Consider the following 288,358-nt stretch of genomic DNA (forward strand, 5'->3'; position numbering starts at 1 on the left):
TTCTCTCCGTACTTAACAACACCTACGATGACACCCAAGCTCTTGGCTTTATTCAGTCCTCAAGGCTGCATGCACTTTCCATGCCTTTTGAAAGAGCTTGTCCTCACCCCCTTCTCCCTCAGAAGCAAGATAAAGCATCTATTTCATCACCGCCCTCATTCAAGCCTCCCAGCTACCAAAGCTGAGGTTTGAAGTAACAACTAAAACACCAGCTGGCAAGCTGGGCACTAAGTACCGGCAACACACAGGGTGAAGAACATGTCTTCTTTGTAAGGCACAAGTACTCGAGCTGTTCCCTGGCTGTGTCCCTGGCAGGGAGAAGAGGGAGAACACGTCCACAGGGGTGTACGGTATGCCTTTCCCTGCTGTACCTGGCAGGCCTGAGCAGAAAGCTCTTTGTCCTGGCGTGACAATCTGTGAGCATCCTTAACCAGCAGGTGTGTGCGTGAGCGCATGTGTGCAGGCTTGTGCGTGGTCGGGAGCACAGTCACTGGAGAGGAGGAAGGGGCTCTTGGAAGGTGGCTGAGCTCTCCAACGTCCTCCAGACACGAGATGAAGGCTTGTCAAGGTGAAAGCTCCCTTGGGCAGGGAGCTAATACAGACAAACAACTGTTAACAGGAACCAGTTTGTACATGAAAGAGTATTTATTGAAAACATGGTTACTGACAGGAATCTCCTGGCCACTCTCAGGTTACAATCCTGGCTCACAACTGGGAGGGTTACCTTTTTTTCTTTTTGGCAGATCACATTTTATTTTTCCTCAAACATTCCATCCTAGGATAGGCAGATCTTATATAAATATATATACATGTCTGTATAAGTATGGCCTATAGTAAAGAAAATATATAGTACACTCTTCATTGGGCAGTACCACCATGCCAAGCTACCAATACTGAATGCCACTGTGCTCACACGTGTCCACGGAGAGAGGCTGTGCGTGTGGTTTATAAGTGCTGCAGCACCAGGGAAGCCCCATTGGCACAGCTGTGGCCTCCGCTGGCCTCAGCTGGCTCCCTGAAATCATGGCCAATGGCAGAAACCACAGCGCTGGGCTAGGAGGAAAGGGAGGCAAACCTCCTGAGGTCTGGCAGGCCAAAGGAAAGCAAATCAGAGGGGCTGCAATTTGGGTTAGGTGGGAGGTTTCTCCCCGTGGAAGGAAACGATGTAAGTGTGGGGGGAGGGGAGTAGAATCTAGTGACCTCACCACAGTCTAGGCCCAGGCCTCATCTGGGCTCTCCCTGCAGAGTTCCTTGAGACTAGGAGGGTGGCTTTAGCCCACATGTCTCTGACTCACCAGGATAAGAGACTGAGAGCATATAGGGAGAAATGTCCATCCACCCATACAACTGTGTGGTCAGGAGGACCTGGTGGCCCTGGAGATCAGAGATGTCAGAGCCAGACCTCAGTAGCAGCAGCAGCACGTTGGCCCTGGACAAGGCCAGGGTGAGCCCTCACGAAGACGGCAAAAGCAACGGCAAGGCATCTAGTAAGCAAAGGTCGAGGCCTCCACTTGGATCTGAGACAGAGGCACGGCTCACCCAAAGGTAGCCTCTCTGAGGCTCTCAATACGCCCAGCATGTCTGTCCACTGCAGGCAGCCTTTCCTGGGCCAGCTCTTGCCCACTCGGGGATCCAGCCAACCAGCGAGCAGGCTCAGGGAGAAAAGGTGAGTGGTGGTTGTTAACTCTGGCTCAAGAAGCAGTTTCTTGGCCTGGAAGGCAGGGGCATCTACTGTCCACTCCTCATGGCCCAACCCCAGGCTCCACGGTGATGGGAAGGGCAGAGCACCCAGCCTTCACGACTCAGAGTAGACAGGGACCAAGAGGAAGCTCTGGGTGGTCCGAGGTGGGTTTGAGGAGTGACTGGTATTTACTGGCCACCACGGTCACTAGAGATTCTGTACAAGCAAAAGACAAGGCACCAGACTGTGAGTGTTCCTCCTGGGCCCCACGTCCCTTGCTGGGCACCGTGGCCTCTGGCTCCAGGCTCAGCCATAGTGATAGACGAAGTCATAGCTGCTGGGCTCCTTGGGCACGGGCGGTGGGGCCTCAGGGATCTGGATGTTCTCCAGGTCCAGCAGCCGCAGTTTCATCTCCATGCTCAGCAGGGTGTCCAGGTCACTCTTGGTCAGCTCGCTGGACATGTCCTTCCCCAGAAGGGCACTGAGGCCGTCAATCCAGATGCAGTACTATGGGGAACAAGTTGCAAAATGTCACCTGGCAGCCCCTGGTCAGTGGAAGGCCCTGGCAAGGTCCCTTTGCTGAGAAGGCTCACACAGTCTCTTTGGGCCCTTTTCAGTACAGGCAGGACTGACCTGGGTAACAGCAAAGAAAAACTGGGAGATCGTTCACTTTCTCAAAAGACCTTTTAGTTTTTATGAGGGCTTTATACTTAAACTCCCTAAGGTAGTATGAAATATGATTAAAAAAAAAAAAACTAACCAATAAAGCAAAATAAGATCTAAGTATTGGGACATCAACTACCTGAAATTCCCCCCGAAATTCATAATGGTGGGGAGGAAATATATATTAGGTGAGAAAGCAGGACATACAAGGAATCACTGTAGAATCTCAATATTGTTTCAAAAAAAGTAAATAAAAAAAAACTCAGTCAATAAATGTTAAAAATAAGTACTAGAAAAATTGAACTTGAGGGTCTCATGATAAAAGGGAAAAAACAGAATTCTCAACTCATCCCTAACTCCTGTTGTTCCATTTTTGTCCATGACTTTGCTCACCTGTCTCCCACCTGCTAGTTCTTCATTTCTTCCCAGTAAAACCCCACTGGCAGCTCAGGCCCTGCCTAAGTGTCTTCTCTTCCAGAAGCCCCACCTCTAGTTCCCTCCAATGGCTCTGAGTTCACCAGACACGTACGCTTTCAACCACAGTTAATCTTCAATATTTAGTGTCTTCCAGTGCTACAGATGAAACTGTAGGCCCCACGTCAGGAGGACCAGATCTATTTGGCTTCAAAGCCTGGGGGTCAGGTCCACCACACCAAGTACCCAAGAGCCCTGAGGAGGGACGATCTGTCAGGCTCACTTGGGTGGGTGGTCATGCAGAAACTGAAAGGAGGAAGGTTTTCCTAGTTCCAGGCAAGTAAGTTATCCCTGGTTGACCCTGTCTTTCTAACGACAACTTATTACTGCTGCTAAGAGTGACACGGAGAACCCAGCTCAGGGGGAAGGACCCCCAGTGTAGCAGTTCCTCGGTGTCAATAGCCTTCATGACACATTGTGGGCCCCTGACTCTAGGGAGACATTCCTGTTCTGCCCACTCCTCCCCTCCAGCTGCAGAGTCACAGAGAGGGCCGGGCTGTCCAAGGCAGCACGACACCGCTCACCTCATACTTATTAGGTGCAATGAAGTTTAAGGTCTCATCGGGGTCATACAGGATGGAGAAAGCCAATTCCAACACCTCCTGAAGGAGAAAGGGTTTCAGGTTTCAGTTATTTGGAGCAATGGAGTGGTCTGGGCTCTATACACCAAGATCTTGGCCAAAGTCCTAGTAACTTGGCTGCCCCACCAAATGTGCTGATTCAAATGTGATGTCATCAAGGTCCCAGGGCTCGCATACAAGTGTGGCTGGAGAAGAGACCTGGGTAATCAACCTTCACTTACCCACTCCCCACTCAAGTCACACCTGAGGTGTGGTGATACTTTCAAGATCGGAGAAAAGTCATTTCTCAACACTTGGAACCTCTGAATGACAGAGCCCATGACTAAATTTCCTTAAATATATATCTGGGTAATTGAAATGAAAGCTTTAACAGTTTAAAAAACTACCACAACAAAAACAAATTATGGCCAAAGACAGGACAACTTGAGCAGCAACACATAATTGTAATGGATTGAAACAAATACAACAGGCTTAAATCCATGAATTCATAATAATACTAAAAAACAAAAGAAAACAAATACACACAAAATAGGTCACTGTTGGGTAATATCAGGGACATGACTCACTGTTTTAAAAGTGGGTACATAAAAGGAAAGAATCAAGCATCTATTCTCCATTCTTATATAAGCTGAACCACTGAGAAACCATAGTAGTTGACAGCAAGTTTCTCTTCAGAGTGGTAGGGCAGCTAATAAATGAAAATGGATGAGTGCACTGGAAGATCATTAGTTTGCAAACCTTAATTTACTAATAAAATAAAGCACTAAGTGTCAAGAGTCTGCCAACATCACAAAGAGAGAGACAACCAGACAATATAGGCTTCTTGACAGAATATAATACCGTCCAGGAAGGGGTCTTGCCCCTCCCCCACAAAACTCAAGCCTGAGCTGGATCAAGCCCCTAGATCTCTCTCCCAATTTACAGATCTGGGACAGAGGAACAGGTTAAACTATACCATGGGGAGACAGTCAGCAGATTTCAGACTCTGGGAAACTACCAAACAAGCAACCTGGTTTCTTCAACTAACAAACCGCTGAGAGAAAAAAAGAAAAAGACAAAAAAGAAGAAAAGATGGAGGGGAAACTTATGATTAAGAAACTTAAAAGACTAATCACAATGTGTAGACCCTACTTGGATTCTGATTTAGCAAACAAAATTGTTATGAGTGTGTGTATGTGTGCGGATATACATAAACATTTACATTATTTTTATAGAGAGAAACTATGACATTTATAAGCCAATTAGTGAAAAATCAAACATCAATGGAATATTTAATAATAAATTACTTTTTATACCTAAAAGGTATGAAAAATGATATTGTGATTATGTTAAAAGAATCCTTATAATTTAGAGATATTTTCTACATATTTACAGATGAAATGATACAATACTTGGGATTTTCTTCAAAGCAATGAGGAGGGACAGGTGCGTGGGTGGGCTTTGCCACTGCTGATGAGGCTCAGCGAGGCATAGGTGGGGGTCCTATCTGTTCTGGTGCATGTTCAAACTGCTCTTAATAAAACATTCAGGAATAATTTAAACAGAGATTGGGTGTGAGGGGCCACGCACCTCAAAAGCAACCACCACAGGCTGCACGCCAGGCATCACTGTGACAGCAGCTCAGACTCAGGACTGCCTCTCTACTCACCTTGTTTTGTTTCAGAGCACTTTTCTCCTTCATGTGGGGACAATCCTTCCCAGTGACAATGGCCTTAATGTCTGCAACAGGAACTGATAAATGAAGGTAATTAGTTTCCAGAGCTTTATGCTGCAAGTTGGCCCCTGCATCAGTGCTGGAAGGGAGGCCCCAGCCCCCAGACTCCTGTACGAGCTCAGGGCAGGGGGCCTGTATCCTCCCTCCTCTGCGGTCCCTCCACATGGACCATGGCCTGCCGGGCTGTGTCAAATCCAACTGGGGGGTCAGTTCAAGGCTTTTGCATTGTCTCCCTAAGGAACGGGGCCTCAGACACTCACCTTATTTCCACTTCACCATAATGAAGGTGACAACCACCACCACCACAAACAGCAGTGACAGCAGCTAATAATTATGCTTACGCCCTGCCAGCCACTGCTCTGAGTGCTTTACATACAGATCTCATTCAGACAACAAGGAAAATGTGGCTATTATTCCCATTATACAGAAGACTCCAAAGCAGAGAGGAGAATTAACTTGTAATTAATTAGAATTAACAGCAAAACCAGGATTTGAATCCAGGCAGTCTGGCTTCAGAGCTTCTGCTCTTAACCATTGCCTGCCTTTAACTTAATCTTTTACAGTCTGCAAAACCCACTCATATCTCTGATCTCACTGAATTCTCCAACCTGTGAGGTAGGCCAGGTAGAGATGTCCTCTGATCGATGGGGAAATGGGTTTTGAAAATAACTGTTTGAAAGAGCCAGGACTAAAATTCAGGTCTCCTGACAGTGAGTCCAGCTACCATGACAGAGAAGTGAACCTACTTTTCTCCTGCAGGGATTCGAATGTCACCTCCCCTTGTGGGTTGTCATCCAAATCACCATAGTGCAGGACCTTGTGGTTCAGGGCCAAGCGGCAGTACCAGAAACGTTCTGGAACACAAGAGGAAGCCGGGCAGGTGAGCAAGGACAGTTCTGGGAAAGGCCTGAGCACACGAGGGGCAAAAAGATGACTCATTCTCTGCCTGCTCCCTGCGGAGACCGTCCAGGCAGGTGCCCCCAGGGCAAGCGGCTCCGCACAGTGAGGACAGACAGCCCAGCGCCCAGGCCCTGGGCTCACCTTGTCTCCGGCGATTTCCAATCTTTCGGAAGCTGCTGCCCTCACAGAGCCTGTTCAGGCGCTGCTGCTTGATCAGTTCAAGGATCTCGGGCTGGATCTTCTCCCTCAGCTCCCTGGGGTGGACATGCACCCAAGTCAGGAGAAGGTCACAGGGACAGCAGAGCTTGTGAAGGGAGACGGAGCCGGCACCACCTCCCCACAACCCCCACCTCCCCGGCTCGGCACTCACACAATTGGCGGGGACTGGAAGTCATCCTGACTCATCCTCTCGGACTGGCGCAGTCGCAGAATCTCAGAGTAGCTCAGGCTACGCAGTTTGCTCTTGAACTGATCCAGAGAGTTGGGTTTAGAGGGCAAAGCTCGAGTGATCTGCTCTCGGACGACTTGCATAACCTGAGAGGAGAGACAAAGGCAGCTGCCCCACCCCTGCTCTGACAAACGGACACCAGGCTCTGCCCTCCCCCGGGGCCCAAGCACAGTAGGGACCACAAGTATCTGCTGGCTGGGCGAGAGTACCGACTCTAAGGCACACCTTTTTAGATGGTTAAGCAGGACAAATGACTGATGGTGACAAATGCTTTATTTCACATATATTTCAACTAGTTACTGGTGTGGTGAAATGAGCTGGAGTCAGAAAGAAATGGTTTCAGATCTTGACTCTGTGCCTTACTCTGTTCCTTGAGCAAGTCACTTAACATCCTCAGGCCCCCACCTACTCATCTTTAAAGCGCAAGGAAGGAAGACACATTTGGTATAGGCTGCTGTGAGGAACATGAGATGCTACGTGGATGCACAGTGCTTGGTACACTGTAGCGTGCTCCAGATATGTGTTAGTTCCCTTAAAACAACGACAGCTAAAATAAAAAGCAGGATACTATCTGCACATCCAGTCAACTCTCCACCAATGAAGGAAAATAAAGGCAAAATCTATAGGAAAAAAAGGCTACAGGGAAACGCATAAATATGGTCATCGCAAGTCGGGGAATTATAAACTTTTCTTCCTTATAATTCACAAATGTTTTACAATGAGATAAGCAGCTTCAAAAGAGCCAGCTCCTAGATTGTCAGCTTTTGAGGGCCTAGCAGTGCTGTCAGGGGTGGGGTACTCAGAAAGCATGGAGGAGTGACTACTGGTAGGTAGTAGTACTCCAACACGCATGTCACACTGACCCACTCCGACCCCTCCCTAACATCTGCAGTTCACCAAAATGCAACAGTGCCTGCACAGAGGAGTGCTCAGGAAACCACAGCTATCACTGTTATGCTTATTCTCCCGTCCACTAAGGAAGAGGAGAAGGGCGAGTACTGGTCCACTGGGCCAATGAGGGGCTCAGGGCACGAAGAGGGAGATACCCGCTCAAGGTTACAGAGTGAACTGAGGGTCTCAGTGCCTCTGTCTCTGACTCAGCACTGCAGCCCACGCTGTCTCCCAGCTCAGGGATTCCCCGGGCTCTGGCCAGCTGTCACAGACTGTCACAGGATGGTCTCAGCCCCTGGGCCTCACAGCTCTGCGACACTGACCTTGTTGAAGTCCTCGGCTGTGGCCCTCATCTCCTTCCAGGTCTTGTTCAACAGTTGGATGCAGATTCCAAAGAGCTCTTCGAACGCTCGGTCGTGGGTGAAGAACATTGGGTGGTAGTCGTTGCGCCCTTCGTTTGCTGCAGAAGGAGAGAAGCAGGCCGAGGGTGAAGCTGGGTGTGCACCCCCAGAAACCTGAGACCCTCTGCTCCAAAGTCTGGAGGAACAAAACCAACTGAGGACCCTGAGGGGTGTGTGGTGGGCCTTCCTGCACTTCCTTAGCTTTCTTCCCCGGGCACTTTCCCGTGGCCTGGCTCTGCCCCAGTACAGGCTCAGCTGGCCCTTACACACAGGGGTAAGTGGATGGTGACATCACTGTTGAACATGCTCAAATCACCATCTCAAACAAAGCCACAGCCAGGGACTCCCATAAAGAAGGGTAAGATGGATTACAGCTCACTCAGTGATTTTCAAAAAAAGCACAATCAGGCTGTCCATTCCAGTGGACAACTAGACACCAGGCTCCTGAGTACAAGGAATGGCTGAAGGGAGAGGGGGAGCCACACAGACTTACGCAGTTCCCCGACCTGTAGGATTTCACAGAGCATTTTGGTGAGTTCAATGGCACTGCGGCCAAAGGGGCACTCATGTTTGTCTTCACGGCTGCTGTTCTCCAAGACGATCTGTGGGGGGAGAGGAAAGGGAGGGTGAGGGAGGGGGGGAGGGAGGCAAACCGTGTGGCATCAGCAAGGAGAAAGCTGGCCCCCAGCCTTTACCCGGATGTAGGTGTCTTGATGGACTTTAGCCAAGTACAGCATGTTGTCCAAGGCCAGCATTCCAGGAGGAGTCTGGGTAAAGTCCATTGCTGGGTTGATGTGGTTCTGGAGAAATAAAGAGACCCGACTTGAGGCTCGGCAGTATCCCTGTGTGTGGTTTCACCTGAGGGGCTGCCAGCACTTCACGCTTCCTCTGTCGGGGCTCCTATGAGACTATGTCCCATGTCTACTACGAGACTGTGAGCTCAAGGTCACGGGGCTGTGGCTGACTTACCTTGAGTCCCCAGCACTGGGCGTACTGCTGGGCACTGAGGAGGTGCCCGATAAGTATTTAATTGAATTAACTCCATTCTCAAGCTGTATCCTCACAAAACACCCACTCCAGCTTTTCAAAGACCTAGCTGCTTTGCCCCTCTCTACCCATGCAGCTGACCTCCCGGGCCCGCCCACAGATGGGTTTGTTCCATGGGCCAAATGTTGCACATACACTTGTGAACCTGCCACAGACAAAACAAACCAAGAGTCGAGGCCTCTCCAGCTTCTTAGTGTCATCTGTAACCGTTACGTTACGAGGGAGGGTTGTTAGGGCTCTGTCCAGGTGGGACCTCTGATAGTCAGGGGAGAAGGTCTACTACCGTCCATGCTCTGGGAAACTTACAGTAAATCCCAGCATTTTGTAGTCCTTGGTATACATGGCTTTGCGTTTTTCAGTCCCACTCCCAGGGGCGTTGCTAGGGTCAGACTCCGCATCAAATGCAATCCTCCTCAGTTCAAATATAATGTCTCTTTGAGCCTGGGAGGTGAAACAGACAGTCAGCAGGTGAATCAGCTAATCAAGGGAAGTAAGGAAAAGAAAGAGTGGGTCAGGCTTTTCTGGGCATAACTGGCCTCAACCAATCTGAGGAGGCATCACCTCTACCTTAGCAGGACAGAGATGGGGTTGGCTCAGAGAGTCACCCAGCAGGAAAGGATCACAGGGAGGCACACAGCAGGAGCTCAGTATGTGGGGTGGAAGGCATCCGATCAAACAGCACACTATTTGAGCCAGGAAAGCTCTGTCCCACTGAGCACCTACCTGATCGTTGGGGTCCATCTTGGTCATCATCCTTTCTTCCAGAAGGTTAAAGGTCAGGACTTGCAGGACGTATAGCTGATGGGCCATCTCGGTTTTGATTGGGCGGTTCCCTCGGATCACATGCTGGAAAAAGCAAAGGCAGGGAACAGAGGGTTGAATCAATATTCTTTTACTGAAGAGTCACATCCACGCTGGTGAAAAAGGAAGTGCTCCAGGCAGGGAGTAGGGCTTTCCTCCCCCACACAGGGACTTGACTTTCAGAAGGGGATGGAACCTGAATGGGCCTGACTCATGCCAAGATGATTCACTGCAGGCCCAAAGGGCACCATCTTTTTTCCTGGACTGCCCTGGGCAGGGAAGCGGGATAAGGGGCGGAGTTTGTTCTGTTAAGATGTGGGAGATCAGTGGCTGGACCTTACTCCAAACAATCCAGACAACAGAGAGTGCATGGAGGAAGATCTGCCTGCACCATTGAATGGTACAATTCTTTTGTTTTCTCTGAGAAAAATAAAATGCTTTGGATGGTCTTATCAAGTAGAGAGGTTTTGAAAATATCATTTTCTTTACATGATCTTGAGACACCCACACAAAGGGAGCAAAGAAAAGGGGGTGGTATCTAATGCTCCTTGTCCAACCCCCTCATTCACTCCCTTCTCTCCCACTGGTGTCCCTCCCCTTCCCTCTGATCACTGTGTATGTCCCCCTCCCTGTGTTCCCACACCACGGCCCTCTCCCTCCTCTAACTCTGTCCTCCCCACTCTCTCCCTCATCCCACTCAGCTCATCACCTCCTCCCTGATGCCCAGCCCACCTGAAATCCTTCACCTCCTCTCATGCTCCATTTCTGTCTTGCTCTACATGCAACACCCCTGTCCCTCTGGGCTAACCAAAGCCGATCCCCTTCCTGTCTCTCGCCGTCCTGTTCTCACAACCATGGCAACCTCCTGCTCCCTTGTATTCCTCACTCCCTTTCTGTCTCACCCACCATCTTGAAGCCTGTCACTCTTGGTCTTTTCTTGCCCAAATGAGGTTCTTGCCTGGTTTCCTACACGTACCACCCTCTGTGCCCTTCATCATTCTCTTACTCAGTATAGGTCGTCACTAGAGCTGTGCTGCCAATATGGGAGCCGCTAGCCATATGACCTACATGCATCTAAGTCAGTTAAAATTAATTCAAGTTAAAAAATCCAGGTCCTCAGTCACACTAGCCACATTTTAAGCTCAGGACGCACGTGCTAGTGGCCACTGTCCAGGGCAGAGTAGATACGGAACATTTCCATTATCACAGGACAGCAGCACTTCTAGAGCACTCTAACTCTAGATCAGCTCTTTGTAGAGCTTGCTCTGATTCTGGATCAATCTCTTTAGATCTGTGCATTCCAATTTGTGGCTGGTGAACACTTGAAATGTGGCTGGCCTGAACTGAGATGTGCTGTAAATATAAAACGCACACCGGATATCAGAGCCTTAGTATGAAAAACGAAAATGTAAAATACCTCATTAATAATTAATAATAAAAATACCTCAATAATAACTGATTACACGTTGATATCACAGTATTTTGGATACACTGGGTTAAATAAAATACATTACTGAAATTAATTCCCCCTATTCCCTTTTTAATGCTGCTTCTAGAACATTTACAATGGAATAGGCGGCTCGCATTATATTTCCACTGGACAGTGCTGCTCTAGGCGTCCCCTCTCCACCGTGCCACTCCAGAGAGCTCTTCTTTCCTCTGCACAGCCCAATACAGTAGCCACAAACTACAGGTGGGTATTTAAATTTAAACTGAAATCTTAAAGAACTACAAATTGAGCTCCCTAGCCACACTAGACACATTTCAAGTGCTCAACAGCCACCCGTGCCCTGGGGCCACCATTCAGGACAGCACCTCAACTGCAGGAGGTTCCACAGGACAGCGCTGCTCCTGGCCAACCCCAGCTCATATGCAGTGCCCTCACCTCCTCCCTGAGCCCTGTCCAGCTCCCTCCGCCACGGGCACGCCCTCTTGTCTCTCCAGAATGAGCTCTCTCTCTCCTCAGCTCCAGCTCAGTTGTCTCTCTGTTGCCCAAACTTACTTTCCATGGTCTGCTCCTCCTCCCCCTCCCCGCCCCAGGGTCTTTTCTCTGCCACCTCCTGCCCCCTCCACACCTCCTCCTGTGCCTCACTCCCAGCCTCTTCCTCTCAGTGTTCCTCCCTCTGCCACTCTGACTTCTCCCTACCTGTCTATCCCTATTCCTTCCTCCTCACCTCTCTCCATAATTCATAAAGCCACTCTGAAGAGAGGTTAAAGTTAATGTGATATTGGTTTTCATTTACTTTAATCCTCCTTTCTCAAACTTAGAGACATCATAGCGGGAGGGTAATTACTCGAGCCATCAATGGCTTAAAGAGACGCAGCTCCAGTCCGATGAAGTCTTATTTGACTGTCAAGCATCTTGAGGCCTCTGCTGGCTGGCTCGACCCTGTTAAGTCCCTGGACTAAGTGAGCAAGCATTAACCTCTTCCTAGCCGACCATTTCACTCCTGAGTCCTGACACGGAACTGTCTTCTGTAGTAGATGGAATTTTTGCTTGTTCACCAGGTTTGTCCAGAAATGAGCTGAACTGCATTTAGGTAAATAATAAGCCTGGAAATTCATTAAAGTTCCCTTAGAAGGGCATCCACCCCCACACAGGAGAGGACAGCGCTCAGGTATGTGGACAAGGATGTGGGGACTCATGTGGCAGGCAGCTTGGGAGCATCTGGTCAGGTTCCTCCTGCCATGCTGGCAGTGGGGCTGTAACCAGGGAGACGGCCCTCAGGCAGGAGCCAGTTCTTCCAGGTGAATCTGGCGGGCTCTGTGTGGTTAGAGCAGCTGATCCCTCCACTTCACAAGTGCTCAGTGTTGCTTCTTGAATCCTATCACCTTTGTATCCTGTTTGCAGTGAAAGAACTGCTCATGTGAGCTCAGTGCTTACCAAGCACCGGGCACCCTGCTAAGCCCTGTATATATATTAGCTCATTTGAGCCTCACGGCCAGATGAGCAAATCGAAGCCGACAGGAGTTAAGTGAATTGCTCAAGATCAAAGATTGGTTAACGGCAGAGTGGGGGCTGCTGACTCCAAAGTTCATGTTCAGCATTATGAAGCCTTTCACACTTGACTCCTAATTTCTCATTTCATTCCCTTCACTGTGGTCTCTCAGTTTTATCTTGTTTTTGAAAACTGATAAAACAGCCTCCTTTTAATCCAGATCCTTGGGTCTCTTCCCCTGGCTCCCACCGCCCTCACCCCCACCTCTGCTCTCCCCACGTAACCCTCCTACATCCCCGTGCAGAACAGGGACTGAGATCTCCCTCCAGACACCTCCCCCTCCCCACCAACTCCTGCTCTACTCTGCTCCCTCATACACCCCTCAGGAGACACACAGATCTTGTAGTGTGATCTAAAGTGCCTATCTAGTTATTTCATGACCCTTATTAAAGCCCCTCAGTTGCTTTCAGGAGAAAGACCAAGGCCCTGCTTGAAATCTGGTCTTTCATCCTCTCCAGCTTCATTACAAATCCTCGCCCCACCCTTTACCCAGTCATACACTCCTTCTAGACACCCCTATCCCCACGCAGGAATTCCTTTTCTGACTGTCTGCTCGCTTATCCTCAGCCTCACCTGAAGACCGGCCTTTCAAGCCTTCCTGACACGTCTCCTGCAAGCAGGACTGACTGCTCTTCCTCTGAAATGTCCCAGGCTGCGTGTCCCTACTAGTGCCCCACACGACTCAGGTTTATGACTAATGTTAGCTGAGTGAATTCCTCTTCCGTGCCTATTTTTAAAATATTCCCTCTGGAAAAAAAATTTTTGGAGTTGTGGGGCAACAAACAGTATAGCAGGCCTAAGTATTTCCTTAGAGGCTCTGCAATTCCTGGTGGGATGGCCCCCCAGAGACAACTCTGCTTGCAGAAGATTACAAAACATAGCTTTCCAGTGTGAGAAGTGTTCAGTACCTTTGACAACTTCCCTCTGAGTGCCCATCCCACTCCCTGGTAATTTCAATAATAGCAATAACTCAACTATAATAATAGTAATAATTGCTGTTAGGAGTAACAAAACAATAATAGTAACAAAATATAGCTTGTTCTGGGAACTTACATTGAGGATTATGGACCGAAGGTGCTTCTGTGCAAACGCATTGGCCATATCCTGTGGGGAAAAAGAAGCAAACATGAGGCAAGGTCGCAGCCATGTAGCTGTGACAACTATCAAGAGGAAGGTGATGTCACAGCTCTGGGGCTTTTTTCCCTTAAATTTGTTTTCCTGTCAAGTTAAAAGTGGGCAAATGGAAAAAAATTCATAGACTATCAAATACACTTTAAATTCCGAAAAGTTCCCACACATTGTTTTTGAGTACAAATTAACACAAACAGGGTTTCCTTTCCCAAGGGCACAATCAACTGTGTCATCTTCAAAGAGGGACAAAGACTACTTCAGGACAAGACACCTGTGTTACAAGGATGCTGGGCGATGGACAATGAGCACAGGGCACAGAGCAGCATGATGGTCCCCAAGCCACATGCACCGTTCCAGGCAGACACCACTGCCAATGCTGGAAGGGACTCTAATGAAACACTGACGTCAAATCGAGGAAAGGACTTGGGCCCTAGCATCCTCCTCTAGCCCCCCAGCAACACACCAGCAGACGGAGTCAGGGCAGGATGTGCTGAAACAGCAGGTGGTCCGTGATTCACTTCTGACCAGTTTAGAGAACAATGTGTTGGGTGCTTTGGGGGTAATCTTTCATAATAGGGTCACCTTTTTTTTTATGTTTGGTCAGATTTTGACAGTAACTATTTATTTTACACACTCAGGAAATAAAGTATCCTAAATTAAGTGAATCTTCCAGGGAATGAAGCTTTAAGGGTCTTCTCAGAACCATTATTTTGACCATTCTTATGCAAATCTCCTAAAAATATATACACTTCTTTATTTCTGAAGAGACTATAATGATTATATAATTAATCGTCGCCAAGGGCTTGGCTTCATCAAAAAAAAAAAACAAACCATCAGTTATCATTCTGTGTTGTGACACTGTAATACCCTAAGAAGCTCCTGAAATGTGAAGCTATTTTCCCCTAAACAAAATGGTCCCAGATTACTGTGCTTTAAATTTTTCTGGCAGCTTTTCATAATTCTTCTGTCTCCTCCTTCCAACGTCAGCCATCACTTCTTATAATGTTAATTAGTATGACTTCACTTTCTAAACTGCTGCCTTAATTTAATTTTATACATAATTCTAAATTAATGGGCCTGAGGGAGCTGTCACACCTCTCCCATGGAGCAGTATCTGTGAGTGTTGTCATTTTTCTCAGAGCTGGAAGGCTTTTCTCTCTCACTTACAGATTTCCAGCCATATTCCAAACGGCTGACCCTCCCAGGAACATTAAGCTTTACTCTGTATTCCTGAGCACACATGGGCTGGCGGAGGAGGCAGGTAGACTAGAAACTTCTTTGGTAGCTATGGGATTAAATCCTGCTGTAGACCACACACCAAGTGGGGAACTGACAATGGTCTACTGCTAGAACATAAAGGCCTTTGACCAAAGTCTTCTCTGTGGTGCTGAGCAGAAAGCACTCATCCTCCTTCATATCCTTGTAAAGCTGACTTCTCTAGTGCTCCCTCTGACCAAGAAATGAGCATCCAAATTTCCCTCCGTCAATTGCCTAAAGCTTTTCCAATTCCTACAGTCTAGTAAGTGTCCAAAAGGGTACGGATTTACCTTTACTTTTGGCTACAGCAGGCTGGAAGGCAATGCATGTAGTTTCATCTAGATGAAAGTCACAGGCTATTTCTGAATTTGATCTTCCCTGGCTGAACCACAGACCATGTGAAGGCAGGTTACAAAGGAGAGATTGGGCCACTCACCCTGGGGCAGGCATCCCCTTAATCCTTTATGTGACTCTGATGTGCTTCACTTCCTAAGTGTCCTGACAAATGAGATTTACAGCTTACAACCTTTCCCTGCATCTTGGAGTCCCCTGAACAGCTAGATCAGATCATGAGACTCTTGCCCAGCTTTGCCCTCCCCACATGGAAGAGAGCGGGGCCCTTTCCACATGGCAGCGCTACTTACAGTGACAGGCAGGTCTAGAGGATTAAGGTGCTTGTCCTGCCGGCAGAAAGCAAAACGCACAGAGAAAAGCAGATGGAATGAGCTTTCAGCTTACATTCAAAACAGGACTAGGAAGGAAGAGGTTAACAGAGCAAAGCCATCCAAGAAAGACAAGGACAGACAGAACCACAGATGCTCCTGGTCCTCCCACCAGAACCTTCCAAGAACTTGGTACACGATCCGACAGGAATTCCAACTTACTGGGTCCATAGCATTGACAGAGAATGACAGTCTTTCTTTAGGACATCTCTTGGACCTCTACCAGAGAAATTTAGAATGGTAGTCCTGGAAGGGCCCTTAGCTTTTGATTTGGCCCTTTCATTTCACAGAAAGAGAAACTGAGACCCAGAGAGGTAAAGGCACTTGCCCAGCAGTGGCAGGAAAAGTATGCAGCCTCGGGGCCCTGGGCTCTTAGCTCGGCGCTTGCTCCGCTGCCCAGCTGACCCTTGGTTTCCTCACTTGTGAAATAGGGGTCTGGCTTCTTCTCAAGACATCCTTATGGAGTAAACGGGGCAGACGTTTGTTGTCCCCACATTACAGGTGAGGAAACTGGGGTTCCAAGAAGTAGAGCAATTTGCTTCATGTCACACAGCTAATTCACAGGGAAGAAAAGTTTAGAACCTGGATCAGAGGATCTTCAAACATGAAACTTTGACCTAAGTCCCTCCACCCCTGCTTCCTTAAGCAAGGACCTCATTTGTTCCTGCCTCCTGGGACTCGGTGGTGATGCCCAGAGGGTCTCCTCTCCCTGCTCCTTGATCCTCTAACCCAGGGGTTCTCACACTAAGGCCAAATGACGCCTGAAACCTGTCTATGTATTGAAGGTCTTAGGAGGACAGCCACATCCACTTGTCTGCCTATTGTTTGAGGCTGCTTTTTGCTACAGTGGCAAAGTTGAATAGCTGCCACGTGAACCACAATGCCCACCAAGTGAAAAACATTTACTTGTCCTCGAGAGGAAGAAGTTTGCAGCTTCTGCTCTGCCCTAAGACCCAGTTGGTTTCCCTCCTAGTTCTTTCCTGGGTCTTTCCTTAGCAAAGGCACTCTGATGGGTTCTGACCACAGAGGGACAGGAGGAAGGACTCTTGGGAAAATTACAGGAGCGGGGCGGTGGGGGGGGGTGGCGGTGAGAAGTCTCTCGGAAGAGCCCAGATGAAAAGCTTGAAAAGACAGCCACAGACCTGTCGCTTGTCCTCAGGAGCCTTCAGAAAAAGTGCGTTAATCAGTGCAATGGCGTAGGTCTGAATCTCCTGGTTGGAGCTGTGTCAACAGAGAAAGAAGGCAGAGGGAGATTAAAAGACTGACCTGCAAGACGATACTCAGAGATGGTTTAAAACAATCACGTGCAGACTGTAATCAAATAATTATCTGAAGCTAAGTCTCAAAAGCTTTCAAGGAGGGCAGACTCCCTCACTCAGCAATTCCACTAACAGGAATTTACCCAAAGACAGTCATCAGAGAGCAGTGCAAGGTGTTTCACTGAAGTACTATTAAAAAAAGAACGAACAGTAAATAATGCAAATGTCCACAGTAGCAACTCTGTGCGTGTATGTTGAAATTCTAAGCAGTCATTAAAAATCATGTTTTAGCATAAAGGCTCTTCAACTAGGATTAGGGATGGGCTTAGAGTGTCTGTGAAAACTGGAAATGGTGCATTCCATGAAGCTGGCGGACTGCGTGACATTTTTTCCAGGGAGATCAGAATCCATATTAGATTTTCAAAGGCATCTGGGATGCAAAAAATTTTAGAACTACCCTTTTAGAAGGTTCCTTGACATGGGGAAATATTCAAGCTCTATTATTCTGTAAAAAAGTCAAGGCACGCATAGAATGTGTCGTAAGATTCCAACTTTGTTAAAAAAACATGCATAGGAAAAAAAAAAGACCAGTGGGACAGTCACTTTAATGTTAACAGTGGTTATGTCTGGAGGTGGGATAATAGGCAAATGATTTTTTTATGTGTGTTTTTCTGTATTTTCAGAGTTTTCAACTATGAACTTATTTTATTTGAAACAAACAAAATAACTACAAGCCTTCTCTGGAATCTCATAATCCTGCCACTTGAGGTCGTCGAGGGTGCATTCTATGGTCTTCTTTTCAGAGGGGCTGCTGGGCTTCCTGGTCAGGCGGGGCATCTTAGACATCTAACGGAGGGCACTAAGTGTCCCTCAGCCCAACAGCAGAGGACATAATTTTTGGGGACACCAAAGGGCTGAAAGTATTCATAGACTGACCCCTAAGAAATGCCATGCTCTCCTACCATCCCTAAGGAGGTAACCAGGTCATTCTCAATTCAGAAACAAAGAAATCTGAGGTCAGGAAAATCAGAACTCTCCATCTGGAGTTTATATGTCCCCCTGACTTCAATCAACCTTTCTCGCTTTCTGGGCATGAAAACAGAGGCTGAAGAATTCCTTAGAGAAGTGACAAGGAGAAATCAGAGCTGCAAATCTCCTTGTGCTTTCTTTTTACTTGGACCAGTGGGAAGGTACAGGCTGAGAGCACAGCTGAGTGAAGACAAGGCTGCTGTAAACAAGCAAGTCTGGCTTCCCCTGGGACCAGCAGGGCGTTCTGTCAACGTCCCGTATGCCAGAAGGGAGTAAGAGTTAGGAAAGAGTCAGTGGTGTTATCACCACCTTTGTTTTGGGAAGTCCAGTCCCCTTAAATTGTGTGGAGTGTTTGAAAGTGAAGTAAAAAGAATGAGGAGGAGAGGAACAGTGCTCCAAAGGGTTCATCTATCTTCAGTTTTGGTTTACTGTCTAGTAAAATGCTTTACGATGTGGTAAGTTTCTTAAAAAACAGACAAAAGCAAAAAAACCCTTTTGAATTTATCGAATACTTATCCTGTGCTGGCCTCTATGCTAGACTTTTTATCTCTTTTGATCCTCACAAGTCTGAGAGGTGGGGATGATTAACCTCAGTCTAGAGACAAGGAAATTGAGGCCAGAAGAGATTAGGTAACTTGCTGAAGGCAAAGACCTAGTTTGCAGTAGAGCCTGGATTTGAACTCATGCCCTATACAATACTTCTTACTATCCCCCAGCAAGAGTTCAGCAAGAGTTCATTCAACAAATACTAATTGCTCTTCTACTTAAATTAAAACAAGGGATACAAAAATGACTGGTCCCTGTTCCCAGAGAGCTCAAAGTTTAAAATGGGAAACAGATAATAAAAATACAGTATTTTATATAAATATAATTGTCATAGGTATAAACAGAGGCTATTTGGCCCATAGACGAGAAGGCATCTAATTCTGTCTGGTACCATGGTGGGAAAAACTTCACTGTATCCTACGAGGTGAGGAGAGTTACAGAGGATTTCAAGCAGGAGCATAACGTGAACGGGTCTGAGTTATGGGAGGAGTTCTGGCAGTGGAAAGGGGATGAGTGGATGAACAAGCAGACCAGCATCTTGGAATACAAGCAAAGCAGAAGTAGAATTGGAAGACTTAAACAGAGAAAGGGGGGAGAAGAGAAGAGGCAGGGAAAGGAGGCTGGGCAGGGTCTCTACTTACACCTGGAGGTGTGAGATGAGCTGTCCCACGGTGATTTCCTCTGCAATCTTCTGGTACAGACTCTGGCTATTCAAGACCATGCTTTCCAGGATGGCCAGGGACCTCTGAAGGATTGACACATCCACCGTGGGCTGGCTCACGTACCCTGCAATCTAAAGCCAGGGAAGGCAGGCCAGTTAGGAAGCTCAGGGCCCCAGAAAGCTGAAGGCTTAGGTCTTGGACTGCCTGCTCGCCAAGGCTCTCCTCTTGGGTGTGCTGCCCACACTTGGACAGCTGTCCCTGGGTGGGCAGAGGTATCTCATTTATGGCTACCTTGGCCAATGTGCCAGGCAGTCCCTAGGCGTGGATAGCTCAATTTCAGATTACAGTATCCAGTCAACTGTGCTTCTTTAGATCAAAGGACTTAATCCTTTGTTTTCAAAATAAGGGTTCAGGCATGAGAAAGTGGAGGGTGGAAAGCAGAGGATCTGACTGATACTGGGATCTCATTTGCTCTCCATGTACTGGTCTCCTGACAGACACTTTGTCCCCATACACAAGTGGAACAGCAGGGACCTCGAAGTCTTGTAATCTAGTCCCTTTTCTCAATCACCATTGACACATGTGTATCCTTGACACATGGTCATTTCACTTTTGCCCAAATATCTCCAGCATGGGAAGCTCTCAACATCCCAAGCCAATGACAGGTGTAATTCTAGGTCAGCAGATATGTCATTCATTGGTTTTAATTCAGCTTTCTGAGTTGACACTGACCCTCCTTGTAGAATAAAGGAGGCCCAAACCAGAAGTATCTCTTCCCACCCACTAAGTTCAATTTGACAATCAAACAGGATACCTTGCAGAATTGTAAACAGAAGACAGAGTAGTAAATATAAGGCAAACGAAATGAACATTTTTTTTTTTCTAACCAAAGAGGAGGGAAGGCTCAGGAAGTAGGTCAGAAGACTTAGGGATGGTTCTGCTTGGCTGGCTGGCGCTAACCCAAGTCTCACTGACAATCCAGCTCCACTTTGGCCATATGCAGTTGTGAGAGCACAGTTCCATCTTCTCAGTGCAGGCCCTGTGAGTATAACGAGGTACATCTTTCAGGAGCCACAGGAAGGCCAGAGCCTGAGGATGAAAAATCTGGCCTCAGGGACCAGTGAGGCCGACCCTCACTGGAACAGCTGTGTTGCCTGCATATTCCCTCAAGCCTGGAGAACAACTGGAGACTGAGGGAGGAGAGAAAGACAGAATGTTAGACGCCTCACCTGCTTAATGAAGGTGATTGAAACCATGTCCCAGGAGACAATGCCATGGTCCATGAGCTCTAAGAAGGCAGTCAGGGTGAATGCCAGCATCTCACTGTAGCTGAGACATGTACAAAACACACACACAACAACGCAGTGGTTCAGAACCAGGGAGCACAGGCATGAAGGCAGCCACAGCAGGGACAGATATCAACGCCAGCACCACGTGAGGAACCGGCGGGTGCCACTGTGAGCCAGCACCTGTGCAAACACCTGGCCAGGTGTGGAGCAGGTTCTCCCCATGCATCTACCACTGAGGAAAAGGCTGCTGGGTCTCAAGGAAACTGGATCACTTATCCATTTCTCAAGAACAAAAAAGACATCAGACCTTTGTCAAACCCAACCCTTGGTGGCGGCACCTAAGGGGGCTTATGTCCCAGGTTCACCTTTAAGGCCAGAGGGCAGCAGAGTGCAGGGGGAAAAGGGTTGAACTTTGCACTTGGGTTCAATTCCTGTTCAACTATTTACTAACTGTGCAAATTTTATGTTTTCAAACTTCTATTTTTTTCTTTGTAAAACTGAGTTCATCTCATAGCATTAACCTCACGCGGTTGTGGCGAGGACAAGATGATGATGTATGTGAAACCCTTCCACAGTGCTGATGGAGAACAAGGGTAAAATGTTTTCTCCCCTTTGTCTCCCTCTGTATACATTTCATCCTTTATACATCTGTACAGTGCTCTATAATCAACAAATTATATTCCCATTTACAAAGCATGTTCTGGTCCATTCTTGTTAACAATACTCCTCAGGACAATACAGCAAGGGAGGTATCACTCCCATTTTAAAGAGGAAGAAATGAAGGCCAGTCCAATCCTGCACTCCTGGGACACTGCAGAACTCCTGGGTCGGTGCTGATGGCAGCCAAAGCCTTCAAGATTTCAATGCAGCTGGAAAATCCAAGATTTCAAACAAATACCCAAGATCTGTTGCTCAATTTGGCTAAAAATTTCAGTAACTGATCCATCAGCTAAAAGAAGACTTCTGACTCCCTCTCTGCCAGCTTAGGTTCCATAGGCTTAGAAACTAAACATCTGTTTATTCACTGCTGATAATGGCAAGGCAGTTTCCCGCCACGTTCACCTTGGCACTGGAGTTATCACAAAGATGTTCATGGTGCATCGCAAAGTTCCAGATCTCCCTCTCCCTGTGAAAATGGGTGGTAGGGAGATGGCGAATTGGTGGGGGTGAGCTATGGTAAACACAGAGGAAGGCCTGTGCTTCTCTGTGTGCATATGGAGCGAGGGGGTGACAGGCGAGGGAGGGAGCAGGGGCAAGGTTAAGAACAGACAGATACCTGTTCTAGGTGATAATGACAGTCTGCTCCCTAACCTCCGTCAGGTCAATCATTTTCCAGAAATGATTTCAGCCATGCACTGACCTCTCTCTGACTTCTGCAGCCCTAATTTTCACTCCTCACTTGGCACAGTACTGTTTTGTACCATCATTTAATTTGTGAGAGCCCAGTTAGACTGTAAGAATTAGGACCACAATAGTGAATTCTACCCCTCCGTGGGGACCCTGATGCTTGGCGCACTGCTCTGTATACAGAAGGTGCTCAATAAGCTCATTTGACTCAATGGAAGTGGGACTAGGATGCCCTGCGGAGTGTCATGGATCTCTGAGAGTCCCCATAACAAGACCTCAGTAACACTCACTGGGACAAGAGCTTGGTTCCACTTTCCACGAGCCGCGTCAGCACAACGATGCCATCCATGTTGATGAACTCAGTGGCGAAGGTCACGTCAGCAGAGAGCTTGGCCAGCTCCTTCATGGCATCCAGCCGGGTCTCCATGTTGGACGACTGGGTCCTCTCCATCAGCTGGCGTGCAGCCCGGGACTGTGAGACCAGGGATGAGATACATGCCATCTGCACCTTGTGGCAGGTTACTGCTCTGTGAATAGCTCACAGGGGCCTTTCTGTGGACTTCCAAGCCCGAGGCAGAACTATTTTTTCACACTGCTTAAGATTTGCTAAATAAATGTTTATTGAATCAATTAGCATATCCCCAGTATGACAAGACCAGTCTGTAGTTACATGTATCCTTCCTGTACCACTCCGGTCTACGGATTAAAAAACTCACCAAGGGAATACAAGGGAGATTGGGCGATGACAGTCCACTAACTACGACAAGTCACAAAGAAACAGACATTGGTTCAATATAGGAGAGCTTCCTATTAATTAAAGCCGTCAGACAGTGGAAGAAGTTGTCTCTTTAAGTACTGGGCTCTCGGTCACTGGAAGCAATCAAGGACAACCTGGACAACCACCTGTCAAAGATGCTATCAGAGGGATTCTTGCACTAGGGGGGAGAATTAAATGTGATGATCTTCAAGAGCCTTTTCAATCTGAAAATGTGATAAGCCTGAAAATTTTCTTTAACTTTCCTTCAAAGCCTGTATCATTGTTCCTCAAAGTGACAGCCCTGGGGAAGTTTTTAAAATGTCAAGGGGCCAAAAACAGCTAATTTCAAAATAGCTTTTTGAAAATGACAGCTGGTTATGGAGCCTTCTCCTAGCACGGGAACTTTTCATAGAGGAACAGCCGCCCGCTTCCTGTAAGCGGCGGCTATAATCCCTCCTCTCGTGTTCACTCATCTGTACTGTTGCTGGACTTACTACCTTTATAGTTGCTGCCTCACAATTGACCTTTTCATCATTCTCTATTTTTTTGTGCATTAATTTAATGTTCTTGGTTGGAATGGAAGAGTCTGGAGAGAAAAATGCTCCTGTGGTCTTTATTTTTCTTACAGTGCTAAGCAAGTGACTGGAGCCCAGGTTCTGCTGCTGCCAAGGAGTCAGGCCTGCCCTGCTCTCTCCCTTTCCCTGTAACAAAGACGGCTCTTTACCAGCACACTGCCTGTGAGCACACAGAAACCCGCCATTACCTCCACGCTGGGGAAAATATGCTCCACGAGAAAAGATCACAGGACAGAACAATTTGAAGAGCACTGGTCTGCATCACAGTTAGAAGCTTCCAACTCCAAATTTAGTTTTCCTCTCAAGACAGCCATTTCCAGGCCGCCACCTCCTGCTCCAGAGAGATGTGCTTCCGGGAAAATCAGCTACTCTGGGTAAGAGGTCTGTAAAATGCCTTGGCACTTCTATAAAAGTGCACGGCTCGCAGACTGCTACATTAAACTAGCAGAGCTCAGCGGGGAGAAATGAAGTCCTCAGGACGTGAAGAGCTCAGGAGGAGAGATGGGAGCAGAACACTGGCCTAGAGGCGAACACACCTGGGTCTGAGAGGTGCCTGCCGTGTTTTGAGCTGTCAACGGCTGGCGAGGTATTTAACCTCTCAGTCTGTTTCCTTGTCTGAGAAACGAGGCTATCAAGAGCGCTCATTTCATGGGGTTTGCCAAGATTAAGTGATGTCATATACGTACAGTATTTAGCAAAACAGAGGTGCTCAGCAAATGTTACTTAGCTGCTTTACTCCACACCTCCCTTCCTCTTGGATGGACCAGTCTCTCACCTCACAAGAAAACAGGTGCCATCATGCCCTTAATTTTGGCAGCCCTTCTACAAATGTACCTAAGCTACCCCCACACCACTGGTCCTCCTCTGAGGCAGAGCAGTCAGGGCGAATCCCTCCCCTTGGGCTGTGGGCGCCTCCTGTCCTGACCTAGTAAGGTCCTGTTCCATTACTTACCCTCTCTTTCCTGCACCATCAGCCTTCCTCTCTTCCATCCTAACATATTTTCAGGGACATGTAAAAAACTGTGACAGAAGTTAACCACTGTGAAGGGCTGGAGGAGGCAGGGAGCAGGATAGAGGAGGGACAGGAGTGGGAAGGAGACCTTTCACCGTATCTGTCGAACCTTTTTGATTTTAAAACACATGAATGTTTTTTACCTCTTTTCAAAAAGCGTATCTTTTCAACTCCATATCCCAAGCTAGGACTTTCTCTAGCTATTTCCTTTTGTAACCAAGCTTCCTGATAACATGGCAAACTCAAGGTCCTCTTACACTCAAACCTCTGCAGTCTGGCTGCCACCCAAGCATCCCAATGAAACTGTTTTCATGAGGACCACCAGTGACTGACTGGTTTTCCAGATCACAGACTGCTTTTCTGTCCTCAGTTTACTCTCTCCCTGCTCACTGCAGACCATGCCATCCTCCATCCTGACACCCTCACTGCCCTCAGCTCCTAAGCCATTTCAAACTCATTTTCTTTCTACCCTTCTGGGGGCTTCCTGAGTCACCTTGCAGGGCTGCTCTTGCAGAAATCAAGGAGCCATCCTGGATTCTCCCACTCTTTCCACAGCCTGTGCATGCCCTCCTTCACCAAGTCCACCTCCAAGTACCTTTCCTGCCCATCTTTTCATCTCCACTGCCATCACCTCCATGGGCTGTTGACACTGCTCATTAGCTTCTCGAAAATTCCTCCTACCACAATCTTCCTTTTTTCAGCCCATCTTCCACAGTCACTAAAGTGATCTTTCTAAGACGTAAATCTAAGCATAACATACCTTCCTGCTTGAGCTCTTTCAACGCCCCCACGTTGCCTTCTGAATAAAGTCCAACCCATACACAGGCCACCCAGGAACCTTCAGCTGGCTTCTGTCCTCGGCCACTCAGCGTTCCTGCCTCACCCAGACAAAGCACATCTCTGCTTGGAATACACTTCCTTTTCTTCTTTCTTCAGGTCATTCTTGCTTATCCTTCAGCATCTGAGCCAAGGGTCCCCTTCTCTGGAAAGGCTTTCTGGGAATCTTCAGGCTAAGTTAGGTGGTCCCTTTTCTGAGTTCCCAAAGCTCCCTAAGCAACTTTCTCTCAAGACCCCTGAGAGAGGCCTTATATTGTATTTGTTGGCTTACTCTCAACTAGGCTGTCAGAGCAAAGATTGGGTTTTCAGCCTTCACAAGTCTTAGTTTCTAGAACAGAGTCTGTTCCATGGTAGATGTTCATATATGTTTGTCAAGTAAAGGAATTCCTAAGGAAAGTGAATACCTACCGGGGAGATAGCCAGCTGGAGGATTGTCCCATTCTTAATGTCACTGCGAGTCTAGGTAGTAAAGAGAAAAAAAAGAGCAGCTGATAAACTAAAATTGTGCATGCAAGCTGAATCAACAAGAACATTCTTTTTTTTTAATAGGATCATGCTATCTGTTTTTTTAAATGAGTTTTTTTTTCTTTTTCTCTTTTGTTTCTCCCTTGACAGAAGCACTGTGGATTGAACCCAGGACCTCATGCACGCCAGGTACGCACTCTACCACTGAGCTATACTCCCACCCCTCCTTTCTGTCATTTTTAAAGTAGTTGTAACTGAAACTCTTCAGTCAGGCCCTCTTCTCCTGCTTATTTCTTGGCAAAGAACTTCTAAGATCCTTTTCAAGCGCCTCTCAGGAAGCAGAAGCCGCATTTTCCCAGCCACCACAGGAGAACAAGGGCTGGCGCTCCCTGATCTGCCCAGGAAGCAGCTCTTACCCCTTGAGTGGATGCACCCTGGATGTAAGGAGGGAAAACAGCCCCCCCCCCCTTGGCTGGTTCCCTTCAAAGCAAAGCCTGTACCGGTTTTGCTTTCCCGGTACTAACCTGTTCAGTGATGTAGAGCTGGGGACCATCTGCGTAGCGGAGGGTGTAATACTCTGGGTTTGGCAGTGACCACCTATGTAAGAGAAAAACAGTACAGCTCGTTTGGCCATGCCTCGGAACCTGTTTAGAAGCTGCAAATAAGTAATTTTCAATAGAGTTGCTTAAAGGAATGGGTGGTCTATTTGAAGTACAGGGGAAAGAAAACAAAGCTCTGGGTTGAGACGTTGAACAGTAACCCCCTCAGCCTTCTGTAAAGACTGGCCCCACAATCGGTGGCTAATAATTCACCACGGGTCTCAGATCCCACCAGGACCTCAGGTGGGGCACTGCTGGGCTTAAAGGGAAAACTAAAGATTGATAGGTGGTCTTAGGGCCATCCCCACCTGCTATACTTCCTTCCTAAGACAATGATCCACAACAGCCCCGCCCTGGGGATCCTTTGGCAGAATTCCCTTCAAGGTCTGGCAGTTGCCTTAGTCTTCAGTCTGTCACAGTCCAAAACGAGGGCAGTTTCAACTTACCCATCACAAACTTCCTTGATGATGGATGCCAGGGGCCGTTTCTGAAAGAGAAAGCAAGAGAGATTCTTCACCAGCAGCCCCATCCCGCCAGTGCCAAGGCCCATATGAGAGGGTCTGCCAAGCAGGGTCAACCTGCGGCCTGAGCACGGACTTCTTCTCTGAGAGCTTTTCTCAAAGAGGAAGCCTCTCTAGGTCCTGGGGACCAAACTTCCATAGGGTGGGACAGGCCTCAGCTTTCCTGCCGCTGGTTCTTACTCATGATGTGAGTGGTCCCCACCCCTAAAGACATCCTCTGCCGTGCACTCCCCAGGCCCCTCTCCTTGCATCGCTACTCCTCATTTCCAGAGTTTACCTGGTCGATTTCGAGGAGCTGAGCATTAGCACCTGGCCACTCAATGGCCACTTTGACGATGTCTGATGGTGGTGGCATCGTCCCCACTGGGTCCTGCTTCTCCAAGACACACACACAGACACAGCTGCCTGGGAAGAAAGTATCAGAAAGAAAGAAAAGGTCAGAGTTTGCCTTCATTTTTCACTCTTAGTACTTATTTCAGAAAAACGGAGAATATTGTCCAAAGAAACATATGGAACTACTTGGCTTGAATTTTTCTAGATCACACTACACCTTTTCCTTGGGCTTTTAGTCTCTTTAGATTAAATCAGCAAGTAGAAATAGGACAAACCTATCTATCAACTGTAGATAAGCCAGTAGCAGGATCTGCCAAAGAGACACTTCAGTTTAAGGGCCAGGAAGGGTCTGCGGTAGGGGAGCATATTTACTGCAGTCTTGTCCTGGGACCCTGAGAGGGAGAAGCATATGCCCTGAGACAGATAAGAACAGACACAGCCTTTTCCTGGCTGAGCAGTTGGCTGACAGAGCCAGCTTGCTCTGTTCTGCTGTCATCCCAGGAAGAGCCCGGAGTCAGCAGGGCTGGGCCAAATGCTCTCTTGCTTCCTCCCTACTTATTGCTGCCATTCTTTCCCCCTCAAAGGACACAATGTGGAGCCTCCTCTGTGTGGGATGACACAGAGTTCAGAAAATGGGGAAGAGAAACGGGACAGGAAATGCTATTTTAGTCCCAACTGCCAAGGGCAAGGGTGGCTGAGAGCACAAGTGTAGTGAGATGAGGATACCCCCACACAAAGGTCCCACTCTAGGAGGACAAGGCTCTGGAAGTACCTCTGACCCCCTCCCCCACTGCTCTCCAAAATAAAGGAAAATAAATCATTCTGAACAAGTCTGTAAGATGGGCCCATGTGACCGGTATCCTAGGCAACTCTGTTAGCTTAGTGGTGCTCCAAGCAGTAGCTAAAGCATCCTCTCCCCAAGGTCTGATGAAGGGAAGTCACTCCACTGATGGATTATTTCAATGTGTATTTACACTCCATGCCTGCAGGTTCAGGAGAGGCCTCTCTTTTAATGAAAAAGACTTTTCTCCTGCATCCTCCAGGTTTAACCACTCACCCGCAATTCATGCTTCACTAATGGAGACCACCTGCCCCTCCTGGAATATGCAGCTAAGCTGGTGCTAAGCCAGTGTTCATGGATGCTATCATTTTTTTCAGCCCAAACAGATGTCAGTTCTCACAGACTCGTTAAGCACAAACCTCGGTGAAAGGGGTATGTACAAGTCCCTCCCCCTACAAGCCAGCAGATCTCAGAGAGAAGCTTCCATGACCATTTCCTGAAAAGGGTGGGCTGCTTCAGAAGTCAACTGTCAAAAATACCAACACTGCTAAAAGATGGTATTCTTTTTTTTCTTTTTTGACTTTTATTTTTATTTTATTTATTCATTTTTTATTGAGGTATAGTCAGTTTACAATGTTGTGTCAATTTCTGGTGTACAGCACAATGCTTCAGTCATACATGGATATACATATATTCATTTTCATATTCTTTTTCACCATAAGCTACAACAAGATATTGAATAAATTTCCCTGTGCTATACAGTATAAACTTGTTTATCTATTTTATATATACCGGTCAGTATCTGCAAATCTCGAACTCCCAGTTTATCCCTTTCCACCCTCCTCCCCACTGGCAACCACAAGTCTGTTTTCTAGGTCTGTGAGTCTGTTTGTTTTATATGTAAGCTCATTTGTCTTTTTTTTTTTTTTAGATTCCACATATGAGTGATATCATATGATATTTTTCTTTTTCTTTCTGGCTTATTTCACTTAGAATGACATTCTCCAGGGCCATCCATGTTGCTGCAAATGGCATTATTTTATCATTTTTTATGGTCGAGTAGTATTCCATTGTATAAATATACCACAACTTCTTTATCCAGTCATCTGTTGATGGACATTTAGGTTGTTTCCATGTCTCGGCTACTGTAAATAGTGCTGCTATTAACATTGGGATACAGGTGTCTTTTTGAATTAAGGTTCCCTCTGGATATATGCCCAGGAGTGAGATTGCTGGATCATATGGTAAGTCTATATTTAGTCTAAAAGAAATGGTTTTCAATGTGTTTTCATTTATTTTTTTGAGTCCTCCCAGCAGCCTTCTGATGTAGGCAGAATAGGATTATTACCTCCATCTGAGGATAACAACACTGAAACTCAAGTTTGGTTAAGTTGCCCAAGTTCAGCCAGCTAATAAGTAGTAAAGGGGACAAAACTCTGGCCAGTGCTCCTCCCCTCCCTGCTGAGCTACACTGAATTTCTGCTCATTGCAACTAAATCAAGCCTAAAGGTAAAGTGGGCTGGCCTCATGGCCCCGAGAGCTTCCACAACTTCTGCAGCTCCAGGCAGAATGTTTCACGTGTAATTTTTATGTGCCTAGACACACAACAAACCTCTGAAAAGAAACTGGCCCACTGGAGTAAGTCCTGGCTGAGATGCTTTGCTCCAGTGACACAGCAAACAGGGGTGGTACCATGAATTGGATGCCTAGCGCAGGAACCTTTATCCTTATCTCGATCTGCCATAATTAGGAGGTATGACTGTATAGATATGAGATCATTTTTTTAAATTAAGCTATAATTTACATATAATAAAATGCACAGAGCTTATGTATATATGTGTATATATATACATAAAATAGAAACACACACACACATCCTCCTGTAACCACCCCCCAAAACAAGACACTGAACATTTTCACACCCTCCAAAACTCCCTACCTCCTTCCAGTCAATCCCCCACCTTCCAGCCCTCCAAGAGGCAACTTCCTTCAGACTTCTATCACCATAGATTTGTTTGGCCTGCTTTTGTACTTCATATATATGGAACTGAACAGTATGGCTTTTTAGACCATTTGTTACTTAGGTTAGTCTCTTCTTTTTAAAAATAAGTAGGCAGTGTAGGTACAAGAGGAAGAGTGCTGGGCTGGGATGATTTCCCCGCTGAAGAAAGCAACTGGATTCAGAGGCCTCAGGACCTAGCCACAGCTCCATCGCTAAGTGTCTGGGTGCTGCACACGTGTCCCTACTACCCTAGTCTCAGTTTCCTCCTACTGTGAGGTGAGAATGTTGAACTAAAGCACGTGTCAGTTGCCGTCAAAGATTCTAAAGTAGAGCTTAAAACTCCAGATGAAGATTGCCAGTTTCAAAGTCCTCATCAAAAGAAGATACACCTTTATTCCAATGGTGCTGCTAAGAAACAAACCATATTTTGGGGAACTCCTTTCTGAATACTGTCTTTGAAGATAAACAAAGCTAAAGCTCATTATTTTACAGTTATACTTTACTTTGACCCCACATGGCATTTCCTAAGTTGATTCTCTCTTTTTTAAAGTCAGCCCCGACTTTAATTCCAAAAATTCACACCCATTCTAAAGCACGGGGATTTGCAACCACCAGGACTATTCCAGAGATACTACAAGCCCCTGTTCTCAGTGACTCTGCCCTGGTCCACAATGTCCAGGCAGCGCATGTGTGCTGAGTGGCACTCTGCCCACCCAGGCCACAGCCAGTGGGACCGAGGTGAACACAGAACCTTAGCTGGACTAATCCAATTCTTTCTCGTAAGCTTCAAGACAGACTAACGGAAATGGATGACAATGGGCCCTGGAGCAGAAAGGTCATGCTCAGCTTCAGAGCAGGTACCACTCCAAGTCAAAGATATGGAGAAGTAAAAACCAAGAGCCTTGCAGAGGAAGCTGTTCAGCAGGAAGAATACAGAAATGTGTGGATGACTGGAGGCCAGAAACCACAAAATCCCAGAAAGAGATGGAAAAAGCTTGCATCTGAGGACTTTCCAGATTCCATGGCTACATCTCTTATACTTGGGGTACCTGAAATCCCCCTGTATTCGGCCAGTAAAACTCCCTTCAATTAAACTAGCTGCATTTCTATTCATTGCAACTAAAAAGACTAAGGTTGACCTCAAGCTTTGAAGGAATTCTAAACAGAGGTCTGAATAGACAGCAGCATAACAGGCATAAGATGATGGCATTGAGCAGGCCCTTAATTAACACTGGCTGAAATAATGATGAGCAAAACCTTATTAGATAAGTCTGGTTTGTTTAAAACAGATCAATTATACGGTGACTTTATAGTAGTCATCTTGGATGTAATAGTAACATGGACACAGCCTCTTTATAGTTTATCATTCACGTCTGTAGCATTTTTATGATGCTCCTACGAACTGTGAAAGTCATCTCCATTTCACAGATGAGGCAAATGAAGTTCAGACGGGTTGAGAAACCTGTCTTCCACATGTCTCCTTCCCACCTCCCCCCCACAAAAAAAGAAAGAAAGAAGTCACATCAGAACTGGGTCTCAAGACTGGGTCTTACGACTTCAACAGTTCCCTTCCATCTATAACACTTCCTTTGATGAGGATGATGACATTAGCTAACAATTACATACTGCTAAGGCAGTGTTAATTCATTTAATCCCCACAGCAACCTGTGAGGTATATTATTACCTCCATTTTACAGGTAAAAAAATGGAGGCACAGAAAAATTAATTACCATGCTCAGTGTCACACAGCTTGTAAGCGGCACAGCCAGAATCTGGCCCCAGGCAGTCTGGCTGTTTGAAAGCCACGTGAAAGCAGGCTGTGCTGTACCTACAGCAGGAGCTCAGTGGAGGATCTGGGTCTGGGCACCTGAAGCTAAACACACTGAAGCTCAAAGACCAACACCAAGAGCTCACCACTGTACCAGTAACAGAGCCCATGGCCTAAAGTGATCCCCACTTGCCTGCGCAGTACTCAGCCCTTCACAGTCCAGCCAGACTCTCCTCACTGCTTGCTATTTCTACAAGGCAGGCCATCCTCCTCCTTCTCTTCTCTACCTCTGCACTTTCTCTTCCTTCCTTTGACTGTCAGAAGAGCTCATATTCAAGCTTCAAAGCCCCACTCAGATGTCACTTCCTCTGTACTAGTCTCAGCTTTCCTCACGTCTCCCCAGAAGAGCAAAAGAGGAGGGGCCCTGTGTTCTGCGGCATTCTTTCACACCTCTGGGAGGCTCCTGTCCTGCTCCATTATAGTCAGGTATTCACACAGCTCTCTCCTTCGCTCTCTCCTTCACTCTCTCCTCTGGGGCAGGTCCAACCCTGCAGTCTCATCACCAAGCACAGCACCTGGCACACAGTCACGGTTCAGTAAGCACCTGTATCTGCTCAAATCCCACAGCTCTGACCTCAGCTCCTACAAACCACGGCTGGCTCTGCCTGGAAAGGGACTGGCATGAAGCACTCAGGTTGTATGGTGTTCCCTCCATGACCCACCACCTTCTACCTCCACAGTATCTCCACCATTTAAAGTTTTGTTTTCATATCTAACATCAGGACGTGTCTCGCTGGAATATCAGATTTAGCACCCCTGACTCCAGTTAAAAGAAAGAGGGGAATATCCCTCTGCTTTGATCCCTATGGAAACGTCAGGAGAGAGGAGACTAGAAGAATAGTATTCACCAGGTAACAGTCCCCGGATAAAGGATCTCCTCATGGGGAACCCTTCCAGCACTCGTCTGCTTACTCTTTTCATTTTCATTTTAGAAAGGAAGTGGAAATTAGGTCGAAGCAGTTCAATAACATTGCAAAATTCTCAGGGTTATAAATAGCCTCTTGCTCTACCACTCAGCAGTACTATAGAGTTCAACAGCAAACAGCCAGCATAAGGGAGCAATAGATTCACAACCAGGCCCAGAAGGCAAAGAAGTAATAAACCCTTCCGGATTAATCAACTCTCCATCCCCTCCTCCCACCTCTTTCAAGTATTACAGATATAAAGACAATTTGGAAAACTCTAAATGTCACCAAACAAGAAAGAGGCACACACTGATCTGACGAAGATAATTCTACTCTAAGGCATGAGAATGAAAGCCCAGGTTTTCAAAGGCAAAGCTGGGGAAACAAGAGAAAAACACCATCAAGCGTCCTCTAAGCAGCTTCTGGAAGGTGTGCGTATATAATGAGCACAGTTACAAAAGGTCCCATGGAGCTCCATCAATCCACCGCCCCAGCAGGCCCTGCTCCAGGGAGCTGGGTTCTGAGAGCCGATCAGAGAGGAAGTGAAAGATGATCCCTTTCCATTAGTAAGGAATTCGGATGGAAGGAGGCCAGAAGGTCTCCAGTTCCCCTCCTTCCCACTCATTCCTTTAAGGGTGAGATTGCCACATGCTTTTTGTTCTGTTCTTTAGCTTTTGATTTCGTGGGGGAGACTTCAGTAAGTTTGGAATGCACCGCACCAGGAAGGGACCAGAGGTCACACCCTCTTTCTAATCGAGAACAAAATCTCAACAGAGGCTTCTCCCTCTGAAATCTAGAGTGAGAAGTGACTCAACTTCCCTCCGTTCAGACCCTTGCATGAGGGTGAGACTCTGAGGTGCAGAGAGGGAGACTGATTCACAGATGCAGGTTGTGACAAGTACTGCCAGAAATGCTGAGAAGGACCATCATACCAATGGCAGCCGAGGTCTCCCTTTTTCGTTGAAATCTGTTAGACACAAGACTCACCCCAACATGTAGTCAAAAGCCACTTAGAGCCACGAGCACGGTGAGGACGGGCGTGGAAACAGGGTAACTGACTGGGCTTCTCAACACCTACCCTAAGGATTGCCTACGTCTCCTCTTCTCCTGCTCAGAAACCACAGCAGGGTTCCCCTCCTTACAGAGCAAAGCTTAGACCCCCCAGGAGAGCACCCAGCTCCTTCCAGCCTCACTGCGGCCTCCAGACCACCCTCGGAGACACTGTCACAGGAGGCCACCTTGTTCCCTCAAACATCATGCTCTTCTTCCAAGTCCTACTGTAGCCTCTGCCGTTATTCCCTCTACCTTGTCCAGATGACGAGCTTCTTCTTTTTTAACTGAAGTACAGTTGGTTTATAACGTGTTAATTTCTGGTGTACAGTAAAGTGATTCAGTTTCATATATATATATATATATATATATATATATATATATATATATATATATTCCTTTTCATATTCTTTTTCATTATAGGCCATTACAAGGTATTGACTATAAGCTGCCAAACTTCTGCTCAGGCTTTTAGGCCCAGCTCAGACAGTCACTTTTCCATGTGGCCCTCCTAATCCTCTCACCTCAGGCAAAATGAACTGTGCCCTCATCTGTGTTCCTATCTTTTATCCAAACCATTATAATCCCACTGATGAATAATTCTCCACATGCAGCCTTTTGTCTTGCTATTCAAAGTGTGATCTGCACTCCAGCACCATCGACACTGCCTGGGAGCCTACAGTCATGCAGAATCACCCACTCTGGCCCAGACCCACTGGATCAGAACCGGCCTTCCAACAGGATCCCCAGCTGGCTCACATGCACGTTCTCGTCTGAGAAGCAGACTCTAGACCAGCGGTTCTCAACTCAAGTCGTGCCTCATCACTGCCCCTGGTCACTGTCAACCCCCCCGGGGGGTTCTAATGAGTGGCCAAGCCAGGAGCCAAGGGGTCAGGGCGGTTGGCTATCAGGGCAGGGACTCATCAAGTCCACGCCTACTCCCCTGCCTGCTGTTCCCTCAAGCTGGCAGCACAGTGCCTGGCACAGAGCTGTTCTCACAGAATGCCACACCCAGAACACCCTCTAGGAGGCCCCGAAACCAGTCTGTCTTTAAAACAGAATAAAACACTCATGACAGAGGATCAGCTGTTGTCTGGAACTCTGCAAATCCCTATCTACAGTCATCAAGATAGACTGTAGAAGGGTCAGTGTTTACTGACCACTTGCCCCAGTTTTTGGAAATCAAAGAGAAACTGAAGTGGAAAATACTGATGAAGTGGAAGAAACCGGCTGCCTTCATGGGGCTGCCATGGCTGCAGCAGGAAGGCCGCGCTTGAGGAGGGAGGGAGTGTGCCGAGCTGAGGAGTAGTCCAGGGTTATGACTGAAATCCCCGGCTGTGGGCCTGAATCCTTCAACCCTTCAATGCCGACCACAACAACACAGCATTGTTCTCACAGAAAAATCAGGCCAAGCCTCTCATTTTATAAATAAGGGAAATGAGGTCCAGAGAAGCCAGCCACACCACCAGTCAGGGATAAAAGAAGGCCTAGCCCCTCCACCCCCGGTCAACCCGCCTCTGCAATGCAGGAGACCTGACCGCCCAGCTTTGCCACCAGCATGAGCCTCTCTAGATCTCAGGTCCTGATCTACACGAGGAGACTGGACTAGACGTTTGTGAGGTCTCTTCCAGCCCTGACCTTCTAGTGAGACAGAGTAACTGAACTAGGTTAGGAGCTGCTGTTCTGGAGTGGGACAGACCTAGATTTGGATCCCAGCTTTAAGAATTTCTTTATCTATACAATGGGGATTCGAATCAACCTTACTCTATAAAGTTGCTGTGAACATAAGGTGGGATAATATATGTAAATCATTAAAGCATAAAACCTGCACAGGGTAAGCCAAATTCCAACACTGTGAAGTTGAAGATGCAAAAACACTGTAACTAAGTTTCCCCAGTGTAAATAAGCCCCAGCTGCCAGGCTTTAGTTTACTGATGACAAAATGAGACCACATACTCCATGGTAATCAGGAAGGAAAACTAACATAAAATTATTATTATTTATCTCCTAGCAGAAGAATCTTGGGAGTTTCATAGTTCCAGAACAGTGGCCAATACAATGCCTGGCACATAACAGGTGCTTGACAAATCTTTTCTAGTGACTCAATTAAAACCAGTATGTTTAATGGGGTTACAAATTTAAATGTCTTAAGCAGCCCGGCAGGTAGGTAAATAAGCTAAGCAGCATCTATGTAGGAACTGTGGTCAACTACGAAGTACCCGACCTGCCTAGAGGAATTCAAACTCAGCACTTCTAAACACACTACGCAGCCTGGCCTAGACAGACACAGCAGCCTCTGCACACCATTTCCGGTTCATCACACCGCACGCTGTCCCGCACCTCATCAAATCATTGTGTGATGTGCTCTTGTCTTTCCAAGTACACAGCAAGCATCCTGAAGATGAGGGCTATGATTTATGCTCCGCGGTCACCCTAAATGGCCCAGAGCAGTGCTGGCCTCACAGTAGTGAGGACCTCGGTCAGTGAGCAATTGTTGAACTGCACAGCTGGACTGCTAACTCAAGCCCTGTAGGTCCAGCACCTTTGAGATGCCACAGTTCCTAGGACCAGGCTGAGCTGGTGCGGGCTGTGCTGAGCTATGGTGACTGGATCAAGAAGCACCTGCCTTGCAGATTTTTCCTTCAACTGCATCAAATACACTTGTTCCTGAGCCACTAAGGCAAGTGGTACTGATGCATCCAGAATCCCTGTCTGTGCATGGAACAAGACAGAATACGCAATATACTCATAGGTGCCATTGTTTTCAAGAAGTTTAACCCCCACTTCCTGCACCCCCAAGCTTCCAGAGAACCTCCTAGAGGCAGCACAGGTACAGAAAGATCAAACTCCAGATGAACAGATTGGGGTCCTGGTCCTCATCTTGCCTCCTCTGCTCACAAACTCTAGGATGACTGCTGGCTGACAACATAACTTTTAGGAGCTTCATTAATTTTATTTGGAAAATTCAGATAATAATTACCTCAAAAGGCTAAAGGCAATTAAATGCTGCAAGAATATAAAGCTTCCAGCACTGCACACCCCAGATGAGTGGCTATTGAGCATTTGAAATGTGGTTACCACGAGTTGAGATGGGCTCTAAGTGTAAAACATACAAATTTCAAAGACTTAGTACACACACAAGGATGTGAACTCTCTCATTAATAATGTTTTTATACTGATTATATGCCAAAATAATATTCTTTTGGAATCTACTAAGTAGATTCCAAAAAGTAATCTCACCCGTTCCTTTTTATTTTTTTAATGTGGCTACTAAAATTTTTTTAATTACATATAGTGCATTCTATTTCTGTTGGACAGCATTGCTCTAGCACAGAGCCTGGCACATTTTTTTGTGTAGGACATCAGGGACACGACTCACACACTGTTCCTCCTGCCAAAGCCAAGTCATCCATTCATTTATTTAATACATTTTTTTTAACAGTGCCTGGGCCTGTGCAAGATGCTGGAAAAACAAGGAGCAAAACCAGACACTGTCTTTTTCTTTGTGGAACATACTAATCTGGTGGGATAGACAGACATGAATACTTTCATAAATAAATGTAAAACTGCAGCTGTTCAAGCACTGTAAAGGAGAAGTACACAGTGTGATGACAGTGGGGAATTCACTTGGTGGGGCAGGTGGGGACCAGGGATGCCTTCGGAGGAAGTGATACTTGAGTGAAGATTTGAAAGATAAAGAAGAGTTTACTGGAATAAGCCAAGCAGGGAAGATAAGCCAGGGGAGTAGGAACGTTAAGGGTGAAGACCCTGAGGAGGGCCAGAGCTTGGTATGAGGAGGAACAGGAAAAGGCCAATGTGACTAGCGTATTGAGCAAGAAGGGTAAGTACACTGAGATTAGGGAGGAGAGGTAGGCGGGTTCACATCTCCAGGGCTTGGGTGAGGATCTAGCGCTGGCCCTGGTAGAGGTGCAAGCCGGCCAGTTACAAACCGCAGAGTATCCGGATCTGATCTGCATTTTGAAAAAATTCCTCTGGCCAAGGTGTGAGGCCCACTGGGGAGTGGCCCGAGTGCCTGTGGGCAGATAGGTTAAGACACTGCCTCAATCCAGGTAAGAAGCGAGAGAGGCCTGAACTGGGGCGAGGGAAGCAGCAGAGGTGCAAGTACATGGACTAGGGGCTACTGAGCCGGCCGGATCGACGGGGCGGGGTGATGAGCAGTGGCCGTATGTGTAGGAGGAGGGGTGGCGATGTCAAGAGAGACTCCTGGGCTTCTGACGGGTGCCACCCAGCCCCAAACACTCTCCGGGCTCCTATCGAGCCCTCTCCCATCCGGTCCCTCTCCCTCCCCTCCCCCCACCGTCTCGATGCGCCCCCAGGTTCCATCCTCCCACCCTCCTCCTCCCCCATCGCCCCCACCCCGACCCCTGGCCGGCCCAGCGCCCGCTCCTCCAGGCCTGGGCCGCCCTCGTCACCACCCGTCGACCCTTGCCGGTCGGAGACGGTGCCCTCCCCCCCAACCCCGTCCTCCTGGCACGAAGAACCCAGCTGGGCCGCGACCCCTTGGGAGCCTACAGAACCGGCACGGAGCAGCCCAGGCCCATTCTCTCCAGCTCCTCAGCCCCCTGACAGAAGCAGCCCGCAGCCCTCCGCCCACTTCCAGGCCTGGCCTCCCCTCCCTGCGTCCCTCCGGCCAGGCCCTTCTCCGCGGCCCGGCGCGCCCCTCACTCACCAGGACGCCGACCTAGGCCCAGCTCCCGCGCCCGGCTCTCACCGCCGCCGCTCCTCCAGCCTCCGCCCACCCCGCCTCCCAGGGACCCCGCCCCGCGCAGGTTGACCCGGGCTCCTATTGTTCCGTTTCTCTGTCACGCTGAACTCTCTTTCTTCAGTTGGGTTGCTTACCTGTCACTCAAGAGAAGGCGGGCCCAGCTGCTGGGGGAAACTCCGGCGGTCCCCGCCCGGCTAGCCGAGGCCTCTTAAAGACACAGGCTGCCTTACCCGCCGCGGGCTATGGGCTTTGGAAGAATGGGATTTGTCAGCAAATGTAAGAAGCAGCATTCCCTCGCCCTCCACCCCTAGACTTTTCTTTTGGCACAGCCCGGGTGTAAAGGAAAATGCTTTGGTTCCTTGTGATAAATCAGAGGTTTTGAGCGCTCAGATGTCCTTTGGTAGCACTCAGCCCCGTGCCCAGCAGGCATGTTACGCACTCAACTGTGGGATAACTGTGGTTTGGGGAACTGAGTGGGAGGTGACAGTCGTGTCAGAGGCTGTGAGCAGCCGCGGCTGTTCACCACCGAGATAGAGCTAATTATACCGGCACTCAGCGCTGACCGTGGGCGCGGTGCAGAGGCAGAGGGGTACAGCTCAGCTGTACTGTTGGTAGGGACCCGTGGGAGGTGGTATTCGTCACTGCACCTGCAGATCCGGAATAAGGCAGGGCACGGTGCCAGGGCCTCACTCGTGTTATCGCCCTTTACGCGCACAGCAACTCTGATGCAGGGATCATGCCAGAGCAAGACGCGAGCCTGAGCCTGTTTGCTTCTAAAGTTTATGCTTTCACCTTTTTGCCTCACAGATCCTTATAAACTCCCTGAAGGGTGGATATTTCGTTGTCTCTTCTACAGATCCTCAACGGAGAGACTAAATAATGAAACTGATAACTCAGCAAGGAGACTAAATAACAACCACCAATTATGTGGCACGCCACAGTCTGCAAAGCATCTGAAAAGCAGTTTTACATATGTTGTTTCATTTGATCCTCAAAACATCTTGAAATTGAAGATGATTTTTACTAGTCCTATTTTACCAGTGAATACAGGGATGCTCAGAGAGATCGAGGCTTAGTAATAGCTAACATCGCTACAGCCCTTGCAGAAGTCATCAGCCAACTTTCCACTAATGTCCAGATAGGAAATGCTTTTTGGCCATCGGGTCTCTGTCAGAACTATTCAACCGGGCTGTTGTAGTGTGAAAGCAGCCATAGACAATATGGAAACTAATGAGCGTGGCTGTGTTCCAGAGCAACTTTATTTACAAAAATAGGCCATGGCCTGTGGCTGTAGCTTGCCCACGCTGGATATCAAAGCTTTATACAGACCATTGTTCTGTGGGATCCTCACAGCAACCTTGTTATTATTCATACCGTTCCCTTTAAACTATTAATGTATTATTATTGTTGATGATGTTATCATCCTCATCATTTTACAAAGGGGGAATCAAAGGCTTGGCAAGGTTAAGGATTCAACTGCAGTCAACTCAGGAACTAGAACTCAGATCCAGCTTTACTCACTCCCAACGCCGTCTCCCCGTCTACCACCCTGGGTTGTGAGAAGGCAGGAGAGTCCACCTTGGTCAAAGAGGTCTTTTTCCCACCCCATTGCAAGACGACAGGCCAAGTTCACTTACCTTTCCCAGGCTCCAGGGGTCATTCCTGTCATTCTCCTCTCAGGGAACATTCTCCCATTCCTTCCTGTCTTCCCCATTTACTGTGGCCCACGAATACCTCTCCTGCCTGGAGCCCCCAACGTGCTTACACCCAGCAGTCTTGTGTGACTGAGACTAGCATCTGCTGGGAAATGGACTCCCCGTGGGCAATGACTTCAGTGGAGTCTGCTAGGTGTCCGCCAAAACCCCTTTTCCTGGTCTCCCAAGGTCACACAGCTGCCCAGCTAAGCTTCATTCACTCCCCAGCCTTACTCACGGTTAAGAATGGCTGGGTAATTAAGTTCTTGCCAGTGGAAGTGATGTGTGAAACTTCAGGCAAGGCCTTGAGTCAGTGGGCCTGCCTCTTCCCTGCTCTTCCTTCCTCTCACTGGCTGGGTCTTGCCATGACCTTGGCATGATGATGATGATGTGCTGGGAGATGATAGAAACACCACTAGGAAGTGCCAGGGTCCCTCAGTGATCACATGGAGCAGAAAGCTACCTACTGACCTGGAATTCTTCTAGGTCACTTCATATGCTTATGTGAAAGAGAAGTAATCTTTGTTCTTTAAGCCACTGACTTTTCTTGGGGGTGGGGGGTGGTAATCTGTTTGTCAGAGTCAGCCCTGCATTGACACAACCCTGAGAGTGAAAGCTTCCTTACATTTTGGGCCCTGGGTACCCCACTTGCCTCACCATAGTCCTGGTCCGGCTCAGTACCCATGTATCCCAGGAATGAATCATTCACATTAGCTTTACAATACTTTATCTCCCCTCAGCCCTGGCCCCGATTTGTTAGTGCAAGTCCTTTCATTGCAAGTCTCAGGAACCAACTCTGGCTAACTGTAGCAAAAAGGAGCTTACCGGCAGGCTAGTGGCTAATTCACAGAGGTGACAGGAAACTGGAGGATTAGGCTCAGAAAAGGACAGAGCCTGAAGATGCTTTGGGTGTTTAGGTAGCCAAAATGAATTAATCCCATCCTTTTCTTCCCTTATTTTGATCAGATCTTTCTTGATCCGAATCAAGATCCCTGGAGCAAGAGTCCAGTTGGCTGAGCTCAGGGAACATGCCCTCCCCTTTGCTCAGGAAGGCAGGCACCTTGATTGACAGCTCCATCAAGACTGCACATAAGGCAAGATTCCAGAGACCTCCACCCCTACTCCCAACTGCTACCCTTGGGCAACTGGAGCCAGGTGCCCTGTTTTCAGGCTGGGATCAAGTAGAAGTACCTGAAGCTGAACGTCATCATTATAAGAATCCAGCTCAGTGTCTGGCACGTGGTAGAGAACAATAGTGACAATCCCTAGGCCTTGTAATTATACAGAGCTCTTTGCTACGGTTGGGCTGCACCCCGCAGCCCTGCAAGCTTTGTAGCTGTCCAGACTTGAGACCGAAGAAAAAGACATCAACAGAGAGACAGCAACAGAGACATCAGTGGTTTATTGGATGGGGAGGTGGCTCTTACGCAGAGGGTTCTGGACCGATACCATGTGTGGCAGACGACGGACAAGACAAAGCAGCATTCCTCACTACCTGGGGGAGAAGGAAACTATTTATAGGGGAAATTGACATAAGGTGAGTTCATCAGTTACCAGGACTAATTAAGCCCTATAATTAAGAGAATTGGATAATCATGTGAATGACACACAGCCTGGTCAAGCAGGGGATGTACAGAGAGCAAGAGAACAGCCATCCTGAATGGCCTGACCATCTAGTTACTAACCAGCTGTGCATTCTTGTGTACGTTACTAGATCTCGCTGGGCCTTGGTCTCCTCATCTGTAGAACGGGGATAATAACAGTATTGACCTTGATGGAGTGCAATGAGAATTAAATGAGATACAGTAAATGTCCAACACTTAGCATGGTGCAGTGCCTGGCACATAGTAAGTGCTCAACAAATTGTACGTAGTTTTAAAAATTATAGGAGGCCTTCTACAAGTATTTATTGCATTTTTTTAAGTTCCTCTAAAATGACATCTGAAACTGGAGCATATCGGAATACTTCTCCCAGTTCTCTAATCCTTTGACCTGCCACATTTGTGTAGTCTGTCGTCCCCTTTGTGCCTCTTTCCTCCTTACCCAGCCTACCACCTTACCCTGGGTTTCACTATAGTCCCTCCCTCATGTTCATTTTCAATTCCAGTGCTCCCTTCTCTCCCCATCTACTCACATGGAGAATCCCAACTCTGTTCAAACTTAACTCATCACCCAGTCCACACTTGTGCCCAGCAATTGACTGGGGCCAGAGGAAAACACAGACCCTCTCTGGCTCAAGTGGGTCCTCCCACCACAGGGCAATCCTTCGGCACCAAGTTCCCTGGCCAGTTCACTCTTGCTCACCCAGAGTCTATCTCGAATCTCCTCTCTTATACCTTCAACTCCTTATTCTTAGTTGATGAACTTCATCTCTGACAAAAAAAAAAATGAGAGAGAGGGGGAGAGAGAGGGAAAGGAAGGAAGGAAGGAAGGAAGGAAGGAAGGAAGGAAGGAAGGAAGGAAGGAAGGGACAAGAAGAAAACAATTTCATCTTCTCATTGCAGATCCACCAATCTACCTGAATCAGTGCCTCCCCTCCTGTTATAAACACATCTCTAATCCTCCGTCAGGGCAATCCTGCAGGCGCAGGTGTATTTCGTCTCCTCTCACCTACTCAGAAATTTTGCTTCTGCAATTCTCCCCGCTCCCCTGCAAATCTACGCTTTGGTTATTCTCATCAGCATCCACCTATGCTGTAATATGGTCCATCTGCTGAGGGGCTTAAAAGACAAAATCTTCCCCACTGTCTACAAGACCTTAGATGATCTGTCACTTGACGACTTCCCACTCTCCCCCTAGCTTACTCTACTTGAGTCTTACAGGTCTAATTTCCCATTCGTTGAACACCGTTTCTTCCTACCTCTGTGCCCTTGCATTTGCTGTTCCCTCTCCTGGAATTCTCTTCCCCTGATCAACACGTGGCTTACTTCTTCATTTTATTCAGTCATAATACTCCTTGGGCAAGTCTTCCCTGACCACCTACCTTCTCTAATCCAGCCCCTCCAATCCCACTCTATTCTTTAACCAGCTTTAATCACCTTCACAGCACTTGACCTCATATTCCTGTTCTGTTTTCTGACTTTCACATTACTTGACTGAGGTTTAGAGATTCAAAGAAACTTGACGCACAGCCTGTTTGGTACCCAGGTCAGTCTGACTTAAAGTACATGACCTTCTCTTTATACTACCCACTGAAAACAATAAACCTGGGCATTTCACTTTTTTTTTTCAAACATTTGTTAAGCCTGGATACATGTGAGACTTTGTCTCAAGATCTTTACATGATTTATCTCACTTGATCTGCATTTTCCAATGAAGTACATACTCTCATTACCTTACTATGCAAATGAGGAAACTGAGGCACAGAGAGGTTTAGACATTTGCCTGGGGTTATTTGGTGGAGTGGTGAAGCCGGTATTCAAATCCAGTTGGGTCTAATTTCAAGGCCTGGGTCTTTTCTGCAACACTGTGCTTTCTCCCTTAAGACAATTCTCTGCCTCAGACGGAAAGAGAAGAAAAATGACTAAAACAGGCGAATAAAGCATCATTAAGAAAATTCATGGTGACTTGGTTCATTAAGTGGGAAGCAAAGGGCAGGAGGCAGACAGCCAGTCTAGCTTTGGCTCTCGCAGGTTGGGGGTTCACATAACTCATGATAACTCAATTTGCGAAGATCTTTCTTCCAGGAACTGGGGCTTATCTTGTATCTGTGTGAGTGGAAGCGGAGCAGGGGGTGGGACGCCGAGACCTTGGTGAGCAGTCATTGTCAGCCCCAGCAGGGACGTACTCCAGACGCTTGCGTGAGACTGGCGCCCTCTGCTGGCAGAGGAAATCATCCTTCAACATCTATAGCTCCGTTGGAGGGCGCGCAGGAGGGCATCAGGGGAACGAATTCTATGAGAATTGCAAAATGTCTAGCACACCCAGTAAATAAAAATAATGGCTACCACTTACCATTATAACATTAGGGTAGGGACAGGCGCTGTTTTAAGGATTTTACATTAAATTTATTTACTCCTAGGGACTTTTACATACTGCATCTAATTGAACCTTCACCCCAACCCTCTGAAGTCAGAATTAGTATTATTATTACTCCCATTTTTCACAAGAGGAAACTGAAGCACAGAAATGTTAAGTCATTTGCTATATGGTTATTAAGTGGCAGATCTGGGACTTGAACAAGTGGGCTCTAACCTTGGCATCCATGCTCTGGAACCCACTAAATGGCCATTTCTTAATGTCCGGAGCGCCCCCTGGCTAGTCTCCTTTAATAGCTTCGCTAAGAGCCGACGCACAGTAATGGTCCAGTAATTTCTTAGACAATGTAAGCATGCTAGGGTTTGGTGGTGAGGCTGCTGCTTTCTGTACTCAAGCGGGAGGGAGTGGGGTGGGGCGGGGGGAGGTTGTAGATTCCTCTGGGCGACTGATCTTACAGCCCACTGCTTCCGTCTGAAACGGAGATAAGCCCCCAGCCAGCGCTAAGCTTGGCCCCCTGGATCTGCTTCTCCAGCAGGAAGATTTTAGTTACAACAGAAGTAGAGAATCCTAAATAATAATGTAAAATATTTAGCAACCAGTGAGGCATGAACACTGACAGATCCGAACAGACAGCTCCTGGAGAAGATTCCTAGAGGATTTCTCTGCCCCTTCCCCCACCCCATATGGCCATATGCTTTAACCCTTTAGTTACTAGAATGTAGGAAGGGGAAGGGGTTAGCGGTGGAGGGAGAGGTCAGGGCTGCTGGGGAAGAGGGGAGAACACTCAGGGGCTTGAGGCATCTACTATTTACCAAAGAATGTAGGGGCATTTCACTACATTAACGATTGGTATGGCTATGCAGGCTGAATATTGCCATCTTTACTGTGGGTCCTTAGGCAATTTGCTCGACCTCTCTGATGGTCTCCTCATCTGTAGAATAGGAATAATAATGGAAACTGATTCATGGGGCTAGTGAGGGAGTTATATCAGGTAAAACCAAGTAAAGGACCTGCTTCTAGCTCAGAGTAGGCATTCAGTCAATGAAGGTTGTTATTAATGGACAAACAGGTGTGTGTGTGTGTGTGTGTGGCTGTTGGGGTGGGGAGAGTGAGGTACCCTTGCTGACCTAGGGCTCCTTTGTCTCACCATCCCTTGACTTCATTCCTCTAATTATAAGCCGGGCCCTAGAGATCAGAGCCTGGGTTGTTGGGGGTTCCTGTATCAGTAGATGCTTCCTTTGCTCCCTTTGCTTCCTTTGTGGCGAGCAAAACAAATGTGGTCCCTGCCCTCAGAGCATTCACAGCCCCACAGGGGAGATAGACAGCAACAGACAAGCAACTAACTAATTACTGAACGAACTAAATAAAGTGTGCTATTATAAATTGGGATAAATGTTATGGGAGAATGATGAGGCTCATTTCCCCACATTTCAGCAACTAAAGCAAGAGGACTGCACAGTCATGGAGGTCCTCTCTGAGGAGGTGATGATTATATTGAGACTTGATGGACTAATAGGAGTTTTCCAGGTGAAGGGTGAAGGGGAGAGTATTCCAGGCAGGAGGGACAACAATGTGGGAAGACCAGGAGATAGGAGAGATCCTGACTTGAACTGGGTCATGAGATCATAAAACAAAGGGAAGAGAAGGGCAGGAGAAGCCAGCTAATGCAGACAGACCTTGTCAGTGCTACTGTGAAGAGTTTCAGTTTTGTTCTATGGGCAGCAGAAATCCACGAGAGGGTTGTAAGCAGGGGAATGATACATTCTGATGTCAGTTTTGCAAAAAGACCTCTTGGGTGCTATGTTCAGATTGTGTTGAGAATGGCTGGTAGGATTCAAAATGGAAACTGGAGGACCAAATGGGGTGCGAACAATAAAAAGCTTGCACACTCCTAGGAAAAGACTGATTTTTCTACAGCCCTAGTAATAAATAACCACGAGAACTGCTCTTAAACCTGTCCAACAGGGCAACTCACCTCACTCATCCTGTGTCTGAAACTAGCCAATCAGTGACAGTCTGTGCTTTGAAAACCAGCCAACCTGCAGCGGATTCACAGCAATGAACAAGCCTTTAAGGCTGCTATCAACCCACTCCTGCTTTTGGAACCAACCAGATCCCCAAACACACGTTTCCCAAAACCTATGTAAGATTAACCATTTGCTTTGCTCATGAGACTATGCAGACCAGCCAGGCGCTTCTGTACATAAGGAAGCAATAGATCCAGCTGGTGGCGATACTGAGCTGTGGTCTCGGCGTCCAACAGAGCTCTTTACAGCCCACCAGGCTATGCAAGACGACGGCTTGGTCTTCTGTCACTGCTGAGGCTGTCCTGCTGAGGTTTGCGCTGCTGGCCCTTGCTGGTCCAGGCTTCAATGGCTGACCAACCCTCTTTTGAAGTTCATCCTCTTCCTTTGGAGATTCGACGTCCTCATTTAAGTGTACAGTCACATCTTGGCGTGGGGGCTGGTCCACCCCTTCCAGGGGACATGTGGGTCAGGGTCTAGTCAGGAGTTAGAAACCACATCGGTTATTTGAAAGAGAGAAATCGATACAAAGAATTATTAACAAGGGATAAAGTTGTTAAGTAAGTACCTTAAAAAAGGATTAAAAGAACTCTTAAGTTCTCGCAGAGGTCGTGACTGTAGGAAGCATCTACCATCTCTAAGGCTCAAGAACAAAGGAAAGACATTGGCATTATTAAAACTTAGAGGTGGTTTCTGAAGCCTCTGAGGAGGGGTCCCTGGCCAGCTTGTGCTAGTGTTCTGAGCTCAGAGGGTGGGATGCAGACCTTTGAGGAGCAGGTGCTGGTGTCTGCAGGGGCATAAGAAGACTTCTGCAAGTGTTGAAAAAATTGCATACTGGATTCATCGGGGGTGATGGGAAGAAACCACTGCCAAAGTGCATGTGTGATGCTGGGTGATGCTTGTAGGAATTCCACAGGAGAGAAACGGGAAGGAGCAAGTCCTTTTTCTCTTCCAGGCTTGCAGCTTCCGGCCTTAGCAGAGACTAGAAAGGACAGCTGGCAAAGCCGTAGTGCGGTTCTCGGAATCCCAGCGCCAGCATCACAAAGCACAATGTGGAAAGGTGGGTCTGGAGCTGAGAGACAATAGCTTAATGACCGCATGGGTGACATTCTCTGTTTCCATCCCATGTTTGCTTTGTCTTATCATTTATCAGAGGGCAGTCTTGCTTCTAAGATTTGGGGAAGTCACCTCATTGTTACCTGTGTACTTCTCTCAGGTGGCTCCCTCCCTGGTGCTGGGGACAGGGGCACACACAATCAGCTGATTCCCAGCACAGTGTGATGCCTTCAGTGAATGAAGGGACCCAGGAAGTGCTAGAATGAGATGAGAGTTCAGCCCAAACGATTCTAATCCCTGGACGTGGCCACGGTGCATTGGCATTGGCATTGGCATCGAAGGCTGAGTGATGAGTGGCATTCCAACAGAACTGACAAAAGCCCCACTTTCCAGAAGAAATGGAGGTTCAGAGAATCCGTGTTTTGAGTCAGAAAGAACTCCATCTGTCTGACTGCCAAGCCCAGGCTCCTAAACCACTGCCTTGTGACTAGAGCTTGTAATTACTTCAGGTTTATCATTCTATAAAACGGGGATAATCATGTCTGCCTATTGGGGTGGTGGGGAAGGTTAACCAGCTTCATCTATTAAATAAAAACATAGAGCCATTTTGAGAGACAGATGCTGGACACATTTCCACTCCTACTCACTAGCCTGGCAATTTGTAGTTCAAGTTCGTGCCTCAGCGAAGTTATAAAGCGTCCGTGTCGTGGATCTGGGGGTGGGAGAGGTGGCGGTGTTCTTACGTGGTTGAAACTGAGAATGTAAAATCCTTGAATGTCATTGTCTCAGCAAATACTAATAATAGGGATCATAATAATCATTGTGATGTGCTCCCATTTAATGAGTGCCTACTATGTCTGTGCCAGGTACTTTGCATTTATTATTTTGCCCTGTCTATTCATCAAGGAGGTATTTAGCTCACTGCAAGCCAGGCATCATGCTATATTAACTCTAATCATCACAATGAAACTGAGTGGTACGTATTATTACTCCTGTTTAACAGATGATGAAACTGAGTTAAGAGAGCAAATAAAATCAGACCATAGGATAAGTATCATTAATATCTCAAATACATGTAAGAGCCTATTACATCAACGTTTTTAAAAAGCATCCCCAAAGTTTTGTAAATGAAAAAGTTTGACTCCTTTTCTCCCTTTTTCAGTTTTGTTAGGTAGAATTATTACAGGTCGACTGCACATACACACTATATTGCATGTAAATACATATATACAGTATACTGCACTTTTTTTAGTTTACATGTATGTACTGATTATGGTTTCTAAGAACAGATTAGAGTTTTAGCTTTTTAAACTTACATAGTTATCAAAGGAATAAAGACAACTGCAAAGAATCAACAGAATGCAGTAACCCAATCATAAAGGACAGTCAAATGACTCTTTTAAAAATAATAATTCTTTTTAAAATAAAAACCTCAATGGATGAGTGGAATAGCAAAATGGATTGAAGAGTTAGTGAACCAGAAGCTTAAGCTAAGGAACTCTTCAGAATGCAGTGCAAATGAAGAAATAGATGGGAAGTGTGAGGACAGATGCACAAGCTCACTGTCTGCTTAACACGAGTTACAGGACAGAGAAGAAAACAGAGGAAGGAGAGAACCCCTGAAGCAGGGTGATAATTCAAGACATTTTCTGACAATTTAAATGCATGAGCTCTAATATTGAGAGGACCTAGTTACAGGTCCTCTGTAATTACAGGAAGATTGTCAAAAGACCTACATCTAAGTATATCATGATGAAATTTCAGGACACTGAAGATAAAAAGGAAGTGAAAAAATTATCTAGGGTGGAATGAGAACAGGATGAACATCAGCCCTCTCATTGGCAATTTGTGAGCAAGAAAACAGCGGCATGATATCCTCAAAGTCCTCTGGTGAAATACTTGTGAATTTAGGAGTCTGTACCCAACCAAGGTATCAAGCAAACATGAGGGCATCGTAAAGACATTTTAAGACACAAAGGGAATAAAAAAAGTTTACAACTCACTGTCCATGCGGAACAGCATTTCTCAACAGGGTCCTGTTAGCATCGTAAGATGAAGCCACACACTGCAGGTTGCTTAGTGTCCTTCACTGCCACCCGCTCACTGCCAATAGCATTCCTCCTCAGTCACTGTGACAATATAAAACACCCCGACTTTGGAAGGGGTGCGGTATAGCCTCTGGTTGGAGAACCCATCAGTGTAGAAGATATACTCCAACAAAGACAAAATGAATCCGAGAAGAAAACATGTGATATAAGAAGCATGGCTAAGCAAGGAAACCAGGAAAGTTTAAGTCTAAAAAATATCTTATAATAATTAACTAAAATCTGAGATGATAACATGGGATGGAGAGGTATGAAGTCTGAAAAGGAGGTAAAGGAGAGAAGTAAAAGCATGCTAAGATTCTCATTTTATTTAGTAGAAAGACATAGATATTAATTAACTCTAGATGTTAATTAAGAATATGCTTAACCATGTGTGTCAAAGATATAAAGATAAGAGAAACAGAATATGTATTTCCCAAGTATTGAGAAGAAAAATTAATTGAGAACAAATAAAGTGCTATCAACTAACCAAAAAGCAGGGATGAAACAGAATCATGAAAACAGCATGTGCAATAGAAAACCCACAGTAAATTGGTCAAAAATGTGCAAATATGTCAATAACCATAATAAACGTAAATATATTAAATTCACTGTTAAAAGCCAAAGATTCTTGAACTGCATTTAAAAAGTCAAACTGTATGATATTTCATAAGAGACAACAAAACAAGGTAATACAGACAGATTGAAAAATACTGAGATAGAAAAATGTATACCAGGCAAATGCCAGCAAAGGGGCAGCCAGTGGTACATCAATCTTGGCATTAGGCAAAATGGATTTCAGGGCAAAAATAATCAGTATGACTTGCAAAGACAAAAATAGATATTGATGAAATATTCAATCGACCAATAAGTTTAGCCTTTGTGCTTGTATGTGCCTAGTAACATAGAATTGAGATACATAATATTAAAACTGATAGAATTACAAGGGAAAAAAACCCAACAAATCCACAGCTTTGTGAGAAACTTTAATTTACCTGCTATAAATCTACAGAATGAGTAGTCAAAAAATCAAACAAGGAAGATAGAGGACTTGAATACCAGGATTAACAAGATTTAGAGAACGCATTTATCTGGAGATACATATTTTCCCTTTCCAAACACATGCGATAGCTTTTATAAAAATTGTCCATGTTTGAAATCATTGTTTTTTCTTTAACCCTCCTTCTCACTTTTCTCGTATTCTTATATTTTTCCTTCATCCTTTCCTGTTTTTCTCTCTATTGGTTCCACCTGCTTTTCCTTCTGTCAGGTAACCTTGCTTGCAGAATGATTATATCCTTCTATATCTTTCTTCATGTGCATGAAATCAGATGCAAATGTATATACCAATATAGATTTCTCTCCTACCTCTTACAAAAATAGAACCATAGTTTGTAGTGTTTCTCTGCATCTTGCAGAGATGGAAGATGGAAGTCCCCTCATGTCAGTAGACAGAGGTTTAAGCAATTCTTTTTTAATGGCTGTGCAACATGTCATGATATAAATGTGCCGCAGCATATGCAACTATTCCTCTACCTGTGAGTACACACTTCTTTTTTAGGGTTTCATTGCAGTCATGTTCATTGTTGACGGGAACATCCACAGTCACGTATATTCTGGTGCTTTTGTTTCAATGGGATGGATTCCCAGGCATGGGATTGCTGGGTCAAAGAAAATGTGGAGTTGTTTCGTTTTGATATATGTTGCCAGATGGCTCTGCAACAAGGTCAGCGCTGCTGGGATGTGGTGAAGAGTCCCTTCCCAGCCTGTAGAAGGTGTTATCACACTCTCAGTTTGCTAATCTGATGTGAGCCAAGTGATATCTCATTGCTATTTCATTTGCATTTCCCTGACTCCTAGGGAAGCAGAACATCTTTTTAGGTTTATTCACCATTTGGATTTGTTCTATGAATAGTCTAGGGATAGCGTCTGGCCGTTTGTATTCTGATACTAATTTGCAAACACTCTTTGTATGTATGTATGTATGTATGTATGTATGTATGTATGTATGTATGTGTGTACCTATCTAGCTAGCTAGCGATTAACCCTTTATCTGCCACCTGCATTGCAGATGGATAGCAAGATCTGATTGAGTGCTAAATAGGTACCGTGTTACAGGTTTTCGTCTAAGATTTTAACGGTTTTTATTTTTTAGACTTAAGTCTTTAATTCACCTGGAATTTATTTTTGTTTAAATTATATGAAATAGTGTTCTGATTTTATTTCTTCTGTCTCTACACTAACCATTATAGGATCCACTGTCCACGTAGGCAGTTGTGTATTTGAAATGGGACTGGTCTGAATTGAAATGGGCTGCAAGTTTAAAATATACACCAGATTTCCAAGACTTAATGACGAAAAGAATGTAAAATGTCTCATTAATAACTTTTATATTGATTACATGTTGAGGTCATAATATTTTGGATATATTGTATTACCTAAAATATTAAAATTTATTTCATATATTTCTTTTTTTACTCTTTTTAACATGGCTCAGAGAAAAATGTTAATTACATACACAGCTTACATTATATTCCTATTTCATAGCACTATTCCAGATTATTGGTCGTGCCAGAACTATTTTTTAAACGTTTTTGTTCTTTTTCACTTATCTTTTATCAGCCTCACGAGAGGTATATCTATTTTATAGCTGATCGTAGACATCTGTCTGATTCATCACTTCCCATCATGTCTTGACTAGCCCTTTTACATTTGGAGAAATTATTCATCAGAACTCAAATTCCCAGCCTCCCTTAACATTAGGATGTGTGTATTTGACCTTCGTGGGATGAATGGGGAATCAAGTTCTACATGGAGTTTCCACTTCCCTGGGTCCAGGTCGCACAGGCAGTGAGTTTTGATGGTGGCAGCCTCAACAGTGGTTTCAAGGTCAAGGTCATGGCATTGGGGGGTGGTGACAGCAGCGGCAGCATCTTCATCTGTCAGCATTGGGTGTGGTTCCAGGCACTGCTTACCCTTGAGCCTGGCTTTTCAACCCTCACAACGATACTGTGAGCTGCTCAGTATCTCTTCAGAAAACTTGCTGGCTGTGTAATCATCAGAATCAACTTCTATTGCAACGTAGAACTCAATATAGAATCCCGACTGGCTGACTGGGGTGTTTTTCCTCAAAGAAAAGGATTAGGGATTTAGTTTTTCTTACTGTTTTTAAAAAATACCTTCTATCTTAATGAGTTCTCTCTTCTTACCTTTTTTTCCCCTAGCTTATTTTCTTGTTCTTTTTCTATTTCTCAAGGAGACCATTGTCCTAGACTGGCTTCTCCAGAAAACAGAGCCTGTGTCAAAAGTCTACATGCTAACGCTTCACTGGGTTTCTGAAGCAACAGGAAAAGTGAGACAGGGAGGAGGGAGGAGAGCAAAGGTAACTCCGTGCATTACTGAGAGGCTCACAGTTTTTGTAACCAGTGCAGCTAATTGCTCCAGCTCACAGTACATCTTCAGAGACGTTGTAGGAACTACTCTGTCTTGGAGCATCCCTCAGGAGGAGAAGGTGACAAGAATTTATCCATTGGGTCCTTCCTGTCCCCCATCTCCTGTGGTTCAAAGTCTGTCCCACAAGGCATTAACCTGACACATCCAGGTAGTATTACCTGGGCTCTGCAGAAGCCAGAGCCTCCTGGACCAATCTGACCACCGCATACAGTGGTCTGTCTCTCTCTTCCTTTCTGTCCACCAGCTGGAGCTCTGCTGACCTAGAAGGACAAAGACTGCTGGGCTGCCCATGACTCAAGAGTGTGACCCTGCCGTCGATCCCCAGCAGCTGAGCAAACACCCCAGGGAGCCGGCAAAGGAAAACACCAACATCCCTACAGGGTCCTAAAACAAGAAAGAAAGGGAACAGGCATAGCACAAAGAACAGCAAATACAAAGTAGAGGAGAAGGAAGACAATCTGAACAGAAACTGATGATGAAAATAACACCCCAAGGAGCCACAAATACAGTGTGATGCACTCACACACACACACATCCATGTTCTGGAAGGAAGGGGAAAATCTCATATTCAGACTAAAAATCTCAGGAGATTAATCAAAAGAGAGGATGGTTACAGTTGAAACCTGACCTGGAATACCAAATGGAGAAATAAAACACAAGTCAAAAATTCAAAAGATAGAAACGATGAGGGGAAATAAAAGAGGTTTAGGGGAAAGATGTGAGCAACCAAATATTTGTATGTTTGAATTATTCAATATTGGAATTACTGGAGAAAGGGAAATTCATAAAATGGAGGAAGTGGAAGACAGGCAATAACAAAACAAAACAATGGAGGAAATCTTCCCTGAAATTTTTCCAATAAAGACTTGACCAAGATTTGAAGGGTTCACTGACTTCCAAACAGAGCTTACAAAAAATAATACTCACCTTTAGGCATGGACTGGAAAAATGAATTCCAAGTATAAATATAAAGCTTACCAGCCTCCAGAGAGGGGAAAGAAGTAACTTACAAAGAAAATCAATCAGGTTGTCATTGGACTTCTCATTTGCAATACTGGAAGCAAACAATGGTGTGATAATATCTACAGACTCCTGAGGGGAAAAAAGGAGTCTTAAGGGAAAGACTAATAATAGCATGGGACTTCAAGTTACTGCAGGATCTCAGCCTGGTGTTGGGGAGGGGCAGGAGGCGATGGAGAGTAAAAGAATTTAAATCTCTTTGTGGGGTGGGGAGCATGGAGATGTGAAAGTATTATAATGGGTCATCTTTTTTTTTTTTTTTTTTTTTTGGAGTGGGCAGAGGTAATTAGGTCTGTTTGTTTGTTTGTTTGTTTTTTTAATGGAAGTACTGGGGATTGAACCCAGACCTCGTGCTTACTAAGCAGGCACTCTACCACTGAGCTATATCCCTTCGCCCTGTGTCATCTTAACATGGAGAAATGAATGGTATTTTTCATATAATGGAAGATTATATCATTACGATCATGTATTCTTTCTGAAGACCAACAAGAAAGGGTCATCACTCTAGAACACCAAAATCTAAAAGAACAACAGGTAATAAATGGCTGTGTTCTCAAGCCAGCAAAAACAGGAAAAAGGAAAGAAATAGCCAAGTAAAATAAGTAGTAAGCCCAAATTAACGTGGAAGGAATAAAATAAATGTATTCATTTTTACCCTAATCTCAAATGGGCTGAATTGTCCTATTAAAACCCAGAGTGCGCCAAATAAGGATTAGAGAACAAAACCCAGGTACACGCTATTGTCAGGAACACTCTATCAGCCAAAAGTGAGCATAAGGGAAACCTGAATGACCGTGGTTCACTAAACATATGAGAAATTTGTTTTTCCCCTGTGAACAAGAGGTAGGTAGGGAGGTGGTGCAGAGCTGGGGGGGCTGCTCAGAAATGCTCTCCTCTCTTCTGTCCATTCTAGATTCCTCTCACCCTTGGCCTCTCTGCTGGAATTGGTGGCTTACTGGTGGCATGACCCCCAATCCTCATTCCTAAGGGACCCGAGGCCTTCCGGGTCACTATGCCATTGTCAGCGTGAGGCCATGATGGATGTTCATGTCCATTTGCCATCAAAATTGGGCAACTCCCCCATACACCAAGCTCAGGCTTCTTCCTCCTCTGTCATAAGGGACCCACCTCCCACCCCATTCAGCCATAGGTTTAAGCCAGGGGACAAGCAACAGGCAGCTGAAGTGAGGGTCAGGGTGGCTTACTCATGTAGCTTCCTTGTGCCTCGGGCCCTCCTCTGTTCAATCTTGTATGTACCACTTCCATCCCGGTGTGTTGCCGGGCCCACAGGATCTTACGACTTGGTTGATCGGACCGAATCCAAGTCATTTCGGGTGTTCTGGCTGCATGGACATTTGCTCTTCCGTGATCAGCTGCTCCATCCCTACTTGGGCCAAGCAGCATGCCAGGAGCTATTTATTGAAAGGTGTGTAATTCCTTGCTACAGACGGCATGGCCTGGCTCCAGAACCCCAGGGGCCTAGGCTGTGATTTCCCCACTGAAACTTGCCGTAAACTCCACTCACTGTCTTTTCCCACCACCGGTATCTGCAATCCCCAGGGCCTGATAGGTCCTATGGTTCAAGCTTTAGGGCCACCTACATTGCAGCTTGGAGCCGGTACAGAGCTCTTTCCGGCTCTGGGCCCCTCTCAAAGATGGCAGCCTTTCATTGCACCCAGTATTTGGATCAGTGTAGTATTCCCAGGTTTGGAATATTCTGCCTCCAAAACCCAAAGAAGGCTCCCAGCATGATGCCTACTTCTTTGTGGAGGGAAATGAAAGATGCAATAGTCTTTCTCATACTCTGGAGGGGTGTTCCAGCATGCTTCAGAACACTGGAACCCTAAAAATTTTACATATTTGGCAGGTCCTGCATCTTTTTCTTTTTTCAGAGTAACTTTAAAATTTTTTTATTTTATTGAGTTACAGTCAGTTTTCAATGTTGCGTCAAATTTCCAGCGCAGAGCACAATTTTTGTTATACATGAACGTACGTATATTCATTGTCACATTCTTTTTCACCGTGAGCTACCACAAGATCTTCTATCTATTTTCCTGTGCTATACAGTATAATCTTGTTTATCTATTCTATATATACCTGTCAGTATCTACAAATTTTGAACTCCCAGTCTGTCCCTTCCCACCCTCCTCCCCTTTGGTAACCACAAGTTTGTATTCTATGTCTATGAGTCTGTTTCTGTTTTGTATTTATGTTCATTTGTCTTTTTCTTTTCTTTATTTTTAGATTCCACATATGAGCGATCTCATATGGTATTTTTCTTTCTCTTTCTGCCTTACTTCACTTAGAATGACATTCTCCAGGGACATCCATGTTGCTGCAAATGGCGTTATGTTGTTTTTTATGGCTGAATAGTATTCCATTGTATAAATATACCACATCTTCTTTATCCAGTCATCTGTCAATGGACATTTAGGCTGTTTCTATGTCTTGGCTATTGTAAATAGTGCTACTATGAATACTGGGGTACAGGTGTCTTTTTGAAGTAGGGCTCCTTTTGGATATATGCCCAGCAGCGGGATTCCTGGGTCATATGGTAAGTCTACTCCTAGACTTTTGAGGAATCTCCATACTGTTAGGTCCTGCATATTTGAAGAGTTTATCTCACACTGTCTGGAGTGCTTGTGTGTTCCTAAGACCTCCACATTCTAGCCACTTCACCCAGTCCAATTAGCATATGGCATCAACTGAGGGACCAGTGTGATGTTCTGTGGATATGCAGCTGGTCCAGGACTCTTCAGGCTACATCACAAAAGACAGCTACTATTTACAACAGCCAAAACATGGAGACAACCTAAATGTCCATTGACAGATGACTGGATAAAGAAGCTGGGGTGTATTTATATAATGGAATACTACTTGGCCATAAAAAAGAATAAAACAATGCCATTTGCAGCAATGTGGATGGACCTAGAGATCATCATTCTAAATGAAGTGAGCCAGGAAAAGAAAAATACCATATGATATCACTAATATGTGGAATCTAAAAAGAAAGACACAAGTGAATTTACTTCCAAAATAGAAACAGACTCACAGACATAGAAAACAAACTTATGGTTACAGCGGGGGAAGGGAGTAGGAAGGGAAAAAAATGGGTGTTCGAGATTTGCAGTTACGAACTACCATATATAAAACAGATAAACAACAAGTTTAAACGGTATAGCACAGGCAACTACATTAAATGTCTTGTAGTAACCTATAATGAAAAATTATGAAAAGGAATATGTGTATATACATATGACAGACATTGTGCTGTACACCAGAAATTGACACAATATTGTAAACAGACGGTACTTCAATTTAAAAAAAAAACAAAAGAGCTGAAGAGCCAACATACCCAGCGCAAGACTACGTGCCTACTGTTCCCCCTCCACCTGCATATGAACTGCCTCTGATCCTCTTTTTTTGATAGCGACAGAAAAGAACACATTCACCAGATCAGTGGCTGCAAGACACGTACGAGACTGTGCTTTGGGGAAAACCCACATCTGGCACAGCAGCTGCACGGAGGCTGCTGTTGGGCTGAGGTCGCGTAGTCCATTGTCATCCTCCAGGATATGCCTGGCTTTTGCAGCGGCCAGACTGATGAATTAAACATGACGTAATGGGACTACCGCCTCCACATCACTTGGGTTTTTAAGGGTGGCACAAGTGTCTGCCATTCCTCCAGGGATGTGATATTGGTTTGATTTACTCTCTTGGCTGAGTGAAGGAGGGGGCTGTTTCAGAAGTTCCCACTGGCCCTCCTCACTACAAAAGCCCTTACCCCATAGGCCAGCGGGTCAGTGTGGGAGTTGGGCCAGTTACCTCTAAGTCTATTCCAGGTGGGGCTGGGGAATGACCACAGGGTTAGCCAGCGGGCTTAGTGGACTCACTGCCATCCAGACTTGGGCCAGGATTTTATTTATTTCTGCCCCCTATATGCCCTCAGTTTAACAAGGAGGCCATGATGATGCTTCTGGTCTCTGGGTATCAGTGACAACTCAGACCCCATGCCAGTAGCTCTTATAATGTTTGCATGTCCACCTTTCCTTCTTGGCATATGGTTATCTGTCATGGCCTTGCAGAGTCCTTCAAGGGGTCCTGCCTCCCCTTCACTCAATGTGTTTGGAATCCTAAAACTGGCTCAGGTCTGGAAACTGAGTGAGGGAGTGTGATTTTTTGAGGACTGGCCTACCACCTGATCAGGAAAGCTAAATTATGAAAAATAAGTTTCTTAGCACAGAAGAGACATAGCGTCACAGATTCCTATGTGCAATAGGCATAGGAAAAGGACGAGGAGGAAACAGAGTAAACTTTTAGCCATACCTACCGCTCAGTGGTGGTACTGTGGGTGGTTTTAATTTTCTTCTTTGTGCTTTTCTGTGTATTTCATATTTTTGTACCACAGCAGATGTACTCCGCCTTGCCAGAGATCACATGTGGGTATGTGTGTTTTCTCTGCTCTAGGGAGAGGCTGCAAAAAATCGTCTCGGTGTAGCTGTTAAGTGGTTGGCAGCTCTCTATTCTCCAAAGGCTGGGTGTGGGCATGTGGCATCACTGAAGAAGTGTCCCGAGAAAAGACTCCTTTTGAATCATTGAAGGTGGCCTCTCCCAGAGGAGGGGGGAAGGGGCCACACTGTCTGGGGAAAGGGGCTTTAACCAGCCTCTTTGTCCTAAAGGGGAACATAAACTTGCCATACAAGACAGTAATTTTACTCCTAGGTATTTACTCAACAGAAATGAACACCTATGTCTACATCAAGACTTGTACATGAAGCCTCATAGCAGCTTTGTTCAGTTTGTATAGCCTCAAACTGGACACAACCCAAATATCCATTAACAAGTGAATGAATCAACAAATTGTGGTATAACCTTACAATGGACTACTACTCAGCCATAAAAAAGAATGGACCATCAGTGCACCCAACATGGATGAACCTCAAAATAATGATGTTAAGTGAAAAAAGTCAGAAAAGAGAGTGCATAGTGTTTGATTCCATCTATATAAGACTCCCTAAAAATGCAAAGTAATCTGTAGTGACACAAAGCAGATCAGAGATTACTTGGGGAATGTAGGGGTGGGAAATGGGAGGGAGGGAGCATGAAGGTGTATGGGAAAGTTGTGGGGATGATTAGAAAAAAATTTAAGTTTCACGGGGGTAAGGGGACATTCTGAGCAATGACAAGACCTCCAGTGAGGAACTATTGAGGCTGGATGGCATCATGGAATTCCCCAAATTCCTGGAGAAGGAACTGTCCTACGTATCCCTAACTTCAGGTGTGGGGCAATGATGGCATCTTCTCTTGGTTCATCTCCTCTTTTTTCCAGTGTTTCTCAACCTTTATTTTTTAAGTTATAGCTCCTCCAAAGAGACTTTTTAGGTATTTTTTCCTAATTGTCCTCCCCATAAAAATTTAATACTGCAGATATATTGCATATCTGTTTATGTACTATGGTCCTCTGAGGGCCACAAATCATTGTAATATCTAAGATTTTTTCAGGCTCCAAGAACCAATTTCCACCCCTTTGGGGGCAATATTGCCCCTGTTGAGAATGTATGCCTATTCCTTTAAGAAAAAAATTAAAGCAGACAGGGAAAAAGCAGTATTACAATTTAAATGATCTGATTTGTTTCTTTGACAGAAATGCAGCAACACACATAACTGTGAAAAATGTCTCCCCAGCACTATGCATTAATGTGGGTTAATGAAAACGGGCGGCTGAAATGAGGAGAGGGGGGTTTGGAAGGCAGCCTGCTTTCAGCCAGAGCAGAGACGTGGTGGAGTCTTTCATGTGCGACTAGAGCCCTCTGCTGGCCATTTCGGGAACATACCCCAGTAAATTAAGCGTAGCCCACTCATTTACCTGCTGTTTTCCCAGCATTCATAGGCGTGGGTTTGATAACCAAGGCTCAGCAAGGCTTAATAACCAAGTCAGAACGGCACTGCGGTGGCAAAACTGGCATTCCAAGTCACGTTTGTCCAAATCCAAAGCCCATAATTTCCTCCTTATTTGAGGTTGAGGTCACTTATTCACCTGTAGCTGTTCAATTGCTCCAGCATCAATTGTTGAAAAGTCTATCCTTCCTTCATTGCATTTCTCCCGCGTCTTTGTAAAAATCAGTTGGGCATGTTTATGTGTGTCTATTTCTGGGTTCTCCATTATATTCCATTGACATATATGCCTATCCGTCCACTGATACCACAGTCTTGATTATTGTAACTATATTGTAAATCTTTACATCAGTAGACAGATCTTTCCATTTTATTCTTATTTTCAAAAATTGTTTTAGCTACTATAGTTCCTTTCTCTTTCCATTTAAAGTTTAGAATAATCTTGCTTATATCTACAAAAACATTCTTGCTGGGATTTTGATAGGAACTGCATTAAATCTTTATATCAATACAGGGAGAATTGGCATCTTCTTTACTGTGCTGGGTTTTCCAATCCATGAACAAGGTCTGTTTACCCACTTTTAAAGATCCTCTTCAATCAGCATTTTGTAGTTCTTGGCATGCAGGTTTGGACATATTTCGTTAGGTTTACACCTAACTATATAAGTTTTGAGCAATTAAAAATGATACTGTATTTTAAATTTTGGTGCCCATGTGTTCATTGCTGGCATATAGAAATACAATTGAATTTGGTATGTTTACCTTGTATCCTATGACCCTATTGAAGTTACTTATTAGTTCTAGGTTTTTCTGGTTTTGATTTTTTTTGTTTTGCAGATTCCTTGGGATTTTCTACTTGGACAATCATGTCATTGTAAATAAGGATGCTTTTATTCTTTTCTGGTCTGTATGCTTTTTATTTCCTTTTCTTCCCCTATTGCAGTGGCTAGAACTTCCAGCACTGTTGAATAAGAGTGGTGAAAGCAGTTATCATTGTCTTGTTCCTGATTCCAGGGGGTGGAAGCGTCCAGTCTTTCACCATTAAGTATAATGCTAGCTATAGTTTTTTTTTATAGATGCTCTTTGTCAAATTCCCCTCTATTTCTATTTTCTGAGAGTTTTGTTGTAAATTTCAAATACATTTTTGTCAAATACTTTTTCTTCATTGGTTGATATAATGTGCTATTTCTTTTTTAGTTTGTTAATATGGTAGATTGCATTCCTGTAATAAACTCCATGGTATAAAATTCTTTTCATATATTCGTATGTCTTTTCATATAATTACTACATACTTCAGTTCGTTGATTTTTTTTTTTTACAAGAGAACAAATTCACTTTTATTTTCTTTTCAATAAGTTTAAATCCTTGAGGGGTACAGCATCACACGGATCCTGTGTCCAATGGCCTTAGCAGGAAGATTGCTTAGGAATTTGGCACGAACCATGCCACTGTTTCCATGAGCACGAGTTACCTTTCCCCAGATTACTCTGGTTTTGTTCGGTTTTCCACCAGGAGTTACTGTATTGTTCTTTGCTTTGTACACATAAGCACATCTCTTGCCCAGATAGAATTCAGTTTCATCTCGAGCATAAACACCTTCAATTTTAAGAAGAGCTGTGTGTTCCCTCTGGTTCCGGAGACCCCTCTTATAGCCAGCAAAAATGGCCTTGGACCACAGCCTTCCAGACATATTTATCGTTTTGGAAGTCCTGTTCCCAGCAGGCCTCCACAGTCTCCAAGATGGCTGAAAGAGAGCCAGTTCGTTGATATTTTGTTAAGGATTTGCACATCTAATTTTCATGAGGAATACTGGTCTGTATTTTTCCTTTTTTTTTTTTTTTTTTTGTACCCTATTTAAAATTTTGAGGGGAGCCGGTATCAGTGAATACTAACTTCATAAGTTTAACAGGAAAGTGTTTTCTCCTCTTGATTTTCTAGAACAAAGTGTGTAGAACTGGTATTATTTCTGCTTTAAACATTTGGTAGAATTCTCTAGTGAGACCATCTGGGCCTGGAGATTTCCTTTTTAGGGATTTTAAAACTGTAAATTAAATTTCTTTAATTCTATTTCATATTGGATGAGTTGTAATGGTTTGTATTTTTGGAGGAATTGGTCCATTTAACCTAAGTTGTCAAATTTCTGCATATAAAGTTGTTCGCAGATCCTCCTATTATCATTTTGATGTCTTCAGGGTCTGTCGTGATATGCTCCATTTCATAACTGGTATTAGTAATTTATGTCTTATCTTTCTGTTAGTCTTTCTAGAGGCTTTTCCAACATGCCACACTGCCTAAACTCCAGAAGTACATTTTAGTAACCATCTTTGAATTCTTCAGAGCACTCAGCCTGATGACATGCCCTTAACTGACCTCAGGAAATCAATGTTGAATTAAAATTGATTCCTGCCTTATACTCCTGGATATCTTGGTGTTTCTTTGGAGTTTGAGGCCAAACTGCATTCCTGCGTCTTCAGAATGGCTCATGGTCTCTCTAGCCTTGTTGTTGTTGTTGTTGTTGTTGTTGTTGTTCTTAGTGGTGCTGGTTTGAGTTTGCCAGAAGCTAGGTTTGAGATTTCAGGGGCAGGTAGGTACCATCAAACAGATATTGGTTACTTGGGTGAAAGTTCCATCTAAAGTAAATTTGTGCTTAGACCCCAGATACTGATGCCACATGAATACACCAGATCTCGTGTGTTAGGAGACTCCAGAAATAAAAACCTAACAAGGGGACACACACTGAAATGAGACTTCTTACTAATATCTGGGAAGAGGCAGAAGGGCCTCAGACATGGAGCTGGGGCAGAAGCTTACACTTCAGTGGATTAAAAAATATATATATATATACTTTTGCTCAATCCTTATCTTTCAAATTTCCTTTGTCACCTGGTTGTAGATCCTTTTTTTTTTTTTTTGCAAACCACACATAGTTGGATTTAGTTTTTTAACCAACCATTAATCTACCTCTGCCTTTGATGTGTGAATTCAACCTGTTCACAATCTGCAATAATTTTGATTATTTTTTCATTTTTATTTATGTTTACTGTAGTTTGATTTTGTTTCTTTTTCACTTTCTTTACTTTTTATATCTTCATCAATGTTCCTTTTATTATTTCTTTCTTAAATTAGGAGACATTTTTACTAGGAAACAAAGGGAAAAATACAATCATGAAAATCAAGAAGGCTAGGCCCAAATGACTAGTGGTGTGGATACCTGAAAAAGTCATTACAGAGGTTTTGGATACAGAAGAACAGATGAAAGAAAAAAAAACTTAATTTTTACACCAAAACACTACTTTTGCTAACATTATAATGCAAGTATTTCAACCTGTTTCTTGAATATTTTGTAAACAAAATGTATGTGTATATATGCATATATATAATGCAAAAATAATAAGGAATACTTGTACACTCATGACCCATTTAAAAAACACAAGGCTTCCTCTCACTCTTTCCCTCTAAATGTAAGCCTCTTCTTCCTTCACAGATGGAATTACTATCTTAGAGTTTGTGTTAATCACCCACTGGCTTTGCTTCGTACTTTTACTGCCTATATATGTATCCTTAAACAATGTATGCCAAATTCTGTTTTTGAGCTTTACATACATGTGATAGCATGGTATTTGTATTTTTCCTTTTTCGCTCAACATTATTTAAGATGATAATCTTAATGTGCTTAACTGAGGATCATTTTCACTGGTGTATATTATCCCCACTGTATAACCACACCAACATTTATTTATCTGGTCCACTGTCAATGGACATTTGTTACTTTCTCTTTTTATTCAACTGTCATTACAAAAACTTGCAATGTTGCAATGAACCTCCTTGTACATGTCTGTGGGTGCGGGTGTTTCTCGAGGGCGGTGTTCTTTTGTGATGGAGCGACTGGCATCCTGGAGGAGCCCCTTCCTCCTGTCCTCTCACTGACACAGTGCAGGGTACTGGGTCTCTCTGGCCATCTCACATGCTAAATGCCTCTAGCACCCTCAATCATAGTGACAAGCAAATCATCCCAGTATTTCCAAACCCCTTTAGAATGCCCAACTGGGAACTCTCATTTTAGGGTATGTATCTTGAAGTACAACTGTTGAGGTGCAGGTTATGTTACTGTTTAATTTTCACTTTGAATGTATACTGTTTGGTGCAACCACTATGGAAAACAGTATGGAGTTCCTTACAAAACTAAAAATAGGCTTACCATATGATCCAGCAATCCCGCTCCTGGGCACATATCTGGAGGGCTCACTAATTTGAAAAGTTACATACACCCCAATGTTCACAGCAGCACTATTTACAAAAGCCAAGACATGGAAGCAACCTAAATTTCCATCGACAGATGACTGGATAAAGAAGATGTAGTATATATATATATACACAATGGAATACTACTCAGCCATAAAAAGAGTGAAATAATGCCATTTGCAGCAACATGGATGGAGCTAGAGATCATCATACTAAGTGAAGTCGGAAAGAGAAAGACAAATACTGTAGATATCACTTATATGTGGCATCTAAAAAATGAAAAAAATGAACTTATTTACAAAACAGAAAGAGACTCACAGACATAGAAAACAAACTTACGGTTACCAAGAGGGAAAGTCGGGGGGAGGATAAATTGGGAGTTCTGGATTTGCAGATACTACTATACATAAAATAGATAAACAACAAGGTCCTACTGTAAAGCACAGGAAACTATTTTGTAATAACCCATAATGGAAAAGAATATTAAAGAAATATATTTATCTATACCTGAATCACTATGCTGTACACCAGAAATATGACGTTATCAGTTGCATATACTTCAATTAAAAGAATGTTTACTGTCTTGCTGAGATTTAGAGACAGAGTGGTTTCCCTGTGTAAATCTGACATACATGGAGTTCATGTTATACAGCACACTCATGTGCTACATGCCTATCCATAGCCCAAACACCCCCACAAGGCTTCACATATATATTTAATGGTGGTCTGTCAATGATTCACCCTGTTTGACAAAAGATCCACATTTCACATTCTCTTCAGGACAGAATATTTTATTATCTTGTAATAAGTTTGGTATCACATCTGAAATACGATTTCTCTTTCCACAAGAAGATTTTTATCTGCATCCTTAAAAGAATACCTTTCCCCTCCACATCTCTGAACACTTCTTGAAGGCTTTCACACGATCAAAGCATTTATAGAGTCTCACTCCGATGTTGCTTCTCTAATCGCAGTTAGCTACACCCTACTGATAAAGACTTCCCCACGTGTGTTGACACTTAGCGGCTCGGCCCTGCGATTTCGCTGCTGTTTACCGGGCGGGACTGGAGACGATGGCTTCTGCACGTGGAGCATGCTGATGTGGGTTTTCTTCGCGTGCCTTTCCCTTTGATGTTTGGTGAGGGCTGAGCTCGGGCTGAAGGTTTTCCCACATTTGGGACATTGGTAGGGTTTCTCTCCTGTATGAGTTCTCTGATGGACGACAAGGTTGGATTTCACACAGAAACACCTCCAGCACTCATCACATTTATAGGGTTTGTCTCCTGTGTGGGTCCTTTGATGCTGAGTAAGGTTTGACTTCACACGGAAAGTCTTCCCACATTCGCTAAATTTATATGGTTTCTCTCCCGTGTGAGTTCTCTGATGTACTGTGAGGGCTGACTTTTGGCAGAAGGACTTGCCACACTCACTACATTCATAGGGCTTTCCTCCTGTGTGAGTTCTCTGATGTTCAGTGAGGATGGACTTCACAATGAAGGACCTTCCACATTCACTACCTTCGTAGGGCTTTTTCTGTGTGTGCACTCTGATGTCGAGTGAGGTCTTTTCTCATGGAAGCGTTCCGCACATTTATTACAGTTGTAGGTTTTCTTCCCATTGTGAACTCTCTGATACCAAGTGAGGTGTGACTTCTCAGTGAAGACCCTCCCACTCTCACAAGACTCATCATTTTGTTCCCCCGACTGCGTTCTCTGATGTTGAGTGAGTTTCAACTTCTCGTGGGAGGATTTCTCACCCTTACTACCTTTAAAGCTTTTCTTGCTCATGTTAATGCTCTGATTTAGAGTCGGGTGGGACTCCTTCTTTACGGCCCCCTCACTATCATTGCACTCCCTGGGGTCTTCCACTGTGTGAATTCCCTGATGTTGGGTCAGGCATGGGTTTTCAGGGAAGGATTTCCCACATTCGTTGCAGTCGTGAATTTTCTCTTCTGTGCGGGTCTGCCCACTTTGCCTGCGGGGTGACTTCTGCAAGGCTCCCTCACTTTGCTTATAGTCCTCTGGTTTCCCTCCTGTGTGCAGTCTCTGATGCTGACTATGGTTTGCCCTCTTGCTAAAGGATTTCCCCAATTTACAGCATTCATGGCGAGCTCTCTGATGTACGTGTTTTGAATTCATGCATGAGGATTTCCCATTTTTACTGGATTTGTGTGGCTTCCTTTCCCTAAGGGCTCTTGGACAAGCACTGAGCTTTAACTTTTGGAGGAAGGCTCGTCTACATTTGTTACTTTGAGAGGGTTCCTCTCCTGTGTGAGCTCTCTTACATATAACAAAGGCTGTCTTTCTGTGAAAGGCTTTCCTACCGTTATTATATTCAAGAAGTTGCTCCAAAGCTGAATTCTGATGTTGAATAAACTCCTCAATTTGTCTGTGGGATTTCTTCTTTTGATCACTTTCCCAGGGCTTGTTCCTCATATGCATTTTCTCACGCATAATATCAAGGAATCCAAATCCACTGAAATCATCAGTGTTCTTTCTCACATGGCTTCTATTATTAATAGTCAATTCAGAAACATTTTTCAAGTTCGTTACAGATGAGTCACATTTGTGGGATATTTTTCTTGAGGGCCCTGAGTTTGTGACCAAAATAAACGTTTCTCTGAAGGTCTTACTTCTCTCCTTAGTCAATGTTTTGTTGTTGATGAATAAAGTTTGCCTCAAATACTGGTCCTCATGTTATTGGCTTATCTGTTTCATGTTACTGGTTTCCTGGACTTCTAGAAATATGAAAAATTAACATACATGATAACTCTTGACACATTCATTAAGGAACAGGTTTGTATACAAGTGCCCCATGTTGAATTGACTCTTAGGTTTCAAATAGTCTTCTGGGATGAAAGAACTCCTAAGCAAACATTCATCCTCCTCTTCTGGTTTGATACATGAAAACCAGAACAAAAACACATATTGTGGTAGAAAAAGAGACAGAAAGCTGAAGAATGGGGCAAAGATAAGGGACACTGAGTAGGGAGACAAGGAAGACTGAAGGGTGATCCAGGGAAGGGTCAGAGCAAAGTTTAGGTTTGGAGGCAGATCAGAGACTTAGAACTTTATCCTCCTCTACCCCCAGACCTTAATTACTGCAGTGAGATCCTGACCACACTCTATATGCTTCCAATCTCTTTGTCCTCTTTTACATTCTGTATACAAACTCCCAATTACATTTATGAAATCACTAACTTCCTCTGATCTAAATGTCAGCCCCATAGTTCAGGCCCCATCTCTTCATATAGCTGTGATATGGGAAAACAATGTCCAAGAGAGTGTCAAAGTATAGGAGAGGATAAGCCACGCTTGCAGTAGGATCCAGAGTAGAATTCAGTCCCACTAGGGCTATAAGGCTTTGCCTCTAGTAAACTCTCTGGCATCATCTGCTCCTTTCTCCTCACTGAACTCCCTCTCATTCCACAGACTTCCCTGCTGCTCCCTGATTACACCAAGCACACTCCTGTCTCAGAGACTTGGCACCTGCTGTCCCCTGGATCTGGAATCGCTCAGGCATCCCATGGCTCACCCCATCCCTTCATTCAAGACTCCATCCCACTATTTCTGCTCAAAGAGCCCTTTCCCTGAGTATTCTTCCAAAAACAGACCTCCCTGGCAGTCTCTATTCCCTTCCTCCAACTTTAATTGTTCAGAAGGCTGATTACTACCAGAAATGTTACATATTTATTTGCTATTTGGATCTGTTAATAGGAGCAGAGACTTTGCTTTTGTATCTCCTGTGCTTAGAACGTGACTGGTGGATAGCAGGTGCTTAGAAAACATTTACTGTATAAAATAATGCATCAGTAATTGCATTTTTATAGAGGGTTCAGCACAGGAGGGAAGGTAAAGGACAGCCATTATTGAACAGAGAGAAAACTAGAGAAATAAAGGTCTAAGATGAGGAAAGCAGCAATTGGATTCTATAAAAACCAAGCAAATCTCTCTCTATAAAAGTCAAACAGAAAACATAGAACATTTGTATATGAGAGTGATATTTGGAGGTTTGATATCCTAAGGTGTGGTAGTCACCTGTCTTTGGTCACTTCTCAGAGTCCAGAGCCTCTAAAAGAGATTACTAAAACACATTTTAAAGATACCAACCCCCAAACCAGCCACTTTGGATCCACTTTGCACCGGCTGCCTTCTGTCTAACCTCATCAACTCACTTGTGTGGCTCGAACTTGGGAGTTTTCCTTCTAATGTCCACAGTTCCTCTCCTTGCTCCAACTTCAATATCAGTTCAGGTTTGGTAACACAGTGACCTGTTGTGAGACATGACATGGGACTTGACAAAGCTGCTTTGGGTTCAAGTCCTTTGAAGAATCAGAAGGGAGGTGCTTTAGAAGCTGCACAATGATGGGGCCCCCATCACCCTCATCAAAGAAGATCCTTTCATGAGGGAGGTGAGAATACAATATCCTTTCAGTTCCCTCAAAGGCCTTTGAATCCAAAATCTCAAGCCTAAAACTCACAACACGCTACAGTGGCTTGGTTCCTAAGATACAAAAACGCATGCAATGCCGTTGGGAGTTGCATGGGAAGCGGTGCTTACGCAGGGACACCAGGTGCTGGCAGTTGTCCAGCATCACATCCCTGTACAGGAGCCTCTGCGCAGGGTCCAGCAGCTGCCACTCCTTCTGGGTGAAGTCCACAGATACATCCTCAAACAACACCCATCCTTGTAACAGCCCAAAGCTGCTCAGTCTGCAGTGCTCAAGACCAGACTGCGTGGGAAAAAAGAATGGGTACTGATGCTACGGTGTTCGCTGTAGAGAGTTTACCAGAAAATGTTATAAAGGTTGTCTACTGCGTATCTTCCTTCATGTTACACAGACATACCTTGGAGATATTGCAGGTCTGGTTCTAGACTACCGCAATTAAGCGAGTCACGTAAACTTTTTGGTTTCCTAGTGCATATAAAAGTTACATTTATGCTATATTGTAGTCTAGAGTGTACAATAGCATTAGGTCTAAAAAAACAATGTTACATGCCTTGATTTTAAAAATAGTTTATTGCTAAAAAAATGCTAAACTTCGGCAAGTTGTAATCTTTTTGCTGGTGGAGGGTCTTGCCTCAATGTTGATGGCTGCTAACTAATCATGGTGATGGTTGCTGAAAGCTGGGGGTACTGTGGAAATTTCTTAAAATAAGACAACAATAAATTTTACCACATTGATTGATTTTTCCTTTCATGAATGATGTCTCTGTTAGCATGCAATGTTGTTTGATAGCATTTTACCCACAGTAGGACTTCTTTCAAAACTGGAGTGAGTCTTCTCAAATCCTACTGCTGCTTTAGCAACTAAGTTTGTGTAATATTCTAAATCCTTTGTTGTCATGTCAGCAATCTTTACAGCATCTTCACCAGGAGGAGAGTCCATATCAAGGAAACACTTTCTTTGCTCATCTGTGAGAAGCAGCTCCTCATCTGTGACAGTTTTCTCATGAGATTGCAGCAATTCAGTCACATCTTCAGGCTCCACTTCTAATTTTAGCTGTCTTGCTATTTCTACCACATCTGTACCTACTGCCTCTATGGAAGTCTTGAACCCCTCCAAGTCATCCATGAAGGTTGGACTCAACTTCTAAACTCTTGTGAATGTTGATATTTTGACTTCTTCCCATGAATCACAAATGGCCTTCATGGCATCTAGAATGGTGAATCCTTTCCAGAAGGTTTTCAGTTTACTTCGCCCAGATCCATCACAGGAATACCCATCTGTGGCAGCTGTAGCCTTATGAAAGGTGTTGCTTAAAAAATAAGACTTGAAAGTCAGAATTACTGCTTGATTCACAGGCTGCACGATGGATGTGTTAGAGGCATGAAAACGACTGGAATCTTGTCCATCTCCATCTGAGCTCCTGGGTGACCAGGTGCATTGTCAACGAGCAGCAATATTTTGAAAGGAATTTTTTTCTTTATCTGAGCAGTGGGTCTCAACAGTCGGCTTAAAATGTTCAGGAAACCATGTGGTAAGCAGATGCGCTGTCATCCAGGTTTTATTGTTCCACTGACAGAGCACAGCCAGAGTAGACTTAGCATCATTCTTAAGGACCCTAGGATTTTTGAAACAGTAAATGAGCACTGGCTTCAACTTCAAGTCACCAGCTCCATTAGTTCCTATCAAGAGAGTCAGTCTGTCCTTTGAATCTTTGAAGCCAGGCACTGACTTCTTCCTTCTAGCTGTAAGAGTCCTGGAAGGCACCCTCTTCCAATACAAGGCTGCTTCATCTACACTAAAAATCTGCTTAGTGTGGTCACCTGCGTTAACTATTGTAGCTGGATAACCTGCTGCAGCTTCTACACTCCTTGCACTTTGATGGAATGGAGACAGCATCTTTCCTTAAACCTCATGAACCAACCTCTGCCAGCTTCAAACTTTTTTCCTGCAGCTTCCTCACCTCTCTCAGCCTTCAGAGAATTGAAGAGAGTTAGGGCCTTTCTCTGGGTGAAGCTTTGGTTTGAGGGAGTGTGGTGGCTGGTTTGATCCTCTACCCAGACCACTAACGCCTTCTCTGTATCAGCAATATGGCTGTTTTTTTCTTTCTTATCATTTGTGTGCTCACTGGAGTAGCACTTTTAATTTCCTTCAAGAACTCTTCCTTTGCATTCACAACTTGGCTAATTATGTGGCGCAAGAGGCCCAGCTTTCAGCCTGTCCCAGCTTTTGCTAGATCTTCCTCACTGGGTTTCATCATTTCTAGCTTTTGATTTAAAATGAGAAATGTGCAACTTCTCTTTTCACTTGAACCCTTAGAAGCCACTGTAGTATTATTAAGTGGCTTAATTTCAATAGTGTTGTGTCTCAGGGAATGGGAGGGGGGTCCAAGGAGAGGGAGAGAGATGGGGGACCATCCAGTTGGTGGAGCAGTCAGATCACACAAGATATTTATGGGTTAAGTTTGCCATCTTACATGGGTGCAGTTCGTGGCACCCCAAAACAATTGTAACAGTAACATCAAAGCTCACCGATCGCCACAAAAAATACAATAATGAAAAAGCTTGAACTATCGTGAGAATTACCAAAGTCTGACACCGAGACACGAAGTGAGCAAATGCTGTTGGACAAATGGCACCTACAGACTTGCTGGATGCAGGGTAGCCACAAACCTTCGATTTGTTAAAAAAAAAAAAAAAAGCAGTATTTGCAAAACTCAATAGAGCAAAGCCCAATAAAATGAGTATGCTTGTACTCTGCTGGAGAAACAGAAATCATAACAGAAATACTCTGCCTCTATCTTTAGCTGTTAATTCATAAAACAATTAGAGTTCCCCTACATGCCTAGAGGGGTTCTAGGTGTAGAGGATGCTGACGTGAATAAGACACTGGTCCTGTTTTTAAGGAGTTTACAGAATGCTGAGACCTTCCACATGAACATACACATGCACTAATAAATTATGAGAACCAAGCAAAAATGTGTGTATAAGGTAGAGCGAGGTCACCCAGGGACAGGGGGCTAGACCTCTTTGTTTCCTCTAGTTACGCTTCACTGAGGAGATGAAGATTTGACTGCACACCAACAGTGAGCTTCATGTGAACGTGGGGCAACAGTCTAAGCAAAGGCAGCGAAACATTAAGAACACACATTAAATTAAGGGAATTGCAGGTGAGACAGTATAAATGAATAAGGCTCGGGGCTCTGATAAGCCAGAACAGTAGAGGCATTTAGCGGTCAGACCCAGAGAAATGTTGAGCTTTCTCCTATAGACCGGTGGCCTCCGAATATTGGGTCACCCCGTCAGTGAAAGTACCATGCTCTCTTCTAGGAGATTTATGAAAAACCCAAAACCCTTAAGAGAAGGCTTGAAAACAAAATGACCCAGATGACAAAAATGAGCAAACCTCTCAATGCACAGAATAAAAACTCAGGCAAATGGAAATGATGAAAGAAAAGTAACAGAGCACACACAGCCGATGGAGGAGGGGCATTGATGGTCTAATGGGATTTCTGGGTGGCAGGAACAAAGAGGGTGCAGGGAAGGAAACAATCACAGAAATAGCCACAAATGTCCCAGAGCAAGTCAGTCTCCATCTCAGCAGGATCCATCCAATATCCAGGCGGGCATTCTGAAAAAAGACAGGTAGCCAGACACGCCGCCTGGTGGAATACCTGAAACCCAAGGACAAAAAAACTTGCAAGAAGGAAAAAATAAAACCAGTTACTGCAAAGGAATGAGAATCAAGCTGCCACATGACTTCTCAGTCTCTCCAAATGCTAGGAGATAATTCATCATCTTTTCTGTGATCCTCGGAAGTAAAGAATTTCAAACCAAAATCTATAACCAGTCGGTTACTCACGGAACGGGGCAGAAAAAAGGCGCTTTCCAATATCCAGACTCAGAAGGCATATAACCACATAGTCACTCTGGAAAACACTCCAAGGTCTCTATCAAAACTCAGCAGGATCTGGGAAAGAACACATAACACAGAGATCGTAGTGGACAGACAGGGAGAGCTATGGGGACCGGTTTTGAGTACAGCTAGAGAGGGTGGGTGACTTACAGGCTGGGCAAGGGAAGCATGCACGGAGGTAACCCAACAGGAAACATTTTTAAAAAGTTATTTATAAAGGGTATGTAAGTAAAGATAGTACGTTTTTGGACGAAGCTTCATGTTGTGTGTTCCCAGCCCGAGAATTCCTGAAATTTTGGAAGAGAAGCTGCTACAGTGATTAATGGTGATGCTGACGCAGGCCACACCCAATTCAACAACTGGCCATCTGGAGTCAGGTAATGAAAACCAGCCGCTGAAGACAGGATGGCCGGTCCTCTGGGTGAGCTGGGACTGCCAGAGCTAATGGTCAGCAGAAGGCACCACAAACCCTCTTTCTCCCTAAGTGGGGTTCCCAGATTTAGTAAATAAAAATACAGAGCACCCAGTTAAATTTGAACTTCAGGTAAACACGTTTTTAGTATAGTATGTCACATGCAAGATAGACTTCATTCTATATGTCCTGTGTCTTGTCCGGCAACCCTAGGCCTAAGAGATCTCCCACTCCAAGTCCTTGGGCTGCTGGGAACACAAGCAGAGGATAATTTACTCCCAACAAAGGGTAGAAAGCTCGCAGTGGACTTGGACTCCAGGTCTTCATGTGGCCAAATTTCTAATGATGTGTCCTTAGAACTACTGCAGTTACCAGCTCTTCAGAAGTTACTTCAGTAAAAAGGGTATAATAAAAGTCCCTAGCTCGTAATGCTGTTGTCAGAATTAGACGAGCTAAGCCAGGTAAGGAAGTTAACAGTAACAGTAACAACAAGAAGCCCTAAATTGTAGGTAATATTATAATTGTTATAATTTTGTCACTTTGTCTTCAAACTTGGGACAGCAAAAATAACCAGGAAATGTATACTAGAATTGAAATAATTATTGTTTCAAGTAGCTAGAAGATGTGGTGTCATTGTTAACAAAGAATTCCAAAAATTCATAATTATTATGTAAAGAGGAGAGAGAAAATTAAAAAAAATTATTTAGAGGATTTCCACAAAGCCTGAGGTAAGGGAGGTGTGTATCTTATGTGAATGACACTACAGATGAAAACAGTTCCTTAAGTTGGCAGAAAAATCTGTTGACATATGTGGTAAACATATCAAAGGAAACCAATCTACAATCAAGACAAAATGTAGACTTTCGAAAGTACTGGAAGAGGAAAGAAGAAAAGTAAAATAATAATACAGGAAAAGGTTGGGAAATGAAAAAAATGGAGAAAAACAATCGACAAGAAAGCATGGTTACCAAAAATGTAAAGTAATGCTTAGATTTTACTGAAAAAAAAAAAAAAAAAACAAAACTGAGTAATAAGTAAACAACTTACCTGGGCTGCATTCATTTCCCCCTGCTCCTGGTGAAGTTTGGAGAACTGTGAAGGCAGGGCTGGAGGAAAGAGAAAGAACAAAGAAATCATGAGAAACATGATCTACCTGGAAGGACCTGGTAGCACCAGCCTAGAAATCCACACACATCAGCTGACACAGAATCACACGTGGGAGAACGTCTCTGACCCTTCAGAAGGGGCGGGTACGCTGAGGGGACTCTTGCAACCCTGGTTTGTGGAGCTGAGAGAAGCAGGCTTTTCATTGGGGACAATAAATATTTTTTTTTCCTTATTGGTTTCTTTACAATTTATAGCCTTCTTTGATTTAATAGCAGACAAATATAAAATAAGACAAAGTCCAACTAAGGAAGACCTGGTTAAACACATTACAGCACAGCAAGGATGGCACACCATGCTTCAGGCCATTATTAGACTTGTCACATTCTGAAGTTTTTGATGCCTGGGGTTTACGATAAAATGATCCAGTAGAGGAAAGTGGAAGGGGGAAAGTGTATGCGTGTGTGCGCGCGCACATGCGCGCGTGTCGGTGGGGGGAGGAGGATATACGCTGGTAACTGCTGAAGCTCTGACAAGTATACGGAGTCATTATGTTACTTTCTTTACTACTGTATGTTTTGAATATTTCCATTTTAAAAAGGGTACAAAATGATGCAACAATCGAAGCCTGATATATAGAGATTATACTTACATTTTTAACTCTGTGAAGTTAAAAGAATTAAGAGAGGCTTCTGACAAAAGGGATATGTGTTCTTAACGAAGTCTATTTTTTAAAAAAAGGGATTTATTCTCCTTTGGTTTCAGTGTCTCCAAAGGATGTTTCATTAAGAAGTGTGTTTTAACTCTCTGAGACACGGTGGGCAGAACAGTGGCTGGGGAGTCAGGAGGCCTGGATGCTCCCTTTGGTTTTGCCACTAATGAATAATGCAAAGCTAGATTATAATAATGTAGGTGTCATAATATTAGTGATACCAACACTTACTGTGTAACAGGCCTTGTTCTAAGTACTTTACATCTATTATCTCCTTTATTCCTCAAATAGAGCAAGATGTAGGTACTATTATTACTCCCATTTTATAGATGAGGAAGTTGAGGGGAAGAAAGTTAATGTGGTAGAGCTGGGCTTTGAACCCTGGCGGTCTGGCTCCAGAAACCTTGTATTTAACCCTGTGCTAATTACTTCCTCAGTCCCTAAATGAGGCAAGATCACATAACCCCTGAAAACTTCCTGTATCCTTACAAAGGCAGGAAGGGGGCAGGGGCGGGTAGCATATCCCTAAATCCCAGATGTGATGATGGGCAAGGCTCGAGGGCTGTGCAAAATCCCGGAAGAGGGACTGGAGCATTCAGGACACATGGAGGGGCTTCCAGGAGGGGTGGAGGCAGCGTCCCCTCAGGCCTTCCTCCCAGACCTGTTCTCATCAACTGTCCTCAGGATTTCCTCTTCCCACGAAGCCTGCCTCCTGCCCACCATCCTCAGCCCAACTCCCTCTCTTTTAAAAACTGGCCCACACCTCTACAGACCAAAGGTTCCTGACAAGCTCTGGCATGGTGATGTTATAAACTCAGCTTAGAAGGTTCAGGAACTGCTTCCGAGCAAGCGAATATAGAGCCTGCTTGTTTCTGGGATCTCAGCCCTGCAGCTGCGGGGGGCTGTGTCTGGACTGTGTGGGGACCTTCCAGGTGAGGGTCCTGCTCCTGGCATCCCTCCTTTCTTCACAAGAGCTGTGTGATTCAAGGAAATCTGTACCTGGCTGGAGCCGGGAAATTCAAACGACTGGAATCTTCAGCCCAGGTCCCAACTCTCTCTAGGAATTCACCATCCTCTACAACCAAAGGTCTCACAGAATGGTCCCCAGCCGGTAGCATCAGTCACTTGGGAACTTGATAGAAATACAAATTCTCAGGACTTTTCCCAGACCTCCTGAACCAGAAACTCTGGGGATGGGGCCCAGCAGAGCTACTGGGTTTTAACAAGCCCTCCAGATGTTTCTGATGAACTTCTGCCAGAAAATCTGGCTTGGGAGTCTGCAAACTGCTGAGGGCACAGGACAGAGGGACAATGAAGGAAGATTCTAGAAGCCTCAATTATGCATAACCTGAGGGCTCTGAACAGATACCAAGAAATCTCCAAGAGACTCTAGAGAAGATTCCGTCCTGGAACACTCTGGGTTCTTCCTTGTGGCTCTCAGGAACCTGCAACTTTGCTTAGTACTTTGAAGGATGCTGGGCAAAACCCAGCATGGGATTTGGAAATAAAACTGTTTGAGGTTTGCAATCTCACCTTCTTCAATTACCAGCCATGAGGTTTCACCTCCTGGTCTTGGTTTTCCTGTCAGTTAAAATGGGGTTGGTAATACTGCCTTTACAAGGGGTCTTTGAGAACAAATAATAATCTTACTAGAGATAACGGCAATTAACATTTCCTAGGTGCTTAGTGAATGCCAGGACCTCTGCTGAGTGCTTACAAGTTACCGTATTCAATCTCCAGAACGACCTTGAGACAGGTTTTTGGAATAATTTCGTTTGACGGGGAAACTGAGTCTCAGAGGCTTATCATTTTGTCAGTGGAGACAGTGGCAGAGGTAGAATCTGGTCTTGGTTCAAACTCAGGCTCTCAGGCTATACTCAGACTCACAACCTGCCGCTAGCCTGCAGGCATGTAATAAATGTTGTCAGGTGTCGTGGATTTGACTCGATAATGAATGGCTGGCCAGGGAACATGCCAACTCGAGGAGCTTCTGGAAACTGCTCTTTAACATTTGAATGCTTTTTCTCAGGACACTTTATTCTGCCCAAGTAACCCGCGCTTCTCTCTTACCCTCTTTGTGGAATCTGCAGGTCCCGCAGACAAGCTGCTGTCACTTGTCTTTCTTTAGGGGCAAATGCAGACCAGACTCGGGAACAAGTGCTACAGGGTCTCAGCTCGCGTGGGATTCGCCCAAGTTTTTGCTTCCACCAGGTGTGGGTACAAAATCTACCCTAAGCCCAATAAAGCATACCCTTCAAACTAGGTTCTCACCGGTAGCGCACATCCTCCGTGCAGGACCCAGTCACTGAGCAACGCGAAGACCCGAAGGCTCCAGGATTATCTGCCGCCCGAAACTGGAGGCAAGGGAGCGGGCGAACAATGAGGAAGAGCTGCACATGCGCAGAAGGAGCTGCGGAGGACCGGGTTGTGGGACTCTCCTGGTAATCCATCAAATTCAGTACTCCGTTTCCCATAAGCCTCCGCATTCGCTTTCTCAGGGAATGTCAGAAAGAGTTCTTGCCTTATTCAGTGAGTTGAATGATTTCTCCACCTCCACCCAAACCTGAATTTCAAAAGTAATACATCGAAACTGTAGATAGAAGGGCAAATAAACATATATCAAAGGGAGATTTGATCAAAGGAGAGCACTCAATCTCCTCTCCCAGGAATGACCATGTTAGGTGATATTTTTATTAAAATAGGACCTTAAAAGTTCAAGGTGTTCTTTTGATCTTGTCATTAAATATGTGGTTAATAATTTTCCTATCATTTTTACCTTTTTATTTTGAAATTTTTCAAACTTACAGAAACTTGCAGGAATGATTCATTTTAAATATTTTTAAATTTAATTTTATTTTTATTGAAGTATAGTGGGTTTACAATGATCAAATTCAGGAAAGTGAACACTGATATAACATTATTATCAAATATGTAGACCATATTCAAATTTCATCTATTGTCCCAATAATGATCTTTATAACTTTTTTTTTCTGATCCAGCATCCAATTCAGAGTCATTTGTCACATCCAATTGTCGTATCATGTAGACCCCTTTTCCTCTTGTTCCTCAGCCTTTTTTGTCTTTTACGACATTGGTAATTTTGAAGAGAACACGACGTGTGAAGCATGTTCCTTTGAGTTTGTCTGATTCCTTATAATTAAATTCAGGTTACACATTTCTCGGCACAACATAAGGGATGTTATATTCTTAGTAAATGATACCAGATTAGTTCCATACACGTGATGTCAGTTTGTCCCATTTTTGGCAATATTAACTTAGATTCCACGACAATGTGCGGGTCAATATGCTTTCACAGCATTTTTTTTTTCTTAGGCCAATACTAGGTAATAGGAAATAAGTTCCATTCACAATAGCATTCAGTATCTAGGACTAGGTTAACAAGATGTGGGCAGAACTTACACACAAGAAACTATTACATTAAAGACGGGTGACATTAAAAATGTGGAGAGACATGAACAGTCTTCCTAAATGGGGAGACCACATTCTTCAACAAAATTCCAATAAAAAAGTTCAGTAAATTGAGTGATGCAGTTTCTTCCTTTACTTTTGTTTGTCTTTGGGGGGGGGGGGTTAGGTCTATTTATTTATTTATTATTAGTATTTTTTAATGGAGGTACAGGTGATTGAACCCAGAACTCTGTGCATGCTAAGCATGTGCTCTACCACTTGAGCTATATCCTCCCCACTTCCTTTATTTTTAATATAATTATGTTTTACTTGATAGAGCACATCTAAATTTTATCTGGAAGGACAAACAAAACAAAACAAAACAAAAAAACTCCAACCCTAGGAAAATAGCCAGGACTTCAAAAAAAAAAAAATCAGAGTACCTATATTTCCTATCAGTCATGAATATGTATATTAATATAATATTCAAAAAGTTGCCTCTGGCTCATTAGATGAACAGGTACCCAAGAGTTCCTAAGAATTTAGAGTCTGATAAAGATGGGGGGAGGGAAGATAGTCAAGAAATCACGTTAAGAAACTACAGGCAGCATTCGGAAAGGGGGAGACTATGTCTCTCAACACTTACCCTTAATAACAAATTTCCCATAGATTCTTGATTTAACATTTTAATAGTTAAAACACCAAGTACCTAGAGGAAAATAGAAAAGAATTTAATCTCTGGGTAGGGGTGGTGGGCTGTCAAACCAATAAAAGAAATGACTACTGAATTTTACTCTAGGAAAATTTAAAATCTTAATTTCAGAAGAAAAAAAAAAGAGGCAAAAATATATTGGAAAATATTTGTTAAGTATATGAAAGAATGGTTTACTGACTTTATTTAATTATCTTACACATTTGTAAGAAGATCACACTACAATAAAAATGATCTATGGATATGAAGGGAAAAGCAATAAAAAGGAAAATGCAAATGAAGGATAAATACGTGAAAGCAGCCCATGGACTACAAATTAAAAAATGCAAATGTTTAAATACATTTTTTGGCCTTTACTGTTGGCAAAGATTACAGAGAAATGATATCCAGGGAGGCATAAAGTCTGGGGAAATGTTTATTCTCATAAATTTCTATTTGGAATATAATTTATAAAACAATTTGGAGGCCACTCTATACCAAGATTTAAAAATAGCCTGCACTTTGATGGAGCAATTCTATTATTAGAAATATGACACAAGGAAATAAATGTCCAAAGATACATGTATAAGTATATTTCTTAAAGTTTATGTTAACAGCAACACGTTGTCAAAAATCTAAAGGTAAAAAAAAAAAGAAATGAGATTGTAGGAACCAGAAGGTGGCATATTAGGTAACTATTAAAAAAGCTATAATGCAGAGTCGTATTAATTGACATGGGGGGGTTACAATATATTTTTAAATAAAATTCTCTTTACACAAGAATATAAGGCAAAGGCATTAATTTTTTTTTTTGGTAAGAATCATACATGTCTCCTAAGAGTATAAAAACAAATGTGGAAATCAAATACATTTGGAGCAAAATTGAACCAAAAAAAGAAAATTATTTTACTCGTGTATAGAATAGAGCAGTGTATGCAAGGACTCTGTTTCTATAGACCTGGAAAAATTCAAAACCTGCGTCATTCAATGCTAATATCCCCACAGGAACAGACAAAGAATAGGAAGAATGCATTCTCAGGGAGCATGAATTTACATCCATTGTGGAAGTATCGGCTCCAGTGCTGTGTTTTTAATAATGCCTCAGCATTAGCTCTGATGTTGTATTGAGTGTTCTCCAGTAAATTAACTGCACAGTGCATTATGGTGTTTGTTTAAGTGTCTTTGTAGTATATTACAACATCTAATTTCCACTTCAAAGTAATTGGTCTTCATGAATTTTTAAGCCCCTGAAGAGCCCTGTTTAATGAATATTTGGATGAAACTAGTGTAGTAATTAAAAGATTAAAAATTTTCATAATACTGAATGTTAAAAAAACTGCCAAAGTTACAAAGCCATTCAAAATATTCTAAAGCATTAGTAACAGCATGCTCATTCAAGGACACTAGCAATCCTGGCTTGACTGTGAAATGGGTACATTTCAGTTTATCTGCTAAGGTGATACAGCCAAATCTCAACAACATAAACACAGCTCACAATTAGTGCTCTTTCCTGCTTATAAGTTACGTGGTTCCTTACAATTTGTAGAAACTTTGGAAGACTTGAATTATGTTGAAATTTGTATCTAATATGAGACATTACTACACTTAATGTAGGTTCCTTATAGATTTCCATTATCAATCATATTAGGAAATTCCTTCCATTCCTAGTTTGTTAAGGATTTTAAAAATTGTGAATTTTTAAAATGATGAGAAGATTTTGAACTTAACATATGCATTTTGTATATTTTTTGTATATATATATATATATATTTTTATTGACGCATAGTCAGTTTACAATGTTGTGTCAATTTCTGGTGTACAGCACAGTGCTTCAGTCACACATGAACATATGCATATGTTCGTTTCATATTCTTTTTCACCGTAAGTTACTACAAGATATTTAATGTACTTCCCTTTGCTATACAGTAAGAACTTGTTTATCTATTTTATGTATATTAGTTAGTATCTGCAAATCTCCAACTCCTAATTTATCCCTTCCCACCCCCTTCCCCCATAAGCATAAGTCTGTTTTCTATGTCTGTGAGTCTGTTTCTGTTTCATAAATAAGTTGGTCTTTTTTTTCAGATTCCATATATAAGTGATATCATATGCCATCACATTTTGAATAGCAAAGTGTAAAGCTTTTCCTTCCTAATCTCATTTGATCCTCACACCACCACCTTCATTTTTCAAAAGAGGAAACAGAATCACACAAATTATCGTTCAAGGTCAGATATCATCTCAGTGGCAGTTCTGGGATTTGAAGCCACGGGGCACATTTGGTTCCACAAACCACACAAGCTCTGCAGATCACCGCTTAACATGGGCCTCATCAGAGAAACAAACAAACAAAAAAGGTCAAGGATCTTTCCAGCTGCCTTCAAATACTTTACTATCAGGCATTCCGCATTTATGGAGTCAATCCTGGTATTTCTCTACTTTTAAAATTTATGAAATCTAACACCCTTATGGAGAAGTGTGTAAAACAAATGTGCAGCTGACCAAATTACTGTGACAGGAAAACAAGTATAACCACACCCACGTCAGGAAATATAGTTCTTGATCGTTTCCATGATCACAACCAATTTACAGCGTATACTTTCTGAGAGACAGAAAATCCTGAAATCAGCAGCAGAAATGTGAACTATCATGTACAAGGAAACAACAATGTAATTTGCAGCTGACTTTTAGAAAACAATGGAGGCCAGAGGCAGTGGGATGATACTTTCAAAGTGCTCAAAGAAAAAAAAAAATCCTGTCCACCAAGATTCATATTATTTCTGGGAAGTATTCAGACATTCTAGATTATTGCTCTCCCCTGACTTATTTTTTTTTTCTTTTACCCTGAGTCTTCTAGGTAATAAATAACAGTACTTTCCTTATTTTACATTTGTCTTAATTTTAATGTTCTTTTAAATCCAATCTGCATTTTTCTGAATTCTTCAGAGACTTCCCATTTTACTATATCTTTCCTTGTATTACTCTATTTATACCATCTATTGATTCTTCATTTTATCAGTATGTGTTCATAGCCAGCAGTTCTACTTTATTTTTTTTATTTTTAATTTTTTAGCATTTTTTATTGAGTTATAGTCATTTAACAATGTTGTGTCAAATTCCAGTGTAGAGAACAATTTTTCAGTTATACATGAACATGCATATATTCATTGTCACTTTTCTTTTCGCTGTGCAGTTCTACTTTATTTTAAAAATTACTTCCTCATTCTATTTCACGTTAGCAATATCTTATCCATCAGCCTGAGACTAGAGTAGCATTATCCATAGTTAGTATGCAGGCAAGTAACAGGATACTATATACTAATCACGTACATTATATCCCCAGGACATGAGGGTTTTTCTCCACAGCCTCGCCAACGTTTACTTGTTGTCTTTTTTTATAATAACAATTCTAACAGGTGTGATGTGATAACTCATTGTGGTTTTGATTTGCATTTCCCTGATGATTAGTGATGTTGAGCATCTTTTCATGTACCTGTTGGCCATCTGTATGTCTTCTTTGGAAAAATGTCTATTCAGATCCTCTGCCAATTTTTAAATCAGGTTGCTTATTTTGGTGTTAACTATGAGTTCTTTCTATATTTTGGATATCAGCCCCCGTATTGGCTATATCGTTTGCAAGTAACGTCTCCCATTGCCGACAGTTTCTTTTGCCATGTGAATACTTTTAAGTTCAATGTAATTCCATTTGTTTGCTTTTGTTTCTCTTGCCTGAGAAGACATATCCAAAAAAATATTACTGAGACCAATGTCAAAGAGCTTACTGTCTGTTTTTCTTCTAGAAGTTTTATGGTTTCAGGTCTTACATTTAAGTCTTTATTCCATTTTGAATGTATTTGTGTGCATGGTGTGAGAGTACTCGTTTGATTCTTCTGTGTGTAGCTGTCCAATTTTCCCAGCATCACTTATTAAAGAGGTTATCTTTTCCCCATTCTATATTCTTGCCTCCTTTGTTGTAGATTAATTGCCCATGTAAGTGTTGGTTCACTTCTGGGCTCTCTATTCTGTTCCATTGTTTGTTTCTGCACCAGTACAATACTGTTTCAGTTACTGTAGCTTTGTAATATTAAACTCAGGGAGCGTGATAACTCCAGCTCTCCAGGATCAGTAAGTGGGTCTGACCCAGGCTCCCTTCAGATCCCTTCTTCTGCCCTGGGTCCTGGAGTGTGTGGAATTTTGTACATGCCCTTTAAGAGTAGAGTCTCTGTTTCCCACAGCCCTCTGGCTCACCGGGAAGTAAGCCTCACTGGCCTTCAAAGCTAAACATTCTCGGGGTTCAGCTTCCCAGTGCAGGGCCCCTGGGCTGGTGAGCCTGATGTGGGGCTCAGACCTTTCACTCTGTAACTGTGATTGTCCTCCTGTTGTGGGCCATGCACCTCGGGGTACAGGTCTGGACTGTACCATGTCTCTGCCCCTCCACTCATCGTGGTTCCTTCTTAATATCTTTAGTCATAGAAGACTGTTTCTGCTAGTCTTTTTGTCTTTCTCTTCAATAGCTGCTGTTTAAATAGTCGTAATTTTTGGTGTGCCTGTGGGAGGAGGTGAGCTCAAGGTCTCCCTACTCCGCCATCTTGGCCATTCCTCAGTGGTGGAGAGTCTTATATATACTTTATATTTTTCTAATTTGTTTTATCTCACGAAGCAGAACCCAAACTTTTCTAACAACTGAATAAATCCAAATAAAAAGATCAATGATAAAACTTAAGTATCAGATTAGCCAAAGTATAAAATATTGGCAGAACCCAGGGCTGAAGAAACAGTGATAGCCATGATACATACATGTACTAGAGTTTAGAATTCAAAACGACAACTTACTTGAGTTTTATGCTTTAACATGTGCCAAATACATAATTGAGATTCCTCTTTGAAAGAGTAATTCTGAGACTTTAAGCATAGTATACTGGTGATTAAATTCACAGATCTATATACGAGTTAGGGGACCACTCTTAACATTAACAAATGGACGCAGTGCAAATTCCTTGTAATAAATCAATGGAAGAAGTCTCGTATGGCAATTTTAATATTCAGGAAGCATTAAAATCAGTGTATCATTTATAGTGAATCATGTATTAACTCATTAAAATCTGTGGCTACAAGAATAACTTGAGTGTAAAACTCTTTATTGAGTATAGTTTTTTAGTGTAAAACTTTTAACAGGTAATTCTTAGAGAAATTATTCAATTCAAAGAATGATGTTAGTGCCTTATTGATAATTTTTAAAAATACTCAGTTCCTTATTTAAAACAATGCTTTTAAGTGACAGCTTCTATATATATATCCAGAACTTACTGCCCCCATGTGTATTGATGGGAAGGAGTCAACAGCCAGAAAAACTAGATCGTGCTGGTTCAAGTCCACAGCTATAGGAGTTTAAAGTCATACGAAAGCCTACCTCTCTACAAGATGCTTGAAATCTTCTTGCTCAAATTCTCCACTTACGTCCTGGGGCTAGTGCATATCTAGACCAAAGCTTTGTTGTTAAGGCTAAGGGTAAAGTGTATAAAGAGTAAAGTGCTTAACAGAAGGTCTTCAATAAATTAGGTGGTTGTATAATGTACTGCTCTGGCCAGGATACCTTTGAGACCAAATGGGGGCCCAAATAAGAATGTCGCCAATCAGCATGAACTTTCATTGCCTTGGTTAAATCAGAATATATGGTAACCCTACCAATAAATGGTAGTTCAGGGAAAGAAGTTCATGAGAGACAGAAACTGGGAGGGACAGAGAGAGACTAAGCAGACCATCACAATTTCTGCCTCTATAATTACAGTGATGGAGAATTTGGTGGCAACTGTCAAGATCTCCAGCCCTGGGTTCAAAGAACTTTTGAGATATAGCCCATCAGTACTCCAACTGTCTGGCCATGTGATCTAGGAAAAATAATGTTTGGATTTCTTACTCATTAAAATGAGATAACAATTGTATTTACACCAGTGGGATTTCAAGACACTAAAACAAAATAATTCATGCTAGTACAATGGATGGGTGGTAGGAGACTCTCAATAATGTGGGGTTTTGGGGGGCACATTAAAAGCTAGGCACTGGAACAAAAGGCTTTGTATAGAAGGATAAAAGGTACAGTCCCTCCTCCATGAACAGTCTTGGGAGAGAGAATAACATATTAAAAAAAAAAAAAAAAAGAACTGTGCAGCATGAAGTGTGAAAAATAAGTGGGTGTAGGGAATTAGTGGCTGATGAGTCTGGCTAAGCAAAAATGTGAGGAAGGCAGAGGCTTAGAAATCTGAACTTTGCCCAGGATTATGCCCTTGAAGGGAGTGCCAAGGAGCCCTGTCTTCCAGAGTCAGACAGACTGGAGGGTGAAGCCCTGTGCTGCCCCCTCACTGCTATGCGACCTTGGGCAAATTACTTAATTCTTGAATTCCCCCTCTCCTCATCTCCCCCAAAATAATAATAATTTCCTTAGAGGGCGACTGTGTCAGGAAATGAGATCATGAGTATGGAAAGGCTTAGCACCTGCTGGGTTCTCAGCGTCCTCCTGCAGCGGTTAACATTGTGCAAAAATGCCGCCGTCTTTACTTTCTGTAAAACCCGACTCTATCGGCTCGACCACCAATGATGGTAGGAAACGTGTATTGATACCACTTTAAGGTAATTCCACATCTTTGCCTGTGAGACAGACTCTTCTGAAGTTATCAGTTGATTGAGAATGAGGTTCTGGTGTCAGATTTCACAGATGCTGTCAGGCACGTTCTCTCCCCTCCAGTCCTTTCCTCCCATTTTGCCTCAGAGTTAAGTGCTCCCTGCATGACGGCTAAGTGAGACGTGAAGGTGCAGGGGAACGGCTCAGGGCTGGTGCTGCCCGTTCGGGCTACTCTAACAAAGCGTCATAGACTCAGTGCCTTATAAACAACAAACACGTCTCCCAGTTGCAGAGGCTGGAAAGTCCAAGATCAAGGTGCTGGCAGATTCAGTGTCCAGGGTCCAGGTCTGGCTGGCCTCTGCCTGGGGCATCTCACCCAGTTTGGGCTTTGCTTTTGGCTTCTGTCCTGCTGTGGCATTTGGTCACTCCGGCTTTTGGGTACAAGTGCGCATCTGGACCTGACATCCCCTTCCCGGCCTCTGGTCCGTGCATCTACCCTCTATGCTCATCTCACCCCAGCCCAGGCCATTTTCAGCCTCTGGTCCTCTGCGTGTTTCCCCTACTGCTATAACAAATCCCTACAAACATAGTGGTTTGAAACAACACAGATCTATTACCTTACAGTTCTGCAGGTCCCAAGTCTGAAATGGGTCTACAGGGTGAAAAACCAAGGTATTGACAAGACTGCATTCCTTCTGAAGGCTCCAGGGGGAACCTCTTTCCTTACCTTGTCCAGCTTCCAGAGGTTGCTTACCATTCCTGGGCTCTTGGTTTCTTTTCATCACCTGACGCTCCTGCCTCCTTCTCATAAGGGCCTTTCGATTATATCAAGTCCACCTGGACAATTCAGAATACTCTCCCCATCTTAAGATCCCTAGCTTAATCATACCTGAAGAATCCCTTGTGCTACATAAGGTAACATACTCACAGGTTCTCGGACTTAGGATGTGGACATCTGGGCGGGCGGGGAGGGAGCAGTGGTCATTATCCTGTGTATCACACCCTCCCATCATTCCCAGCCCCTGTCTGGGGCAAGTAGCACATGCTGGATTCTTCCCTGTGACTGATGGGCCATGGGAAACTGGAGGTGCTATTTAACATCATCTCCCTCCCAAAAGCAGGTAACTGCCTCTCGTCCTCCATGTAGCTAGCTGCTCATGTCGGGGAGGGGCACCGGGTGAGACGCCCTCCATCACAAGATTCAGGTGGGAAGTGTGCCAAGTGGCATGTGTATTATATAACACCACGATTGGGGTACAGAGTGGGCATGGGTAAGAGGGCTGGGGAATTTCCAGCCTAAGCTATGTCCAGGCCATCCTGCATCCCTTTATCCTTCCTATTCCCACTATACTTGGGACCAGAAGGGCCGAGTCCTGCAGGCAGTGATTGGCCTTGATTGGGAAATGAGAAGATTCTGGGTTGTGGTCTGGGCGCTATAAAAGCAGGCTCAGGTGTATGCCCGCTTTGCTGGCCGTGCTGGGGCTGACCTCTCTGGGAGGGTGAGTTCATGCTCTGTTCCACTGGGAGGCAGAGGAAGTTTTGTTCAGGGCAAGTCTGGGAAATAGAGCTGCATGCTCTGGCACATGGGGAGCGGTCCCGTGTATCTGAAATCCCAGCTGCTGCAGCAGCACATGTGGGCTCCTTGCAGGGTTCAGAAAAAGAGGAGAAACTTCAGGCGGAGGTTGGGAGGCTGTCATGTGTTCCTGATTTCCTCTATGTATTTGGTTGAGGTGGTCGTGATTTGGGGTGGGGATGGGGGGGTTTGGGTCCTTGGTCTCACACACTTCTGCCTTCAATTTTAAGGTGTGACTTCTCTGGAGTCTACTTTGCCCTGAGAACAGAAGGAGGAGGAGGAAAAACATGGCCCTTTCGTTCCTAAAGGTGATATCACAGGTAAGCTGCTAACTTCTGAGTTCCCTCCTAAAATACTAATTTACAGGCCTAATACCATTCGGCTGTTTGGAGCCGTCAGGGAGAATCTGTTCCGGGCCTCTCCCCGGCTCCTGGTGGTTGCAGGCAGTCTTAGGCGTTCCTTGGCTTGTCGGTGCATCACCCTGGCCTCTGCCCGTATCCTCACATTGTGTCCTCCCTGTGTCTCTTCACATAATTGTCCCTCGGTGCATGTCTGCCTCTGTGTCCAGATTGCCCCTTTATAAGTCATATTGGATTAGGGCCCACCCTAATCTCATTTCAACCTGATTACTTCTGCATAAACCCTATTTTCAAGTAAGGTCACATTCTGAGGCCCTGGGGGTTAGGACTTCAACGCATCTTTTTCTGGGAACCATTATGAATCCACAACACACTGAAAAAAAATTATCAAACCTTACTTCTTCTAGGAGAGAAGTTTCCATTTCCATTGTGGTCACTGGTCATTTAATTTTCCAAGTCCAAATTGATAAGTTTGTATCTGCCTTCGTTTTTGAAGGAGATCTGCACTGCATATAGAAGAACTCCAGGTGTATGGCCTCAACCAAACGCCCAGTCACCCCATCCGCCACTCTGGCTGGAATCCCACTTTCTTACCAGCCCTGTGTGACCTCCATCACTTCTACTCGCCTCATATCCCAACAGCTGTTCTAACCAGTCTGGCCCTGTGCAGGCAGTCCCAGTGTCAGCCAGTGACCCCAGGGGAATTTTCATGCAGCTGTTTAGGATTTCCTCTTGAGCACCCTGCCCTCCAAATCCCAGCTATGTTGGAAGCTTCAAACTCTGATATGCAAGATCACTGCTGTCTACTTGGGTTCTTTGTCCTGGCCCTGTGGCTCTAGAAATACCATCAAAGAGAATGCCAGGATGACACGTGCTTTTCTTCTGTCAAGGAGTCCAACCCTGAACAGGTTGCTTTCCAGTGTGTATTAACAGCGGCTTGAAACAGTTACCTATTTTTTTTTTTTTTTTTGCCCTTCAACCACAGCAAGAGGGTAACGCAGAGCAACTACTCCATCATGGCTAGAACCAAAGGCATCTGTCCTTTCACTTAAAATACAGTTCAAATTGACTTCATTTTTGAAAGTCTTCCTTGACGCCTCAGCCCCTATAATCTCCATCTTTATCAATCCACGCTGTATGGCATTTAACAAGTGATTGTGTTAGAGTTCTCCAGAGAAACAGAACAGGATGTATTATCTATCTGTATACACAGATATGGTGACTTATAATAAGGAACTGAGTCACGTGATTATGAAGACCGAGAAGCCCCAAGGTCTGTAGTCAACAAGCTAGAGACCCAGAAGAGCCAAGTCTAAAAGGCTGAGAACCAGGAGAGCCGATGGAGTAAGTTCTAGTCTCAGGTCGGGCAGGCTTGAGACTCAAGAAGAGTGGTGTTTCAGTTCAAGTTCAAAGGCAGGAAAAGACCAATGTCCCAGCCCAACGTTCAGGTAGGAGGAGTGTCCTTATTACCCACCCTGGGTGGGATCTGAGTTGGAGGCCTCCAGGCATAAAGCCCACAGATGGTAGCTTCGCTCACTGACTCCTCAGCCAAACACATACACCAAATGTGTTTCTTTAGCTGTTACTTTTTCACGAAGAGAGGTAATTTTGCCTTCCCAACCAAACTCTCCAAGGACAAAATGTATTTCTTACAGTTTCCATTGTGTGTACCTGTGTGTATGTGTGTGTGTCTGCTGCACTATTTGGACCACTTGAAAGATACCTACCAAGGGCCACATGAAAGCATGTACACAAATTAAGTATAAATTGTTATTTCAGGAGTCAGTGAAATTTAGAGATGTGGCTGTGGTCTTTTCTCCAGACCAGTGGGTTCACCTGAGCCCTGAAGAGAGACAATTGTATATGGACGTGATGCTGGATAACTGTGATTACCTTGTGTCTTTGGGTAAGGAGATCCTTCCTTCTTGGTTTAAAACTGCCCATGGTGGAATTCTTCCTTCTGTGGGAATATCTGGAAAGCCCCTGAAAACGCTTGGCTGAATTTCAACCCCATATTCCTCAGTAACGTTCCAGTGCTGTGTGATGTTAGGAAAGGGCATTTTCACCTTGGGATGACTGAAGCTTCATTTTATTCCCCATCATCTTTCAAACCATCACACTTTCCTTGAAAACCATACCTCTCAGGCTACTGTATGTCTAAGTAAGAGGTGGGGACTGTTAAAAATGTAGATGGTCTCTCTCTTTTTTTTTTTTTAATGGAACAGCTCCTGAGATATTTTTGAGACCCCACACCAAAAGTGTGGGTCTAAATTCTGTAATAACCACAGCATGGTCAAGGTCATTTATTTTTCTCAGGACACTGGACTTATAAGGCAGAAGTAATATCCTCTTTGAAGCGAGGGAAGGAGCCCTGGATGGTGGGGAGAGAGATGACAAGTGCGCCGTGCCCAGGTAACTGACAAGTAACAAGTCAATGGGAGCTGTCACACCCCAACTGGTCAGAGTAACGTGGACCCCTGAGGTGACAGGAGAGGAGCTCCCCCGTGGGCTTCCAAAGAAACCTGATTTTTACTCCACATTCATCTGTCTCCCTGTACTCTATCTGCTGTACCTCCAGTCTTAGACTAAATGGCATGCTGGTAAGATTTTGAAATTTAAATGGGTATATGAAGGGATAGAAGTATGAATAGCTGAACTGGTCAAATAATTTAGCAATGATTAGAATGAATGAATCAATGAATAGGTTAGCTCAGAAAAGGATCATGAAAAGCTCCCCTCCCACCCCCTTTTTTCCCAAGAAAGTTGAGAGGGATTTTCTTCTCTCTAGATTAAGATAACAGGTTGATTAGACATAGAGTAACAAAGCAGAAAAACAATCAAATTTATCATCAAATCAGAGATGACATGCCCATCATTCACAGAGTAGAAATTGCCAGAATGCAAGAGTATCTAGGGACTTCAAAGAAACTGTTATGTTTCAGTGCACAACAGAGAAGGTAGCTCATTTACAGACTCCTGAAAGTCAAAGGACAAAAAGTCAAAAGTCGGCACAGATGATGAAGATTTTGGCTTGAGACATCATTAGATCTGAAGACTGGAATAAAATACCAAGTGCTTCTAAGCCACAGGCATTCTGGACAGTGGGCCTGGAACCCAGGAAGAAAGTTAAAAGGTTTCCTAAGAACTGTTCACAAGAATTCCAAGTAACTCTGGGCTTTCTTACTCTTTAGAAACTTCATAACCTGGCCAAACACCTCTCCCACCCCCAGGTCAGTTCATCTATACGAATGAGGCAACTTTTAAACTTTTTCTTTTATTCCATCAATGTATTTCTCTTTCTTCCTTAGGCTTTCAATCTTTGTGCACTTCTGCATATTCTTCTATCCAGTTGTACTCATATATATATATATATATATATATATATACATATATATATATATATATATATATTTTACTATTTCCTCCATTATCTTGTGAAGAAAACGAATCTGTTTGCTTTGTTTGGGTGTGTATGTGAGTGTTTACAATAATCCATATACATACTTATTTCAATGAAATCGGGGTACACATACACACCTATTTGAATAAAACTATTTAGACAGTGTGGCTGACAATTTGGTGGGAGGGCTGGAAGTCAGGTACAGAGACTGAGCTGATCCTAATCTTCAGTGTATAGTCTACCACTGTTGTTCTATTCGAGAATCCATCATTTTGTAACCCCTTCATGTGTAACTTATGATTTCATTAATTGTCCTGTCCCGTGACAGCCAGTTAATTATCTTTTCTATGATACTCACACATCTGTTATAAGATACACAGTTGTTTTGTACATAGTATTGTCATTTAAATGGCATGCTGTAAAAACTCTTATCTTTCCATTTATCCCCATTTCTGAGATCTTTACATGTTATATATACATGTTTTACTTTTGAGTGCAATATAGTATTCTATAGGATGTGTCTACCACGTTGAACTTAGGATTCCTTTTTCCTTAATAATGGCTATGTCGCTACAACTCTTTCTGAGCAAAATCTCACATATTCCCTTGACAATATGTGTAATGATTTCTCTGGGTCATAGGGCATAGTATAAACAGTTTCCCAAAATTCCTAGATTGTTTTCCAGATGCCTGTTAATTTCACAGTCTACCAGCATTATTTGGTCCTCTTCCTGTGTCTTACCAATGCCTGGTATTATCTGCATTTTAACTGGTTCCATTTTGATAGTAAGATGTGACCTCTTTGTTTTAATTCTAATTTCTCTAAGTAGTAAGACAAAGCTCCTATGAGATTCTTGTTGTCCACTCAGTATTAAGCTTTTCTGAAGTGTCTCTTTGAATTCTTTGCCCATTTCTCTTTTCTTTCTTTGTGGAAATTGAAGAATTTTCTTTTACATTCTAGATAATAATTTTTTTTTTTGGTTTAAGATATATGAATACTTCTGCTAATCTGTCATTTGTCTGTTGATTCTGAAAGTTTTCTTGGCCAAAAATCCTTAGTTTTGATGTAATCACACCTTTCACATTTTGACATAGCTTTTACTTAGTATCTTTTTGTTGTTGTTTAAGAAGCCCTGCCATCCTAGGTAATACATATACTCTTCTACTAACTTTATAAGTTTAAGATTCATATTTATATCATTAATCTCTCTGGTTTCTACTTTTGTACCTAATGTAAGAGAGCAACCAGCCTCATTTTCCCTGGATACTGACACAGTTTTTACAATACTATCTACCAAACTACCCATCCTGTCTTCACTGATTTGTGATGACATCCTTACCCCATATAGGGCATCTATACCAGTAAGTCATCTTCTGAACTTTTTCTTTTATTCTATTAATGTATTTGTCTTTCTGTATTAGTACATATTCTTCCTATTAGTTTTCTAGGGAGCACACACACTTGGGAGGTACTCCCACTGGTTCTTTTGTTCAGAATCAGTTATCTGTCCACGGAATGGATACTACCATTGATGCTTTGCAGTGTGTCTTAATACTTTCACTTTATACTTAGTACTTTAAAATTGAGTGCCTTTAAACTCTCCCTGCCTTGGTTCTTTTAGTAAAACTCTATTTATTCAGAGTCTGTATTTTCTCATAAATTTGAGAATATTTGTTGGGTTTCAAAAAAGAAAAACACAGCTATTTCAGGATGCCACTGAATGCATAGATTAGTTTGGGAAGAACTGCCATCCTTCACCCCATTGATGAATGCTGCTACACTTCTAGTCAGATGTTGGTTTTGCATTCACTAATATATTTTTTGTTTTCTCTAATGTTTTGGCCATATTTTTAGATTATTTTATGTATAACACATAGATCTTGTCCATATTATGAAATTTCAAGTATATATTATTAATTATAATCACAATGCTGTGCATTAGGCCCCCAGAATTTATCCATGTTATAAACTAAAATTTGCACCCTTTCACCAACATCTCTCATTTCCTCCAGCCCCAGCCGCCCCTGGCAATCACCAGTCTTCTGTTTCCATGAGTTCAACCTTTTTTTTTTTTTTTTTTTTGAAGACTCCACATGTAAGTGAGATGACACAGTATTTGCCTTTCTTTGGCTTATTTCACTTAGCATAATGTCCTCTAGGTTCACCCATGTTGTCACAAGTGGCAGGATATCAATTTTTATGGCTGGATAATATTCCATTGTGCATATGCACAACATTTTCTTTATTCACTCATCCATCGATGGACACTTGGGTTGTTTCCCTAACTTGGCTCTTGTGAATAATGCTGCAATGAACATGGGAGTGTTGCTATCCCTTCAAGATACTGATTTCATTTCTTTTGGAATGAAAAAGCCCAGAAGTAGGACTGAAGAATTATATGGTAGTTCTATTTAAAGTTTTTTTTTGAGGTTCCTCAGTCTTTGAAAAGTATTACTTTGAAATTATTACTCCATTGTCTTCTTGACAAAACACTACTGTTGAAGAGTTTAACATCAAATCTGATTCTTAACATTATTGGTAATCTGTACCCTTTCTTTAGGAGCTTTTAGAATTTTCATTTCTATTCTCATATTTTTACATGGTTTGGGTTTTCCTTTTCTATTTTGTTTGGCAGTCAGTGGGGCTTTTCAATTTGCAGTCTTTTCACTTTAATTCTGGCATATTATTGGGTTATTTCTTGTTTTTAAAGTTTGATTAAAGTGTAATTGACTTAAAACAAATTATGCATATTTAAAGTATACATTTGATAAAGTTTGACAAATACATATAAACCTGGGAAGCCATCCCAGAGTCGAGACATGATGATGATGTAGTAATCATCCCCAGAGGGTTCCTTGTGTCCCTTTTCAGTCCTTCCCTCCTGACCCTCCCATCCTGTCCCCTCATCGCCAAGCAACCACTGATCTGCTTTCTGTTACTCTAGATTGCATTTTCTGGGGTTTTATATAAATAGGATCACACAGTACATACTTTCTGTTTTTGTTTTGGTTTGTCTGGCTTCTTTAACTCAGCATAGTTAGTCTGAGATTTAACTGTGCTGTTGCATATATCAGTGGTTAATTCTTTTATACTGCTGAATAGTATTTCATGGTATGGGCATACAAAATTTGCTTATCCATTCATCTTTTCACAGGCATTTGGGTTATTTCCAGTTTGTCTGTACTTGGAGAATGTCCTTCGTGTAGTTTTAATTATGTGTTTTCACCCTAGGTGAAAACACTGCATTACCTTTGGCAGCTTTGTCAAAAAATCAGTTGTCTATATGCGTGTTCATAACATTCCCTTACTGCTATTTTAATGGCTGTAGAATCTGTAGTTATGTCACTGCTTTCATTCCTGAGATCGGTGCTTGGTGTCTTCTGTTTTCCTGATCAGTCTGGCTAGGTTATCAATTTTAGTGGTCTTCTTAAAGAACTAGCTTTTTGTTTTATTGCTTTTTCTGTACTGATTTCTTGTTTTCTGTTTTGCTGATTTCTGTCTTGTCTTTTATCACTTCCTTTCTTCTGCTCACTTTGGATTAATTTGCTCTCCTTTTGTATTTTCCTTAAGGTGGAAGCTGAGGTCACTGATTGGAGACCTTTCTTCTCTCTAACATAGGCACTTAGTGCTATGGATTTTATCCAAATACTGTTTCAGTGGCATCCCACAAATTCTTAAATATTATGTCTTCATCATCATTCAGTTCAAATACTCTTTAATTTCTCATTTGATCTGATTAATTAAAAGTATATTATTAAGGCACGTCTTCAGCACTTCTTTACCCCTGGACATAGCTGTTGCTCCAAGATCTATCCTGTCTGACATTCGCTCAGCCATTGTAGCTTTCTTTTGACGGGTTGCATGGTTCTCTTTATGATGTGCGTTGGTGTGATTCTCTTCATGTTTCTTATGCTTGGCTTTGTTGGGCTTCTTGGATCTGTGAGTTTATAGTTTCCATGTGTTTGGAAATTTTCTGGCTATCATTTCTTTATTTTTCTTTCTGGTCCTTCCTTCTCCCTCTCGCCTCTCTTTCAGAGATTCTGGTGCCCGTATACTAAGCCATCTGGAGTTGGTAGACCGTCTAACACGTTTCCCCTCATGGGACCTATGTTAAGGGGTGGTGATCCTTCTCTTCTACTCCTCTGACTGTTCTAATTTTTGAGCTATATTTTCCATTTCTTCAGACCTTTTCCTCTGGCTTCTTTAATCAGGTTTTCCATGTTACTCTACTACCTAATTATCTTATTTGTTGTGATGCCTGGATTTAATTTTAATTTTTCTCATATTGTTTTCCCAATAGCATGTCAACCAGCACTGGAGAATTATTATGCCCTTTCTGAGTCTGTGAATGCCTTTAGGCAAAGTTCTCACCATGAGAAACATCGAGAATTGTGTACTTTTGTTCAGCACCATGAATGTGATGACTGCAGCATGGCTTTTAGCTGCATCTCACAACTTACTAGACATCAGCGAATTCACAAGGTAGAGAAAGCCCAGAGATATGATGAAAATGCAAAGGGCTTTAGGCATCACTCCTCATTTACAACGCTCCCAAGAATTTATATTCCAGAGAAACACCTTGAATGTAACCAATGTGGCAAAACCTTCAACAGAGCTTCAAAGCTGATTCAACATCAGAGCACACACAGTGGACTAAAACCACACAAGTGTGATGTGTGTCAGAGGGCCTTCAGGTTTCTTTCATCCTTTATTATACATCAGAAATTTCATGCTGGCAAGAGACCAAATCTGACTCAGCATCCAAAAACTCATACGCAAAAGAAACTCTTTGCCTGTACATTCTGTGCAAGGGCCTTTCGCAGCTTCTCAGAAAAAATTCAACACCAAAAAACTCATACTAGAAAGAAGTATTACACGTGTAATTACTGCAAAAAGGACTTCAATCCATATTCACAGTTTCTCTTACATCAAAGAGTGCATACTGGAGAGAGGCCCTACAAATGTAATGACTGTGAAAAATCCTTTAAAAGCCAATCGAACCTTAATAAACATCAGAAGATTCATACTGGAGAGAAGCCCTTCTCATGCAATGAATGTGAAAAGACCTTTACTCAGCTCATAGATCTTAATCGTCACCAACAAATCCACGCTGGGGAGAAACTTTACATCTGTAATAACTGTAACAAGACCTTTGTCCGCTTCTCAGATCTAATTCGACACCGAAAGACTCACACCGGAGAGAGACCCTACAAATGTAATGCTTGTGACAAAACCTTTAAACATCAGTCAAATGTTATTAAACACCAGAAAACTCACTCTGAAGAGCGGCCCTATGCATGTGATGAATGTGAGAAGACCTTTCGCTATTGCTCAGACCTTAATCGACATAAAAAAATTCATACTAACGAGAAACCCTATAAATGTAACGAATGTCAAAAGCTTTTTAACAATAGTTCAAATCTTAATAAACACAAGAAAATCCATACTGGAGAGAAACCTTTCGTATGTAATCAATGTGGAAAAGCTTTCAGTCTAAACTCGAAACTTGCTCGACATCAGAAAACTCATGATAAAAAGAAACCCTGAAACTGAGGGAAAGCATTTAGAAATCACTTAGCTTTTCCTAGAAATTGAAAATCTAAGCCAAAGAGATCAATGTGGAAAGGTTTTTTTAGCCAAAGCCCAATTCTTCTCCATGAGTTCATCCTGTATGGAATATTTTGGAAATTTAAATGCATGCTGAAGAAACGGGGAGATGTGATCAGAGATGGACTTTCTGTATTATATTGACTCACTTCTTTGAGTAAAAACAGTTGAACATGTTCAAGCAAAACTTGGAACTGGGTAAGGTAGCTCCTAGGGTGGAAAGCGGGCTAAGAGACAGTCTGGAGGGTGCAGTAAAAAGAATATATTTATTTTGCTGTTTTCTTCATTATCTCTTTTCACTGGATGAATAAAATCATATTTTTAATAGAGGTAGCTCTCTAAAGGTGTAAACTTTCATACGGAGAGGATGCAACCCTAATCTAAGCATAAGTAAGGAAAACAAAAGCCATTTCTTTGGAATTAGAACCTTAGAGAAGAAGAAACTTCACCAGTGGATGATGAAAAACAAAAAGTGGACCATGATTTAAAACAAGCTAAAGGATAAAGAGTTAAGAGGGTAGATGTGAGAAATCCGAAGGCTGTGGATCAGTGGGCGAGAAGACAGTTTCTGCTCCTAGTCTACATGGACAGAACCTGGAGGCGCCCAGCCTCCCTGAGTAGTCAGCACAACTCTTGGATCTATCGAGAGACCCAAGAGGAGACGGAGAGACTGCAGCAGCTGTAGGACTTGGATTCAGGACTTGGAGAATCTAGTGCTTGTAGTGTTATTTTAAGTAAGTTGATTTCCTGTATGCCTTGGGGAATAGATGCTAAGTTTCCCAGTACATGCTAACACTGGTGTGTATTGCTGAATCCGTTCAGGCCTTGTGTCAGAAATCTATACTTTCCTGAATCAGTTCCCATAATCATTAGTGGCAGCTTAGCCCCGTTCAGCCAAGTGGGATGGGTGTAGTCTACCAAGTATCTTGAGAACTGGCCTCAATCCATAAAAAGTGATGGGTTTAGTTCCTTCTTTGAGGGTCATTCTCTCATCTGTTCTCTCTGCCTTCCCAGGTACTATAGTGGCTGCCACCGAGCTAAACTGTTATGTAATCCCCAGATGTGGCCCCTGGTCTTATGTTCATTCTTTACATGCTTTTTAATCACTAAGAAAAGGTGTGTACACAAGCTCATTTCTTGCAAATAACCTATAGAACTATAATGTGTCTGTTAAGTTACATGTAAGCTGAAAATGCAACTGAAATAAGTTTAAGAACGAGTACAAAATAAAAGTTATCAATACAGCTATGAAAATGCACACTGATCACTGGGATAAGGAGGAAAGCAAGTTGTGTCCTGGACCCCTTACTCCTAATTTTGGTCCTTAAAGTTCTGGTTTAGAGTAAAATTAAGCAGGAACTATTTTATGTTTCAAATATATTAAGAATTTCCAATATTTCTAAAGTCTGTATTATAAGAAGAAAAAAAGAAACTTAATAGAAAAGAACGGTTTGTTCTGAATAGCCTAGTATCCCAAATTTGCTGTCACCAGACTCAACAGAAACCTAGGTTCCAATAAGAAATTTCAAACATTCTTTTTATACCTGTTCCCATGTTTCCTGGGAACTGTCACTAATTATAAGCCATAAGTCTCTAATCAAATGAAAAAGAAAGGATAAAAGGACAGCCAATGTGCAGAAGTTAGGCTATGTAAGACATTCTCCTTGGAAAGTTTCAGCAGAAATTTTTGTTTTTATTTCCTATTGGATTTTAATATTAAAACCACATAAGAAGCAACATGGATAAACCTAGAGATGATCATACTAAGTGAAGTCTTGTGGAATCTAAAAAATGATACAAATGAAGTTATTTACAAACTAGAAAGACTCACAGAGCGCAAACTTATAGTTACCAAAGAGGAAAGGTGGGGAGGGATAAATTAGCAGTTTGGCATTAGCAGATGCAAATTACTATATATAAGACAGATAAACAAGGTCCTAATGAATAGTACAGGGAACTATTTTCAGTATCTATAATGGAGAAGAATCTGAAAAAGAATATATGTAACAATCATTTTGCTGTACGCCAGAAACTAATACAACATTGTAAATCAACTATAATTTAAAAAAAAAAACATATTTCCATTGTTTAAACATACAAGAGTTGTTGGTCTGAAAAATGGAGAGAGAAGCCTTATTTTGAAGCTTAAAATATCATCTAAACACTAACATAGTGTGTACAACTTTTTTTTTCTTTTGCTTTTAAGCATTCCTTATATATATTCACTGTTATGTTTGAGGATATAATCCAGTAGGATGTTTGTAGGTTAACTTGAGTCCCTCCTCAAAGATACATTAAAGACTTAACCCCCGTGTGTAGGAAAAACAGTTCTCCTGTATGTTTTTCCTTGACGCCGGCACCACTACCATAGTCACAACACTTCTGACACCAGATGTGTGGGGGTATTTCCCACACCAAGCAATTCTGTGACACCTGTTGGATGTCCAACCATTTATCTCAGTTCTGACTGTACCTGGAGATAGTGTCATATCCCACAGGTTAAGGGAACACTTCCACAAGACTGCCCCCCACCAACCCCCAACTTCAAATCCCAAGTCCAGGTTGTCATCTGTGCTTCTAACAGGATGGCTATAAATCAGAGGTTCCCAAGACCCCCTCCTAGAGTTTAACTTGCTACAGCAGCCCACAGAACTCAAGGGAACAGTTTACCTGCTGTTTACCAGTTTATTATAAAAGGATAAGATAAAGGATACAGATGAACATCCAGATAAGAGATGCAGAGGGCAAGGAACATGAGAAGGGGCCTGGAGCTTGCAGGCATGTCACTCTCCCAGCATCTCCACCTGGAAGCCCTCCAAATCCCATACTGTTGGGATTTTTATGGAGGCTTCATCACAGAATATGATTGATCATTAACTCCATTTCCAGCCCCTTCTCCTCCTTTCTGGAGAATGGGAGGTGGGCTGAAAATTCCAAGCTCCTGATCATGGCCATTCCCTAACCCAAGAGTCCACCAAGAGTGGACCTTCATTAGAAGATAAGACACTGCTGTCACCCAGGAAATTCCAAGGGATTTAGTTCTATGTCAGGAACTGGGGTCAAAAACCAAATATTAGAACAAGTTTGTGGTACTTTGAAGTGATAACCCTAGAAAATGAATACACCCTGTATATAATGTCTTAAATTTCTTTGGCTACTTTTAAGATATTCTCTTTATTAAATTGGTTTTAATTTTCATGTGTCTTGAAATTTGATTTTGATGTGCCCCGTGGTTTTGTTTTTATCCTGCTTGGGGTTCACTGAATTTCTCAGATTTACGGATTTACATTTTTCATCAGATTTGGAAAACACTCTTCCCAACCCACAGCTTTCCCATCTGTGTGATGACACACAAAAGCAGTAATTAAAAATGACACAGTCACGAGCAGGACTTTCTTTTTATACCATTCTTTTTATACCTGTTCCCATGTTTTGCCACACAGCCCCAAGCAAGTGGGCGAGCAGAAGCACACCCGGACAGAAAGCCAGTGCCCGACACAGCACACAAAGTACCCAAAAAATACAAAGCAGCCCACCAGCTTCCATTTATAATAAATGATGATTTTCACAAGAATAAGCAAAAAAGTACTAAAACTGAGGGATACATGTAGACAAAGAATACAGTTTTAATATGAAAGATAATAAAATACCATTCATAATAGCAACCAAACCTTTGAAGTGACTAAGTTTCATAGGAAAATAGTGGGACTGGTATACAAACACACACGTATATATACACACACATACACACTTATACCCAAGGATATATTCCTATACACAATACATACACATGCATGTATTTACATATACACTTATACATATGTGTATTTATATACATATGACAATTTTACCTGTGAGATAAACACATTTCATCTTCCCTGGGGCAGAATGCATAATGTAGCAGAGAGAGCAGGGATGAGTTTGGGGGAAAAGCCCACTTATGGAAATCAGAATTTGATAGGAAAAAATGTCCTACTAACTTAATGGCAATCCTGCAGTGACACATTTTCTATGAAATGAGAATTCCTTACAAATGCCTTATTGTGGGGGACTGGACTTCAGGCCCAGCTTCTGAGGATTAGGGAACTTTCAAGTGCAAACATTTCCTACTGATTTAGGGGGAAACAACAACAACAACAACAACAACAACAACAACAACAAAAAGCAAGCACACCCACCGCAGCCTAAGCAACAGGATGGAAGGAAGAGGAAACTAGCCAAAAATATGAGTCCCTCTGACACGGGAAAAGTAAACCAGTCACAAGGAACAGGAAGCACGAGGGACCCTGCAAGTGTGGCGGACAGAGTTCTGAATAAGTCAGACGAGACTGAAAGAAGCCTCAGAGAGAGACAGTGAGACCAGGAGCAGGGCTGGGACGAGGGTGAGGTAGGCATGACCTCCAGGGCACCTGCATGACCCCAAGACTGGGGGTTTTCTTAAGTTTTGTGCCTGAGGCATCTTGTTTGTCTCACCCTAGTCCCCACCCAGTGAGACCGAGCATGGAGACTGAAACTGATTTCTCAAAGGATGGAGAGAAAAGCAGAATGCAACTAGGCCGATCATGCAAATCAAACAAGACTTTTTTTCCCCGACACTGATCTATGAATGTCTGATGATACAAGAAGTCTATGACGATGCGGGGTGGGGTCAGGGAGGCAAGAGTGCCATGGAAATAAAGTTCACGGTGCAGTGCAAGAGGGACTGTGGACCGGGAGCAGGCAACTTCGTGGCAAAAATCTTCATAAATTTTGATTAAAGAAGTATATTTATTCAGGGACAGCATATTAAGTATCTACAGCATGACAGTCACTTGTCCTCAATTACTTCCCAAAGTCTAGAGCCTACAGAAAGAGATTCCTGAGAAGCATTACAAAGATACCAGCTGTGACCATGAACCACCATGGTGGAGCTCTCCCTTCCACTGGCGTCTACCTGCTCAGTTATCACTCCCCTGGGGGGTTCTACCTTGAGAATTCCTCTACTGTCCAGGGCTCTTCTTGCTCCAATCTGAAGACCACACCTGGTTTGCTAACAGGATACCCTGTTAATGGGAAATGATACAGAACGTTGACCAAGCTCTTTGGACTTTAGGAAACTGAAAGATGAAGAAGGTACAGCTTCAGAAGCTGTGTGGTGAAGATGCCATTAGAGCTGGAACACCTGGGGGGAGGGTGGGGGGCACTGAGCACACACAACACTTAGACTCCCGGAAAGGGTTTAATCATCTTTCTCCCCTGACACTCAAGGCTAAATAATTAAAGTCAACATGTTTTTGTGACCCAGAGCAAGTACATGCTCTTGGGAGTGATCCAGGGAAGTGGTGCTCACCTGCTGAGATGAGACGGCTGTAGTTGTCCAGCATCACATCCCTGCACAGGAGCCTCTAAGTGGGGTCCAGGCGCTGCCACTCCTCCTGGGTGAAGTCCACAGCCAGGTCCTCAAATGAAACCAATCTCTGAAACAATATGTTTAATCTGAGGTGAATGGAAGCCCAGGGGATCCCTGGGGTATTCCCTACCCTCCACTTTGGAGACCACTGTTGTAAATAACAGGGATCCATAAAGAGAGCTTTGTCAACAAGGACTGTAAGTTTTGTTATCAAATCTGCATTTCGGAAGCAAGGTTCTAGAGTATAGGGGTCAACATGCCACAGCCTGTGGGCCAAACCCAGTCCACCGACACCCAACTCCATCTGCTCACACGTTACCTATGCACTGCTTTCATACCACCACAGCTGGGCCGGACAGATTTGACATAGAGCATACGGCCAGCAAGGCCAGAAGTAGTTACTAACTGGTCCTTTAAAGAAAATACTTATGGTCCCCAACTCTAGAAAACTGGGAAATGGCTTAAAGGCCAAATTGGAGGGGAAGAAAACTAGGTCACCACGGTGAGACACAACCACAGGCAGCTCCAGTGAGAGTGGACGGACGGAGCCCAGCCTACATGATAAGGCGGAAGAGCAGGGGGTCACTGATTCATTGTGCATGGGAGGCAGAAGGTCCAGATTACTTAGGGAGAATCACATGCTAAGATTAGGAAAACAAAACAAAAAGAGAATTGAGCAAGGGAAGCGAAGGAACTGCTGTTTAGGACACTGTGCTCCAGTGTGTGGGGGATACAAGCAGAGATGGCCAGCTGGTGGCTGGAGATACGGTTCTGAAGCTCAGAGGACAGAGAGGACAGAGTGGTGATCACATGGTTAAAACAGGAGTGTAAAAGTTGGGGCGTGTTTAGGAAACAATGGAAATTATCATTGCTCTGCCGTGGAAACCCGCTGCATTTCTTTTACAGCTGTTTTTGGCAAGATGGCCCCTGTGTTACTTATTTAAGATCATCTAAGAAAATGTTTACATATAAAAATGGAAATGGTAATAATAATAGACATGGGAAACCATACTAATAACCAATGTGAGGCTTATCTCATATTAACAATTCTGAATCTTAATTCTGAAACGATCACACAGAACTTTTTATACTGAGTGAATGTAAACAATGGAATTATTCTATGGAATAATTATCAACTCGTGACTTTGCAAATTTTTAAAGTAACCTCTGAGTCCAATAATAGGAGATTTGGGTCAACAAAATTTAGTATCTACAAAGTTTAGAACACTATTCCAGTGTCAAAATTGATGCTAGGATTAAAATATTTATTGGCCTGGGGAAATACTGACTTTATATCATTTACCTGTTTTCCTACTAATATTTTTTAGCCACTTGAGATCAAGGAATCTGAGAGAAGCTCAGAAAGAAGGAACACAAGTGCTTTAAGATGTTAATCTTTTTGTTTGGTCTCCTTTAGTTGAAGTTTCACAAGAGGATCTTTAGCTAAAAAATGTGTTTTTAACTTAAATGTGGTGGAGGACAGAGCCCTGACCTGGGAATTGAGAGACCTGAGTTCAATTCTTGGTTCTGTCACTAGCAAACTGCATGACTGGGTAAGGTATTTCCCTTGTAAGTAAATTCAGTAAACCCCATGCGAGGTGATGGACACGGTTTGAGCAAGTCAGAATGAAGAGAAAGACAGCGTGGAGATGGCAGGAGATGACACGTATGTGTTTAGGAAGTTATGAGAAATAACTTCCTTAGCTATGCCTGGTACCCCTTCCCTCCAACCCACGCCCTCATAAGCCCACCAGTGACGTGTCTTTTCCTGACAAGTCTGCACCCTGCCCGTTCCCTTCAATTGCAACTCACATCTTTCTTTCGAAAGGTGAACTGACGGTTTGCTGAGTCACAATAATCAGTGGTCTCTGGATATGGTGCAATCACCCAGATTTTGCTCACACCAGAGAGAGAAATTCTGGCCCAGTAACTTGAATACCCTCCTCTCAGGAATTCTTTTGTCTCAGCCCTAAAATCCTAGGGAGAAGTTTCAGTTCAGGAATATGGTCTTCCAGGTGAGATTTCTGTTCTTGGAGTCTTCCGCTTTTTACTTCACTGGGATGGTTTTGTTTCAGCCTGGGTGTAGCAGTCACATTTCCATTAGCTGGAATCTGCACTTGGGAGTTCCAAGGTTCAAGTGCCTTTTCTAAATTCCAATCAAGGCTACTGAGGAGTGAGACAATACTGCAGGAGGCAGAAAGAGCCTAGAAGCCTTGATTATGCCTTGGGACCTAAGGAAAATAAGTCCAATGGTTTGATTATCAAAATACAGAGTATAGTTGCTTTCTAGGGCACACACAGGGCAAGTCATCATGCCAGAGAAAACCTAACAGGTGTAGGTAGAGGGGAATGTATATTACAAAGATCATGAGACTGGGAGTAAAACAGATCTCATTTCAAAACTCATTTCATTCACCAGAGAATAAATCACCTTACTCTCTGGTGAATGAGGTTTTAAAATGTGCTCCAGTACACCAGAAATTGACACAACATTGTAAACTGACTATACCTCAATTTAAAAAAAAAAGTGCTCCAATAGGGGTGGCATACCAACTTCACAGCCTGGCTGGGAGGGCTGAATGAGAGCTCTAAAAATTCTCTGTAACATTGAAAGCAAGGAATACACATCGAGGGTGTATTATACCATGGGTTTGCTCTTCACCCTGTAAGGGAAATATTATTCCTACCTTCATGTCACACATGAGGAAACAGGATTAGTCTAAATAACATGCCCTGGGATGCAGTGTTTTATGGCAAGACCTGACCTGAACCCAAAAATCATGCTCTTAAAACTTCAAACGTCCCCCCCACCCCACAGCCCCCTGAAATCGTTTCCAGTCAAATCTGCACCCTGGTCATTCCTTTCAACTGCAGCTCACCTCTTTCTTCTAATAAATGCTTAGTATAAAACAACTAATATGATTATAATGTAAGCTTCTATATTAAAATTTCGCCCACTTCCCTGCCGTCCTCCAGTACTCTTCAAACCAGCCGGGCAGTCTGCTATCCAAGTGCATCAGCGGAACTTTGGGGATCGATCAGATTTTAGCCGTTTGGATGCACAAGCCTTTCACCTTCACAGAGCATCTTCTTCAGGCAAAGAAGGGCTGCAGGGAGCGCCCGCAATGAGGCCTGCAGGTCGGGAGCCCTGCCCTCGCTGCCTTTCTCCGGGACCATGGGAAACCCGCCTCGGGGCCTCCATGGAGAGGGCGGCGGGGAGAGCGCGCGTCAACGCTACGCGGACGAGCCCAGCTCCACCCAGCCCCTTCCCCTCCAGCCCCCGAGGGCCCGGAGCTCCCCGCCAGCGCTTTAACTTGGGAGTGCCCCCGCTTCGCTCCTAGTTCACCACCAGGCCCAGATGACGGCGGATCGACGGGCTCCGGAGGCCGCAGGACCCACCCCAGGGAGAGTCTGGAAACCAGGAAAGAGCACCCAGGTAGAGAGCCAGGACGGCACATGCGCAGAAGAGGCATGCCCGGTTTCCCAATGCGCGGTTGACGCCTTTCCAGACTACATCCCCCATAAGGCACCGCGACCGCCTCCCAATGCTGAGACCTCTCTAGATAAACTTCTTGCTTTCATGACCCAGCTTGGTTGATTGCTAGGAGCCATTAATACGGAAAGAAACGTTGCAAGATTGACTTCACCGAACACTGTAGATGAGAAGCGAAGATTACAGACTATGAAATGTCCTCCAAAATGCTGATGATACCAAAATCCTTATCTTTCTCCCAAATTCCTCTTATGAACACCAGAGGTATAAGTCCTTTATTCTTTCTACTGTTTTCCCACTCAACATCATTGGAGAATATCACCAAAGAAAGAGCCTAGAAGCCTCGATTATGTCTGATTTTATTTTTGATGTATTTCCCTTCTTAAAAATCTCCTTAGTGTTTCAGTAACTTCTGCCTGTCCTACAATCATTCCTTCTGCCATCTTGGCATCTGTATTAGTTTGCTAGGGCTGCAGTTAACAAGGTATGACAGACTCGGTGGCTTGAACAATAGGAATTTATTGTCTCACAGTTCTGGAGGCTGTCTCTGTGTCCAAATTTAGCGCCCCTCTGCCTTATTTTTTTTTTTTTTTTTAAGTAAGGACACGGTCACATCAGATTACAGTCCATCCTAATGACCGCATCTTAACTTGATCATTTGAAAAGACCCTATTTCCAAATAAGGTCACATTGACAGAGCGGTTAAAACTTTATCTTTTAGGGGAACATAACGTCATCCTACAATCTTCTATTTAATAAAATTAAGTTCTATTAGAATAAAATTAATTAGGACTTCATGTTTACTTTGATATGTGCATGGACATCTCTCTTCAGAGTTATTTGGGCAATGGGACATAAGTGGGTCTTGCAAGGGTAGAAATCCCAGCACTGAATTTAAGGTGGAGATGGTGAATCTCAGGCTGATTCCAGCATTTAGGTGGTGCGCCAATAAACATTTGTTTAATGAATGGTTTTAAAAAATAGAGGGGAAAATACTGCCAGAATGAGGGCGGGAAACAGGGAAAAGTGATAGAGCGCAGAATGGGGTTTGAGTTCTGTAGCTTCCCAAGTCCCCATTTCCATGGCTCAATCCTGTCAGCACAGAGCTCAGGGACTGTGCTCAGAAGTGATGAATTAGTGAGGATAGTGTACGGGGAGGGGAGGGGAAAGGCGAGGAGGTGATGAGAGAAGAGCCAGGATGGCTGGAGGGAGGCTGGGTAAGAGGAAGAAAATTGTTACGTAAAAAAGGTAGACCGGCAGGCAGATACCGGATAATGCAATTTCCACTCTGGCTACTAGGTGACAGTATTAGCATGGACCGGCGCTCGTTGACTATCAAGATGAACTTTGTTGCTTTGGCAGAGGCTCCTGCTGCTGTTAAACCTGGGTCAACTCATGTGGAGGCTATGGATTGTTGTGGGCTTTTTTGTTTATGTTTGGTCCTCCTGACATCTATCCGCCTTTTTCTGTTAAACAAGTACTTCAATTTTCCTTTGGGAAATTAGCCCACTGCTGTCACTGCTTTTACTGATTCCACTGCCACTGAATCACAGGTACCACTGTTGCTGTTGCTAATATACATAAAGCACTCTCCCCGTGCATTTAAATCAGTCACTGAAGATTCAAGTCCTGAGGCATCTGATTGGCTGAGCCCAGGTCACGTGGCCCATACCCCAGGGGCAAGGAACAGAGAAAATGAGTATCCGGCTCTTCAGCTTTCTTTAACAGGAGAAGCTGCCCTGCCTTCTAGCCGGATTCACAAAGTGGATAATTTCTCATATACAAAAGGGACGTTCAGAAGTCAGGTAACCAAAATGAATGAATGAGTGATAGATGTCTAATACAACTGAGGCTCTCTTATACACCCATGTCACTTTACAGATGATGCCCAAAGAAAAGCCTGGTGTGCAATGAGCAGCGTTGTCTCCCCAGACATTCTCATGGGGCTGCCTAAGTCATGGAGGGGGAAGAGCTTTCCTCTTAGCACCCGTGAGACCAGAGGTCCTTTCCTCAGCAGAAGGGACTGAACCTTCCCATGGTTCCCAATGACCCCGGGGCAGCTGGAGTTCCTAGTTAACTCCTGTGAAGCACAGGCAGCCCCCGTCCATTCTGCCTGGTGTCCAGGCAGTTTGTTGTGTCCCTTCACTGATGAGGATGCTTTGACTTGCTCCTGATAGGAAGGGAGAGCAGAAGGGGTGCAATCCCTCCACCAAAACAAAACTTACACTGTGAGTCCAGTAAGGTCCCCCAGGGCCCCTCAATCTTCTCCATGGGGTAATGGTAGGATGGGGGAGCCACTCATTTTCTTCCTCCCTGACCGTAAACTTGAAGCTTATTATTTACACAGTAAATCCTCTTACCCTAACCCATGCTGTAAGAGGTCTCTGAGTCTTTCCTGAGCCCTATTGGATGGCAAGTGGAGACCCTAAAAGGACCCCCTTGCCAATAATACTTTGCTGAGGTCCTACAGCTGCCTAGACTACTGAAAACACACACACACACCCTCTGGCACATCTGACCCTAATTTCCCTTTCTGCCCCATCTTCCCACCTCAATGCTACCTTCTTTATCTTGGTTCCCTTGGTACCCAAATCCTTCCTTTTAGGGGAAATGAACAGTGACCCTCTAGGTTTGTGCAGTGCAAAACTTGTGCACCTTTACCGAACAGCCCTGGACACCACTCTCTCCTCCAACAGCCATGTTTCCCCAAATGCACAGAGAACCATTTACTCAGTAGGGTTAAGAGGATGGGCTTTACCCTGAGGTGCCAGGATCCCCTCCCTGTCTGGACATCAGGCTCCCTGGTTCCTTCCAAGAACGCAGTCTGTGCTGGGAATAGTCTTTGATGACAGGGCAGTAAACAAGGGTGGCCTCCTGGGTTGGGAGCTTGGGCTGGGTCAGCCTGCACTGAAATAGCCCATGGAAGGCCTCCCGGAAGCGCTGGGACATGAGGGCGTAGACGATGGGGTTGATGGCGCTATTCAGGTAGATGCAAAGGCAGCAGAAGAGAAGGAAGCCGAGGTTGAGGTAGGGGGGGCTCAGGAAGGAATTCACCACCACCAGGGTGCGGTAGGGCAGCCACAGCAGAGCAAAAAGGACCACCACCACCACCAGCATCTTGGTGACCTGCCAGGTAAGAGAGGAAGAAAGGAAGGCATGAGTGCCAAGGGAAAATCCTGGGTGCCCGCTCTCCCTGTGAGCTTGCAAGAGTGATCCAAAAGAGCATCCGGGCTTCACTGAGCTGTGCCCTCATGTGTGCCCTCCCTCCAACTCCATCCTCACCTGGTAAACCCTTATGCACCCTTCCCTGCCCTGCTCAAGTCATTTTGACTGGGAAGCCCCCCAGCTTCTGTCCACCTCCAAAGCCTTTGGATGGGCCACTGTGTACTGGAAGCAAATTCATTCATCTGCTGAGCGTCAGTCTCTTGCTCTGTAAGATGGAGACACAGTACTGCCGCCATCATAGGTGGACGTGAGGATGAAGGAGTCAATGCCATCAAGGAACGCAGAGCAGCGCCAGGCAGGTAATAGGTGCCATGTGGGTTATCACTGCTGCTGTCCTACCGCTGCTAACATAACCTCTGTGACTACCATTGCAACCACACGAGGTTCAGAGCTGGGTTAGAACCCTGGGTCCCCAAACCACAAACCAGCCGTCCTGCCTTCAACATGCCACTCTCTCTCCAGCCTCGTCCTCCTCTGCCCAGCCTTCCCAGCCGCGTGCTCACCTCCGGCTCTTTCACGCACCCCGCTCCCTCCCTCCTGACACTCCTTCCTGCCTTTGCCCTTGACCGCCTTTGCCCCACTCCCCCCTGTTCACTTCCTAACTCTTCAGATTTTGGCCAGCGATTCCCTGACAGTTTAGACTAAATAAAGCCTCCTAGAGGAGGTACACACTAGAATGTGTTCCAAAAGATTCTAAATTCTGGTACAAAATTGTCACAGGGGCATCTGTCAACGGAGACAGGACATCCCTAACACCGGGGAGGACTGCAGCGCCCATGTGCCCTTAATCCTGGCGTCCTCAGTGGCCCTTCAGAGACCAAAATGTGGGTAGTAAAAGTTCACTTACTGGAGCTTAAATTGCTCAAATAGTCCTGGCACTGGTTCTGTCCAGAAAACCCTGGATATATTCAATCAGCTCTGGAGAATACAGGAGAGAGAACATTCTCAGTCAAGAAAGAAGCTAGCCTGGAATGTTCCAGCATATGATTACTTCTCAGGGTCCATGAGTTTGGTTCTTTTGAGCAACCAATCCTAAGAGGCTAGGCTCTGGCTAAGTCAATAAACTTCTGCGCTCTGATAGTCTCCAGGAACCATGAAATCTCAGAATCACCTCATAGGCCTTGGCTCCTGATTTTACCAAATTCAGATCCCATTTCATCCCTTTAGGTTAATTTGGGTGATAAATACTGGATAGCAGTGATAGAAGGTTGATCTACAGCCAGGTTGCTGAGGCTCAAACCTTGGTTCTGTAATCTTGGGCAGACTCTCTGTGACTCAGTTTCCATTGTTAGAGTTGTAAAAATTCAAAATGGAAACTTGTGTAAAGCACTGAGACCAGTGCCTGGCACACAGCAAATACTCAATAAGTGTTAGTTGCTGCTGCTGTTATTATTATTAATCTCCACCTTACACTGGGCTTTCTGATTTCCTCTAATGCCTCTTCCCTGTTGGAACTGTACATTGCATTCTGCAAGGACTCTCTTAGGCATGAAAGGAACACTCGGTCCATAAACCCTCTCCCCAGCTATCAAAAAAGACATTAATGCCCCAACAAAACAATAATAATATGTTGTACCATATATCAAATACTCACTCTATGCCAAATTTATAATATTCACCACCAACCACTGAGGTGGATGGGCACTATAATTATTCTCATTTTACAGAGGAGGAAATCAAAGCTCAGTGAGGTGACGTGACTTACCAAAGCCACACAGCAAGACATTAGCAATGTGAGGGACCAGAACCAGGTCTGGAATACTCTTTCCACCACCAGAAGTTTCACCTAAACCATAGGTTAGGCAGAAGGTTGATCCCTTCCAGGTTGAGCCAGAAGGTGGTAAACAGTAGTAAACAAGCCAGTGGAAGGAAAGGAGTTGCATTTTTGTCTGGACCCAAAAGTTAATATTTCAAACCTGCTCAGCCCATGTCCTGCCCTCTTGCCTCTAAAAACTGCTTTGAGCTAAGGTGCCTGCAAGCAGGATGAACCAAAGGGGCTGTTTGGGGCAGCTGGAAGAGCCCCCTACAGTGTGCCCAACAGAGAGGCAGGGAGATGCCGCAGAGAGCCCTTGCCTGACTCAGGAGTGACTCAGCCAGGACGAGGTGTCCTCCCTCCGCCCCCAAGAGCTGAGGGTGGGGGTGGAAGGCTGAACATAAAGATCAGTTGGGACCAGAAAACTCTCCTCCTGGAAAACCCTGGGGACGCCACTCTGCTGGGGCGGGGGTGGAGGATACAATGCTTGGGTTCCTGCACCCAGCTCCCTTGCTGTGTCACCTCTCTTGTTCCCTTGTCCCTTCCAAGCCTGTCTCTTTATCCATAAAAATAGATATTAAACCTCCCAAACAAGGATAATATCAGGAACCATCACAAATCAGGCACACAGTAAGTGCCCAGTAAATGCTGGATTTCTCCCCCATTTCCCCAGAACCCATCCTCCTCCCGGGCACTCAGACTGTCCCAGAGCACTGAGGCAGCTTTAGGGTCTGAGGGAGTAATATGGTCTTGAGAAAGTCACTCCCCCTCTCTGAGCCTGTTTCCCCATAGGTAGAAGACGGAGAGTAACAGGTATGGTGCAGGTAGTCTTTGAGGAAGTTTAATAATAAACCAACATGAATTTAGCGTCTAGCTTGTGACACTGACTCTAAATGGATTAGGCCATTTCTGTGGACACTCCAACGTGATCGGCACTGCCATTACCTCACACAACAGGAGAGGAAACTACGGCTCAGAAAGGCAGAAGTGATGTCTCTCAAAACCGGGATTTGAACTTGAGTTTGACTCCGGAAGAGCTCAAGCTTGCATCCACCAGTCTGCTGGCTCAGTACAGGCATCCGAATGAGGGAGGTCCCTACCTGCTTCCGGGAGTTGAGGGCACCTCTGATGCCGCGGGAAGAGAAGCGCTCTTGGCCAGTGGGGCCACCCTGGTGCCCAGAGCCCCAGCGTCCCGGATCGCCCGGAGGCAGCGGCCCTGCGAAGAGGACGCGCGCTATGAGCTCGTAGAACACGGTGGCCAGGCCCAGGGGCAGCGCGTAGAAGAGCGCAAAGTCCAGGAAGTAGACGGGCAGGTAGAGAGAGCGCAACACGCGGTAGCCGCACTGCACCTGCACGCCGTCGGCGTACGAGGTCTCGCGCGTGTCCGCCAGGAAGACCCAGAGCATGCAGTAGGCGCCGGTGCCCAGCCACACCGACGCCGCGATGCGCTTGGCCCGTGGCACCGTGCACAGAGCCTGCGCGCGCAGAGGACGGCAGATGGCGAGGTAGCGCTCCACCGTGAACGCGGTGATGGAACCTGTGGAAGCGTTGATGCCCACATACTGCAAATAAGTGATGCCCAGGCAGCCTGCGTGGCCAAAGACCCAAACACGGGCAGATGCCGCCTCGGCCACGGTGGGCACTCCGGCTGCCAGGAGCACCAACAGGTCCGCGGTGGCCAGGCTCACCAGGTAACAGTTGGTGGGTGTGACCATGTGGCGGCTCCAGACCACCACCAGGACCACCATGGCGTTGCCTGCCATGCCCACGGCGCACACGAGGGGAACCAGGGTCAAGGTCACTGCCTGTATAGCCAACGGAGGCCGGGGCATGGGGCCCAGAACCGACGCGTTCGCGCGTTCAGGGTGCTCTGTAGGTTTCTCCATTCCCAGTTGTCCGCGCTGCACCCCGAAGGCAGCAGCCAATTGGGGAATTACTCCCAGCTGCAAAGGTGTCCTCGGGAGATCAGGGGATGCTCTCCGTGCGGGAAGCTGCGAATCCGGCAGCTGTTTCCAGCTAAACTGGTCTCTCCAGCTCCGTGCAGGGTCTCACTGCCGCTATGAGGGTCGCTGGGGACTCCGGGAAATCTGGAAATAGGCGCGTGCTGCTAGGTTCCCAAGAGGACGTTAAGCTGGAGTTAGCGCAGTCTTTCCCGGGGCAGGGTTTACTGCAGGAGCGTGTTCTGGGTTGTAGGGCGCCTCTCTATCCGTGAACCTGGCGCCCGAACGCCGCTTCTACAAGGCAGACTGCGGGAGCCCTCTCAGCTCTCACCTCCCCTCTCCAGCTTCGAGGGGCTCAGGTCTCTAAACGGGGGTAGCCAGTCAATAAAGTGCGTAGTGACCAATTTTCGCCTCACTGGTCGTCTTCCCTCTGCTTTCCGTGAGCACCCCAGGCAGGCTCCTCGGCTGGAGTTAGCTTGTCCTCTCCAATGATGCCGCTTAGCTGATTCTGGTTGCCCCAGCCCAGCACCAGTTCTTTCCACCAGCTGCTGGTACGGTACCCTGGACGCTCGGGGTCGGGTGGGGGATGCAGGGTGCAGTAGGGAGGGTTTGTTTAAAAGACGCAGTGGTGTCTGGCGCCCTGCTTTCGCGCCTTTGCCCTGCGCTTTCGCTTCCTCCCTTGTTTCTCTACAGGAGCAGCTCCGCTGGTTAAGCGGGGAGGAGACAGAGACCCGCTGGCTTCCCAACAGGATCCTGGGATTCTATTGCGTTTTCTCTGGCAGAAACCTCAGCCTTGCTGTTGGCAAATGGGGAACCGAGGCCCAGAGCTGCGGGGAAGGGAAGGTATTTGCCCACCTAGACTTGGATTGGTCCTGTCTCCTCTTAGACTTTCTCATCTTCTTGTCACCTCTTCACTTTCTCCTGCTTACTTTTCCCAGTTTTCTTTTCTTCCTCCTAAAGAATACCTGAAATTCCTGGAGGGTGAGCCCCACCTTCCCACAAGGATATCTCCCATCTCCAGGACTGAGTCAGTCACAAGTCCCAGACCAGTTAGAAATTTTTAACTCTGTTCATGCTACAGAAAAGGTGCGGAATGGTAGTTGAATGAATGAAAAAACGTTTCTTCACTAGAGCAATCTTCCTAAAGGTGGCGCTACAATATATACATATATTTTCCCCCTCTCCTTATGTCTGAGTTTGGACCCCAAACTCTCTCTCTACAGATCTGATAAATGGGCAAGAAATGAATGAGAGTGAACTTGGCAGGGGAGTATTTTGGGGGCACCAGCCAGGGTCCAAGACATCCCCCACTGTCAGTCTTTATAACGAATGATGACTGATGTAGATGAAGCACCTAATACAGCCTGGTGATACTCTGTGTGCTTTACCAAGTATTATTTAATTCTATATTCACAACATCCTATAGGGAAGATATTATTAGATCCCCATTTTACAGACGAAGAAACTGAGCCCCAGAGCAGTTAAATAACATGCTCAAGGATTCATAGGGTAGTAAGAGGGGTGGGGTACTAGGATCTGAACCTAGTAATTTGTCCATGGAGTCCACATTCTTACTCACCATGTGTACTACCTCTCTGCAATGTTCTCTGGGGTCTTCATCAGTAATAATAGCAAAGCACCCTACTTGGAGCCAAACACCACAGCAGGTGCCTTACACTCATTATTTCCCACAGCCCTTGCTAGGCAAGTATTATTATTCTCATTTTATAGATGTGGGAATTAGGTCCAGAGAGAAATGATTTCCAGTGTCATGCAGATAATCAGGGGCCATGCAGAAGCAGAACCCCAACACTCCCAACTTTATGCACCCTGACCCCACCCCAACCCCAGCTGTCCCATACTCACTTTTTCTAAGGTAGCAAATGCCAGTTAAGTCCTGGATGCCTCCTCCCCATAGTAGGGTGTGGCAGTCTTCCCTGAGTGTGGTCCAGAGCAATCCTTTTAGCTATATTAATTGCAAGTGGTTCTTCGGGCTTCTCTCCTAAGCCTGCCAGCTCTGTCTCCTGTCTAATTGAGCTGTTCAGTTGCCAGCAGCAGGGGGCAGTACTTGGCAATGCACTGGATATGTATAAAGTGGAACTCTAGTTTCCCATAATCTACCGTATCCCTCTCTAGTCTTCCTCATCGCAGTAAGGGCACCAGTTGCTAAAACACCCACCCAGCTGCTAAAACCAAATATTCGGGAGTTATTATTTCTCCCTCGTCCTCACCACTGACATCCAATACCCCACATTGATGGGGATACGTCAGAGAAATACAGGAGCCAACCGAAAGAGCTCCCAATGGGCAAAGCTAGAACAATTGGCTAACAAAATTAAGTAGTATTAGATTATAGCCCAGAGTATAAAGTAGGTATCGCTGATTCCAAACGTATATAAATAAAGGACTTAATAAATAAATGGGGGGCGGGGATAGAGAAATCTCACATGCAGAATTTCGAGTAGTTGATGTAGCTCCTCCTCTCTCAAGGAAGTGGATCCCCACTCTCACCTCTTAGTGTGGTCTGTGTCTAGTGACTTCTTCCCAAAGAGGAAGAATGGAAAGGAGAGGAAAAAGTAACTTTAGAGTAGAGAAACTTCTGGCAGACACCACCTCAGCCTGGTGATGAAGATTGCATCAATAGTGGCAAGTCATGTTGATAGTAGGCACCCTTCATGTGATGTGATGAAAATGGCTGTTTACCGCTGTGACCTTCTTTGAAAAAACCCATAACCCCAGTCTAATCACAAGAAAAGCATCAGAAAAATCCCAATTGAGGGGAAGCCTGACCAGTAATGTCTCAAAACTGTCCAGATGATCAAAACCAAGGAAAATCTGAAACTGTCACTGCCAAGGGGAGCCTAAGGAGACATGACAACTGAATGTCATGTGACTTCCTGAATGGGATGCTGGAATAGAAAAAGAACATTAGGTAAAAACTGAAGGAAACTGAATATAGAATTTACTGAATAATAACATTAATACTGGTTCATTAATTATAACAAATGTACCATATTAATATAAAATATTAATAATAGGAGAAACAGTAGGCTAGGAGATGCCAGTAGCCTGGTGTTTGACAGTCAGGTCAGCCATCCACAAGACCACTGTTTTCTCAGCTCAGTGCCTAGTCCAGATGCCTCCAGTCCTGGGCATATGATTCCTAAGGTAAGAGTGGGGGTGATGCCTGTTTAGTGGGGAAGCAGAGGCTCACTTAGTCATTCAACAAACATTCACTGAGCACCTGCTCCATGCCAGATCCCAGAGATGCAGAAGTGAATAAGATAGTCCTTGACCTGTGCACACACATAGTCATTCATTTACTCACTCATGCAGTCATTCATTAAACAAATACTACTGTGGACCCAGACACAGTTCACTGATGGTCTCCTATTGTGTTAGGGACTCATCTGGGTCATTGTAATGAACAGTCAACTCTGAATTAGGCAAAGTGGGCATAATTGCTCCCATTTTACAGATGGGGAAACTGAGGTTTAGAGGGGTGAAGTGATCTACTTGGTGTTAATGGACAACAAGGGATAAAGTAAGCATTGTAACCAGATCTATCTAGTTCTAAACTCTCCACCAGGCCCTGTCCTTTTCACATCATTTCCATTAGGGGGACACTGTGAACACCAAAGACTTAATCCCTGGCCTCCCAGCACTTACGGTCAAGTAAGGGAGGAAGGCAGCAAACAAACAGATAATTACACTTGTCATAAGAGTTTTGAAGGTATTATGGCAGTGTGTACTGGAGAGCCATATTTAGTCTAGGGTGAGAGTCAGGTAGAGATTCAGGGACTGCATCCCCAAGTTTGACATTTAAGCAGAGTTGGTGGTCATTCTGTTAGTCCATTGTCAATTTCATCCCCCCAAATTCACTTAAGCTACCAGTTTTCTTTTTGCCCAGTACCCACAGAAAATAAATTTTATATAGCGTCTCATATACACACACACATACACAAGCACACGGGGCTGAAATAAGTTTTACAAAATTATGCCTATGTTTACCATAAGCAATGTATGCTAATATTTTCTATTCTATTTCATGTTTTAGAAATACTGGTTGCGATCTGCTAATTTGGTTCCTGATCCAGAGTTGTGACCCATCCTTTGAAAAACATCTCAGCTGGTCTTGATAAACCCAATTCCCCTAACAGTGATCGGGCTGGGAATAAGCAAGAGACTAATTCTAGTAAATGAATCACAAAGGGCCAATCCTAGGGGGTTCTGGGAAGGTTATATTCTTATATAACCAGCTGCAGTGAGAGGGAAGGGGTGGGAGAGAGAGAGACAGTCAGGGAGAGAAGGGGAGGGGCAGAGCCCCTGCACACACACAACCTTGAGAGCGAGCGCCTCCTTTGATTTTGTGCTCCAAGTGTCTTACTGGCCTCATCTTACTCCCAACCTTGGCTGGAGGAGATGTTGCCACTCTCAGAGAAGGGCTCCCAGATGGAGTCTGTTCCAAACACTTCCAATGAAGCTACGCAGGAAGCCAGAAGCAGGCTGAGTAACTGCCCCTGGGTGCGCCTGGCCCCAGGTGCCTAGAAGCTGGTGCTGGATGCCCACCCCTGCTGCCAATTAAGATCAGGGATTCTGGGTTTAACTCCCGGCTCTGACTGCAGCTTATTAGCTGTGTGACTTTTGGGAAAATAGTTAACTTCTCTGAATCTCAATTTGTTTCACCTCTAAAAGAAGGCTAACAATAATACAATTTCATCTACTTCTGTGAGGTTTAAATAAGGTGAGGTACATAAAGGTTTTCACAGATTGGGGCACAACCGATGACAGCCAGCCCACACCAGCTCGTGGGAGCCAGTTGTGGGCATCTTTTTCAAATCCTGCTTCCAGTGATACCATGTGGGTCGCTTGAAATCACCTGGTGGGAGTGTTTATACCATGGATATCAGCAAACACTACAAATGAGCACTTTCTTTTTTCTTTTTAGTTTTTAGAACCAGTCATTAAGCATTTACTAGCCTACTCCCAGCACATCATAAGCACCCCACAAACACTAGCTATTATTATCTGTAATGCTCTGGTTTTTATAAGGACAGGGATTCATATATTACTTGGACAATTTTTAAAGTGCAGATGAGTCGCTGCCTAAGTGAACAACAAGGCAGCTTTGTGGGAAAGGGAGCTGTGATGGGGGGTGGGTGTCATGGGAGGCTGATGGTGCCTCTTAGCAATGAGGACAAACACCTTTGGGGAGTGGGTGGAAAAGTGGCTGGACTGTGGCCAGGCTCACTGCAGTTGGTGACTCACAGCCTAAAAATACCCCAGAGCTGGGAGTGCTGGGGGGAAGGGGCAGGCGGTAGTATTTCTGTTTTCCATCCTTTTGCAAACCCAACCACTGATATGTGCCTTTGGATGTCAGTTCCATCAAAGGACAGATCCGATGCCCTGGCTGAAGCTCCACTTACGTGTCTTCCCCTGTGATGACATGTGACCTGCAGGGGGCTCGAGCCACTGAGTCCTGGTATTCAAATAAACACTTAGGCAGCAACATAGACCAAAAGGGAAGGTAATTTTATCTTTACTGGAGTTTCTGAAGGAAACCCTAAGGGAAGTAAAACACCACTCCCCTGTAAAATCCTCTTTCCCCAACCCGGTGTCTCAGTATTTCATACTCCCAGCAGTGGTCCTTCCAACAATCTCTCTTTCTCTTCTTAACTCTAAACTGCTTGATTCACATCTCAAAAGTATCCGCCTCTAAGGCAAGTGTGATACCCATTCACAGAGGTCAGATTCCTGGGAAAAGAGCAGGTGAGAGAGGGACAGAGGAAGACTTGGAGGGAAAAACAGGCAATACCAAGCCCACAGGGGAAGGAGCTGCGATTTTAATAATTTCGATGGGGTTGGAGTTGCCAGACAAAATACGGATTACTCATCAATTTGAATTTCAGATAAACAGATACAGGTTTCATATAAGTATCCTCAGTTCGTACTTACGCTTAACCTGTATTTGTTTTTTATCTGAAATTCAAATGGAACCAGGTGTCCTATATTTTTATTTGCTAAACCTGGCAACCCTAGATGGGAAACTCCTGAAGGAATCTGAAGCCAAGGAGGGATAATCTAATTTAGGATTTAATACATACATTTACTATATACATTTGCTTGATTTGGTTGATTTTATTTAATATATAAAATTACTCTAAGTAAGTTCAGAAGACTCACGGACATATAAATAAGTTCCAGAGGCATTTAGACACAGGATGCAAAGTCTCCATCCACCTGGTAAAGCAGTGGATACAGATTGGAGCCTGGGCAGACCCCCCACTGGCCCCGAGGAACTGTGGGTGTCTCCGCTCTTCCTGGTCTTCACTTTGCACCATCCTTTTCTGGTTATCAAGGCCTTTCACGTCCAATATTTCACTCCGTCATTACCCACATTCCCTTGTGGAAAGTTGGTCACATCAATTGTTATTATGCCATCGCTATGCAGATGTAGAAACTGAGGCTCAGAGAGGTGAAGTGACCTACTCAAGGTCACACAGGGAGGCAGCCGAAGGGCCAAGGTTATAACTCAGGTCTGGGCAACTCCAAAGCTCTTTCTCCTTGGCCCCACTGCTCTCTGTTCATCCAGATATCCATCCGGCAGGCCTGTCTAGCTGTGCTGGATGCTTGCTGCCTGGCCCAGCTGTCAGGAGCAGGATGGAGCGCCTGGGACCAGCTGCTGGCCTTGGAGCCTGTCGTGTCTTCGCTGGAGCCGGGCATGAAGGTGGCGGACCCTCCTTGCCTCCTGGCTTGTGAAGAAGGAGGCAGCGATGCTGTGCCGCAGGCGGCGGGCATAGGTCTCCAGGAGGACGGTGGAGCCAGCCACAAGCTGCAGGGCGCCCGCGGCCAGGGGCGCGGCTGTGTGCGGGCGCCGGGCGGGCAGCAGCGGGCAGCCAGCGGCGGTGAAGCGGAGCTCCCAGTGGAAGGAGTGGTGGGCGGAGAGGAAGGGGCTCTCCGGAGGTGGCTGGTTAAAGAGGAAGGGGATGAAGCCCAGGACTGTGTATGCAGCCTTCAAAAAGAAGGAAAAAGCAAAGTCAGTGGACACACACCCCAGCTGTTCCCTGCCCCCCAGCACAGACGGCCACTTGTAGGGCTGGCCGGGTCCAACTTTCCCTGCCCTCATCTGCAAAATGGGCCTGGACATAACCCTGGCCTCCAGGGGTTTGAGGATGGCCAAATGACATCAGGTGTTTGAAATGGGCTTTCTGTTGAATAAAAAGCACTGTACAATTGCTACCTGTTTATTATTATTCTTTTGGCAGAGAATATTTCAGAGAAAACAAATTCATACTTTTTGCTGAGCCCTTAGTGAATCCCTCAGATGCTCTAGTCCATCAAATAAGCACAGTTTTATGAGGTCAAGCCCAGTGGGAGCCTCATTTAAAAGATGCCAACCTAAGGTCACACCATGGATTACACGTGGCCCACCCAAGGGTTAGTCCCAGCCGGTGGTGGTCTCCCAATATCCTGCTAGTAAGTATTAGGCTCTCCAATTTCCTTGGGGCATGTTGGAGCAAGAAGAGTGGTGTCTAGGGAGGCAGGGAGGTCAGAGCTTAACCGTTTGAGCTTTAGGGCCAGACTTCGTGGGTTGGAACCTGGTTCTGCTACAGACAACTCCATTAGGTACAGTTGCTGGGGACCCACAGTACTTTGAGGGGCCTACGAAAATGTCTTATTTTCTTTTAAAATCAGAATTAAAATACAGACTGCTAAGGTGAAGAACTATATAATATTAATATATTTGTCCTTTTAGTATTAATATATTAGTCATTATACCAATGCAGTTATTCATATTTTTAATGGAGAACAGAGTCCATGAAAGTCAACCTGCCTAGGGCCCACCAGAGTCACAGACACAGGTTGGTTCTGCCACGTACAGGTAGGATGAATTTGGACAGATTCACTAACTTCCCTGAGTCTCGGTGTCTTCATCAATAAAATAGTGATGATTGTAATTTCTGTCTTCCTGGATCACAGTGGCGATTAAATGAGCTATCTTGTTTCATCAGTTCTGGGATTCATTTTTTTTTCCCCACATCTTAACATCTTTGAGATCAAGCGCATCTTCAAATCAATATGACTCCGAACTGGGTTCGGCCATTGTGCTAATTCTTGCTTTCTGAGAGGATCAGAGGGTGCCAGCAGCAAAACCTGCAGAGTAGGTGTCCGCAGTTAGGAGGAAAATGCTGGAAACCACAGTGGAGGATCCCCAGTGCTCTCTCTCACTCGAAGGCACAGAGAACAGTGAAAAAGCCACAGACTCTTAAGAACTCAGCCTGAGTCATTCCAGAGTCAGGCTTGCATGGGAGGACGTTTTAGGAAAACCTTCACAAAATTACTATTTTTCTTGTTATCTTTCCATGAGAAAGATGATAAAGTAAATCTGTATTACATAATCAGTGAACTATTTTATACGAATACAATCAAAAATCTAAATGATAAAGCATTGTCATGGTTTAATTGGCAGCCTTTTCTCATCTAATGATGCATAAAATGATGGCGTGGTTTGCAATCAATGGCATCTTAGATTTGATGAAATACAGAAGATCAGGTAATAGTACATCGCCTAACATGTTTCTTTACTGTGACCGACAGCAAGAAATGCATTTTATGAAGAAAATTTTCGTAGAATAATACATCCCCATCACCTACAATATACTCTAATAAATTTCTAGTCTATTGTAATTCATTCAAAAAAAACAGCGAGAATAAGCCCCTACATTGATTAAATTGACTTCATGCAATTTGAAGAACACTTTCCTAGTATATAATAAATGCTCAATAAATATTAGCTATTAATATTATTAGCTCAGGGTCTGAGTTTTGGTATGTTTTATGGACTTTTATGTGAGATCTCACCATTTAAAATTAAAAAAAATAAAAAGATATGTGGCCAAGGGAAAAAAACCCACAAATCTTTATGAGATAGTAAATATAACCAATAGTAAATAGATAGTAAATATTTTATGTTATTATTAATATAGCAAATATTTTAGGTTTTGCAGAACCTACAATCTCTGTTGCATTGACTCAGCTTTGCCTTCGTGGAGCAGCCACAGCCAATCCATAAACAAATGGCACAGCTGTGTCCAATAAAACTCAATTTACAAAAACAGGAGGCTGGCAGGATTGGCCCCAGGGCTGCAGTTGGTAGACTCCTGATCTAGACCATTCCTCAGCCCTCCTCCAGTCCGTCGTATGCAGATGTGAGCGGGTCATAGTAGCCACTATCTGTTAAACACGTACTGTGTGGCCTGCAACCTACTAGGTACTTCTGGAGACTACCACATTTTAAGACTTACGGTAACGTTGTAGGGTAAGGAGGATCGACCGGTTTGTACAAGTCAGAAAAATGAGACTGGGACATGCTGCCCTGTGTGAAGACTGACCTTGGTGGGGGACAGGGGGAGCAAATTATTTCGATGTTCCCGGGTACCAGTATCCTCACTGGCAGTGAGAGCCCACTGCATCAGGCTGTCATGGGAATTAAATAGAGCATTTGCCAGTGCCCCTGGATCTCATAGCTCTTCCGAGGACTGTGACTTGAAGGCTAATAAAATTCCACTTTGAGTCAAGGGTTTAATGAGCCCTACCCTTTCCCTCCAGGAGATGACTATGCCCGCCTTCCCGCTGTTGCACTTACATCGTACTTGACCGTGAGCGTGATGGGCACAGCAGGCAGCTTCTGAGCCCAGTCCACAGCTGCCTGAGCCAGGAGAAAGGCCACATGGTCTGTGGCCACCGTCACAGCCGTGGACACCAGGAGCAGGGTGAGCAGACCCAGCCTTAGGAGACAGCTCAGCAGCTCCCCCTGGGACAGCCTCGGCCGGGCCGCCCAGAGCAGCCAGGCTGGCGGGGAGGACACCAGGTGTGTGGCCCCGACCTCTGCCAGCTGCTGAGCCAGCTGCCGTGTGGCGTAGATGTTATCAAACCGCAGGTCAGTCAGGTAGCGATGGAGGTACCAGGCTGAGTCCACCAGGAGGCCCAGCATAAGGAGCCCTGTGACCAGCCGCTGACTCCACAGGGCTGCCCCCTGGGCCAAGGACTCCAGGCCGGAGAAGTCCTCCAGGACCTGCTGAGTGACCCTGAGCATGTGGAGCTGGAAGGCAGAGCCATTGTCCTGGGCCTGGAGCATCAGGCCCTGGCCGCCCACTTGGCTGTCAGGGCCCAGAGCCCGGGATGCCATGTGCAGCTGGTGAGTGGTGTTGAGCAGACTCTCCAGGGAGCCCTCAGTGACACACCTCAGCACCTGCCCAGCTGCGTGCATGTTGGCCAAGACGTTAGGCACCACGGCGACGGCCAGGGTGGCGGTACTCCAGGACAGGAGCAGGCGGCGGCCCTGCTCCGTGCCCAGGGTGGGCACGCTGAGCGCAAACAGGCAGCGGGCTGGAGGCACCAGACCCAGGCTCAGGAACACTAGGAGGCCACAGATGGTGGCCACCACAGCCGAGGGCTCCAGAGGATAGAGCAGCGAGGACACCAGCCAATGGTAGGTCAGACCTGCAGCAGCAACAGTCAGGGACCCGCACAGGAGGAGCTGGGTCAGCAGCTGGCCACAGCTGGCTGGAACAGGCCGGGAGAAGGCAATCCAGGCGGCCTGCAGCAGGGCAAGGGCCTTGCAAAGCCCCAGGTACCAGACTCTCCACCTGCACTCAAGGAAATTGGGAGAACTTCTATCAAGAGAGTTGGAGGGTTGTGTGTCTGCCCAATGCCCCTGCCCTACAAACTCTTCAACTGCTAATAGGCTCCACCCCTTTACCCACGGGGGTGGGCACTCTTCCCGGGTGGGCCAATCAGAGTAAGCCATCCTAAACCCACATAACCCAAGCTGAGCCAATCAGAACCTTCCACACGATTATTCTCACTGCGTTGTCAGGGAGGAACCCAGTTTCCAAGCAGTCCTTGAGGATGTGAGGATAACATCTGGGCTGCTTGTCTTGTGAGGACAGCTGGCCCAAGGGAATGATGGAGTCGCAAAGAGAGAAGCACGGATGAAAGAGAGGGAATGAAAGAGAGAAACAGGGAGAGACGCTATTTCATTTGCATTCTCAGCCCCATCAGGCCTGACCACTGACTGTTTTCTTGCCTATGGCCCCAGGGTCCAAGGTCCCCAGACCTACCCAGTCTGGATGAGGTGCTCTGCTGCTCCCTGGAGGGCCCTCATGCTCCCTGAACAGCTGCGGATCCTGGCAGGCGGGCTCAGGCAGCGACCACGGCAGATGAAGGGAGGGAAAATGTGTCCTCCAGGACTTGGGAAACTGTCACTTCTGCTTTTCTGCCCTTAAGTGCTCCTGGTGGCTTTGTCCCGCCCTGCCTGGGCCCACCTCCCAGGGGGTTGGGCAAGCTGCCTCATCCTCTCCCAGGCAAGATCCAGTGGAAGGGGTGGGAGGAGAGAACATGCCTTTTCCAAGCAACCTCTCTAATCCTGATAGTCAGGAGGTACAATTAGTCCCATTTCACAGAAGAGGAAACTGAGGCACAGAGAAGCCATACAGCTCATCAGTGGTAGTTCTGGGATTAGAACTCATCTGGGCTTCCCCTTTCCCTCCCCCTGCGCAGTTGCAGGCAGAGGCTGATCCGTAACTCTTAGAAGGTGGAAACCCACAGGAGACAACTATCTCTGCTGAGACTCTTTCCAGTCATCAGTGGCTCTGGTCTCCCTCTCAGCTCCCTTCCTGTCTCTAGCCCAATGCGGATCTAGCTCCAAATCACAGCTCTGTCCCTCTCTAGCTGGGTGATCTTGGGCGGGTGACCTCATCTCTCCGTCTTACTTTCCCCCTCTGAAGGAGGCATGATAATAACGGTTAACATTTACTGAGCACTTGCCAAGTATCAGGCACGCTTCTAAACAGTTTCTATCCGAATTCACTCAATCCATTCCTCACACAGCCCCTCGTGGTAGGGACTGATATTTTCACTCTTCAGTTCAGAAAACTAAGATCCAGAGAGTTAAGTCCCTTAACCCAGCCACTCAGCTAGTAACAAGTAGAGCCATGATTTATATCCAGCAACCCTGCTCCAGAGTCTTCCAGTCGGCTACTGTGCCCTACTGGAGGGGAGGGAAGAATTCACAAGATTCATGGTGACCTTGGGATGCAGCTGGCTCTGCAGGCACTCAGTAAACGTGAAGCCCCTGTTTGTGGGCTCTGCCGTCAGCACCGCCCTGCAGGTACACTTTGGGGCAGTTCTGAAAGCCAATCTCCACCTGGAAAGCAGACACTCCCCTCCCCCTCCACAGTGTTTCTGTGCCTCATCACTACCAGCAGGACCGCCTCCTCCAGGAGGCCTCTCCTGAGCCCCTGCCCCTCATCCTTCAGGATGGATCAGTGAGGGGGCACACTTACACAATATTCCAGAATCCTTGTCATTTTTCCCTTCTAAGGACATTGGGTCACTCGCTCAGGCCTAAAGGAGGCTGTCCCATGGCCCAGATAAGGGAAGTGGCATTCTCATAGTCACACAATTGGATGAGACACCTGTGGCCCTCAGAGGGCCTAAACTTCTTCCCAGGTCACAAGCCCCTCCAGGACGGCAGGCCAGCTGCCAAGTCTGCAAAGAGCTGAGCACACAGAGGAGACCAAGGGCAGGAAGCACACGTACCTGCAGGGGCAAAGCTGGCCGGGTGGAAACAGCGGGGAACTGCCGCATGCAGACCCTTTGCAAAGGGCGGCTTCTATTCCACTCCAGCTGAGGGTTGAAGCCCCTTGAAAATGAGGCCCAACTTTACCAGGGTGTCCAGTTTTTCCAAAGATGTCAGTCATCCCCATTTTTTCCCAGTTATTCCCATTTTTATGTAAAAGTCTCCAAGTTTTAAAAGCTGGCATTTTTTTTTAAAAATGAGAGACCATGGTGCAGGCTAACCTTGGTAGGTCTGTGGGCCGGAGCCGGTGAGGCTGCCAGTTAGTAACCTCTGCAGGGGGCCTCAGTGGGACCCATGCAGGGAGCTGCTGGCCGCTCCTCTGACCTGCGGGGGCCCTGAGCTGCAGGCAGCAGACCTGCACTCAAATGCCAGCTCTGCCACTTACTGTACCGTGTGACCTTCGGAACAACACTGTCCCTCTCTGAAGCTGTGTGTACTCTGCTTTAATGAGGAGACTACCATTTCCTACTTCTTAGGGTCCAGTAAACAATATACAAATGCTCCAGCCCTGCTCCCTCCGACCTGGGCTGACAGCTTGGCCTGAGTGAGCCCCAGGTTTCTCAGACCTAATTGCACGGGCCTCTGTGATGCCCACTGGACCGTATCCCTGGCCTGGGTCCCATCACACGAGAAACTTCAGGGCGCTGTGCTGGTCAGAGGGGAGAGTCCTGGAAGACACCAGCATTTGCCTAGTTTCTGCACCGGCACCAGGGCACTGATGGGACCATGCTGATCATTTCTCGAAGGCCTCTAGTGGATACGTAAGATTTGGGAGGATGGGAGCATAGGGAGGGAAGGGGCAGAAGATATTTTTGGTTTTTCTCAGCACATGTGGGTAGTCCTTTCTGCTCATTTCTGCCTGAGTCTAAGGCCCACAACATCCGGAAGGGGTTTTGAATCATCAAAGATAGAATGAGCTTTGTTGACGGGAATTTCTGGGTGGAGGATTCAGAGCCATAAGACAGAACAGGAAGAGGAAGTGGTAAATTTTCAGATCTAGAATCATGATCAGAGGCCCAAAGAATATTAGAGTCACAGACACAGCTCACAAGTGTAGAATGTTGCCATCCTCCAGCTGGTTTGAGGATGTGGAGGAGAGTGGGGGCTAGAATCTTATCAAACAGGCAGTGCTCTCTAATATATAGGAACAGAATGGGGGCCACAAATGTAAATTAAAAATTTCTAGTAGCCACATGAAAAAGTGAAATTAATAAAATATTTCAGTCAACCTAAGATATTCAAAATATTATCCTTTCAACATGTAATCAGTGTAAACAATGATTAAGAAGGACCTGGATGGGCTACATCAAAAGACTCCCTTGCATTCTGGCTTCTGTTGGTGTGATGGTTAATTTTATGTGTCAACTTGGTAGTACTATGGTGTCCGGCTATTTTGTCAAACATTATTCTGGATCTTTCTGTGAGGGTGTTTTCAAATGAGACTTACATTTAAATAGATGGAGTTTGAATAAGGCAGATCGCCCTCCATAATGTGGTGGTGGGCCTCATTTAATCAGGTGAAGGTCTGACTAGAACAAAAGGCTGACTTCTCCTGAGCAAGAGTGAATTCTGCCAGCAGGCTGCCTTTGGACTTGAACTGCAACTCTTTCCATATATGCACATCCTGTTGGTTCTGTTTCTCTGGAGAACCCTGACCAATACAGTTGGGTTTGACCACTGGGGAGCCCTAGCAGGAGAGCTGAGGGAGGGAAGACCCAGGGCAGTTGCATCCCTACGGAGTCATCAAGGACTGGATGCATCCTTGGACTAAAGTTGCCAGCTCCAGGTCGGCAGCTGTCCTCTGACCCTGGGGTGGGAGGTGTTTCTCCATGACTAGCCCTCTCACCCGACCCATCACCAGGGTCTACACTTCCCTTGTGCTTTCTGTATGTAACCATCTGCCCACACCTTGTCGCTAGACCCACTACTCAACTCACCTCACATGAGCTAGTGTATGTGCTTACTAACACCTTTTGAGATCCTGACTATGACTCTCATCTCTCAGATGGGGAAACCAAAGTCCAAACTGTAAAGGAGCTGCTTAAGATCATACAGATGTTATGGGTGGAGCCAGGAGTCCAACAGGCTTATTGAACTCGCTCAGTGACTTTTGTTCACCTTTTTTTTTCCCATTTACCATCACCACTTCCACTCCTCTGCCCGTGTGACTCTATGCACTTCTATTTGACGTACGTGCTGGAGTAGATACATGTCCACCCTATCACTTAATGTTTCATCGCTTCTACGTGCTGCCGTGTTGCCAAGTGTGCCTCCTCCATATTTTATGTAAATGCATCCCCTTCCCTGGTGATGGTCACCTAGGTGGCCTCCAGCTCCTTGGTATCTCAAACAACAGTAGCACAAATATCCTCCTCCACTGTATCCCCACGGACCCATGGGATAATTTTCCTTGGATTTCAGCCCAAGAATAAGATAACTGGACCATAGGGAATGCAGATAATGAATCCCCCCAATTACCACCAAACTGCTTGCCAGGATGATGGTAATAGTTTGTTATCTCTTCAGCAGAAAACGAGGGTTCCTGTTTCCTCCCATTTCACCATCACTTATTGTCCGCTTTTCTACTTTTTGGCCAGTCTGATTGGCATATTATTGAATCTTGGTTTCACTTGCATTTGTTTGATTACAACTGGTTTCAGCATCTCCTTGTAAACCTCCTGGCCACTTTAGAACAGCATATTCGTAAGTTTCACTCAATTTTCTCTTGAGTGGTATGGTGGAAGACTTCCAAAGCTGGTGGCCAGTTGTCTACTCCCCTGTATGTGGATGCCAGTCCCCCCATCAAGGAGTAGAGTTATTTCCCTACCCTTGAACCAGGCTAACCCTGTGATCTGCTTTGACCAATTGAATGTGGCAGAATTGCTGTTCTTGGACTCCCAAGCTCAGGCCTTAAGGGCCATGGTAGCTTCTACTTTTGCCTTCTGAGAAGCCCACTGTCACATACAGAAGTCAAGGCTCGACTCCTGGACAAGCCACATGACCCTGGATGGTCCACAACCATCACGGACATCCCAGTTTCAGCTAAACCCCCAGCTGGGTGGCCCCAGACACACCATGCAGAACAGAGACAAAACCATGCCTGCAGAACTCTGACCCAAGGCAGACATGGGAGCCAATAAATTATTGTGTTTTAAGGCCCTGAGTTTTGGGGTGATTTGTCATGCAATCAAAGTAACTAAAACAGGTGTTCTGTTTTGTTTGTTTTTGTCTCTTTTGACTTCCAAGTGTTCTTGTATGTTTCAGATGAGTTCTTGGTAAATTTCCAATGACTGTGTACCACCCCTGTCATCCCCCTTCCTCCCACACCACCAAGAGCACATGGCTGACACCTTCTGGTCTCACTCTAGCACCACCTCCTCAGAGAAGTCCGCCCTGACCACCCCGGCTAAAGTAGCCTTGTCACATTGACCAGTCTCATTTTATTCTTAGTCCACATTATGACCCAGAGTCATTTTATTTATTTGTTTACTGGCCTACTGCCTGTCTCCTTGGCTAAGTTTCAAGTGGGTAGGGACAGTGAACTAGCACATAACAGGTTCTGAATTGTTGAATGAATAAATGGAAGAACGAGTGAATAAAGAAATGAGCCAAATACGCCCCAGATGGAAGAGTGAGACTGCTTCCTCAGAAATTCTGATATAGATTCATTTATCAAATGTTTACTGAGCACCTACTGTGTGCCAGAAACTGTTCTAGGTACTGAAGTCACAGCACTGAACAAAATAAAGTTTGTATTCTCATAAGTTCATATTCTAGAGAAAGAGAAAGTTAAGAAACAAGAAAACAATATAGTGTCCTGACTAAATACTAAGAAGAAAAATATAACAAGAAAAGGGGATAAAGAGTAATGAGGGTGACATTTTAGACTCGATGGTCTGGGAAGCTTCTCAGGGGAGGTGACATCTGAGCAGATACCTGGATCAAATGAGGAAACAAGCATATATTTGGCAGCAAAGTGTTCTAGGCCAAGGGAACAGGCATGTGCAAAGGCCCTGAGGCAGATGAGTTTGAGTATGTTGCAGGAGTGGAGTAGAGAGGGGAGAGCAGTCAGGAAGTGAGGTCAGGGAAGTAAATTCTGTGAAACCCCAAGTTCCAGAATTTGAGGCTTTGAAGCTCTTTTGTGTCCACAAAGGCAAACAATCTCCAGGCCCAGTGTTCAATTAACATTATTTTATAGCATTTTTAATCAAAAGTATTTGAAATCATGATTCACCTGGTTACAAGCCCTTTGGGTTTCTCTGTGAATGAACTTCTCCCCTCCCCTGTCCTACAGGAGTGCACCCCTAACCCCAGCAGGCTGTAACTGTGACTAAATCTTGTAGTGCCCCCACAAGAAGGACTGGGAGCTCATTTTCCAACCACAGGGCCCCCTCCTCCCTCTCCCTGCCCCAAGGGAAACATCCACGACTCACTGTGCCATTCTAAAAACACGCCCAGCCCCTGGGTGCTTCCTCCCCAGCCCCAGCTGCTCGGGGAATCTCATCCCTCAGAGGCGTAGGAAGCAGGCGGTGAGTTTTCTGGGCCCCTCAGCCAGCGCCTTTTCTGATGCTGGGCTAATGCCTGGCCACTGATTCCAGACACTTCCCAAGCACCTGTTGGGTCCAAGCTGTGCTATTCACTGGGGGTGCCGAGTGAATTCCTGCCTGAAACAAGGAGGGATCAAATCCTCTAGGACAGGCTCCGCCAGCCACCAGCTCAGGGGCAGTCTTAAGCTGTCCTTGTCTGTAGAAGAGAATTATATTTCCCTGCCTGAGGCATTTGACCCTGGCCTTTTACAAGGCCCTGATTTACCTTGGCTTTTCTTTCACCCCTGAAAAATGTGGCCTTGACTAATCAAACATGCTTACTGCTCGGGGGGGTAGGGGTGGGCAGGCAAAGCCCGGCTCCTAGAAAAAGACGCCGGCAGCCACAAAGCCCCTGCGGGACCCACGCAGGAGGGGCCTGGCTGGGTGGGGCCGTTGGCCGGCCACCCATGAGAGGGCAGGGCCCAGACTTGGCCTGACTCCAGAACTGTGGCCACACTGAATCAGATTAAACAGGAAAATCCTAAAAAGCTTGGGTAGAAAGGTCTAGAACTTTCCTTGTGTGCTCGGGAGCCCAGAGAAGCAGCAAAGAGGCTCTGCACTGTCTCCATGTCCTCGGAAAGTCATCCGTCCCTCCCCTTATCTCCAGGAATTGAAAGCAACCCTGGCTGCTGGGTACCGGTAGGGGTGATACTCAAACAACCGGCACAGAATGGGCCTCCGCCCAGCAGGACACACACCGGCTCTGAACAGCGGGGACGACTGGGCGGGAACATGGCAGCCCCCAAAGCCTCTTGACTCAAGGTGGCCCCTCCAGGCAAGATGGTCTCTCCAGAGTGTAACCTAGTCAGCGAGGGATAGTAGCTGTGCCCCTCATCCCAGGTGTTGAAGCCATTCTAGATTCACTTATTGTCGCTGCGGTTGGGCTTTCTGGCTTCCTAACCACAGAACGGCTCAGAGTTAAAGGGGTTTGTTTTTCAAGTGGCAGATCTAGGAGGTATCTGGGCCCTGAACTGCATGATAGAGAAGGAAAAGATACCCTAGATAATGAACCTGTAGACCCAAGTGGACCGCTGGAGGTCACCCTTGCTTGCTGCGTACTGGATCTCAGAGAAGAATTGCTTGATCATCCTGTAGGGTCCTAGCAGCAGGTGATGGCAAAAACTGGGAGGGCCCAGCCCAAAGAGAGTCCCCAAGGGGGACTCAGAGGGTCCGAAATGTGTCATTGGCCAAGGTGGATGGCAGGGCGGTGACATTGGCTAAGTGGATGTTGGCCCACTCAGGGAAGGTGTCCAGCTGGAAGATGGTCTGTGCCCAGGTGTTCATGGCCAGGCTGAGCAGCAGGACACCCATCAGGTTCATCAGGAATCCTGTCCGCACCTGCAGAGTGAGGGAGGGCCCAGAGTGAGGGAGAGAGATGGGGAAACCCAGGCTCAGAGTCAGAAAGTCATTTGCCCAAGATTGCACAGCTGGCAAGTGAGGGAGCCAGGACAGGTGCCCAGGTTGGTCGGTGCCCAAGACACTTCCATCTTCACACACCACTAGGCTGGGCCTCAAAGAGCTGAGTGGTTTCTAGGCACCAGGTACCGTGCCAGGCAGATGTCACAGAGCTGTCCTTCACCCTGAAAGCAGCCCTCTGAGGGCTGTTGTTGTTAGTACTGTTATTCCCATTTTACAGAAGAGGAACATGAGGCTCAGAGAAGTTGGCTTACTCAAACTCACACAACTTGAAAATAATCTGGTTCCATAGTTAAACACCCTCCCCTGCTTTTTGTTTATGGTCCGTCTCCCTCATAGAAGGCAACCTCCTTGGAGGCAGCCCTGTGTCTCCCCTACACTGCACAACCCCCTTTCCTAGAACATGGGATGCGCTCGGCAAATACCTGTGCTGTGAATGAGCAAACAAGGAACATCTGTCTCCCAAGGCTCCTGCTCTCTCTCTGCTCTGTGATCTTTCTGTCTCTCTTGTTCTCTCTCTCCATTCATCCCGTTGAGGTCTCTGTGCCCGGAGGGCCTGTGTTGGTCCACAGCTAGTTACGCAGATCTCCCTTCTCTTGGGATTTGCGTCCCCGAGCCCCAACGTGTGAACACCCCGGGCCACCCGCAGAGGGGAACCGGCAGCTGGAGGCCAGCAGAGGGGGAGGCAGGTGCCGGTTCAGCGGGGGAACTTGGGGGAAGAGCCCTGCTGAAAGCTGGGGGCTCCCCTGGCCCCACTGCCACAACCCTTGGCTTCTGTCTCCCTCTCCAGCCTGCTGGGCACCGAGGTCCACCCCTGTGGGTCCTCTCCTGAAGATGCCAGGCTGGGCAGGGAGCCACTGGTCAAACAAGTCAGAAGAAAGGACTCCCCAGAGCAAGGGAAGTCCCTCTTCTCTGAAGCAAACTCTGGGACATAACTGCTAAGGCACCGTTTCCTGAAATTGCCTAAGTGGAAGAATCACCCCAGAGTGTTTGCTAAAACGTGTATTTCTTGCCCCACTCAGGACTGATTCAGAAATAGGGGAAGTGGGGGCGGTGGGGAGCAGGAGTCCCGCGTAGATGCCTTGCCTACCCCTGGTGCCCACCCACCTCTCCAGGCCTCCGCTGGAAAATGCCCAGACTCACCATGTCTTTGACCAGCAAGTGCCCAGAGGCGAAGGCGATTGAGTTGGGGGGCGTCGAGACAGGGAGCATGAAGGCGTAGGAGCAGCCGACTGTGCCAGGGATCATCAAGTACAGGGGGTGCACCCTCAGGCGGATGGCCTGGGCCCAGGAGGGGCGAGGGACCGAGACAGAGAGACACAGAGAAACCGCTCAGGAGACGGAGACAGATGGAGAGGGATTGGCAGTGAGAGGGAGAAACAAAGGGAAGAGGGATTTGGAGACACACAGAGAGAAATGCATCCAGAAATACAGACACAGGCAGAAGTAGAGACAGGGGGACAAGAAGAGAACCGGACCAAGGGAGACACGGAGAGAATGTTCCTAGGTTAGTGACGTTCCGAGGCCACGTGCAGGTTCATCAGGGAGGACGGGCTGGGGAGATGATTCTAGAACACGCCTCCAACTGGAGAGTGCATCAGAATCACCTGCAGGGCTTGTTAAAACAGATCGCTGGCCCCGCCTCTCCCTGAGTTGCTGATTCAGCAGGTCTGGGGCAGCCCCAAGAATCTGCATTTGTAACAAGTCCCCAGCTGGTGCTTATGCTGCTGGTCCAGGGACCCCATCTTGAGAACCAGGCTGTAAAACATTAAGTCTCCCGCCTGGTCCTTCTCTCAGTCAAACAGTCCGAACAGCTGGCCTCTGAGGACCTTTTGTCGGAGCCTCACTGGGTTTCAGAGACAAAGAGAACTCAAGATAGCACCTGTAGGCTTTTCCAAATTTCTAAGATTGTGTGGGTCAGAGGTGTCTGTGGGTTGGCCTCAGGCAGCAGGCCTCTGGTTCGTCACCTCTCCCAAATGACACTTATTCCCCTTACAATTCATGTTGATCACTTCACCAGTATTTTATGTAAGATAACCCTTTTTTGGCCCCTCTAGGGAATTTTTGTAACCCAAAGCATATACATCTTCTCAAAAAGCACTAAGATCACCTCCTGGCTTATAAAATGTTTTGATTTTGATGATAAGCACCGTTCAAGAGAATGCATCGTTTGCTAGTATCTTCTCCAGCAAAAGCTGCCCCTGCAGACCTGGTTGGGTCTGCTCTCCCCCCGCCCCCAGACCACCCCATAGACCCCCGATCTCTCTCAATTGCCAGGTCCATCAGATCCTGGGGAAGGGTGTGATTAAATCCAGTCACACTTAGCAAGGCTATGGGGACCCCACCCCACACTGTTGGTGGGCGTGTAAATGGAGCGCCCACACCTGGGACGGCCATTTGCCCATATCTAACAAAACTGTAAATGCACATGTCTTTCATCCAGGGATCTCAGTTCTAGAAGTGAATCTAACAACAAAGCTGCACAGACAAAAAGGGGCACGGCAGCATCGTTGGGAGAATAGAGGCTGGAAACAACCCCTGTGTCCAGCAGTAAAAGATTGTGACAACCACTGAATCATAATGGAATATTCTCCAGTCATGGAGAAAGAATAAAGTGTATCTGTGTGTGCTGACACACTGTGATCTCCATTATAAGCTGCTGCATAAATAAACAAGCAAGAAACAAAAACAGAGTGGCTCTGGTAAGTGTGCCTGGTACCTCACTGTTTGCATAGAAAGCATATATTTGCAACACTGATCTAATTCTTATCGATTTTGGATTATAATGAAACAACCACAGGGTATGGTCTTCTTTAGTCTATTTAAATATAAAACCACATTGATAGTTTCTGTTAATCAGTTTTGGAATTTCTAGCAGAAATTCTCATGGATCTTGACATCCTGTTCCTTTTGCATGATCCTGGATCTGTTCTGTTATTTGCATCTTTGGTTCTATGTGAGTTTGAGTTATGACCTTCCTTTCCTTTGCTCTCCTTCTTTGGTGTTGGGGTCAGGGTTTTGTTAACCTTATACCTGGATTGAATGGCTTTCTCTATCTCTCTGTGTTCAGAAACATTCTGGGTAAGTGGAGACTATCTGTCCCTTGAAGGTTTGCCAGCTCTCACCTTAGCCAACCCTCTGGGGCTGGTGAATTTTACAGCAGTGATTCTTAACTGGGGATCTGTTTGTCTTCCCAGAGGACATATGGCAATGTCTGCAGACATTCTGAATTGTTACAATTTAGGGGGTGCTTTTGGCATCTAGGAGGTAGGGACCAGGGATGCTGCTAAACATCCTATTATGCACAGGACAGCCCCACATGGCAGAATTCTCTGGCCCAAAATGTCGATACTGCTGAGAAATCTGCTTTAGAGTGAGGATAGAGCTTTGCCAGCCATTGGAACTTCTCCTATGGTTATTTGTCTACTCGGATTTTCTTCTTAATCCGAATTTGGCAATTTATATTTTCCTAGAAGACTCTCCATGTCACCATGGGTTACTATTCCCAAAGGAAGGAATTTGGTGCACTTTGAAAATATTTACTCTGTTTAAACATTTCTTAAAGAAAAAAACATTTTTTAAAAATCATGGTTCTGACACTTCCATGCATTTTGGATGAGAGCAATGACAACTGTGGCCCCGATGGCGATCCCAGTAGCAGGGAAGAGAGCTCTGAAACCGTGTGTGGGAGGGGTGTTTCCCTCCTGCCCCAAGACCCTCTGAGGACCCTCACCAGCTCCGCCAGAACGGGCAGAAAGATGATGATAGTGGCCGTGTTGCTGGCAAACTCGGTGAAGAAGGCGATGACCACGGTGATGAGCATCACGGCCAGCACCGGCGGCACCTTCTCCAGGGGGTGCAGCTGCCCGCCGATCCACGCGGACAGCCCCGACTCCTGTGGAAGGCGGAAGCAAGGAGCATCTCTTCATAGCTGCCACCCCCGAGGGCTGGGCTCAGGGTGGAGGGTTAGGGTTGGTCACGATGACAACTACGCCCTTTCACATACAGGCTGACTGAGGTTCATAGAGGGGAAGTGACCTGCCCACGGTCAGGCATTCGAGCTTGGACTTCAATCCTGAGCTGCTCTCTACTCCATACTCTACAGGCCCAGCGCCCAAACCCCTGGATCTTCAAATAATCCATTTGGTTCTGGTGCCCCTAACTTGAGTGGGAGAGGGGAATTGGACCCTCCATGCTAAATCTTCTCACTCTGCCAATGATGGTTGTCAATTATAAAAATATTAACATATTCATACAAAATATCCATTATTGATTTTGTAATATTGTATATAAATATATATCAAATATATAATATATATATGATACTATATGTCATGTATAACATAAACCATGTATCAGATATATATAAAATATAACACAATGAATAGGATTATCAATAATAAAGATATTTATGATGAGTATTACCATGGTGATAACATAAATACTAACATTATTAACACTGAATTATTATTCATGATCATAAGAATCACCATTATTGAGGCTTTACCGAGTGTCGGGCACCTGCCTGCATTACCTCCCTGACTCTTCCCAACCATCCAGTAAGGTAAACATTCCTGCCTGTGTTACAGAGAAGGAACTCAACTTGGCAAAGTTTTGTGACTTGCCCAAGGTCCCCCAAAAGTAGTGACTAAGATGTATTATGCATTCAGGGCCAAGTACGTCAGCAAACTAACATTCTCCTGCAAAGTTCCCTGTCACTGGGCACCCTCCACTGTATACACCAGCCTGTCACTGTACCTCTTAATGAGAAGCAGTGCCCAGAGCTAACCACAGCCCCCCAGGACAGAGAAAAGACAAGGCAGATTGTCCCCTCCTTGGCTCCAGGCTCCCCCGGCCATCAATACTGGAAAATTGTTTCCGAGCCTCTCTCTGCTGACTTTTCCAGGAATTACCTCTGCCCTCCTGCCCTCCTGCCCTGGAGTCCAACACACCTTCATGATGACCCCAAAGCGGAAAAGCTAAAGTAAAATCGTGCTCGATGCTACCCCCTGGTGGTGCCATGCAGCAATAGTGCATTAAAGCTACAAGGGCTCCTCCTTAAGTCATTTTCTTTTCTTTTCTTTCTTTCTTTTTTTAAATTGAAGTATAGTCAGTTTACAATGTTGTGCCAATTTCTGGTGTACAGCATAATTTTCAGTCATACATATACATACATATACTCCTTTTCATATTCTTTTTCATTATAGGTTACTACAAGATATTGAATGAAGTTCCCTGTGCTAGACAATAGAAAATTGTTGTTTTCTTAGCTAAGATAACAGAGCCCTAAGCTTACGAGTTGATCAAGGGCAGAGCTGGGTTAGACCCACAATGTTTAGAATCAAGTGTATGTCTACCACAGTCCTTTTATTAATCCAGTATCCTTTGGTACCAATATACTTCAGTTTGTCAAAGAAAATGTATGTGTTTCTTTTATGTTTAATAGAAAATGTACTGCTTATCTAGAACTTTAAAGTTCCATAGTGGATTCTAGAACACAGAACTCTGTTTTTACATAAAGAAAATAATACACTTGTCCCTACAGTTTGACTTAAAAGTTACCTTCGAGCAATAATAAATGGTAACAGTTTTCCCAAGGAGAGAGCTTGTAAAATTTAGGTGCCTCTTTCACATCTGCACCGTGTGTCTGACAGCCTAGAAGGTGTGGCACACGGCAGAGTCGAGGTCCCAGCCCCTCCTCTGACCCAGGGAACCCCGCAGGGAAAAATGGGGCCATTAATTTTTTCCAGAGGCCACAGCTCTGGCAAAGAGACTGCTGGCAGTGTGTGCAATTAAATGGAGAGGGGCTGGAGAGGAGGAATATTAATGACTTGCATGAATGAGGACCAAGAGCTTCCCCGTGGCCTGGCCTCTGGGTGCCAGGCTTCCAGCCACCATCCCAGCGGCTGCTCAGGGCCTTGGCAGGAGGCAGGTGGAAGGGAGGTCCTGCAGCTTCATGAAAGAGGAGACCCCCCCCGCCCCCAGCTGCCTGGGGCTCTCAAGTGGACACTAATGGGTGTCACCTGCCCTTTCCCATTCTCCTAGGAATCAGAAACTCTGTTTCCTTGGAAACACACAGCCACATGGTGTTCACAGGGACTTCAGGACCAGTAATAGGCAAAGTCAGAGGCTGCGCGCCCAGAGGATGAGGAGAAAGGGCTCTGTAGTCAGACTAAGTTTGTCCCTCACTTAACCCAGTCTAGCTGTGTCATCCTGGGTGAGTAATTTAACCTCTCTGCGCCTCATTTCCTGATCTGTAAACTGGGGTGTAATAGTGCCTGTCCCAGAGGGTTACTGTGGGGAGGAAAGGAGCTAATCTGTGAAGCACTCAGAAAAGTGCTTGGGCATCGGGCAAGCGCCCAGCACATGCCACCTGCCATTAGTAGCATCAAGTCACGAGATGCCAGGGGTGGCGGAACACTCGGAAATCGCCCAGTGCTGTGGTTGTCAAACTTTACAGCCCGCAAAGATGCCAAGAGGTACCTGAGGACACAGTGTAGGTTGGGAGGGGGAGGCGGAGCTGGCAGGACAATGCCCCCTCTTGCTCCTCCTTTCCCACTTCAACCAGGGCCTCTCTTCTTGATCTCTTTGATATATAGTTGGGTCACATCTTAAAGGAGGGTGTTATGGTTTTAAGTGAGATGTTTAAAGTTGGAAATCTCAATAGAAAACTCTTGAAAATCTCTTAAAAAGCCTCATGAAACACAAGCAGCTCAGCTGTGTGTATACAACTCTGTATAAGAATTCTTAGGTAGCGAGAGCCAGTGAACTTGATTAAAGGAAGGAAGAGAAGACTTTATGCACACATGTGAACATTCAAACTACTGTACTGCTTACAAGCTGTGTGGCACTGGGCAAATGAATGAACATCTCTGTTCCCTGATTTCTTCAAGGGGCTGTGGTGAGGCTTAAATGAGTACAGGTAAAAGCAGTTCCTACATGGCTTATTGTTACTTATTTAATTTAACCAACACTTAATATTGCTCTTACTCTGTGCAGGGCACTCTTCTAAGTACTTTGCTAATGTTAAGTTATTTAATCTTTAAAACAACTCTATGAGGTAAGCAGCATAATTATTTACATTTTATGGCTGAAGAAATAGGCACATAGGTTGTGATTTGCCCAATTAAGTGAAATGAGTTTGGAATTTTGAGCTCAGAATCTGGCTCTTCATTAGGCTACCTCTAAAATAAATAAAATAAAATAAAATAAAATAATTAATAAATAAAATAAAATAAATAAAATAAAATCTCTCCAGAAGGAAAGTAAATGAAGGATTCAGGAGAACACACACACACTTCTACTTGCCTATAAGGTCTGCTCCACTCTGATTTAATATCAAGCTTGTATCACCTAAATACATTTGTCGATAAGTTTATTGTGGTGAAGATTAAATGAGATATACAGGAAGGTGCCAAATAAGACCAATAAGACCAATGATTAAAAATCCATGAGACAGTAAAATTATAATACCAGTAGAAGCAGTGAGGTTGACAGTGGCGGCCGGTTTTAGCCCCAGGTACGCATCAGCCCTCTGTTGGGTGCTTTCCTTACACCATGTCATCCGTCCTCAAAACAGCCCATTTTGTAGGTCTTGTCCAACAAATATTTAGTGAGGGAGCATTTAGGTACCAGGACTTTTCTAGATGCTTAGAACAGTGATGGATAAGACAGATATGGTCCCTGACATCATGGAGCCTACATCCTAGTAAGAGTGACAGCAGTAAACAAATGACCAGGACAGCCTGGGGGTAGACATGGCATGAAGGAAATGAGCAGGGTGATAAGAGCGAGAGTGACTGTGTAGGGGGTACTCTTTAGATATGGTGGCCAGGGAGGGCCTCTCTGAGGACATGACCTTGGAGCTGAGACCTGAGGGTGAGGAGTCAGAGATCTCAGGAAAGAGCATTCCACAGAGAGAAAGCAGATGCAAAGGTCCTGGGGTGCAAATGGATCTAGTGTAGTTGAGGAACATTAAGGGGTAGTGGGACTGAAGAGGAACCCATGAGGGGCCAGAGGTAGGAGCCGGCATCAGGGAGGTAGGCAGGGGCTATTTTGGGCCTTGCATGTAGGCCAAGACAAGCCTTCAGACTAGTGTCTAAAAATATGGGGAGTCATGGGCAGCAGCAGCGGGAGAAAACTTTAGTGTGGACATCAAGCGGGTTTAAGCAAGTTACTCGAGCTCAGAGCAAGCACTGGGATCTCCTTCCAGCCCTTCAGAACCATCAGGTGGGAGTCCACACACCCAGGCTTACCCTGGGCCCAGTCCAAGGACCTCTAAGCCCCAGCAGGCCTGGCTGTGGCCTGGCGAGGGCACTGGGCAGGGGCTATGAGGCCGGACATGCCATTAGCACTCTGGTCCCTCCTGGGGCAGGCTGCCTGGGGAGGAGATGGTACGAGCAGGGGCGGGGGAGGGGGCAGCTATCATACAAAGTCCTTGCTGAACAGAAAGCCAGGCCAGCTGCCCAAGGCTGGGCCAGGAGCCAGACTGGCCTCCGGCATGCTCAGCGGTCCTGCAGCCCAGCCCCCACCGAGGGATGAGCTTTGCCCACCACTCTCTGAGCTCACAGAAGCCTCCAGGGTACAGCTTCGGCTCAGGGTCAGGTGAGGTTCATAGCATCTTGATAAATGGCATTATTTTCATCTGAGTTGCTCAGGGCCAGAACCTCTGTGTCATCCTTGATCCTAATCTCCCCTTTTCCCTGACATCTAATCATAATAACCAGCTGTGTCCAGTTATGTTCTAAGTTCTCCGTGTGTATCAACTCACTTAACAATTGTAACAACTCTGTGAGATGGGCGCCATTATTATTCCCATTTTACAGATTAGGAAACAGAGGCACACAGCTCAGAGGTGAAAGATCGACTCCAACCCAGATGGTCTGCTTCCACTGGTTCTACCACCCATGCCATTTCTACATTGTATTGCATGGCCTCCTCAAGACCTGGATAACATGTCACTTCCTCCAGGAAGCCTTCCCTGATACATCCCCAGTAGGAGGCAGTAGTGAGAAAAGCCAGACAGACACGAGTTCAATCCCAGCTCTGCTACCTGTGAGCTGTGTTCCCTAGCATCAGTCACTTAACCTCTCTGGTCCTTGGGATTCCCAAAATGGAGACAAAAACAGTATTTTTGCTCATCCATCCTTTTGTTCCTTTTACCTTTGTACATGTTATTTATTGGGAAAAAATGAATAAACTAAAAACACATTTCACAAAAAAAGAGTAGCTGTGTAGAGAAGCTGAAGTCCCCCTTCCATGCGGCCTTGGTGTGGGGTCCATAGTGTGATGGTTCAGCCCTCTGGACTCTGAAGGCCTTTTGCCCCAGCAAAAATACAAGTATTACCTAGCCCCGGGGGTCAGCGTGAAGAGTCAGTGAGACAAACCGTTATGATGTATGTTGGACCTGAGGCTGCACTTCCTCTGGGCAGGGCAGGCTGACTGCCCGCGTTCACAACCCTGAGAGCGAGGGTTTCCCGAAATTCTGCTTTCTCAGTGCCTCACTTGCCTGACTCTAGTCCCGCCTCTGCCTCTGAGCTCACAGAGCCTTCAATTAATAGTAACATCACATAATTAATGTTAATAATATCTAACACGTACAGCGGTCAAGAGCATAGACTCTAGAGCCAAACCACCTGGATTCGAATCCTGAGTACATAGCTGTGTGACCTTAGGCAAGTTACTTTACCTCCCTGAGCCTCAGTTTCCTAATCTATAGAATGGGGATAACAGTGGCATCTACCTCAGAGGCTTGCTGGGAAGTTTAAATGAGTTAATCCGTGTAAAGCACCTTGAACACTGCCTGGCACAGGGCGAGCCCAGTGTGGTGTCACTCCTCTGTGTTCACGGAGCCCTCTAGTCACGACTGTAGCAGTAGTGGTGTGCTTGCTGCTAGCAACTCCAGGGTCCACATCAGACCTTATTCCTCTCTTTCTCGGTGGCATCAGGCACTGTACGGAGCTGTGAGGGAGGAACTCTCATTCCCCCAATCTGGCCAATGGGGAATCTGGTGGCGCCTGCGGGGCCTGGGTAATCCGCTCGCTCTGACCCTGAGCCTGTGACCAGGCCTGGACTTGCATACGGCTCCTGGGGCCACAGCCCACCCGCCGCTCTTACCTCACAGCCTTTGGCCATGGCGAAGCCTCCTCCCAGGAGAAGGATGATGTTCCAAGGCACCGTGTCCTGAGCCTTCTTCCACGTCAGCAAGGGCACTGTCTCTGTGTTGGGAGCTGGGCAGAGAGAAGACACTTAGACTGGGAGGGGACACCCATCCCCGCCGGGCAGGGAGGGGGCCTGACATACATTCAGGACACCCAGCCAGACAAGGGGACACCGGCCCCTGCAGCCCCACATTGGTGGGGGCACTCAGGGTCTCCAAAAAGCCACAGTTGGGCTCCAGCGTCAGTTTTGGAGATTGAGGGGAGAAGCCCACACGCATCGTGATGGTGCATCTGCTCTATTCAGAATGAAAGTCGTTTTCATGGCTCCCGAGGCTTGAGAAGCTTCTGGAGCTGGTTACTCCATACGCGGAACAGCCTTTAAATCTCGTAACAGCCCTTCTGGGCAAGTGCTACTTTCATACTCATGTACCAGAGAAAAGGCCCTCTTTGTAACTGAACGTGTACAGAGAGGAAAAAGAGAAGAAGGAAATTCAGCAGAATGGAAACCAAGGGAATGTTTGGTTCACAGAATTACGGGATGATTTGTATTTCCTCAAAAGCAGTGGTGTCTGCAGCGGTCAGAATGGGGGTCAGCGAACGTTTTCTCTAGGGGGTTGGAGAGTGAACAGTTTAGGCTTTGCGGCCCTCTTGTGCAGTGAGGTTGCCATGGTAGCGTGAAAGCGACCACAGAGAAAACAGACACACGTGGGTGTGGCAGTGTTTCCAAGAAATTCTATTTACAAACCGGGTGGCAGCCTGATTTAGCCCACGGGCTGCAGTGTGTCATCCCTATGTGGAGAGCATGGTCCTAGTGACGGACCCTCCTGGACCTTGGCTCCCTGTGTTCCCTTGCAACGTGACCTTGCCTCTCTGACCCCCGTCTCCTCCGCTGACACATGACACAATAATAGTACCATGGGTGCTTGGTGAGGCTGTAGGTGAAGAGCAGCATTTTTGTTTAGTGGCCATACTCCTGTGTCCCTGCCTGGCACCTTGCAGTCACTCTATAAATACTTGTCAAATAATCTATACAACACACATAGACCAAAGCCTGGTGCAGGGTAAGCAGTCCTGAACTGGAACTTTTCACTGCGTGCTGCCAGCAGCCTCCCTGCAGGAGGATGGGTCTGGCCCGATCACAGAGGCTCCCCCGCTGCCAGGACAGTTCCTAGTTAGGCACCCATTGATATTCTGTTTCCCCTTTTCAGTTTTTTTTTTCAAACTTTACATCATAGTTATATAAAACAAAAGTTTATAACTGGGAAATAAAGACAAAGAGACTTAATAAAGTCCTTCCACTGGACACTTGCAGCCCGTGGGGTGTGCCCACGCCATTCTGACATCACACACCATCAGAGGACGCTTGGGCCAAACACAATGTAGGATTAAGCCCAGAACCGGAAAAGGCAGCTGGAGATGTCAGGTGGTCCAGCCCTCTGCCTTCAGGTGATAAAATGGTACTTCATTAAAGCGGCAGCAAAGGTCTGAAAAAGTAAAGTGACTTGCCCCACAAGAAGGTAAGGGTTGGACAGGGAGAGGGAGAAGGCCCTGAAGATGAGTTTAGTGTAATGCAGATTAAGTGGGTCAAATGGCGAGACTGCTTACCATACAGTAATGTCAATTAACATTAGCTGTTACTGTCTTTATTATTTTCCCATCCAACCACGCCCTTGCCACTATTTCTTATAAGTGTAGCCTCTAACTGTCTGAATTTCTCACCTCCAGCTCCATTTTAAACCAGCTGCTGTCTAGAGCAGTGGCTGAAAGCACACGCTTTGATGTTGAACTAGAATCCAATCCTGGCTCTGCTATTCAGCTGTGTGACTTGGGCTAAGTGACTCTACCTCTCTGAGCCTCAGTGCCAAAAGAAGCAACAGTACCTCCTCAGAGACCAACTGGGAAGATGACATGGGCTCATGTCAAAGGGTTCAGCACAGGGCATGGCCCAGAGCAAGTCCTCGGTCATTTATTTAACAAGTATATTTTGGGGACCTACCATGTGTCAAGTACTTTTCTAGACACTGGGGCCATGGAAGTGGCCAAAACAGAGAAAATCTCCCCCATTGGAAGACTTAAATTCCAATGAGTGAGGCAGGTGATAAATCAATAAATGTATAATGGATGGGAAATCTATTTTTAAGAAAAAAATACAGTCAAGGGACAGAGAGTGAGAAAGGAAGGGTGCTTTTCTAGATGGTGTAGTCAGGGAAGACTTCTTTGGGGAGGTGACATTCGGACAGAGTCTGAATAGAGTGATGGAGTGAGCCATGCAAATATCTGGAGGAAGAGCTTGTTGGGCAGAGAGAAAATGGAGGCTTTCATCACCCACATCATCAGCATCCTCATCCACATCACCATCCACATCAGCCACAAGCACAGTGCCCGGTACAGCATCAACACTTATTGAGCAACCATAGAGGGAGCTGCAGGTGCAACTCAGATCCACAGAAGAATGGAAGACAATGGGTGTAATAAGAAAATCAAGGTTGGCTTGGATGCCTGTGTTCTTCATCCTGTCTCCTTTTAACTAGCTGTGTGACCTTGATCAAGTCACTGTCTCTCCATGGAAACTGGCTGACCACTCCCAAATGCTGCCTGGAAGACGTGAGTGTTGAGTACTAACCAGAAAGTATCATTTCAGCCAAGTCTGCATGGGTCCACTGGTGGCCAAAGGACAGGCAGTGCTCATGGAATCCCCTCTCCCCGCCCACCAGGCAACACTGAAAATTCCAATTCACAGGACCCCCAGCTGAGGCAGGATGCTACACTCCGTGAGCCAGGTCCAGCACAGAGATGTATTTTAACACTACTGTGTGGGTCCACACGGTATTTGTTTTCCAATGTGAATTAGCTGCCAATGTTTAAAATCAGAGAGATTTCATAAAATTCCAGATTCTTTGCTTCTCTTAAAAAAATCAGTAAATCTGGCAAAACTAGTCCTGCTTTCCTGTATGGTGACAGTTGGGGGAAACTGAGTAACAGCTGCACCCTTTATCAGGGCATCAGCTTGGCTGTTTTCCACAGATCCCACCAGGCCCTGACACTGAAGGTCTTGCCAATTACAATCACCCTCTGCTGCTGTTTTCCTGGTAACACAGAAACTGTTCTTTGCTTCAGAAATGTGAAAGGAGAGATGGCCAGGACAGCCATGTTTCACCACACACACTCTCCTGCATCCAATCCACTGCACACAAAAATGTTACCTATAAGGATTTGAGTTTTCAACCCCTATGTGTCCTATATAACTACTAAAGCCAGGGGTGAAAAGTGACTAAGGGCCCTGCTCATTTCCAAAGTGGGAAAGCCAGGCCCAGAGAGTATAGGAACTTACTCAAGGTCACCCAGCGAATGAGTAACAGAGTTGGGATTCCAGACATCTGTGTCCTGAAGTCCTCCCCACAGTCCCAGACAAGAGGAAGCTCTGGGCCTTATGAGATCGCCCACAGGTGACAGAACCATGGGTGGACACTTGGACAAGAGCAGCCAGTCCGCAGGCTGGCCAGGAATCTATGAGGCTACGAGGTGACAGCTCGTGTAAGAATTCTGAGTCTCAGAAGTATCAGTGGGTGAAGAGAAGTGACAACTGAAGGTGGACGAGTGGACAGAGAGACAGGGGAGGGGCGTGGGTGGGCCAGCGTTCTGTGAGGAAGCAGGGAGCATGAGCAAACAGACCCTGCTCACGAGGAGACGGAGGCTCTGAGGGAGAGATGGAGGAACAAACTCTGTAAGAGAGTAGTGGCTGTGAGGAAGCTATGAGGGACTCGATGCTCGAGGGACAGAAACAGGAGGCAGAAGTAGCAGGGGCGGCAGGGGTAGATTCGGGGAGGGAGTGGGCGTTACGCGGGCGGAGACGCTACCAGGGAACAGAAGTTATAATAAAGCAGGAACTGTAACCAAGCAGAAGCTACAAAGATGCAAAAGCTCAGAAGCAGCAGACACTCTGGAGAGACCAAGAATGGCACAGGGAGTGGATGGTGAGGAAGGCCAGTTGGAAGCAAGACAGAGGAGCGGAGAGGAAGGGAACAACTGAAGCCCTTTCGCTGGCACGGCCTCCAAGCCCACAGCCTCCGCCTGTTTGCACCCGTGCCAGCCTCCTCCAGGTCCAGCTCTGCCACAGGAATTGTCTGCGGGCCCCCGGGAAACCGTCTGCATACTGGTCCTTGCACCATGCTCCCCACACTCAGACCCCCACCCCTCCGGGAGCTGGAGCCCTCCTGCGTCTACTCGATTGTAGACTTGGTTTCTTTCCAACAAAAGAAGATAGTTGGATTATGACCCCCGTTTCCCGACTCCTGGTCCAGAGCTCATCCCACTGCCCCAGGTGGAGAAGGACCAGTCACAGCCTCCCTCACAGGTGGCAGATGTTGGCACTTTCCTCTGCAGACACTGTCTGGAAACCCAGTGGGGTCACGAATTGGCCACCTGAAGGCCAGCCGACAGACATTTTTGGTCGGGGGGCCTCAGTGACTCCTTAAAGCTGAATTTGAACGCCTTCAGCCTGGTTTACCTCAGTCCCCACAACTTCCTATTCATTTAAATCCACCTCTGGCCTCTTAGGCAACTGACTTGCAATGCCTGTTTTGGGCCCAGAGTTTTCCTATGAAGGGTTAGAAAGTAAATATTTTGGGCTTTGTCAGCCAAGAGGCAAAACCGAGGCTGTTTTGCAGGTACTTCTATGACCAAAGAAAATTAATGTCCACCAAAAAAATTTTTTTATTTGTGGATACTGAAATTTGAATTTCATGTCATGTTCACATGTCATGATATATTTTTCTTTTGATTCTTTTCAATCATGTTAAAAAATGTGAAAGCCATTATTCTTAGCTCACAGGCTGTACAAAAACAGCCAGCCAGCTGGATTTGGCCCACAGACTGGAATTGCTAACCCCTGCCCTAGACTGTCACCTCTGGCAGCGCTAAGCACCCAAACATGGTGAGTGCTCAGGCAGGGAAAGGGAAGAAGCAGGACCACGTGGTAAGAACAATAAGGCTGTCAGTTCCAGGAGGGCCCCGCCTGCAGGCCCCTGATTACCAAGCTCCAGGCCACAGTCCTCAATGAGCCCACCGAGACCCCAGCCTTGCCCACCTTACCTTTAAAGTCAAACCACCACTTGAGAGATGGTTTTTGGGATGGAAAGAAGAACAAGATGGTGACAATGGACACGCCGGTGACAGCATCAGAAATAAACCTACAATGACAAGGCCCCAAAGCATGTGACCCCAGGCATCTCAGCAGGCCAAAGTTTGGCAGATTTGCAAATGAGGATTTGTGGAAGGGAATTAGGCCCACTGTGAAGGGGACATTGTTGGAGGTCGCCGGATTCTGTCCTGCACTGCACTCAGCAGGGACGCAACCACCCATGGATGCAAAAGCTGTTTATCCACAGCTCCCTGGGGCATTTAGACCCTGCTTGAGCCAAACAAATCTTTATCCTCCCAATTCAAGGACCCTAGGAAGAGGGGCCATCAAAGAGGGAAGAATCTGAGAGCTACAGAGGACTGGGGTCCATGGAACCACCGTGCATCTGTATATCCGGGGCTCCTGGAACGGCTTGTATGTATCTGTTCAGCTTTGCATTCCTCCTGGGATGGGCAGCCTATTCACGCCGACAGAGCCCAGATGGAGGCCCCCTCGTAGCCCCGCGAAAACCTCACTACCACCTTTCAAGGATCCCCAACGTGTCCTGTGGGGACATTAAGCCCACAGAAGTCCCAGAAACAGCCCTGGAGGGCAGGCATCTTCCACTTCAGATGAGGAATCTGAGGCTCAAAGAGCAGCTGCAGCTTGCCCAGGGCGAGGCCGTGGTCTGTGGAGGAGACGGCCTTAAACTCAGATATTTTTGGCTCCAAGTTCAATGAAGCACAGAGCCAGCTGCCAGCAAAAGTGCTTTGAGCCCACACATTTGGGAAGAAGAGTATTCAAGTGACCGAGAAACTAGAAAAGAGGGTTAGTATCACTAGAATCGAGAAATACAAACCAAAACACAAATGGAGTACCATTCGTCTGCTAACAGACAGGCACAACTTGAAAAGGGTGATACAATCTAAAGAGGATGCTGAGAAACATATACCAGTGGTTGGAAAATAAACTTTCTGAAGGGTAGCCGGCAATGTTCGGAAACTTTACATGTGAACACCCCTTGATCCAACTGTACTTCTAGGAATTTATCCTCAGAAAATAACTGGGCTCTTGTACACAGATTCTGTACAGGGATATTCATCACTGATAAGAGTAGAGAAAATGGAGGGTTTTTAGTAGGGATATGTTTAAATAAATTGTGTATTATAATATACTTAATGAAATACCCTTAATTTGTTTAAAAAAAAATTATCAATTGTTATGTTTGACATGGAAATACAACCAAGATACCTTGTAAATTAAGAAAAAAAAAAAAACAAGTTTTTATTTGCAGTATTGGACACAGTCCAAAAAGGAATTGGTAAAATAAACTGAGATCCTCCCAGTCTACAGAATACAATGCAGTGTTTAAAAAGAATGAAGTAGGTCAGAAATAGCAAGCTGTCTATGATATTGTTATTTTCCAATTTTTTGTTCTATGTGCACATCTACGTATGTGTGTGTGTTTTGATGTGGGTTGTGTGTGTATCTGAAATATTACACACCAAACTGTTAATTGTGATAATCTCTGGGGAATGGGACAGAGGGTAGATGAAGGGCAACCAACTTTTACTTTCTCAATTTAGCATTGTCTGAGTTTTCTATAATGAGTATGCACAACTTCTGTAACTAGACAACAAAGAGAAAAGCAGATGACAAATGCTGTGTTTACTGGATTCACATTTCTGTTTAAAAACTCCTTGTGTATATTAGGTATGTTTCTTTTTAGCTAGTTTGTGTGTGCTTTAAAATTAGTTGAGGTACAATTAACATGCAACAAAATGCACCCATTTTAAGGATATAGTTCAATGAGTTTTGACTAAAGCATATGGTCCTATAACCACCAATGCAATTGAGATGCAGAGCAGTTCCCAGAGAGGCATTTTTTTTAATCAGAAAAGATGTATATTAGACCTGGAGACTGAGGTTCTAGGTGATTTTCACTTTCTTTGTATTGTTGGAATGTTTGTAACATCACTTTTCATTTAAAAAAATAACAAAGTACTCACATTTTAGAAAAACAAGAGAATGCTAATAAGAGTCACTTCTCTTGGCTCCATGATATTATATTGTTTCTTCCTCATACTGACCCTCATGAGATCAGAACTTATACCCTCCATTTTATGGGGGATGGTGCAGGAGGATGGGGGGAGGGAGTCTGAGGGTCAGAGGGTAAAGAGTACAGAGCTGCTCTATTCAATATGGTAGCCACGAGCCACGTGTGCCTGGTAGACACCTTAAATGTGGCAAGACCAAATATGACAAGTGTAAAATACACACCAGATTTCAGTGTGGAAAAAAAGAATGTAAAATATCTCAACAATAATTTATTATATGGATTACATGTTGAAACAATATAGTGTTAAATAAAATACATTATTAAAATTAATTTTACCTTTTTTTTTAAACTTCTTTATGTACTACTAAAATTTTTAAAATTACGTATGTAGTTCCCATTACATCTCTACTGGATGGTGCAGATCAAAATCATCAGATCTCACCAAATCCAGGGGGTAGATCTCCCGTCTAATCATGTTCTAACTCACACCAGAATTTGACACAGTTGCCCACTCCCTCTCTTGGCCTGCGCTAGTCCGTTGCTCCAGTGTTTCCACCTACTTCGCTAACTGCTGCTCCTCTGTTTCTCTATGTGATCATTCTCTATCCAGTTCCCAAATGTTGGGATTCCTCAGGGTCTTCTCTGCTATCCTATATTCTTTCCCCAGCTCAGCCCATCAGTTCCTATGGATTTAAATTTGAAATTTATATGGTGACCCCCAGGTTTATATCTGCAATCTGACACCTCCTCTGAGCTCCAGGCTTGCATATACAACTACCCTTTGTGGTATTTGAAAGGCGTGTTAGACTTGACACATCTAAACCAAGTTCAAAATGCAATTGTCTATAAGCTATCCCGGACCCCTAAAGAAATGTTCTTCTCCCAGCCAACCACCTATGTGGTACTCCTTTCCCTCATGCCCCCAAATCCAACCCAAGTTCTATCATTTCTAACTTTGAACTATATCTTGACTACTCCATCTCCACTGTTACCACTTTTAGTCAAGCCATCAAAGCCTCCCTCCTCGACCAGGGGTCAGTAAACAACTCCTATAAAGGGCACACGATAAATATTTTTGGTTTTGTGGGCCATATGGTCTCTGTCACAATGTGACTTTGACACTGTAGCGTGAAAACAGCCAGAGACAATATGTAAACAAATAGGTATGGCTATTATGTTCCAATAAAACTTTGTTTGTAGATATTGAAATTTGAATTTCATATAATGTTCATGTGCCACAAAATATTATCTTTTGATTTTCCCCTAGCCACTTGAAAACATTTAAAAAGATTCAAAAACAAGTGGTGGACCATATTTGGTCCACGAGCCTTGGTTTCCCGACCCCTGTTCTAGATGACAAGGGTCATCCAGGTGGTGTTACAGCTCCTAACTGTTCTCCTCACCTATATTTTGCCCCACTATCCATCTTCTAATAAATGTAGCTAAGATTTTACTGAGTTCTTTCAATCACTTGACATGTATTATTTATCTTCAGAACAATGAGAAGTGTACTACTATTATGCCATTTTACAGATGAGGAAGCTGAGACACAGAGAAGTTAAGCCACTTAAAACCCTCCAATAGCTTGCCACTGCTCTCATGAAGAAGAAGAAGAAGAAGAAGAAGAAGAAGAAGAAGAAGAAGAAGAAGAAGAAGAAGAAGAAGAAGAAGAAGAAGAAGAAGAAGAAGAAGAAGAAGAAGAAGAAGAAGAAGAAGAAGAAGAAGAAGAAGAAGAAGAAGAAGAAGAAGAAGAAGAAGAAGAAGAAGAAGAAGAAGAAGAAGAAGAAGAAGAAGAAGAGGAAAGAAGAAAGAAGGAAGAAGAAGGAAGAAGGAAGAAGGAAGAAGGAAGAAGGAAGAAAGAAGGAAGAAAGAAGAAGAAGAAGAAGAAGAAGAAGAAGAAGAAGAAGAAGAAGAAGAAGAAGAAGAAGAAGAAGAAGAAGAAGAAGAAGAAGAAGGAGAAGGAGAAGGAGAAGGAGAAGGAGAAGAAGGAGAAGAAGGAGAAGAAGGAGAAGGAGACTAAAATGCTTAGCATGTCCGTAAGACCCTCCATGATCCGGTCCCCACCTGCCCTTCCAGCCATGTGTCAGCCAATTTTCCACCCACCCACCAGACCTTGGTTACACTGGGCTTCTTTTAGTTCTTCGAACGTATGAAGTTGGTTTCCACCTCAGGCTTTTAGTAGATATCCCCAGTGTATCTCTTAATTTTCACTCTTCCTAAACTTAGGTTCTTCCCAGAACTATCCAAATGCCCCCCACTCCATTCTTTTATAGTATAACCCTCTCGCTCTTTGTTTCATAGCACTAACGAGCAGCTGTGCAAATTGTATTTGTTTTTATCTGTGTTCCCAGGATCTGGCATAACGTTTAGCACAAAGCAGGTGCTCAATAAAAGTTGACTGATTGAATGAATGAATGAATGAATGATGTGCTTAGGTTTGCATGGTTTGTAAGTGGCAGAGCTGGCATTCGAGCCCAGTTTTGTCTGATTCCAAAGGCAAAGATTTTAACACATGAGAACCCAAATGTTTTATCATCCAAGAGAGCAAAAGAGGGAACTGTTAACAATTATACAGGACACAAGGTGTAAATCTAAGCCAGTCCTCCTGGGCTGTATTGCCTCCTCAGGTCCAGGTGGCCCATCCCATAGGTCCCCAGAGTCTCACCCGGGGGTGAAGAGGCTGGCCCAGCCAGGGATGAACTTCGGGTCCCGGGAGAAGAGGAGGATGGCGAACATGCAGAAAAGGATGAACACGGCCTGTTCAGCAAACCTGTGGCACAGAGATGCAGGCACCATGGTGACTGTGGGCTTTGGGGGGACCTCAGCACAGGAAGGCCTCAGGCAGGGGACACTGGGTGTGACTGGGCTCAGGGCCTGCCTCTGAGAGCTGAAAGAAGTAATTCACTCCCCAGGAGGTACCGAGAATGATGAGAGTGGTGTCCCTGGTATAAGTGATTCCTTTCCTGGGGTTTCCACACTCCCCCAGGATCCTTCCTAAGCATCGAGCACTCCTCCTGCAAATTACTCACATAATCCCCACTGGGAATTTCCTAGAGTCCTATGGACAATCCAGAGAGAGAAAGAAAGCAAAACAGAGTCAGAATCAGAAAAGAAGAGTGAAAGGAAACTGACAGAAACATAGACAGGTAGGCAAACAGAGAGGAACAGCATACATACAGAGGGGGACAGACACAGAGATGGACAGACATGGAGAGAAGGGTAGACAAAGGCAGAAAGAATTCCAACTATTGGAGCAAATATCTACCCCATGTGCCCATTTCACAGATTGGGGAGCAGGACCCAGAGAGGGTGAGTGCTTTGCCCAAGGTCACACAGGAAGTTAGTGGCAGAGTCAGACATTTGTGGGCAGGCCTGCTAATTCTTAGTTAATTTTACCACATGAGAAGCATGCACTAAACAAGGTTCTGGGTATGCCGTGAACCAGGAGGGAAATTAAGCTCTATGCAGGAAGGTGGCAGGTCCCCACCCCAAGTACAACCTGAAGGGCTTTCTGGTCCTCAGGGTATCTGCCTGAGTGCCAGGGCAAGAGGCTGACTCTGTAAGGCATCTCCTAACCTGCCATCTCTAGGCTCCCAGGCCATTGGTCCTGAAATTTCCTTGGGAATCAGTCTCCAAGGGGGTCAGGGGTTAAGACAAGAGGTAGCTCTCCTGAAAGTCTAGTGCCCAGCTTTCTCCCCACCCCGAGGACCCCTGTGCCACGCACTTGGTGGGCCCCAGGTTCTGGAATTCCTCCCGAATCACAGCTCGAGCCCTGTTTTCTGCATCAGTTCTGATCTCAGATTTCTTCTTCCTCCAGCTCCTGAAACAGAAAGTGGGGAGGAAAGGAGTGGCCACTGCAGATGTAACTAACATCTCACATACCCCGGCACCTTCTGGTAAGGCCTCATTCTCTCTGTTCTGGAGACACTGCAACAGCCTGCTGAGTGGACTCCCTCCCTCCACGTTCCCCTTCTAAAATCTGTTCTCCCCACCAGTAGCCTGGATGGTCTTTTAAACATGTGAATCTGATCATATGATTCCCAGGCTTAAAATCCTTTAGGGGGTTAAACAGACTCATGAATAAACAGACAAACCAAGGAAACAAAATAGGAAGTCCAGAAATAAAACCAACCATAAAAATGGGGGTTTAGTCTTTGATAAAGTTAGTATCTCAGATTGGTGTGAAAAAGATGACCTATTCAGTCAATGGTGTTGGACACATAGACCAATGGAATAGAATTGAGAGTTCAGAAAAAGACCCATAAGTCTATGGTCAGTTGATTTTTGGTAAGAGTGCCAACACCATTCAATGGGGAAAGAATAGTCTTTCAACAAATGGTGCTAGGACCACTGGATAGCCAAGAGCAAAAGGATGAATGTGGGCCCCTACCTCATACCACGTACAAAATTCAATTCAAAATGGATCAAAGACATAAATATAAGAGCGAAATCTATAAAAACTTTAGAAGAAAACATAAGGGTAAAATTTCATAACCTTGGATTAGGTAAATATTTCTTAGATACAACACCAAAAGCACAAGCAACAGAAAATATATAAATTGGACTTCGTTAAAATTAAAAACTTTTGTGTGTCAGTAAATGGTGTTGTGACAACTGGGTGGCCATCTGGAACAAAACAAAGTTGGATCCAAATCTGCACCCTAAAGTTGGATCCTCACGTTAAACCTCAAGAATAAACTCCAAATAGGTAAAAAAAAAATTAATGTAAAAAACATAAAAATGCTAGAAGGAAACATGGGATTATTCTAACTTCTATAATGGGAAGACTTTTCTAACTGTAGTTGAAAATTCAGAAGCCACATGAGAAAAGATTGATAAATTCATCTACATAAAAAGATTTTTAAAAATTCTGCATGGAAGAAAGTACTATATGCAAAGTAAAAAATCAGGAAAAAATATTTGCAACTCATACTGCAAAATAAGCACTAATCTTTCAATATACAAAAAGCACTAGAAATCAATAAGAGCTATACCAGTAACCCATTTTAAAAATGCACAAAGGATATAAACGCACAGTTTTACAATTCACAGGAAAGGAAATACCAGAGACCTTTGTGAATAAACAAAAAAGTTTTCACACTGTCCCCCAATATGAAAGGTTCCTCAAAATTACTCCTAAAACAAATGCAAATTATTTTTCTCTTATCAGACTGGCAAAAATCCACCTTGCTGCATGGAAACAGACACTCTTATACATCGTAAATGGGGGAACAAATTAGTGCAATTCCTTTTGGAGAACAACTCGACAAAATCTATTAAAATAAGTGTTTACTCTCTGACCCAGATATCCCACCTATGGAAATTTTTCTCAAAAAATACTTGTTACTATACAAAATGGTATCTGTTAGGTACACCAGTCACCAGGAAATATACTGTATCTGCTTGTATTTGCTTACAGAAACTGCAGATTACCCAAGAAACCAGTAAAAGTGGATACCTGTTTGGGGGGATGTATCAGGTGAATTAAGGTAATCAAAGGCACGGTTGGGAAGAAGAATCGTCATTGCGTACCTCTGGGCATTGTTTTTGATCTTTGAACCATGTGTATGGGCTGTTTATCCAAATGAAATGAACAAATGAATATTTTTTTTAAATTCACAATGGTTCTTCTGTATGAAGGTCAATCTCCCACAAGGCCCTCAATGATCTAACCCAGAGTTTCTCAGTCTTGGAGCTATTGACATATTAGGGCAGAATCATTTGCTGTGGGGTGGGATAATTCTTTGGTGTAGGGGATTGACTTGTATATTGTGGAATGTTCAGCAGCATCTCTGGCCTCTACCCCCTAGGCCCCAGTAGTACTTCCTCAGTTGTGACAACCAAAATGTCTCCAGACATTACCAAAAATCCCCTGGTCAGGGGTGGGTGTGTGGGGGAAAAATCATGCACAGTTGATAACTTCTGCCTCATTCCCTAGCCTCACCTCCCACAAATCTCCCTCACAGCCTGAACTCAGTCAACTCGCCCCTCTCTCAGTTCCAGAATGTCCCTTGCTATTTCTGGCCTTGGGGCCTTTGCACTCACTGTTCTGTCTGCCTGGAATACTCTTCATCATCCCCATCTCCTCTCCCTTTACTGAGTTAATCATATCACTGATAATGGAAAAGAATCTGAAAAAGAATATATACGTATATATCTAAATCACTTTGCTGTACACCTGAAACTAACTCAACATTGTAAATCAACTATACTTCAATTTAAAAAATCATATCTCTGCTCAAAACTCACTTTCCCAAGGAAGCTCTCCGGACCTCCCAGTTAGGTGAGGGCCCTCCAGTGCACACCCTCATATCTCACTATTCTTTTCTCTCACAGCAATTATCACGACTGGTATTTCTGTTTGTTTAGCTGAGCATCGTCTGTCTCCCCCACCTGGGGTGCAAGCTCTCCAAGGGCAGGAACGCTCTCAGCCTTGCCCAGCTGCTGCACCCTTAGCACCTGCAACAGGGTCAGGCATGCAGCAGATGCTCAGAGGACACTTGCTGAGTGAGGATGGTGTCATAGGATTGGCTTGAAACTTTTCTGTTACCTACCCAGAAACACCTCTCTCACTGGGCTTCCCTCCACTAGTATTTCCCCCATCACAGCCTCCTTTGAGATCAAGTACTACAAGTGTCTGCTAAACAGGCAGACGAGAGAAAAGGGCTCTGTTTCAGGCCCAGTACCAGGCAGTTTTCACACTCTCCCTCATTCAGATCTTACTTTAGCTATAGCTCATTTTTATCCCCAATCTACAAGTGAAGAAATTAAAGAAGGCAAGACTCAGGGAGGTTACAGAATTGCTCAAGATCATGCAGAACCATGATGCGAACTCTGGTTTATCTGAGCCCAGTGTCTGCGCTTGCCTCTCTGTGCTAAGCCAGGCTTGGAACCCTGAGTTTCTGCTTTGAGAGGTCACCACAGTCAGAGCCTTTCTGTTCTCAAGGTGTTTCACATCTCTTTGATCCAGAGTAGCTTCTACTTGTTTCCAGCACTTGTTTTCCCACTCTATAGATGAGAAAAATCAAAGCCCAGAGAGGTGAGGGAACTGGGTCAGAGAGCACGACTTTATAGCATGGCTGCCACCCCTAGCCCGGAGCTGCAGATCTAATTTTAATATTCCCCAAACTCCAGGCATTCACAAGCTACCTCCACAAATGTTCCTATATGCACATACCGTATGGCTCGTATTTCCTTAATATTTCCCTGCAACTAGATTCAGCGTTTTAATTTAAGAAATGTATTTCAATAGAAAACTTATCTATCACTCCCATGCGTGGCAAAAAGAATCCCTCGTTATACACAGAAAGTACCCATAACATTAAATTCATGAAGGCAAAGCAACATTACTGCATCTGGCGAGACACTACTGCTGGCTTCCGTCTCTTGGCCTGAGGCTTGTGCTTTATATTTTAAAAGGTTGATCTGGAAATGTTGGCGAGGTGTCCAAGTTTTTCCTCCCCCTCTTAAGACTTTCTCCCCAACATAAGCAGATTGATTCTACAAGAGTTGATAAAGGAATATTCTTCCCACTGTATGAGTCAGTGTTATTTCATACCTTGTCCTCATGCCACCTCAAATTATCTCCTGCACTGCGGCCCCGCAAGACAGGAAACACTGCCCTTCTCCTCTGGTTTGAGTGTGTAGCTGACTTAAAGAGCAATACTGTCGGTAATTACTGATGATGAGTGGCATCCACAGAGGGCCTGGGTGTAGCACCACCTGTAATCCTCACATCCCTGGGAGGTGAGCACTACTAGTCACCACATCCGACGTGAAATTATAACGACTTAGGGAGGCCAGCCACTTGTGAGTGAGAAGGGAGCTGGGACTCCAGCACAGCTCACCCTGCCTCAAAGCTCAAGTTAAACGCCAGGGTACCTCAAGGTTATCCCTCCGTACAGGAAGGAGATCCAGAGCCAGCCCACCAGCAGGAACAGCAGCATGAGAGGGAAGGCGAAGATGAACCAGGAGCCGAAATTTACTACGTCGCACTGTGGGAAGAAACTGGAGAAAAGAGACGGGTGAGAGCCTGTCGAGGGCAGCCATGCGGATGGATGCATCTAAGACGTACACAGGAAAACTAAAAGAAGCATGCTAAACACGAACAGTGGGGTTGAAGGTCTTTCAAGTTTTTCTTTTTTTCCCCCCTATATTTTCTGAGTGTCCTATAATGTGCCTATATCATGCATAATAAGAATAAACTAATAAAATGTATTTGGGGGGGCAAAGGCCAAGGAGAACACTTGGGGCAGCTATTTCCCTGTCTCCCCAGGTTCCCGGCTGGAGAATCAGAATCCCACATTAACCCCCATATTCCTTTCAAATACCCTCCTCCCTGACCAGAAGGTCCAAGTTTGTGCAATTAAATGTTGTATATGATTTGCATGTGATTTGCATGTAATTTACCCCAAATCTTTCATGTTTGGTATTTTTACTTACAGCTCCAGCATTTCCCACCTCATTTCTTTTCAAGTTGGAACAAAGGCTCACATCAGAGTGGGCAGGCAGCCTGAAAACTCTCTGATAGCAACTGCCGCCCCGCCCCCCCCAATTCTCCCCACCTTCCAACTCAGGAGCAGCCCCTGAGGCCCCCTGGAACCCGTGTCCATCCTGCCAGCCCTGGGCATGTGCTCCAGCGAGTCCTAATACCAAACACCCTGCTGTGTCCCCCCAGTCGACTGCACCTGTGCTGGCACTTTCTGCCAATTGAGGAGACTAAAGGGTCAGCCCACATCGTCCCCACATCTAAAGCAGGACCATCTTGGCTTCTGGCTTTTCAGTCGCTAACCAAAACAAAAAAACCCACAAGGCATAGCCAGGTCTTGCTCAAAAAATGGAGATGAAAAGACATCAAATGTTTGCAGTGGGCTTAAATCAACTGGGAAAATACCAACGCCCAGCTCCCATCCCACACCTCCCAAATCAGGATCTCTGCACCCGAGACCCAGGCATACTGTTTTCACCTTCCCCAGGGTCTCAAAATGCACTCACGGCTAAGAATCACTGTTTTTTTTTTTTAAATCATAATCTTAAAAATCAAAGCATTTGAGAACCTGAGAATATTGTGGAGGGTTAAGGTTTTAAAACTGGCTCATGAGATTAAAACATAAGTGTACTTAAAATTTCTTGTGAAAAGAACTTTGGCTACCCACAAATATAGCACTGATTTATGTACACCAAACCCAGTCTCAAGAAGACCAACCTGGCCAGCTCTCCCTCCATCATCTTAGTAAGTCCTTGACTCTTTGGTTGAATACCGGATAAAGAGGTTGGCCAGCAGCTGGGGCCATGCTGAATGCCAGATAATTCTGTCACTGTTTGTTTGTCAAAATGCTTGCATTTGGATTCACATAGATTAAATGAGTACAGGATGCATCTCCACTGCAACGGAGTCTTAGAAACCCTACTTCTCAGAATCCTGGAATCTAAAAATCTTAAAATCTTGAAATACAAGAATTTTAAAAAGTCTTCAAATGAAGAGGTTTGGAATTATGGAATCGGTGTCATGTCGTCTGAAAATCCTTGTCTTTGACTTTCTTGCCCTGACAGTTGGCCACCCCACCTCTGTTTGAACAGTTTCAGTGCTGGGGAGATTTTACCTCTTGGCAGACTCAGCTCCATTCTGGCCCATGTACCTGGTTGCAAAGTGTCTCCTGGGACATCACAGCCACAGACCAACACCTCCCATTGGGGTCAGTTTTCGAAGCAGACGTCATATCATGCCACCCCCTGCTCTCAGCTCTCCACTGACTCCCCATCTCACTTAAGGAAAAGTTACATCCTTACAACAGTTGCCTTAGTCTGGCTTCTTCTGACCTTACCCTCTTCTGCACCCCAGCCTCCCCGATTTTTGTGCTGTTCCCTGAGACCGTTCCCACCTTTGTACAGGCTGTCCCCTCTTTCTGGGATGCTCTTTCCTCCTTCATTGGCCTAGCTCACTCCCTCACTTCTAGGGCTCTGCTCAAGTGTCACCGTATTAGAGAAATCGCACACGCCTCACCAACCTACATAAAACAGCACCCACTCCTGTCACCTCTACCCCTTTACTGCCTTATTTTATTTCATAACTTATCACACCAACATATTATATGTTCATTTGTCTTTTCCTGTATTGCCTGTCTCTCCTATCAGAATGGAAGAATCAGCGCAGGGACTTTGCTGGGGTTTGTGCATCACTGGGTCCCCCGAGTCTGGCCACAAGACACTTGGTACACATTCCTGAATGTTGGATGACAGAGGGGAAGGGGCATAGGAGCAGAAACTTCAGTGCCCGGGCAGGGGTTGGGGAGGAACACTTGCTTTTACCTCTTGAGCTGCCCAAGCAGGATGAGGTTGGGGGCTGTGCCCGTGAGGGTGGCAGTGCCCCCGATGCTGGCAGAGTAAGGGATGGAGATGAGGAAGCCCTTCCAGATGTTTCTGCGATATTCCTCCTCCTTCTTGGAGTTAGCCTGGAGATCCATTGGAGTCTCTGCCTCCTCAGGGCAGTCTTTGCTTTAAACAAACCCACAGAGAAGCCATTCAGAATACATTCAGAATTCCTGGCCTTGTGGGGGAAACACACTACTTAGGGCAGGAAGGCTGAGTGAGCTTTCTAGAAGGTAACAGACACAAGCATCAAAAACCTCTAAAAATATGCAAACCTTCTGCTTAAGCGCTCTACTCTAAGAATTTGTCCTAAAGAAATAATTGGACAAGGGCCTCAGCTGTGGGTACAAGAGCGTTCACCATGGTATTAAACACAATTTAAACTGAAAACAACTACATATCCATCAAAAAGGGATTGGCTGAAGAAAAATGATTCTCTTTCTGCATGGAACACCAATGTAGCTATTAATTTAGGTGGGTGTTTATTAAGACATAAAGATGTCCAGTATATAAAGTGAAAAGGCAGGTAACAGTACTACTTAGCTTTTTTCAATTTAAAAAATAGTCACATGTTTCATGAATATATGAGTATTAAGAAAAGTCTAGAATGGCATACACAAAGTCATTTTGGTGCCCCCTTGGTAGGGGGATTATGGCTTTTTTTTTCTCTTCGACTTTTATTTATATTTTCTGGGTTATTTTTCCTGGTACAGTTCAAGAGTTTTAGGAAACAATAAAAACTAAGAATTGTTAATCATACAGTAAAAGATAATGATGTTGACGCAAATTTATTGAGGTGCAAAGATGTCCACTGCACTCCATTAAATGAGAGGACAGGGTACCAAATGCCATATATAGCATGATCAATTTTTTACACTAAAAATACATTTATATATACAAAGAGATATCAAGGAACAGTCTAGAATGGTATTCACTTAACTGTTTTAAACTCTTTTAGGGAGTAAGATGCTGAGTACATTTTTCCTTTTGTTTAAGAGTTTTTTTTTTAACCTGTGCATTTATAAAATGTTTATAAGTGAATGAAATTAAGAACTGTCCCTGTGTAGCAAATTAAAATTTTTTTTAAGGAATGAAAGATACTTCAAATATCTTCAGGCCTTAATTACTACATGAGGGGCCCCTTCTCCAGAGGACGGCAGGGATGTGATCTGGGGTCTAAAAGGAAGACAAGGACTGGAGGCAGCTGGAGACGGATGTCATGGCCTGACTTTTCAGGGTGAGAGGCCTGGTCAGGAACCTAGGGCCTCCGTCAGAGCCAAGGCCCCAACCAGACTCAGCCTCCCAGGAGAAAAAGAGCAGAAAGGGCCCTAGGGCTCATCTCCTGCCGCCCTTTTCTTGTTTGGATGGGAAACTGAGGCCCAGAGTGGAGATGGGATTTGCATCCAATGGACATGTTGTTCTAAAGAGTAGGGTCAGTCTTTTCCAGTAGACTCAGCACCAGCTCCTCACGGGCAGATGGTTAAAACAGATTCCCAGTGTACATGGCAGTGAGTGGCTGGGCCACTCACAGAACCTATATCTCAAGGCTGGACTCAAAGCCCCCATATATGGTGCCAAGAAGGAGTACGGTCCATGGAATAAGACAAACTAATGTAAGACCGCTTTCCTCCTCTGCTAGAACCCTCCATCAGCTTCCATCTCACTCAAAGTCAGAGCTACATCAATGGCCTACGAGGGCCTACATGCTGAGTCCCTCTACCACTGCCCCCTTGCCACACAAGCAATCTCTCTGACCCCACCTCCTGCACCTTCTACTCACCCAACTCCAGCCACACCGGCTTCCTGGCTGCTATGTACTCCCTCTGCTGAGAACACCTTCCCACAGATCCCCCATGGCCTTTCACCTCTTCTAGGTGTTTACCCAAGAATGACGTTCTTAGTAAGGACTACCCTGACCACCCACTTTAAACCTGCCCTCTCGCCTACCCCAACCCCTCCCTAGCCTTCTTTCCCACTTTGTTCTCCTGCCTAGCACTCACCAACCTTCTGACCCACCATGGATTTTACTTGCATATTTGTTTCTTATCACTGGGATGTACGCTGACGAGGGCAAAGTTTTTGTCTGTTGGTTGCTGTAACTCTGAGAGTACCTGGCTCATCGTAAGCTCTCTAAAAATATTTGTTGAATGAATGAAACAGACCTGATTGATGTCCAGCAACACCTTGAGCAAGTCACTTTACTTCCTGCTGTTTGTTTCATCACCATTAAGCTGAGATAACAGTGCTATTAATAACAAGCGTTACCATCCATGCATGGAAGGCCCAGCAACCTGCTCTATCTACATGATCTCATTTACTCTCAAAATTACCCTGTAAGATGGGTTCTGATATCATGCCCAGTTGGTAGGTGAAACTAACTTGAGGCTCAGAGAGGTTAAGTGACTTGTCCAAATCACAGAGCCAGTAAGCTGCAAAACCAGGGTTCAAAGCCAGGTCTGTGTGGTCCCAAACCCCAAGATCTTATCCACTCTGCCATATACAAAAGACACCAAAGACTGAACGTGCTGTCAGTGTTGAGACACTTCCTAAGTCACAGAAATGTGAAGGGTTGTTATTGTCTAGGGATATTTTTGTGTTGACAGCCAACTAACATGATACACCCTTCCCTCTTTGACTGTCATGTGGTTTATGCCTCCTGCTCTTCTGGCCCCTTCTTCCAGACCCTCCACCTTACCAGACCTCTAGGGATTTAATGTGCTCCTCTGCCCTTCCCACATTTGCTTTTGTCAAGGAGGCTGGAGCCAAAGGGACAAGTGGTGGAAACTTGAGCATTAGGTCATTTGGAGAAAAATTGGGGGATGCGTGGGGGGTTGCTTGCAGCACTGAATTCTTGTTCATCATCTCCTTGGGTTAAGCACCGGCTCCTCTATGAATTTCTCCAGGAACTCACTCTTCTGTGCCGGCAATAAATTGCATCTCCGTGGGCACAGTGTGCAGGCCGTTTTTCCGCACAGCAGCTAGGAGGAAAGAGCATGATGTCTTTAGTGTGATGTAGTAAGTGGGACAGGAGTGTCCCATTCTTGGGCAGCCAATCAAGAGTGCTTCTTCAGGTCCCAGCCTACGCTATTCATTGGATCAAAAAAAAAAAAAATTGGCACTCAAAATTCCAACCTCCTGTCTCAGCCATCCTTGTTTGGAGATGGCTTCAGGCCTGTGGGCAGGGAGTTAGCTGCAAGGCTGCTTGACAACCCATAATTGAAGCCTAGGCTAATCTGAACTGCCATTGTCAAAGGGATGTTTGGGAAAGACTGGCTGTGAATGATAATGGATCAGCAATGGGATTGGTGACTCCAATATCCCATTCATTCATTCATTCAAAAAGCATTTATTGAGTACCTACTATGTGCTATGAACTATGAGCTTGGGGTACACAATGAATAATATAGGACAATATCCTTGCTCCCATGAAATTATATTCTAGAAAAGGTGACAGTCAGTTATCAAATAAAGGAAATTTCAGGTTGTGATGAAAGTGATGGAGGAAATAAAACTGGGCAATGGGATGGAAAGTGATTGTAGGTGGACTACTATGATCGGGTCAACAGAGAGGACATAGAAGCTGATGGTGTTTGAGCTGAGACCTCAAGGATAAAAAGGAGCCAATCATAAGAAGAGCTGGGGGAAGAGGAGTTGGGGCAACAGGAACAGAAGTGCAAAGGCCCTGAGGTGAGAGTGTGTCTGGTGTGTTGGGAAGCAGAAGGGAGACCAGTGGAGCTGGAGGGCAATGAGAGAAAGGGACACCAGGAGAAGGGGAGGTGGGAGAAGAGGCAGAGGGTGGGGTGGCAGGAAGTGGCCTGGATCATGCAGAGGTCTTGGAGCTCACAGTAAAGACTTCAGCTTCTCCTCTGAGTCAGATGGGAGTGGAGCCAGGAGAGTGTTTGAGAAGAGTCAGGGCAGGCTCTGACTTTGTTTGAAAAGTATCCCTTCAGAAGACCTAAATAGACATTTCTTCAAAGAAGACATACAGATGGCCAACAGGCATATGAAAAGATGCTCAACATCACTAATTGTTAGCGAAATGCAAATCAAAACTACAGGGAGGTATCACCTCACACCGGTCAGAATGGCCATCATCAAAAAGTCTACAAATAATAAATGCTACAGATGGTGAGGAGAAAAGGGAACTTTACTGTACAGTTGGTGGGAATGTAAATTGGTGCAGTCACTATGGAGAACAGTATGGAGGTTCCTTAAAATGAGAAAAATAGTTACCATACGATCCAGCAATCCCATCTTGGGCATATATCCAGAGAAAACTCTAATTGACAAGATACATGCACCCCAAAGATCATAACAGCACTATTTACAATAGCCAAGACATGAAAGCAACCTAAGTGTCCATCAATAGGTGAATGGATACAGAAGATGTAATACACACACACACAGACACACACATATACACACAATGGACTATTACCCAGCCATGAAAAAGAATAAAATAATGCCATTTGCAGCAACATAGATGGACCTAGAGATTATCATACTAAGTGAAGTCAGATAGAGAAAGACAAATATATGATATCACTTTTATGTGGAATTGAAAAGTGATACAAATGAAATTATTTACAAATCAGAAACAGACTCACAGACATGGAAAACAAACTTGTAGGTTACCAAAGGGGAAAGGGAGGGAGGGATAAATTAGGAGGTTGGGATTAACAGATACACATTACTATATATAAAATAGATACACAACAAGGACCTACTGTATAGCACAGGGAACTATATCTAATATCTTGTAGTAATCTAAAGTGGCAAAGAATATGAAAAAGAACATATATATATTCATATCTAAATCACTTTGCTATATACCTGAAACTAACACAATGTTGTAAATCAACTATATTTCAATAAAAACAAAATTAAATGAAAATAAAAAAAATCCCTTGTTTGATAGCATCCTGGAGACAAGAAACACTGAAGGGATTAAAAGCTCCTGCAGCTGAAACCATCACCAAAGGTAAAAGAATCCATCCCTTGGCATTGGGAGTGTGACCAGTGCTGAACACACAGGTTCTGGGTTCAAATCCTAGCTCCATCACTTGCTTTTTGACCTTAGATCAATGTGGTTCCCAAATGGGGACTGATTCTGCCTCCAAGGGACATTGGACAATGTCTGGAGACAGTATTGGTTGTCACAACTGGGATAGAGGTGGTTGGGTGCTACTGGTATCTACTGGTCAGAGGTCAGAGATGCTACTTAACATCTTACAATACGTAAGTCAGCCCCCACAACAAAGAATTACCCCACCCAAAATGTCAATAGTGCTGAAGTTGGGAAGCTTTGGCTTAGATGAATGTCTTGATCTCCTTGTACCACTTAAATTCATAAAGTGGAAGTAATAATTCTCCTAGAGTTATCAACAGGATTAAAGAATTGATTCATTTGTTATAGACAATGTTTTCATCCCCCCAAAACTCATATGTTGAAACCTAATCCCCAGTGTGATGGTATTAAGAGGTGGAGTTTTAGGGAGGTGATTGAGTCATAAGAGAGGAGCCCTCATGAATGGGATTAGTGCCCTTAGAAAAGACACCCCACGGAGCTTCCTTGCCCCTTCCACCTTGTGAAGACACAGCAAGAAGGCGACTGTCTATGAACCAGGAAACAGGCCCTCAACAGACACCAAATCTGCTGGCACCTTGATCCTGGACTTCGCAGCCTCCAGAACTGGGAGAAATAAATACCCAGTCTATGGTATTTTTGTCACAGCAGCCTGCATGATAAAACATTGTTTAAAGCAGGGACCAGCAAACTTCTTCGGTAAAAGGCCAGACAGTAAATATTTTAGTCTTTGGAGGCCATATGATCTCTGTTGTAATCACTCAAATCAGCCACGATATCATGAAAGCAGCCGTAGACAATACAGAAATGAGTAAGTGTGGCTAAATCTTTATTTTTGGACACTGAAACAGAATTTCACATAATCTTCACATGTCACAAAATAGTCCTCTTCTTTTGATTTATCCAAGAGTTTAGAAATATAAAAATTATGCTCAGCTCACAGGCTGCACAAAAAAGCAGGCGGCAGGCTAGATTTAGTGGGCCCAAGTTTGCCAGCTCCTGATTTTAAAAATGTAACAGGAATTTGAGCACTAGTGAGGATTTAGTAAATGTGGGTCACTATTAAGAAAGAACAAAAAAGTGGCCCGACGCCTAGAACTAGTCTGACCCAGATATGACACATCGTTCTCTTGTTGGGCCTAAATAATCTTACACATCACCGACTTGAGACAAAGTCACTCTGAGACTGATAAAATGATAAAATGAGCTAGAGCAAGGACTTCCGAATCTTGTTTAAACTCAAAGCCACTTGCCACCCACAAAATACTGAGCATCCCCTTCTCTTGCTAAATAAATGGCTACTTCTTTATCCAACCATAGAATTGTCCCTGATTTCTGACAGCACCCAATATAGAGCAAATCCTGCTTCCTTAGACCCCACCCCCCACCCCAAGTGCCCCAACCAAAGCCCGAATTCTATGAGAGGTGCTTTCTAACACCCTCTTACTGAGTTGATCGTGGTTGCCCATGGTATGCACGCTCCCTTACTGTGGCAACGATAACAAACTCAACCTGTTTAACTATAGATGTGTTCCTGGGGACTTTTGGCCATGTGGACCGGGAGGAAGGGTCTAGACTCCAGCCTCATCTCTTCCCCTGTCTCACCCAGGGGTTTGGGGAAGTCCCTTCCTTTCTCCACTTTTGGCTGTTCTTTCCCTGCTGGGACCATGAGGAAGCAGGATTCCATGGTGACTAATTGGGTCATTTTTACTGTGCCCAAGGCTGGCCCTGCTGACAACCAGCAGGGGATCTGAAAGCTAAATTCAGATCAACTCACCCTGGGCCATGTGGATGTGGGCCTCATGGCTCCCGTGATGGGAACACAACCACATGCAAAGCACGAGGCCGGAGGCCAGGGCACTGAAGCAGGAAGTGAAGAGTTGTTAATAGGACATTGATGCTGGAGGGCAAAGTCACTCCCCAGGGGATGGCCAGACAGGAAGAACTCTGACCCAGTGACTCCCTAGCCCCCACCCGTCTTCAGCTCACTCTGTATGCATCCCACCCAGGTCAGGACCACAGCTGTCATGCAGCATCAGATGTCCGCAGAGCTCACCAGCATCTCAGGTATAACAATAGGCTGCCCTCCTCCACCCTGGATGTACATTAGCGTTTCCTAGGAATACCCAGAACCCATCCTGGAGGTTCTGCTTTAGTGGCTCTGGAGTAGGGCTGAGGCCTCAGTATTTTTTAAAAGCTCTTCAGGTGATTATTTTGTGTAGCCAGGGTCAAGAAGACTCCCCTGAAGTTACAGATGGGGAACTGAAGCCTCCAGTGGTTGCCCATGACCTTAGAGGGGGTGTGTGCCCACCAGTTTGCCACAGAGCCCACCTGGACCCTTTTCTTATCCATGGAACTCAGCTGCTGCCAGCATCTGAGCTGGAGAGCCTCGACATATAACTGTATGTGCTACAGACAAGACAGAGGAGGTGATTCACACACACACAACTGTAAACAGTATGTATCTGTAGCATAGGTCCTGGATTCAATCCCCATTAAAAAAAAAAAGATTAATAAAGAGGGAGTTTCACTTTTCCTTATGCAAATTAGTAATATAAAAAATTTTATATCATGCATTATTTTTTCTAATGGTGATGATAATAAAACCAATGAAGATGAAGTTGAATACAAACAGGAAAACCAAGGTGCACTCAGCTTGTAGCAACTCACCTACTCTTAATCATGCATCCAGGGTTCATCTCTATGCTTCCTGTGGCCACTGTGACCCATGTGACCACACAAAAACAGGCCAAAGTCTCCAAAGGTTCTGACTTTCTTGGGTCCAGAAATCGCTGGCTGGTTAGGAGACTGGTGCTTATGTAAGGTCTTATTCAAATAATAACAATCCCAGAGTTTGTATTGGGCGGGGGAACTGAGGACTTTCACATTTGGAATCTTACAGCAGCCTCAGAACAGCTTGGGGGAGCTAGGCGGGGCTATTACCTTCCTCTTTCCACCTAGGGAACCTGAGGCCCAGGGAGGTAAGTTAAGGTTGGGATCCAGAGGGCCCAGCGGGTTAGTGGCAGAGTCAGGACTATTGATTCCCTACCCCTTGAATCTCCCTCCATCTCCGAAGGCACCACCTGGCTCTCAGAAGGTGTGACCTGGAACTGCTAACTCTAGTCTAACCTCCCTGGTGTGAGTGAAATGTTCTTGAAGTCTGGCACATGGAAGGCCCTCAGGAAAAGAGTTCTGGTATCAAATTAGGTAAAGAGCACCCCAGGGAAAGTCAAAGATCCCAGGCAGGCTTACATCCATTAATTCATTTAGCATTCACAACAACCTAGGTAGTAAGTATTAATACCCCACTTTATGTATGAGGAAACTGAGGCTTGGAACAGTTCAGTAACTGGGTTCATTCATTTATTCATTTATTAATTCCACACATTTATTGAACACCTACGGCCTGCCAGTGTTCTTGGTGAACAATACTATAGTTCACAGCAATGAAAAAGATGACACAAGTTCCCATGGAACCTGGAGTCCATGGCGGAGACAGACAATAAACAAATTAAGTCCCTCTCAGCTAGGAGTCATATAAAACTTCAACCTGAATCAAGGTGTAGGGTCTTATTACCCATTCCTCCCAATTCCTGGATCTCTCTCTCTCTTTTTTTAAGAGGCTGCACCATTTGACTTTCTACATTTCACTTTCCACTTTTACTTTTTACAGTCAGCAATTGGAACTCTTTTAATGGCTTTTATATATGGGTTTTTATATAACAGCAGTTGCACAACTGACACACATTAACCCCTTTCATGCGCCAGGCTGTCATTCCTCATGGAAGCTTCACCATGCTATATACGAAATGGGAGGTTTTGTCCTCATTTTATAGAGGAGGAGGCCCCTCCCCCGGCCTCATGAATGAAGAAGGAAGGAGGGCAGTGCTCGACTCAGCCTAAAATACTGCTTTTGTAAAGACAGCATCTTGGGCACTCCTAAAGGAAAGACATGGGTGGCAAGCCAGCCTTCTCTGGGCAGAGAAAAGGAGGGGAAAGGTGACAGAGTTTAGATTCAAAAGCCATGGGGATCCCTTACTGGCTGAGGGACTTTGGGCAAATATTTCACCACTCTGCCCATCAGTTTCCTCCTCTGTAAAATGGGCCACCCCTGCAGGGCTGAAGTGGAGGATCTAATGAGAACATACATGTAGAAGGACACAGGAGAAGCCACCACCCACGTGGCCCTGGTCCCCCAGGCAGTGCAAGCAGCAGAACTGGGTAAAAGAACTGGAGAGAAGCAGCAAGGCTGCCCTCCAAGGCTGAGGACCTTGAGGAGTCTGATCCAGTGAGCCCCGCCCTGCCCCAGGCTCTATCTCCCTCTGGCATGGTGCTTCTAAGTACTGATTCCAGATTCAGACAAAGCTCAGCAACTAATTCACCATGTTACTTTGGGAAAATCATTTTGCCCCTCTGACCCTTAGTCTCTTCATCTGTAAAATGGGGATAATCTACTTTGTAGTACTGTCATGAAGATTAAATGAGCTAATGGATATGAAAAATTTAGCAGTGTCTGGCATAGGGTGGGTCTACAGAATATGATAGCTCACATCACCCTTACTGTTTTTTCTATCGGTGTCCCTCATGACGCCTCCTCACCCCAGTCCTGGCCCAGGAAGAGAGTCTCTACTCCTTCCACCCTTGTCCTCACCTTCTGCCACAAGAACAGAGCACAGAAACTGGATGAAAGGGAACATCTCTCTTTGCACTGGAACTACCCCAGCTTTAGGTCTTAGGGCTGATCATTAACCAATCCCTTCCCTCTGATCTCACCACCTACAAAAGTAGGTGTCTGCCCCAGCCTCCCAGGGTCTGCTGCCTTCTGACATCCTGCAGCGTAAGGGAAAAGACTCTGAATTTCACCTATGCACCCAGTATGTGTGACCTTGGGCAAGTCCCTTCACTTTCCTAAGTCTCAGATTTTTCATCTTCTTTCATTTCTTTCATATAATAAGGGAATTGGCTTCCAAACTTTTTTTTTTGCCACTAAACTCTTAGGAAAAAAATCTTCTGTGAGAGGCAGAACAAAAGAGGTTAAGAGTACAGGCTCTAAAGTTAACCAGCCTGGATTCAAAATACCAGCACCACTGTTTTGAAACAATGTGACCTTGGGGGCTAATTTATCCTCTACTTCTTCCTTCATTTCCGTTCCTCTAAGTGTGGTCATCGCTAACTCAACATCACTCAGACGTAAGGCCCTAAGACGAGATCTTGCATAAAGTAAGTGCTCAATAAACATTGGTGACTGTTACTCAGAAGCTCAGTGTATAAAGTAGATAAAGTGGGGGCAGCTGGGGTTGAAACGGGAGGAGCAGAGTCTTAACTGCTTGCTGCCACCCCAACGTGACTATGAGGCTGAACCATTCTCCTGGAGCCCCAAGACTCAGGGGAAACAGAAAACCAACGAAACCAACACTGCAGAGTAGGGATCTACGGACTATGGCCTGTGGGCTGAATCCAGCCCATTGCCTGCCAGCTATGGTTTTAACATTTTTAAGTGGGTGAGAAAAATCAGTAGAAGAATATTTCATGATGTAAAAATCATACAAAATTTTAACTTTAGCACCCGTAAGTAAAATTTCATTGGAATACAGCCACGCCTACTCATTTACATACTGTCTACGGATGCTTTCTCCCTGCAAGGGCAGAGCGTCAGCAGATGTGACAGAGCGGCAAGCAAAGCCTAAAATATTTACTGTCTTGTTATTTACAGAAAAAGTTTGCCGATCCCTGCTATAGAGCAACTCTTCCCTTCCATGCAGAAGACTTTGACCTTGCATAGATCCTGGCTCTGCTACTTTACCAACAATGTGATTGATTCTGAACATATCACTTCACCTCTCTGAACCTCCCTTGTAAAGTACTTATAATCATTTCTAGCTTTCAAGGCTGTCATGAAATAACATAAGCAAGACCCCTTACTGCATGATGGAGAAATACCCATATCACGGTAAATGAGATTAACTGAGATGGCACATGGATCAATATTATGATTTTTAACAGATATAATATTTATTTTTAATAAACATTTGAAAAAATATAACTAGCACACAAGCCCATGGTCTCCATAGATAATGTCTGCTGTGATAGTTGGGGTAAATGATCCAAAGCTTCTTGGGCAGATCTACCATCCGTCTCTCAACATGCACCTTCTAGCTTTGGGTCCTCGGTACCATCTCTTGCCCCCACCATCATATTCACATTCCAGACAGCAGGAGTTGGAAGCAGGAAGGGCAGGACCGGGAAATTGCACACACCGTTCCCATTCATACCCCATTGGCTATCCTTGGTCACATGACCACATCTGATTGCAAGGGAAGCTGGGGCATGCAGCCTTTTCTCCACACAGCCATGTACCCATGTAGGGGTTATATTACTAAAAGGACAAAGGAAGAAACAATACTGCAATCTCTGCCCACACATGTACCAATTTAAAGCTACCTTTTAAAATACTTTAATGTAAATAAAAAGAAAGACATTTAAAGCAGGCAGGATGTGGCAGCCGTTCTGCCTTCCCTAACACCCTTTGGATCTCCCCACTCCCACTCCTCCACCTTGGTGGAGTTGCTCCCAGTCCCCTTCCACAGCCTTACCTGCGTTTGTTTCACTCTCCCAGCTGAGGTCTTTACGAACTTCCTTCTGGCCAAAAAGACTCTTCAGGATGGCGCTGGCAATGGGCAGCATCATGGCGGTGGAGGCTGTGTTGCTCAGCCACATGGACAGAAAGGAGGTGGTCACCATCATCCCCAGGATGAGCCTGGGCACAGAGGGAGTTAGAGGCAGATCCAGAATTCAGGTTTCCAGTCCCAGTCTGCCACCCCACGTGTTTACAGATGGAAAGTTAAGGTCCAAAAAGGATGAGCTAGTGATCAAGTGGAAGCTGAATCCACTCACCATGTTTACGGTAGATCTAAGGAAACTGACTCAATGTATGTAAGTGAACTGATCTCAGGTACCCAAGATAAAATAGCAAAGACACATCATCCCTGAAATTTTCCCTCCTTTGGCTCCAAATCCTTGATGGCTCCCATTGCAGAATAAAGTTGCCTTGATTTGGCACCAAGACTCTCCACTATTTCACCCTATACGGCCTTCCCAGCCTCCTTTCCCACTTCCCCTCCCAGTCCTATCAAGCACCCCTGCTCAGGCTCTGCTGAATTTCTCACCAGCTCTCATACACACCTTGATGTCCTGCCTGCCTGCCTGCCATTGCTTGGTCCTTCCCACCCACAGGAATCTAAGTTTAGTGATTTTTTTTCTTTACATTGAACTTTTAATCCACCTGGAATTTATTTAGATGTACAGAATAAAGTCAGATCTTGGTAGATTTTGTTTCAAAGAATAAACCAATTATTCCAAAACCCACCATTTATTGAATCCTTCCCCTGCCCATGGATTTAGATTTCTTCTGGATTATTTATTTTGTGTTTTAAAAATCTATTTCTGAACGAGTACCATACTGTTTTCATCATTGTAACTTTAAAATACATTTGATAGCAGACCCACCTATTCTTCAAGGTCAAATATAATCCCCCCCAGGAAGAAGTCACACCCTACCTCTCAAGTGGGCTCATAAAGCACAGCGTGTCCCTTGGGTATCAAATTCTGCTTTGTCTTGGGATCAGTTCTACAGATGGTATCTCTCCCACAGGACTGAGAGTTCCTCCATGAGAAAACACCTAGGAGCCTAACTGCTTGGCCCAGAGCAGATGCTAGAAAACTACAAGTTATCCAGAACCTTCTTCTCCTTAACCATCACCCCAATTCCCATCACCAAAAGGGCCCTCAAATCTATCCATTCTGTCCATCTCCAGTGCCACCACCCTAGGCCATGCTGTCACCCTCTCTCATCTGGACACCCAGAACAGTGTCCTGCCTGGGCTACATCCAGCTTCTCCCCCCTCATCTGCTTCCCCCATTGCAGCCAAGAAAAAATTTTTTAATGCAAATCTTGTCATGTCATTCCCCAGCTTAGAATTTTTTAAAGTAGAGATAAAAAAAAAAAGGCAGAGATTCGTAACAGGGGTGGAGGTGGGGAATGGATATAATTTAGGGTGGAAATGAGGGGTGAAAGCTGCACCCTTTATTTTACTAACACCTAGTAGAAATTAAATATTTCCTTCAGTGATAAACATAGGCAACCATGTTCAGCAGTATTAGGAGGGGACTTAGTCATCAATTAAGGTGACAGATATTTTCATAGCGTATTATAATAGTTACAGGGACACTCAAAACTGCCTCAGAACTAGTTATTAGCCTCCTTGCGAGAGCTCATAATTTATTGTATTAATAGAGGAGTACGTATAGTATTATATCACAAGTTTGTGTGTTTAAAAAATTTATTTGGATAAGTGCGTTTTGCTGTGATTGTTGTGGTTGTTTTAAATTCTATGTGTTGTGCTTTATGCATTTAAAGACATTATTCTGGGAAGGAATCCTTAAGATTCAACACATTGTAAAAAATAAATTAAAAGAATAACAATAACCCTATTTTAAAGGCCATTCAATCCTCTTAAAATAGAAGTTCAAATCCTAGCTGGGGGACCAGAGGCCCTGCAGGAATGGATCCTACCTTCTCTGTCTCTCCAAGGCCATCTTTCCATCCACTCCCCCACCTACTCTGTCATCTTGGCTGGTAAACAGCAAACGAGGATGACAATGGCCAGCACTTACTGTGCAGGTCCAAGCTATTGTATTGTCATTTTATAGGCAGAAAGAGGTAAGTCACTTCCCAGAGCAGGAAAAGTGGGATTCAGCCCTGAGCAGTCTGAGTCACATTGCTAATATGGCCCCCTCTAAAACCACTGGACATGAATCCTTGAGGGTGAGGTCTGGGAACCAGCATTTCAGCTGGCTTCCCATATGATTCTTATGCACTTTTGAGAACTGCTCAAGAGCCTAGCATTGTGTCTGGCACACAGAGGGGACTCACTAAATATTTGAGAAACGAATACATAACTCATGACGGGATATTATGAGTTTGGTGCCCTGGATGATCAGACCAGGAAGAGTGGGTTTGGGCTCCAGGAGATGTGGTCCCTCCACCTTCCCACCTCTAGGCTGAGCCTATTACCTGGTCTTACCTGGCCGGCTGGACCCCAACTAGCATCAGGATCTTGAGGGCAATTCTCCGGTGCAGGTTCCACTCCTCGATGGCGCTGGCCATGATCAGACCACTGAGGAAGAGGAAGTTGGTGTCCAGGAAGTACTGGGAGCAGACCTTGTTGGAGGGCAGGATGCCCAAGAAGGGGAAGAGGATGATGGGCAGCAGGGCTGTCACAGAGAGAGGCAGGGCCTCCGTGCACCAGTACACCGCCATGAGCAGGATAATAAACAGGCAGCGACCTTCCTGCAGAGGGGAGATGCAAGCTCAGGAGAGTCAGCACAACTTGGGGTGGCAGAGGGGAAAAAGGTCAAGGAACAGGGCCCATCAAGGCACGTTCCTTGGGGAGGCAAAGGGCCCAAGGCTCGGACCCTGAGCAGCTGTTGTCACCTATCTGAGCCTCGTTTTACTCAACTATAAAAGGAGGAAGCTATATGCGTCCATCTTATAGGACTGTTTGAGGGTCAAATGAAATACCCTGTTGTCTTAAAAGTAGACCCTGAAATGAGCATGAGTGTGAAAGTAGTTCACCTGATAGGGAATCCCAGAAAGTTCTGGAAGAGCAGTGAGGAAGTGAAACAGAAAAGGAAGCCAAGACAGAGTGTGTTAATGAGAAGGTCACCACTGTGGGCAGCTGGGGCTCAATCCCAGTGGGGACCCTGGAAGACAGGGTAGGTCACGCCTCAGAAGGCAAGGAAGGGTAGTCCCCCTGGAAGGCAAGGAAGCTGGCTACTTATCTGTCAACTCTCAGTCATCACTGGCTGAGGGCTGCTCCTGGGAGCATTAACTCCCCAGCACTTCCAGCCCGCCCCATGCAGCAGCCAGAGCACACACTGGTGCAGAGCATCCCGGGTTCAGTAAGAAGCAATAGGCATGTGCAGAGTGGCGAGTGCCAATGGGCAAGTGAGCAGAGCACCAGTAGCAACTGCCACATCCATACACGGCATTTAGCACAATGCCCAACACCTAGTTCACACTCTGTAAATAGTAATAATAATAAGTGATATTTATTGGGCTATTAAGCATCAGGTACCATTTGTTCACCACAAGATCGCAGTGAAGTAGGTACAACTACTATGACCATTTGAAGGATTGGAAGCTGGAATGCAAGGAAGTCACTAGGAAGGCAGTGGTGGTGCAGGACAAGGCAATCTGCTCCAGAGCCAGCTCTCTTCACCAAGGACCCCACAGCTGTTATCAGCTAAATACTAAAGCTTATGACAGGTTGACAGTGCAATTTCAGAGATTCAAAACAAAATGGATCAGTGGTTGCCGAGGCCGGGTTTGGACATTTGTGTGTTGGAAAAGGGGTGGGAGGAGCCGCAAAGGAGCACAAGGGGAATCTTTGGGGTGATGGAAATGCTCTGGGCCTTGACTGAGGAGGCAATTACATGGGTTTGTACATTCGTCAAAACCTATGAAATTATTCACCTGCTGGTGAAACAAAAGGGTAATAATGATAATGTCTTCTGACACGTCAGTGTCCCACAGGATCCATAATAAATAATGTCTTGTTATTCACTCAGTCACTGTTTGAACAGAACTGCTGACTGCCCTCCTTTGCTTTCTTATGTTCTTTGAAGGCAATGATCTTCTGTGTTCCAGTGAACACAGACTGTTTCTTGGATTTGGTGCCGTCTAGTGCCATGTTATTCTTCTTATTTCCTACTCATAATAAGTTTTGTTAACTTTATTCAGTTTCCAGAGGACACTGAACTGAATTCCATCCTAACAAGCATCAATCTAACAGAACATATCCTCAGTTACACAGGACAGGCATCAAGCTACGTGCAGACACAATGATTAATTCATCGAAAGGGGCAAGGTCCAATGGTCCAGGGAGACCAATGAGATGGCTTTGACAATAATCAAGCAAGATATACTGGTGGTTAGGGTCTGATGGGAGCAGTGTAGGTAATTAGAAGTGGTCAAATTCTGGATCTATCTCCAAGGTATTACCCAATAGCTTTGCCATGGATCTGTTATGATGTGTAAGGCAAAAAGAGAAGCCAAGGGAAATTCCAGTTGGCCTCAGCAGGAGGAAGAAAGAGGTTGTCATTTCCTGATGGAAGATTGTGAGACACACCCACATCCATTTCCATACCTTGAAAACACATCCTGAGACTCTGCTTAACAGGCCCTACGTTGGAGAATTTCCATTTCCGAAGTACCTTAGTTTTTGTATCAGTGCTCACATTTTCTCATGCAATTTACAGACCTACAAAGAGTCTCTTGCAGAGCGAATTTTTCTACAACAAATCCTATTTTCCCACTTGTCTATTTTTTCTTTTGTTTCCTGTGCCTTTGCTGTCATATCCAAGAAATCATTATCAAATCCAATGTCCTAAAGTTTTGGTCCTATGTTTTTTTCTTAGATTTTTATAGTTTTAGGTCTTAAGTTTAGATCATGAATACACTTGAGTTAATTTTTGTATGTGATGTTAGATAAGGGTCTAACTTCATTCTTTTGTATATGACTATCCAGTTTTCCTAGCAAAAATTGGTGAAAGATTGTTTTTTCCCCATTGAATGGTCTTGGGATTCTTGTCAAAAATCATTTGACCATACACATGAGGGTTTATTTCTGGGCTTTCTATTCTGTTCCATTGGTCTATGTCTGTCTTTTTGCCAGTACCACACTGTTTTGATTACTATAGCTTTGTGGTAAGTTTTGAAATCAGGAAGTGTGAGTCCTCCAGCTTTGTTCTTTTTCAAGGTCGTATTGGTTAATTGGTCTCCCTTGAGGTTTCATATGAATTTTAGGGTAGGTTTTTCACTTTCTGCAAAAAAAAAAAAAAAAATCATTGGGATTTTGATAGAGACTGCACTGACTCTTTGGATCACTTTGGGTAGTAATGATATCTTAACAATATTGTTTCCAAACTATGATCATAAGATATGTTTCAATTTACAGCCAGTCCCTCACTTACGGCAGTTCAACTTAAGGATTTTTTTAACTATAGCATGGTGCAAAAGTGATAGATGTTTAGTAGAATTTTGAATTTTGACCTTTTTCCAGGCTAGTAATAGGCAGTCCTATCCTCTCTCCCGATGCTCGGCAGCGGCAGGGAGCACAGCTCCCGGTCAGCCTCACCATCTTGAGAGTAGACAGCCAATTCACTTACAACCATCCTGTACTCAGACAACCATTCTGTTCTTCACTTTCAGTACAGTATTCAATAAATTACATGATATAGTCAACACTTCATTATAAAGTAGGCTTTGTGTTAGATGATTTGGCCCAACTGTAGGCTAATGTAAGTGAGTACGTTTAAGCTACCTTAAATGTAGGCTTAGCTAGGCTAAGCTATGATTTCTGAGTAGGTTGGATGTATGAAATGCATTTTCAACTTATGATATTTTCAATTTACAATGGGTTTATTGGGATGTAACCCCATCACAAGTCAAGGAAGATTTGTATTTATGTCTTCTTTCACTTCTTTCAGCAATATTTTGCAGTTTTCACTGCACGTCTTTCACATCCTTGGTTAATTCCTAAGGATCTTATCCTTCCTGATGTTACTGTATTCCTTTTTAGATTGTTCGTTATTAGTGTATAGAAATGCAACTGATTTTTGTGTGTTGACTTTGCATCCTGCTACTTTGCTGAATTCACTTATTAGTTCTAACAGTTTTGACTTCTTGGGGTCAGGGAGGAATAACTGAAAAACAAATGACCACCACTTGAAATGACTATTTCCATGAAGTCAGGTCATTGGACATACACTTTAAAGATCAAAAACAAAAGCAAATAACACGGAATCAAATCTCACAACTAAAAACATGCCTAAGTTTTGATTTCTCAACATCCTTTTGGTTCCTACACCAGGCAGACCCTTACATGTCAGGGGTTAGATTATCTTAGATAATCACAGATCTATAAGTATCTCTAACTTCTAGCCCTTTGTCCAGGCAAAATTGTATATTGAATCACAATATAAAACAGACAAATTATGAAAGATTAGTTAAAAAGGAGTTCTTCTGGGAGAAGGGGGATGAGGAGCTCTCCACTGGGCCCCTCTACGTCCTCCCTCCCTTCACCCACCATGACAAACCCTAATCCCTCCCTGATACAAGAGTTCAATGGAGGACAATAAGACCATCACCAACCCCCTAGCATTTCCCCAGATTTACAGATGTGAACCCTGAGACCAGAGAGGGTAAAGGTCAGATAACAGATATGTGACAGAAATGTTTCTAGAACCCCAAACTGGGGCCCCCCAGGCGGTGGAGACCCTGCATTGGGTCCATTATGGAAAAGGCCTTCTTTGCCTCAGTAGGTGCTTAGATCCAAAGGGCATCATTCCAGGGTTCTCCAGAGGCAAACAGAGGAGCAGGCCCATCCCACATACTCCCAGTACAGCAAACAAAGATGCAGGAAAGTGGCAGTACAACAAACAGCACCCTGTTTACAGAAGCTCCTGGAATCTCCACGTTCTGCCAGTGGCATTTCAGGGACCACCCAGAAAGCTGATGTATCCAAAGGTTCAAACCACAAAAAAGCAAATTTGGCCAATTTAGTCTTCTTAGGGCTGGGAACCTGTGAATCTACAAAAGGACCCGAATATCAATCAGCTAGAGAGTCAGTTTCCATAGCTCAGAGAGGTCAAGTGGCTTCCCTAAGGACACACAGCTTCTGAGAGATGGAGCCAGGTTTTAAGCAGAAGAAGATGGGATCTTGGCTCCTTGTATGGCAGAGGCATGATACCCCTTGTCTCCATCCCCTTATCCTATTTCATTTTAATCCGTACAACTGGTTGCTGCCACCTGTCTTAGTCTTCTGAGCAGAAGGAGAACCAACAGAATATATCTAACTACATATAGGAGGAGATTTATGATAGGATTTGGCCCAAGCAGTTATGAAGGCCAAGAAGTCTCACAATCTGCCATTTGCGAACAGGAGAACCAGGAAAGCTGGTAGGTCCGTCCAAGTCCCAACGCCTGAGAATCAGGGAGCTAATGGTGTAAGTCTTAATCTGAGTCTGAAAGCCTGAGAGCCAGGAGTGCCAATGTCTGAGTGCAGGGGAAAATGGATGGCTCAGACCAAGCAGACAGAGAGGAATCTACCCTTGCACCACGTTTTCGTCTTGTTGAAGCCCTCAACTAATTGGATGATACCCACCCACCTTGGTGAGGGCAGATCTTAGTCAATTCATTCAAATGTCCTCACTTGGTCCTTCGCTGGTGCTGGCATGCAGAGAGGGCAGATCTTAGTCAATTCATTCAAATGTCCTCACTTGGTCCTTCCCTGGTGCTGGCATGCAGAGAGAAGCTCTCTTCTTATAAGGGCTATAATCCTATCATAGGAGCCCCCACCCTCATGAACTAATCTAATCTTAACAGCTTCAAAAGGATACTAAAGGAATAACACGAAACACTTTATACCAACACATTTGATAACTTAGAGGAAACAGGAAAACTTCCTGAAAAACATATTCAACCATCAGAAACAGAAAAGCTGAATATTTCATTGTCTATTCAAGAAGCTAGATCAATCATTAAAAACCTTCCTGCAGAAACCAAAACCAGAAAAACTCTCTAAGTCCAGCTGGCTGCAATGGTAATTCTGCCAAACATTTAAGGACTAAAGAATACCAGTTTTACACAGACCTTTCCAGAGACTAAAGAAAAAGGGAGCAGTTCCCAATTCATTTTGTGAGGCCAGGGTAACGCTGTTCCCCGGGTTATCCTGACAAAGGCATGAAAAGAAAAGAGAATATTATAATGGTTGAGGTCAGGGGCATGAAAAATCACCTGGAAAATCTGAACTGAGAAGCTCTGTTCAGAGTTGCCTTTTCAATCCTGCCTCATGTCACTATGCAGGAGAATAATTATGGTAATAACGAAAACCAGAACCACCAACATGTTTTGAGTATTAAGTTCTAGGCATTTTACATCTATTAATTCATTTAATGAGAGGTCCTATTATTTTTCAGAGGGGATTATAAAAGACATTGATTTAGTCATGCATGTAAAGCTGTGACCCAGGTAATTCAGTCTCAGGGTAGTGTTGCAGTTCATGAACTGCATATCTAAACAGAAATTCTAATTTTTAAGCTCTTTGCCCTTAAACATTTAAAGGACTCTGAGTATAATGAGAGCTAACAATGAACAAGTGCTTACAACTGCCCAGGTACTTTTCCTACTAATTTACATGCATTAACTCATTCCCTTCCTCAGCCACACTTGGAGGCAAGTGTTATTATCTCCATTTTACTGATGCAACAACTGAAGCAAAGAGGGTAAGTCAGGTAGGTTGCTGAGGCAGAACCAGGATGTGAACCCAGGCGGTCTGACCCAGAGTTTGCACTCTGCACCACTCCTCAACTCTACATGATCCATGATCCACGACTGCCCTTGTCAAATTCCTGCATCCTCTTATTCTCCAGCATCCCTGCAATTGCTCCCATTCTTTGAGTCTCAAGCCTATATGCTTCCTCTCCCTCTACTCCTCTTTCCTCTCTCTCTGTTTCCCTTGCTCCGTCCTGCTCTCTCCTCCCTCTCTGGGTGCTCTTGTCAGGACGTCAACATCAATCCTTGGTGGAGAAATGACTCCGGATACAGCCCGTGTTGGCCGGGGAAACGGCAGAAGTTGAGAAGTCAATCCTTGGCCCGCGCACGGCTTGGCAGTGAATGGGTCAAGAGTCTTTCATTACCTTGCTGGTTAGGGATTGGAGTAGGGCCAAGGTGACCCCAAATATCTTCCCTGCCCCAGCGGAGCTTCCTGTGGGCAAATAGATTCAGAACTGCCAGCTGAATGCCAGACATCTGGTGAGGAATTAGTAAGTACTGCTGCCCCTCACCCCAACCCCTCCACCCCTGCTGGGCCTTAAGGACAGAACTGGCTTCCAGAGCAAAAGTCTGCGAGGAGGCGTGGAGGCAGGGGCTAGAGAGCTGGCCTATGGACACTAAGCCATGAGCTCTCAGAGACCAAGCAGACCCAGCCCGTTCCCACCTCCAGGTCTTTGCACCTGCTTTGTCCTCCGCCTGGCCCGCAACCTTGATCTCTGCCCAGCTCTCTCCTTCTGGTTGTGCAGCCTCATCTCAAAGGTTGCCTCTTCACAGACCACGCTATTCTCTGTGGTCTGATCTCCACCGTCCAGCCTCATTCTTGTCACGCACTTACCAATAGCTGAAGTATTTCTCATTTTTTCACTTATCCTTAGCTCTCTCCCCACCAGACCGTAAGCTCGATGCAAACAGAGCCCTTGTCTGTGTTGGTTCACCTCTATCCTCAGGGCCTCGTGGACATTTGTTAAATGAATGATTAAATGATCTAAATCAGGCATTACAAACTCAAATACAAGGGATAACTTAATGAGCCAAAGCTGGCATAAGAAAAATTACATTGTTTTCTCATGTCTGATTTGCACTTCTGACAGTGCTGTGGGTACAGAAAACCATTCTTTTACCAGATGAAATGCCCAAGTTTGATGATAAATTACAGCTGGCATTGGACTACAGTGTCATGGGTGCAATAGGGAGAAGTGGGGACTGTGGAAAAGTAGGGAATATAGGCCCCTTAAAAATAGCAACTGCTGCTTAGTTTCTGACTCTTGCCACGGGGAAACAAGTGACCCATGATGCCAGATCTCCTGATTTTTCAAGAGAAGCTTGAAATTGTGCTTTTTTTTTTTTTTTATGAAATTACACAGTTTTGAATGATTTTCTCATTAAAAGGAAATTGTGGGCCAAAAAACACATCGGCAAAAGGCATCAAACCCACCATCACCAATTTATGACCTCTTGTCTAAATGGTTTTAATTGGTGGAAAATCCCAGAACAGTATTCACACATAGACAGCTCTGAATCTAATGTCAAGCTGTTCACAGATTACTAGGGATCACAGGATGCTCTATGAAAAATTCCTTCTCTATTTTAAAATCCCCATTTTACAGGAACAGGATCTGAGGTCTGCAGAGGAGGCATGATCTCTTTCTGATCACACTGAGCATGAGAGCAGATCTTATGGCTCCTGGTCCTGGTTATCATTTAAACAGTGGATCAGGGAGTGGAATTCAGATGAATCCATGATTTTACTCCAGCACACAGCACATCTGACCCACCTCTACTCCTGGGCCCCCTGTTGGGTGGACTCAGACCAGCCACCTGGCCACATGAAGATTCAGTCTGCGTGTCTACAGAATGGAATCTTCCCTTGGTCCCTCAAGGGCAGATTAGGGTAGAAGGCTAGAGTCACATGATCCCAAGGCCCTGTTCTTTTGAATTTTAACTTCTGGAGTTCAGAGGTAGGAGGAGGTGTCTGCTCTTGCCAGCTCACTTTCTGGGTCATCTCAAGAGTCAGCAGTTTGCCCCTTTGTCACTTTGTTCTGTCCAGAGGCTCTGCTGTGGGAAGGGCAATCTTGCTGAGGTGGCCCAGGAGTTAGATGGAGTCGTGGCTCTAGGTGAAACATCTCTCAAATCCCCAGGCTGTTCCCTCTGCCAGTAGAAGCTGGCGTGACTCAGCTAAAACCTCCAGGGGCCTAAAGGAGAGAAGACAGGTGCCAGGAGCCAGAAGGCTGGTACTAATTATGAAGGCTGACTCCAGAGGCCAGGTTTCGGAAGAACTTAATGTGGATGTGAAATGGGAAGTGGTCAGCTTTTTTTTCCAGAAGGCAAAAGAATGCCAAGGAACTCTCTAGAGGTGGGCTGTCCAAGTACAGTAGCTTCAAGCCACTTATGCACTAAGTAAGTTTGAATTCATTAAAATTGAATACAATTTAGAATTCCAGTTTCTCAGTCACATAAGCCACATTTCGAGTGCTCAGTGGCTCCGCGAGACTGGTGTCTACTACTCTGGATGGAGCAGACAGAACGTTCCCATCATCGCAGGAAGTTCTGTTGGACAGAGCTACTACAGGGAATTCTAGCCTGAGGGCCAGGAAGCCTGGATGTAGTGGTTTTGGCACTGAATTCCTGTAGCAAGTCACCGAACCCTCTGAGCCTGAGTTCATTCATCTGCAAATTGGGAGTAATAACTCTGCAATGTCTACATCACAGAGAACCCCACTGCAATGAATGTACACAAAAGCATTTTGAAATATGTACTTGACAGGCAGACTATTTTGGGAGTGAGATTATGAATGAATATCTTCATTATATGTTCTGTTTTTCCAAATTTCAACAATATGTTTTTTTTTAAAGAAGACATTCCTTGAATACACACATAATGTACCTGTAAAATTCTGGGGTTACACTTTCTTTTTCTGAGAATTAGTAGATATGTCATTGTGCAGAAATTTGAGTCCAGCTTGATTTCTTCCACCTTATAGCTCATTGAATTTTTTGCCTGGACAACCATAAGATTTTCTTTACCCTTCAAGTTCATTCATGTTTCCATGATATATTTCAGTGTTGATGAGTCTCCATTTTTTTAGGAGACGAAAAATTTGCATGTTAATTTAGTTTGGTTTCAGAGATGTTTTCTCCTAGTAAAGATTCCAATATTGTTTTTTCATTTTATTTGATTTCTACTTTCTTCTTCAGCAACACCAATTTTGCATGAGCTAGATTTCCTTATCTTCCATAATGATCATTTTTCTTTCATCCTTTCTTACTCTTTCTTGCCCACTTCATTGTGTCCAATCTTCTTTAGCCTGTGTAACATGTTCCTGATTATGTTTTTAATATTTCTCCATTTTTGTTTCTAATAGAACTTTTATAATAAAGTGGCTTTATTTTTCTCTTCCATCCACTTTCAGAACACTGCTTTTTTCATCTCCGTCTACATTTTATCTCTCCTTTCACCCTTTTATTTATCTTGAGGTTTATTTTAGGAAGGCCATCATTTCTTTAATTTTTTTCCATATTGCACAGAGAAACGTCTATTCAGTAGTTTCTCCTACTCATGACACTGCTCTTCCAGTATTTATTCTTTGTTTACTTTTTAGTTGACGTTCTCTTCCTTCTTATTTCTCATATTATCTTTCTGTAGGTCCCATGCTGGCTACTTATCACAGAAGGGGGGCCACTTTTTTCAAACCACTTCTTTGTTAAAGGAAAGTATGGGGAGGGCGGCTGGGAGGAAGCTGAGTGGTAGGGATCTATGCATTTGGCCTGTGGATTATCTCAGAACCCTTTCTCACCAGCACTGCCCTGAAACACCTCTCTACTCTAAGCCATAGACTTAGTGTGGAGATTAAGTGTGAAGCCTCAAGAAGGTCACAGTTCTTCAGTATCTCCTTGAGCTCTGAAATCTCTTTGATTTACTGAGAGAGAAAACTAGAACCCTTCCAACTACATAGCTGGTCATTATTCATCCTTTCCCTTCCACCTGCCACTTTAACATTCTGCTTCTTGCCAAGGGTCTTTGAGCCTCCTCATCCAGTTTATCTGAGCTCTGAACTGTCACACATCTCAGCGACTCTTCCTTCCCCTGTGCATGTTTCAGGCTTTGCCGGGATTAGGAAGTGTTCATAGAGTTGGAGAAGTCTGCCTCCCTCCAGGAGCTGCAGAAGCATGTGCACTCTTGGTTCCCTTCTACAGTTTGGTCCAAACCCCATCACTGCTGTCAGGTCATCTTCACAAACCGGGGGTGGGGTTGTGGTCTGCCCTTCTTTCATCAGTGATGGCATTTTCTTCCCCTTTTGTTGATTTTTGTTGCTGTTTCCAGACCACTTCAAGAAGGTGAATGGAATAGAAAAGCCTGGAGTCCACCAACTTAAACCACAAGTGTCTTTCACTTAGTAATTTTGTCATCAGAAAGTACTATATTTCCTTTGGCTTACCTGTATTTTCTATTCTTCCTACAACAAACATGCACAGTAGAGATACTATGAGCTTTGGAATCAGACAAGCCCGAATTCTAAACGCAATCCTTCCACACTCTACCTGTGTGATCCAGTTATTTAACTGCCCTCACCCTCAGTTTCCTTGAATGGTGTAGGCACATAATAATAGTACCTACCTCGGAGAGTGATTTATCTAATGTAAAGTCACTACTGACCCAGCGATGGACACATGGGAATGCTCAATAAATATGAACTACTGTTATGTTGTATTAATGATTAATAATCATATATTAATGTTACTTCATTCTTAATAATACAATTTTAATTTCTTAAAGCTGAGCTTCAAATACAGTGTTCTTAAATCTTTAAATGAATCTTAAAATATCAGAGCTAGAATGAACCTGAGATTACTTAATCCAGTAGTTCTCAACAGGGGATGATTTTGACCTCCAGGGATCAATGGGGACATTTTGGGTGATTGGAGGGGATGGAGCTACTAGCATTTGGTGGGTAGAGGCAAGGGATGCTGCTCAACTTCTTGCAGTGCCCAGGACAGCCCCCCAACAACAGAAAATTATTTGTTCCCAGTAGAGTCAATGTTACCATTGCTGAGGTTGAAAAACCCTGGTTTAATTGAACCCCTAGTACAATGATTGCCCAGACAAGGAAAGTGGCTTGCCTGAGGTCACACAGCCTCTTTCTTCATAGAAAGACCATTGTGCCCTGAGGTTTATCAGGAGTTGGGAGTTGGGAGCTGGGAGCTGAGCTAGGAACAGCCTGAGGCAGATGCACCACCCTGGCAGTGAGTCCCTCCTTAAACTCTGCCCCTTGAGTGCCTCACCTGGCTTACCCTAGTCCTGGCCCTGGTTGGGAGCAAGAACCGGGTGAGGGTTCCCCACACTCCCTGACCAGCTTGATTCATGCCAACCCAACCCAGACTTTTCTTACAGAAGCCTTATAATCCCCTCGCCAAAGAAATCCCAGCTTCTTGGGTTCAGCCAATCCATAACCACAGGGATTAAAGTCTGCAGGCAAAACACACAGAGGTAACAGGGGAGAAAGAAGAAAATGCCATGTCAGACAGTTAATTTTTGAGCTGGGGAATGATTTCCAGGCAGACACTCGTCAACTCTTCCCCCATTTCCCCCAGGGCTGCCCTCCTCACTCAGGAGAAGAAAGAGAAATGGTGCATTCTCTCCCAGCCCAGGGCGGGAACTGTCCAGAAACTGCATCCCCTCCATCCCCGCCCTCCTGCATCCCATCTCCTCGCTGGGCTGCAGTAAGCATTTCTGTCAGGGCACTGGGCTGTGACCAGGCTCTCAGTGGGCACCAGCAGCTCCATGTCAGGCCCTTTGGGGAGCAGGACCAGGGCCAGCTGCCCACAGTGGTGCCCTCCTGCTGCCACTAGAGGCCCACTCCCCAGCAGTGTCCAGGGCCAGGGCTGTGGGAAGCCCTGAACGCTGAATTCTAGGAAGGCCAAAGCCAAGTCTTAAACCTCTCAGTATCCCTTCATCACCCCCAGCCCCGGGCTGGGCCTACATAGTGGTCAAAATCCCTGGGGCCACTGAGCACTTGAAACATCAAGGCTCAGGCACCTATTACTGGAGTGAGTGAACGTGGGCAGGCTTGGACCTCAGTTTGCTGAGAGATAACCTAGGAACGATGGCATCGCAGAGTCACCACAGCAGAGTGACACAACAGCTGGAAAATGGCCAGCCCTCGAGAAGCAGGAGCTGTTGGGATCAGCGGAAAGAGCAATGGACAGGGAGCTAGGAGATGGGGGCTAAGATCAGGACCCAATGCCAAGAAGCAGAGGAGCCTGTGAGTCACGAGCTTGGCATCCAGTGCCAGAGTGGCTGGGTTTGAATCCTGCCTCTACCGTTTCTTAGAACAAGTGACTTAAATCTGTGCCTCAGTTTCCTCATCTATAAAATGGCGATGATGAAAATGATGGTAAGAGTTTCAACCTCACAGAGTCATTGTTATGAGGATTAAATAAGTTAAAGTAGGTTGAGTGTGGGGAGCAATGCCTGGCAGGGTAAGCTATATATATATAAAAATATAAAATGTTACCTCCTACTGGTGGACTCTGTTACTTTGGCATATTTCTTGCCCTCTTTATATGAGAAGGTTCACCTCAATGATCCCTAAGGCACTTCCCGTCTGCCATGTAGGGATGATGGCAATGATGCTAGGTAGCACACAGATGCTGACCCCAAAAGGAAAGGAGTTTGGAGCACACACAGCAGGCCCAGGCTAAAGACCCAGCAAGACAAAAGTCCTGGGCTCAGCGAGGAGAATAACCATGATGGAAACAGCCAGCATTTACTGAGACTTACTATGTGCAGGTTCTGGGCTAAGCCCCTTAAGCTTAATGTGACTTCTGCTCCTCCCACACGCTGGTAGGTGCTATTAAAGGAAATGGAAGGCCCAATATTCAACAGAAAAGCACTTTACAGGCCCTTACACATCCTCTCTTGGTCTTGAGTCTTAAGGTTAAGCCCAGCTGATCTTAGAGTGCCCACTTTCTGGAGGAGGAGACTGAGGCATGGAGGGTGAAGCCTAAAACTAGCTCAGGGTGACCCAGAGGGACACAGTGGACAGCCCACAAGTCTGGTCTCTGATTTCCAGCCAGGGCTCCCTCCTACCCTCTCTTAAGCCCAAAAACAGTCTGAGAAAGCAATTAGGAGCCACCTGTGTCTATTTGGGCCCAAGACTCAATGGGGGAAAGAGGAGAAAGCGGAGAGGATGACTTGCCCCAGGAGATTCCGGGGCCAGCCGCCCTATCCTCTACCCCTTCCTCTGGAATGACTGTGTTAGACTCCTGGACTTATTAGCAGGTTGTTGTCACAAGTTCAAGTTCTTTGAGCCATTCATTAAAAGTGTTCCTGGGGCAGCTCACACCTCGCTGCTGCCCAGGCCTCACTAATCATTCATGAGTCAGACAAGGAGAGAGGGGTGGGGTGGCAGGTACACGGGATCCCAGAGACCCCAGCGGCCTGGCTCAGCCAGAAGAGAACAGAACAAGTTCTTCCGAAAAAGAGGCCAACTCACTGTGTGACCTTGGGCAGCTCCTTCCCCTCTCTGGGCTTCAGTCGTCCCATCTGTTCAAAGGGCCCTTCAACACAAGGTGGGGGTTTGTGTCTAAAGCCCCCTCAGGGCTTCTCTATATCCCCCTGCTCCTGACAGCCTGTCCCACACCTAGAGGCCTGTACTAACAGGTCTTTCTTTGGTTGAAGTGAAATCCTGCCAAAGGCATTGGGGTGGGTTCTGCCTTTAAGTTCCATCAAAGCTTTTTAACTTAGTCTCTCTGTGATCTGGGGGCCAGGGGTTAGTCTCTTGTAAGGGCTGTTGTGTGACCCAGGGAGATCATTTGATAGTCTTGAACACTCATTATGCTCCCACCTCAGGACCTTTGCACTTGCTATTCCCTCACCTGGAACGCTCTTCCTTTATATGTGCTCAGGGCTCATTCCTTCACCTCCTTCAAGCCTTGGCTCCAATGTCAGATATTTGTTCAAATGTTCCCTTCTCAAAATCTTCCTGACTCTAAAATTGCACTTACCCCCATTCCTGGCTCCCTGCCTTCTCTGATTTTATTCTCCACAGCACTTATCATCATCTGACATACTATAAATCTTACTTATTTATCTGCTTGCCTTTTTTTCTTTTTAAAGGTCTCCCCCTCTAGAACGTCACCTCTGTACATATGAGGGTTTGTGACTATTTGGTTCATTGCCACGTCCCCCTAGAATAGTAGCTGGCATGTAGGAGGTGCTCAGTACTTTTAAACTAAATGTAATCATCACTTGTGGATAGTGCCTGGCACACAGGAAACACTAAGGAAACCATTTTCATTCTGGACATATTTATTAAGCACCCTTTGTGTCAGGTGCTCGAGGCACATTGGCAGACAAGATGGGTAGATCCCAATTTCTGCTTTACTTACATTGGAGTGCAGGGCACTCCAATGTTTACAAACTGCTTAGTTTCCCTGGCTCTTCCCCACAGCCCCAGGAGGTAAGTGGGCGCATGAGACAGATGGGGAAACCAAGGCTGGCAAGGGAAGTGCCTTGCTCTCACCCACAGAGCAAGTTCTTGGCTGGGATCCGCCCTGATCATCTGAGGCCACATCCTGTGTGCCCACTACTTTGCCTAACTTCTCTAGGGCTCTGAGGTCTGCCCTGCCCTTGTCATTTTCAATTCTCTACTGTTTACCATCATCCCACCTCTGCTCTGGCCCTGCCCCAGGCATCCTGGGAGCCGATGCAGCGGGTGATGGGAAAGCTGACCCCTGATGCTGAGGCCCGACCTGTGGAGTTTCCAATCCCCTCTTGACAATGGCCCTCCACTGCCCACAGTCCCTCATTTCTTAGGTCTCTGGGGCTCTGGGCTTCAGGCCAAGAACAAGAATGGCAAGGGAACTTTCACTGAAGGTTTTCTCTGAATAAGCATGATCTCATTTAATCTTTCCAGCAGCCCCTAGGAGATGAGCTTTAAACCATTTTATAGGGGGTGGGGAAGTGGAGGCTCAAAGAACTCAACTACCTACACAGAGAGCAAAGGGAAGAAGCCAAAAGGATGCAGAAGAAAGCCCCATTCCCTATAAAGCACTTCCAGACCCCTGGATCCACGGGCTCATCTGTAAAACAAACAACAATACTGCTACTACTGACCGTAGTAACAGCAGACATTTACCGAGTACCTCTTAGGACCAGGCGCAGTCCAGAGTATTTTGTATATCTGAACCAATCTTCACAACACCCCTCTGAGGTAGGTCCTTTCAGTGTTCTCATTTCAGAGAGGAGGAAGCTGAGGGACAGTGGGAGAGCCCATCTGGAGTTCAGGAAATCTGGTGCTTGAGTTCATACTCTCATAATCACTCCCAGAAAGTGATTCTGGGGAACACACCAGCCCAGTGATCCTGGGCAGACCTCTTTTCCAGAGGAGGAGAGACAAGGTCTGGAGGAGGTCCAGATTCCACAGAAGAAAAAGATCAGGAGCAGGAAACAGGGCCAGGTCTCTCGAGTTGATGGCTGGTTTAGGACTCATATCTGAGGAAACTGCCTACACTTCTGTGTTTTGGACTCTGCTGTAAAATGCCCTGCTCGGGCACCATGAGAAGTCTGGCTGAGTTCCAGCCCTTTCCAGAGAAATCCAAGGGGGCTCCAGACAGAGGCAGAAAATGGCTAAAAAGAGCAGAAAGACTTTTCCTTCCTTCTCCCCCTCTTCTCCAGGCCTCCCAAGCCTGCCAGCAAAGTGGCTTGTCATGAGAGAAAGGTGCGAGCGGCATGTGAAATCAGGGGACAATAGGAGCTGTGGGTGGCAGCAAACAAGGGCATCTCTTGTTATTTCTCCCAACCACGGGAAAGGAGGCTCTTCCTGCCCACTGAGAGCCGAGGGCAGAGCGGACCAGTCAGCTCCACACAGCAGAGCCGGGAGCAGGGCTAGGGGGCCAGGGTTTTTTTTTGTCTTGCCTAGAATGCCCTCAGTTTCCAAATCCTCTCCAGCCTGGGAGGCCTTCTGTGGCCAGGCTGTGTGCCCACAGGCAAGCTCTTCCCCTCTCTGGGCCTCAGTTTCCCTGACAGAAAATGGGACTTGGCCGCACCTGCCTCACAGGCCTGCTAGGGGATCAGACAAACTAATGCATTTAGGCTGGGGGCTTCAGCCTCAGCACCACTGACATTTGGGGCCTGCGAATTTTTTGTTGTGGAGCCATCCTCTGTATTGTAGGATATTTAGTAGCATCCTGAAATGCCAGTAGCACCTCCATCAACTTGTGACAATCAAAAGTATCTCTAGACATTGCCAAACGTCTCCTGGGGAGCAAAATGCTTGAGAACCAGATTTAGAGCATGTCCCAGAGCCCAGAACACAGGGTGTGATTTGTCCATGGAAAGCAGCCAACATTTGTTTAGCCCTTTACAAGCATCATCAATTACCATCATACCCATTCACAGATGAGAAAACTGAGGCACAGAGAAGTTAAGTAACTGGTCTAAGGTCACCCAGCATATTAAAAAGTTAGGATTTGAACCCAAGCACCCAAATCAAAGCTCCTAACTATCATATTTGACCAGTCTTGATAGTTTCTATCTTCAGAGCTCCCCGAGACCTCTAAACTCCTACTCCAGTGTCAGAATGACAGGTCTATCCTCTGAGAAGCCTTTCTTAATGTCTCCCACTCCATCCAGTACAATGACTCCCTTCCTCCTTGCTTCCACTGAACCATGAAGGAGTGTGGACTTTCAACAAGGCATACCTAAACTCAAATGCCAGCCTCACTACTTATTCAATGGCTGTGAGATGCTGGGCAAGTGTCTTCACCTTTCTGAGCCTTGGTCTTCTCATCTATAAAATGGGTCTACCACCCTGCATTACACAGTGGCTAAAAGCACAGACTCTGGAGTTAGAATGCCAGAGTTTGAACCCCAGCTCTGCTGCTTCCAAGCCTTGGGAGCTTGGGCAAGCAACTAAACCATTGTCACAGTTTCCTCATCTGTGAATGTGGATAATAACAGCACCTGCCCCACAGAGCCGGGGTGAGCACAGACGAGCTGGCAAGCAAATCTGGGTACTTTGAATCATGCCTGGTACTTCATAAATGCTAGAGGTGCTGGCTATGGCCTCTTGGGGAACAGAGGAGAGGGCATGAATAAGGCATGTGGCTCAGGACATCAACAAACTTGAATTCACTTTCTGCAGCCTCCCAGGGACCAGAGCCTGTAGGAGAGCTCAATATGGTTGAAATCAAATCTCAGGCTGGGCTGAGAGAGGACCTACCCCAACGCCCCAGGAGAGCAGAGCAAAAGGGACTGGGCAGGGGCATCACTGGGCCGGCCGACAGGGGCGTGCTGGCCTCCCCAGCCCTCTTCTGATGTCTCTATCTGACTGAGGATCACTGTTCTGTCCTGTGTATCAGTCCCCTTGCCCCACTCCAAGCAAGGCTCCTTCCCATTGGCTGCCCCTCCCCTGCGAATTTCAGGGACAAGCAGGCAGAACTGAGGGCCAGGTACCCCTATTTTGCAGATAACAGCAACAGCTGCAATTCTTTATCAAGGACCTACTATGCACGAGGCACTTTCACATCCTCCCAGCAGGTGGGTTGCATTATGCCCACTTTTCGGATGAGGAAATCGAGGCTCGGGGGAGGGAAAAGATTTGCCAGAGATGGTGTGGCCTCGTGTATCTCGCTCTTCCCTGATGCATCTCAGCTGGAGAGAGCGGTTTGGGCACACCTGTGTCACTTGTTCCAGGCCCTGGCCAGGTCCAGCCTAGCTAGGGTGCTGACTTTGTGTCTTCAAGGTGTGAGGGTGTCTGAAAATCCTGCTCATCAGTTTGGAGGGTATTGTCCTGCCGAGTCGGGTCAGGAAACATGATCTTGCACCCCGCCGCATCACCAGGAATCACATCAGCCTGTTTACACACCTGGCAGCAACTCCAGGAAAGTGGAAAGTTGGCTGGGCCTCAGAGGACCGGTTCCGAGGCCAAGGGGTCTGTGTGAGCAACGGGTCAAACCTGATAGGAGAGCACGGAGGGGACAAAGATGAGGGTTCTGGGACCACCTGGCAGGGAGGGGCTTGGAAAGTCCCTCCATGCCCCTCTGGGCCTCAGTCTTCTCAGCTGAAAAACGGAAGAGCTGGAAACACTGATTCTAGTTCAGATCTTCCACAAATTAGTAGCAGTGTGGGGGGTTTTAGAAAATGCACATCTCCTGAAACGAGAAATGCCTGAGTTCAATGGCAAATTCATTCATCCACTTGTTTACTAAGTACCTACCATGTGTCAGACACTGTCCTAGGCATGGGAGATGCTGCAGGGAACAAGACAGACATTGGCCTTGCTCTTACATCACTCATAGCTCAGTAGGGGCAGGTGGGGGGCAGAGAGTGAACAAACACTGATCATTTCAGATTGGGATGAATGCCATGAAGGAAATAGAACAGGAGGCTGTTTTAGAGAGTGTTTTGTGGGATGAGGAGGGCAAGTGTTCTTGAGAAGGGGTAATCAATGAGGACTCCTCGGAGGAGGTGCCTATGGAGCTAAGACCTGAATGACCAGAAGGATCCAGCTGTGGAAGATCAGGGGCAGGAGTGTCCCAAGCAGAGAGAGCAGCAAGAGCAAAGGCCCTGAGGTAGGAATGATCTTGGTAAGTTTAAAGAACCAAAAGAAGGCCTATGAGGCTGGACCACAGTGAGAGAAGAGTATGGGAGAGTGTAACAACCATGTTTTCTAGTTTCTGAAATTGCTGCTCTGACATCTCAGGACCTTGTTAACCCTGGAGAGTCCGTACCTCCCAGGGCTAGCTAATTCCTAGATATAGTAAACAACTCACCTGTGCATCGGCCTTTTGAATGTAAACCAGCCAATCCAGAGCCCACCCCACCAAAACCACCTTATTTTACTGGGCTCTCTCACTCCAGGCCACTATCTACCTGACCTAATCACCCTAAAGCAGGGTGCCAGACAACTAGGGACAGCCTCTATGTCTCAGAGCCTACTGAAATTATTTGAACTAGCCAATGCTAAGCCTGCTTATTCTGACTTGCCCATTCCTTAAACACATACTATATGGCCAGACAATGATAAAGCAAGATAAGGCAGGGAATCCTTTAGGATTTGTTTTCTATGTGAGCCAGGGAAGGCCTTTGAGGAGGTTCATCTTTGAACTAACATGAATGAAGTGAGGGAGTAAAGCCTGCAGATATTTGGGGGAAGAGCAGTTCAGAGAGTGGGAACAACAAGTACAAAGGCCCTGCAGTGAGAACAATCTTGGGAAATTTAAGGAACAGAAAGAAGGCCAGTGTGGCCAGTACAGAGAGAGAGGGGGGCCAGAACTTCTAGTAAGTAATCAATAAATATTAGCTGTTATTATCTTGTCTTGGCAGGTTACTATAATTGAACAGAAATAAGGAAGCTAGACCTCTGATTCCTCTCACTCCTTATCTAGAAGTTAGGCTTCAGAGATGATATGAAATGTTAATAGAATAAAACACTCATGCCTGGGAGCCTGAGATGGGGGATCACTGGACAAGAAGGAGATGGAGGTGCTCACTCCCACCCTGTCACTCACAGCTCACTGTGAGACCTCAGGCAACCTACTTCCTTCTCTGGGCCTTACTCTCCTCATCTATAAAATTGAGGATAATCATTATTCCTACTTCTTAAGGCTGATGTGAAGAGTAAATGAACTAAAATATGAAAGACATGTAGAACATGGTGGGGCAAATGGGAAATTATTTTAGCAATTATTATTATTATAAACTCCTACCCTGTTTTGACACCGCACTGGACAATTTCTGTCTCTTCTCTTAATTAGGTCTCATAGTAGCCCTCTGGGGGAGTGTGAGTCCTCCCCACTTCACAAATGAGGAAACTGAGGCAGTCTCCCACCCAGGCTCCCTGTCTCACAGTTTCAGAGCCAAGACCCAAACTCAGGTCTTCCCAAGTCTATGGCCCTGACTTTTGCCATCCTCTAACTTCTGAGTCTCAGTTTCCTCACCTACAAAACAGGAGAGTTAAAACAGACCTTGAGTATTGAATCAAAAAGTAAGACGTTATGGTGCAAGCACAATATATGATTTCATTGGGCCCAAATAATAACCAGAGAGGAAAGTGATATTATGGGCATGTTATAAATGAAGACACTCGGGCCCAGAGAAGTCAAATGACTTGCCCAAGATCACAGACAAGTACGTGGAATGAGAATCCAGTTCTGATTCCGAAGACTCAAAACTGGGAATGAAGTGACCATTTTCCTGGTTACCCACCTACATTTCCCCCACCCAAGAATTAGGCAAACGCAAAAAAAGTGGGCCTCTGACCTTATGGATGTACTGCCACCCAGGACAAGTCTGCTAGCCAGACTTGACGCCTTTGTGCAAACTGGGAAAAGGGGCTCTTCCTCAGGTGGATCCAGCACTGCACCAGGGTGCATGGGTCGGACTGTGGAGTGCAAGCTGGTTCAGTCTCCTTTTGCCTTCTGAAGTCAGCCTGCACAACACTCTGCAGCAGTCCTGCCCAGAGCCCTCCCCTCCCACCCTTCCTCTAAACTCTTCCTCAAAGCATCCTTAGAAAGAGTTACCTGTGAGTAACTACTGGAACTCATCTTGGCCAGATGATCAGTCCAGCTAAATTTGTTTTCAGCAGGTGTAACGTGGGAAAGGAGGCAAGACATCTCGGCAAACACATGTGGCTAGTGCTTATTTGCAAGCCTGATTTAACAGTTTCATCTGTCCCCACTAGCCGCCCAAGGCAGCTGAGGTGGTCCCTCCGGCAGCATCCTGACTTCCTAAATCTCTGGCACTCTTTGTGGCAAGAGCCACAGTTCCTAGTGGCGCTGGAAATTGCAGCCACTGCATTCCAGAAATGCATCCCACTATTTTTCACCCCTGCTGACAGCCTTCCAAGCCAGGAGGACATAATGTAAGAATTGTTCCCATCCCCCGCTGCCCCCACCCCAACTTTAACCTTCAGATTAACCCCAGCCTCCCTGCAGAACAGCTCACCAGTTGCCAGGGGATAGGTACATGAGAACCAACCGTTTCAATCACACAGACTTCTAGAACATCAGAGCAGCAATGGCTGGAAAATCAGGAAACAAAGAGGGGCAAATGGCAAATGCCAAGAATCTCAAACTTCTTTCATGATCTGATATCGGCAGTTTTGCAAAAGTTTTGGGAACCCATATGTGCTCTATGACAGGCATTGGTGGTTCCAGAATGTCTAGGTAAGAGAGGCTTAAAAGCGGCAATCTGCTGCTGGGAGAGGGGATGGACACTGAGGACACCTGCCTTGAAGCTACATTTGCACCATGTTTTTTTAGACTACTAGCCTTTGTTTGGGGAGGTTATCACAGGATTAAAACTGGTTAAGATTACAGGAATTGTCTTGAAACTATGTTTGCATAGCACACTCACTCTGCTTTAAATGTATGTCACAGATCAATAAAAACAGCAAATTTTCTCTGCTCAATATTCTCTAAGGATGCTTTCATTCACATTGTACATAAGATTAGGAAACATGTCAGTTATTAATATCCAAAAATATAATAATATAATAAATATATACATATTATATGGGGGAGGGGGATTTGAGTGTGCTAATAGACTTTGAGGGAGGCTAAGATCTCCCAAGAAGCCAGACCTACCTCCCAGGAAAAGGCCCTGGTTTATCAGTCACTTTAAGAGGCAGTGACATCTAGGGCCAAACCGAGTCCCCACTGGGGATCTGTACGGAACCAGGAGAGGTTCTTATCCAATTATAATTAAAGACAGACTATAAAGTGCAGCAGTTAGAAGTACAGATGCTACATTCTGGCTTTGTACAGGCTGTGTGACCTTGGGCAAGTCACCCAACCTTGCTGAGCTTCCATTTCCTCACCTGTTCTATAGGGATGCTAATAGCTGCTGCCTCCCTGGTTACGTGGACATTATATAGGATAATGCCTGAGAAATTCTTAGCATGGCACCCGGCACAGAGTAAGAGTTCAGCATTCAATAAAACATCTTACTTATCAGGCTTACTACCATCGCAGTGGGTCACAGACATTCACTGTTACCTGTGCCCATCGGGGTTCATGTGGAAGTGGAGTCATTGTGAAGGGAATGAAGTTTAAGCTTCAGAGTCACTCCCTAGCCCTGTACTGAATTTTGTATTTGTAAATCTGTATGCTTTTTCTTAAAGAGAACCCCTCACATAGTATATGCTTTAGGCCCCATAACACTTGAACCTGTTCCTGGGGTCACAGATCTTGCTATAGAGGTCAGAGCAGAGAGCAGCTTTCAGAACTCCCTGCTGAGGAGAGAGCCCTTGTGTGTGTTTCATTACTTCTTCCCCAGAGCTCACAGACCCATCCATCCTTTCACGAGTGATGCTTCACAAAGCGAGGCAGCTTCCTCACTTAACCTCTCACATCAAGTCTCAGAAGCTAGCATGGTGATCGCCCCTTACAGACAAGGACGGTGAGACCCAAAGAAACAAGGAGATTGGTCCAAGCCCATGGTGGGCTGGTTTCTAAGTAAGCAACCTAGTCCTCAGATTAGCATTTATTGTTTTTCTCTTCCATGTCAAGAAAGCCTAATCGCTTGGATAATTCCACACGAAAGAACTTGCCCTGGATCTCCCTGACATCATCTTCTTAGTATCACTTCCTCACTCCCTCAGCCCAAGGAGGGCCCCTTCCCCCAGGCAGCCCTCTCTGAACACCTCTCCCAGCTCACTTGGTCTCTGCTGGTGGTGTTAGGTAATTTGTCACTAAATTACACTCTCTCTTTACTTTCATTTTTATGAATATTTACTATCTCATTGAGGGATAATGAAGCAACTTCCTGGAGGTAGAAGCCTTGTCTAATGAGCTTCGTAACCTCCCATGATGCCCGGGATGGGCTGGGCACAGGTAAGGAACTCAATAGGGACCTGCAGTACCAACTCCTTTTAGCCCCGGTTGGTGATTTTTGTTGTGACATTCCTGACCTCAATCTGCAGCCTTTGATCTTCTAGAGATTACATTTTTTGAGAGTCTAGGAACAGCTCAAGTTCTCGATTCTGATAAGCCAGGGATTGAATCCCCACTCAGCTACTTGCTGAAGGATACTGAGCAAGTCACTTCACCTCTCTGAGTCTGGCTTTCCCCTCTGGAAAATAGGGTAAATAATCCTCCCCCTCTGAGGGGCACTTTCAGTCTGGATTAAATAATATGATGCACATAAAGCAAAGTTTAGTCCTGCACCTTGCTCCCAGTTAGCGTTTATTAAATCCTGGCTGTGCCCATCGTATAAGGCACCTGGAATAAGACAAGCTAGTGCATTCTTAGGCACTTACTATGTACCAGGCTCAGTTCTAAGAGATTTACATATATTGCCTCATCTAATATTCACCACAACCCAGTGAATTGGCACTACCATTTTCCCATGTTTACAAATGAGTAAACTGAAGTTCAGAGAGGTTAAGTGACTTGCCCGAGGTCACACAGCCTGGCATTCATCAGGTGTTCCTTGCGATATCCAGTGTAATGTGCAACACAGCGCCAGGTACAAAGTTAGAGCTCAGTAAAGAGAAATCATTCCTGTAGACGTGAGAAGATCCAGAAGTCTAGGTGGGATCCAGGATCCAAGGAGCAGCTGAGAAGGGGGAAGAGGGCTTAGGGGTGCTCACCGCAGTTCAAGGCAGGGTAAAGGGGAGAGTGTTGGAGGGCGGAGTGGGTCTGTTGAAAGCTGTCTAGACTGAACCTCTGCAGTGTCCTGCCTCAGCCGCTCGGGAGAAGAGGGTCCTGCCTGTGGTGTAGCCCGCCCAGGGGCGGAATTGGCGGCGCACAGGCAGAGGAGGCGTTACCTTGGGCGGGAGGGCGAAGACCACCGGCAGCAGCACTAGCGGCGTGAACAGCAGCACCAGCAGCCGCCGCGCGCTCCACACTTTCTTGGCCACTGTCGCCAGCGCCGCCATCTGCGCGATCTCCCCGCTGAGCGGGCCAGCCGGGGACTGCCGGCGCCTGGTCCCCGGCTCAGGCTTATAGTCCGGGGGAGGGTCTGGGGAGGGGACTGCGCTCGAGGACCCGCCCTCTCCCTAAGCCTCCGGGAGGAAAAGGGTGGTGCCTGCTCCCCTGGGACTGGGTGCAAGAGGCCGGGGGAAAGTTAGGAAACTTTAGACACAAGAACTAAGGTACCAGACTCCAACCCTGTAGGCGGAGTGGCCTCGGGCTGAAACCTCCTGACTCTCCAGCTTAACCTTTAAGGTGGCTTACTTAAAACCATTCCTTACTCGCCTATGAAAGGGGCAATCCTGATAACCTAAGATTAAATTACTTAACTAGTATTAACTGGGTTCAGAGACTGGCTCTGCCACATACTAGCTGCGCGGCCTTGACAAAGGTCTCTGAGCCTCAACTTTCTCATCCACAAAGTGGGGGTGCTGATAATAATGGTCTCCACTAGACAAGAGTTATTACTTGGGAGTTACTGCTGTTGATACTATTTTTCTTATTTCTTCCCACGGTGGATGAGTCACCTGTAGGTTGGAGCCTGGAGTCTTACTGTTCCTCTTGGATAAATGCACAGGAGTACAATCATGCCTTGTATGGTAGTTGCATGCCTGTTTTTTCCCCCACAGCTTTATTGTGGTATAATTTCTGTACAGTAAACTACACATAAGAAACTACCCAGAGATTTCCCAGAGTGTCTGCACTATTTTACATTTCTGTTAGTAATGGATGGGTGATCCAGTTTCTCCACATTGTCACTATTTTTTATTTTAGCCATTCTGGTAGGGGTGTAGAGATTCTCACTCTGTGTGTGTGTGTGTGTGTGTGTGTGTGTGTGTGTGTGTGTGTGTGTGTGTGTGTTTTATTATTTTTTTAAAATTGAAGTATAGTTGATTTACAATGTTGTGTTAGTTTCAGGTGTAAAGCAAAGTGACTCAGTTGTACATATACATAGCTATTCTTTTTCAGATTCTTTTCTATTATAGGTTATTGCGAGATATTGAATATAGCTCCCTGCACTATACAGCAAGACCTGGTTGTTTACCTATTTTATATATAGTAGTGTGTATCTATTAATCCCAAACTCCTAAATTATCCCCTCTTCTTACCCTCTGGTAGCCAAAAAATTGCTTTCTATGCCTGTGAGTCTGTTTCTGTCCTGTAAATAAGTTCATTTGTGTCATTTTCTTTTTAGAGTCCACATATGATATCATATATTTGTCTTCTCTGCCTGACTTACTTCACTTAGTATCATAATCTCTAGGTCCATCCATATTGCTGCATATGGCATTATTTCATTCTTTTTATGGCTGAGTTATATTCCATTATATACATATACATCTTTTTTATCCATTCAGCTGTGGATAGACACTAGGTTGCTTCTATGTCTTGGTTATTATAAATAGTGCTGCTATGAACACTGGGTTGCATGTATCTGAATTAGAGTTTGTATCTTTTCCAGATGTATGCCCAGGAGTGTGATTGCTGGATCATATGGTAACTCTTATTTTTAGCTTTTTAAGGAACCTCCATACTATTCTCCATAGTGGCTGCACCAATCTACATTCCCACCTACAGTGTAGGAGGGCTCCCTTTTCTCCACACCCTCTCCAGCATTTCTCGTGTGTAGACTTTTTGATGATGGCCATTCTGACTGGTGTGAAGTGATACCTCATTGTAGTTTTGACTTGCATTCCTTTGATGATTAGTGATATTGAGTATCTTATCACGTGCCTATTTGCCATCTGTATGTCTTCTTTGGAGAAATGTCTATTTAAGTCTTCTACCCATTTTTTGATTGGCATGTTTGTTTTTTGATATTGAGTTGTATGAGCTGTTTGTATATTTTGGAAATTAAGCCCTCGTCAGCTGCATCGTTTGCAAATATTTTCTCCCAGTCTCTGGGCTGTCTTTTTGCTCTGTTTATGGTTTCCTTTGCTGTGCAAAAGCTTGTAAGTTTGATTAGATCCCATTTGTTTATTTTTGCTTTTATTTCTTTTGCCTTCAGAGACTAACTAACCTAAGAAAACATTGCTACAGTTTATGTCAGAGGATGTTCTGCCTGTATATTTTCTTCTAGGAGGTTTATAGTGTCTTTTCTTATGTTCAAGTCTTTAAGCCATTTTGAGTTTATTTTTGTGTGAAGGAGTGTTCTAACTTTACTGATTTACATGTGGCTGTCCAGCTTTCCCAACACCACCTGCTGAAGAGACTGTATTTTCCCCATTGTATATTTTTTCCTCCTTTGTTGAAGATTAATTGATACAGGTGTGTGGGGTTTATTTCTGAGCTCTCTATTCTGTTCCATTGATCCATATGTCTGTTTTTGTGCCAATGCCATGCTGTTTTGATTACTGAAGCTTTGTAGTATTGTCTGAAGTCTAGGAGGGTTATGCCTCCAGCTTTGTTCTTTTCCCTCAGGATTGCTTTAGCAATTCCAGGTCTTTTGTGGTTCCTTATAAATTTTAGGGTTATTTGTTGTAGTTCTGTGAAAAATGTCATGGGGAATTTGACAGGAATCATATTAAATCTTTAGATTGTTTTGGGTAGTATAGCCATTTTGACAATATTAATTCTTCCAATCCAAGAGCATGGGATATCTTTCTATTTCTTTGAATCACTTTCATTTTCCTTTATCAATGTTTTATAGTTCTCAGCATATAAATCTTTCACTTCCTTGGTCAGTTTATTCCCAGGTATTTTATTTCATTTTTGACATGATTTTAAAGGGGATTTTTAAAAACTTTCCTTTTCTGATATTTCATTGTTAGTGTGAAGAAACACAACAGATTTCCATATGGTAACCTTGTATCCTGGTACCTTGCTGAATTCGTTTATTAGTTCCAATTCAGTACCTTGCTGAATTCGTTTATCAGTGGAGTCTTTAGGAGGTTTTATAAATAGTATCATGTCTTCTGCATATAATGAAAACTTTACCTCTTCCCTTCCAACTTGGGTATCTTTTATTTCTTTTTTTCTTTTTGGTCTGCTGCTGCGGCTATGATTTCCAATACTATGTTGAATAGAAGTGGTGAGAGTGAGCATCTTTGTCTTGTTCCAGATTTCAGTGAGAAGGTTTTCAGGTTTTCACCATTGAGTATTATGCTGGCTGTGGGTCTGTCATAAATAGCTTTTATTATGTTGAGATATGTTCCTTCTATACCCACTTTGGTGAGGTTTTTATCATGAATGGGTTTTGAATTTTATCAAATGCTTTTTCTGCATCTATTGAAATGATCATACAGTTTTTGTCTTTTCTTTTGTTGATGTGGTGTATCACATTGATTGATTTGCCTATGTGACCCTGGGATGAATCCAACCTGATCATGGTGTACGATCCTTTTTATGTGTTGTTGGATTCAGTTTGGTAATATTTTGTTGAGGATTTTTGCATCTTATTTATCAAAGATACTGAGCTGTAATTTTCCTTCTTGGTAGTGTCTTTGTCTGGTTTTGGTATCAGGGTGATGGTGGCTTCACAGAATGACTCTGGGGGTGTTCTCTCCTTTTCAATCTTTTGGAATAGTTTGAGATGGATCAGTATAAGTTTTTCATGTTTGGCAGAATTTCCCAGTGAAGCCATCCGATCCTGGACTTCCGGTTGCAGGAAGGTTTTAAAATTATAATTATTACAGATTTGATTTCACTTCTAGTGACTGGTCTGTTCAAATTATCTATTTTTTCTTGATTCAGTTTTGGTAGGGTGTATGTTTCTAGAAACGTCCATTTCTTCCAGCTTGTCTAATTTGCTGGCATATAAATGGTCATAGTATTCTCTTATGGGTTTTTGTATTTCTGTGGTATGATTTCTTCTCTCTCATTTCTTACTTTGTTTATTTTGGTCCTCTCTCTTTTCTTCTTGGTGAGCCCTCATTGTGGTTTTAATTCATATTTTCCTAATGGTTAATGATGTTTAACATCTTTTCATGTGATTATATGACATCTGTATATACTCTTTGGGGGAAATTAATCTCTTCTTATCATTTGTCCATTTTCTAATTGGACTGTTTGTTTTCTGCTGCTGAGTTTTGAGAGTATTTTATATATTCTAGATAACAGCCCTTTACCAGACACGTTGTTTGCAAAAAGTTTCTCCCAGTCTATAGCTTGGCTTTTCATCCTCTTAACAGACCATTCACAGAACAAACATTTGTAATTTCGGGGAGTCAAATATATCAAATTTTCCCTTTTTTGGACCATGTTTCTGGTGTCAAGCAATTTGCATAGCTCTAGATCCTGAAGTTTTTTTGCATTTTTTCTAGAAGTTTGACAGTTTATAGTTATGTTTTATATTTAAGTCCATGAGTTAATTTTTATATAAGGTACAAGGCTTAAAGACAAATGTAAGACAAGACACTATAAATCTCCTAGAAGAAAACATAAAGGCAAAACATTCTCTGACATAAATTGTAGCAATGTTTTCTTAGGTTAGTTAGTCTCCAAAGGCAAAAGAAATAAAAGCAAAAATAAACAAATGGGACCTAATCAATCTTACAAGCTTTTGCACAGCAAGGAAGCCATAAACAAAGCAAAAAGACAACCCATGGACTGGGAGAAAATATTTGCAAATGATGCAGCAAATATTCTTACATTTTGTTAAATTCTATTTGATAATATTTTATTAAGGATTTTACATCTATAATCACAAAGGATATTGCCTGTAGTTTTTCTTTTTTTAAAATTACCTTTGTCTGGTTTTGGTATCTGGATAACACTAGCCACCTAAACGAACTGAGAACTGTTCCCTTCTCTTCTGTTTCTAGAAGAGGATTGTATGCAATTGGCGTTAATTCTGGTTTACGTGTTTGGAAGTATTTTCCAGTGAAACCATCTGTCTGAAGATTTCTTTTTTGGAAGGTTTTTAATTCAGTTTTCTTAACAGAGGGCTATCTGAATTATCTACTTCATTTCGAGGGCATTGTGGTAGTCTGCATTTTTTGAGGAGTTTGTTTCATCTAAATTGTCAAATTTCTGTGTGTAGAGCTTACAATATTCTCTTTTGATGTCTGCTGACTCTATAGTGGTATCACTGATTCAATCATCCATTCCTGATGCATTCATTTGGTATCTTACATCTTTTCTTTTTCTTTGTCAATCTTACTACAGATTTTTAAATTTAATCTTCTTTTCAAAGAACCAATTCTTAAAAGTAGTTTTTCTGCTTTCAATTTCATTGATTCCTGGTATCTCCCCCATCCTTCCACTCACTCTTTTTCTCAGACATTGAGGTGGCAGCTTAGATTATTGACTTGAGATTTTTTTCTCCTCTCTTCTAGTGTACACATTTAATGATAAAAATTTCCCCATCTCTGCACTGGTGAGCCCTGTCCCACAAATTTTATATGGTGTATTTTCATTATCATTCAGTTCAATGTATTCTTTATTGAGACTTCTTCTCTGACCCATGGATTACTTAGGAGTGAGTTGTTTAGTTTCTAAGTGTTCAGAGATTTTCCTAATGTATTTCTCTTACTGATTTCTAACTTGATTCCACTATGGTCACATAACCAGAACCCTGTATGATTTAAAATCTTTTATCTCTGTTGAGGTTTGTAGTATGGCCAGCATAACTATCTATATGTTCCACAGTCACTTGGAAAAGTTTCCTCTTTATCTATCTCTCTGACTCTACTCCCATCTCTCTTATTTCTCTGTTTTCTTTTTCCTGCCTTCATGGGTTCCATTTTTATTTTTATGTTGTGATTAAGTACATTTATTAGTATGGAGTTTTTATTGCTTTCTCTAGGTATTACACTGCAGGTACATAATTTAGCACAGTCTACTCGTACAAATTCCAGTAAAATGTAGAAACCTTATCTCCTCTTATGCCCCTTTACTTTATCTTGTTATAATATTATTGCCTTATATTTCCTCCTCAGACATTTAGAACCACATCAGACAATGTTATAATTTTTGCCTCAACTATTAAACATAATTTAGAAAAGCCAAGAAGAAAAAGAGCTTATTGCATTTACCTATATTTTTGTTTGACATTCCTGATATTCCAATATTGCTTTGTTTATTATTTCCTTTCTATTTAGAGAGCTTCCTTTAGTTATTCTTTTAGAGTAGGTCCAACGGCAATAAATTTTCTTGGTTTTTCTTAATCTGAGAAGGTCTTGATTTCCCCTTTATTCCTAAAGGATATTTTCTGAATATAGATTCTGAGTTGACAGTTCTTTTCTTTCAGCAATTGAAAGATATGTCACTTTTTTCTGGACTTCATGAATTTTGGTGAGAAATCCACTGCCATTTGAATTGTTTTTCCTCCAGAGGTAGCACATCATTTCTCTCTCACTGCTTTCAAGGTGTTTTTCTTTGTCTTCAGTTTTCAGAAGTTTGCCTATGAGATGCCTTGGTGTGCGTTTCTTTTAGTTATCTTGTTTGGAGTTAACTCAGCGTTCTGAGTCTATAGGTTTATTCTGTTGCCAAATTTGAGATGTTTTCAGCCATTATTTCTTTGAATACTTTATGCTCCTTCCTCTTTTTCCTCTCTTTCCAGAATCCCAATGACACAAATGTTAGACTATTTGTTATAATGGATTATACACAGATTCCTGAGGATCTGTTCATTTTTTCAGCCTATTTTTTCTCTGATGTTCAGATTACGTAGTTTCTATTGTTATATCTATTATTTTTTTTTAACTACGATTTTCTAAAAATGTAAATGAGAAATAAAGTAAGTTCGATGGGGTCTATACTTCTGTGGCTGATTCTGGTGTAAGAGTATTCAGAAGTTTAATCCACAATGAATTTGTGTATACTTGGTCTGCTGTTTAACATGCTTGAACCATTCAAAAAAATCACCTTTACTAAAATTTATAATTGCAGTTTATATTGTTCAAGGGAATTTAATGAAGCTAGTGATCTATGTCAAATGCTCAAGGAATGTTGGTTTTCTATCTTATTTATTAATGAATAATAATAGCCAGTATTTCACTGGGTGCTTACTCTGTGCCAGGCCCCGTTCTAAGAGCTTTATATGATCTGACTCATTGAACATGAAAATGACCTTATGAAGTGGATCCTAATATGCTCCTATTTTGCAGAGGAGGAAACTGAGGTACAGAGAGCTTGAGTAACTTATCCAAGGACACACAGCTATTAAGGGGGAAGGATTCAAATCCCAGTAGTCTAGCCTCAGAGTCCACATGCCTAATCACTACATAGTAATGGCTCACAGTATATGTTTTATTAGATATGTTCACTAGATATGAGACATATGACTTTTACACTGAACATGAAACAAAGTAAAATAGCACCAAATCCCCTCGTAAGTTATTAGAGTTGTCAACAATTAGAGCATCTTCACTCAAAAAGCTGCCTCCCAGTACTCAGTAGCATCAGCTAACAAGGGCCACCCACACTCCTCTAACCAGCTAACACAGTGGTTCTCAACCTCGGTTGGGAAGCTTTAAACATGCTGATGCCCAGGCCCCACGCTTAGAGAGTCTGATTTAATTGTCTGGGATGTGGCCTGAATACCAGAATCTTTAAGAGCTCCCAGCAGATTCTAATACGCAGCTGGGGGTGAGAACCACTTTTGGAACAACTCCACTGCTTTCTAACTCCTCGCACCCCTAGAATCTAGTCCACCTTTTGTCAGATTCTGGCGGAATCATTTCCCTGATTCAAAATCTGGGTCGGCTTCTGGCACTTCACAACTAGAGACTTCAGTCCGATTCTCAGGGCCCTCCCGACTTCTACTGAATTTTGCCACTTCACATCTCCAGGGCCCAGGCATGGTCTGTGGTCGATACTTTACCAATGTTTACTAAATTCATATTTGAACACCAGCCTTGGTTTTTCCTCATAAGTATACTTGGGGTTAATCATACATACCTTTCATCATTCCTTTTATTCAATAAATATTGACTGCATGGCAATTATATACCAGACTACAAATACAATAATGGATAAGACCAACAGATGAACACCTCTGCCTTCATGGAACTTACGTTTGATTGGGGGCGGGGGTGGAGTTGGAGGAAACAAATAATAAACAAATGAATAAAATTTAGTATAAAGATGAGAAGATGACAAGTACTATGGAGGAAAATGAAGCAGAAGAGGGAGACAGAGCGTGATGGGGTGGGGGGACCATTTCAGATAAGGTGGTCAGGGAAGCCCTGGATGATCAGGCGAGCAGGTACCCTATATTAAGCAGAGACCCAAGGACAGTGAGCGAGTGGACCCCCTGGGTATGAGAAGGAAGCATTCCAAGGGGAAGGAAAAGCCAAGTGCAATGGCTCTGAGCCAGAAGCAAGCAAGACGTGGCTTAGAGTCGTCAAGGGACTGGGGAGCAGAGGTGCGATCAGAAGGCCAGCCAGCGACTAGCCAGCAAAGGATCTTGAAACGCTGAATGAGGACTCTGAATGATGAGAGCAGCCATTGCAGGGACTGAAGCAGAGTGATGGATTCTGCTGTCATTATTTCAATAACAGATTGACTGAGATATAATTTACATAGCACACAATTCATCCATTTAAAGTGAACAGGTCAGTAGTTTTTGATACACTTACAAAGTTCTGTAGCCATTACTACAATAGATTTTAGAAATTTTTCATCAGCCTAAAAATGAACCCCACACCTATTAACAGTCACTCTCAATCTCCCTCCAACCTCCAAAGCCCTAGATAACCACGGATCTACCTTTTGTCTCTATAGATTCGCCTATTCTGGGCATTTCATATAAATGGACTCATACAATATGTGGTTCTTTGTGTCTGGCTTCTTTCACTTAGCATCATTTTGTTCAAGGTTTACTCATGTTGTAGCATGCATCACTACTTCGCTCCTCTTTATGGCCAAATAATGTTCCACTGTATGAATATACTGCATTTTATTTATCCATTCATCACTTGATGGACATTTGAGTTGTTTTCACTTTTTGGCTATTATGAATAACGCTGCTATGAACATCTGTGTGCAAATTTTGTGTGGACATGTCTTCAAATCTCCAAGAGAAGAAGAGAAAGAAGCTGTTGTTGGTAATGAATGAGATGGTGGAATATTTCTCAATATGTGAGAGGAACAGCCATGAGGAAACACAGATAAGTTTATGTTGTACTATATGGCATTTAAGTAACATTTAATCCCAGAGAGTGAAAGCTATTCCCTGTGTCAATTTTCTTTAACTCTTCGTTACAACATGGAGAGAGTCTCAGTTGGGTGTTAGTAGCCCTTTAACACCTCATCACTTGGTAACTCCCTTTGTAAAACCCAGAGAAGACTTTAGGGCCAGAGACTCGACATTTTGCTGCAATTGGACAGCAGTGGTTTATTTTAATTTTATTTATTCTTATAATTACTATTGACTTAGGGCAAGTGATTTCCTTTTTCTTAACTAAAGCCCGTGATTTTAAAACAATCCTCCTTTTAAGTTAAATCTATTGATGTTTACAGTGTGAAAAGACTCAATGAAAAATACTAAGTAACTCCTAGTGCTGAGAATGTATGGTTATGGCAAAATTCCAAAACTTGGATGCAAAGATCTGAAATTTGGGAAGCCAAGAGATGGCAAGAGAAAGGGCCAGAAAGAGGTGCAGTACTCACTTCCTATCCAGGTCATCCTGCTATGTTTCCCATAAACCCCTAGGGCCAGTTATTTCCCAATGGACCCTTTGCAGGCTGTGATGAAACTTTCCCGGTTGGGGACCTGACCTTGAGCCAGCCCAACAGTCAATTTCATCAAAGGTTCTAGCCAGGTTAGTTAGCATCAGACAGCCTTGGATGGATGGCGAGGCCCTGCAAGGGAGCACTTTGGACATTTGGGGCCTGGGTGTGGGAGGATGGGGAAAACTATTCCTGGGGATTTGGACCAGCTAACGTCACAGAAACTCAGGTCCATTCCCCAAAGCCCGAGTGGAGGCAGCTAGGACCAGGATACACTGTACCCAGCGCCCCGGACTGGCTCCCTTGTTCTGGAATCAGCTAAAAGATTAAGAGTACAAAGATCTTCTATTAGAGCAGAGGTTTCAATCTGGTGGCTCAAATGTAATAATAATAATAATAACATTAATAATAGCAAGCACATATACTGCACTTACTATGTGCCGGGCACTATTTGCAACACTTTACATATATTAACTTATGTAATCCTTAAATCCATTTCATTACCTTATTGAGTCTGTGGCCCTGCATCAGACAAAGCTACATTCAAATTCTGGCTGTTCCACTCGTTTGTTAAGCAACCCTGAGCAAGACATTTAATTCCATTGGGCCTCAGTTTCCTTATCTGAAATGAGAAGAAGAATTGAATGTTAACTCAGGGACGTTGGGAGAATGAACAGGCGAGGATGTAGCATGATACTTGCACACAGTAAGTGTTCAACAATTAATTATTATTCTGCTTGTGGCAGATTTTATTTTCCAAGGAGAGCACCAGTATGTATCGTCCATCTTATATGTGTGTCCCATGTTCCTCTTACAATGCAATTAACCTTCTTCCCACTGAGAGTTGGAGCCCTATGTCCCTGCCTTTTCAAAGTGGATGGGGGCTTGTGATGCACCAACCAACAGAAGATGGCAGAATGGATGCGCTGTGATTTCCAAGGTTAAGCCATAAAGAGGCTACGGCTTCTGCCTGGTTCCCTTACTCTTGGGACTCTCACCTTGAAACCCAACTGCCATATTTGAAGTTCAAACTCCACCAGGAAGAAAAAGCACACAGAGAGAAACCAAGATTCCCAACAAGCCGCCAGCGATAACTAACTAGCATTTGAGTGAATGAGCCTTCAGATGATTCCAATCCCTTGCCTTTGAGTCTTTCAGCTGAGGCTCCAGACACGGAAGGTCAAAGACATCCCTGTGTTGCCCTGTCTAAATTTCTGACCCCCATAATCCACAAGCATAACAAATGGTTGTTTTATGCCATTACGTTTTGGAGCAATTTGTCACAGCGATAGGTAACTGTTACCACCACTACTACTTCTCTCATCTGGAGAAGAGCTTCTTATGGGAAGAAAAGTCTGTCTGCAAGACATGAGGCCTCTAGCTGGATGACTTAGAATGTGACAGGGGGAAAGGTGGCTCCAAGGCTGGACCCATTATCTCCCTGTCTTTGTTTCCTCCCCCTTTACACTGAAAAGGAATTAGAGTGTGGGAGGTAATTCTTAAAGAACTTCCACAGTCAATGGATGGTATGAATACCATTTATTTTCATTCCCATTGGCATGCCCATTGGACAGATGAGGAAATTACGTCTCAGACAGACAAAGACATTTGTCCCAGGTCCCACAGCCAGTGCATGATAGAGCTGAAACTCCAGTGATACACATCGCTACCCCTCTTTTTAATAGGCAAATAACAATCTCTGTGAAGTGTGCATGTATATAGATAGAGACACAGATTGAATATAGTCATCAGTCCAGTTATTAAGGGTTTGCTATGTGCCCAGCACTGTGCTGGGCACTTGCATGAATGATTTGAGTCCTACCTAGTACTTCAACCGCATGTCCTACCTGCCTTCCCCTCAACCATTGGGTGCCACCCTCTTTGTGACCTTCTTCCTGCTCCTTGAACATACCAAGTTCTTTGCACTGACTGCTCCCTCTGACTTCATCTCTCTTTCTCCCTCCTTCCCCAACATCACTTCACAGTGGCCAGCTTCTTCTCACTCAGGTCTCAAGTCAAACGCTGCCTCCTCAGAGGGGCCTCCACGACTACCTAATCTAATAAAATGCAGACTTCCTCAACTCTACAACACTCACTCTGTTCAAAATCCCCAGAGCTCTTTCCTTCACAGCATGATTCACCATTTGAAATTATTCCTTACTAGATGGAGCTCCATGAGAAGCAGGAGTCCAACCTGTACCCTGCACAGCCCCTGGGACATAGCAGGGGTTCAATAATTACTGAAGAATCGAACATGCTTTAAATCATTGTATTTTATTCTTACGAACATCGACCAAAATCGTGCATATCATGCCCTCAACAAGTATGAATTGAGCACGTCCTAGGTACCAGGCATCATTCTAGGGGTTGAAACTATGGCAGCAATCAAATGAAACAGAAGTCTCTGCTTTCATTTTGGTAGCGCTAATAACGAGAGGCACAAGTTAAATGTACAGCACGTCACATGGCACTCAGTGCTACGATGAAAAATAAAGCAGTGAGCGGAGAGGGAGTATGAGGGGCATGCTGGCACCAGCTTTCCACTTGGCCTGCACAGAAGGGACTCTCGGTGCCTCCCCCCAGCCCCTCACTGAGCCCCACACCACGGTCAGCATCTTTCAGTGTGACATTTTGGTTGAGGCCTGGGCAGCTCCAAGAGCAACACTGGCTTTGAAGCGAGTCCCAGCAGGTGGGGCTCAGGCTGGGGTTGGGATAAGTCACCCCTTGAGATGCCCTGGAGGCAGGGGTCAAGCAGCTTGGCCTTGCAGGGCCTTTCCTCACCACAGGGAGTAGGGCAGGCCCTGGACTCCCCTGGCCTGGAGCTGCAATAACTCTGGATTCTGGGCCTTCCCCTAACCCCCTCTATCCCGGGCAGAGAGCGCAGGTTTACAAACACCAGGAGGCCTTTGATCGGCACCAAACCCCCAGGGTTCTGACTGTTTTTTGTTCCAAGCTCCAGGCCAGGACCCTACTCAGCTTTGCCTCCAGCAGGGAAGACTGTGGGTAGGTGGTGGTGGTGGTGGTGTGTGTGTGTGTGTTTGGCATAGTGGGAGGAAGGCTCATGTGGCTTCTTGGTTTTCAACAAGCAGGCTGGGCTTGCATGAGGGAATTCAACTCAATAAATGTTTACAGAGCACCCACTAGCTTCCAGGCACCAATACAGAAACCAGGGCTGGAGTGACAGAGCAAACACTGCCCTCTGCCCACAGACCAGACAAGAAGCAAAGGAGCAAGTGAATATAACTGATAGCAGGTGCTCGTGAATGGGAAGGATACAAAGCTGGGGAGGCGGGTGGGGAGGGCTGGGCAGGGGTGTTACCTTCTACACAGGGTGCTCCTGGAAGACAAGGTGCTGTTTGGCAGACATTGGAAGGAAGCAAAGGAGGTGGCCATGTAAAGATGTATGAGGAAGTGTGGCAGGCAAAGGGAACAGCAAGTGCAAAGGCCCTGAGACAGAAACATGACCACCTGCTGGAAGAACCATGTGGCTGACCCTAAGCGAGAAGAGGTGGTCAGAAAGGTAAGAGTGTTAGGGTGGGGGCAGATGGTTCTTTGCCCCAAGGGAGGTGGAAACACTGGAGTGTTTTGAACAGAGGAATGAGATGACCTGAACTGAGCCGGAATAGGATTTCCCAGGCCGCTGTGTGGAAAACAGAATGTGGGGGATGAGGCAGAAGCAGGGAATTTGGGGAGGGGACAGCTGGAATGGTTCAAGCAAAAGATCACATGGTCTAAGCCAGAAGAATAGCTGTGAGGGGTACCAAGTGGTAGGTTCTGATCCTATATTCATAAGCTCTTTGTTGACGTGTAACAGACATACAGAAAGGTACACTTGTCATAAACGTGCATGCAGTTGGATGAAGTTTTACAACCAAATCCACCCATGTAACCAGCACCAAGCTTGAGAAATAGAACTTACCCCTCCTCCCAGAAGCCCCCAGAACCCTGTTCCACGTCTCTACCCCTCCCCCAAGGGTAGCCATTGTTCCAGCTTCCTGATTGTATCTCAAGAGTAAAGCCAGCAGGATTTGCTGCTAGGTTGGGTCGGGGCGTGGGGGTGAAAGAGAGGAGTCAAGGGGAGTCATTTCCTATGAGGAGAAGCTGGGTGAGAGCAGAGACCAAGGGCTGGAACCAGGAGTTTGTTTTTGAACAGGCTGCACTTTGACATACTTGTGTGACCCCTGGAAAAGATACAGACCATCTTATCTGGGGATTGCAAATTCAAATGTCTACAGGGACAAGTAGCATAAGGGTGAAAAGGTCTGAGAGTAAGAAATATTTCACTCTCTTATTAACTCCATAATGGGAAGAAAAGCAAGACAAGCATGATGGTAAATGGTGACTGGCAGCTGGCCGCGGTCAAGGGGCAACAGGAGAAGGTGGGGGTTGGGGTGAACTGGCAAGAACAAGCCCCCCTCTAAAAGGGGAGGTGTTGGAACGGGGGTCCAGGGTGGCTGGGTCTCCTGACAACGTTTCGAGAGAAGCCAGATATCTGGGTGTTTATATGAAACCATCCCAATCGTTTTCCACTGGCAACCAAAAAACAAACGCTACAATGGGCCCAACAAAAATGTCCACCAGTCTGATCCAGACCAGATCCTTCATTTGACAGACGGGGAAACTGAGGCCCAGAGCAGTCTGGGATTCTTCCCAAATTCAAAGAGGAAGTTGGTGGCAGAGATTAGCCAGGCCTTGAATAGGCTGAATCTCAGTCCAGTGGTCTTGCCTTGTGGTCCCTGGAAAGAAGGCGCTGGAGCCTGCCTGTCCTTACTCCCTCACTTTGACTTAAACAGAGAGGCCTGCACTGCCCCATGTGCCCCAGCCTGACCCAGAGAGGAACAAGATGCCATGCAACAAGCATGGCTTTGGAGGACTGGGCTCTGCAACCGTTTTGGTTAGGAATGTTTTTGGCTTCAAATGATAGGAAACGTGATCAACTGCAGTTCCAGCTTTAAAGATGTTTACCTATGCACGTATAAGTCAAGGAAAAGAGCTTGGGGGTCTGATGTCACTAAAGACAGGCATACTCTGCCCACCTCTCCACTCCATCATCTCATTGATTCTTCAAGGGTGGCCTTGTGGTCTCAGGATAGCTGCTGAACCTCTGCTTATCACCACTGCATTTAAAGGCAGGAACTGGTGATGGGGGTGTGTTTCAGTCATAGCTTAGAGAGAATTCTCACACCCCTCTCACCTTCTGTAAGAAGTAAAATCTTCCCCCAAAGCAAACTTTGCAGATTTTCTCTTATGTCTTATTGGCCAGAAAAAGGCCACATGCCCACCCCTCTACCAGGGACCAATCTGAGCTTCCCGAGATGAAGCCATCTGCACCTAATAAACACCTGGACAATCAAGGCTCTGTCCAAAAGGAATAAGGGGAGTGGCTTTTGGTAGCCAACAGACAATGCCTGGCACTACCTCTACCATTTACAGGCTAATGACTCTGGGCAAAGTGCTTAGCCTCTGTGAGCCTCAGCTTCCTCATCTGTGAAATGGGTAGAGCAAATAACTATTGTTTCTGCCCTCCTGGCATCCATTTCCTGATTTTCCTTCAGGCTGTGGTCTCAGATCATCGGGGAACTTGCTCTAAACGCACAGTCTCAGCCCAGTCCCAGCCCTTCTGATTCAGACACATTAGGGTTGGGGCCAGACAATATGCACAAATGATGTTGTATTATAACGGCCAGTTTGTTGGTCTCTAAAAATAGTAGCAATATAAATTATCTAATAACAACAGCTAATTGTTACAATGTGCCAAGCACTGATTTCATTAATGCTTGTTGAGGGGGTGTTGATGTCTGACCTGGTTCCTCTTGAAGGAAGCCCCAGGTGCAGGTGTGGTCAGCAGGCAGCCTCCATCTGCCTCCCCTTCAGAGTAGCCTCATGCAAGCTCAATTCCTTCCAGGGTGGCCCGCCCATGTCTGGGTGACGTGGGGTTATGAAAGCCTGGACATCTCGGTGCACCCTGGGACATCTCTGCAGGACCACTGTAGCTGCAGAGCCTCGGTGGGGCCAGGGCTGTTTTGGGTCTGCCTCACAGCCCCACTTCTCCCTCTGCCCTCCCATACTTCCTTCCATTCCCTTATATGGAGGCCTCAGTAAACACCCTCCACACTAAACTGCATCGCAGAGTCTGCTTCCTGGGGATTCTTACCCACGACTGTGCTCCCAGCAGCTCCATGTGGTAGACACCACTGTTAGTCCCTTTTACAGATGGGGACACTGAGGCTCAGAGAGGGCAGTGAGGGGGTCCCAAGCCATGCAGCTGGTGAGCAAGGAGACATGGGATGGAAGCCATCAAACTTGTAAGAGGGAAGTGGCATACTCTGGCTTTAAAAGGGTGTCTGGCTGCTGAGTGAGGAAGAACTTAGGGGACCAGGGCAGAAGCAGGGGGAGCAGTGGGGAAATCATTGACTGCAGCAGTACTGGGAGAGGCTGGGGGCACTCCAGGGTGGTGGTGGGAACTTCCTCATCACTATAGCTCCTTCAGGTTCCGGCACAGAGCCAGACACAGCCAACGTGCTCAGTAAATGCCTCGTGAGTGAGTGAAGAAGTGAGAACAGATGACAAAATCAAGACAGAAGGGAACTAGCTGTCCCCATGGCTGGCCTGTCCCGCTCACTAGGATCCCGAGTGATGAGCACGGAGCCCACCACGTCTGGATGCTCAGCTAAGGTGCTGAGTGAATAAATGAACAAGTTCGAGGGAGGGAGGGAGGGAGAGAGGAAGACAGAAAGAAAAGCGAGGAAGGCGAACAAAGAAGGGGTAGGAGAGGAGGAAGCGGAGGAGAGGACTGAAAGGGGAGGAAGTTTCTTTTTAACTTCTTTCCACCGAGAATGAGGGTAACTTGCGACCTCTGCTGGCAAAGGAGAGCCACTCCACTGGATTGGGGAAAGGAGAATTCAGCCCTCATAGAGTTGTGGGGCCCTGAATTCAGGGCACAAGAGGAAATTCTCAGTTCCCAAAAAGAGGGCTGGGGCAGGCCTCTGTAAGGACGTGGGTGCTCACAGTCAGGGGCTCTGTCAGTCAGTGACAGACGGTTAGGACTTGGGCGGGGCAAGAGAAGCATTTGCCTAGGGAACAAACTCAAGGTCGGCCCTAAAATTCTGTAACTGAGACAAATATTTTAATGCAATATTAAAAAAAAAAAAAATCAAACTAGCAAACTATGGCCCTCAAGCCAGCTACCTGTTTTTGTAAATAAAACTGTATTGGAGGCAGGATCATGATTCAGGTTGACTTCCTCAGTTACAGCAAAGGTTGTACCTCTCTTGCTTCACTAACACAGGTGTTCCCACACCCCATCGGCTGGCTTGTCTCGTTTAACGAGAAGCACATGCCCATATGGAGCACTCACTAGGCCAGACTCGGGGAACTCCATTCTGTGGCCTGTGGACTGGCCACAAGAGTTCTTTTAAATGTTCCAGGAGATATGGACCTGTGTCCTTTTCAGTGTTGCATCACATTCCCCTGGCTCTACCATTCATTAGTGGTGTGATCTTGGGCAAGACTGAATTTCTCTGTGCCTCAGTTGTCTCCTCTGTAAGATGGGTCAATGCATGCAAAGAACTTAGAAACTGCTCAATAAAGTTAACTGCTGTTAAAAATGCTGGTTTGAATCCCAGCTCTGTCACTTATTGTGACCCTAAGATGTGATGCTTTGCATTGTTGAGAGTATTTCCTCATCTGTAATATGGGGGACATAAGTCCCATCCTGGAGGGTTCCAGTGGGAATCGCACATTACTGCTAGTGCCTTTGGCTCAATGCAAAGCACAGGCTGTCCCCACGTGGACGTGGAGGGCTCCTTAGCTCTCTGTGAGACAGTGACCTGGGAAAGGAATCCACTGCTCACCTGGGAAAGCTTGTCAATCCTGATTTCCCAGCCTGGGTCACAGGCTGAATAGGAAGACAAATACTCCTCCTGGGAACACATATGAAGCCTCTCCAGTCTGCAGTCTCTCCTCTCCCCCTCAATACATGCAGAGATCATTTTTGCTTCCCTACTGTAGCTGCTACCCGCACGGCCCCGGCTGCCATGTCACACGGACCAGTGGGTGCCACTTGGTTTGCAGGATGCTAGCCAACACTTCCACCTCAGGCTACCATCATCCAGGTTCAAACTTCTCCCTTGTTTCTTGCCTCCACCCTGGCCCCTTATAGTCCTTTTCCTACCAGTGTAATCCTTTCACAACATAAACCAGACGTCTCCTTGTTTAAAGCATCCTGAGTTGCATTAAGAATAAAACCCAAGCTTGTTACAAGGCCCCGTGTGATCTGACGCTTACCCACCTTTCCCATCTCATTTCCTGCTCCCCCTCCTTGCTGTCAACCAGCCACACCAGCCTCACTGTCCCTCAGAGGTGTTCCTCCTTTACCCACTTTGTACATGATGCGCCTTCCCCCATTTCCTGGTTCTCCTTTTTAGTCTTAGTTCCAATGTCACCTTATCAGAGGCTTTCTCTGAACACTCCTCCCTTCCCCTCTTCTCAAGGGCACTCAGGCTCTCAGCATCCTTTACAGCCCTCATCACTGTCTGACACTCTCTTAGGTACTTCATTTCCCCTCTGTATCTCCAGTGCCTGGCACACAGGCAGCGCTGGGTACCTGTTGACTTAATGCCCGCAGACACCATTCTCCCCGAGAGGTAGATATTAGTCTTATTAGCTTTATAGGACATGAGGAATGAGCCCTCAGTCATGTTGAGAATATTCATTGAAAAAAATGTGGTCAGATCCTGTGGGCTTGGAATTCTTTGAAAATAATGTACTGTAATGCCAAAACATTCTAATTATGTAAAGACATGTCATACCCAGCATCTCATTTCTTAAAGGATCAGTGGAAAGTCTATGGGCTTTGGAGACAGGGAAAAGTACCCCCTTGCTACCTGAGACATCTTGGACAAGTTCCCCCTTTTTGAGCCCATTTCTCCATCTATCACATGGGGACAATATCAAACTTAGTGTCATTTAAGATCCAGTGTGGAAACTCCTGGCACAATGCCTGATGTGTAGTAACGAAGCAATGATGTCCGTTCTCCTCTCTACTAATCACCACTACCCAGGAAGGAAGTTTTCACTCATTCCTGGGTATCTCCACAGGCAGGGTGATGACTGCAGTGAACGAAACCGACACAGTCTGAGTCTCACCAGAATGTTCGCTCCACAAGAGCAGTGCTTGTCCATCTTGCTCATCACTGCACCTGGTACCCAATACAGCGCCAGGCACACAAAAGGCACTCAAAATACTGACTTGCTAGTTGGAGCTTACAAGGAGGAAAGGCATTTTATTATACCCTCTTCTCTCCCAACACACACACCCTCTCTGGCAAAAGAAACTGCGGCCGGGCAAGGTTAAGTGTGAGGTATTTCGTGGCACTTTGCATCTTAATTCAGTTTCCTGTACCCTCCCTTAAACCAGGTTTTATTGAACTTCAGCCATTCCTAAGGTACTTCACTATTTTTGCTCAGTCTACTTAACTGCCTTTGATATAAATGAATTTACTTTTTTTACCTACAGAACCCGAGAGGAACTTTACACCAATCACTTGTCTAAATTAGAAAATAGCCATAAAAACAGAGTAACAAAGATAAAAAGTCTTATACAAAACTACATAAATTTCAGTTGCCTGAAAGCTATGGGCCTGCTGTTTTTTAATTTAAAATTTTTAAAGAAGAGAAATTGGAGTTAAGCAGCATTTTCATCTTTTTTTTCACCATGACCCTCAAAACGAAATGTATTTTACATAAAAACCTAGTACATACCCTTATCTATATCTACATTTGAAACAAGTTTCATAGAGCAATACTTACAATACTACAGGTAATGCACTCTGGTATTTTCTAATCTCTAATTCCATTTCTTGTCTAAAATGCTGGTTGTATCCCACTCTATTGGTTTCATGAGTATGTCATGAACACAACAACAAAAAAATGCTGGGTTAGAGGGCTGACAAAAACATACTGTCACCAGCTGAGACTTTTTGTCCTTGTCTTACCAGAAGGACTGAAAGGGAGTAACATTCTCAGTACGTGGTTCAGTGTTTGGTAACACCATGGCCTTGAATCTGAGGTACACAAGTCACAACTGCAGAGAAAGCCTGTCTGAGATTTATTCTGAATACCCAGTTCTGCCAGGACAGGTCTTATGTACACAGTAAGCTCTTGAGAACAGTCGAGTGCAGACGATAATGCCACTTATCAAGCATGATCACAGGGAGCACTTACAAATATCTCACCACCTTTATTTAGGTTGAATCTCATATTCATAGCATCCCTTCAAATTCACTGGGAAGTGAATAGCTTAACTGTCTGGAGTTGTCACACACATTCTTCTACCCAACCATGGACCTCTTTCTCCCTCTCAGGCGCACTTCATCTAGTTTTTTTAGCACTGGCCTGGCCTTTTTGGAGGAGGCGGAGTAACTCTGCAGAAAGGCTTCAAACACAGTCTCAGTGTTGGGATGGGTACTAAGGAAGGCTTTCTCTAACACGTACAGGTCAACTCCCTTATCTTCCGGAAGTCCTGAAATGAAACTCAGCCCAAAGTCGATGAGCACGATGTTCAGCTGTTCCAAGGGGGGTTTCAGGAGCATGTTGGAGGTGGTGAGATCACCATGAATGAGGTCTTCATCGTGCATTCGAGCCAAAACTTGCCCAATTGTCTTGGCTAAGCCGAGGAGACTCTGGGGAGATTTTTCAGCCTCCATGGTGGATTCAATATAATCTCGAACTGTCACTGAGCCTTCAATTTCCTCCATGAATAAACAGTTGGAAGCATAGTCCACAAAAAAGACAACCGGGGCAGATATCCCTGCAACCAAGACATAAGCAGTTACTGAACTAGAATCTTCTTCCTCCTTTTTTTAATGGTAAGCTTAATTTTCAAAGACTGAGCCAGTTTTTTTACAGTGCGAATCTGTGTACTTCAGGGAAAAGATTTAGAAACGCTGCAGAATGGCACAACTTAACTCCTCTGGAAGTTTCCCCTGCAGGGCTGTGCTTAGACCACCCCACGGTTACGGTCAACAGTGCCAAAGCTCCCTCCTCCTTTCCACCCTTTATGACTGGACTTCATTTGTCATAATACTTATTCCCTAAAATACAAAACAAAGAGCCACACGGATAAGCACAGCCCAGTCAGAGCAGTTTCTATCTGACAAGGACACCAGCAAGAGGCCAAGCGGCATTTTGGTTTAGAGATTCATCTTTACAGACAGGAAAGACAACTTCAAATTCCAGCTCCCTTCCTTGTAGCTGTATAACTTTAAAGTCACATTAATTTTTCTAGCCTCCATGTCTGCTTCTATAACATGAAAATAAACTTCTAATAATTCAATGACTTCGCTGAATGTGAAGATTCAATGAATCTTTATTTAATGTCAATCACGCTTGAGACACTTCTAGATATTGGACACAAATTAGTAGGGAAACAAGAGGAAACAAAACAGCCATGATCCCTGCTTAATAGAACTTAGATCCTGGAGAGGATGAAAAGAGAAAATATGAACACATAAATAACTTCATTAAATCCAAGCAAGGGCATAGACCTGTCTGCTTGTTCGCTACTGAATTTCCTCCAGATCCCTCAGCACTTAATGTCTTGGAGCACAGTAGATGCCTAAAAAATACCAATGAAATATAAGAGTGGAAAAACCAGTGTTTCTGAGTCAGAGGGATATGAGCTAAGAGCCTGGCTGGGTCGCTTACCAGCTTTGTAACTTTGGACAAGTTACTTCTCTCTGAGCGTGTTTCTCATCTGAGGACAAGGTTTATGGTGATGGTTCATGTTTTAATGAAAAAATAAACAACTGAATGAAATCTAATGTTTGTGGTGCGCTAGAATCAGTCATATGTTCCGACATAATACATGGCATACATATCTCATCTAATGGTCACGACATTCCTAAGAAATAGACATTGTTACAATCACTTCCCTTTACAGGTGAGGAAACAGGCTGAGGTTCTATAACTTTACTGAAAGGCTACATATGAAGCAGGGTAGTCAGTATTTGAACTCAGAGAGCCTCGCTCCTGGGCAAGTTAATTACATCTGCTTCTTCAAAGTAATATATGAAAAGACAATGTTGGAAAATTGCGAAGGTACCAATGGGGAAGCTGAGGCTCAGGGCAGTTAAGTGACACATTAAGCAAGAGTGGCAGAGCCAGGAATTGAACCAGGCACAGTGGCTCCAGGACAAACACTCACTGCTGCAAGGCCAAGCAGCTTCTTAAGAACTAATGAATGATGAAAAGATACATGCACCCCAATGTTCATAGCAGCACTATTTACAATAGCAAAGACATGGAAACAACCTAAATGTCCACTGACAGATGACTAGATAAAGCAGCTGTGGTATACACACACACACACACACACACACACACACACACACACACACACACACACACACGAATACTACTCAGCCATAAAAAAGAATAAAATAATGCCATTTGCAACAGCATGGATGGCCCTACAGATCGTCATTCTAAGTTAAGCCAGAAAGAGAAATAAAAATATCATATATCACTTATATATGGACTCTTAAAAAAAAAAAAAGACACAAATGAACTTATTTGCAAAAGATAAACAGACTCAGACAGAAAGCAAACTTACGGTTACGGGGGTAGGGGGTAGGCAGGGATGGACTGGGAGTTCGAAATTTGCAGATACTACTACTTACAGAATAGATAAACAACAAGTTTATACTATATAGCACAGGGAACTGTATTCAGGACCCAGTGGTGGCCTATAATAATAAGGAATATGAAAACGAATATATGTATGTATATGGATAACTGAAACATACTGTACACCACAAATTTACACAACATTGTAAACTGGCTATACTTCAATTTAAAAAAATAATGAATCAAAAGGATAGAAGGATGACATTTCTTAACGTAAGGCCACGCAGAAAGTACAAATGGAGAAACTGAGGCAAATCGCGGCTCGCAGCGCAGGGGAGCCTCTCACCCGCGTCGTCCCGGGCCCAGAGCCTCGGGGGTCCCCCCACACCCCCAAACCTGGCCGCCTCACCTGCGCGGCGGCAGCGGAGCAGCGCCCGGGCCTCCTGCACCGTCCGTCGCCGGCCGAGCCGCGCCTCCAGCGCCGGGTGCCGGTAGCCCTTGGGGAAGCGGTGCTTCATCACGGCCGCACGGCCCTGGAAGCGGCCGCGGAACACGCGTGCCTCGGCGCCCTGCTTCACCAGCTCCAGGCCGCTCAAAAAGCGGCTGTTCCGCTCCCGGGCCGCGGCCAGTGCCTCAGCCTCGGGCGCCGGCTCTTCGTTCAGCTCAGCCGCAGTAGCGTCCGCCGCCGCCATTTTTGAGCTTCCGCGCCACCGCTCGGAGCTCCTCGGCTCTCTCCGGAAACTGTCGGCGCTGCTTCGGCTCGCTCCGGAAATCCTCGGACCTCTCCGGCTACTCGAACCTCGACACTTCCGCCTTATGGAAGTGGTTCCGCCTCCCAACCTTGAGGCTCTTCTTGAAGCCCGTGGCCTGGCTTCCCAGCTCCTCGGCCATCTCCTTAACCCCTCAGCAACTCTCGATAAGCCCCTCTTCCCACTCCTCTGTTCTTTCTGGAAGCCATTGGTGACTCTCGCGGTCGGCTTTGACGGCCCCGCCTCCCAACTCTTCGGCTATTGCCGGAAAGCTTCATTGCCTCTCGCGAAAAATGTTCGGAATCGGCTTTCCTCTGGAGTCTTTCTAGATCCCGGGAAGTTGCACTCCACAGGAGTTCTCTTTTGGGAACTCATCGTCCCTGGACTCCTGAATTCCCTCCAAAAGGGGCTCACACTAGTCGGAGTCCGGTGTGGCATGTGTCCGACATCGTCTTTAGAGCTAGGATAATAATAGCTACCGTTTACTGAGTGCATTCAGGAAGAATAAGGTTAAATGATGAAAACCCATCTTACAGAAAAAAAAAAAAACTGAGAGTCAGAGAAAGTGGTGGGATATGAGGCTGAGGAGGAGGAAGTGGGATCAGGAAAAGTTTTCCAGAGGAGACAGAACCCACCCAGAGTTGGGAGTGATTTGCAAATTTTTACTGTTTGTTTTAATAGCAAGCTAATACAGGCTATGACAAATTCTTACAATACACAATTTTACACACGTGAAAAATTAAAGAACACCTGTCCCTGTCACCAATCTGCCCCACCAGCAATCATCATATGAAGTTGTTTTCCAGATTTTTTTATTGTTGTTATATGTGTACTGTCACACATAGGGGAGCCAGCCTCCAGTTCCTGTCACACTGTGTGATGCAGCAACAAACATTATTTCTCTAAGTTTCAGATTAATCATCTTTAGAAAGAGGATAATTAGTTTAACTTTAGCATTGTTCATTATGCTTAAATAAGATGTTGCTTTTGAGGGGCCCAGTGGATTGCATACACTATTCATGTGTTCATTTTCCTTCCCCCATCATTGGTACCCTGTTTGAAATGATGAAGAAAGGCCCTTTGGTCTGAGGGTTGCTATGACACCAACCCTCAGCTCCACAGGCACTGCATTTCATTCATACACAGGGCAGGTCACCTTTTCAAACATGAGACTCTTTATGTTGGCATAATGTGGTTTCCAGCAACTTTCATCAGCCCAGCCTACTTGAAGTTCACCCAGAACCAATTCTATTTATCGTGCCCAATTTCCCAAGTTTGTAATTTCATTATCATAATTGTTAGTGTCCACCCGGTCATCTCCATGGTTACCAAATCTGCCTGAACCCCTCTGTCTGGCTGTTAGCATAACTGGCACGTCTTGCGTCCTTCCACTGACCCTAGCTGGGGCTATGTTGTATAGTAAATCTCTTCTCTGTCATCAAGGGTTTTGTAGTTAATAGATATTGTTTAGTGATCTTTAGGTCCATGTGGCCTCTATACTCTGTTAGCCTCCAAACAATGATGAAGACCTTTGCTGACATATTCCTGGCACCTACAAGGCTAATTACCCATTCATAAATCTTGACTTAGGAATGCACTTCCTGATTCTAAGCATGTACCCCTATATCCTAGGTCAACTATAAAATTGTCTCAATGGCCCCTCGAAGTTTCAGAGTACAGCTGCAAATGCTGCTGGATTGCTGTCCACCTGATCCTTCCCTGTAAGTTACCCTATAATAAATTGAACCATTGATTATATGGAGCTTCCTGTCTCATTTTTCATTCTCAAGATACCTTCCTTCTCAGTTCGATGAACACTTTTCATTCCCTCTTACCTCCTATACCCTCCTTTGGAAAATCCACTGTGCAAACATATTCACAGCCCCAGGCTTGCTATGGCCAGACTAGTTCTGGCTTCTGTGGTAGGAAACTAGTTTAAAACCTTTCAGTGGCTCCCCATTGTGCTTCAGATAAAGACCCATGAGGTCCTCCATGGGGCCCTATGTCCCTCTTCCAGATTCATCTTCCACCAAACCCTTTTTTGCTCTCTGATCTTCAAACACATTTGCCTTCTCTCAGTCTCTCACTCTTGCCACGCTCCTTCTTGCCACTGGGCCTTTGCACCTGCTATTTCCCATGTTAGAAGTGCTCTTCCCTCCCCTTGTTGCCTAGATCCATCTAGGCATCCTTCCATTCTCAGCTCAAATGTCACTTCCTCAGGGAAGTCCTCTCTGACTTTTCATAGGAGGGAAAGCCCAATCTTTGTAATTCCTGGTGTCCCTCAATCTCTCTTCTTTTGCATTGCTTTTTTGTTTATTTGTATGACTATTTGATTAGTGGCAGGACTTAGTTCCTCACAGGCTGTTGATCTGAGGGCCTTAATTCCTTCCTGCCTATTGCCTGCAGGCCACCCTCAATTCTGGCCATGTGGGCCTCTCCATCGGGCAGCTCACAACACAGCAGATAGCTTTGTCAGAGTGAGTGAGTAAGAGATCAGGAGAGGATGAGCAAGGTGGAAATCACCATCTTTTATAACCTGATCTCTAGAAGGACAATCACTTTTGCTGTATTCTGTTTGTTAGAAATGAGTCACCAGGTCCTGCCTCCCCTCAAGGGAAGTCATTTCCAAAGATGTCTACCAAAAGGCCTGATTAGAACTTTTCCTTTCCCATTTGGGGCAACCAGTGAAGAAGGATTCTCTATTCTCTAGGGTAGACAGAACCTAACAGCAGTCACGCAAACATCCTCATGACTTAAGGCAAATCACAGAGATCAACAAAGACTGCATGCCCTTTTTCATCATATAATTTCTACACGTTATCTCAGGAATGGAACAGCCCTGGCTTTTCTGTACCAGGTCTCCGTGACAATTCCAGATACTCACCTGAAGGAGTAATTGTCACATGGCAAAGATCAAGAGGCATTCTTGGGCCCTTCTCCATACCAGAAAGGCAGTAGAGCATGACAGAGAAGAGCCTGGTGTTTCCCATAAGCTTGATACTAGAGTGTATCCTTGAGCACTACTGATTTTATTTGTTTATTATGCAGGCAAGTTACTTCACCTCCCGTTGCCTCAGTTTCCTCATCCATAAAATGGATAAATTCTAATAATCCCAATCTCATTAGGCAGTTGTAAATACATGTAAGGTGCTTAAATCAATCATCCCTCAATAGTTTAAAACTACTGTTTCTGATTACTATTGTGGCATAACAATTTACTCTAAAACTTTGCAATTTAAAACAACCATTTAATTATATTTATGGAATTTGTGAGTCAGGGCTTCAGATTGGGAACAGTAGGGATGGCTTGTCTCTGTTCCACAATGCCTGGGACCGCAGTTGGAAAGATCTGAGGGATGGGGGCCAGAATCATCTGAAGGCTGGTTCTGAAGCCAGTGCTGGCACGGCTTAAAGGCTGGGACCACTCACTGGAGCAGCCACACATGACCTCTCTGTGTGCCTTGGGCTTCCTTACAGCATGGTGGCCTCAGTGTGGTCAGACTTCTTAGAGGCTCAGGGTTCTGGGTGCCAATGTCCCAGTGACTCAGCCTTAGAAGTCATACAGTGCCACTCTGTGTAACCTACTGGCCAGAGCAGTCACAAGCCCACCTAGATTTCAAGGGAAGGAACAAAAAATTTTGAAGCCAGATTTTCAAACTGCCCCAGCTATTATTACTTTCAGAACTGGACATGGGTCCCCTGGCTCAGAAGGCCGTGTCAATGCTGTCTTCATTGCTGAGATGCGTATCTGTGTCTGTGGCACCCGATTTCTGCTAGGTGAGGGCATGGCTACTCATGCATGTGAATGAATGTGTCTACTTGTGAATACACAGTGAGAGGTTGGATAAGCCATGTGAGTGCTAAGTCTGTATATGTGTTTTTGCCTAAGAGTGAAAATTAGCGGGGGTGTCCCCAGCCTGGCTCCTTTCCAGAAGTCCAAGCTCTTATATCTAACTGCCCATCTGTTTCCACATGGATGCCTCATGAGCACCTTAGACGTCACACAGCCAAAACAGAACTCCAGATCTCCTTTCCTGCCCCAAGCTGCTCCTCTCCCAGTCTGTTGGTGCTTATCCAGTCTGTCTCTGATCTGCTAACTTTTCTCCATCCTCACTACTATCACCAGAGTCCACATCAACTTCACCTCTCACCTTGCAACAGCCTCCCAAGTGGTCTCCCTAGTTTCACCCTTGCTCCCTAAATAACCTGCTAGAACTCCCCAATTATTTCTGTGTCCACTGGAAAAAAATCACATGCTGACCCTGGCCTCCTAAGAATTTCAATAATCTGGCCTTTAACAACCCCTCCCTCAGGCTCCATCTCCCTCCACCCTCCCTCTCAGCCCTGTGCTCCAGATGCTATGACTTCCTTTCTGTTCTTTATGCTCCACAAGCTCCTTCCTGCAGGACTTTTTGCCTTTGGTCTTTCTTTTTAAGACCTCAGCTTAAAAATCCCCTGCTCAGAGCAGCCTTCCCAGAGACAGCTCCCCAACCCCTGAAACTCCCTGCTTCCAGCTAAAGCAACCACCTGTGCCTGCCTGACCCATCACCCTAGCTCAATTCTCTGCCTGGCCTGTGTCATTGGTATTTCTCTTAGTTATTTATCTTCTTCCCCCATCAGAAAATAAACTCCACAAGAACAGAAATATCGGTCTGTCTGGTTCTCCCAGCCCATCCTCAAGGCCTAGGACAGTGCCTGAGGGCACATGGGAGGTGTCCAAACGTGAGTGTCCAATGAATGGATGATGAATTCTTGGGAGAGTGAGCAGCTGAAGTGTGTATGTGTGAGTCAGTGTAGACGCATGAGTGTCTGTGTGTGTGTACACAAGCTGGCTGGAGAGACCAGACTAGCGTGGACTGCAGTGATGGGGGGGGGGGTCTCCTTCCTGCTGGGAGGATGGCTTGTGGGGGTCCTCCCTCAAGGGATAACAGTGGGTGGGGTTCCCCCCACGGGGAGGAGGGTGGGCGGGGTCCCAGCCAGGCCGGGGCGAGGCTGGGGACGTCCAAGGCACACCTCTGTCCCGCCTTCCAGGCACAGGGGGCCAGGGCTGGCCGACGACGTGGCGGCGGCGCTGCAGGCGGGCAGGCGGAGAGGGAAGGACGCAGGCGGGAGGCGGGCCGGAAAGTTTGTGGGGCGGCTGCGGCGGGGACTCGGCAGGGAGATGCGCGCCCTGTTCCCCAGCGCCCCCCGCACGCCTCGGAGTCCGGCTCGCCATGGGTAAGTTCCGATCCGGCGCTGCCGGCGGGGAAGCCCCGCGACCCCGTCGGTGCGCGCGCACCCTCTGCCCTCCGCGGCAGCGCCGGCACCAGATACCGCCCACTCGGGTGGCAGCCGGGACAGCAGGCCGTGGCTGGGGGCTGGGAAGGGACTTGGACCCACTTCCTTACATGCTCCTTTCTGCCCAGAAAAAAAGGTGACCCGAGAGGGCTCCTTACTGGAAACAGCGCTTACTCCGGGCGGCCAGGTACTCACCTGATCGCTTTAAGTCTTAAAACATCCCGCAAGCGAGTGAAATCGTTCCTATTCTGCAGATGAAGAAGTAGAGGCTGGAAAGGAGTAACTCCACTTATCAACTCGCTAAGCACTTCTGCTTGCGGCTCACTGTTCTAGGCCTGAGGATGCCACCCCGTGTAAAACAGACAAGCCCTCGAGATGCTCAATAGGAAGGAGACAGAGGAGATTCGAATCCAGAATTATTGGGGGAGTAGGGAATTTCTTTGTTGCTCCAGGGGACTAAGGTTCTATTTTCCCCCCTCTGGATTCAGAAGCCTCAAAAGGTCATTCAATGATTCATCCACCTACTATGTGGTAGACATTGGTTTAGGGGTTGGGGATTCAGTGGTGAACAAGACAATTATCCTCTCTTCTATGGGGCTGACATTCCAACTGGGAAGCTAGATAAATAAGTAAATGAATAAACAGTCTCAGAAAATGATAAGGTATGGTGGAGCACATAAAATGTGGTGTGACATAGTGGAGAAGGAGGTGGGTTCTTTAGGTACATGAGAGTGAGGAGCTCTTAGAATAGAGGAGCATTGGAGCTGAGACATTACTCAAAAGAGGCAGGCCTGCTAATATCTGGGAGAAGAATTTCCTGTGGCAGAAACAGCAAGTGCAAAGGCCCTGAGGCAGGAGTGAGCTGGTGTGGCTCAGGCCAGTGTGGCTAGAGCACAGTGGGCAAGGGAAGGGGGCTGGAAGTGAAGTCAGAGAGGTAGGCAGGGGCTAGATTACATAGGTCTTTGTAGGCCATGGTGAGAAGTTTGGATTTTATTCCAAGTGACAAAGGAAGCTAGAGAAGAGTTTTAAGCTGGACATGACCTGAATTTGTGTTTTAAAAACTCACTCTGGGTTGTTCTGTGGAGAATCATAATAGAGAACAGTGGCTGTCAGGTTAGGCAGGCAACTGATACAGGTACTACTATTATCCCCATTTATTGATGGGTGGCTCAGAGAGGTTCAGTGAGTTACCTGAGGTCACACAGCTATGGAGAGGAAGAAGGTGGGATAGAACTGCAGCACTTTGATTCCAGTCTGCATTCTTAACCACTGTACCACCTGGCCTCTCATGCACAGGGTAATGATGACCAACTCCAGAGTCTCTTATCACGGAAGCACACTGCTCCAGAGCCTGAGAAAAACCGAGGCCCAGAGAGGTCAGAGTCCTCCCAAGGACACTCAGCTTGGCCCTGGCCCCTTCCACTGCCTCTCCTATCCCTTTATTGCTTCCTAAGTTAATTCAACAGCCATTTACTGAGCATCTGCTGTGGGCAGAGCCGGGGTTAAATGGTAGTGGTGGAGGGAGGGACAAAAAAACAACTGGTACTAGGCTGCCTTCTTCACAGAGGGGTCCAGGGATTGGGCCCTGTGTATAGATTTTGGGGTCAGAAAGACCTGGGTTCCAGCCATTATTCTACCACTTCTCAGGTGCATCCTGACCCTGGGACAGTATAGTCAATTTCTCTGATCTTCAATTTCTTCATTTATAAAATGATCACCATGAAATACCCTATTACAGGGCAGCCATGAGAATGATATAAGAAAATGTAGTTAAATGCTCTACTCACCACCTGCACATGGTAAATGGTCATTTACTGTAAGCTGTTATTTTATTTTTATCACACCCAACATTAAGACTTTGGAGTTCAGAATGCTCAAGTTCAGAATCTGCCCTGTCACTTTACACACTGTCACTACGGGCAAATGTCTTCACCCCTCTGTGCCTCAGTTGCCTTGTCTGTAAAATGGGAATGGCACCAGTACCTGTGTCATAGGGCAGCTGTAGGGACTGAGGCAGGTGATACAGTAAGGCTTCCGGAAGAGGCGGTGAGGCTGGCTACAATGACTGCTCTGTAAGTATTACCTGCTATCGGGACTTTGGAAGCCAGCCATCTGAATGAGGATATTTACATAACCATGTAAATATCTTCACCCAGATGGTTTCACTCCTGGTTTTCCTCTGGAGTTTCAGGGGAAGCCATGGCAGGTCTCTAGAGCTGGAGGGACCCAATATATCATGACTCTGGTTGAGATGCTGCTCTAGTGTCATCAACCAAGGGTGCCCTGGTACTTGCAGCTGGTGATTTGTGCACCCAAAACCTGGGTTCTTTCCGCTCCACCTGCCCCTTCATGCTCCCCTTGGGAAGCTTTGCCCTCCACAGTGAGGGGCTTAGAGAATTAAGGGATTTCCTCCCTCATGAGACAGCATCACATACAAACTATATTTAGACAGACAATCCATAGAAAGGGAGAGTGGTCCCTAAAACCAGGCTGGGCCATCCTAATGTGGAGGCCAGGATTTAATCCACTTCCTGTCCATGGCCCCTTCCAGGCCCTAGATGCTCAAGAGCCAAGACCCTTTCTCTCTGGACTCCCTGTGTTCTGAGTTTGTTCATTCATTCAGTCATTCATTTGATCGTCTGTTTACTCGTATTGAGTGCCCACAACATGCCAGGAACTGTCCTCAGCATTAAGAGACAGCTGAAAATAAATTCCTGTTCCTTTGGGGCTGACATTCTGGTCAGGAAGCCCAATAAATATGTAAAATATGTAGTTATTTCAGAAAAGCACCATGGAGAAAAACCAGCAGGGGAGGGGAATCGTGCTGGAGGCTAGGGGGTTGCAGTTTTAAGTAGAAAACCAGGGAAGGCCTCACAAGAAGGCGATATTTGAGCAGAAACCAGAGGGAAGCGAGGGTGGGTAAGGGCTACTGAAATGGAGGGAAAGGGGTTTTCGAGCTGGTGAAAAGCCTTGAGTTGAGATGGATTTGAATTGAGGAGGAAAAGCAAGGAGGCTGGTGTGGCTGGAGCCCAGTGAGAGGAGGCAGATTCTACAGGGCCAGAAAGGCCACTGTCACAACTTGGGTATTTTCAGAATAACATGGGAGCCTCGGAGGCCTCTGAGCAGAAAGACATGGTATGAATTAGGCTATCACGGGATCCCTCCGGCTGCTGTGTAGCATTATTAAGTTAAAATGTGTCTGACACAGTCCCTGGAATGGGACGTGGTGATACCACCCTGATCCCTGACTCAGTCATTGGTTCACTCAGCAGAAACTTTATTGAGCCCATCTTGGGTGTCAAAGTGGGGCTGGGGCCCTGGAGGCACAGAGACAGTAAGTTTCTGTCCTTATCCTGTTCAGTTTAATTAGGAAGACACATCAGTTACTCAAGATACAGTGTGAGCAAATGCAGGAGAATGCAGAGTTGGTTAGAAATGAAAAACAGGACTTGGAAAGTTGAGGACTATGTACAGGACTTAGAGTCTCCCTCAAAGTAGTTTAACAACAAATAAAAAAGTTGGGGGGGCATTATTTATCAGTTACTGAAAAGTCCATAGCTTCAGGCATGGTTGGATCTAGGGGCCCAGGCAGTGTTGTCAGGAATCCCTCCCAGGGGAAGATGGCTCCCAGCTGCTCCAGGCAGGTAAACTACCAGCTTAGCACCCCCAGGAAGCAAACACTCTGGGCTGGACTGACCGTCATTGGCCCAGGTTCAGCCACGTGGCATTCACCACTGCCCAGGGCCATGAACCTGCTGGCTGGTCAGATCTGGGTCATGGACACACCTCTGGAGCTGGGTGGCAGGGGTGGAGGTGGGGCGGTCATCTCTATCCAGATCAGGAGACTGAGAGATGAAGACAGGACAGGGAAGGGTCGCTCCCCACAGAGCATGGGGGAATGATGCCAAATAACAGATATGTATTACTGGGGACCACCTTGGGGAAGTGACCCATGAGCCAGGACTGAAGAAGATGAGTGGGTATTTGGGGAATACAGGTGGGACAAGAGAGGGACCACACATGCAGAGGCAGAGTGGCCTGAAAGTCTACGGTGTGTGCTAGGAACAAGTGTTTGCAGGGTGTGTCTGGGAGGTGGCGACAGGGGCCGGGAGGAGACACTCAGTAAATGACATCTGTAATTATTATGATTTTATCTAACTTTTACTGTTGCTGTTCTGCTTGTACCACTGTAACCTGAATTTGCCCTCCTGCATTTTCCATTGGAAACTGGACAGTCAGCTTTGCCTCTGAGCCCTTTGGCTGGGTTCCATTCCACCTCAAAAGGAACCCAGAAAATGGCAAAAAAAAAAAAAAAAATTCAGTGTTTTCATTTGATTGCCTCACATGGCCTGGAGAACCTCCTCTTCTGGCAGAAAACTCCAGAAGCCGAGGGAGGTGGGGCAAAGAGAGGTGCCGAAGGTGCAGGACCTGGGTAGCATAATCTCCCTAGGATGTTGATTGACAGTCATGAAGAAGGACAAGGCCAGGCAGGGGGTAGGGCGCTACTTCCCGGGGGGCAGAGGTGATGGGGAGAAAGGTGAGCAGAAAGGGGCGATGATTTCTCCACCCATGAAACTCCTCCCCCTGCACAAAATTTGCCAAACAGAGATGAGGAGAGGCAGAAGTAAGAGAAAACAGAGTAAAATCTTATTATGCCAAGGTTTTATAATGGAGTCGTTAAGGGTATGGATTGTAGAGCCAATTTTTTTTTAATTAAGGTATTGTTGATTTACCACACAGGTAAAGTGATTTTTATATATATATATATATATATATACACACACATGCTTTTTCAGATTCTTTTCCACCCTAGGTTATTACAAGATACTGAATATAGTTTCCTGTGCTATACAGTAGGTCCTTGTTGTTTATCTATTTTATACATAGTAGTGTGTATCTGTTAATTGCAAACTCCTAATTTATCCCTCCCCACCCTTCCCCTTTGGTAACCATAAATTTGTTTGTGAGTCTATTTCTGGTTTGTAAATAAGTTCATTTGTATCTTTTTTTTTTTTTTAGATTCCACATATAAGTGATATCATATGATACTTGTCTTTAACTTACTTCATTTAGTATGATCATCTCTAGGTCCATCCATGTTGCTGCAAATGGCATTATTTCATTCTTTTTTATGACTGACTAAACATTCCATTGTGTGTGTGTGTGTGTGTGTGTGTGTGTGTGTGTGTGTGTGTGTGTACAACATCTTCTTTATCCAGTCATCTGTCAATGGACGTTTAGGTTGCTTCCCTGTCCTGGCTACTGTAAATAGTGCTGTTATGAATATTGGGGTGCATGTATCTTTCCAAATTAGTTTTCTCTGGATGTATGCCCAGGAGTGTGATTGCTGGATCATAGGATAATTCTATTTTCAGCTTTTTAAGGAACCTCTATACTGTTCTCCATAGTGGCCGCACCAATTTACATTCCCACCAACAGTGTAGGAAGGCTCCCTTTTCTCCATACCCTCTCCAGAATTTCTCGTTGGTAGACTTTTGAATGATGGCCATTCTGACTGGTATCTCCCTGTAGTTTTGATTTGCATTTCTCTCATAATTACGCACGTGGAGCGTATTTTCATGTGCCTCGTGGCCATCACCTGGCCTGTGAATCTATGCACAGCTACTTACTATTTTTGACCTTCAGCAAGTCACTTCGCATCTCTAACGATCAGTTTACTCATTCATAAGTAATGTAAAAGTCCACCTCACAAAGTTGTGGTGAGAATTAAATAAGCTATTACACTTAAAAGTGCTCAAAACAGCACCTGGTCCGTAGAAAACATCCCATAAATCTGGCGATAGTGTTACAAATATTCGGGTCCTGGGTTGGGGTGGGTGAGAGATACATCTGGATTACTCTAGATGCTTCCAGAAATATTTAAGTTTATGTATGTGAATTCAAAATTAAGAGTAGCCTGTATAACTGCTCTGCCAATATGGTAGTCGCTGGCCATATATGGCTTGTTTCACATTTAAATTAATTAAAATTAAATTTAAAATGCAGTTCCTCAATCGCATTAGCCACATTTTAAGTGCTCAATATCCACATGTGCCAGTGACTACCACGAATCACCTCTCTCCCCAGTTCCAGCTTTCAAAGGCTTCCACCTACTGGGAAAGAAGTTCATCAGTGTCCTCATGACCTAACAAAGCTCCACATGATCTGCCCCTGCCTCCCTCTACCTCATCCCCTCCTGCTATTCTCATTTGCTGGGCTGCAGCCACTCAGGCCCCTCTGCTCAACAGCATTGTGATTAAAAGCCCGCACTCTCTAGCCACCTCAGCTTTGCCACTTGCTGTATGACCATGAGAAAATTTCTTAACCTCTTTGTGCTTTAGAGGCTAATACTAAGAATAGTATGTTTTAAGGTTGTTGTTAAGAATTAAATGAGTAAATACATGTAAAGCTCTTCAAACAGGGCCTGGCACTTAGTAACTACCATATGAGAAAAAGCTATTGATAGTAATAATACTGTGCCCATGTAACTTTTGTTTTCCAGGCCACTCTTCATCCCTCCTGCCCCTGTGTGCCTCTGTGTCTTTGCTGGGTGGCCTGACCTTTGGTTACGAACTGGCAGTCATCTCGGGTGCCCTGCTCCCACTGCAGCTTGACTTCGGGCTAAGCTGCTCAGAACAGGAGCTCCTGGTGGGCAGCCTGCTCCTGGGGGCTCTCCTTGCCTCCCTGGTAGGGGGCTTCCTCATCGACCGCTATGGCAGGAAACAAGCCATCCTCGGGAGCAACTTGGTGCTGCTAGCAGGCAGCCTGAGCCTAGGCCTGGCCAGCTCCCTGGCCTGGCTGGTCCTGGGCCGCTCAGCAGCTGGCTTTGCCATCTCCCTCTCCTCCATGGCCTGCTGTATCTATGTGTCAGAGCTGGTGGGGCCACGGCAGCGGGGAGTGCTAGTGTCCCTCTACGAGGCAGGCATCACCGTGGGCATCCTGCTCTCCTACGCACTCAACTATGCACTGGCCGGTACTCCCTGGGGATGGAGGCATATGTTTGGCTGGGCCGCTGCACCTGCCCTCCTGCAGTCCCTCAGCCTCCTCTTTCTCCCTGCTGGTACAGATGAGGCTGCAGCCCATAAGGACCTCATCCCCCTCCAGGGAGGCGAGGCCACAAAGCTGGGCCTGGAGAGGCCGAGATACTCCTTCCTGGACCTCTTCAGGGCAAGGGGTAACATGCGAGGCCGGACCACGGTGGGGCTGGGGCTCGTGCTTTTCCAGCAGCTGACAGGGCAGCCCAACGTGCTGTGCTACGCCTCCACCATCTTCCGCTCGGTCGGATTCCTTGGGGGCTCCTCAGCTGTGCTGGCCTCTGTGGGGCTCGGTGCCGTGAAGGTGGCGGCCACCCTGACCGCCATGGGGCTGGTGGACCGAGCGGGCCGCAGGGCCCTATTGCTAGCGGGCTGTGCCCTCATGGCTTTCTCGGTCAGTGGCATCGGCCTCATCAGCTTTGCTGTGCCCATGGATTCAGGACCAAGTTGCCTGGCTGAGCCCAATGCCACCAGGCTGTCAGGTCTCCCTGGAGACTCTGGCCTGCCCAGGGGCTTGTCTCCACCTCTGCTGCCAACAACCGGCCAGAGCCCAGGGGATCCAGTCTTGTCAACCTCTGAGAAAGCCAAGCCTCATCCGGGGGCTGGGGCCCCCACCGCTCCTCCCCCACCGGCTCTGAGCACCGCCCCTCCTGCCCCCATTTCTCCTGCCCCCGGGCGCGCCCTGCTGCACTGGACCGCGCTGGTCTGCATGATGGTCTTCGTGAGCGCCTTCTCCTTTGGATTTGGGCCAGGTGAGTGGGAGCTGTCTCGCAGGTAACTATGGAGCCTTCCACCGCCCCCAGTGGAGACTGAACAAAGGAACACAGGTGGTGGCTTGAGCATGAGAACACTGAGCTCAGACTTCAGGGCTCCTCCCTTCCTTGCAGGCACTTCTGGAGACAGGGGCCTAATTCTGTTGTAAAATTTTCTTTCTTATAAAGGCCCCAAATCATTTAAGCTTCAGGCCTTATAAAACCTGAATCTGCTCCCAGATAGCTCACTCAAAAGAGTTTACAGGAAAGGAATTTAATGAATAGGGTGACCACTCATCCCAGTTTGCCCTGGACCCTGAGAGTCTGGTGTCCCAGGAAACTCCTCAGTTTCCTGGTCAAACACAGACTGCTGGTCCCTCTAAAGGAACTCTTACAGCCGTGTGGGGAAAGCAGCCGGGAGAGACGGTGTCAGGGGCCTGACAGTCTGCTTGAATCTCACTGTTGGGGGCCAACTGCGGGACCATAGGTGCCAGGCCTCGGGTTCCGGCCGCAGCCTAGGAGTCCTCCCTGCTCTCCTGTCCTAGTGACCTGGCTCGTCCTCAGCGAGATTTACCCTGTGGAGATCAGAGGGAGGGCCTTTGCCTTCTGCAACAGCTTCAACTGGGCCGCCAACCTCTTCATCAGCCTCTCCTTCCTCGACCTCATCGGTGAGTCCTCTGACCTCATTCCTTGGGCCCATTTCACAGAATTTCTGAGGATTTTGTTCGGAGCTTCGCTTCGCCTCTTGCAGCTGTTTTGCTGCTGAGGTGGATGTCCTTTTCCCTCCATCCACGTTTTCAGATGCCGAGCACATGCCACTGGTCAGTGTTTTAGATATGGGTGAGTGGGCTTTCCCATAAAATCAAGATGCCCAAGGTGTTTGTGGACTTGGGCCCTGGCCCTTTGCCTGCCTCTGGGACAACCAGCCCTACTCCTGCTTTAAGGTACTTTTATTTGACAGCCTGTTGGTCATTCTGCAAATCAACCATCTGGAGAATCTACTTTGGGTGAAGTGACTTTTAGTGCTCAACCTGGAACACTGGGCGACCAGTTGGCCCAGGCTGCGCCCCGCCCACATCTCCACCCTGTTGTTCCTAGGTGCCATCGGTTTGTCCTGGACCTTCCTACTCTATGGGCTGACTGCTGTCCTCGGCCTGGGTTTCATATATTTATTTGTCCCGGAAACAAAAGGCCAGTCATTTGCAGAGATAGACCAGCAATTCCAGAGGAGACGGTAAGGGGGTCAGGGCTGACCTGGGGGGGAATGTGGCATCAAACCCAAGCACTTGACTTCAGGATTTTAGTCCTCATAATTTTCCTTTGCAAAAGTGTTTTTATTCTCTTCCTATTGCTCTTACTGCCTGGACACTATGAGTTTTGCCCTGTCTCCATACATGAGTTGTTATCCTTGAGTTGCTTTGTGTCTTCCTACAGCAGAGTTTCACTGGACTTTAAGCTCAGCTCGTAAGAATTTTAAAAATCATGCAGTTAAGAAATCCCAGGAGGTTAGAACAGTTGGATTCTAAAACCACAGACTCTTTGAGTCATGGAAGCTCAGAGAAACAAAATATTGTAACTGTGGCCTTTAAAAATCACACACTAAAAACTGCGGGCTTGGTCCACTCGTTTAGTGGGTGTTATTAAGTCCATACTATGTGCCAGGCAGTGGCACTGGGCCTTAGGAAATGTGACTGAGAATAAAATGGAAAAGGTTCTTGTCCACACAGAGCTTCCATTCTAGTGGGGGAGGGGAACAGAAAATAAATAAGGCAACAAATGCAGCGACAAGAGTGTTTCAGTTAGTGTAGCTGGAAGAAAAGGAAACAGAGCAAAATACGGAAGAGACCTTTCCATTCCCGTGGTGATATGAGCACAGAGAAAAACTTTCAGAAATCCCTCTTTTATCCTAACTTCTCAGGAACCCATTCCTTCACTTTCAGTAAATATTTTCAAGTGCCAGCTGGGAGCCAGGCACTGCACTAGGCTCTGGGGACAGACTCGTGGCCAAGAGACAGCCTGTCTCTGGACTGAGGAGGAAGTTACATTTTAATGTAAGGGGCAGAGGTGGATGACAGAACTAAATGCATGAATAAGATAAATTCAAGTGACAGTTATATCACAGGGAAGATAAGGCAGGTTAACCTGTCAGAGCGTGAACTCGACTTGCAGGGGAAGCATTCAATGTCTTTAGCTGGGGTCCAAGTGTACCACGGGCACATTCATGACACAAGTTTGTCATGAACTCTTCATGACCGGGGGGGATATTTTTGTGTACCTGTTATGTTCGCTGCTCTATTCCCAGGGCCTAGAACAGTGCCTGGCTCATCACAGGCCATCAGTGAACCTAGCTCTATTGAATGAATGAAAGGATGCTCAAGGAAGGCCTCTGTGAAGAGGTGGCAAGAATCATGAGAAAAAGCCATCCTTTCCAAGAGAGTGTTCTAGGAGGAGGGAACAGCCAGAGTGAAGGCCCCGAGGTGGGAACAAATTGGGTGTTTTGAAGAGGGAGACAGGAGACCCATGAGACCCATGTGGCCGAGGCTGAATGAGAAAACGGAAGTGGAGGGCAGTGACGTGGGAGACACCAGCTGCAGCCAGGGGCTTCGCTGTTGGGCTGAGAGTGATGCCACTTCTAAGCAGGAGTGACAGGAGCTGGTTTTTGTGCTTAGAAAGGTGACTCCAGCTGTGATGGGAGAACTGGCTGCAGGGGGCACAGGTGGACAGAGGAAGACCAGGAACGGCTGGGTGGTCCAGAAGATGGAAATGCATACCAAGGCAGGAAGCAGGGAGGGTCAGGTAGGAGTTGGGGTGGGGGTCCAGGGGATGGTCCACTTCCATCACCCCCAGGGAAGGCCACCAGGCTCTGCCACCCTCTAACCCCACTCGCTCTCTGCTTGCCAGGTTCACCCTGAGCTTTGGTCACAGGCAGAGCTCGGCTAGCGTCCAGTACAGCCGCATCGAGGCCTCTGCAGCCTCCTGACGAGTCCATCTTCCCAGAAGATGCTGGAGCCATGGCTTTGGCAGACAGTCTTCAGCTTCCTGCTTGCCTGGGATCAAGGGCACAAGTTCTGAGGTGGTCCTTCAAGAGTCGCCCCTGCTCCAGAAGAGGTTTGTTTTGCTGGCACAAAAGGGATGAAAATATGAGAACCCAAAAGTCTTCATTTTGGGTCTCAAACTCTGAGGGTTCCTGAGGCTCTGCCTTTTTGCCTCGGTTTCCCCATCAGCTCTGTGCATCTCTGCAGTAACAAACTCATAATGAGAACATCTTGTGGCGACTTGTTGCTCCATGACTCTCAAAGAGTCTCTAGGGTACCAACCTGGCAGGAAGCCTTTCCGGGTATCATCCCTAAATCCAGCTGAGGAAGCCGTATTCTCTGCTCTCTTCTTCCATCTGGCTGGGACTTTCTGCTGAGGTAGAAGCCAGCTTTTTGGCTCTTGGATCTCATTTTGTTCAACTCCTCTAAGTCTCTTACTCAGAATATTTGTCATTCACCAGCAACTCAGATAGTTGGTAGGAGGCTGGAGTTCTAGTCCTGAGTCTGCTGGTCTTATTGCTGTCTGACCATGGGGCTCAATTTCCCCCATATGTACAATGGGAGAGCTGAACCTGGTGGTGCTTAAGATCTCTTCTGATGCCAATGAGCTGGGATTCTAAATGCTGGCAATATCAGATATTCAACATGGGCCCTGCTCTCAAGTTGCTAGTCATCTCTTTAGGGGATATAAGTTTTAATTAGGGAAAAGGTGAACAGAATTCCAGAGTTGCATGCACTAAAATTCAAGGGCCATTACATGCATGTAATGTGCTCCAGAAGCTGTTTCCAGGATAGTGCAGGAGGACTTTGCAGGAAATGAGTTTGGAAACCTGCTTGTCGGTGTTGCCTCCACCTATTGGCAGCTACTGACCTTGGGTAAGTGACAACTCTCTCGAGCCTCAGTCTCCACTTCTGCAGAATGGGTATGCTTGTGTACCCCCCCCCACCCCCAGGATGTATTTAACCTCTGTCTCCCACCAAGGGGGTCTTCAACTGGTCCCATTCAGCTGGTCAAGTTGGAGGGCTTTTCTATTCATCCTCAATACCCAGACCCCCCCCCACCTTTGAGACACTACAAAGGGTCACCCCCACCAAGGGGTGAGTCAGTGGAGACTCAGCAAGGAGCTCAGCCCCTACAGGACTCTGGCTCCTCCTGAGTCCTCCTCTCCTCTCATTTCTAAATACTTCCCTTATATCCAGTGATGTGTTGGAGCTGGCTTGTGAGAGCCAATTGTTAAATTTTGAGGATTTTTGCAAGCTGGTTGTTAAACACAGCTGCTAAAAAAGTTAAATTATATAAATTTAGATTCTATTAAAAACCAAGGGAGTATAAGCTAGAAACTCATCACTTCCTTATCTTACTACATTTTGCTGTATTATCTGTGCTCTTAAGATTACTGACATCTATTGTATCACATGAGGAACAATGAGGGGAGGGGGAGAGCTACTGCACATCTTTTGCTGATTCGCCATTCAGTGATGTCATGCTGGTCACTTGAAACCCACGGGGAGTGTATCTGCACCACAGAGACTGGGGGAACACTGCGGATCAGGGCTTGATTGCTTATTTTGTTGATTTTCCAGTTTTAAGTACATGATGGATAAAATGTTTTTTGTATTTTTTATTTTAAATTTTATTTTGATGGATAAAATGTTAATAATGCACATTAAACGTAAAAATGTGTCATGTCTGTGGCTACTATATTGTGAATGGCACAAAAAATTGAGGGAATCATTATCTAATCATTATCTAATTCAGCCAGATTCACCAGACACACGTCACTGGTGAAGGAGTTCTGACACATCTCCATTGTTTTACTTTCATCTTACTCATTAACATAAACAGAAACTTCAACCAGCATTTGGGTGGGAACTGCATTCCTGCTTCCCTGATGTGCGTGACTTCTTTGCTGAGTCATATTGTTATCAAGCATTCATTCGTGGTCTAATTTTTTCAAATCATGGCTAAATTGCAGTGATAGCTAGTTTTGGAATCAAGAGTTTGGTAGAAAAATCAACAAAAACCTATTACAGACCTGAACTTGACCTGCATCCTGAAGCAGTGCTGGGCCAGCCAACTCACATATCTGAAAGTGAGAAAGGAATGCTAATTTAAGATTCTGGGATTGCTTATTACACAGCCAGTGCTGACTAATACAGAATCCAACCAGGTAAAAGTATTTTTACCTCACCCACTGAGTACACCACTGCCGGGCCTGAAAATGGTAAAACAGAACAATAATGATGGTGATGATGATGATGATATAGTCTTTGCTTTCAAAAATAGAAGATACTGAAAAACACAGAGAAAAATAAAACCACCTAAACCTTACCAATCAAATATAATCACTAACAACATCTTGGTGTATAGCCATCTAAATTCTTGTGTCTGCTGACAGCTGAAGCTAGTTAGATAGGAAGAGAGATGAAAGGCAACCTCATCCTTCAGATTGTTCAGATTAAAACCCCAGCGGCATCTCTGACTCCTTTTTTTCTCTCTCACATCCAATCGGTCAGCACATTCTGCAGGCTCTGCAGAATTCGATCTTTCTAATCACCTCCTCCATCACCATCACCACCACCACCACCTTCTCTTACCACAAATATTGCAACCACCTGATAACAACCTTCTTACTTCTGCTCCAGCCTCCTCATCTAGTCTCCACCCAGCAGCCAGAGGATCCTTTAAAAAACGAAGTCAGTCCATGTCACTCTTCTGAGCTAATCTCCCCATGATGCCCCTCTTCCTCAGAGGAGCACACGTCACCACCTTTCAGGCCCTCCGTGGGTTTCTGGCCCTTTCCTTTCTGACCTCATCTTTTCTCAATTGCTTCTAACACATCTGACACCCTTGGCCTCCTGTCCTCGGTTCCTTCCGTGCCTTGTGGTAGGAAAATGTGCACACAGATATTTGTACGACCCCCACCCTAGGTTCTTTCTTTCAAAAGGTTCAAAAGTTGTCTTCTCCAGGAGGCCTTCCCTGACTACCATGGCTAAAACTCCACACTCACAATACATACACACACATGCACACATGCACACATTGATACTTCCCATTCTTCTCTCCCTTCCCTGCCTCTTGCTACTCTCTAACACACTATGCATCTCACTTATTTGTTAATTTACTATCCACATTCACTGATAGAGTAAGTTCAACAAAGGCAGGGCAGTTCGCCCTTTTGGTTTACTGCTGTATTTCCCATGTCGAGAACGGTGTCTAGAATAGTACATAAGTAGACACTTAATATTTACTGAATGAATGAGTGAATGAATGAATAGACAAGTGAATGCAAAGTGCCTGGAATGTTGAAGACACAGAATAAAGGGTATGTGATAGCATCAGAAACCTTAAAGAAAAATGCTTTCTTCCTCTTACATTGTAGATGCTGTAAAAAGTTGATAAAATTTTTTAATGGAGCATAAATACACAGTCATAAAGGCCACTGGCAGGACAAGCAATGATATAATTAATAAAAACAAGGAGGTGACAGGAAGAAGGGGCAGTGGAGGGAATGCATGTGAACAAAATTCTTCGCGTAACACTGGACATTGTTTAGGGTTGATAATTTAAGAAATAGCACTCTACTTTTTTCCCTCAAGCAAAGGCCTCAATGCTCTAAAAACCTGTCCGTAAATGTATTACATTTGGCCCAGATATTGCTTTTAAATTTTCTGAGATACTGCCAACTTTTGAAACTCGGGATGGTTCACATATTTTTGCCTTCTCTTCAAAGAGATCTGGCCACACTGGGCCTGCATTCTGAAGTCTGGCCCCCAGGTGGCGCGGCAGAGTAGCAGCCATTCTCTTTAGACATGGCTTAGAATCTTCCGTTGGCTACAGACCCCACCCAGATTTTCATTCCTGGTATAAATAATTAAGGGTAACGATGTAAAAAAAATTTTAAAAAAAGGAGAGAAACACAAAATTCTAACGGTTGTCATCTCAAGGAAGTAGGGCCTTGGAGTGTTAGAAAAATGGAAGAGGAGAGTAGCTCCCTGTTTTGAACCTTCTATGCTGTTTGTATGTTCATGTGAGTTTGGGTACATGTGTCCTGTTTCAATAATGAAGGGACTACTTAGATTTAAAAAATCACTTAAAAATGCAGCTTTTACATTAGAAGAATTGCAAACACTGAAAAATCTAAAGATCAAAAATAAAAACTGTCCAAGCCCTGCCAGTTACTAATAACATTTGGGGGTATGTTCACTGAATCTTCTGCCTATGATGATAGATCAAGCTAGTTTAAAACGGAGATAGACATCTCCGTGATACTTTCATATCACTGAGATCATATGTAAAACGTGGTGGCACGTACCTTTTTAGATTATCAGGCATTTTACAGGAGGCTGAGTTCACATACATTTTACTGCCTTTGCCAATGTTAAACATTTTATCAGTGATTTCTCCCCGTATCTGGCTTTTTCTTTACTTCTGAACGTGGAGAAAATTGAATTATGTACGTACCAAGTCAACATTCCAGTTTTCCTGGCAAAGGCTGATCTCTGCCAGTGGAAACAGAGTGTTTTCATTTTATTTCTTTCTTTCTCCCCGTCATTCTATGCTTTTCTGGTTTCTCTGTGTGCATACTTTCCTCCTGGATCTGGCACTATGAGTTGCTAAGTTCTTCCAGATTTGGGGTAAGATGCCATCCTAAATCTCTGGGTTTGACAGGCAGGGTCGGTGGATATTGAGATATGATCCAAAAAGCTCACTCTGAGGCCATCTCTCAATCAGATGTCAACTTGTGAGGTGGGAGAATTTGGCGCCTACACTGCATTCGGCCGCCAGCGTTCACTGCCTTCTCCCTGAAACTCATCTGGCACACACTGGGCACAGAGTAAGTTCTCACTACATCCCTGACAGTTGGAACCAGATCAGGTAGCTCTTGGCAGGAGATACAAAATTTTTGCTCCAAATCAACTATTCATTGCCCTCTTTACCAATATCTTCAAATCTGAACAGCATTTAAAGCACCAATGGCCATCCTAACTTCTCTAATGCCATCGTGGGTTCATTTTTGAACAGAGTGACAATGTGACTCCTATGTTAGCATCTGAGACTTCCAGCCCTTTCTCACACCTGAGCTGAAGCCTCATTCCATACAATGTGGGAAACCACCCCGCCCGCTATCACTGTATCTTTGAACTTGCTCGTGCGGCCTAGACATTTTGGAACGTTGAAAACGGAGAGGTCAGAAGGTGCAGTCACCAACAACTCTGTTCTCCCTTCAATGAGCACTCAAACACAATTATGGGGAGAGTTCTTCACCTGGCCCTGTGTGATCTATTGGGCAGAACCGGCCCCTGCCCTAGCTTTTCCCCTCACTCTTGGATAATGATAGATAACAAAACGTTAAGAACAATGAAATGTCTTCCAGTCACTTCCAAGTGTAACAACGGTCTAAATTCAGTAATTAAAATGTCGAGTCATGTCAAAATTCCCAAGCTCATTCATGTTACACCTCTCCCCTCCCCCATTCTTTCTTCCCCCAACCTCCCACCAGACGCCGAAGATGTAAGCGGCAGGAAAGGCCTTACCTGGTTGACACTGCCTGGATGTAGCACCTCGCTTTCTGCGCTGAGCAGGCGTTTGCAGTGATTCCGTCTCTTGATGAGGCACGTGTGCGCACGCGCTTACGTGCTTACGTGCGTGCATGGGCGCCCTGCGTGCGTGGACGTCTGTGCGTGCACGGGCGTCTTGCATGCATGGGCGTCTGCGCGTGCGTAGGCATCTGTGCATGCATGGGTGTCTGTGCGTGCGTAGGCATCTGCATGGGGGGGCGTCTGTGCGTGTGTGTGCGTGCACGGGGGAGGCAGGCTCTTGGCAATCACCCACAACTAGGAACCTCTGAATGCACTTCCTCAGACGCAGGTTCTGGGCATCCCATGGTCCACCACCTCCACTTGGATCCCTCACCTTTGCAGGTGGCCCTGCCACTGAGCCTCCCATGTGATCACAGGCCAGCTGCTTCTGAGGTTCACAACCGGTCCCCGGGAGAAAATTCAGACCTTTGACCCACTCTAGAGCCCCTTCTTGTTGCGGCTGGCAGTAATCCATCAACATGTTGTGGGGGGTCTCCTGTAAGTGACAACGGTGATTCTTGACTCCATCTTGGTCCTGTCGGCCAGCCCTGTCAATGGAATACGAGGGCTCATTTCCTGAGCTGTGAGAGTCCATTCTCCGTAGGTGGTGGGGATGAGTGCTGGCGAAGCTGGGGCTGCACACAGGAGCTCTTCCTACTCCCGGACCTCAGTGTTCTCATCTGTGCAATGGAGACAGTAAAACCCGCCTTGTAGAGCTCTCAGGGATCAAAAGATGGCTAAGCTACTCTCTATAGAGAAAAACTCCAAAGAAAGAGAGAGAGAAAGAAAAGAAAAGAAAACCTAAAATAGAGTTACCAAAATTCAAGTAACTTTTACAAGGTTAGATTTTAAAACTCACGCTTCTAACACATACACAGGCAACCTAACAGGACTAGGCAGAGACATAGACGATGGGACTCATTTCAAGATGGTAATGCACGTGGTCTGACAGTGGAACCCAAGTTTAATGATTTTCTAGGATCTCTTCTGCAATCAGTTCTGGAAGTACTTCTCTGTGACTTGGGTGTAACTTTATTTGAAGATCACACAGAAAAGCCAGTGCTGTGGCCCACAGCCTACAGATTGCCATCCTCCCTTCTTCCTGGCTGAGTGAATTTCCACTTTTTTCCAGCACAGAGCAGAAGGCAGTGTGCTCAAGGGAGAGATGTTCTACCCCTAGTTCCAGAGGGATAATTATTGCTCATCTAAATCATCCCATTTTGCCAGCAGTTGGTTTATAGGTGGGCATATGCCCTGGTTCTGGCCAATGAGATGTAAGCACATGTCTCCTGGAGGCTTCCGGGAGAGATTTTCCTGTGTGATAAGACACAGACCCTTGAGAAACCCCTCTTCTGTCTGCCCTACCTTTGGAAGTAGTCAGAATGTCCGGATTTGCAGCAGTCATCTTGTGACCACAAGGAAAAGCCCAGGAGAATTGGAGGAGGTCTCCATCCTCCTGTCTGATGTAATGTGGAACCATCTAATTCAGGACTACTTGTTATATGACACACTTTCTAGAAAACACAGTTCAAACCTCTTCTAGATGGTATGTTACTTGTAGGCAAAAGTACATTTGATGATACAAAGGCTTATGTGAACAGTGCGAGGCACATGCCAAATTCTTCCTTAGGAGAACCCAAGAACTGTATTGCTCACAATCTCAGAGCATCCTATTATGAGTAACATTTGGTCCCAGCTATTTCTTGGTCTAGAGCAGGAGCCTGCAGGCTATGCCAGTTTTTTTCTCCATTCCCCAGGTGAGGAACATTTGGGTTATTTCCAGTTTGGGGCAATCATGAGTAAGCTGCTCCAAATGTTCATGTCCAGGTTTTTGCAAGAAAATAGGTTTTCATTTTTCAGGTGAAACACCCAGGAGTGGGATTTCTGGGTCATATGGTAAGAATGTGTTTAACTATAAGAGACCACCAGACTTGTTTTTCCAGAGTGGCCACTCCATTTCACATTCCCATCAGCAGCGTGGGAGAAAAACAGTTGCTTTGGATCCCAACATCTGTTTTCTTCTCACCACTGTATTTCTACCACCAATCATAGAAGCTGGCACACAGTAGGTGCTCAACAAATAGGCACATAGTAGGTGCCCAGCAAATATTTGCCGAATGAAAAAAAATGGATGACTGGAGGCTATCGCACTCACGATGCTTAGGAGGATTTAATGAGATAGTTTTGCAAAGCACTTGGCACAGTGCCAGGCCCTTAGTATGCACTCAGGACCTGAGGGTCATGGTTAATTGTTAACATCAGAGGCCACCCTCCCCGAGGGCGGGGCACCCCCAACTCCATCCACAGCAGGAGGATGCCCCAGTGAGAACCCTCCTTTATTCTAATCTCTGGTTCCCTGAGCTCCAGGCTTTGGGGATAGAAAGATCTTCTCTCCCCAGGAACTGAGGAGGTAGGAATCTGCACTCCCCCAACCCCTAGTAGGACCCCAAAACCCACAAGCCAATTTTGTGGCTCTCTCTGCTCCAGCCTAGAAGGAACCCAGGGAAACCTGGATCTCACTGTATTTTTCTTGCCTCCACACTCACGAATGGAAGGCCCACAGGCCAGGGGATGGAGCCAGTCTTTGTTTTCCTAGCTGGTCCTGTCTCCTGGAGGGGGACACCAATGCCCCCCACCACCGCTAAGGGTTCTCCCAGTTTAAGCCAAGCTATTTGGCCCCCCTTATCCATCCATGCCCACTGGGGACCTGTCTGCCAGGATCTTTTCATCACTTTTCCTTTTTCACAATGACTCTGACCCTTTCTGCTATTGTTTTTCTAGGTTAATTAAATACGTTCTCCTTGCTGTGGGGGCCTGCAGACAGTGCCAAGCACAACAGACCCGGCATGAAGGGGGCCTGGGAGGCGGGTCCCACCTCTGCAGCCTGGGGCCGGCTCAGGCCGGGGCAGGGGGCATCTCTGGGGGACCAGGAATGTGAGCTCACCTTGCAAGCGGGCAGCAGCTGGCGGGGGTGGAGGTGCGGGCAGGAAGGAGGGAGTTTCAGGCCCCCTTTCAATCCCTCCTCTTCTTTCTTCCCTCTTTTTCTTATCAGAGTAGATCACCCCCAAGTTGTTCCTTAATAATTCATGCAGGTATTTTCTGAGCACCTTCTAACAGCAGAAAACCGTAGCAAGGTGTGGGTGTAGTATTAGGAACCGAGAGGGCAGTGGTTCTCAAGCAGGGGGACTGTGCCCCCCAGGAGACGCTTGTCCCTATCTGGAGATTCTTTGTGTTGCTGTGACTAGGGGCTGAGGTGCTGCTGACCTTGAGTAAGTAGAGGCCAGCGCTGCTGGTAAAATTCCTACAGTGCACGGGAAAGCCTCCACAATAGAGAATTATCTGGCCCAGAATTTAATAGTGCTGAGGCCGGGAAACCCTGATTTATCAGTATCCCGTTGTCTGGATGAAGAGACTGAGGTCCAGAGCCTCCTGTGCCTCCCACGATTAGAGCTCATCAGGGGATGGGAGGTGGAGGAGCTTGGAGGAAGGGGGTCATTCAGGTCGAGGAAGAGCTGAGGGGTGGGGGAGGGGTGAGAAGTAGGGAGGTGGAGTCCTGGGGACCTTACATAGAGGATGAAGGCACCAGGAATTTTGAAAGATTCCCAGGGGGATGGGAAGTCTGTCATGATCCCTCTTCTCATCCACTTCTACCTGCTTCCAGACTTCGGTGGGACACATTTTCCTGGCACCCCCTGAACACTCTGCTTCGGGCAGAGCCTGCGCGCTGCACTGCGGTACCAAATGATGAGCAGCAGAGGGCGCAAGAGGTCCTTGGCTGCCTTTCCACTTAACAGCTTTTTCATTATAAAGGAAATAGGTGTGCCTTAAAGAAAACGTAGAAAAAAACCAAAAAAGTAGAACAAAGAAAGCTAAACTGCCCACAGTCTTACCTCCGGGGCAGCTAAAATTTACTTACGTAGTGAGTACTTTCTTCTGTCTTTTTCCTAAGCACAGTTGTTCACGTTTTTCGTTTTGTTAGTTTTCCAACACAGGTGTAATCATCCCAGAAGCACGATTTTGTGGCCTGGATGTCCACATCACGTTGTACCAGAAGTTTTTTCCACTAACAAGTTTTCCATACCATCTGTAGTCACTGAGTGACGGCTGTGGGGTGAGTGTAGGCATCCACTCAACAACTGTGTTTTAAGCTCCTACTGTGTGCCAGGGTGTGCTGTGCACAGTGGGGGGAATGTAACAGTCAAGGAGGCCAAGGTCTGGGAAGACAGAAGAGACCCAGGGTCACCTCATATCTGCAGCAGTGAGGGGGGTGGGGTGGGAGGGAACTCCCAGGGGATGTGATGGGGCGCTCCTGGGTGGTGGTCCAAGGACAGCCTCTCCGAGGATGGGACATTCAAGTTGGGACCTGGAAGATGACAAGCAGTCAGCTGGCGAAGAAGGAGCAGCAAGATGAGTGCTTCCCCAGGAACGTGCCCAGCACTTCTGAAGACTAGGGGAAGGGGACGGCAGGCTGGAGGCAGGCAAAGAGGAGCCCAGGCAGCAGTCAGACCAGGTGAGCCCTGTGGGTAGCCGCAGAGGGGAGGTCTGTCTTCATCCTAAGAGCAGCGAAGTCTCTGGGGGTTTCATGCACAGTGGTGATGACGGTGACAACACGCTCTTTACATTGTTTTCTTGGGGCTGGGGGAGCTGCAGGAGGAGACTAGCCTGGAGGCTGCTAGATGCCCAGCAAGAGAGGACCACAGCTCAGCCAGGTCAGGGGAGTGGACAGATCGCAGCTTTGTTCTGAGTGACGCGTGCAGCCAGGGTAGGACTTTTATTTCTCCGTAAACATTTTCTTATAAACCCCCAAAAAAGTAGAGAGAACAGTAAGATCGACCTCACATGCCCACCTCTGAGCCCCACCTCCTGGTCCACCTGCCTTCATTGTCTCTCGCCCACCCACCCCACTGGATGATTTTGGAACAAACCCCAGGTGTCATAGCATTTCACCTATAAACATTTTGTAAATACCACCAACATGAGAATTAAGAAAAAAAAAAACTCCTCGATACCATTATCATGACTTCAAAAATTACCCATAACCCCATAGTGTCACCAAAAAGCCAGTGTTCAAATACTCCTGAGAGCCTAAATTAGTTCTAAATTAGTTTTACAGTTTATTTGTTCAAACAAGTATCCAAAAAAGGAACAGATTCTGTGACTGGCTAATCTGCCCCTTAAATCGTTTTTAATCTGTAGGTTCCTCTCTCTTTTTTTGTGTGTTTGTTTTTTCCTTGCAGTTTATCTCTTGAAGAACCTGGGCTGTTTGTCCCCAAGTGTTTCCCACATTCATAGCACTTATTTCCTCCTTATCTAGTAATATAATTTACTTGTATTCTTTTCAAAAATTCCCCTCTCTCCCACAAGAACCTGGGATCCGAAGGGCTGCAATATTTGTCTGTCTTGTTCAGTGCTGTGTGCCCAGCATCCCACCTGCCCCAGAGCAGTTGCACCTATAACAAGGTGACTAACACAGAAAATAGTTATTATTGTCCTAATAACTGTTTATAGATGAGGAAACTGAGGCTCACAGAGACAAAGCATCCTTCCCAAGATCACACAACCAGGAAGTGAGAGCTTTAGGATGCTTCAAACTCCATCTTTCAGGCTTCATGATCAATTTAACCACCATGTGTGATCCTGTCTCCCATGACCCGCCTCCTTTTTCCCCCAAAGATGCCAGCCATCTGTAAAAGGGCCCAGCTCCCAAGATAATTCCCCTGTGTCCTCCCTTCCTGCTTCCAAGGGGCTGGGAGCCTGTTAGAAGCTGTGCCCATGGGAGGAATGAGGCTGTGCTGGGCCACCAAGGATGCTTGTCCTCCCCAAGACATTCTCAGCAGGTCCATGTGTCTCAAACGCCCCAGAATTAGCAAGTGGCTCCTGAGGGGGTGGTTCTCAGCCCTGGGGAGAGGGCAGTTGGTACCATTTCTGCTAAAGAAACAAAGTGCTGGCAGAGGAGGGACCTAGCCAAAATGGTAGAGGCATCTGGGCTGGGGCATGTCTTGGCCTGCCCAGGTTCTGCCCCTGCCCTCTGGGCCAGGCCCTAGCTCCATTCATCCATCCTCCAGTCCAGTGTTGCTCAAAGTAAGGTCCTGAGACGGCAGCTTCAGCATCTATCGGGCCCTCGTTGGAAAGGTAAGTTCTCGGGCCCCAGTGAACCCTAAGCTGGACCAGGCCAGTCTGTCTGCAGAGACGCCCTGGTTCTCTGTGCTCTTGGCCTGGCCTCCTGCGAGTGCTGAGGCCAGGAGGGCTGACTCCTTGGTTTGCCGATTATTGGGGATGTTGGGCTGCACCTCATGGGCCTGCAAGGCCTCTACTTGCCCAGCCTCAAGACCAAAGGGAGCCCGGAGTCAGTGACGGAGACATCCATGGTTTAATGGACAAAGGGAGCTTACAATTCTAAAGCAAGGTCCTGGAGCGACACCCTACTGTGTGCAGTGGACAGGGGGCATTTCACGGAGGCAGTCTTCGCTCCTGGGGGCAGGGGGAGGTCAGTAGTTACAGGGGGAATTGATGTCAGGTTGCCTTATCAGTTACCAGGGAAACCAGCAGAGGAGCAGGGCCCTCACCGCCCTTTTGATCCCTTGATGAGAATAGTCACCAGCTGGGGCCTGGGGCACGTATGGAGGAAGGTCAGTCACGTGAGTAGGTGTAGGTGATGCAGGCACTGGCCGAGCAGGGATGTACAGAGAGCAGGAGGACAGCCACCCTGAGTGGCCTGACCACACAGGGGACCAGTGGGCTCCTTCTTCAATAGGCTTAACCATTTCTCTGGATGCGAGGAAGTGGAATTACAGTTGAACCATCACCATGAACCTCATGCTGGGTCTGCTGGGCTCCCGAGGTCTAGGCTGAGTCCAGCACATGTTTGGAGAGCCTGTGTGTGCCAGACCAGGGTGAGCAGGCCAGCATCTCTGTCCTTAAGTCACCAAGAAAGCTCAGCGTTCACAGCTACCTTGGCTCCTCTGCCTACTGGCTGTGTGACTAGAAAAATTACAACATGTCTCTGAGCCTCTGTTTCCTCATCATCTAAGAGGTCTTCCATTCCTTCTGCATGTTTTTATTGAGCATATGCTACGTGCCAGGCTCATGTTAGGTACTGGGTCTCCATTCCAATGTGGGAGAGCACACACGATAAACAAATACATAGATTATGTCAGATGAAAAAATAAAACCGGGTCAAGGCAGACGCTGTGGGAAGGAGGCAGGCAACGTTAGACAGTCCAGGAGGGCTCTCCGGAGGAGGTGACACTAGAGCTGGGATTTAAAGGAAAAGGAGGAGCTACCATGGGAAGAATCGGGTTTAACCATTTTATTTAAAAATGCAGTCATTCCCCTTTCCATGCTTGCTGCACTTCTCACCTAACATAGGTTTTGGTTTCCCTATTTATTTGATTTATTGTTTGGTCTTCTCATGGGAATGTCAGCTCCATGAGGACTGTTTTCTTTGCCAGTGAATGCTCAATGCTTAAAATAGGGTGTGGCATACAGTGGGGGCCTAATAAATCTCTCTTGAGTGAATGAATGTTGCCCTCAGGTGCAGCCTCAGATTTCTGGTCCACAGTGAGCTCCCAGCAACCACGAGGAATCAATTAGAACAGGCAAAGGAGAGAAACCCAACAGGCAGAGGGGTTCAACAAGCAAGACAGGATTTGTCCAATAGCAATGAGGTTCCAGCTGAAACCCAGTCAACGGGCTTCTACAGCAGACTGAATTGGCTTACACCCCAGCTCCACCACTACATAAACTGTATGATCTTGGGCAAGTCAGGTGGCCACTCTGAGCCTCAGTTTCTACATCTGGAAAATGGGGATAAACAGTAGGTGCCTCCCAGGGTTGTTGAGAGGATTCACGAGGTAACACATTTAAGAGTCCTGAAGGTCCCAGGATGGAGAGGGATCAAGGCCTTTGAGTTCCATCTTTCAAATGACTTACTATGGGTCTAGTCTAGGCAGGAAGGCAGATGAGGCCAATACACAGCTGCTGGGGAATCGGGGAGCCAAGCAGGAGGAGTGGGGGTCACTTTGGGGTCTTTGCATGCTCTGTCCCCTCTCCCTGTTGCACTGTCCCCTTCCCCTGACTCTTCCTGATCATTAGAATCTCAAGTCAAATATTAGCTCTCTCAAGAGGTCTTCCCTGGTCATCTGTCTAAAGGAGCCTCCCACCCCTCCTGTCACCCTCGCCTCCATCATCTTGTTGATTTCTATCATAGCTGCCGTCACCACCTGAAAGTTGTCATTTGATTTGCTGTCTTGTTTATTGTCTGTCTCACCCCCCACCGGCCACACACCCCCCCCGCCACCAAAACTGACCATCAACTCCCTCAGAATGACATCTCATCGTTTTGTTCCCCACCTGAATCTCCAGCACCTAATACAGTGTTTGGCCCATTGCAGCGCTCAAGAAACAGGTGTTCAATGCCTGAATGAATGAGTGAGGGTGTGAGTGAGTGAATGAATGAATTAGAACGATGGGACGAAGCCATGGAGAGAGAGAACAGGAGGAAGGGAGGCCGAGAGGCTGGGATTTCAGAGAGGGATTTCAGAGTTTCAGACCGTGGTGGGTGGAAGTGTAGGAACAGATCCCCAGGAAATACCAAGCCTCCTGCAATATTACCGGTTTTTAAACGTAGCCTTAATGTGATTTTTGCATATTGGGAGTAATAAAAGTGTAGGCGATGTCTGCTCAGAACATTCCCCGATTCAATTTCCACTCTGCTCGTGAGCTTGTTGTTAAATTGTCTGGTCCCCTGGGTTAAGAACGCTGGATTCATGGTCTGCTAGAATCGGAAAGCCCAGAGAGATGATCTAGTGCAGAACTTTCCAATTCTTTCCACGGCAGCCCACGATAAGAGCCACAATTTACAAGGTGACCCAGTACGTGCTCAAGCACACAGGCACATGAAAGCTACAGGACACTATACTTAGCCTTCCTCATGCTCTGCTGTTCACACTCTGCAATTTTCCATTTTTTTCTATTTCACTTTTTTGCAAATGATGGTCGCACCCCCCAACTTGATTGTGTGAGTCATTTAAGGGGTCCCAGCAAAGCTCGTGGTTTGAAAATAAGTAGGCTTAATGCCTTCAGTTTGCAGATGGGGAAAGAGTGGAAGACCCAAGTGGACCATGACCTTGCTAAGATAACAGCAGGTTAGTGGCAGAGCCAGGACAAAGGAACTTCCAGTTTCTTCCCAGTGTGGACATCTGGGAGCCTGGGAGTCCAGGGGCCGGTAGAGAGTCTTCAGGCACAGGAAATCCAGCCTCAAGGACAGCGATTTTGTTCTGGTGTCCTATCTGCTCCACATGCTCTGTCTACGCCCCGCCCTTGCGAGCCACGCTCTGCGTCATCACGCTGCCTGATTGGCTTCAAGATGCTTATCGCCAGCTGATGAGATTTTATTCATTTGTTGGCTCCTGGTTGTCTATTCCACCCCCGCAGTACCAACAGTGTAATCTGCCTGAGAGCAAGGACTTACCTGTGCTGTTCTCCGTGGTGTCCCCAACACCCAGAAAGGTGTCTGGCACACAGTAGGTGTTCCACAAATCTTTATTGAATGAATACAAGAGAAAATGGAGCAGCTGGCAGCTGGCATCCAGGTTTTGATGAGAGCAAGTCTCAGACCACATCCAGCTTACAAAAATTGTTATCTATTGACAGGCAGCAGAAACTACTAGCCATACAAGTCAGTCTGGAAGCTTGATGGACTGCCAGATCCTTGTCCTTTTTGAGGCTCAGAAATGCTTTTCATAAAAGGCTCACAGTGGGGCAAAGGCAACAACAATATTCCAGCAGCAGGATCTAACACCCATGGGGGTCAGGACCAAAGCTATTTAGGGATCAAACCTAGGATGGTAAGGGGGGCTACCCCCTAGATCAGCTCCATCCAGTAGCATTCTCTGCAAAACTAGAATGTTCTATTCTGCGCTGTCCAGTACAGTAGCCCCCGGCCACGTGTGGCTATTGAACAATTTCAAGTGTGACTGAGGAGCTGAATTTTCAGTTTTATTTTAATTTGGGTTAATTTACATGGAAATAGAAATAGCCACAATGTGGCTTGTAGCTCCTGTATCGTCAGACAGCACATCCCTAGATTATTAAACCGTGTTCCTGGAAGGGCAGGGAGCTGCTGGAAAATGTTTCCTCATAATCCACTCACCTTGAATAACACTGAGGTCACCAAAGAGGACACATTTCTAACCTCCACTTTGCTAACCATTGGCCAGGACGTTCACCAATGACCACTTACGGCTCACATTCTTTGTATCAATTAGCAAAAGCCTCTAGTATTGACCAAACATTGAAGTCACTGCCTCTGGAGTGTGGTCTCTCTGATTCCTTGAAAGGAAGAATAAATTCAGTGGAGAATAAATTCTTGGTTAGAACAACTTCCCACCACTAAAATGGAGGCTAAAATTCACTAATACTGTCAGCCCTCCGTATCTGTGGGTTGATACGAACAGATTCGACCAGTCTGCTGGATGCGAACTTAACACACAGTCTGAGATTGGTTGAATCCTTGGATGCAGAACTATGGATGTAGAAGGCCCACTATGGGACTCCAGCATCTGTGGATTTTGGTATCTGCAGTGGGTCCTGGAACTAATCCTCCAGGGGTACGAAGGGATGACTGTACATTTATGTGCCCTGTCTGCAGAAGTAGCAGAAACATTAAATACATTTTTATGTAATTATGGTTGTAATGGGTCATGAGGGAGCTGAGTGAACTATGGGAGAGGGTTGTGATTAAGTCCAGCTTCCCTGAGCAGGTGGTTTTTGAAATTGAAGATTTTTGAAGTTCAAGACGGAGAAGGAGAAAGCAGTGCAGACAGAGGTAACTACACATGCAAAGGTCCAGGGGTGTCTTTGAGGAACAGAACAAAGACCAATGTAGAAAACCAGCGAGGGGCCAGAACTTGCGGGCTGTGCCGTCATGACAAGGATTTTGGATTTTGTTTTCCCATCCTTTGCTTGAGAGACTGGCAGGTACTGGGTTAAGTAAAGCTCAGAAGAAGCCAGAGACTTCCAGTTGAAATGGAATCCTCTGTATAGGCTTTCTGCTATGGGATCTAATTTAGTATCGATATTCTCCTTTAAAAAATAATAATTTCCATTAGATTGAGGTCAGAATGTCCTGTGAAGCTTAGTGTGGTTTGCCAATTGATTCACAGAATGAAATCTTATCTAAAATCTTTTTATTTTATGCTATTAAGGACACAGGAGGGAGCAGAGGAGTAAAAAATTTCCCTGCAGGTTAATGCACAGGGTTAGCTGGAAGTGGCCCCAGGGCTGTCTTAAAAAGATTGTCATTTGTGATTTCCCACTATTTTGTTTCCCGTTACCAGTAATTGAAAATTGTTTTTCTTCCCTTCAGGTGAAGTTAATGGATTGACACCTCCTTATCAGCACCTCAGATCTTTATTGGCGATTTCTTCCCAGGGCTGGCATCAGCCCCATGTGCCCTTGGAGGGTGTGAGGTGGTCAGTGTGGTCTGCTCACCTTTGTCTCTGCTTCTCCTCCTGCCGACAGGCCGCGGGCAGTAGTGAGGGGTGGGTGAGGGAAGAAGAGAGTACAGCCCGCAATCCTGAGACCACAGGCATCGCCCACGCTGACCACGTGATAACCCAGGGAAGGGTTAGGTCTCGCGGGAAGCCAGCCGCTATGTGGCAGCAGAACTGATCAGGACACAGGGAAGGTATAGCTCAGTGGTAGAGTGCTTGCTTATCATGCACAAGGTCTTAGGTTCAATCCCCAGTACCTCCACTTAAACAAATAAATAAACCTAATTACCGCCCCCCCCCAAATAAAAAGGAAATACAAAAAAACCCACCTCCCAATCTAATGTTAAAGGCAGTTACATGTACAGCGTGGTAACAGTAGCCCTCACTGCTGTATGGTACATTTGAAAGCAGCTAAGAGAGTAAATCCTAAAAGGTCTCATCACGAGGGGAAAAAAAACTGATCAGGAGAAGAAAACTGCCAGCTCTTCATGGACCAGAAAAGAGGGGACATCTTCCCTCCCTCTCTGTTTCTCTTCCTTTAAAGATAATAAAGGGCTTTTATTTCCATGATACAAGTTCTGTGTTCTCATTAGAGAGATCACATAAACTGCAGCGAGCTGCTGCCCCCTTTTTCTCTCTGCTCCAGCCCCCAACGGCCACCTTGCACGTGCTTACACACTCCTGCACTTCCTGTTCTCTCCAACTGAAACCTTCTTCCTCCAAATATCCTCACTCCCTCTTCTCTTAATCATTGTTCAGCTGTCACCTTCTCAATGAGGTTTGTCATCGCCCTACCTGAATTGGAAACCCCCCGCCCCAAACCTAGCACTCCCTGGCCGCTTGTCCAGCTCTCTGGTTCTCTGAAACAAATGCCAAGCCCTAGCTTGCTCTATATTTTACTTACTTAGGTGTTTATTGTCTGTCTCCACCCACCAGGGATTTTGCAATTTTTTTATTCACTCCCTTTTTTTTTTTTTCACAGCATAGAATAGTGTCTGGTACACATTAGATGCTGAATAAATATATGTCAGTGAAGGAAAGAAGGGGGTTGAAAAAAATCACCCACATTTCTCCTTCATAGTTAACCACTGATAGTATTTTGGTGCTTTTACTTTTTTAAAAAAAAATGTATATATAGGCGCTTGTTTTTATTTCTATAGTGGAGTCATCCTATACACGGGGATTAGGTTATCAAGATAAATGCCTCTGGAGAGAAACTGTAAAAAAAAAAAATGCCCATAAAACCTGCTAAATTGCTCCCAAATGGTTTCTCCACACAGAGTAGCTGGCTTGCTCTTAACAGGCATGTTGCATGGAAATTACCTATCTGGAGATGCCAGAGTCTGATACTAATTCAGGGAGATGCTCTCAGGAGAACTGGGACCCAAAGCTATCCCTCCAGATTCTCACCTCCCACTCCACATTCAATTAGTGCGAATTGTCATTAAATTGGAGAAACTGCCTGCACTGTTTAAATATTTTTTACTATCTTTCCTTTGCAAATGTTTTTTGATCAAGAGAATATAGGCGAACAAAACAGAAACAGACTCATAAACATAGAATACAAACCTGTGGTTGCCGGGGGGAAGGGGGTGGGAAGGGACAGACTGGGAGTTTGAAATTTGTAGATACTGACAGGCATATGTAGAAAAGATAAACAAGATTATACTGTATAGCACAGGGAAATATATACAAGATCTGCTGGTAGCTCACAGAGAAAAAGAATGTGACAATGAATATGTGTATGTTCATGTATGACTGAAAAATTGTGCTCTACACTGGAAATTGACACAACATTGTAAACTGACTATAACTCAATTAAAAATAAATAAATAAAAAATAAAAAAGAGAACATAGGTGAGTTTACTTGCATATAATGGGCACACATGCCACTCCCCTGTATACAGCTCCAATTTCAAACCCTGTTTTTCACTTCCTTATATTGTATTCCTTTTCTATGTTATTACAAACTCTTCATGAGTATCGTCTTTGAAGGCTACATAATCTGCCATCAGGATATGCCTTCGTCCTGTATCCTACTTAGCGCATCTCATATTCTTGTACGTTGAGATTGTTTCTAGTTTTTCAGAATGGTAAATAACACAGGAATGAACATCTTCACATACAATACTCTGCTGGATTTCAGATGCTTTCCTTGGGTCAAAATTGGGGAAATTTCTGCAAGTGGGAGAACTGATGTCAGTAATCTGACAAAGTGAGTAGTTGTAAGAAAGATAATTTTGTCCTGGAAGTAGGATTGGGAGTTGCAGCTGGGAACCGTGCCCGCCAGGTAGGAGGGCATTCCAAGGAGAAAGGAGCCTGGGGTGAGTTGGAAGGAGAGGCAACCTGAGCACTGGGGGGAGCCAGGTGGGAGTATGGGTCAAAGAGAGATGGTATTAACCAAGATACACATTGGAGCAAATAAAGAAGAGGAGTAATAGTAATGTTATAAATAACAGTATCTAAATGTACTGAGTACGTGTGAAGTTCCAGGCACTAGACTAGTACCATCTGACCATCATCTCTAAACTTTTAACAACCAGTAAGGGAGGAACCATTATCTTCCCTTATTATTATTACAGGAGTGAAATTGAGGCTCAGAGAAGTGGCCGACTCACCTGGCATCACACAGCCAGTGAACAGCAGAGTCAGTGTTTGAACCCAGGATATCAGACATCAAGGCTCATTTCTAGTTCTGTATCACCTTAAAAATAAGAATCCAGGTCAAAAGGATCCAAGGTTGTCGCCAGAAAGACACAGGATGTGCCAAGTCTGAGGGACAAGAATATGGCAACACGAGAGTACATAATACAGAAGTGCTGAGAGGTGACATTGACACGAGGCCTCTATTCATTTGGTCAAAGGGGATCAACTTGGCTATAGTAATTGCCAGGTGTGACCGTGACATGGGGTCTTGTGCTGACATCACCTTTGTCCACCCTGCTCTCCGCCCAGGAGGCCCACCTGCGTGGACTCTGCCACTGGGCTCCCACGGCTGGGTGGGTTCTGGTTGGGTCTGATCAGTGGGGAGTTTTAGTGGCATGGGAGGCAGTTTCATCCTGCCTCCCTCTACCTAAGGTCATGACTCTGTGAAGTGGCCTCTCTCACATGGTTCTAGTCACTTCTCTCCCCCTCATGTCTCCAGGCCTGTGGGGGACAATGGAACCCCTGTGTCAGGGGCACTGTTCCTTCTGGTTCCCCTCCACCCTGCCCAGACTTTGTAAATATAACACTCCCTACAAAGACCCCTTTTAATTATGTCCCCATTTCTAGACTGGTGGCCCTTGTGGGTTGAATTTGGCTGTCACGCCTGTCTAATTGATCCATGCAACCTTTAACTGGCAGGAGAGCTCATGTAGAAAGGTGTTCACACAGAAGGTTTAGATCCAGCCACATGCCCCCTGCCCCGACCCCCAACGGCAGCTCTCAGCCACCACAGAGGAGCTGTGGCCCCCAGTGCCTTTCTAGAAGCTTGGCCCATGCTCTCCAGGAACCACCCTCCTCCCAACCCACCTTTCCTATTTACATTACCTGCCTGGCTCTATCAGGCATTGAGTTTATGACCTTTCAGTTCTTCCAGACTTCACATGCCTTTAACCACTGGCCCGCCTGTGAGAGAAACCAGAACCAGGATTCCGTGCTCGGGTTCTGGGGGAGGAGCTGGGGTGGCAGTTGATATTGGAGGAAATGGAAAAGCTGTGATGGCCCAGGAGCTTGGCAGCTGGGGTGGGCGCGGGGGCAGCGGGGCAGGCTGAGGTATAGATCTCAGCGAGCGGGGAGCCTGTGCTTTCATCGTGGGTGTAGTTAGATTTGGGAATAGTGGCCTTGGTAATTAGCCCGTGGTAAAAGCTGAGAGGGAACCTGAGCGTCTCACTGAAGTCTCTCTCGGTGATATTGAGTTCAGATGGTACCAAAGAATTAGAAGGCTCTGGGCTAGAAGCCACCTTCACCTTCCTCTCTGGGGTTTCCAGGGGAGCTCTGGGAACTGGTGGGAGGGGGAAGATCAAGGCCCTTGACCTTCTAATGAGATGATGCTGGGAATTTTCCCCTCAATTTGCTTATTAAGTTTACCAGCTTGCACCCGTCAAGTTCAAGTTTAGGCGTGGAGAGAGCTCCCTTTCATGATCAATAAGCCAAGAAAGCTATCTTGGAAGGTTCCCAACACACACACACACACACACACACACACACACACACACACACACACACACACACACACACACTCTCTCCGAGTTAGAGCAAAGTATTCCAGTTTTGGCTGGGAGTTAACACCATGTGACAGGCTGTAACTGGTCCTGAGTTGGCACCCACAATACTCTCACCTGGAAAGTTCAGTTCTGCAAGCACTTGGGGGACTTTTCAACCTTGGGGTCTGCAGTTTGGTAGGATGATCCACTAACATCCGGGAGTCTGACAGACTTTAAACCCCGCCCACCTCCCCAAACCAGGTGTGTTTAGCATTGTAATCAAGCTTTCTGAGCTGGCCTGACTCATCTATAACATGGATGTTGGTCACTGTAGCTGCATCCTGGGGGCTCAGAATGAGGCCGAGGACCAGCTGTACCAGCATCCCTTGGGAGGTCGTAGAAATGCAGGACCTTGGACCCACCCTGGACCCACTGATCCAGAACGTGTGTTTTCACAAGATCTCCAAGTGATTCATGGTTTATGTTAAATTCTGAGAAGTACTGATTGAACTCCTAGGGCTTCTGTGAAGAGGACATGCAATTCATTGATTCAACACATTTCTTGAACACTTTAACTAGGTGCCAGGCTTGGTGGAAAATGCTGGGAGGCCATAAGGGAACATGATCTATATAAATCCTGGCTCTTGTGGAATTTAATTTCTACAGGAAGTGACAGACAAACAGATAAGATAAATACGAAAAATATGGGCTACATTAGAGAGTGATGAGCAGGAAGGAGGAACAGTAAAGCAATGCTCCCAGATGGGAATTGACAAGATGGATTTTGATAGTGGATAGAAGGATGAGAGAGTGACAACTGAGCATCAGCCTGATGCAGGGGAGGAAGGGCACTTGCACGAGCAGAGACACTGCAGCAGAAGCATGCCTCACGTGTCTGGAAGATTGGAGTGGCTAAGAAGGAGTGAGTGAGGAGAAAGTGCTAGATGAGTTGGGAGAGACGTGAGGGCAGGGGCAGATGACGTACAACTTTAGGAATCGCCAAGGACCCTGGCTTCTCCTCCTGCGATCCAGGACCCACTGGAAGGTGGCAGCAGACAGTCAGTATTTCAACCAAGGGTGACAACATTGTGGTTGTTGTAATTGTCGCTGCTATTCAGAGGGTGTGGAAACAGATTGGACACACCCGAGATGTTTCAGCTTTGATGTCCCTTCTCTAGGATTCCACCCCTGACTGGCCAAGCTGGGGAGGTGGACGGGCTGCAGCTGTCCAAGAGTCTACAGGCTTCTGAAAGCTCTTTGATGGGGCTGGGGTGGGGAGCTGGTCAGTCTATTCACGATCGTATCTCAGAGCCGAGCACCACACTTGGCACCTAAGAGGTGCTTAATACATACTTGTCAGTTAAAGGATTGAATGTATACAAAGACCTGGGGGTGCGGAAGGGCGGGTGTGCTCAGAAAGGGCAAGGAAGTGGCTAGGGAGGAGTGGCAGGGTATTGTTAGAAGTGAACACCTGAGTCTTGTCCATTCAAGGTGCCCTCTGGGGACTGACACCCAGGAAACAGATGAGGGCCTTGGCCCACTCTGGTCACATATCTGGGAAAGGTATCCAGAGGCCACAGGGACTCTGTGCCAAGAAATACCGGCTTTTTGTGCTGAACTTGGCTAGGCCCTTGTTCTCCAGCCACCCGGCCACCATATGCTTTGGCCCAGGCTCCTCCACAAAGCTTTCTCCCCAACAACAGCAGTGCTCCAGTGCTGCTGGCTGGAGGATGGACACTCAGAGAGCCACGTGGCAGCACTCAGGAAAGTCACTGTGCACATGCTCTTGGACAGGGCACCTCACCCCAGGGCCAGAGCCCAGACCAGTGGTTCTCAATCTGGACAATATTGCACCCTAGGGGACATGTGGCAATATCTGGAGACAATTTTGATTGTCACACCTGGGAGCATCAGGAGGTGTCACTGATATTTGCCCCCCAAACCTAGCCAGGCCATACAACAGATGGAGGCCTGCTGCTCTCTTACCTGAAGCAGTTACTAAGATGAGAATTCAGCCCATCACCCCGAAATACAGCAGGCCATTAGCCCCCCATCTTAATCAGATCTCTGCTATCCTATTAAGCAATTTGGGGCCATTTCTAGAGAAGATTTTGTTATTTCCCTAAATCTCTGGCTGCTTCATTTAGACCTAGTGTTTAGGTGGAATGCAATTAACACATTCCAAACTTGGTTTCCCCTGAAATCCAATCAATTGTAACTCGTTTTTAAATCACGCCAGTTTCTCTAATTGTGAGCTGCAGCCTCCACAGAAGAGCGATTTAAGTCAATTATTGCATCCCCTGCATGAAAATTGTGCTATTTATGTTGGCAGCTCCCCCACATTACTGATGAGCTTCCTCCAGCTAATGGAATAATGAAAACACAAAACAGATTTACCGTTCTTAATAAGGGAGAGAGATAATGAAGGCAAATTAAAATGGAAGCTCAGATCTGCGTGGAGAACAGGTAATGCGGTTTCTCCTTTTAAATTAACAGTCGAATTCTCAAATGCTGGTGGCAGGGGGTGGGGAGGAACTGAAAATTCTATTAGACACAAGCATGGCACTTGGGCTTGGTTCGGGAGAGCGCGGTCTTCCATTGCACTTCCTGGGGTTTAATTACAGGACGCTGTCATACGCCAGCCCCACTGGTACACAATCTCCCAGCCCCACCCCTGCACCCCCATTTACTAGAGCAAACTCACTTTCCCCCAACCCCCAGGTTGGGCTTGTTACATGCGCGAGGTCATTTAATCCTCTCCTAATTATGTGAGCTCGGTGGTGTTACTATCACCGTTTTACAGAAGAGGAAAGTTAGGTTAAAGCATGTGTCCAAGGTTTACAACTGCATGTGAGTCTAGACCAGAGTTTCTCAGTTTTAGCACTATTGTCATCTGGGGCCAGATAGCTGTTTGTAGGCTGGGGGTGCTGTCCTGTGCATTGCAGGACACTTACGTAGCATTCCTGATATCTACCCATTAGATGCCAGTGGTGCCCTGTCCCTAGGTTGTGACAACCAAAATGTCTCTAGACATTGCTAGATGTTCTCTGGAGGGCAGGATCATCTCCAGGTGAGACCCACTGGTCTAGGCTCTGGGCGTGGTGTTCACCCATCACCTAGACAGCCTCTCTTGCCAGGAAAGGTAAGCAACACGGGGTTGGGATTCAGGAGACTGGGGTCTGCATCCTGCCTCTGCCTTATTGTGGGACGCAGGACAAATCACAGCCCTTCACTGGGCCTGGGTTTCCTGACCTGTCAAATGGGTGTCTTAACACCAGGATCTGGAATCTGGCTTGGCTGCAGAGATTTGGCCAAGGTTATGGAAGGTCTGGTCAAGTGAGAAGCAAGATGCTAAGGGGAAGTCAGAGAGGAGAGGATCAGAGAGATACCAGGGGCCAGGCAAGCCAGCAGAGGGTCCAGACTGGCAAGAGGTGAGGCCAGCTGAGGCCAGGGAGGGCCAGCGGGCAGCAAAGGTGGGGCTAGACTCTGGGAAGCCAGGCAAGTTGGACCCTCCCCCATCCCACTTCCCTCCCTCCCGCCCTGCCCTGACTCCCTCTTCCACCTCCTCTGCACCAGGAGCTCAGGCTTATGTACTCTGTTACCCCTGCTCTTTTGCTGGGCACTTTCTCATCTACTAGGGCAGGTGCTTCTGAGTGCCTCCCCGGAGCTTGTCAGAATCACAATAGCAATGAAAATAAATAGCAAAATGATAGCAACATATATGAAGTGCTGGGCTAAACCTTTCATGAGCAGCATGCCCCGAGGCCGTCCCAGTGGCTCTGCATTCTTATCCTATTACCCAATGGGACAGCCCGTTGCTAAGTGTCCCAGACATAAGGAGAGAGAATAGAGTCCTTTAAAGCCAAGGAAAAAGAAAGAGAAGGGACATTTGCTACTGGCAGCTGCCATTTATTGAGTGCATACTCTGTGCCAGGCCTTATCCTGAGAACCTTAAAGGGTTTCACTCATTTACTGCTCACTATTACTTTTAATCCCCATTCATAGATAGAGAGGCACCGAGAGGTTAAGCCAGTTGCCAAGTTTGCACAGCTAACAAGTAGTAGATCTGTGATTTGAACCTAGGTGTCCTTGACATCTGCCCATCAGAGCTGACGGCTGCAAAGTGCACCTGGGGAATTTCGGCCCTAATCTCACCAAAGATTTTATGCCCTAAACATGGCATGAGTGACTGGGGCCTCCTGTCCTGAAGGGACTGTATAGGAATAGGACATCTCATTGAGAGGGGACTGTAGACTGGTAAGAATGGCCTCCCGTGACTCGAGCTATCCCCAACCACAGGATATTTGCACAGGACTTGGATAGAAGCATCAAGAAGGACTGAGTTTGGCTTTCCCTACCGTTCACTGACATGCATGTGGCTTGGAAACCGAAAGAAAGTGCTTAATAAAACAAAGCCCAAAATTACCTAAGTTTGTGGACCAAGAATAATCCAAGAATAACACTTGACCAGTAAGAAAAGTGCCCAGTGTGGAGGTTGGCACAGAGTAGGTTTTTAGTCAATATTAGCCTTCCCTGGTTCCTTACCACCCCACCCCACCCCACCCGACCCCAATGTGACTCCCCCTGCCAACTGAAGGTCTGTTTGGAGTAGCTTTTACGGTCCTCTGACTGCCCATTCAACCCCTCACTTTGCACAGACCACTCTCCCTTGGTGAATTAGCTTTCTTCTCAGAGGCCAGTGCTTAGCTGTGTGACCTTCTGCAGGTTGCTCAACCTCTCTGAGCCTCTACTTCCTGGGTGACTGGGCAGAATCTGTGGACTCCCTCCCAGATCTGAAGTGCTAAGAATCTCCATTCTGCTCCCTTTGGCCACCCTCTTCTCTCCACTTTTCCTCCCCTCTCCTCCACCTCTGTGCTCTTTCCTTCTGTCTGCACTGTTCTCCACCTACCTCTGCACACAGCCTCGAGCTCTATCTAGACCACGATTTCCCAGGGATGGGGGAGCAGTTCAGCATAATGAAGACCCCACCCCCCTTTTCTGAGAGGTTCAGGCTGGATACCACGGTGCTTGGCTTGCCTTTCCAGAACTTTCTAGCACAGGTAGATCTCGGCCGATATCTGGTACACAAGCTAAATATTTACAGAGCTCCTAAGACTTCCCGCCACATTAAGCCCGTTGCTTTATCTCCCATCTGCACACAGCCCTTCTCTGTTCACCTTGGGTCAGGCATTTCCCAGAATGCTCTGGGTTTCAGGCACCATCTCTCAGGAGGGTGATGAAACCACGTCCGCCTCTAATCACTTCCAGTAATAATAATAGTTCCTTACGTTGTATAGGATTTCTCAAAGCCCGTTTGCACACGTTATCTCACTCACTTTTCACAACAACCCCGAGACTGAGACTTTCTTAGAGTCCCTTTATAAAGAGTGCTGCTCAACCACCTGCTCCCAGGCGCACAGCCAGCGTGTGGCAGAGCCGTCTGCAGCCGCCCTCCTGCTCCGCAGTCGCCAGGGACCCACTCGCCCCGGTCCAGCTCATCTCCGGGCCCCGGGAGAAGAACATAAATGGAGGGCCACCTCCTGTGTGTCTAATGTGTAAAAGTTATCAACAAAGCTAAACATGTTTTTTTCTCTTTCTGCCTTGACACCCATGTCTGGAAAGCCAGGTTTGAATTTAGAGATGTCAGAATTTCCAAGTGGCATGTGCTAGAAGCCATATTACACATGGCCTTTTTAGTTTCATGAGCCAGTAAATGTTCTTTATGCTTAAGTAATTTATGTTCTCATCACTTAGAACTAGAAGTCCTGATAATACGTGGCTGCAGAAGACAGACCAGGGGACAGGTTAGGGGCTCAACAGTCCCCTTGTGACCTGTGATGGTCAGAGACCCACAGTAATTTATGACCAGACCTTTTAGAGAAAGAAATAGCGTTATAAAGTTGAATCGAAGAAGGATACCAGGAAAATTTATAAATCCTTGCACAACACATACACCACCACACCTTTTTAAGATAAAATAATACAGAAATACTGTGGGCACGTTGAAATTTTCAGCCATCACTGACTCTCAGAGACTATCTGGTCCAACCTCTTTATTCAACAAATGAGAAAATGGAGACCCAGAGAGAGGAAGTGACTGGCTCAACATCTTACAGCTATTGAACAGCAAGAATTGTTCATCAAATCAGCAAATATTTATTGGTTACATATCACGTCCAAGATCTCATGGTAAGCATTGGTTATTATAAGTTATTGAATATAGTCCCCTGTGCTATACAGTAAGACTTTATTGTTTATCTATTCTGTATACAGTAGTTTGTGTCTGCTAATCCCAAACTCCCAATTTATTCCTCCCTACTTTCCCCTTTTCTATGTCTGTGAGTCTCTCTGTTTTGTAAATAAGTTCATTTATGTCATTTTATCTTCTGGTAAGCATTGGGATACCACAGGGCAGAGGTCAGCAAACTCTGGCCCACTATCTATTTTTACAAATAAAGTTTTATTGAAACATGGCCCTGTTCATTTGTTTATATATTGTCCGTGGCTGTTTTTGTGTTGCAGAGGCAGGGTTGAATAGCTACAACAGAGACTGTATCGTGAGAGGGTTGGACTCGACCTTGGGTTCTGACCACCTACACGGTGATACACCATCTCTCAAAGCTTCCACCATCCTCCTTGAAAGACCCAGGGACCCTTGGGTCAGCAGGGCAGACTTTCCAGCTCCTCTCTCTCCTCCTAGAGAGGCCACGGCGGCAATCTTGACTTCAGAATCTTTATTGGAAAATAAACACCATTAATGTACAAGAAATCCATCCAAGGGTCCAGTCAAAACATCCCCGTGTGGGATTAATGCCATTCTAATGGGCTCCAGATGTCCCCCAATCTCGGTGTCCCAGTGACCTGAAGGAGGGAAGAAAGCCCTGTGGGGAGATGTGTGGCCAGTTTGGAACCCACAGAGGCAGCTTCACCACCCCAGTTTCTTTCTGGTGGGGAAGTGAGGGGGGACTCTCTCACCCTGCCTTCCCTGGTCAGCTTGACCAGACCCCATCTATCTCTGCCCTCAGTGGTCTCTAGAGCTCCCTTGAGTTTATTTGTCTGACCAAAGGAAATACTAAACCCAGGAGTTAGAATTCTATCCAAAATCAGAGCTGAGGGTGACTTCCTGTGGGCTAGGTGGAGCTGGAGGCCTGAGTCTCTCCCAAAAGCAGCCAGGACTGCCGAGAGAATTGTGGAAGGAGTTGTGAGGGGCAGGGGGCGGGTTCTGGATGGACGGGCCCGGAGAGAAGTGTCCGAGACCAAAAAAGAAGACACCAAGTTGGGGGTTGGAAAGACAACCCCAGAAATGGCCCTGTTGATCATGTTTTTGAAGATGACCATTCAAAATCATACTTCTCCACTTAAACACCTGAGCTGGCTCCTGACTTGAGCTCGCTCTCTCCGACCTCATTTCCTACCACCCCGGCATCACCCACTGGGCTCCAGCTACACTGGGCCTGGTTGCTGTTCCTCCAACAGGACAAGAATCGACCTGCCTCCCAGCCTTAGCAGCCGCTGGTTCCGCTGCCTGGGGAGCCCTTCCCTTCAGCATCTCCAAGGCTAGCTCCCTTTATTCAGATGTCATTCCCCAGGGACGCTCTCTCTCCCTGCCCCGCCTACAATACCTGCCCCCTCGCCATCTTCTGCTTCTCTCTCTTTTTCCTTGTTTAATTTTCCTTCATAGCACTTCTCACTACCTGCTATTAGACGGTGTATTTTGCTATCTCTTTACTCATTTACTTTTCTGTGTCTCTCCCCAGACTGTGTGTCTCCAGCACTTAGAACAGAGCCTGGCACTTACTAGGTGTTCAGGTAGCATTTATTGAACAATTATTGTATTAATACATTCTCAATATAAAAAGATTTCAACAGTCTGGTGGATTATTTAAATAATCAGACTTGTGCCCATGGGAGAGTTGAGCCACCACCCCACCTCCGCTTCCTGACTGCCTGGGTCCCTGCCCTCTCCCACCCCATATCCCAAGAGTCAGGAGCAGGTGACTCTGCGTCTCCACGATGTAGCCTTGTCTAATACAAAGGGCCTGAGAGCTGGGAGCAGGTCTCAGGCACTTCAGCCATCCTTCCTCACACCCGCTGGCTGCTGGAGGATGACCACTGGAGAGAGTTCAATGATAACGAAGGCAGTAATAGTAATTCTGGCTAACAGCAGGGAGCCCTGTTTGAGCCTCACGATAACCCCGGGTAGGAGGTTACAATCATCATGACCCATGAGCAGAAGAGGAAGCTGAGGCACAGAGAGGTTAAACACCTGCCCAGGGTCATGTTCCTGCAAAAAGAGGGGATGCTAAATGCTGAACCACCGTCATCCTAGTTGGGAATTTTGTCCCAGGCCCGCTCGGGGCCAAAGCCTGCATCTTTGTCTTTATACGAGGGATCTTCAGGGTGCTCTGGAGTCCAGGAGAATTAAGTACTTTCCATCCTCAACTGTGGCTCTGTGGCTCTGAAGGGGAGAGAAGCCAGACAGGAGAATTATCTTTGGGGACTGGAGGGCAAGAGAAGATCCCGGCTAACTAGATGATCCAGTCTGAGGTCTGGTCCAGCCCCAGCAGTCAGCTTCTAGACCAACCGTCTGTCGTCCTCCCCCATTACTGCCCAGATGTTGGAATCAAGGTTTGTGGGGGCTGCCAGAAAGCTCTGTGCACTGCCCTCAAGGCCCCCATCCCCAAAAGAAGCCAAACTTTCATATAGCCTGCAATTTGTGCACATTTCCCATGACGTACACAATCCAGGTTTGGCTATGTCAGCCAGATGGAGGCAGAGACTTCTAGAAATCTAGCCCTGAAAGGGGCCTAAAAGCCATCTATCCACTCTCCCTTTCTCTCACTCTGTTCCTTGAGCACACAGGGCCCGCTTCTGCCCCAGGGCCTTTGCATATGCTGGGCCTTCTGTTTGAACACAGCTTATTTCTTTCCTGTCCTGGCTAAACATCTGCTTCTCAGGAAGGCCTTTCTTTACGACTGCAAACCCCCACCTCCCACCATTGCTTCTGCTCCCCTTCCTCACTCATTTTGTGTTTTCCTATAGGACTTCTCATGCCCTGACATACACAGTATTTCACTTATTTTCACGTCTATTACCTTCCACCCTCTGGGATGTCAGCTTCATGGGGGCAGAGGTTCCTGTCTATTTGGCTTCCTGCAGTATCTTCAATGCCGGGCACATCAGAGATGCCCAACACACCTCTGTTAGGATGTTAGAGCATCCTGTTTACAGGTGAGCCAGTCGAGGACCAGCAGAATGATGGACTTGATCAAGCCACGTAATCAATTAAAGTCTATGCAGGTGTCCTAGGGCTGCTAGAACAAATCATCCCAAACTTGCTGGTGTAAAACAGAAACGCATTCTCCCAAAATTCTGGAGGCCAGAAATAGGAAATTAAGGCCTCCCTCTGAAGGCTCTTGGGGATGATCCTTCTTGCCTCGCTGGCTTCTGGGGGCCCCAGCGTTCCTTGGCTTGTAGTTTCCACCCTCCAATCTCTGCCTCTGTCTTCACATGGCCATCTTCTCTGTGTCTCTGTGTCTCTCTCCTTCTTCTTATAAGGACACTGGTCACTGGATTGAGTGTCCACCTGAGCTCCAGAGTCACCTCATCTTGAGATCCTTAACTAATTATACTTGCAAAGACCCTATTTCCAAATAGGGTCACATTCAGAGCTTCCAGGGGAACATGAATTTGTTGTTCATGTGAATGTTGTTCAACCAGTACCCTGGCAGAGCTGACGAGAACCCAGATGTCCCCCAACCACAGCCCCTAGGGGGCTTCACCAGGAACTTTGCACCCAACAGCTGTGGCTGTCAGTCTCCAGTGAACTTGTCGAGAAGGAGAAAGAAAAAATAAACTCTGGGGTTAATGAAAGCAGTGAGATGATCTCGGCTGATCCCCGTAATCCCCTGCTCTGAGCTTGGCTTTCCAGGCACAGTCGAGGGTTCTTTTTTTCCCCTTCTTTCTTCAGAGTTTCCCCAGAGAAGCAACCCTTCCAAATTGAATAAACTTCCCCCCTCCCCCAGCTTTCCCTGAAATAACATAACAGCAGGATGATTTTCTTTTTTATTTTTTAATTTCTTATTTTTAAAATTTATTTGGGTTGAGGTAATTCGGGTTTTATTTAATTATTTATTTTATTGAGGTGCTGGGGACTGAACCCAGGTTGCTGTTAATGCTAGGCATGCACTCTACCACTGAGCTATACCGTCCCCACCAGGATGATTGTCAAATGTCTGTCTCCACTCTGTAATTGATGCATCCCAATGGAAAAAAAAGATGGTGGTGAGTGCATGAGAACGTGGCTGTTTGTGTGTGTGAATCTGTGCAGGATGACCGTGAGTGATGCTGTGAGCAGTCAGCAGGTGGGTGTGTCCCCAGGTGGCAGGAAGGCGCAAGGGGGATCTGCGGCTGCGCGTGAGTGCAGGCGTGTGAGGGCAGGCTGATGCCGGTGAGCATGTATAAGTGAGTAGCACTGAGCACACGTGAGCACACAGGTGTGTTTGCGACTGTAGGTGTGCTTGTGTGCCTGAGTGCATGTCAGAGACAGTGTGGGCAATTTCGCTGGAGTATGTGTGTCCAGGTAAAGGATGTAAGTGTGCACGTGTGAGTGTGTGTGCTTACGTGTCCATAAGCCAATGTGGGTGAAGGTCTGAACAGTATATGGTGTGGCCGTGGGAGTTTGGGTGTATGAGTGTGTGATGGAGACTGTGTGTAACTCTTACAACTTGGTGACCATAGTCAGCAAGACTGTATTGTATCCTTGAAAGTTGCTAAGAGAGTAGAGCTTGAATATTCTCACCATAAAAATAACAAAATGGGAATTACGTAGGATGAAAGATGAGTTAATTACCCTTATTGTGGTAAGCATTTCACAATATACGTGATCAAACCATCATATTGTACACCTTAAACTTACACAGTGTTATATGTCAATTATATCCCAGTAAAGCTGGAAAAAAATTCACAGTACCAAAAAAAGCATATGTGTAACCCTGAACATCATGTTAATGTTAATAATATCTAACTCCTCATACAGTCTGCTTTCTCCCTCATTTCCTCTCTGACCTCACCTTCTATCATTCTGCCCCTGTATTCTTTCTCCTCTAGCCATACCAGGCTTCTTAAACACAGTAGATACACACCTGCCTCAGGACCTTTGCACTTGCTCTGTCTGCCTGATGTTTCTTCTGCTCTTTCTTCTTCCTCTGGAAACCCACATGGCTCCCTCCCTCACCTTTTCCTGGCTCTGCTCGAATGTTACCTTATCAAAGTCTCCTGCTGCAGCCACCACTGCACTCCCAATCCTTAATCCTTGGGATGAGGCAAAAGGACAGAAGGACAGACCAGAGAGAGGGAGTGGAGGGGCAGCCAAAGGTGAGCAGTGAGTTGGTGACTCTAGAAAAATTTCACTGGCTTGACAAGCTATCCCAGATTACATAAAATTCTTTGTTGTCAAATTTTGGAAAGGAAGTTTTTTAGAATGTTCGGCTGGAGAGGAGTTTAGAAATCATCTAGCCTTCATGCTCCTTAAATGATTTGTGGTCATAAAATAGCATTAATCCTCTTTGGATAACAAGTGACAAAAATATAAAACTTCAAACTGGCTTAAGCCAAAAAGCAAATTTGTTGGCTCATGTGACTGTAACATCCAGAAGCAGAACGGGCTTTAAGCTTGGCTGGACCCAGGGACACACTTGTGTTGTCAGGAACAGCCTCTCTCCATCCTTCAGCTCTGTTTTCCTTTGCCTTGGCTTCAGACCCAGGTGGCCCTCTTGGCCTGGTGGCCTCGAGTGGTTTTGGGCTTTCATTCAGTTAGCTTAGCACCCCGAGTTCACATCCTCACAGCAAGAGTTCTGGGATGACATTCACTGGCCTGGCTTGAGTCATGCACTCAAGCCAGAAAGATGGCTCGACACACAGGGTGTAGAGAGCTTCTGTTATTTTTGCTGACCACCAGGCTTTCCCCCAAATGACATAACCCTGATTTTCCTCCCGGAAGCCACCTTCTCCCTAACTCAAAGTCCACAAGCCAACCAGGCAATAGGTGGTCCTGGCCATGGTGATTACTTCAGGGGATCACATCACGTGTGTCTTTATCTGCTCAGGCTACTATAACAAGATACCATAGACTGGGTGGCTAAAACAACAAACATTTATTTGTCACCGTCCCAGAAGTAGGGAAGTCCAAGATCAAGGTGTGACAGATCCAGTATCTAGTGAGAGCCCACTTCCTGGTTTGCCTACAACCATCTTCTCATCCTATCCTCAGGTGGTAGAGAGCAGTGAGACAGGAAGCAAGCTTTCTTGTGTCTCTTCTTATAAGGGCACTAATCCCATCCATCAGGGCTTCACCCTCATGATCTAATCACCTCCCAAAGGCCCTGCCTCCTAATGCCATTCCACTGGCGATCAGGGCTTCAACGTACAAATTTGAGGAAAGGGGACATCAACATTCAACTCATAGCAACATGACTTCAGCAACAAGCCAGACAGGCCAACCCAAGCGAATCCCATGGCTTTTGCTCGAGCCATTGTAAAGGGAGTTTGTTTCTCTATGTCTCGGGACTTGGCATCGTAAGGGGGTCAGACTGGAGCTTGACTTCTTGACGGGAAGTCCATCTCAGAATTCACCAAGGGGAAGCAGCATGGAGGATGAAATCATATGAGCACTTGCTGTGCCTGAAACCAGCCCACTTTCCTGGATTTTGTTGTTATAAAACTCAATAAATTCTTGGGGGAGTGGGGAGTTATTGTTGAGTGGGTACAGAGTTTCTGTTTGGGATGATGAAAATGTTCTGGAAATGGGTAGTGGTGATGGTTGCACAACATTGTGAAATGTACCAAAAGCCACTGAATTGTACACTTTAAAAATGGTTAAGAAGGTAAATGTTGTCATGTGTACTTCACCACAATAAAAAAAAAACCCAAATATTTATAAATTCCCTGTTTGTTTAAGTCCATTCAAATCACATTTTTACTTCTTACAACCACAAGTTGGTGGTAACACTCGTCACATGCTTTGGCATATGGACATATACCTGTCCTGTGGCCCCTCCCTCATGGGTTCCACTGGCAACCAACCAAGTATCTGGATGAAGGTTTTAGCATGGGCCAATGTGCTCATCTCTTCTGGCTATCACAGGTGTGTATTCACCAGGGCTCCAGTAGAGAGTTCAAGTCCAAAGACCAGACTCCAATGGAGGGTGTTAAGGCACAACAACCTGGGAGTGAGGTGGCTTCCCCTCAAATCCAGAATAGATTCATTCAACAAACAGTCCTTCCTGAGATCCAACCCCTGCCCCTGGGAGTGGCGAGCCCCCAGGCACGCTGGGCAGCAGGAACCTCCAGGGATTCCCCATCCCATGGAGTGGAGGAGGCCTCTCCTCCCCTACAAGGAAACAGACCATGACAGGACAGACCACCATCCCATTCACCCTTCTGCTTGGCCCTAAAAGCTTCCCCAAATGGATTTTTAATCCCTTGGGGCAATTACATGTGATTTCCTGGTGACAGATACTGTCAGATCCCACCTCCCTCCCTCCTCACCTCGTCTGGCTCCCTTCCTTTGCCTCCCGACCTCCAAGTGGTTATTAAAGTAATAAGCAGAATTTCTGGTCCAGCTGCATCATTTCTGACGGTTACTGCCGCCACTCTAGACAGGGGACTCCCCTCCTCCCTTCAGGGGCGGGGTAGATCTGCCCCAGACGGCCTCGTCTCCAATGTCTACAGCTCTAGGTCATCTGCTGATTCACTCATTCATTCATTCATTCATTCTGACCTCATTTCCTACCTCTATTGCTTTGATCATGGGGCCCCATCACATTCACTCCTTTCTGCTCTTCCAACATGCCCAACTTGCCCCTCCCCTCCACCCTCCCCCAGCCTCCGCACCAGCCGTGCCCTCCAGGAGCACCTTTCCTTCAGACCTTCCCGTGGCTGGCGTCTCCTCATCCTCCAGGTCTACATCAGACACCATCTCTGAGAAACCCTGCTTGACCACCCGGACTAAGACAGCCTTCACCCCTCAGACTCTTCCTAAATCATGGTTCTGTTTACGCCTGTGTGGCATCAGCCTCATCTGGTGATTCTCTTGTTGATTTGCTGATGTGTTTATTTACGGTCAGGGGTCCACTCCAATCAGAGGAAACAGGGCAATTTTGTTCCTGGACACCAGAGCCAGCTCTGGTCCCAAGTTGATGCTCCAGAATCTTTGAGTGTCTTTGGTTGGGTCTCCTCAGACGCAGACACTGAGGCAGAGATTCAAGGGCAAGGAGTGTGTTTGGGAAGTGTGGGAAACACCACGAAGAGAGTGGGGACATGACACAGGAAGGAAGGCCGCCCCCGAGGGGTGTGGAATCAAGCCGGCTTCCTGGTGTACTGAATAAAGACTAAGTGGACACGGGCGGAGGGTGGGGAGCTGACAGTGTCTGCTGGGTGAATACATGAATGAATAGAAAAATGTAGTCACTCATTAATTTCATATGTCTGATTACCTACAATATATAAAGCCTTGGCAGTAGAGTGATGATTTAAACAGACACAGCTGGCCTTATGGAGCTGGTAGTCTGGAAAGGGAAATGAGAAAGACAAGCAAGAAATAGATCATCACAAACTTCACTGTTTAATTTCAATTGTGGTGCAGGATCTAAGGAGACCTGGGAGGAGGGGGGCTCCGAATGTTTGTCAAGTGGAGACCTGAGACTGGGACGGGGGCAAGATGGAGCAATCAGTCTCTCTGAGCAGATCACACTGAACCTGAATCCTATTGAGTAACTTGGAGGAACAGCATTTTAGACAGAGGGAACCGCATTACGAAGGCTCTGAGAGAGAAGAGAGAATTGTTTAAGAATCATGAGTTCATGTTTCCACAGATTCTATCCCCAACTGCCTGCCCCACATGTCCACTGGGCATCTATCTAACGAATATCTCAGATTAATGTGTCTCCAAAAAGTGTTTTTCCACTCCCAAGCTTACTTCTCCCACAAACGTTTTCCCTATCCCGGTCAATGGCTCCTGTACTCTCCCCAGTGACTCAAATGTCACCTTGTCACAGAAGATATGAACACAAAGTAATATCCCCTCCACAAAGCTTTCTCCGTCTCCACCCTACTTTGTTTCTTCATTGCTGACATCACCATCTGACCAATTGTACACTCTTTGTTTAGCATCTGCCCGTTGAAACATCAGATTCTTGAGAGGACAAACATTGCTCTGTTCCCTGTGATATCCCCACCCCTAGATCCGTGCATGGAACATAGTTGGTGCTCAGTCGATATTGTTTACATAAATAAACATATGAACAAAAACGTGAATGAATGAACAATTCTCTCTCCACCACCAGACTGTGCGCCACATGAAAACCAGGACTGTGTCTGACATGCAGCTTAGGCAGAAAGAACCAAAATTTCCAAACAGCAGTGGCTTAAGCACTCAAGACATATAATTATACCATTTAACAAGACGTCAGGAGCAGTCGTGCTCAACCAGCGGTGATTTTGCCCACCAGGAGACAGCTGACGATGTCCGTGGAGACTTTTTTTTTAAAAAATCGTCATAAATGGGGTGTGGGTGCTACTGGCATCTAGTGGATGGAGACCAGGAAGGAATGCTGCTAAACATTCTACAGTGCACACAGGACAGCTTTCCACAACAAAGAATTATCTGCTCCAAAATGTCAATGGTGCTGAGATTGAGAAAACCTGGTCTAAATGGAAGTGGTTTCAGAGTTGATTCAGCAGTTCAGCAACGGCAGGACTCACAGTCTATACCTGTGATTCTCTTGGGTTTCCCCTCCTGGTTGCAATACGGTTGTCATGGCTCCGAGCATCACACACGCATCATTCCAAGGAGAGACAACTCTCTCTCTCACTCACTCTCTCCACACCTCTGGAAAATCTTTCATTATATGGCCAGTGGCACACACTTGGTCACATGTCCACCCCTAGTCCAACTGTCCAAGGAAGACTGAGTTGCTGTGATTGGCTTGGGTCAACTGACTCATCCTCTGGGACGGGACCCAATGCCTGGGAACAAAAATCAGGGTTATATGAGTAAGAAAGAAGGGAGAATGACTATTGGAGAGTCAAGTCAACCAGAAGTGTCCATCACTGTTTTTGACTTCTTATTGCTCCTACCATAAAGACCAATAAACCAACCAAACAAGTGAAAAATGCCTTGTTCTTCTTCCAATTATTGTCCACCCAGAACTCCACCTTTGCCAACCTAGTCCCACTTCCTCAGCTTGCTGGAGAAAGGAAGGCAGCTCTTCTAGTGTCCCTCACTAGACTGCACTGGATCCAAGGTTCGCCTTTGATCCCAGCCCAATTGGAATCAGCTCAATTTGTCCCCTCAACAAAACCACACTCCCTCTTCTTCCCGCCAGAAGTCTCTTGCTGGCTGGACAGATCTAAGCTGTTGGTGACAGCGGCACAAACATCCAAGTTCACCAAAGAGGCCTGACCCCAGGAAGGCAGGTGGGTGTTAAGCAGCCTGAGCCTGTCTGCAAATGCCAGACAGCTGTGCACATCTTTGGGGCAGAGACGAAAAACAGATACTTAATGTATCTGGTTAGAAATGAGGATTTTCTGGTTTGGTTATGCCTGTCATTTAGAGTGTGTCTCTCCTATTATTTACAGCATCTGCGCACCTGACCTTGTCAGTTTCAGCCCCAGAAGTCACTTGGTGAACCATCTTCAGAATCTGACCAGAGGCTCGGGGGAGCTCTCTGCCAGGACACAATCTCTCAAGCCTTTGTTGGGGGACAAGTCTGGGTGAAGATGCTCATGCATTCCGAGGTCTGGTAAGCTGTAGCCAAAGCAAACCGATTTCTTGATTCCACCCTCTTTTGTCTACACCCCCCAAATCTGTTGATGACCACAACATCCAACCAATTCCAAATCCCACAGTCTCAAGGTTACCTTGTTTTCTTTCCTTCTCTCAGACCGCACATCCTTTCCATCAGAAAATCCTACTGGCTCTTAAAAAAACTTATTTCCCAAATCCATCTACTTCCCAGCAACGTCATAGCCACCCTTCTGGTCCAAACCACCATCATTTCTAAATTACTACACTTGCCATCTCATTGGTCTTCTTGCTTCTATTCTTGCCCTCCTTTTAAGCCAGTCTCTATACAGCAGCCAGAAGGATCTTTTTAAAAAGAAATCAGGTCAGGTCCCTATCCCGCCTCTAATCCAGCAATGACTAATTGCAAATTCTTGGCAATGACTTACAAGCCTTTCCTGATTGGGAACCCCCAGGACTTCTCCTTGAGCCACATGAGCTCCTGTCTGCTCCCTGATTACTACAAATGTAGTCCCACCTCACAACCATAGAGGATGCCATTCCTCACACAGGAATGCTCTGTCCTCAGACTTTCCTTGCCATGGCTTACTCGTTGTCACTCACATCTTTGCTCCAGTGCTACATCCTGAAAGGCTTCTTGAGCATCCCAGTCCACACAGCCAGCCCTCCCCATCAATCACCTTGACACAATGCCAGGGTGCATTGAAACACCAGCTTCTAGAGTTTGCTCAGGAAAGTAGCCCATGAGAAGCATCCTCTGCCAGGTTGCCTGTCCTTCCCCAACCTCAGATGTTCCATTGGAAGAAGACAAGATGGAAGAGACCAGCCATGCAATGGAAGCTTCAGAGCTCTCTTTGTGAATTTTCCAATAATCATTATGCAAGAAAGCTACCATTTCCAAAAATCACAGCTCTTTGCCACTCATTTTCTAAAATTCCAATGTCTGCTTCTGATCAAAGTTCACCCTCCTACACTAGGCAACCATTCTAGCGTGTTTAAGATGTATTTTGGGTTTGTATGTGCTCATATAGGAATTGTAGTATTTTGCGCACACATAGGCTTTCATCTTCTGTAAACTGTATAGCGCCGTGTACCTCTCACTTCTTGCACTGCACGCTAGGACGAGGTTCTTTGGATCCACCGTGTCATGGTGCACATGCCTCATCGTTGCTCACAACCGCAAGGGTGCATCCACATTTTATCCATCTACTCCCCTGGTAACAGATGCCCAGGTAACATCTCCTCGCCACCAGTGCTAATGCTGGAGTGATGCCCTTAGACAGGTCCTTTTATGACCGTCATGAGAATCTGTCTGGGATCAATACCTGGGAGAAGAATGCCTGGGGGCTGTACTGTTGCATTTACTGAGTTGGACTCAGCAGTGCCTGTCTGCTCTCCAGAATGGGTGCATCAGGCTACTCTCCCCCTAGACGTCTGCTTTATCCATGTTTTATTCATTTTTACATTTTGAGGCTCCATTGTTAGGTACACCAAAATGCAAAGTTCTTTTTGATGGGTTTAGTCCTCTTGTTCACGTGCAGTTTCCCTCTTCGTCCTTTACAAAGCCCTTCACCTTGAACTCTGTTTTGTTGGACCCCAGGGCCTGAGCACTTCCTAATTTTCCGTGCTGCCTCACCGACGCAGAACTCGTGCCTGCTAATCCCGCCTGATCAGGATTTATGTCAATGTCCGTAGCTCATGCATGCCCATGGCCCAGATGGGATAATTCCTCTTGATGGATTCTTTAAAACAACAGCCTTTTGCCAGCAAAGAAAAACTGCCTGACTGTCTAAGAAACGTAGTGGACCTCTTGTTTATGTCTGCCCAGAATCCACTCCTTCTTCTGGCCACAGAACCCCAGTTTTCATCTGGGGATCCGTCCCTCCCTTACTCCAGGTCTATGAAGATCTGTCCCTCCCCTGATTCAAGCCCTGGCCAATCAGTCTATTCTACACTGCTGGTCAGAGGGACTGGTTCAGCAATGGGCAATTGACCTAGGCCATGGGATAAAATTTTAACACAGGATATTAGATGGAACTTTTCAGGAAGAAGTAGTCTGTTTCTGCAGAGGTTTCTAAGCTTAGGGAATAAATGTGGAACTGCTGGAAGTCACATTTGCCATGGAGAAAACCTGCTTGAAAAGAGAAACAATTGTCGGTGGGGAGGAGAAAGAGAGAAAGAGAATTGCGTATTCATTACAACAGCACCATCTTCTGAGCTACTGGATTCAGCCATGCCTGAAACCCACTACCTCTGTTTTTTTTTTTTTTTTTTTTTTTTTCAGATATATGACCCAGTAAAGTCCCCTGTTTCAAATAAGATAGCTTCAGTTGGATTCCTATCACACATAGCTGAAAAGTTCCCTAATGGACATAGTGAGTGGTAGGCAGTTTACCCCAGTGCTTTTGCCAAAAAAAAAAAAAATCCTTGTCTGCCAATTATCTCTCAGGCCCCTGCCCACCTCCTGAAGTTCATATCCCTCCTTGCTTCCCCTCACACACGCTGTTCCAGTCACTCTGGCCTCCTGGCTATTTCTGGAACCCACCAGCTCGTGTGACTTAAGGGCTTTTGCATTTGCTGTTCCCACAGCCTGAAGTACTCTACTGCTTGATTGTCACATTACCATGTCCTTGTCACGCTTCAGGAATCAGCTCAGATAGTGACTCCTCAGAGGGACCTTTGTTTTTAAATTGAAGTATAGTCAGTTTGCAATGTTGTGTCAATTTCTGGTGTACAGCATGTTTCAGTTCTACATGTACTTACATATATTCGTCTGCATATTCTTTTTCATTATAGGTGCTACAGGATATTGAATATACATCCCTGTGCTATTCAATAGAAACTTGTTTATTTTATATATAGTAGTTGGCATCTGCAAATCTTGAATTCCCAATTTATCCCTTCTCATCCCTTTTCCCTTGGGTAACCGTAAGTTTGTTTTCTATGTCTGTGAGTCCATTTCTGTTTTGTAAATAAGTCCGTTTGTGTCTTTTTTTTTTAGAGTCCACATATAAGTGATATAATATGATATTTTTCTGGCTTATTTCAATTAGTGTGACAATCTCCAGGCCCATCCATGTTGCTGCACAGAGGAACCTCCTTGACCAGCCTATCTAGATGGGCTCCCATCACCCTGCTTTTCTGCTTGACACAGCCTTCCAACCTACCCAAAGCCTTCCTGCTTCTTTATTCCTTTATCTGGTTACTACTTGTCTCCCCAGGACAATTAAGCTGTTTTTTCCACCATCATAGCCCTGATACTTAGCACAATGGGTCATGACAGATGCTCAATAAACACAATAAAAATAATAAAGGAAGGATGGTTTGGGAGGGAGGGAGAGAAGTAGGGAGGGAAGGAAGGACAGAAGAAAGGAAGGAAGAGAGAAAATGAGGATGGGGAAGGATAGGGGACGGTGGAGGCGGAGTTATACAAACACTTCTGGTTGAAGAGCTATTCCCTTTTTCTTCACATACTCAGACTTGGTCCAGAATCAAACTCAGAAAACGTAAGAGCTTTTGAAATCCCATCTCGGAATGTCCCTCTGGCCTGCCACTTAATTAAATGACCCCATAATGAAATTTCTCCCCACTGAGTCTATATTTAATAATTAATTGACCTCTTCAGCCCAGCCACGCTCCCAGTCTCATCAATTATGCATCCTTCCCTTCTGCGCTCGACACTCATCTCCCGGGAAAATCGGGCCCAAATGGGAGAGGCTCAGAGTGGTGGGAGGTTACAAGGACCCCTCTGAGGGTTGAAGGTCCCCCAAAATGTTGACCTGCTGGGGATGGATGGGGAGGATACAGCCTTGGGTGTGAAGCTCAAACTGTCTGAGGGGCCCCCTTTAAGAAGACAAAATTATGAATACAGAATCTCGCTCAAAAATAAATACTTAGAAAAAAAGAAATGACAACCAATTACTTTTCAAAGAGCTGACACAAACCACAAAATCCAGGAAAACAAAAAACCTCAATATTTTTATTAATTAACTGCCTGGCATACTTCAAGAATGACCAGTGAGTATTAAGATGAGTCACTTCCTAAGAAGACTTAAAATGCCCTGAAATGTTTTAGCTCACGTAGGAGAAAAGCCTGATCACTATTTCCCCTTTATGACCACGGATTTTTTTTCTTAAAATTTATTTCTTTTTTTTAAAATTGTTTTCTTGTTTGTTTGTGTTCTAGCAAGGGAGGGAGGTAATTAGGTTTATTTATTTATTTTTAGAGGCAGTACTGGGGATTGAATCCAGGACCTCACACATGCTAAGCATGCGCTCTACACTTGAGGTACACCGTCCTCCAACCACAGACTTCTTGATCATCTTGTCTTATAAATATCATTTTCTACAGAGAGAAAAGAATGGTAACTCACTCTTTCTCCAGAAAAGCTGATCAGAAAAAAAAATAAAAAGTCACTTGACAGGTTTTAGAAAAGTTTCTTTTGGCTTGGTAATCCGTGATTGGTAACATTACATACCATGTTCGTCCGCTGGGGCTGTTGTAACAAAATATCACAGACTGGATGGCTTAGATGACAGAAATTAATTGTTTCAGAATTCTGGAAGCTAGACGTCTGAAGAGATCAAGGTGTTGGTTTCTTCTGAGGCCTCTCTCCTTGGCTTGTTGATGGCCATCTTCTCCCTGTGTCTTCATGTGGTCTTCCCAGTGCCTGTCTGTGTCCTAATGTCCACTTCTCATAAGAACACCAGTCATATTGGACTAGGACCCATCCTAATGACCTCATTGTAACTTGATGACCCCCTGAAAGACCCTATCTCCAAATACAGTCACATTCTGAGGTACTGGGGGCTAGGACTTCAATGTACGAATTTGGGGAGGATATAATTCAGCCTGTGACACGTGTATTTGTAGGATGGTTGTCAAGTTTGGGGAAAACACTATCAAGTTTCTTTCCTACATGAGCTAAAACATTTCAAGGCCTTTCAAGTTTTCTAAGCCCAGTGACTGATCTCAAATCCCCTCTAACTGATGAATCTCATCAACCAGTATGTCAATGCCATCCATCCTCGCACTGTGACGAGGTCTCTGAGGCCACCGTGAGCAAGGGGGATTTTCTGGGAAGCCATTCTCACACCTGGAGGACAGCAATGATTTAACCATGCACAGAGATGACTGTGAACCATATAAAATATCTCATGGGGCCAACTGAATGCAATCCCAACCAAACTTCCCTTTGGCCCCCACCCCAACACAGTGGGCTTAAGGGAGAGTAGTTAAAATAGTGGACTTTTGCAGATTTTACAAACACGTGGCCCCATGAACACAGTGTTAGGAGCCTTCCCAGGGTTTTAGAAGGTGCCGGGGCAAGTGGCGGACCCTGAAGTTTAAGCTTCATTAACTTCACAGGAAATCTGCCTCCCACTGGGTCCATATTATGAGTTTTCCCTCTTCAAGCCCCACCTAGTCCTGGCCAGGCCAGGTTCCAAAGAGAGAGACTCAATAATGAGAGGAAGGGAATTATAAGGACAGAGCTGGGTCTGAGCCACCCTATCACACTGCCCGGAGGGTGGGGAGGTGGTGAGTCCTTTAGAGGCTGGTCTCTTAGTCCTTCGACCACCCCATCAAAGCTTAAACAGCCTCGGGTGCCCCAGCTGCCTCTGCCTGAAATTTCCCCAACACCAACTTAGCTTCTCCCTGCCTCCACCCAATTCACCCTGCAGCAACCTCAGGCCTGATTCAGTGTCCCAGCTGGATCCGTAAACTGGCTCAAGCTAGAGTGCTCCTTCCCCAGCTCTTTCATAATAGCTGCTGTGTCCTGAGTGCCAGGTGCTGTTCCAGGCCCTGGGGAGACAACAGTCCTGTCCTCGGTGAGTCAACAGAGTGTATTAGTCTAGGCCAGTTGCTATAACAAACAACCCTCAAGTCTCAGTTGTTTCACTTAAACACACACACACACACACAGAGGTTCATTTCTCATTCACAACACAGCCCACTGAAGGTTGGCAGAGCAGTGCTTCAGGGACCTGATGGCTCCTTCCATTGGAAAGCTGTGTCATGAGAAGCCCAGGGTTCTTAATCCCTTTTGTGCCATGGTCCCCTTTGGCCAGGGTGATGAAGCATCTGAGTTTCTCTGTGGAATAATTTTTTTTTAGGGAAAAGATAAAATACATAGGATTATAAAAGACACCAATTATATTGAAACATAATTATTACAAAATTTTTTTTCAATTTGTCGCATTGTAGTATGTATGCTTCTTTAGAACATGTTAAATAGCAAGACATAGTGGCAGGTCTAATAACTGCTATAATTTCGAAGTAGTGATGGGTGTAAATTCAAACTCAATAGACTACAGGCTAAAATAGGTGTGCCTGCCACCTGCTGTTGTAAATAAAGTTTTATTGGCACACAGCCACACTCATTTAGTTATATAATGTCAGTAGGAGTTTTTGTGCCCCAACGGCAGAGTTAAGTAGTTATGACAGAGACCATACGGTCTAAAAAAATTTACCATCTACATTTTTACAGGAAAGGTTTGATGTAAACAATATTTTTGAGACATTTGCAACAACTGTCATGTAATATGAAAACATCTGTAATTTCTCCTGGAAAAAAAATTCACAGGCTTGGCTGCTACTATTGTGGCTTGTTGGCTACATTCATAATGAAAGGAAAGGATAATTTTCTATTAGAAGTCATTGAAAATAGAGACGCGATTTTTAAGAAATTCAAATTCGGGGGCCCCTCCTCTACCTTCTAGCCCTCAGCAGGTCTTTGGACCCATTTCAGCTTAGGAAGCCCAACTTAGAAAGCCCTGTTCTAGGACCTTAGAGGTTCCCTGCCCCCATCCTCTGCACCCACAGCACATAAGGGAGGCGAGCAAGTGTGAAGGATCCTGCAGGATGTTTTCTGGCCCAAGTCTGAAAGCAGTGTCCATCGCTTCCACCACACTGTCTGTTGGTCAGAACTCACTCACAGGGTCACACCCAGTGGCAAGGGATGCTGGGAAATGTAGCTAAGGGGTGTACTTAGCACAGATATTGGGGAAAACTAGCAACAAACCAATAAATATATAATATCAAATGGTGATGAGTGCTATGGGGACACATAAAGCCAAATAAATGAATAGGCAATTCTAGCATAGCTCCTGATTTTACATAGTATAGTCAAGAAAGGCCCCACTGAGAAGGCAACATTGAACAAAGCTCTGAAGATTCTAAGCGTGTGGGTTTCTGGGGAACAGTGTTGCAGGCGATGGAAATAGCATGTGCAAAGGCCCTGGGGAAGGGCAAGTATGATAATATTGAAGAACTAAGGCAGCTACATTGTATATTTTAATTGTTTGTCTATTTCTTATCTGTCTCCCCACCTAGAATGCCAGCTTTGTGCAGAAGGGATTTTTGTCTGTTTTGTGTTCACTGCTGTTTCACAAGAGCCCAGAGCACTGGCACACAGTGGGCACTTTATTGTGGAATGTTGCCCCAGTGTGGCAGAGGCAGCACATGCCAGGGAAACAGTATGAAATGAGGGCAGAGAAGTGTCCTGGAGTAGGACCACTTGGGCCTGCAGGCCACAGGAGGGATCAAAATTGTATTCTTGTGGAGCACAAACGTAATGGAGGAATTTCAGCAGCGAGGGAAAAGCTCTGATTTTGAAAGATCACTCTGACGACTGCAGGGCGATGCTGCTGCAGGTGAAAACCTGGCAAAGTGTCTGATACTGAGAATGTAGGCTCCACTCAAGTGGCCTCAGGGGCAGCTGAGCGAGGTGTTTGGAGAAGTGGGGGATGGTACCAGGAGGATCCCTTAGCCACGAATTGCACTACTGAGAAGTGTCTTGCATTGGGCCTTGGAAATTATACCCAAATGAGCTCTCCTCTCAGTCCCAAGGACCAAGGAGCAAGCAGCTGATAAGAGGACACTCCCCATCCAATTGGAACCTTTTTACTGGCCACCCCATCTGCAGGGCCCTAAGGAACTGTAAGTGTACAAATCAGTCCTGGAAGCATCCCAGGAAAACCACAGATTGATTGCACTTTGATTGGCATTGGGGGTGGGGTGTTCAAAAGGGTTGATGCAGTCAGTATCAACATAAAGAAGGACAGAATTTCAAAACCTGGCTTCAGCATTTCATATACAGACCTGGTGTAGCAATAAAAATGGAAGTGGGGGGGGTCACTCAACACCACTGAGGGTCCCTTTGGGGACAGCCGTGGACTGGGAGTACCTGGGGAGCTACCACCTGCTGGGTGTCCTTGGATGCGGGGCTGGTCCCACCTGGCTTCAGTCTCCCGCAGTAAGAAAGGTCTCAGATCTAAGAAAGAGACTCTGAGTGCGACAGAGGAATTAAGGTTCCACTCCTCGCCCCCGAGCCCATCACCTTTCCTCCTGCGCGCTCTCTCTCCACCCCCAACCCCGCCCCGCCCCCAGGCTGGAATACCCCGAGGAAACCGCCGTGGTAATGACCCTCGACAGCTGCACTCCCACTAAGCAGCCGCCCCTCCCCGAGCCCCCGCCCCCCGCCCCGCCGCCTCCGGAGACAGGTTCGCACCTGCTCGGGGCCATTTCTCATCAATTAGGCCTTGGCAGCACTTGAATGGGGCCCGGCGAGGGCGCGTCTCGGCGGCCCCCCCCGCGCGCCGCCCTTGGCCTCCCCCCGCGGCCCCGCGCTCACAGATGGCAGCCTGGGCGCAGCTGCCCGCCGGGCTCGCGGAGGCCACAATCAGCCCAGTGTTCGCAGCCCGCAGGTTGGGCAGGGGGCCGGGCACACCTGCGCGGCGCAGATGGTGCCGCCCGCGGCAGAAGGCACCAGAGGACCCTCCAGGGACCCGGAGGCGGGACGAGGGCGGGGCGCGGGGTGGGGTGGGGGGAGCCCCTCCCGCCCAGCGGTTCCTTTCAAAGCTTGGAATCTGGGGATGGGGGTCACCGAGAAAATGACATAGGGCTGTGGGACCAAACCACGCCCCTGTCCCTTCACCTTGCCGCACCCTGCACCCCTGGCCAAGTGGCCTCTCTGTCCCCCTCGCTGCAGAGTGAGTCCCTTTTGGTAACCTAAATGCCCAGCAATAAGGGATTGACTAGAAAATGTGCTGCAGTTTCTGCAAAACGCTGACATGCAGCTGTAAAAAAAAATATGCTAGAGAGGAAACGCAAGTCAGGAAGCAGTATGCTCAGTATAATGCTACTTTGGGGATCCAAGGCTGAACTCTTGCTCCCTCACTCTGGGAGCTCTGCAAGCTCGCTGAGGTCACTTCTCCAACATCAGTTTTCTCATCTGTAGAATGGAATAATAATAAGACTGTTGCAAGAGTTAAATGAGACAGAGGCTTGAAAGTGTCTTGCATAGGACTTGGTACACAGCAAGTACTTAATATTTTTTCTTATTTCTTATTATAAAAATAACACATACTCATTGTTAAGAATTCACAATTTATCAAACTATACAAGATTCAAAACTAAAGTATCCTATGCTTTCGCCTCTACCTGAAATAACCACTAGTAACAGTTTTGCGTTTGACTCCATGATTTTTTCTTACCTTTTATGCACATACATAGACTCCGAAATCAAATGAGAGGCAGTTTAACTTAGTGGTTAAAATCTTGGACTCTGAGGCCAGACTGCCTGCATTCAAAAAACCTGACTCTGCTGTTTCCCTGCGATGTGTGCCTAGGAAAATTACTTAATGTCTCTGGGCCCCAGTTTCCTCATCTGTAACCTTGCAGGAAGGCTGTGGGATTCCTTGAGCTAATGCGCACGAGACATTTCAAACAGTGTAAACAGAAATACTAGCTTTATTGCCGATACTGTTCTGTAACATTTTTCTTAATATTTCTTGGATGTTTTCCTGTTGCACAAAAGTCAAAGCAATCATGTTCTTTTAACTGCTGCAGAACATGCCATCCTATGGTGGACCATCGCATATTTAAGCAGTCCTCTGGAAGGGGCTTAGGGGTTGGTTCCCCAACGCTACAGCAAATGCCACTAAATGCATTTCTTTGTGCCCTGCAGTGAGATTTTCAGTAATGTCAAGTCCTAGAGGTGGTATAATGTGGGATAAGTCTCCATGCCTGTGGTTTGGCTTTACCAGGGCAAAGTACTCACTCAGGCACAAAATTTAAAAGGATACCAAGATAAATCATACTTTAATGCAATAGTTCTAAAAATCAAAATTAATGCTAAAAACAGTCCACCATGGACAGACTATCACAATTTTACACGTGTTCTCCGATGGTAATTTTTTTCCAGCGCGTTCAACTAGTCGGAAAAAATACTGAAAAGTTGAAAACTAGGCATATTAAACGAAGAGCATTATTTTATGTTTAAATATTTTACTTATACCCAAGACAGAGCCTGTATCAATTTTACTTTCCTGGCTTTAATGGAAGCAAACTCATCACTAATATTTTCAAAATCTACTTTGAAAACATTTACACAAAAACATCGATGGCAGGGATGCACATTTTCCCTCTGGCTTCAGGCTCCAATATGGCTCAAGATGGAGGTAGATATTGTCATTTTGTCTTTCCAAAGGGTTATAATAATTGACACCACCACTGACAGCGGATTTGGTTTTTCAAGCATCTTTTGGGATTAAGCTGCTTTCAGCAGAGGGTCATTATCTCCACATTCAGCTCTGGTCTGACAGGAGCCAGGAGCTGGCGTGCCTACCTGCGCTGGCTTTCTGTTCTCACTTGGGGGGGGGGTGGGCAGACTGCTGCGCCAAAGCCTGGGCCAGCTCAGATTTCCGCAGGCTGAGCTGAGCGCTGCCTTATCACACATCTGCAGAGCCCCTGCGGGGCACTTCATTCTCAGGAAGACCTTTCAACTCTGGGGCAAACTAACTCTCAACCCTGGAGCTGCCTTGAGGGCAATGAAAGCAGCTCCTGAATTGAATAGATCTGGGTCCTCTGCTAAAATAATCTCATTAATGTCCCCTTACCTGTGGCCACTTTTTCATTCCCTCCGTGGACACCCTGAACCCCTGCTCTGAACAGCCCCAAATCAAGCCCTGGGAGCAAGGCGAGTTAGTCATGGTTGCTGGAGCTCAGAGGGGCAGACAGCAGGATAAACAAAGCGTTTCTAAGACCTTTTCATGTCTGGTATTATCTCACCACATTGTCCCAGGAGAGTGGGGAGCACTGGGGCCAGATATAATTGGATGTCAACAGGCATTTCAATCTTATGTCCAAAGCAGTAATAATAGTCGTCATAATAATAATAATTAATATAATAACAATAATTACAGAGTGTTTACCGCCACCAGCACTGTTCTAGGTGCTTACAGACATTAACTCATTCAACCCTCACTGGGACCAAATACCAATACTATCTAGTTCCATTTTACAGAGGAAGAAACTGAGGCATAGTGGGGCTTAGTCACTTGCCTGAGTTCCTGAAGATGAGAAGTAGTAAAGCTGGGATATGAGCCCAGGGATGTGGCTCCAGAGTCTGAGCTCTAATCTGCCACACTATGATCTTCGATTTCTCCTTATTCTCCCTTAGTTTTCCACATCTCAGAAAAATAGCACCACGGAAAAAGGAAGGGAGGGGGAGAGAGAGAGAGAGAGAAAAAGAAAGAAGGAAAGAAGGAAAGAAAGAGAGAAAGAGAGAAAGAGAGAAAGGGAGAAAGAAAGGGAGAAAGGGAGAAAGGGAGAAAGGAAGAGAAAGAGAGAGAGAGGGAGGAAGGGAGGAAGGAAGGAAGGAAGAAAACAGAGGAGAAAGAGGCACCATTTTTATTCCACTCTTTTCCAATCCTTTTCAAAACCTACCCATCACTCAGAGATCAGAGACACCTTGACACCTGGATTTCCCCAGAAGCAGCCACAGGCATGTAGTTTATTTGAGAAGCATGAGCCAAAAGGAAGCAGGGAATGAGACAGGGGAGAGCACAGCCAAGACAGCCTGCCTTATCAAGTCAGTGGCCACATGGGTGACTACGGCTTCAGCCCTCGGACAAACCCTGGGAAACGGTGCAGAGGACACGCCTCAGAGTTATTCTGCCCCAGGGGCAAGGGAGCTGGAGTGTTTCTACATGAACTCCTGAGTGTCACTGATTAAGGGCCTTTGCAGTGTTAGATCGTGGGCACTTCTTCCTGTTGGCAGCAAAAACAAAGCTTCCCAGTTTCAGGGAAAGAAGTTCCCAGGTACAGATGCAGTGACGAACTGGCAGTTAGACATTATTAGAGCCTCCAGGGACCCTTTTCCTTGTCCATCCCCTACTTCTTCTTCTCCCTTCTCTCTTGGTACATACAATGTTATGGACAGAATGTTTGCCGTGCCCCTCCCCCTCCCCCCAAATTCATATGTTGAAATCTAACCCCATGCGATGGGATTTGGAGGTGGAGCCTTTGGGAGATGATTAGGTCCTGAGGGTGGAGCCCTCACGAATAGGATTAGTGCCCTTACAAAAGGGGACCCAAAGGGCTCTCTTGATTTCTCTCTAATAGGTGAGGATACAACAAGATTGCTGGCACTCTGCAACCCAGAAGAAGGTTCTCACTAGAACCTGACCATGCTGATTCCCTGATCTCAGCCTTCCAGCCTCCAGGACTATGAGAAAGAAATTTCTGTCGTTGGTAAGACACCCAGTCTGTGGTGCTTTGTTATGGCCGCCCAAACAGACTAAGACAGAAGAGAAGACACAAAAGAGAAGGAAGCCAGTGAAGAGTGTGTAACCAAGGAGGTTACCACTGCAGGCAGCCAGAGCCTCCTCCCACTGGGGCACTCTCGGGGGCAGCACCGAACGCGTGCCTCCTGCCGGCAGAGGGAGCACAGGTATTTATCCTCCAATCCTCCTCTGTCATTGGGTCACTGGGTGAGAGCTGCTTCTGCAGGCATTAACTCATCTGCACCCTGGCTTGCCCTGAACATGGGCCAAGCATGCTCCTGGCGCCAAAGAGCCTCAGGAGGAGAATTGCAGGTGTCTGTAGTGAGCATTTTATAGTGAGAGGAGATCAGTGTAAGAGGATGTAGACGGGGCACCTCAGTGGCTGCTCCAAGGAGCTTACTTAACAGAAGGACCAGATGATGGCCTTACTGTTTGCCTAGCATCACGCTGAGTCATTTCCTTGCATACTTTCACTGCAAAACTTGCTCATAGAGTCCCATACGTAGATGAGGCAGGCAAACCTTAGTGAAGTTAGGAGTTTGCCTAAAGCCACAGCCCCAGTTAAACATGGCCGATTCAGGATTAAACACCAGGTCTGTTTGATTTACCAGACCCAATATTTCCCCTCTCGTGCTATTTCTCTGCATCTCTGAGATTCGTGATCCTCACCCGTCTGGCCCATCGGGGTAATATGTACCAAAGCTATTATGAGTGCCGAAGTGAATAAAATGCTAATCCTCATCAATAGATTAAACTGAGAAATGCTTAAACCAGAGATCTGCCTGCAATAAAAGCAATTGGGTTGTTTCTTTGTAATTTGACTGCTCACATGAGCCCAGGAACCTGCCTTATAGCTTTACAAATCTGTGATAATTTCCTTCAACTTTTCCATTTTATTGCTGCCATTAAAATCCCGTTGTGTTCTTAAAACAGGGGGAAAAAATGATTAAAACAGATGTGGCTCTTAAAGTTACAATATGAATTTTACAACCCTGGGTTTTATGATACTGAGAGAAATTTCAGCCACCAGGGTCAGAGGCAAGAAAAATGGGACCGGATTTCTGAAATGGGTTTGGGGAGGGGGAAAAAAGTAGGTGCAGGGGGGTTCAGTATGACAAAGACAGCCAACAGGGCTAATTTCCTGACGTTTCCTTCTCCCTCCAAACTCTCAGGACCAACTGCAGAATGTCACATTTGTAGCTTGCACCCGCACTCAGTCCCCACAGCTACTGAGGTTAGACTAAACCAGTTCCCCTCACTCCAGCCTCCCTGGCAACCCCCTCTCCCCAAATCATACTTTCTACTTAAACAGTCTGCAGTGATTTTGTTTTGTTTTTTTGAGGCAGCATTTTGTTGTCAAAAGAGCACTGAGATCCAAGTTCTAGTCCCAGATCTTCGGCTAATTCACTAGGTGACCTGGGCAGGCAAGTCACTGAACTCTGTGCTTCAGTTTCTTTGTTCACAAGACCAAGGATTTGTACCGGATCTCAGGTTCTCTTGTCGCTCTGCAGTTTCACCACTGCATCTGCAGAAGCACGGTGTCTGGCACAAGGAACGCTCTGAATATGTGTTGCCTGAAGAAATAAGTAAATTCCTAAATTCTTCTCTATCTTCCTTTTTGAAAACCTGAAGGGGCTATTGACTTCTTCTCACAATCAAGAATAGAATTAAAACAACTGTGAGATTGGTTTCCCTCTTTTTAAAGAATAAGCGATCAGCCTGGGGAAGATTTCAAAGGGCCATACACAGTGCCGGCAAAAATCTGCAGCAATGGGGATTCCTCTATACTGCAGGGAGGAATGTAAAATGATACAATGATCATTATCAAAATGCTCAATGGGCACAGCCTTTGTTTTTTAATTTTGGGGGAAGCTAATTAGGTTTGTTTGGTTGTTATTATTATTTTTAATGGAGGCACTGGGGGTTGAGCCCGGGAGCTCGTGCATGCTAACCATGTGCTCTACCACTGAGCTATACCCTCCCCTCTCAAATGGGCATAGCCTTTGAATCAGCGTTTTTACTCTCAGGAATTTATCCTAAGGAAATAAACAGAAAAAACACATTTAGAGCATGAGGAAATGGCCACAGTATATAGTCTGGATTAAAAAAAAAAAAGAATATAAAAACCTATGTGCTGTTATAACCTATAATGGAAAAC

The 288,358-nt window shown here is 45.6% G+C and overlaps 6 protein-coding genes, 1 long non-coding RNA gene and 1 pseudogene across 12 annotated transcripts; 1 reads left to right on the forward strand and 7 right to left on the reverse strand.

Annotated features, from left to right (window-relative positions):
• Positions 1-622: 622 nt before the first annotated feature.
• Positions 623-38,311, reverse strand: ELMO2 (engulfment and cell motility 2). Of its 3 annotated transcripts, none has more exons than XM_010958643.3 (21): positions 38,198-38,311; positions 26,886-27,013; positions 26,534-26,574; positions 26,013-26,085; positions 25,432-25,482; positions 22,133-22,314; positions 20,436-20,535; positions 19,186-19,337; positions 16,853-16,931; positions 13,654-13,704; positions 9,524-9,646; positions 9,107-9,241; positions 8,449-8,553; positions 8,247-8,355; positions 7,676-7,812; positions 6,384-6,547; positions 6,155-6,267; positions 5,860-5,967; positions 5,048-5,130; positions 3,343-3,420; positions 623-2,188 (listed from the first exon to the last, which is right to left on the reverse strand). In XM_010958643.3, the coding sequence occupies exons 2-21, from the start codon at positions 26,961-26,963 to the stop codon at positions 1,988-1,990; spliced, it is 2,163 nt and encodes a 720-aa protein (XP_010956945.1). In that variant the 5' UTR covers positions 26,964-27,013; positions 38,198-38,311; the 3' UTR covers positions 623-1,987. The 3 variants fall into 3 exon arrangements, with proteins under 3 accessions (XP_010956945.1, XP_045375277.1, XP_045375276.1); XM_045519321.2 differs by having other exon boundaries at positions 26,886-27,009; positions 38,198-38,253; XM_045519320.2 differs by lacking the exon at positions 38,198-38,311 and adding an exon at positions 27,217-27,452.
• Positions 38,312-60,769: 22,458 nt separating this feature from the next.
• LOC105071878 (large ribosomal subunit protein eL33) lies at positions 60,770-61,206 on the reverse strand. Its single transcript, XM_010958641.3, has one exon. The coding sequence runs from the start codon at positions 61,125-61,127 to the stop codon at positions 60,795-60,797; it is 333 nt and encodes a 110-aa protein (XP_010956943.2). The 5' UTR covers positions 61,128-61,206; the 3' UTR covers positions 60,770-60,794.
• A 38,324-nt stretch (positions 61,207-99,530) lies between these two features.
• LOC105071877 (uncharacterized) lies at positions 99,531-104,760 on the reverse strand. 2 transcript variants are annotated; one of them, XR_012500654.1, is made up of 4 exons: positions 103,827-104,760; positions 103,130-103,548; positions 101,258-101,384; positions 99,531-100,970 (listed from the first exon to the last, which is right to left on the reverse strand). It is a non-coding gene; the product is annotated as an uncharacterized LOC105071877 (long non-coding RNA). The 2 variants fall into 2 exon arrangements; XR_835571.3 differs by having other exon boundaries at positions 103,130-104,760.
• A 2,804-nt stretch (positions 104,761-107,564) lies between these two features.
• On the reverse strand, positions 107,565-112,569 carry LOC105071978 (thyrotropin-releasing hormone receptor pseudogene; annotated as a pseudogene).
• Positions 112,570-113,755: 1,186 nt separating this feature from the next.
• On the reverse strand, positions 113,756-127,880 carry OCSTAMP (osteoclast stimulatory transmembrane protein). The gene is made up of 2 exons (XM_074347361.1): positions 121,375-127,880; positions 113,756-118,740 (listed from the first exon to the last, which is right to left on the reverse strand). Exons 1-2 carry the CDS (start codon positions 122,536-122,538, stop codon positions 118,378-118,380), a joined length of 1,527 nt encoding a protein of 508 aa, XP_074203462.1. The 5' UTR covers positions 122,539-127,880; the 3' UTR covers positions 113,756-118,377.
• A 667-nt stretch (positions 127,881-128,547) lies between these two features.
• On the reverse strand, positions 128,548-219,267 carry SLC13A3 (solute carrier family 13 member 3). 3 transcript variants are annotated; one of them, XM_074347360.1, is made up of 13 exons: positions 219,127-219,267; positions 172,249-172,514; positions 169,759-169,922; positions 160,991-161,057; positions 158,020-158,205; positions 155,593-155,718; positions 151,436-151,531; positions 150,377-150,481; positions 145,625-145,722; positions 140,490-140,602; positions 134,107-134,268; positions 131,517-131,654; positions 128,548-130,295 (listed from the first exon to the last, which is right to left on the reverse strand). In XM_074347360.1, exons 2-13 carry the CDS (start codon positions 172,482-172,484, stop codon positions 130,119-130,121), a joined length of 1,668 nt encoding a protein of 555 aa, XP_074203461.1. In that variant the 5' UTR covers positions 172,485-172,514; positions 219,127-219,267; the 3' UTR covers positions 128,548-130,118. The 3 variants fall into 3 exon arrangements, with proteins under 3 accessions (XP_074203461.1, XP_074203460.1, XP_010956942.2); XM_074347359.1 differs by lacking the exon at positions 219,127-219,267 and adding an exon at positions 206,595-206,712; XM_010958640.3 differs by lacking the exon at positions 219,127-219,267 and adding an exon at positions 196,331-196,571.
• On the reverse strand, positions 216,315-219,452 carry TP53RK (TP53 regulating kinase). The gene is made up of 2 exons (XM_010958639.3): positions 219,127-219,452; positions 216,315-216,900 (listed from the first exon to the last, which is right to left on the reverse strand). The coding sequence occupies exons 1-2, from the start codon at positions 219,407-219,409 to the stop codon at positions 216,422-216,424; spliced, it is 762 nt and encodes a 253-aa protein (XP_010956941.2). The 5' UTR covers positions 219,410-219,452; the 3' UTR covers positions 216,315-216,421.
• A 5,043-nt stretch (positions 219,453-224,495) lies between these two features.
• SLC2A10 (solute carrier family 2 member 10) lies at positions 224,496-237,251 on the forward strand. Its single transcript, XM_074347362.1, has 5 exons — positions 224,496-224,683; positions 231,246-232,529; positions 233,075-233,197; positions 233,628-233,763; positions 235,431-237,251. Exons 1-5 carry the CDS (start codon positions 224,680-224,682, stop codon positions 235,507-235,509), a joined length of 1,626 nt encoding a protein of 541 aa, XP_074203463.1. The 5' UTR covers positions 224,496-224,679; the 3' UTR covers positions 235,510-237,251.
• Positions 237,252-288,358: the final 51,107 nt, after the last annotated feature.

Source organism: Camelus bactrianus, chromosome 19 (genome assembly GCF_048773025.1).
Source record: "Camelus bactrianus isolate YW-2024 breed Bactrian camel chromosome 19, ASM4877302v1, whole genome shotgun sequence".
Lineage (NCBI taxonomy): Eukaryota > Metazoa > Chordata > Mammalia > Artiodactyla > Camelidae > Camelus > Camelus bactrianus.

Coding starts and splice junctions, on each gene's coding strand:
- ELMO2 (XM_010958643.3), bottom strand. CDS start 26,963: ATGCCACCACCATCAGACATCGTCAAAGTGGCCATTGAGTGGCCAGGT. Junction 9,647..13,653: donor TTCGGTCCATAATCCTCAAT/GTAAGTTCCCAG, acceptor TGCTTTTTCCAG/CATGTGATCCGAGGGAACCG. Junction 5,131..5,859: donor CGAATCCCTGCAGGAGAAAA/GTAGGTTCACTT, acceptor TTCATTTATCAG/TTCCTGTTGCAGACATTAAG.
- LOC105071878 (XM_010958641.3), bottom strand. CDS start 61,127: ATGTCTGGAAGGCTGTGGTCCAAGGCCATTTTTGCTGGCTATAAGAGG.
- OCSTAMP (XM_074347361.1), bottom strand. CDS start 122,538: ATGGCTTACTCTGATTGGCCCACCCGGGAAGAGTGCCCACCCCCGTGG. Junction 118,741..121,374: donor CGCTCACGGTCAAGTACGAT/GTAAGTGCAACA, acceptor TTCTTTTTGAAG/GCTGCATACACAGTCCTGGG.
- SLC13A3 (XM_010958640.3), bottom strand. CDS start 196,441: ATGGCGGCGCTGGCGACAGTGGCCAAGAAAGTGTGGAGCGCGCGGCGG. Junction 172,515..196,330: donor TCTTCGCCCTCCCGCCCAAG/GTAACGCCTCCT, acceptor TCCCCTCTGCAG/GAAGGTCGCTGCCTGTTTAT. Junction 169,923..172,248: donor GTTGGGGTCCAGCCGGCCAG/GTAAGACCAGGT, acceptor CTCTGTGCCCAG/GCTCATCCTGGGGATGATGG.
- TP53RK (XM_010958639.3), bottom strand. CDS start 219,409: ATGGCGGCGGCGGACGCTACTGCGGCTGAGCTGAACGAAGAGCCGGCG. Junction 216,901..219,126: donor GCTCCGCTGCCGCCGCGCAG/GTGAGGCGGCCA, acceptor TCTTGGTTGCAG/GGATATCTGCCCCGGTTGTC.
- SLC2A10 (XM_074347362.1), top strand. Junction 233,198..233,627: donor CTCCTTCCTCGACCTCATCG/GTGAGTCCTCTG, acceptor TGTTGTTCCTAG/GTGCCATCGGTTTGTCCTGG. Junction 233,764..235,430: donor CAGCAATTCCAGAGGAGACG/GTAAGGGGGTCA, acceptor TCTGCTTGCCAG/GTTCACCCTGAGCTTTGGTC.